The sequence below is a fragment of the Neofelis nebulosa genome, chromosome 1 (assembly GCF_028018385.1).
Source record: "Neofelis nebulosa isolate mNeoNeb1 chromosome 1, mNeoNeb1.pri, whole genome shotgun sequence".
Classification (NCBI taxonomy): Eukaryota; Metazoa; Chordata; class Mammalia; order Carnivora; family Felidae; genus Neofelis; species Neofelis nebulosa.
Window position 1 is genome coordinate 241552294 of NC_080782.1, and position 239090 is coordinate 241791383.

The following is a 239090-nucleotide window of genomic DNA, read 5'->3' on the forward strand; positions in this document are numbered from 1 at the left end:
GAGCGTTGTAGCCGGGCGGAGCGCTCCTCCTGCGCAGCCCCCGCCGGCGCGCAGAGTGGCGCAGGCAGCGGCATTGGGCTGGGTTTAAGGTAGCGCCGCGGCCGCCCGGGCTCCCCGCGGTCCTAGCGCCCGCCCGCACGGCCCGCGCGGCTCTGCCGCAGGCCCGGCGCAGCGTGCCAGAGCGCGGGACTTCCCGGGAGACGGCCGAGCAGCCCTCGCCGTACAAAGGAGGATGCACCGAGGGAGGCGGGAGGCGGGAGGCGGAAACGCCGCGTCTCCTGCTGAATCGAGGCTGGCAACCTACAATCTGGCTGGAGACACCGACGGAGGTTCAGACTGCCATCGGGAAACGGGTTTTCGCGTGGACTCTGCAGTGTTGCCTTGCATTATAAAATAAAACTTAGTTGAAAGAGTTGGAGGGAAGTGGGGGGGATTCGGTGAGCTCGAATGCACAGGGCAGTTTCTCTTTCATTCTTAATGCCAGACACACAGGCGCAAACCGTGCTGCAGGTAAGCCGGATGGATGTGGACCCAGCTTCTCTCTCTCCCTGTCTTTTTCCTCTCTGTCTCTCGGTCTCTCTCCCCATCTCCCTACCCCCCCCCCCCCCCCCCACACACACACACAGGCGAGGCAGATGTGCCCACCGTTCTGTTCGGGGCTTTCTGACGGCATCGGTTTCTACACACCCGGCTATGTTTAGGTCCAGCCTGGCAGCCCGGATCCGGGCGACCGCGGTGCAGCCGGCAGCGGGGGCGCCAGAGAACCGCCTCGGCCCCCGAGTTCCACTAGCGCGCGCATCTTCGGAGGGTCGGGGTGGAGGCGAGCGCGCCAGTGGACTCCCTCTTTGCCCCCAGCCACGCTGTTGAGGGCGAGCCGTGCCGCCCTGGCGGTTGCGGCCCGACCGAGGAGTTCCGGGGTCTCCCCCACGGTCGGAAGCCAGCCGCGGAGTCGGGGGAGCGCGCGGGAGGCGCGTGGGGGGCGCCCTGGGGCCCGCAGCCGCTCCTTCCTGCCCTGCCTCGCGGGGCCCCAAGCGCAAGCCCGAGCCCCGGAGCCCGGGCTCGGCTTCCTGCCCGCGGCCAGCGGCCTCCGCGCCCGGCCACGGGCCGGGACAAAGAAAGAAATCGCCACCCCGGGCCTCGGGGGGGCCCCGCCGAGCCAGGCCGGCCCCGGAGCCCGGCGGCGGCGCGCTCGGAGCCCGGGCCGGCCGGCCGGCCGGCCGGCGCCGGGACCCCCCGCGCCGCCCCCCGCCCCCGCGCGCGCACACCTTCGCCCCGCAGTCCGCCCGCCGGCCCCTCGCCCCGCCGCTCCCCTTTGTTCACATTGTCTCAGAAATGGCCCGGCTCTCGGGTCAAGATGGTGAAAGTTGCCGGGACTTGAGCACGGCTCTAGTGCGCGGGACGTGCGAGTGAGGCGCGGGGTGGGAGCGGAGACTGGACCCCTGCGCCGGGAAAGGGAGGCAGCCTCTTTATGGGGGCGCGGGGTTGGGAGCGGGGGTGGGGGGGGATCCGCCCCAGGAGTCGGCGAGAGGCCGGAGGTGAGGCCCCGGGGCTGGCCCTGGTCGGGACGAGAGGGTTTCGCCGGAAGATGAGAGGGAGTCGTGAATTGGCAGATTTCTCGGGTGCGGGAGGTGCCGGCGACCCGGAGCGACCTTCCGCCGCCCCCGGGGCGGAAGGCGTGCTCCGGCCCGGCCCCGGCGGAGAGGAGGGCGAGGAGCGAGGGGGTCCTCCCTCCTGGCCATTCCCACACCCCTTTGCCGCAGTCCCAGGTCATTGGGTGTCCGCGGGCTGACTCCGTGCGTCGTGCTTACGTGTTTAAGAAGCACCAGAGCCCTGCCCCGCGGCATTGACGGCGGTCACGTCGACGGTGGGCTTTCACGGTAACTGCTCAAGAAGCCGGGGAGGAAGTGTCACTTCTCATAAACCACCCGAGTGGCCGGCATCCAGCACGGAGGCAGCCAGCAGCGCCGGCTCTCGCGGGGCCGTCCCTGGGCCGCGCGGGCCCCGTGTGCCGGGTGGGTTACTTTGCCAGCAGAAGCTGATGAAGGGAGACGGGCGACCGGGGGCGGGGGGAGAGGGGGCCAGGCGCTCGATGAGGGGAGCCATGAGCAGCACGTGGACGCTTCCACTGAAGACCGGCCTGGGACAGTTTCCGCCAGCTGTCCCCAACCACATTCTTTCGGTCCGAGTTTAGATGGTGAGCCAATGAGCAAAGACCATTTCCGCTTCCGAATCCTGCAGCCCCGTGACTGTCACTTTAAAAAGGATGCGGCGGTGGGAGCCGGGGCTGAGTAGCTGACGGAGCGCTTCCCCGCCGAGGAGCAGCGTGCTCCCGGCGTCGCTCTGCTACTGCGGCGGACGAACCCACACTTCATCTGCACGCCGAACTCGAGCCGCAGGAAGCCTCCGCCCCTTCCTTGCGCCGTCAACGTGCGGGTCGAGGTGCCTTCCCCTCTGTTTGGTCCTGCTCTCCTGTTACAGTTGAGGCGATCATCGCTTTCCTTCCAGGGGTCGCGTCCCATTTTCGCCAGAACGCACTCCACTGGCCGTGTCTGGCTGACTTCCTCACGATTCCCCTCCAGCTGCGCCATGGTCATGAGCTCCTGGGTCCACGCCTGTGTGCGTAGGTTTTATAAGTATTTTTCAATTGGTACATAGATGCCAAACTCCAAGAGGAATGAGGCCTTGCTTTCCACACACGTGGTGTAATTGGCTTAATAACACCTGCCTTGGAAGACTGTTGTTAGGAATAAAAGGAAAAATGCATATAAAACGGGCAGCAAACAATAGACACTTAAGAGCTATCATTATGCTAGTCCTAATGTCCTTCCCCCCACATTTCTGCCCCTGAGATATGCAGCAAATACTATTATTGATTCCCATCGCAGTGCTCTCTCAGGCTGTCTCCTCTCAGAATATTTTAATCCCTCTGGTTTTCTCTTCATCAGTCTCTTCTGCTGATCATTTAGTGCTTAGACCCCGATGGGAATAAATGATGAGTTAAGTGAAGAGAGCCATGAAGAGCAATGAGCACTAAGATAGGGGGCAACAGATCTGGAAAGAGCTTCCCCAACCCTCCCTGCCCCACCGAGATCTGCTCCCCGTGATTGCTGATACCCCTTTCATGGGCCGGGGGTGAGTTTATGACACATGTATGTAAACAATGGCCTGTAAGGTATAATAAAGTCCCTACAAATTTCAGGTGACCGCTGGAAAAAGCGCTCTGCCCACCTCTACTGCTTTCTTCATTAACACATGTCCCCTCCTCCTGACTCCCCTGGACCCCCAAATGCACATCACCATGGAATACTTTCATTCCTTTCCTACAATAAAGGTGTAACTGGGCCTCCACCCTCCCATCTCCATTTCCCCCACCCTCCCCACCTCCTCTACAGCCCTTTGGGCTCTGGTTTGGAAATTGTGAGGAGTGTGGAGTGGAGAGGAGTGTTTGGGAAGGTTGAAGTCAGTTCCTATTCTGACCCCCGTGGACTACAGGTAAGCTTCAATGGTAAGAGGACAGAACTACTGGAACCAACATTTATTGACTGCTTGCTGTGTTCCACACTACTAAGTGCTTTTGTGTTTTACCTTTTTAACTTTCAAAATCGCCTTATGAGATAGGTACTCTTATCCCATTTTACACATGAAAAAACGGACTCCTAAACATTAAGTAACATGCCTATTGCCACAGTGCTAACGAGTGATGGTGCCAAGTATATGACCCTCTAGTATAATAAGCATATACGAGCATATACTATATGCACACTATACTGTGCATATAATAAGCATATACTAGCATATACATATATGCACATATATATTATAAATTTTTATAAATGGCATATTTGCATTAAATAAATATAAATATAAAAAAGAAATTTACACAGAAGGAAATTGCTTATATGTATACAAGAACAACTAGTTAAAAGACATAATGAAGGAATAAAGGCCGTAGTTACAATACGGGGGGAACAAGAAAGATAAATTTCCAGGAATACAATTAACAAAAATGTGCAAGGTCTACATGAAGAAACACATTTAAAGCTCTCTAGGGACACAAAAGAAGAACTAAACAAATAGAAAGGCATGTAGTGTTCTCAGATTGAAAAAACTCAATTTCATACATACATAATCATTCCTAAATTAATCTAAAAACTTAACATGAACACAAAAAAAAAAAAACCAATATGGTTTTTAATTAGAAACTCGGATGCTAAAGTTAATATCGAAAATTCATTTTAAATTGACCAAAAAATGTTTGAAATTGACAAGAAAAATAAGAAGGTAACTAGCCATACAATATTTTTAAATATTTTAAAGCTATAACACTCAAAACAGAGTAGTGTTGTCATATAGATAAAGCAATGACACCAAATAGAAATCCCAGAAATAGACCTGAATACATAGTGTAATTTAATACATGATAAACAATCAGGGGAGGTGGGGAATGAACTATTGAGCAAATGGTTTTGAAACAACTGAATAGACAGCTGGGAAAAAATAAGTAATATGTATTCCTCACACTTTATGTGAGGATAAAACCTAAATGGAGCAAATATTTCAATATTAAAAAATAAAACCATAACAAATAGTAAAAGAAACAATGGAAGAATTCCTTTATCATCTCAGTAGTGAAGTTCTTACTAATTGTATCACAGAATCCAAATGCCCGAAAGGGAATGATGACAAATTCTACCACAGACAAAACAATGTTTAACTGCAGGGAGGGAAAACACAAATTCAGAAGATAAATGACAAAATGGAAAAAATGTCCATCTCATATCAAGATAAAGAACTCATTTCCCTAATATATAAAAAGCTCCTATAAATCAATAAGAAAAATATGACTTCTGTTTTCTAGTCTGACATGTAAAGACGGGGAAGTCATCATTCCCTCCAGCCCCCTCTAGACCTCACTGTGGGGAAAAGGAAATACCCAGTTCGGGATTCCTAAAAGACTGAGACCTCGTCATAGGACTAGAGAACACTTCCCCTGCCTCTACCTCTTACCACGACATCCAGAGGGCTCCAGCATAGTACAGGGATTATTAGAGCCACAAGAACTGCAAGACTCAGACCTTATTTAGGAAGCCTCCCAGATAAAACAAGGGAGATGAAAAAGACACCGGAAGAAATTTTAGTCCCTGAACCCACAGCAACTGCAAACAGTAAAAACAGCCTAACTCTTAGCCAGATAAATATAAAATCTCACACAAAAGGCTTGTCTACCTAAGTAATTTTTACCCAATACATCATATCCAGCCTTCCACAAAAAGGTTAAAAGGTTAAAAAAAAAAAAAAAAAAAAAAAGCACAGTGTACAAAGACAAAGTAAGAGTTAGAAGTTTTGGAATTATCACACCAGGAATTTGAAACAACCATCACTAGGGGCGCCTGGTGGTTCAGTCAGTTAAGCATCCGTCTTTGGCTCAAGTCATGATCTTCACAGGTTCGTGGGTTTGAGTCCCACACTGGCCTCTGTGCTGACAGCTCAGAGCCCGGAGCCTGCTTTGGATTCTGTGTCTCCCTCTCCCTCTGCCCCTCCCTCGCTTGTGCTCTGTCTCTCACAAATAAACGTTACACATTTTTTTGAAAAAAACATCATTAATGGGTTAAGCTGTCTAATGGAAAAAGTGGATAGCATGCAAGAACCAATAGGTGATGACAGCAGAAAAGAGAAAGGTAAAGGGAAGAGTCTGTGGGAAGTGCGAGAAATCCGAAACACTGCGACGGAAATGAAGGGGGCCTTTGATGGGTTCAGCAGGGCACTGAACACAGTCAAGGAAGGAGCCAGTGAGCTCGGAATACATGTCAATAGCAACTTCTCAAACTGAAACGCGGAGATAAGAGAAAGAAAACAACGGAACAGAATATCCAGGGACTGTGGGCAAACGACAAGGGAAGTATCCCACATGTAATGGGAATACTAGAAGGAGAAAAAAGAGAGAAACACAGAAGAAATATTTGAAGAGATAACATTTAAGAAATTTCCAAAATTAATGACAGACTCTAAGCCACGGATCTAGGAAGGTCAGAGAACAGTAAGTAGGACAAACCCAAAACAAGGTACAGTGTACCTCATGCTCAACATATATCCATGTCCACAGTGTAGACAAAGACAAAGAGAAAATCTTGAAAAAGACCAGAGGGGGGGCGGGGAATCCTCCCTATAGAGGAACAAAGAAAAGAATCACATTGGACTTTTCCTCAGAAACCATGCAAGCAAGAGGAGAGTGGAATGACATATTTAAAGTGTGGGGGGACAAAAGAAAAATACGATAGAATAGTTTACAGAAAATACAAATGCTTCTTAAACATTAGTAAATAGTTTCAATTCCATTTATAATAAAAGAAATGTAAAATAAAACTGCAGATATACCATTTTTGCTATAATTTGACGACTATTTAAAAAATAATATAAAATACTGTGTTAAGAGTTTGGGGAATTCAGATGCTCTCATATATCACTGTGGAGATGAACTTGTCACAGCCTTGAGGAAGGGCACTTTTGATAATATCTACTTGTATATCACAACTGCACAGATCCTTTGACTCAACAGTCTCTCTTCTGGAAATTTATCTTCAGTATCTATATACACATGTACAAAATCCTGTGTGCAGAAGATTCCTCACTGTAGCGCTCTTTGTAGTCGCAAAAGACTGGAAACAGTTCATGTGTCCATCAGGAACAGGTTATGGGGCATCTGGGTGTCTCAGTCACTTGGGTGTCTGATTCTTGGTTTTGGCTCAGGTCATGATCTCAGGGTACGTGAGACTGAGCCCCACGTGGGGCTCTGCGCCACTCTCTCCCCGACTCATAAGCATGCGTGCACACTCTCTCTCTCAAAATAAATAAAGTTTAAAAATGAATGACTGGTTACACGAATTAAAATAATTCCATAGGGGTGCTTGGGTGGCTCAGTCGGTTGAGCGTCCGACTTCGGCTCAGGTCATGATCTCGCAGTCTGTGAGTTCGAGCCCTGCGTCGGGCTCTGTGCTGACAGCTCAGAGCCTGGAGCCTGCTTCAGATTCTGTGTCTCCCTCTCTTTCTGCCCTTCCCCCGCTCATGCTCTGTCTCTGTCTCTGTCAAAAATAAATAAACATCAAAAAAATTTTTTTTCAAAAATAATTCCATAAAATAGAATCTCAAGCAGCTTGGTAAAGGAAAAAAAAAAAATAGGGAAGGTTTTTGTATACTACCATGGACTAAACTCCAAAGAATACTGTTGAAGAGAAAAATACAGTCCAGAACAGTATATGTGTTATGGCATCATTTATGTCCTAAAGGAAAACCTTTATATTAATACATGTAAATAATATCTCTAGAAATATATATAAGAAACAAAGACAATAGCTTTGCTTGTCTGCTGAAAATCATATACCTAGGGGACAATGAATAGGAGGGAGAATTTTCACTGCGTACACTTTCTTACCATCTTGAACCACACGAATGTAGCGTTTCTTTACAAAAACATAAGCACGGCTTAACTTTTTTACGTAATTACATATTCCTCTTTGGAAGGAATGGAAGTACAGCACCTGGTCTTGGGAGGAGCTGCAGAAAACGTGATCAGGGAAGACTTTTCTGCACACGACCCAGGTTCGTGAAATAACACATCTCTGAAAATGTAATAGAGTCGATCTCCAGATGCTGCTCCTTTCCGTCTCTTTCAGGATAATTCTTGTGTGTCCTTAGCAGTGTTCAGCATTTTCCCGGTTCCTTTTACCTTTCTGCCTCTCCTGATTTCTCCTATCATAAAATGTGACCGGCAAAGTCCTAGGACTTTCTTCACTTGTAATTGTCCCAATGTTAGATCACATCGCCGGTTCAAAATGTCCCACCTTCCACTCCGAGTTCATTCTCACGGCCTGCAAAGCTGCCCAACTTCCTACCGTAACCTCCCCTCCTTGTTTGCCTCTCCATTCCAGCATAACTCATTTTAACTCTTTTTCTTGCCTCCTTCTCTACTTCCCCCCACCCCCACTTTTAGAATATGGATGGGGTATAAGTAACAACAGCAACAATAATAGTTATCACTCAATACACGCCAAGAATTTCACTTGCCCTATTTCACTTAAAACTTCATTACACTACAAATTCGACATTATTACCTCTGCTTGTTAGGGTTGAAGAAACTAAGACTTAGAGGGGTCAAGACACTTGCCTGAAGTCACACAGCTGAACAGCGATGAAGCAGGATCCTAACACGGACCTTCCAACGCAAAAGTCTGCGTTCTCCACTCCTAATTTTTTGCAGTTTAAAATTAATTTGTAACCAGATTCCCACTGAGTTATCTGTCTATATTCTCTTCTCCATTTTTTTTCCTAACTCTGCCTTTGGTTATCATTAATAAGAATGCTAAATTTAACGGAACATCTATCTACTTCGTTTCTTATAGTTTGATGCTTTTTAATTGCCAAGTTTCTAATATTTAATAAGTACCTAAAAACATAAGACATAGGAAGATCAGAAAAAGTATAAAATGTAAGTTACATTAAGAAGCATAAAATAGGGGCGCCTGGGTGGCGCAGTCGGTTAAGCGTCCGACTTCAGCCAGGTCACGATCTCGCGGTCTGTGAGTTCGAGCCCCGCATCAGGCTCTGGGCTGATGGCTCGGAGCCTGGAGCCTGTTTCTGATTCTGTGTCTCCCTCTCTCTCTGCCCCTCCCCCGTTCATGCTCTGTCTCTCTCTGTCCCAAAAATAAAAAAAAAAATTAAAAATGTTGAAAAAAAAAAAAAAGAAGCATAAAATAATATCAGAGGTGTGACTGACATTTCTGGAAGTCATATATCAAATGAGGTAAAGGATGAGTGAAAAAGAATAGGCATCTCATTCCAATTATCTACCTACTAACATCAACGTCATACTTTTATTAGAGTTGCTTTTCTGGGGCACCTGGGTGGCTCAGTCAGTTAAGAAGCTGACTCTTGGTTTCAGCTCAGTTCATGATCTCACAGTTTCATGAGTTTGAGCCCCAAGTCTGACTCTGTGCTCAGAGCCTGTTTGGGATTCTCTCTCTCTCTCTCTCTCTCTCCCTCTCTCTGCTCCTCCCTCACTCTCTCTGTCTCTCTCAAAATAAATAAACTTAAAAAAAAAAACTGACTTAAAAATAAATAGCTGCTTTTCCATTTACATCAAAATCTCTTTAGAGTGGGAGAAAACATCTAGAAAATGTTTACTTTTGTACAGCCAATATTAATTTATATCCATGCATGTCTAGATATTATTGATTGTATGGCAGCTATTTAGAAATATGTAAGTTCCTGCTGATGCTATATTCCACTAGAGAGCGTGTCCCTTTTCTTCTTAGATATGAGTGGCTGATCATGTGAATCCAATCAATAATTGAACTGGGCTGGGGTTGGGTTGCAGTTTTAGTAAGACTCTACAGATCTTTGGTTCACCCAGTTCCTTGAGTATAGCCCTCCCTACTTCTGATGGAGAGCCCAGGGGGTGTCTGCTTCCTCAACTCTAGAAGAGGTCAGACATTTTCAAACCAACTTTCCAGGTTCCTCACCCTTACAAAGCTTCAAAATCTGGCAAAAGTCTTTTTTTTTTAATGTTTATTTGGGGGGGGGGGTGCAGAGAGAGAGGGAAACACTGAATCGGAAACAGGCTCTAGGCTCCGAGCTGTCAACACAGAGCCCGAAGTGGGGCCCTAACTCACGAACCATGAGATCATGACCTGAGCTGAAGTCCAACGCTTAACCCAGGAACCCCAAAATCTGGCAAATGCCTTAAGGCCAGGAGGAAACAGCCATGTGCTTGAAGCGGGCCCGATCCCCCAGAGGCATCTTGCTTTTTAAGAACATAAGCCTGTGGGAGGTTTCATTTGCCCCTTAGAAACTTTCAGCTTCACTTCCCTGCATCCTATGAACCCTGAGAACTCAGCAAACGTCTTGTGGAGAAAACCAGCTTTGAGGGTGAAGCCCCTCAAGTTTGTAATATTTTCACACTAGGCCCCCAGTTGGTTAGAGCTTTGTTGGTTTCTCTTACCTTTACAAGGACCCTCTGCCCGAGCCACGCCTGATCCTCAACCTGTGCCCAGAATCAATAAATGTCACCAGGGCCAAAAACATCTGTGGGTCTGCAGCTTACCTGCAAACAATTTCTCTCTCTCTGTGATCTTAGTTCATCTACTACTCATTTCTTCCACAACCCAGGGGCGCCTTTCCAGATCTCATTTGTGTAATTTCTCTGGTTTTTCCTAGTCGTTACAGTAGAGTTACTGGCCGGCCTCAGCTGACTGCACAGTATCGACAAGTAGAAGTTTCACATTTTATTTCTGAAGATGACAGGATTATTACGATAAGGATTCTACCTTATATGTCATGATGTTTTGTAGTTTTTGAGGGTGTGACACATCCACTATCCCAACGTTTACCAGGTCCGTGGCGTAGGGTAAACTAGGGTACCCGACTCGGCGGGACATCTCTGAAGCCACACCCGTTGGGCACAACCGCCCACGGGGAAGGGAGGAGGGTTCTCCTCCGTTCTTCTGAGACCTGGCTTGTCTGCAGTCCCTCTGTATGAAGGACATGAAAACAAATGGGAGCTTATTTGCCAGGCTACACAGCACAGTCTCCAACAACTGACTCACGCTTGTTAGTCTTCACTTACAAGAATGCTTGAACGCACGCAGATTCAAGCTGATTTCAGGTTATTGGTGAATCACCTGAGATCTTCATAAAGGCGGGTTTACAGCACTTATGAAACATTCACCTCAGACAGCATTTTTCCACCGGGTTACTGATGGGAAGAAATGCAAAATCAAAACAAAAAACAAAAAACACACAAACAAATAGAAAACAGAGAGGGGGACAAACCATAAGAGACTCTTAAATAAAGAGAACAAACTGAGGGGTTGCTGGAGGGGAGATGGGTGGGGGGCCAGGCTAAAAGGGTGGTGGGCACTAAGGAGGACACGTGTTGGGATGAGCACCGGGTGTCGTGTGTAAGAGATGAATCACCGGGTTCTACTCCTGAAGCCAAGACTACACTGTATGTTAACTCACTTGAATTTAAATAAATTAATTTAAAAAATAATAGTAACATCCCAAAATTTTCTAAGGAGACACACACACACACACACACAGCAGTAAAACTGTACCCTTTATGAACCTCCCAGCACATTAATTTCATGAATTATGCTGGTATGTAAACTTACCTCTAGAGAACCAAGCTGGCTTCTCGATATTACAGAGCTGGGAGGATACGTTTATCCTTACTGTCTCTCTAGACAGGTTTCCCAAGCTGACCTTTCAAAGAGGTGGAATGTACACCATCTTTAAGTACCTTCTAGATAGCTTCTGCAATTCGACAAAGCCCCTGTCGCTGTGGCAGAGTAGCTGCTATTAAGCTGAGCCGGCAACACTTACGTGGTGTTCTCTGGAGGAGATTCGGGAAGTCCCTATGGTCAGAAATCCTCTCCCAGCATCAGTGCAATTCTTTTAGGAATCGGAGAGGGGAGGAGAGCAAGTCTTGGTCATAAACTGGTCAAACCCAGAAGAAGCACAGTTAATATCAGCTTGTGTACGAGACTCAAGAATAGTTACACAGCGTGGGTTTAAAGAAAAGTGAAAACTAGAGCCACGCTCAGCACACGACATCACCACAGACAGTAAATGCTGGGGGGGGGGGGGGGGGAGAGTACTATTATTCGCAGTACACGTGAGCTCCTTGAGGGCAAAGGAAGTAAAGTCATGTTTTCGTGCTGTAATGTGATCACACGCGATTTTAATCAGCCATATTTGGGAATTGTTTATTTATTTTTTTCATGTAATATATTTAATGTAAGGGAATTGTTTATTCTAATGTGGCACGATTTGCTTCAGTCCACAGCAAAACAGCAGAAGTTCCTTAGTATTTCTGAGTATACCCCCAATGGAGAGAATGCTGTATTCAGAGTTACTTCTTCACGTGAAAAAGAGATTCAGCTCGCTGTGCTCCTTCTGAATCTCTGAGCATTTCTTTAATCGTAGCTGAATTGTACTTATTTATGCACTCAGTTATTCATTTTACTTTGCATCCTTCCAGTGGAGTTGGATGATGATGTGGCACTTTGGTCTGTCTGTCTTAAGTATGTATCCGATTACGTGGATTTCGAGTGGGATGGTTACCAGCGACTCACCAAGAGCCCCAAACCGTGGCTCTCCAGAGTTCACTTTTCCTCAGTAAACATCATTGGGATGTGACCTAAATTTGAAAACAGAAATTGAAGTAAAACAGGAATCGTCACACACCTAAAGAAAAAAGGCACGCTTCACTTTGTCAAGTTGCGGGAAAATACTGACGCCATACGATACAATATGGAACGAGCTACTGAGTCTTCGCACGTTCTTTCTCACAGAACAAGATGAACAGGAGTGCTCTCTCAACCCATCAATGCCGTTAGCCACGAAAGAGAAGATGGCATAAAACAAAGCACGACTGCATGGCAAAGGAGAAAGAGCGTATTTTTCCGAAGGCCTGCCATCGGGCAGACTGCACGAGCTCTTCAGGGACTCCCAGGCCAGTTTCCTCATCTGTAGCCCGGGGATGAAAATACTTGCCGTACGCTTGTTTGCAGGATAAAAAGAGAGCCCGTGGAAAAGGCCGCGCATCTGAAAGGGCCCCACAAAGTTCCATCTTATTAATGAGCGCTAATCGGTTTTGCTTTTTCCAACAGAAAACTAAACAAAGAGAAAATGAGATTTATGAAGATGAGGTCGTATCAAGAGAGGAAGCTGGGAGAAATTTTAAACACAGCGTGACTGCCTCTGCACAAAAACATCTGCACGGGGTGGGGGTTCAGGAGGAGAGGAGCCTCCAGGAAATGCGCCGAAAGCTGACCCGAGTCATGTTCTGATCGCGAACGTGAGTGTGTGTGCCTTCCGTTTTCCACATTTTCAACAGTGTGTTTAACGTGACTTATATGAGAGTGCTTTTTTTTTTTTGAAAGCCAGACGGTGCCTTTTTCACAGAAATTCCCCACTTCCTGGCAAAGAGGTGTTTGTACCATTGCTAGTATGACGTGCTGCATCCAACTCATCACTTATCGAGCACCACGTGCCAGACTCCAGAAGGAGACAGAATAAATGAGATAGAGGCCTGTCTTCCCTCTGTCCCTTGATAATAAACGGCGGTTGTTCTTCTGTTGTAAGTCAGCTTGAGCATTAAGGCTTAAGGGGAAACAGAGGAGGGAGCGAGAGAGGGAGGGAGAGATACATATTCCAACAACCGTGAGGGCCGGCAAGGCGAGTTCCAAACCTGTGGGGCAGGCCCGCAAGCCAGAAACTCGGGAGCAAAAGCTGAAGCCGCTGTGGACAGGCGGAAGGTTGCCCACCCCAGGGAAACCTCAGTTAATGTCGTTAAAGGCTTTCAACTGATGGGCGCAGGCCCACCCATATTATTCGGGATAATCTTTACTTCGAGCCAGCTGCTTATACGTGTTAGCCACGTGTATGAAATGCCTCAGAGCAACACCTAGACAAGCGTTTGATTAAATAACTGGGGACTATAGTCTCGCCAACTGGACACATCAAAGTGACCCTCAGAGCCTCTCAATATTCTCTCCCACCCCTGCTAATTTAGTTAACGCGACTACTTTCTCAGCTCATTTCAGACCTCACCAAACACAGAAAGAACTCTTAGGAAATAATGCCCTTGCTCCATCCCTGTCTTCCTTCCAAGGCCTGCTTAACACAACGCTTCGTCGATTGGGACCTTTACACTTGACATATTGTTACTTCAGGTAGGTGGTTGTTTTAAATTTGGTGACGACCAAGGTAGCGAGGCGCTGCAAAAATCGGTGAAAAGCAAAATCCGCTCCCTGTGAACCACAATGTCAACCGTGAGGAGGCCAAAGATGGAGAAGAGCTATCACTCCCACACTGCAGGCTCCAAAGGTTTTCGACTGTTTTTCTTTATCAAACTTTATTTTCATTAGACGATCTCTTATTTAAATTTATTTTAGCCTATGGTCCCTTATTTATGCGACTAGCCTTCCTCATGCCATATGTGTCTACATCAGGGGTTCTCAACTGGGGTGGTTTTGCACCCCCCACCCCCACCCACGGGGCTTTCTGACATTCTCTGGACACATTTTTGGTGGCTACACTTGAGGTTACACGGTAGAGGCCGGGGTGCTACTGAACATTCTACAGTGCACAAGACAGGATCCCACAACGAAGAATGATCCATCCCCAAATGTCATAGTGTGAAGATTAAGAAACCCTGGTCTAGACGATACTGGTATGAGTTCTGCCACAAATTCTGATCAAGTTCCTCAAACACTAGGTCTATGGACAAAATAAGCTTGTTAAATTCCCTTAATCTGTAGTTTCCGAACTTGGCTGAAATTACTCTTTAAAATCATGTCAGAGTTTTTGGTGATTTTTGGAAGGGTAAAATGAATAAAATATGTTCACTTTTAAAGTGGCTGAAAATATTAATGTTCTGAGTCAGTGAAAGTTACTGATTGTAGTTAAACTATTAAAACTTTAGAGGCGGCTGGCTGGCTCAGTCTGTAGAACACAAAACTCTTCATCTCAGGGTCATGGGTTTCAGCCACACGCTGAGTATAGAGGTAACTTAAAAATAAAAATCTCGGGGCGCCTGGGTGGCTCAGTCGGTTGGGCGTCCGACTTCGGCTCAGGTCACGATCTTGCGGTCCGTGAGTTCGAGCCCCGCGTCGGGCTCTGGGCTGATGGCTCAGAGCCTGGAGCCTGCTTCCGATTCTGTGTCTTCCTCTCTCTCTGACCCTCCCCCGTTCATGCTCTGTCTCTCTCTGTCTCAAAAATAAAATAAAACGTTAAAAAAAAATTTTTTTTTTTTAAATCTCTAGGGGCACCTGGATGGCTCAGTCGGTTGAGCATCCGACTTCGGCTCAGGTCACAATCTTGCAGTTCATGAGTTTGAACCCTGCGTCGGGCTCTGTGCTGACAGCTTAGAGCCTGGAGCCTGCTTCAGATTCTGTGTCTCCTTCTCTCTCTGCCCCTCTCCTGCTCATGCTCTGTTTTTCTCTGTCTCAAAAATAAATAAAACATTAAAAAAAAATTTTTATAAAAAAAAAATAAAAATCTCTAAACCATTACAACTTTAAATATAGTAGTATGTATGGTTTAGTTTATCATGAAACATAATTTACATTATTTTTTAAATAACATAACATATTTATTTAAATATTTAATTTAAATATTAAATATTTAAATAACATATTTCAAGTGATTTATTCAATTTTCATTCACTATTTTTTTATATTTATTTATTTATTTATTTATTTATTTATTTATCTATCTATCTATCTATATAATTTATTGTCAAGTTAGCTAACATACAGTGTATACAGTGTGTTCTTGGTTTCAGGGGTAGATTCCCATGACTCATCACTTACATACTCATCAGTGCTCATCCCAAGTGCCTTCCTCAATGCCGGTCACCCATTTTCCCCCCTCCATCGTCTCCCCATCAACCCTCAGTTGTTCTCTGTATTTCAATCTCATGGGTTTGCTTCCCTCTCTGTTTGAAACTATTTTTTTCCCCTTCCCTTTCCCCATGGTCTTCTGTCAAGTTCCTCGTATGAGTGAAAACATATGATACCTGTCTTTCTCTGACTGACCTATTTCACTCAGCATAATACCCTCCAGTTCCATCCATGTTGTTGCAAATGGCAGGATTTCATTCTTTCTCATTGCCAAGTATTATTTCATTGTATATATAAACCACATCTTCTGTATCCATTCACCAGTTGATGGACATTTGGGCTCTTTCCATATTTGGCTATTGTTGAAAGTGCTGCCATAAACATTGGGGTACATGTGCCCCTATGAATCAGCACGCCTGCATCCCTTGGGTAAATTTCTAGCTGGGTCATAGGGTAGTTCTATTTTGAGCTTTTTGAGGAACCTCTACACTGTTTTCCAGAGTGGCTGCACCACTTTGCATTCCCACCAACAGTGCAAGAGGGTTCCTGTTCCTCCACATCCTCGCCAGCATCTGTAGTCTCCTGAGTTGTTCATTTTAGCTACTCCGACCAGTGTGAGGTCGTATCTCAGTGTGGCTTTGATTCGTATTTCCCTGATGAGGAGTGACGTTGAGCATCGTTTCATGTACCTGTTGGCCATCTGGATGTCTTCTTTGGAAAAGTGTCTTTTCATGTCTCCTGCCCATTTCTTCACTGGATTATTTGTTTTTTGGATGTTGAGTTTGGTAAGTTCTTTATAGATTTCGCATACTAGCCCTTTATCTGTATATGTCATTTGCAAATATCTTCCCATTCCGTCGGTTGCCTTTTAGTTTTGTTGATTGTTTAGTCTGCAGTGCAGAAGTTTTTATCTTGATGAAGTCCCAATAGTTCATTTTTGCTTTTATTTCCCTTGCCTTCGGAGACGTGTTGAGTAGGAAGTTGCTGCAGCTGAGGGCAAAGAGGTTGTTGCCTGCTTTCTCCTCTAGGGTTTTGACGGTTTCCTGTCTCGCATTTAGGTCTTCCATGCATTTTGAGTTTATTTTTGTGTATGGTGTAAGAAAGTGGTCTAGTTTCATTCTTCTGCGTGTTGCTGTTCAGTCCTCCCAGCACCATTTGCTGAAGAGACTGTCTTTTTTCCATTGGATACTCTTTGCTGCTTTGTTAAAGATTAGTTGGCCATACATTTCATACATCCAATTCTGGGTTCTGTATTCTATTCCATGGGTCTATACGTCTGTTCTTGTGCCAGGACCATACTGTCTTGAGGATTATAGCTTTGTAGCAGAGGCTGAAGTCCAGGATGCTGATGCCTCCACTTTGGTTTTTTTTTTTCAACATTACTTTGGCTACTCGGGGTCTTTCGTGGCTCCATATAAATTTTAGGAATAAACCTAACCAAATATGTAAAAGATCTGTATGCTGAAAACTATAGAAAACTTATGAAAGAAATTGCACTTGATCTTAGCCAAAAGGCCGAGAAGCGATTAAAATAAATCGAAGAAGACACAAAGAAATGGAAAAACATTCTATGCTCATGGATTGAAAGAACAAATATTGTTAAAATGGCAAGACTACCCAAAGCAATCTACACATTCAGTGCAATCCCAATCAAAATTGCACCAGCGTTCTTTTCATTTACCGTTTAATTGAACTTGTATTCAAAATCTATTCAAAATCTATTTCATCTCAAAAGTAAAATAAGAGGAAGTTTTTTTTAACCTATAACTGTAGCACCCTCATGCCCCATGAATGTAATTCGTAAGTAACACAACATATATTTTTCTGCTAACAATCCAATATATTTATCACTAAAAAAAAAAAAAAAGAAAGGTTGAAAATACAATGAAAATTGTGTGGTTTTTATCATCCATTGTATTAGTCAGGGTTCTACATATGCATATACATAGAGAGATATTTACTACATAGAATATTATTAGACTTTATATATAAAGATTACATATGTATGAAGATTATTATATAGAGACAGATTACATGAAGAGACTTATTATAAGGAACTGACTTATGTGATTACAGATGCTGGTCGAGTCCGAAATCTGCAGAGCTGACATTGCAGTTCACGTCTAACGGCTGGAAGCTGCCAAGCGGAAGAGGCAGTGCCTAGTTCAAAGGCTGTCTGGCTGAAAGATTCTTTCTTACTCGGAGAAGGTCAGCCTTTGTTCTACGCAGGCTATACACTGATTGGCTGAGGCCCACCCACGTTTATGGAGGGCAGTCTGCTTCAACTCAGTCTACCGATACAAATGTTAACCTCATCCAAAAATACCCTCACAGAAACACCTAGAATAATGTTTCACCAAATACCCGACATAAATTGACACATAAAATTAATCACTATGGCCATTCAGGAGAAAAAAAAAAAGACACCTGGAAAAGGGGGAAAAATTATAAATAACTTACAATATCCAAGATATGGAAACAACCCAAGTGTCTTTCCAAAAGTAAATGGACAAAGAAGATGTGGTGTGTATATATATATACACAATGGAATATTACTTCACCATAAAAAAGAGGAGATATTGCCATTTGCAACAACACAGATGGACGGATGGACCAAGAGAGTGTCATGCTAAGTGAAACAAGGCAGACAGAGAAAGACAAATACTGTATACTTTCACTCGTGTGTAGAATCTAAAAACCAAAACAAATGAATAAACAAAAAGCAGAAATCAGAGAGTAAACTGATGTTTGCCAGAGGGAAGGCGGTACAGGGTTGGGCAACATGGGTGAAGGAGATTGGTGGGAGATCCAAGAACAAAAGGCACAGCATAGGGAACATAGTCGATGATATTGTGACAGTGCTGTGTGGTGACAGATGGCAGCTACACGTAAGTGAGCACAGTATACCGCACAGAACTGTTGAATCACTATGTTGTACCCCTTAAACTAATGTCACATTGTGTGTCAACTACACTCAAAAAAGTTTTTTTAATTAGTAGCAACTTAACATCAATAATAAGAATTCTAGTTAAATAGAATAATTCAGCCCCATGGTAATAGATAAAACCGTTATTTTTCTAGTGTGGTAGAGACTGTTTAGAGTCACGGAAAAGTTTCATAAATACCATTGGCCAGGCTCGGCCATTATATACATGAATTATTACAGTACCTTGAGATATAACTCGTCCAGGCCTAAAGATTCAAATCTAGTATACTCAAGTACCGACTTATCAGAGCCATACAGTGGAATCACATAATTGGAAGGAAACTTTGTGATTATCCCCAAGTCCCCCCAATAGTGACAAAGAAAAGCAAGACGTTGATTTAGATTTGTCTTGAGTGTTTGACAGAGCCTTGATGTGGGATACTTTAAAATAATAAGCCTATAAATATCGGACTGGGATTCGATGCTGACCACAAACAAATGGGAAACGTGCAAACTTATGTTGGCACAAATCATGTTTCACTACTCCTGTTTTTTGCTGATGTCAAGAGTACATTGGAGAGATTGCCTTGTAGTCCGTAGAGTATGGTTAGTATCAAAGAAACCCCAGGGGTAGGTCTCAGTCCTGGCTATGCCTCAGAATTATGTGTGGAGGAACATAAAAACATAGCCGCTTGGGACTCATCTTGGACTCTCTGCTAATTTCCCTCCCCTTCTGGCGACAATGCTAATCTAGAGTTTTACTTTAACTTTTGGCTTCCTTTATGTAGACATGTCCAAAGCAAGAGAGCAAAAAAAAAAAAAAAAAAAGTATTAGACATGAAATTATGATTTTTTTTTTTTTGCCTACAATTTGGGGACCTATGTTCTCAAGGGACACTGCCCCTAACTCATCACTAAAATACAAGGCCAACCAAAAGATAGGACTTTCAGTCATGAAAAATAAGACCTTCTTGCGAGTCAACGATGGTCTCTTCCCTTCGTGAGAATTGTTCCACTTTATTTAGCCAAGAATCAATCACTCAATCAATAGTAAATTAAATAACAACTATTTAATATATACTTATTTATACATTAATTCTAGGCTACTACAACAAACCAATTCTCACAAAGGAGAGAAACTCTTCTTTTCCATATATATATAGAGAGAGAAAATGTATATCTATAATATCTGTATATATAAATATATATCTATAAAAATATATAGAGAAATATAGAGAGAGAAATAACATATATATGTTATTGCATACATAATACAAGTTTGCTGTAAAACATTCAGACAGTTCAGAAGTACATGGATTTTTAAATCTCTCCCATCCCTTCATAGGCACTCGCTAGTATTTGATGTGCGTACATCCTTCCAGAGCTTTCTGTAAGTACCCATACATATGCACATATGTATAGGGGTAGTTCTTTAAATGGGAACAAATTACACATAATGACATGCATACTGCTTTTCAAAAACCAGTACTCTGGGGGGTGGGGGCAGAGCGGGGGTGGTGGGGGCGCCCCGGGTGGTCAGTCAGTTGAGCATCCAACTTCGGCTCAGGTCATGATCTCACGGTTCACGAGCTTGAGCCCTGCGTCGGGCTCTGTGCTGACAGCTCAGAGGCTGGAGCCCGCTTCGGATTCTGCGTCTCCCTCTCTGCCCCCTTGTCCCCGCTTGCGCTCTGTCTCTGTCTCTCTCTCTCTCAAGAATAAGTAAACATTAAAAAAAATTAACACTAACATTAAAAAAAAAAAACACCAGTACTCTACCACTGATATCCTCCTCTGTCAGAACAGGCAGACTTCCCTGGTTCCTTTTCAATGGCCGCTTCACCTTCCATAGCATCGATATACCATAATCCACCAATTTTCTCCTATTGATGGATGTGCGACTTGTCAACAGTTTTTCACTCACAGTGCCACAGTGAGCATCCTTTAAACTAGACACAGTCCACCCTGAAGTCGGCACCCCTCCTTGCCCAACTGCAGGGAGTGGTGTCTGAGACACGGAGAGCCGTGCCCTGGGGTTGGGCAGGAAGACCTGCCCCGAGTTTCCTTTAACTTAGTTCTTGGTATTCCGGGCTCCCTGATGAGGCTTTCCTTGTATGTTTATACTAGTTCAATTCTAGCCAATAAATATGCACTGAGCCCCTACCAAGTGCATAGCCCTGTGCTGGAGGCTAGGAATTCAATGCCACACGACACACGGTCCCTGCCCTCAAGGGTCTCACCACAAGGCGGTGGTGGGTACCAATCTAGTAGTAGCAAGAAACGGCAAAGGCAGAAGGAAAGTAGGTAGAATGGCCGCACTAGGCCCTGCTCTTACCTGCGCTAAAGCTTTACTAATTATGCCCCCCCCCCACCCCCAGACAAACCTACCTGGTCTCTCAGTCACTACCTAACATTCAACAGATGAAATCACTCCAAGAACGCCTCAAATAGTTCTCCTCTGGGTGATATGTTGACTATATATCTTGGAACCTAAAAACAAAAACAAGCAAAAAGACCCAAACAACATAGAAATATATATTTCTATGCCACATACAGGGGCATCATGTGCGGTGGGGTGCACATACAAACGTGTCTAGAAGTGGTGAACCAGCCTCCTACATAGATGTTGCCTCAGATGGAGGAAAAATGTTCCCTGTGTGTAAGCCCAACCCTCTACCTACATGTTAGACACAATCCACATTTGTTCTCTAAATGTACAGGTCCATGTACGGTGCACTATTCTGTGTTTATCTCCCTTAGACAATGTATTGCTTATTGACGTTAAATAAGTTTACAGCTATTTCGAGTTTTTAAAGGTGGAAGAAAGCTGAAAGACAGTTCATGCCCAGCTCTGGGAAGACCACGCGTAACTTATCTCATTGTTTTTCCTTTCTTTGGCATTGCATTCCAGTCCTCATTGCCATTCTTCCATATCTTCGAGTCTAGATTTCTTTCCTAGCAGCTGGCATGGCTCCTTCCGTACCACCCTCCTTGGAGGTGGCCGCCGTCCCCTCCAAGATAACAATTCTTCCTATACTCGAATCCCATCAGAAAGTCTAGTTTCAACTGCGTCTTCCCAAGCTCCACGACCCTGATTCCCTCACTTTGCTTTCATTTTCCTCACCGTCCAAACTTAGGTGAGATGTTTGGATTTTCACTGCCACTTTCTACTCAGTAGGACATGCTCTTCAACACCACCCAGTCGTTGAGCCCTGCAAAGTCAGGGGCCTTTGTCCTGGTAACCAATGTGTCCAAGTCCCAGGAAGAGGGGCTGCGCCATCTTGGGTGCTCCACAGAGATTTGTTGACTGACTGAACGCATGTCCCCGTCCCATCTTTCCATGTTCCCAGGCCGATTAGATCCGATACGTGGGATGTTACGGCATTCGCTTTGCCTTCGTTTCTGCTTTCTAAAACGCAAGGTGATGTTTTTGTGCCAAGCCCCAACTTTGCCATTATTAATAAGGAAGCAGGGTGTCTAGCATTATAGGTCAATGAACGTTGACACTTGGGTCAGAAACCAATTTTTGAAAAAAGGCTAATGCTAACATTTTTCTTTTCCTTTGTGAGTGATTATCTTCTGTTCAACTTTTGTCACGGAGCACAGTGATTTCTAGAAGAATGTCTTTGGCTTGGAAAAGCCAGGGTAGATTGACTCTGAGATAAAGTAAAAGCTACCTCCTTCACGTTCCCTTTACCCCAGGTAGGTTTGCTGTCGTCCCCTAGATTATGCAGAAAGGAGGGGAAAATCTGAAAGAGGAGTCTGCACAGCTATGAAGGCTCCATTAGACCTTGGCAGAGGCCCAAAGAGACCACCAAGCTCGCTCATAAATGCACAGTGTCTAATAAAAATGTGATGGTGATTATTATTATGCATTTATTGAGCAGCAAAAATGCGCTAAATTTAAAAATGTACGTACTCTGTTATTCATATCTCCTGATGGGTATGTAGAAACTGCTGGCTGTTTGTTTTCCCCAGTAATTAGCACGTTGTTTTCACAGCCTGATGGCTGCCAATGGTCACCATTCTGCCCACATGCTTGAGGTTTCTGTGGCCCAAGGACGACACCTAACCCCCCAGCACCTCACACCCGTAAGGCTTTGTTGTGGGCCAAGTTCCAGTCTATGATGGAGTCGATATGGCACAAGCATGTTTAACAAGTCCCTTGGATTTTTTTTTTTCTATTTCTCCAAAGAAAAACATTTGAGCCTTCAAACTGAGGAATTTGCTTCTTAACCCAGAGATCACACACAAAAGTGACTTCGAACCTTAAATCTACTTCTCGTTCAGAAATCACTGCAGGAAATCACCAACATCTTAGGCAAACTCCCATTCTAGTTAGAGAATAAAAACAACAACAAATTAGTTCCTGGGGGATTTTCGGACGCTTTCAACAACCATTACTTTGCAAGCACTTTATCCACTCTTAGGCAAAGTGTCTTAAAAATATAGCCAATGTTTAATAAGAGGGAAACCACAACCTGTATTGCAAACCAGAAATAGGTGCCTTGTGAACTGCTTGCTTTCTCTAAATTCTGCAGTGAAAAGAGTAAAATCAGTCGATAGGAAGTTCTCATTTTAAATTAGGTGAAATCTGCAATTTTTCCTTGTGCTCCCTCTTAAAAAAAAAAAAAAAAAAAAAAAAAAAAAAGCTACAAGTCCCTGAAAATGACTCAAGCCAAACCAGAGAACGGATATTACAGGACCCAACTTGACCAGGCACACCTAAGGCCAACTGCTCAAAACCTTCCTTCCCTGCTTGCACCTGCAATTATTTTCATGCAAATAGTGTTAAGTTAAATTGGCCACTTGTGAGCTGAATTCAGCACTGTCTCCTCATTCTGAGTGGATAAGGGATCATCTTCTAGGGAAATTATATTTTACGAGCAATTTTTGTGTCTGCGTGCTACGGCTGGAACAACACTTAACCCTGAAGATGACAGCAAGAACATTTTTTAAACACTCCCATACACCAAATGTATTTGCGACTTTCTCTCATCTCCACTCTTCCGTGATGATGAGTCAGCAGCTATACTATGCGAGCAGACTCCAAAAAGCTAAGACAAATTTGAAGCTTCCCCTTCCCCACCCCCCACACACAAACAAAAACGTCCAGATCTGGGTCAGTCGATTCTGCTCAGGATAAATTACTCTGACGAAAAAGACCTGGCCTATCTTGAAATCCACGCAGTAAACATACTGCCGTCTTCAATGTTTTCCTTACGTAGGTTTTATGTTTAAAGACGTTTGCGGCTCACTCAACACCTATGTCTTTCTATAGAGGAGATGTGGTGTGTGTGTGCGTATTAGGCCAAATTTACCATCGTACTAATTCCGTAAAAACGAAGGGATCCCATCGTTCCGAGAAAGAGCGCTCATGCCTCAAAGGGGACTGGTTCTTCTCGGGATGGGGGTAGGGTGAGGCCAGAGAGGTGCCCGGGATGGACAGTTTAAGAGGCCCTCGTGCTGGGGAGCTGACCCTGCCCGGGAGGGCCCCTAAAAGGCAATGCCTCCTTACTCTCTCTCGGAGTCCAGGCCCTTCTGGGGTCAAGTCGGGGCTGCCGTGACGGCACAAGGCCGGTCTTTCCCACAGATTGAGTAAAGCCACGTGACCTTAAACTACAGTGGCTTTCACGGCCGGGCCTGGAAGCCCCAGTTCTGTCACCGGAGGTGTTAAAACCTGTGACAGTAAACGAGTCCAGTGATTTGAAACGGCACCGACCGGCTCTCGTTCCCGGCTACAGGCATGCACCCGTGTTGACGGATTCTCATCGCGGGAACCCTCTCCTGCCTTCGGTGCCCCCACCTATTCCCTCCGAGACGTGACAGGTAACTCTGAAGGCCGCGGCTGGCGGAGGAGGGTCGGTGCCCGTGTGCCGGCCACGGCTCTGTACTTGTTAAGTGGGATGCCGTGGGTAGAAAAGGGGGCTACCGCCCCGGCAGGAGATGGACCCGGGGAGAAGGTGCGCTTGCTTTCTCGCCTGCTGCTGCAATCTTGGTCTTGCAAAGGGGCACAGGTTGGTGTCGCCTCGTGTCTATTTCGGCTTTCTCGGGAGACACGAAAACCCCTCCTAGCCAGCGATGCTGAAGTACCAGTCACCGAATGGACATTGTCACAGGCCTGTTGCTGCTCAATGAGATTAGTCTCTAACTGATGCACACGGGTCTCATTGAAAAGGCTATTCTGTAATTGTTGCCATTAGCGAGGCCACCATTAGGCAGTTGCCTAAACTTCCTGGAGGGACCCGCTGGCGGCTCTGGCCGCCACGGTTCACTCACGTAGAACAGCAGGAGCCGCACTAATTTCCAGTCCCCGTCCATTAGGGGAGAGCAGCCGCTCATTAGAGGTCCTACCCTCTCAACTCCAATTACCCCGAGATAATGACAAAACAGGGAGCACACTAGAAACTTTCAGAGCTTCCCAATCATTCCTCCCATTCATGCTCTCTGCTGATTACATCCACAGAAATCAAGCCCAGACCCCGAATCTTCTCACAGGCGGGCATGTCCGCAGCATCGGCCATGTGAACGTTGGGTCACGTTAATTTAAAGGCTGAGAGCTTTCATCTACACTTAAGACTTTGAGAAAACGCTGCACATAATAAAGCAGTACAGAAAGGGCCGTTTCGCCCTTTCTCCCCACCCTTCTTCACCTTCCGAGGAGAGCAAATCTCAGAGCCACGTGAGGCAAGTCATCAGTCCCAGAAGGTTTAACATCTCTTATCTTTGCAGAAAGCCGCGTGAACATAAAGCCCAACCTGGACATCCCTTCTCCCCATGTCATATTAATTTGGGAGTATAAAGGTGGGGGCAGGCAAGCGGAGAGAGAGAGAGAGAGAGAGAGAGAGAGAGAGAGAGAGAATTACTTCCCAGGAAAGCAGGAAATCGCACAAATCTGCTTTAAAAACGGCACCGTCACCCATGTGCCAACGTATCGGCCCTCTAGGCAGAGCAGAACCCCTGAGCCACAGGGACCGCCCTTCACATGCTTTTATCTAGTGTCACCAAAATTTCACTTCTATTCCCTCGCGCTCTGGTCCGCTTACTGCATTGTCTGTTTGCGATTTCACACTACATTCAAAAGCCACAGATTTTTACTTTCAGATTCCTCCACTCACCCTTTTTGGCCACTGAGCGGAGTTTGCGTGTTTGTGTACATGTGTCCTCCTCGCTCGCGGCCCCCTCTGACATGGCGGCCCCTTTCTGACTCTGGCATGCGACCTGCCAAAGTGTCGTGTTACTCACATCTGAACTTATTAATGGCAACGTCTCCATAGTGCTGTAACTGTCTGAATAAGAAGAAAATGTACCATCCGATTGTTTCGCCGTTTTAAATGGATCAACCACTTGTTTTCCGCGTCATGTAAATATTCTTTCAAATAGGCAGAAGCATGCTTTGGAGACTAGTGTGTTACTGACAGGCCTTGTTCGTAGGCGCTAATGAAGGAGATGTTTTTACAGATAAGCCAACGAGCACAGAGCTCATGTAGTGCAAGGATACTGTTAGGAGACGCATTTCCCATGGTTTTCTGGTGTCCTAATCTAATATCCCCAAGTCCCAGTGGAAAAAATTATAACCGTTTGGAATGTGGTACAACTGTCAAAATTACATGAAGTCAGTTCTGCAAACAGCAAAACATAAGTCAGTCTTCTGTTTATTCTGTGCCAGTATGAAAATATAAACGGTCGCTTCCAGATGGAAAATGGTAACAAAGAATACAGGCGCCCTCTTCTGGAGACAGCTAGCCCTTCCACTTCGAAAACCTACTCGCCAAATCGGAGAGGGTCCCGAATCCTAAATACACTTTTAGACACGTTCCCCTTCCTCATTCTTGCTCGAGCAAACACTTATTCTACCAGGCAGAAGCATCACCAGCTTGTCATTTTCTGGACAAGCAAACGCCTTGCCTTCCGAATCCTTCTTGGCGGACTTACCTGGGCGTGCCCTTAGCCCGGTGAGCTCCAGGAGGGTCTGCCTTCTAGGCGCCTCCTCTGTGGGGATTTCAGACAAGGCCTGGGCCACCCGGCTGACAGCCACTCCCGCGGGTCCCACCCTTTCGGGACATCCTGGAGCCACATCTAGTGAAACAGGTCCCTCCCTTTATCAGACACTACATTAATTCTATCTTCATTGTGTGCAAAGGAACCCCTGATGCGGATAAATCTTATGATCACTGTCGTCAGGGAAATAATGGTGCCATTCTTGCATGCGAGGGCGAGGGCCGTCGCGCAGCATTTCTCGCGACAGATGTGCATTGCTAGCTGCTTGGCGGCCTCTCCCCAGACGGCCGGTGCTCTGACGATGGAGCCCATCCCCTCCTTTGACTGTGGCACTCTCAGGGCCTTGCACAGTTCCTGGCCCACAGCGTGTGCTTAATAACGAGGGCTTGAATAAATAAATTCCACTTCCGTGTCCAACGGTGGCTGGCTTGAAGCCGCAGCCAAGAGAGCCGCAGAAGCGGTACTCACACGGTCACAGGAAGCACAAGGAATCGTGGTTGGGACGGTAAGAAGTCCCCCTTTCCAGCCACAGGAGAGCAGAGGTGAAAAGAGAGAAAAGGCAGGGCAGCTAAACCTCTTTGACTGAAGCGCGGCACGCCCACCCAATGCTGCTGGACCCAAACCTGAGTGGGCACCAGACCCATCCGGGGGGCTTCTTACAGGTAGCCGGAGGGCCCCACTCTAGAGTCTCTGACTCAGCAGGTCTAGGTGGGTCCCAAGAAGGTGCGGCTCTAACAGGTTTCCAGATGGTGCTGATGCTTTCGGTCCAAAGCCCACCCTTCAAGAACCACTGATAGAAAGCTGTGTTTCTCACCCCGGCTGCACATTAGAACCACCTGGAGATTTTTGAAAACATAGGTTCCCAAGACACCTGAAATCAGAGTCCATGTGGGTGGGACCCAAGCAGCAGTAATTTCAAAGCCCACCCCCACACCCCAGCCAGATAGAAGACTTTTCTAGACAGAAAGGCTTTGCCAAAATCTGGGGCCCAATGCCTGTACAGGCTATCTGTTTCAGTGACGCAAACATATAATACTACATCTCTTTACTGCAAAGCCTTCCCCTACACTGTCTCATCTGAGCTTCAAACAATCCTGGGAGATAAAGAAGGCAAAAGTTTTAACTCAATTTTAGAGAAAAGAAGGCAAAGTGACAGCTCTTGGACTTCGATCAGATTTTTTTCTAATGTCAACTTTAGAGTCAAATACACCTGGAATAGAGGTATAACAGAGGCCATGGAAGAGCTGAGCGAAGTGGTCTGGAGATTGGCAACAAGTCTGAACTTAAAGGGAAAAGCGAGCTATCACAACCCAGGGTCACTTGGTGGAAGCTGGACCTATGGTGGACCGGGTAGAGCCACGGCGACCAAAGAAATGCCTGGCTTCTCCCTTTCTGCCAGATTCCTACTGGAGCCGTCTTTTAGCCCGGCCAACGTGGAGGCCGCCTGACGTGGGAGCAGTGTGCGAGGTCAGCACAATGGTAAGGATCCGAGTGTAAACAGGCCCACAGCTGGCCACGGGAATGTAACGTGCCCATATAAGCTGGGCAACCGTGGTCAAGTTACCTGACCTCCCAGGAGTGCAACGGGCCTCTCTAGAAAATGAAGATTACACATCTGGGTTGAATAACTGCACGAGGTCATGCAGGTGGCCTCTAGCACAAACCAGGCACTGAGGAGGCACCTCCTAAGCATAGTTTCCATCTCTTCGCCCGGTCCTCTGCTATCTAGGCTGCTGGTGTTCCTGTTAGCTGCCCCACAATCCCAACACTACTGGAAACGATGGGTCCACACATTAGCAATGTCTGAGCTGAGCATTTTCCCACAGTGCACTGCGATTAACTGCCTCCATGACTGCAGACCTCTTTGTCACAAGACGGCTATCGCTGTCACGGGTGAGTTAGATCGGTACTAGAGAAAGGTAGCTACCATGGGATACCGCATAACAGTGTCCAATAGGTGCTAAAGGCAGGGCGCTGGTCAGTTTAAGGACCTGCTTATCATACTGCTCGGAGAAGCGATGCCACTACTGATTAGACAGACATGGAGGTATGAGGTGTAGGCTGCCCCCAAAATACCGTTGCCCCTGCCGCTCGGTTGGCGGCCACAAGCTGTGGAATTGATCTGCCCTCCCTTCCGATGGGATATCCACGAGAGGAAACATTTTCTGAAGATATTTTCATGAACACATAGCGCATTTATTTTTATTTCACTATTTTTAAATGATTTTTAATGTTTATTTATTTTATTTTTCAGAGAGGAAGAGAGAAAAAGCATGCGTGGGGGAGGGGCAGAGAGAGAGGCATAGAGAGATTCTGAAGCAGGGGCTAGAGATAGAGAATCTCCGAAGCAGAGATTTCCGACCAGGGGCTCGAAGTCACAGGCCATGAGATCATGACCTGAGCCAAAGCCAGATGCTTAACCAACTGAGCCACCCAGGGGCCCCGAGCACTGTTTTTTATCATCAGTCAAAAGCAGCAGATTCATCTTCTGGTCACCTTTCGTCTACAGAAACTGGACGCACATTACATAAGAATCAATCAATAAAAAAGAGGTAAGAGAAAAGAAAGAGTTGAAGGCAGGAAATGTAGTTTCATGATTATCTGGTAAGAAGTAAACAAGATTGCCAACATTAAACCTAACATGGCAGGCTTTGGTTTTGCTAGTCATATCTAGAATGTTAAATTATTAAAGCCTAACAGCAAGATGGTGTTTTTAAAAAAAAATTTTAAAAAGCAAAATTTTTATCTGGAAGAAAGTACTTATCTAGGAGTCAGTAGACCTAGGTTCTATCACTACATCCAGCACAAAAAACGTCAAGTCTCTGGATTCATTTTATTTCCTTTGTAAAATTAAAGAGTTAATAAATAATTTTAAAAGTTTCTTCCAAATCCAAAATTATATAAGTCCTTTATTCGAAAAAGAGACTTCAAATTTCACCTTTCACTTTTAACAACTCTGGTTTTATTTAGCAATATATTGTCTTGTTTTTCTCGGGTGTACACAAACCAACTATTATCCCACTGATAGTAGGAGGAGGGTTAGGTTTAAAGAAGCAATTTGTTAGTAGTGTGGTTCCCTGAATTTCTCTCCGGGAGGGAACACAGTACCAGAGTTAAGAAGGAAGACTGGAATAGGACTCTCTATAGGCAAATCTCGGAGCCTCCTTCTGTGCAGTCAACGGAGTGACCGCCCTCCTTGGGCTGCTGGGAAATTAACTGAGCCCATACATGTTAAGCGTGATGTCAGGGGCCAGGCATGTGGCATCAGTTATGTTGACCATTATCACAGCACCCTTAAGTTCTAAGAAGAAACTTGTTCTCTTTGTTAGTATATAAGAAATTTGCAGAATCTCATACCAAAATTTATCATTAAAAAAGAGTATCTTAAAATTATAAGGTCAATTAAATCGCCATTCAAATATTACTGAATATAATGGGCAAATGAGTCTTTTTCCCTTGTTATTACTACAAATATTAGACTAATAATATCTTTTTCTCCATTCAGATGGTACTTCTATTCCTAAAGAGTTTGGTGTATTTTTCCTAAGTGTTTTCTTTAAATATCTTGACTCTAGGAAATAATCCCAGTTAAAATGTAATGTGCTTTAGAGGAAATAATCATTATGATGTAGTTTTACAATCTTAAACTTTATTAGGGAAAATTTATATACCCTTTGTCATCTTCAATATTATTTTTAAAAGCATCACATTTTAAGGTAGATTTTACTATTAATTATTATTATTGTCAATAATAATAATAATTATAACCATTAGCCATTGGCAGCTGCTCAGAGAAGCTAGAGACTCAATAAGCTTCTTTGAGTTTAGCATTTTCATGCAACATATAATTTTAAACTACTGAGAATAGATTTAAACACTAGTAATTCTATATTTGTTTCCTTAATAGTGTTGTGACGTAATAGATTTCCTTCCTATTTAAGTTGTTTCCTCCAGCTGCACACACTGCAATTATTCAAAACTCTGGAATTCACATTAGACTTAGATACAGACATTCTGGTAAATCTTACTCAAGTTTGGAGTCAAATGTGTCAATTAAAATTGTTAATCTTGACATGTTTTATTATGCTTCTTAATTCAGCTTATTTCCGAGCCTAGAGACAAAAGTATACATATTTTCCCATTATAACAACATCTTAAAAAGAAAACTATCAATAAAAGAAGCAATAAAATTAGTAACTCTAATAAGAATTTAAAAGACCTAATTCCACTAGTGTCACACATCCTAAACATTCTAGAATTGATCGTTTCATCTGAGTACGGAGTATCGATACTCACCAGAAAGGAATCCAAAAGTGCTCAACTGTTTCAAAGGATCATGGTGAAATGACAGTAATATGTGCCTTAGAAAGTTTTCCAAAAATCATTCACCTTCCTCAATCCTATTTAACTTACATTTTTTTCAAATATCTTCCTTTATATTTTTATATAGTACTCTGTGCTGCCTCTATCCAAACTCACATCCACCATATTCTATTTCATTACATTTAAAGAATACAAGTATTTGCTTTGGGGTAAATAAAACTAGGCAATTATCTCATTATTTCATTCACCTCATCAAAAGTAGTCAGAGTTTTTAAAAACTCATAGTAGTAAAACTTGTGACATCATCAGATGTCATCGGGCTCTCAGATCTTGGTGCATGTAAGAACGAGCTGGGAGCTTCCCATCCGGCAGAGTTGCAGTCTAGATAGTATGAAAGGCCCTCTCAATGTGCAACAAGTAAATTCTACATAAAAAGCCATTTTTGCCACATTGGTGGGCTCTCGGGAATTAAGCTGTGGCAGTCATTATCAGGGGTTACCAGTATCTGATTCTCCTTTCCTTCTTGGGCCTGTGGAAGATCGTATTTCCCAGGTCCCTTGCGGCTGGAGGAATCACATAACTCCCTCCAAAAATATGAGCTGGATGACAAATGTCGCTTTTGAGTTGACAGAATAAAAGTTTCATATAAAATTCTCTCTGCTCTCTTTTCCGTTTACATCATGAAAGCAGGGGCCTCACGTTGACACAGTAGAACCATAAGAACAAAGTAACCTGGGCTGCCTGAGGACAGGTGCCCTGGTGATACATGTACTGTGACCTGCATCAGTCCTTATGTGGGTGAGAGATCAACTTATGCTGTTTCAAAAGACTGAGATTTTTGGAATTGTTTAACACAATGTAGCCTAGCCTATTCTAACTGATTCATAACATAAACTTACAAGGAAGAAAAATACACAGTGAGTTATAAACGTGGGTAAAGTGCTGTGTTGCATGGCAGTAAATATTACATATCAACCTAGCCAGGATGAAGGGAGGGGAGTTGAAATAAAGGCATGAGGATTTGGCCAGAGACTCGACAAAGGTCCAAAGAAACCCCTATCTTCCAAGAAGAAACAAATATCCTCAACTGAGGTCCCCAGGGTTTCCACACAGTAACCGACTAAATATGAATTCTCAATCAAAAATCATAAATCAGGGGTGCTTGGGTGGCACAGTCAGTTAAGCGTTCAACTTCGGCTCAGGTCATGATCTCATGGTTCATGAGTTCAAGCCCCACATCGGGCTCTGTGCTGACAGCTCAGAGCCTGGAGCCTGCTTCGGATTCTGTGTCTCCCTCTCTCTCTGCCCCTCCCCCACTCATGCTCTGTCTCTCTCACTCTCTAAAATGAAAAAGTGTTTGGGGGCGCCTGGGTGGCGCAGTCGGTTAAGCGTCCGACTTCAGCCAGGTCACGATCTCGCGGTCTGTGAGTTCGAGCCCCACGTCAGGCTCTGGGCTGATGGCTCGGAGCCTGGAGCCTGTTTCCGATTCTGTGTCTCCCTCTCTCTCTGCCCCTCCCCCGTTCATGCTCTGTCTCTCTCTGTCCCAAAAATTAAAAAAATAAAAAAATAAAAAAATAAAAAAAACGTTGAAAGAATAAAATGAAAAAGTGTTTAAAAAAAATTTTTTTTAAAGAAACGAAGGGGTCAACCAGGCAATTAAATAAGAAATTAAAAAATATATGGAAACAAATGAAAATGAAAACAAAATAGTCCAAACGCTTTGGGGTGTAGCAAAGGCACTCCTAAGAGGAAAATACGTTGCAATCCAGGCGTATCTCAAGAAACGTGAAAAATCCCAAGTACAAAATGTAACAGCACACCTAAAGGAACTAGAAGCAGAATAGCAAAGACAACCCAAACCCAGCAGAAGAAGAGAAATAATGAAGAACAGAGCAGAAATAAACAATATAGAATCCAAAAAAAACAGTAGACCAGATCAATGAAACTAACAGGTGGTTTTTGAAAAAATAAACAAAATTGATAAGCCCCCAGCCAGAATTCTCAAAAAGAAAAGAGAAAGAACCCAAATAATAAAATCATGAATAAAAATGGATTTATCACAACCAGTCTCTCAGAAATACAAGGAATTATCAGAGAATACTATGAAAAATTAGATGCCAACAAACTGGACAACCTGGAAGAAATGGACAAATTCCTAGATACCCACACACCACCAAAACTTAAACAGGACGAAACAGAAAATTTGAACATACCCATAACTAGTGAAGAAATTGAATCAGTTATCAAAAATCTCCCAACAAATAAGAAAGAGTCCTAGGTCAGATGGCTTCCCAGGGGAATTCTACCAGACATTTAAAGCAGAGATAATACCTATCCTTCTCAAGCTGTTCCAAAAAATAGAAAGGGAAGGAAAACTTCCAGACTGATTCTATGAAGCCAGCATTACTTTGGTTCCCAAAGCAGACAGAGAACCCACAAAAAAGGAGAATTACAGGCCAATATCCCTGATGAACGTGGATGCAAAAATTCCTAACAAGACACTAGCAAATCGAATTCAACAGCATATAAAAAGAATTACTCACCATGATCAAGTGGGATGCATTCCTGGGCTGCAGGGCTGGTTCAATATTCGCAAATCAATCAATGTGATACATCACTGTAATAAAAGGATAAGAACCATATGATCCCGTCAATAGATGCAGAAAAAGCACTTGACAAAATACAGCATCTTTCTTAATAAAAATCCTCAAGAAAGGCAGGATAGAAGGAACATACTTAAACATCATAAAAGCCATATATGAAAAGCCCACAGCTAATATCATCCTCAATTGGGAAAAAACTGAGAACTTTCCCCTTGAGATCAGCAACACGACAGGGATGTCCACTCTCACAGCTGTTGTTTAACATAGTGTTGGAAATTCTAGCATCAGCAATCAGACAACAAAATGAAATCAAAGGCATAAAAATTGGCAAAGAAGAGGTCAAACTTTCACTTTTTGCAGATGACATGATACTGTACATGGAAAACCCTAAAGACTCCACCAAAACGCTGTAGAACTGATGCATGAATTAGGCAACGTCACAGGGTACAAAATCAACGTACAGAAATTGGTTGCATTTCTATACACCAATAATGAAGCAACAGAAAGAGAAATCAAGAAACTGATCCCATTTACAATTGCACCAAGTACCATAAAATACCTAGGAATAAACGTAACCAAAGATGTAAAAGATCTGTATGCTGAAAACGATAGAAAACTTATGAACAAAATTGAAGACACAAAGAAACGGAAAAACATTCTATACTACCCAAAGCAATCTACACATTCAATGCAATCCCAGTCAAAATTACACCAGCATTCTTCTTAAAGCTAGAACAAACAATCCTATAATTTGTATGGAACCACAAAAGACCCCGAATAGCCAAAGTAATACTGAGGAAGAAAACCAAAGCGGGAGGCATCACAATCTCAGACTTTAGCCTCTACTACAAAGCTGTAATCATCAGGACACTATAGTATTGGCACAAAAACAGACACATAGACCAATGGAATAGAAGAGAGAACCCAGAATTGAACCCACAAATGTATGGCCAACTAATCTTTGACAAAGCAGTAAGGAGTATCCAATGGAAAAAAGACAGTCTCTTCAGCAAATGGTGCTGGGAGAACTGGAGAGCAACATGCAGAAGAATGAACTTGGACCACTTTCTTACACCATTCACAAAAATAAACTCAAAATGGATTAAAGACCTAAATGTGGGACAGGAAACCATCAAAACCCTAGAGGAGAAAGCATGCAACAACCTCTTTGACCTCAGCTGCAGCAACTTCTTACTCAACACGTCTCTGAAGGCAAGGGAAATAAAAGCAAAAATGAACTATTGGGACTTCATCAAGATAAAAACTTCTGCACTGCAAAGTAAACAATCAACAAAACTAAAAGGCAACCGACGGAATGGGAAAAGATATTTGCAAATGACATATACAGATAAAGGGTTAGTATGCAAAATCTATAAAGAACTTAACAAACTCAATGCCCGAAAAACAAATAATCCAGTGAAGAAATGGGAAGACATGAAAAGACACTTTTCCAAAGAAAACATCCAGATGGCCAACAGGTACATGAAACGATGCTCAACATCACTCATCATCAGGAAAATACAAATCAAAACCACACTGAGATACCACCTCACGCCGATCAGAGTGGCTAAAATGAACAACTCAGGAGACGACAGATGCTGGCGAGGATGTGGAGAAACGGGAACCCTCCTGCACTGTTGGTGGGAATGTGAACTGGTGCAGCCGCTCTGGAAAACAGTGTAGAGGGTCCTCAAAAAGTTCAGAATAGAACTACCCTATGACCCAGCAATAGCACTGCTAGGAATTTACCCAAGGGATACAGGAGTGCTGATTCATAGGGGCACATGTACCCCAATGTTTATAGCAGCTCTTTCAACAATAGCCAAATTATGGCAAGAGCCTAAATGTCCATCAACTGATGAATGGATAAAGAAGATGTGGTTTATATATACAACAGAATACTACTTGGCAACAAGAAAGAATGAAATCATGCCATTTACAGCAACGTGGATGGGATTGGAAGGTATTATGTTGAGTGAAATAAGTCAGTCAGAGAAAGACAGATATCATATGTTTTCACTCACTGTGGATCTTGAGAAACTTAATAGAAGACCATGGGGGAAGGGACGGAGAGAAAAATAGTTACAAACAGAGAGGGAGGGAGGCAAACCCTAAGAGACTCTTAAATACAGAGAACAAACTAAGGGTGGATGGGGGGTGGGGGAGAGGGGAAAATGGGTGATGGGCATTGAGGAGGGCACTTGAGATGAGCACTGGGTGTTGTACGTAAGTGATGAATCATGGGAATCTATCCCAAAAAACAAGAGCATACTTTATACACCGTATGTTAGTCAATTCGAGAATGAATTATATTTTTAAAAATAGTAGGTAGGTAAGTAAGTAAATAAATAAATAAATAATGAACCATGATCAAGTGGGATTTATTTAAGGAATTCAAGAATGGTTCAGTATATGAAAACTATCAATGTGATATGCCACAAAAATAGAATGAAATGGGAGGAACCACCCGATCATTTCAATTGCTATAGAAAAAGGATTTGGCAAAATTCAATGCCCCTTCATGATAAAAACATTAAACAAACTAGGAATAGAAGAAAGCTACCTCAACATAAGTAAGGCCACACATGAAAATTCCATGGGAAACATCACACTCAATAGTAAAAGTTAGGAAGCTTTTCCTCTAAAATTAGGAACAAGGCGAACATGTCTACTTTCACCACTTCTGTTACACAGTACTGGAAATTCTAGCCAGAGCAATTAGGCAAGAAAAAGAAATAAAAGGTGTCCAAATTGGAAAGGAAGGAGGAAAATTATATGTGTTTCCAGGTGATATCATTTTAATGTAAACCCTGATAAATTAAAAAACTGAGTATTTTTAAGTTCCCCTAGTGTAGTCCGTAACACTACATTCAATCCCATGGCCCTGGGTTCATGATCTGAGCCAAAATCAAGAGTCAGACGCTCAATGGGCTGAGCCACCCAGGTGCCCCTCTTTTCTAAAATAAGCATCCATGTAGACCACAAGACAACACTAGAGGAACTTATAAAAGATATATTCATGAGAAGGAAAATGATCTCAGAAAGGGGGACTGAAATGCAGGAAGAAGTAGGCAAATAACTTGCCTAAAATGCAGGAATATCTTCTGAATCAATAGTAATGTTTGATTTGGAAAGATAAGGCTAGAATAAAATGTTGAATAAAAACAAGATAAAAATTGGGACAAAGTGATCAGAGCTAAAGTGTTCCAAGGACCCAAGTTGTCCAAAAGAGGGCTAAAATATTAACTTCAAATGTTGATAAATAAGTATGCATAAGAGTTCAAATATGAAAATTGAAGGTATCATTTCCAACCAGTATTCTTTTTTTTTTAATTATCAGTATTTAAAAGGCAAGAAAGAAGTAAAAAAAACATAGGAAAACATAGTCAAATAGACAGCACCAAGTAAGATTATTGAAACAAATTTAAATATGTCTATAATCACAAGAAAAGCTGGTGAACTAAACTTGCCAGATAAAAGACAGGCAAAACCTAGCCATATGCTATTCACAAATACCAAAACATAGAGATATGGAAAATTTTAAACTAAATTTTACCTCATTTTTACATATGGAAAAAGACTTCCAGGAAACTAATAAGCAAAAGATAGCTAGAGTAGCTATATTTATTTCAGACAAAAGATATTCTCTGACCACAAGCACTATTAAGGATACATCATTACATGATGATAAAAAGAGTCAGTGCACCAACAAATTACTACAATTCTACAACTTATATGCCTCAAAACTAAAAAACAAACAAACAACTACTGCTTGAACTACAGGAAGTAAGTGACAAATTATTGTCGTAAGATGTGTATATTGATTGGAAGAGTTCAACATATTTTTCCCAAACGTGAAATAAGACAAGTAAACAATAAAGCAATAGCAACTACAGCTTTGAAAGAATTTGAAAACACAACAAATAAGCTTGACTTACTGGACATATCTAGAACAGATCCAATAATTACAGAATGCACATTTTTCTCAAGCACAAAGGGAATATTTACAAAAATTAATGCAAAGCAAGTCTCTACATTTAAAAGAAATAGCACACAAGTCTTGCTCTCTAAACACAAGAGAAGGCATAAACAAAAAGATAAACAAAAGGCCCTATATTTGAAAATTAAAGCAAAACTTCACAAAATGTGTCAAAGAAGACATCATAGTGGAAAATTTTAAATGAATAATTTACAATATTTTAAAATGAATTTTAAAATGAATAATTTACAAATATTCAACTTGAGCCCCACATTGGGGGTAGAGTTTACTTAAAATAAATAAATAAATAAGCCAAATATGGTGAAATTAAAAAAAAAAAAAAAAAAAGAGGGGCACCTGGTGGCTCAGTTGGTTAAGCATCCGACTTGAGCTCAGGTCATGATCTCACAGTTCATGAGTTCGAGCCCTGCATCGGGCTCTGTGCTGACAGCTTGGAGCCTGGAGCCTGCTTCAGATTCTGTCTCTCTGTCTCTCTGTCTCTCTGTCTCTCTGCCCCTCCCCTGCTCATGCTGTTTCTCTCTCTCTCTCTCTCTCAAAAATAAATAAGCATTAAAAAAAAATAATAAAAAATAAAATGAAATTAAAAATTAAAAGAAAAAAGAAACACCACATTTGAAAACTTGTAGACGTATGGCAAAAGCAGTAATTCATGAATATTTAAAGACATAGATGCCTAATTTAGAAAAGAGGGGCACCTAGGTGGTTCAGTCATGATCGCAGGGCCATGGGATCGAGCCCTATGTTGAGCTTTGTGCTGAGCATATAGAATGTTTAAGATTTTCTCTCTCTCTCTCCCTCTGCCCCTCTCCCCCATGTGCTCTCTAAAATTAAAAAGAGAGAGAGAGAGAGAGAGAGAGAGAGAGAGAAAATAAAGATGAAATCTAAGTATATACTTAAGAAGTTGGTAAAAAGAGGGGTGCCTGGGTGGCTCAGTCATTCAAGCATCTGACTCTTGATTTTGGCTCAGGTCATGATCTCACGGTTCATGAGACTGAGCCCTGCGTGGCAACACAGAGTCAGCTTGGGGTTCTCTCTGTCCCTCTCTCTGCCCGTCACATGGGCGCATGCATCCACTCTCTCTCAAAATGAAAATAAACATTTTTTTAAAAAAGAAAAAAAGAAGTTAGTAAAAAGAAAAAAAAGATAAACAGAAAGTAAAGTAATAAAAAGGAGAGCCAAAATTAACTCAATAGAAAAACAAAGAGGCTAAGAAAGAAACGGTGCCCTAAGAAGTGTCAGATTCCCTTAATCAGTAGTCTCAAACTTTATCTTGCAACAGAATCATGTGGAGGGCTTGTCAAAACATGGGTTGTTCAGAATCATCCCTGAAGTTTCTGATTCAGTAGGTCTAGGACGGGCCCAAGATTTTGCATTCTAACCAACTCCCAGGTGATTCTGATGCTGCTGGTCCAAAGATTAAACTTTAAGAACCACTGATCTAAGTTAATGTCTTTAAATCCTAACCAAATTAACCATAAAAGTACTTTTAACTCTACTCATAGAAGACAGATAATACATACGTATTTACCTTCTCTCCACTCTGAGACTCTGCTAAAATGTAAACCTACATAATAATGAGACCAAGAGTCCATCAGCAGATAAGAAATCACAATAAAGTTCTGGAAGAAACCAAATGGACTAATGGTAGCAAAGTCCATGATGAAGAAAACCACAACTTTATTGGAATCAAAAGTCTACTGAATTACTCATGATAAACTCTAAACAGGATCAGAATCAGTCTAGCATATGTGACATCAGACAAATAGAAAATCAAGGAGAAAAAAAAGAGAGAGAAAATAGCAAAAGAAAATTATCAGTGAAATACACAAGAAAATAATTTGGTTTCAATTAATTACCTTAGGATCTACTCAGAGAGATACATATTTGAAGATGACAATTACAGAACAACAGTCCAGCTGAGTAGCTAGGAATATAAGGAAAGATTTTACAAACAAGTAGAACTTGACCTTGTTCTTAAAACCACCATATTTGTTATATGAGTGGCAAGAGTTTGGCTTTTTTTTTTAATAATTTTTTTAATGTTTATTTATTTTTGAGAGAGACACACACACACACACACACACACACACACACACACACACACAGCATGAGTGGGGGAGGGGCAGAGAGAGAAAGGGAGACACAGAATCCGAAGCAAGCTCCAGGCTCTGAGCTGTCAACACAGAGCCTGGCGCGGGGCTCGAACTCATGGACCATGAGATCACGACCTGAGCCAACGTCAGATGTTTAACCGAGTCACCAGGTGCTTTTGGCTTTTTTAATTTCCTTTTTAACGCTTCATCTTCCAAAGTAGCTTGCATCATTGAGGAGTGTCAAAGGTAGGTTACAAACTTATTGAATTACTAAGACAATTGTTCATCTTAAGTATTTTTACAAATTATAATTTTAAACATATTCATGACTTTAGTAGGAAAGCAGGAAAAGTAGATGAGAAAAGTTTTATTAGCAGAAGATATTAAATAATGCAAATATATTCAAAGCAATATAGTGTTACTCCAAAGACCACGGAAATCCAGGAAAACCTGGACTATGTATGCTACAGCCTGTAGATATTTGACATTAGGAAAGATTCAAAATAAATTTGTCAACTTATAAGGAAAAAATGTAAGGTATTAACTTTATTAAAGCATTAATAATAAATATTTAGTTTTAACTTGGGTGTTTATATTTCTTTAAATCTTGCTCTAAGTCATATATCATTCTTATATGCAATATCATAGAACAGTAGAGGAATATTAAAAATAATCTAGCCCTTACATTTTACCAGTAAGGAAAAGGAGACCCAGAGGTAATATGTAAACCCATTGTTGTGCTCTTATATTCTAATAAAGAATTTAACTTAAAGAAAAGCCTTAATTGCAATTAATTTTTATGTGGTAGTATAAAATTAAGTTTAGCTTATTTAGCAAGAAGTGTTTGTTTGACCATTCTGGGAACAAACACTCAAATTGCAATGGTTTTTAAGTCGAATTCAATACAAGTAAAGTTTCATGTATGCCAGCTTTGCAAATGGAAAACTGTAATGTGATTACAGTTGAGTTTGAACTGCGCAGGTCCACTTATACATGGATTTTTCCCGATAAATACAGTACAGTACTGTAAATGTATTTTTTATTCCTTATGCTTTTCTTAATAACATTTTCTTTTCCCTAGTTTATTGTAATACAGTATATAATACAGATACAAAATATGTGTTGACCGTTGATCAATAAGGCTTCTCGTCAAAAGTAGGCTATTAGTAGTTAAATTTGGGGGGAATCCAAAACGATACATGGATTTTTGACTGTGCAGGGGCTGGTGCCCCTAACCCCTGCATAGTTCAAAGGTCAACTGTACAAGTATTGCATCATAATCAGGGTCAATTTATCACCTTTATTGGTATTTTTCTCCCCAGAGGACATTTTCTTAGACATCTATGCGGTCATCATACTTTTTATACTTTTTAAGAAGAAATAGGCAGAGAGTACATAGCACTTTTTTCTTTTTAATTTTTTTTATGTTTATTCATTTTTGAAAGACAGAGAGAGACAGAGCACAAGCAGGGGTGGGGCAGAGAGGGCAGGGGACACAGAATCCGAAGCAGGCTCCAGGCTCTGAGCTGTCAGCACAGAGCAGAGCCCGACGAGGGGCTCGAACTCACAAATGCGAGATCATGACCTGAGCTGAAGTCGGATGCTCAACCGACTGAGCCACCCAGGTGCCCCCATAGCACTTTTTTCTGAAGTTCCAAATACCTATGGCATTCAGTCATCATCCCATTTCTGAACGTCTCCTTTTTCTTCTTCACATTCTTCTATACTTCTACTTCTGCTAGGGTTGCAGTGGGGTGTGCGAATGCAATCCTTGGTTTCCTTCATTCTTTAGAATTTATTTTGAGAAATTAGGTAGATTTTCTGGTTAGACATTCTCCAAGAGAGCTGGTTTTTATTGTTCTCCTCAACAAGAGACCAGCCTACCCCAAATGTGTTGGCACTTATGTTCATGTTTGGAAGTGCTTTCCTGCTCAAGAACTGCTTGTATCTCACGTGGCTCCCCGATATATCTGTGTTCATCCGAACTGCATTCCTGGTCTTCAGGCATCCTGAGTATCTTTTATCTCTCTCCCACCTAGTAACATTTCTGTTGGGTTGAATACTCATGAGATACTTGTATGCTAGTGCCATCTATTGTTGAAAAAATATATGTGAATATGACTCTTGCTAATGGGACTAGAAATTGGATTAAGATTGACTTTAAGACCACCAAATGATAGAACCACAATTTTGTTACAAAAACACTCATGGAGTAGGAGAGGATACTTAAGCGGTTGTATTTTATCTTTGTCTTTATGTAAGATTTACAAAGACTGTTTTCATTTTCCGCCATATTTAATCGGACTAATTTTATAATCATAGTTAGCATAAGCACATATTCCAAGCATAGAAAAGAGAGTAAGATTCAAGTGAAAAAACAAGTTAAATAATGAAATGTATCTCTTATGTATATACAAAATTGTCAGTGTTATAGTCAATTGAAAACTTTAAGATATTCTGTATTAATTGTAAACCTTTAACTATAACAACATAAACATACTTGGTAATTTTTCCATTTAAACTCCAAGAATTGACTTGAAATAAAATTTTTAAGATATTATTTTAAAATAAAGCTTCTCTTTGTGGCTGCCTTCAAAATTCAAACAAAACACCCCATAAGACACGTTTCCATTCCTACTCTCCCTACCTAGGAACTAAAAATGTTAAAAGTTTAGAAAATAAGAATCATAAAGGAAAGATAAAAGATACTAAGATTATTTACAAATCTCCTGTGATCCTTTCTACTTTGGGTTCCAAAAGAATCAACAACAGGAATGTCGTTGGAACCAGAAGGTAATGACTAGCCTCTAACCCAGCAATGCCTAACCAATCTTTAACTCCTAATCTTGAGCTCATACGGTTTTGGGTGACAGTTAGGCCAACTTTCCTCCCAAAGAAAAAATGACTTTTGAAATACCTCAACAGATATCGGGTCAATCATACTCTCCTTGAGCACTTCCTGAGTGGGAAGTCTAAGGCCTCCTGAGGAAGCCTGTTCCATTGTGGTAGGGAAATCAAGTGAGGAAATAAAGTTAAATAAAACTAGAAATGCCTCCGAAGTGACTAGAAGGACTTAAGCATAGAGGACAAAATCGTTTTCCCGTTAACTGACTACCCGCACAGCTCTCTATTCTGACTGCTGCATCCGAACATTAGGATGGTAACACTTTTATGTAAGTATATTCCACAACCTTTCAATGATCCATTATAAACCGTAAAACCCATCAATAACAAGACTCCCTTCAATCAACAAACAATTCTTGAAATTAGGCCCTTTTCCCCCCTTGAACCCGTCTTTTTTTATCACTTAGTGATAAGACACTTAGTGTTTTTCTCCTTTGTACATTTTTTTCCTCTTTAGACACAGTTATGTCTGATAAATGCTAATGCTTTTGTTTCTAAGTATTTCTCCAATATGACAAATGTACTTTAAGTGTGGGTACATGGTATTTCTATAGTATTATGCGGGCTTTTCTAGATTTCTCCCTAAAATCCATTCTCCAGTAAATAATAGGCATCCCTGAGCTCAAGAATATTCGCTCTGACTGCTCTCCAAAACTCCAAACGTGCATTCTCACTACGTGCTGTACTTTCCAACGTCAACGTTTCAAAATTACCACAAGACCAGAACAGAATGTTGACTCCCTTCCTCACCACATCCCTCCTCCCTGTGTAAACATGCCTCTTTCATGGCACCACCAAGATTCCAACTGTTCCGTGTTCTTCCTCATCTTCAACATCCTCTTGACTCTGCTTCTAGCTCGGGCTTCTAATCCTCCTGTTCTCCATATCCTCTGCTCCTTCCCTTGGTGGGATCTTTGTGTTCTGACTTCTACACTGTTTCAGTAACTTCCTAACTGATCTTTCAGTCTTCCAATGAGAAACTGTGATGATTCTCCATTAAACGCAGAATGAAGTCCAAACCCTTCCATCTAAAATTCAAAGGAAAATCCTTCACTTTTGGATCTTTAAACTTCTTTTCAGCTTTACTTTCTACTTCGCTTCCCTTTAACCATACCCTATAGTTGTTGGGTGTCCTCTCAGAACATACCCTGCCCTGTCCTACCTCAACACCTTTGCTCAAGTATTCTTTGAGCAATAGGTGCTCGTTGACAACGCTCTCCATTCTTGAACGCCCACTGCAAACTCCACTACCCCTTCCAAGAACACTCCCAGTTATAATCCCTCTTTCCCCAAATACTTGGAACCTGTCTGCAGCATTCATCACATTTTACCTTCCATCAGAGTCACGTATATAGGAATCTTTCTCCCACCAAACTGGGAACTTCTTGAAAACAGGGACTGTGTCCTATTTATTTCTGCACCATTTACAATTTGAGCAAAATTCTTTGTTCATGGTGGGTACTTTATATTTGCAATAAGAATGAACAAAAGTCTCATGAAAATCAGAGTAGACTAAACTATAACATGAGTCAGCTCTCTAAGAAATGTTAAGAGATATCCTTCCTGTTTCCTTAATTTGTTTTGATGTGTATATACTGATTAACAAGATGTTGTTAATGCTTCCACTGTGTGCCCTGGGAATTAATAAAATAGGACAAAGGATTTTAGAAGATGGATTCAACCAAAATTTGGTTGATATCAAGCGAAAGAAATTTACAAAACTTGCCCTATCATTTGTCCTCAGGATGCTAGATTTAGGTTGTTTTGCTTGTAAAAGATAAAATTTCATAAAGCACCTACAACCTAACAGGGAATATGCAAGCGTCCTCTGGAAGTTCTTTGATCACATAATATATTTCTTCTTCACTTTGGCGCTCAAAGGAAAGGGATGACAGAGAGATTGAGCGGAAAATGGAAGGGTGGGGGGAGAGAGAAAAGAGGCAAGTGGAAGGAAGAGTGGTAGGAGAGAATAAAAGGCAGAAGTAACTTAAAAGGACTAGAAGTGATTTATAATCCGTTTGGTGTCCAGCGTGCTCATCACTCTGCCCTCTGGCCCCGGGTTGTCTTTGATCTTCCTCACGGCTCGTCCCATCCGCTCCCTGAAGAAGCTGTAAGGACCAAGGGTCAGAGTAATATTATTTCTTCTCTTGTTGAACCCCGGGCTCTCCTTGTAGTCCTGCTTCCTTGCTACCTTTCTTGGGACTAAAATCAATGACCTGCATATATATGCATGTGCATATATACTCAAAGTGGCTGTTGTGGGTTGAACTGTATCCTCCAAAAAAATGTTCCAGTCATAATGCCCAATTCAGGTGACCATGACCTTACTTGGACACAGAGTCTTTGTGGACATAATCAAGTTACGATGAGGTCATAGGGGGCTAAAGTGGACCCTGGTCTAGAGAGTAGTGTCTTTAGAGCAGAAAGGAGAAGGAGATGTGGACACAGAGGCACTGACACACACAGAAGAAAGAGCCACGTGGTGATGGAGGCGGCTGCATGCTGAGGAACACCAGGGATTACCAGCAAGCACCAGAAGGTGGGAAGAGGCCAAAACGAATGCTTCCCTAGAGGGAGCACGGCCCTACTGACACCTTGATTTCGGCCTTCTTGCCTCCAGATCTGTAACGGAATACATTTCTGTTGTTGTGAGTCACTCCGTCAGTGATAATTTGTTATGGCAGCCCCAAGAAGCAAATACAGGGACTAAGACTATTGAGTAATCAGAGAGGATCTTAAGACCAGAGAAGAAAAACTATTAAAAGTTCTCTCCTCCTAAGACAGAAGTTCATCCATTTGGCCCAGATTGCTAAACAATGTGTTTTGCTCTACTTAGAAAATATTTTGTAATATGAAGTTCAGCCTGGTTAGTTTCATTTTATGATGCTTAAATTCTCAACCAGAAGAAAGAAGCTGTCACTGAAAAAGAGAAAAAAGCCTAAGAATCACAAATGCCTGGCACCTAGTAGATGTTTAATAAATACTTGTTGAGGGGCGCCTGGGTGGCTCAGTTGGTTAGGCGTCCGACCCTTGATTTCGGCTCAGGTCATGATCTCACGGTTGGTGAGTCTGAGCTCCATGTTGGGCTCTGCGCTGACGGTGCGGAGCCTGCCTGGGATTCTCCATCTGCCCCCTCTCTTTCCTCCCGCCCCTCTCAGAAATAAATAAATAGACATTTAAAAACATACTTGTTGAATGAATGAATGAATGAATGAAGACAGAATAACTAGACAAGGCTGTTAAGACATAAAAGCAGGGCATCTGATCCTGATACCTGAGCACTTTCACAAACCGAGCTAACACAAGAATGCCCACGTACCACTGGGGAGACACGAAATCAAGAGTAGTTCGCGTAACGTAAAATATATACAAAGCACTGCAGAAACCACCATGTGCTGTAGCAAATAGGTGTTTTCCTAGGTGGATGGGTTCTGGGATGAAACTGTAAAGTAATGTGGTATGCACACACTGCTTGTTAAAAAAAAAAAGGGTAATGAGTCAAAGGAATTGGTTATGATGTGAGCACCTAATTTTATTTATCTTTCTTTTCCCTGCCCCCCCCATTAAACCTGCCCCATCCCATTCTTCTTCTCCTTCAGTCTGAATGCTTGTATGAAGCAATCACTGTCTAATTATATATTTCTTCAATAACTTCCAGCCTTCACTCAAAAATCAAGTTTTCCTTCCTTTTTTGCCCCTTATAGCCAATAGAACTTTCCGCAAACATGAAAACGTTCTGTGTCTGCACTGCTATCCAATGCACACTTCAAATGTACCTAGTGCAACTACAGAACTGCGTTTCACTGTTTTACTTAATTTTAGTTCATTTCAATAGCCACAAGTGGCTAGCATCTACTGTATGGGCTAGCAGAGCTCTAGACTATTTTTGAGGAAACCCCAGTCTTTTTCATTGCTTCCATCACCCTCTGCCTCACCCTCAAACTCTGGTCTGAGGGGGAAAGAGTTAATAGCCAGCCATCTACATACACTCTGTGCATTAGCCTTGAAACCTGCAGAATGTTCCCAGGCATTGAAGAGACTGCCTGCCCCTGCTTTGCCTATGAAGTGGCAAGTATTTGGGGAATTGATGAAGTTGCAAAGAAAGCCATCATCCAGCCATTCTGATAATCCATCGCTGAAAAGAATTTTATCACGAGACTGAATGATCCAGTTCCACCTGGAATTTTCATCTGATATTTCCAGCCAACTATGATAATGACCATCACTTGGCATTTCTTAACACCCACTATGTACTGAGTGTGGTTTTCTACGTGGTATTAGAAAGCAAAAAAGGGACTGAAGGGGGGGGGGGCTTTCCTCTAATTGGAAAAATCTAACAGTCACAAAAACTAATATACATATTTAAAAACCAGATATTCAAGACGTATTTATCTGTTGTCTTCTGTTCCTTATTTTTTTCACCTGGGGTCTTAAGCGCAAGCTCTCTAAGGACAGAGACCGTGCCCTTCTTAGGACACTAAGGGTCTCCCATTCCTAGTCTGAATCTCAGCTGCCACATCAGGATCTCTTGGGAGCTTGTTAGAAATGCAAGCCCACCTCATTACTGTGGAACCGAACCTGCATGGTAACGAGACGCCTGGCTCATTTGTTCACACATTACAGCCTCCAAAGCTGATCTAAACTATTCGGCATAGGCCACACTGATTCCAATTAATTTTCGTGCTTGTTCGGAAAGATGGTAACAGACTGGTCTTCAGCTGGCATTATATTTTATGGGATATTTAAATTATTTGGGAAAAACTTGTCAATTGACTATCACACTTTACGCTTGAGAGTAGTATACTGTTGTTACAGAAAGAGCGTGCGATTAAGACCAGAAAAATCTGAATTTTCTATTCTTGACTTTGTCGTCATCTTGTGATGGAACTTTGGGCAAGCCATTGATTTTGTTAGGTTTCAGTTATTTTGTTTTTGTTTTATTCATTACTTATTCATTTAAATATATAAAATGAAGATTTTCTACTAGTGGCTCCCAAACCGAAATCGTTAGAATTTCACAAATGAGTAATGACCAGACCTCAGATAAGCTTTTGTATATCTAAAAAAGACTAATACTGGACTCACACATTCAACCATGATACGGTTACCCAGAATTTGCTCTTGAGCTAATTCCGTGCCTCCCAGATTAACATCAAGATTTAAGCTGTCTCAGACACACGAGGAATTCTCTTATTTTTAACGACTTCCGGAATTGCTATGGAACTGATAGTTACCAGTCTTCACTGTAAACGAACCTAAACCCTTCCATCCTTAAAGCTGTAGCTTGAGCCTGATTCCTCAAAGTCAGAGGAGATGAGGGACAGCTAGTCCCTCTGTTCTGAAAGAAGCCTTTCACATATATGTTACCAAGGATTAGCTGGCAGTTAGCTTGGGACAAGGCCCTCCAGGAAGGACACTCTGGCTACTTGCAAGGGCTGTAATGGAAGGAGGAAGCTGAATGAGACAAAAACAAAAGTCATCCACCTAGGGTCAAAGGCCTTTCAAGTCAAACACAAAAAGGAGGATGGACACATTTCTTCCTTTGCTCACGCTTTTGTTTGGGTTATTTCTTTTGTGGGCTTTACTATGAGTTTGAGGGCTTTTTTTTTTTCTGTTCAGCTCCAGTGACTTCTTACAGTCACTACTTTGTAAAATCGAAAGCAGATATGTCCCCAGTAGGGATACCTGAAAAATTTCCAGCGCCTCAATGTTCTAGAGACTTAGTCAGGGCTATATTTAGATACCATACCACATTTCAGAGAAAATGTGATTTTCCTTGAAGGGTTTGCTCCCACATCCCCTACTTAAACCAAACATACTTTCAAGTTAATAAAAGCTCTACCTGCCGAGGCAGCAAATCTGGCTATAATTAAAAGGGAGGAAACATTTTACACAAGAAAATGTGCTATTTGGTCAAAGTGTAAATATGAAAAACTGCGAAACGTGATAGCAAGATATAATTTGTATTCCTGCTTTTTATTTACTGAACAAGATGTTGGAAGAAAATTGTCTTAACTATAACTTACTATATTCTAATGCCTTTAAATGTTTCACATAGTGACTGCAATGGAGCCCGTAAAAATAACTTTAAATTCCAATGTCAAGTGGAGCATGGAGATTTGGTTTCATTTTCAAAACTGCTCTGTTGAGAAATACGCCCTAAAAGGCAATTCTCATTTTACTCCGTTATAGCTCCAACAGCTGCAGGACAAAATATAAAATGTATCTAACCCAATCTGAAATTTAGAATTTTGATCTCTGAGGAAAGTATTTTTGAAGAGTCTCACACATGCTGGAAAAAGGATTTAGAACTTTGATAAGGCTTCACAAAGAGAGAAGCACTATAAAATTTTAACAAAGGACTACCTTCTTTTTTTTCTTTTTCCAAGAATGCTTCAGATCTACACTATATAATTTAATACTTTATATACTGTATTACATATGGATTAGCAATACTTTATTCCTAAATTTTACACCCTCTAGCCATATCATAGTATCATATTCTGAAAGATACTTTATACAAATTCAAACATTTGTTCATGAAGAAGCAAATTTTTACACATACACACACACACACACACACACACAGCATGTATATTTGTTTTCTGATAATTCACCCATAAAAAAACATGCTTTCAAACACAGCATATCTTTCTGAAGCTGCAGAGAGTTCTTTGAGGAGTTCCCAGTTAATAAGGACCCGGAGCCACAGTCATTTTTCAAAGTCTATCCCAGGGGAACATCATAGACATCACAGGCATCTAGGCAAGTGTGGAACCGTGGAAGTGTGCAGCCTTCTGTCTGCACTGCCGGGCCCTTGCTTTTAGCACAGCATAGCCGCCGTCCCACCTGACACTGGCCAATACCGCTACGGCCAGCACCTTATCTTCACTCACAAGGACACCTAATTCATCATTGCTGTCATCTTTGAAAAAAATCACGTATTGCAGTATCTGTTGTACTGCAGCCGTGACAGTTTGGATGTCTGCACTAGAAAATATACTTAAACAATTCTCATATTAACAAAAAATGTCCCGTGTGCTACCCTTGCTACCTTTCTCCTTTGACTTCACTGAAAGACTTTTAATGAAATTTGCAAACACTATATTTCTGCCTAAATCATAAGTTATTTGACATCTACATTTGAGTGAGGAGTGAAACGGTTCTTGCAAAAACAGTGCAATGCACACTGAGATCACTTGAACTGAAATGTAGAAGGGCATAAATGTAACTAAAGTCATGTGTACCCTACAGATATACCTATAGTTTATGTCTTGATCTCCATTTAGTATAACGTCCCTTTTCCTAACTTCTGTGCCACTGTCACATCTAATTCATTTTAAACGTATAACACTTTTAAATCAACACATATACTGACAACTTAATTAATTAATCAACCAAGAAATATTTATTAAATGTTACTGGAGAACTACCAAAAATCTAGAAGACCTGTTACAAACTCTTAAGGAATTTATATTCAAGTAAAAAATAGAACCAGATAACAGTGAAAGTCTACATATTTTTAAATGTATTCATAGCAGTTTCTGTACCAAAAAAATATTTGAGGCATGTAACGAAACATTAAAACAGGGGTTTATTTCTACGTTATACCAAGAAAGTATGGCGACACGGGAAAATAAAGGTAGAAAACCAGGATAATGTATGTCACAAAACTGAATGACATATAGCAGAATAATATATACAGTCACCACACCAAGTCACAAAGTTGGTGCTGAAGAACACAGCACCGGTTACCAGACACAGAGTGTCTGTGAGATAAAAAAAAAAGACCAGGCACACTGGTGAGAGGTCTTTTCTTCCTGCTGGAACTAAGAGAAATTTCCCCTCTGGATTCTCTTTAAGAGAGACAATGTGGGGCGCCTGGGTGGCTTGGTCGGTTAGGCGTCCGACTTCAGCTCAGGTCATGATCTCGCGGTCTGTGAGTTCAAGCCCCGCGTCGGGCTCTGGGCTGACAGCTCAGAGCCTGGAGCCTGTTTCAGATTCTGTGTCTCCCTCTCTGTCTCTGGCCCTCCCCCATTCATGCTCTGCCTCTGTCTCAAAAATAAATAAGCGTTAAAAAAAAAAAAAGAGAGAGAGAGACAATGTGACTTAGTGGGTTACAACTTCCATACTCTTTAAACAATATAAGCGTGAGTTTCATTTTGCTGTATTCTTCGCAGTGACGTCAACAAAAGACAAGAAGTAACTGAGAGGTGCCCTGGAGATTTTAGATAGGGAACATTAACAGAGAACCTGTGTGTCACGCAGGGCAATTCATGCCAGCTATCCTAACATCCAAGCACAAAGTCTAGGTCGCTTCACACAAAACAAGTCAAAGCCACATGTAGGTTGTGGGTTTCTCCCAGCCAGCTCTCCTCCAACAGGGATGTCTCTCTTAGCTGTACCACCTGGAACGCATGGCCTCCATGACCACTGCAGAGGGTGATCCACGCAGGGCACGGAAGAAGGTACACTGACTCTCAACTCCCTTAGCTCAGAATGATCTCTCCTTACTTACACACCATTGGCCAGACATGACGACATGACCACACCTTGCTGCAAGGGAAGCTGGGAAATGCAACTTCCTGTGTACCTGGGCAGAGGAAAATAAAATGAGATGTGGCTGATTTATAACACTGTCTGTGTCACAATTGAGAATGCGAGGCCGGGAGACTGGATTGGATCCAAAATGTACTACACCTGTGATTGTCAAATGTGAATGTACGTAAAATGAAGGACACACAAAATATTACAACTTCTATGTGTTGTGTTATTTTAATCCAACAAAAAGAAAAAACACATATATAAGCAACACATATATGCAGTAATACCCACATGTAAATAACATATATTCACTACATAAAATGGCTTCATATCACAATACATGAAGTATCCTGACAAAAGAGTAGGAGCTCTGTGACCTGAAAGAGTGGGCCAGATGCCAACAGCTGCTCACCAGGTTTTGCTACATTGTCAGGTAGTGTAGTTTCTGTGCATCTGGGTGGGGTAGATTACATTACCTAGCATTAATAAAAATAAGCCTGGGGTGCCTGGGTAGCTCAGTCGCATGAGCCTGAGACTCTTGATTTCAGCTCAGGTCATGATCCTGGTGTCATGGGATCGAGCCCTGCATCAGGCTCTGTACTGAGCATGAAGCCTGCCTATGATTCTCTCTCTCCCTGTGCTCCTCTCCCCCACTCACACACACTCTCTCTCTAAATAAATCAAATAAATAAACAAACAAATAATAAATAAATAAGCCTGATGAAAATGGATAACTGGCTTTAAGACTCCTGCAAAAGCCAAAAATAGAACATAATAACTAAAACACTAAAATGAACGAAGTAAAAACAGCAGGGCTCATGCTTCTCCTTCCCAACTGTATTATGAAATGAAAACAACTATCTAATCAGACAAAGTCCATAAAAACAAAACAGTTAGCAATTATTTGAAAAACGGATTTATATTCACTAGCATTAATGATGAACCTAATCCTGAATGTATATTGTGTCTGGAGATCATTAGTTATCGATGGTATGGAGCCAATATGAGATTTCAAAACAAACTATCTAGAGCATGAAGACAAGCCTCTATAGTCAATTTTTCTCAGTAATACTCAATCCAGTAGTTAAACAAAATTTTAATAAATTTAAAGATAAATGCTCAGGGGCGCCTGGGTGGCTCAGTCGGTTAAGCATCCAACTTCAGCTCAGGTCACGATCTCGCAGTTCGTGAGTTCGAGCCCCGCGTGGCGCTCTGGGCTGATGGCTCGGAGCCTGGAGCCTGCTTCCGATTCTGTGTCTCCCTCTCTCTCTACCCTTCCCCCATTCATGCTCTGTCTCTCTCTGTCTCAAAAATAAATAAACGTTAAAAAAAAATTAAAAAAAAAAAAAAGATAAATGCTCAGGAGGTCCTTGTGAGATTTGTTAATCACAAGACGGAAACCCCAAAACCCACTGAGAAAATCCTTGTTTTTCTTATTATAATAAAAATGACTAAAGTACTATCCGTTCATTTATCCATCCATTGAATTAATAAGTAGTGATTGCAGTCTGCTAGGTGGTAGGTACGGCTCTGGGCACCAAGAATAGAAAGGTTACGCAAATCAGGAAAAACGCACGGCTCTCCTGGAGCTGACATTTTAGAGCACTGGTTCTCAACGGGGGCGGAGATTCTGCCCTCTGAAGGCAGCTCGGCAACGTCGTTTTTGCTTTCACAACTAGGAGGGGGGTGCTGTTGGCATCGAGCGGCTGGGGGCCAGGGCTTCTGCTAAAGATGCTACCGTCCACGGGACAGACGCCCACCACAAAGCGTTATCCTGCCCAGAGCGTCGGCAGCGCCGAGGCTGAGAAACCGCCAAGGCCCCATTTCATAAGGTGCGTAACATACCGTAGAATCTTCGCAGTGCTCTAGAAATGAGACAGAAAGTGATCCTGAAACTGGCGGGTCACACCACAGTTTGCCGGACGACTGGCAAGCAAGTCATTTGAGCATCTGTCACATGGAAAGATGAGCTGCACATCTTTCTTTTACAAAACGACGCGTTCCAGATTTTGTGCCCACTTCTACAAGTGGCCGTCAGTAATGCACACTTAATTAAAAAAACATTTTGTCTTTTAAAGGCAAAAGTGATGTTTTTCACATTGGCCAAGAAAGTGATTGCTTTTTGAAAGAAACGTGTGCTTTGAAAGTTCATTTTGGAAACCACTACTCGGAGATGTCTGCATCACTATGTGATTTGTTCCCCCCGGTGATGTAAGTGTGACCTAGGAAAACTCTTTTATTTACACGCTTACAAAGCCTGAACACAAAATGTTCTAACCCACTTGAAAATCTTCTTCTAAATATTAAAGTATAGTTGAAACATAACGTTATATTAGCTTCAGGTGCACAACATAGCGACCTGGCCAGTCTGTTATGCTGGGGTCACCACAACGCCATTAGGATACCATCAACTATACTCCCGGGGCTGAACCTTTCATCCCCTTGACTTACTCGTTCCGTAACTGGAAGCCTGTACCCCCCACTCCCCTTCACTCATTTTGCCCATCCCCTCACCCCTTCAAACATTTTTGGCAAGTTTCGAACTCCATTAGTGTAAAAGCACAAGTGAATGACCAAGGCAGTCAGAGGTTCCAGGGGTCAAACTAACACCTTCTTCCCCTAACTGGTGGCTGGAACTGACATAAATAAACATCAGGGCGGTATCGTGGGCTTGCAGTCAGAGGTGCCAGACATGCAACTGCCTAGGGCCCTCGCCACTGGCCGTGCCCACATAGCTCGTCCTCGAAGGATAGCTGCATGTGAGCAGTGGAGAGCGGCCAACAGCCAGCAGCCCTGCCACAGCCCTGGAAGAAGCTACGAAGCAGTGCCTGTCCCAGGCAGAAGGCTCCCACCCTCACGATTACTCCAACAATCAGCAACAGGCACAGCGGCCTCGGAAACTTCCATGCCCAGGCTCCGTGCTCACACCCTCCTGATCCCAGACACGGCTTCCACTCAGACCCTCCTACTGATGGGGAACAGTCCCCCCAGCCCACTCAGCCAGCCCAGCCCTGCAAAACATCTCAAGCTCCTAAAAAGGCCAAGAGGACCTCCAAATCGCCACTACGGCCTAGTGTCTGAGTTCAGGGCTTCAGTGGCACAGACCACATCTGCCATGTGGCTGCTCCTCAAAGACAGACCTCCAGTGGTCAGGCAGTCCAGAAGCAGCCCTACCACGCCCCCCGGACTATCTACATACCCAAATCCCCCAAAGAAGGTATCTACACCCCCAAAGAAGATGCTCTTGGCTTCACAGATTCAGCTCTACTGGCTCTAATTCGGAACAAGTTCCCCATCAACGGCAAGAGCTATTGGCTCTCAAAAGCCACCCAGCGTCTGCACAGCTCATCTTTGTCACCAACAACCACTTCTGGGCTCGTAGGCTTGTCTCTTCATCTGGAGGCCCACTCTCAACTCCCAACCCCCAAAGGTCGCAGCTAAAGGCTTCACAACTGGGAGAGGTCACTGAGGTCATGCCAGGAAGCAAGCCCGACTGAATACCTCATCCCTCAAGGCCATCTGCATCACCTCGAAGCAAACCAAGCAGGCAGCAGATCACCGACATCCAAGCCAACATTCTGCGTGTGTTCAAGGGGCAGCTCTATCCACCCTGTAAGTTACTGGAGGCTCACCTGTCACACCCTGCCCTTGCCCTCCTTGCCACAGCCCCAACATTTCTCGACGCCTAATGCTCATCACTGTCCCTGGGAGAGCCACCGAACAGTGACCATATCAAAGTATTTGTTCTGAATCCCTGAAGCACGAAACAAACTCAGGACAACCCAGTCAGTTGGAGAAAGACGCTTCCGAAGGGAACTTAGATTCTGCTGCCGGATGACCAGCCTCCAGCCCTGCCAATGCCCAGGGCACGAATCGCCTTGGGTGGGTGCTGCTGCTAACCGCATAGTCACCCAGCTTCGTGGCCTGAAGACAAAACCAACAGATCTGCTCTTGGGGGAAAGAAAAGCATAATGAAGTTGCAATTTTTAATTTTGTTTTTTTTTTTTAAGAAAGAATGAAAATAGTGACGCTTTTGCACTAACTCGATGCCTTCATATTTTGCACAGTCGAAGACAGGCCAAGATATTCTGGATGTCCTGATGCACATGAATACATACCACGGACTTGAAATTTTCTATGAAACCTTGGGATCAAGGAACATTTTGCTAGATTTTTTTAGTTCCCGTCCCAGTCTTGCCCTTGCTCACCTGGATATGACATGGCTCTTCTAACTCCTCAAGTCATCTTTTTTTTTTTTAATTTTTCTTTCTTTTAGAGAGAGAGAGAATGTGAGAGCATAAACGGGGAAGAGGGACAGAGAGAGACAGACAATCTTAAGCAGTGTCTACACTCAGACATGGGGCTCAATCCCACGACCCTGGGATCATGACCTGAGATGAAAACAACAGTTGTACATTCAAACAACTGAGCCACCCAGGTGCCCCCTCCAATCATCTTTGATTTGCTGGAAATACGTGGCTTACAGTTGAAAGGCAGCAAAGGAGGAAAAAGTATTATTTTCCTTTCTTGGTGACATATGCAGAACTTTCGAGATATTATAACTGACTTGAAAATAATCAAGTTTTGGGGTGCCTGGTGGCTCAGTCGGTTAAGCGTCCAGCTTCAGCTCAGGTCACGATCTCACAGTTCATGGGTTCGTGTCCCATGTCAGGCTCTGTGCTATCAGCACAGAGCCTGGAGCCTGCTTTGGATTCTGTGACTTTCTCTCTCTGCCCCTCCCTTGCTCATGCTCTGTCTTTCTTTCTCCTCCCTCTCTTTCTCTCTCTGTCTCTGAAAAATAAATTGACGTCACAAAAAATTTTATAAAAAAAATAAATAAATAATCGAGTTCCCCGAGCATACACAGTCTGTCCCATAAATGTGTTTTCAGATAACATCTTTTTTGCAACTTCAAACGTTGTGCCACCACTCACCCTTAAGTGCACTTCACTATAGCACAGGTCACTCTCCCCATGACGTGGAAGTGTTACGCAACCCTTGCAGAACAGTCTCCTTCTCGTTGCCTCGTGTCTAACTTCCCGGCATTTCACGCAACCTTTGCGACTTTTTTCCTCAGTGCATTTTTGTGTGTCCATTGGATTACAAACACTATTAAGAAATACAAAACCGAGAAATTGGTATGTAGATTTTCTTTTAAAGTCATCTTGTAAAAGGCATCCTAAAATATTTAGAATAAAATTGTATGAGCTTGAGAATTACTTCACCACAATCTAGTCGGGGGAAATGGCGCAGGTACAGATGAAACAAGATGGGTAACGGGGTGGTAACTGTTCAAGTCAGGGTAGATGTACATGGAGGTTTATCATGTTATGCTCTCCAGCGTTGTGTATATTTTAAGCTTTTCATGATAAAAAGCTTAAAAAGACACAAGTATCATGATTTCAGTACTTCGGTTAATAACACACTCCTTCCCTCCCTTTGAACATTTTTTTATGAGACAGCTTTTTGAGTTTTTACAGTTATTAAAAACTAGCATCTAAATTAACCGAACATAATGCCAGAACTTTGCATTTCTTTTGTTTGTTTGTTTTTAGGGTTTTTTTTTTTTTGCATTTCTATCTCACAAAACTTAAACCAAAATTATCCAACTTAATGAAGCCAATTTAATCACATTGATCCCACTAGATATTAACATTTTTAGACAGTGCAAAACATTTATTGCACCTTTAAAACCAAAATTAAATTTTATTTTATAAGTACTATTTAATTTTTATCTCATAATTAAAATTTTACTATGAGCTTTTTATTGTTTAATTGTAAATGTGTTGGTTTAAGAAACAAATAAATGTACATAAAGCTTCAAAAAGTTTTAAGCATAAGGGCCACAATCCAATGTGTGAAGACCCCTGCCGGTGACAAAACCCCACAGGGGGAGCTGTTACTTATTTGTCTGTGCATCTCAGAGGTATGGCACTAAGCTTGGCACATATTTCACACTCAATCCAGTTTGCTTAACTTAAAAAAAAAAAAAAAAAGCCACTCTGGAGTGGCACAGAATGAGAATTTCAGAACTGGAAAAACAAACTGAAACCAAACGCCTCATTCTCCAACAAAGAGAGGTTTGGGAAGGTTAAATCACACAGCTAATGGAAGTGCGGTGAAAGAAATGTTTAGGAAGATTGATCTGACATAGATCTATGGGATGCTTCAGAGGAGAAAAAGACTGGAAGCAACCGTGTGTGTTAAGAGGCGACTGCCATCATCAAAGCCTGCGGTAATGAGGGTGTAAACTGGGGTGATGGGCAGGGAATGAGAAGCAGAGGAGGATCTGAAAGACATTGAAAATGTACCCTTCACACTGCTTTTTCACTGTCAGTAAGATTTAATCTTGACCTATTTCTGCACAAGCTGATATCAATCACGATACCCAGATATTTTTACCCATAGCCCCAAACTGCACAAAAAAAGACATAATTAGCAATTCTTTTGACTCATCTAGGGCCTCTGAGAGTGATTCATACCCTTCACTACACAATTATCCACCATAAATATAGTTTAACCTCTGCTTATTCCAAGCAATGGTTCTTTAGAATGTCCATCTGTACGTCACTTACTCTTTTGCTATAGGATTAAGTCCAACCTCTTTATCTTTTGAGATCCTCAGTATTTTTTTTCTCCTCCACCTAAGATAATCAATCTTGACACACGTTATTCTGTAATACGACAGTAAGGAATCTTTCAGAATCAGGATAGCAAGTTTTGGGTTTTTTTCAATTTTTTTAAAGTTTATTTATTTTGAGACAGAGACAGCATGGGTGGGGAAGGGGCAGAGAAAGAGAGGGAGAGAGAGAGAAATCCAAAGCAGGCTCCCCACTGCCAGCACAGAGCCCAACACTGAGCCCAACACTGAGCTTGAACTCACAAAACCGTGAGATCATGACCGGAGCCAAAACCAAGAGTCGGATGCTTAACCAACTGAGCCACCCAGCAGAGCAAGTTTTATTTATCTTCCCTAAACACGCTAAGATCAAAGATTCATTTCAGTTAACCTTGTCTTTTAAAATGGACATACGATAGAGTAAATGTCTTCAATAAGAAAAGCTGGTTGATCTCTTTTGTTCAAGACCAACAACCCAGAGAAAATCAAACTTTTGATTGTAGATGGGAAGGAAAATAATTTAGAGAAGCAGATGGGATAATGGGTGAGAAAGGCCAGGATAAAACTGAGCAGGCAGAAGGCAATCACTTGGGTAGCGTCTGACATGCAAAGTCTGATCAGGCCCTAAGGGGAGTGGGGGCAGAGATACTGGAAAAGAGGTATAAGTACCCCAAAGACAAACCTGTAGAGGGTCAAGAGAGCTGACAACTGTCCCACATATTGCTGGAAATACTGCAGAACCCCTTGTGGCCCTCAAGCCACTCAGGGTCACCCCTAAACCAGTTCTGCTCCAAACCATGCAAACACACACTGTACCTAGTTTTCTCCCATGCTCACAACCCTACTCCGATCTCTGAGGATCCTATCTATGCAAACCTTTCTCACTTTCTGAGTTCCAGATTAGGCTTCCTCTCTTTCCTAGTTGACCACTGCAGCCAACCACACTCCTCCTCCTTGGTGTTAACAGTCAAATGCCATCTTGCATTGTTTTCAATTCAGGCCTGGCCTCCGGTAAAAGCAAAGTTCCTTGAGAATAGTTTCTCTGTCCTATAACTTATGTCCCTCCTTCAGAAAAAAAGCACAACGTGAATGAAAAGTGTTCTTTTGGGGGGTGCCTGGGGAGCTCAGCGGGTTAAGCGCCCGACTCTTGATTTCAGCTGAGGTCACGATCCCGTCATGATCTCATAATGATCATGGGTTTGAGCCCGTCTCTCGCTCCCTCCTTTTCTGCCCCTCTCCTGCATGGGCACACGCACGCACTCTCTCTCCAAATAAATAAATAATTTTAAAAAATAATTTTGGAGCTACCGGTGTTTCTATTCTGTTTTTCTCCAATTATCATTTAAAGTGGCATAGATCTTATAGTTTTAGAAGCAGTTCCTTATTTGGGGATCAGTTTATAAACTACATGGTTGAAAATACATCCCAGCCAAGGATGTATATTTTTCTCTACAGCTGGTGCTGAAGAGACGAACAAAGCTGGAGCCTAAAAAGACCAATATAGTCAATGCACTCAGACAAATGTCAACAGCTGCCAGGGAAGATTTCATACTTAGAATGGTTAGTCGGCTAGAAATTGGTTCTATTATAAGAATTTGTTTCCTCTGCAAAAGAAAAGTTTGAATACATTAAATCTTAATGAGAATTCTACAGGCCTGGGCACACAGTCCAAAAAAAAAAAAAAAGGGAAAAAAAACCTAATTACAAAGCAAAATTTTCCAAGTACATTCAAAGATTTTCAGCAAAAATAATTTAAATGAATTTTTTGTCTTGGAAAATAAATTATATAGATTTCTGATGTTTGATACTCAAAGAATGGAAATAGGCACACCAGAGTTTCATTTGTGCCATCTGTTTTTTTCACTTATTCATATATTCATTCACGGAATGTCTAATACGTACTGGGCATTGTGCTAGGTGCTGAGGAAACAGAAAAATAAGATAGCCTTGCCCTGGAGGATGTCAAACTGTGGGTCAAATAGAATGTCTTTAAATATGCCCAATGTTCCAATGGGAATATTTGGGGCTCGGAGCCATGACTAAGTAATAGATGTGGGGTTTCATTAAATAGGTAGAGGAGGGGCGCCTGGGTGGCCCCGTCGGTTAAGCGTCCGATTTCGGCTCGGGTCATGATCTCGCGGTCCGTGAGTTTGAGCCCCGCGTAGGGCTCTGTGCTGACAGCTCAGAACCTGGAGCCTGTTTCGGATTCTGTGTCTCCCTCTTTCTTTGACCCTCCCCTGTTCATGCTCTCTCTTTCTGTCTCAAAAATAAATAAATGTTAAAAAAGAAATGTTTTTAAATAAAATAGAGGAACAGTGGGAATATACCTAACACTACCATTTTAACCATGGTTTCTGGAAGCCAAGAGTATAGTGCAAGGTAAGCAGAAGGTAAGGTCTCCATCAAGCTCATTTGTGATCAGAGGGCAGGAAAAACCCAGAAGTTGAAGAAGATAAACTGACACGGGTGGTGAGTCTACAACGTGCCGGGCATTTGTGCACTTTCTACAGAAGGTCTCCTTTCATCCCCCAATGCCAAACCATGGCAGAGTTGTTTACAGTGGAGAAAACCGAGACTCAGAGAAATTAAGTTAATTTGCCCCAAATCACAGTGATCATCCTGGCACAGCCGGGATTCTGACCGTGTGGTCTGGCTCACACATCTCGGTGTGATGAGTCTCATCTACTGCCTGCTGGCCTGGGAAGGCACACGGAAAGTGGTTTCAGCAGCCGGGGGACAGTGAGGAAGCTCTGACTGCAGATTTGGACAAGCTGGCGAAGGAAAAGGGAGCAGGAACCGAGGGCAGATCACGACAAAACGACCTGAGAATTCAGTGGTCAAATCAGACTCGCTGTGGCACTTGCTTTTTTTGTTGGTTTCACAAACTGCAAGGTGACAGTGACTATGTGGTCGGGACCTTGCCACCATTTTGGCTGCAAGTTACTGCATAAAGCTTCTCCTTGGGACGCTTCAGAGGCTGAAGCAAGCTTATTAAGGAAACGTGCTCTGCAAAGTAAAGACCAAAGACCGGAGGGTCGGAGGCTACCAAACAAAGGCCTCTGCTAAAGGCACGAGCCTCAGCTAAATCGTCTCTTCTGACCGTCGCAACAACCTGGACCGAGGCTTTTTGTTCCAAGCCTGCACAGGGTAAAACATCATTGACGACAGTGACGTCGGGCAGGTATCCTGATGCATCTGACTTGGTCCCAGGTGGGACGACAGGTCTCAAACACTTCACTGGGACAGAATTTAAATTCCACATTCAGCAAATGCTGATCGCCTGAAATAGGGCGGCTCTGTTTGCGAGTTCATTAGAAAATACCCCGTCAGAGTGAGCAGGCTGGGATAGGGTAGGATGTGGCAAAAATGAAAGAGCAGTCAAGAATACAAGAATAGGGAGGATGAACAAGACAGACGGGGAAGATGCTATTTTTTAGGTTTGCCAGTTTTGCAAGATGAAAGCAGTTCCGGAGACGGACGGTAGCGATGGTTGCCCAACAACGTGAATGTCCCAACGCCAATGAAGTGTGTATTTAAAAACGGTTAAGGGGCGCCTGGGTGGCTCAGTTGGTTAAGCGTCCGACTTCGGCTCAGGTCACGATCTCGCGGTATGTGAGTTCGAGCCCCGCATCGGGCTCTGTGCTGACTGCTCAGAGCCTGGAGCCTGTTTCAGATTCTGTGTCTCCCTCTCTCTCTGACCCTCCCCCGTTCATGCTCTGTCTCTCTCTATCTCAAAGATAAATAAATGTTAAAAAAAAAATTTAAAAAAAAAAAAAAAAAAAAAAAAAAAACGGTTAAGACGGTAGCGCTGTGCGCATTTTGCCACAACTGAAAAAATAAGTTTAAAGTTTGCTTAAGCTATTAAAGTGAGATAAGTAAGAGAACACGCTCACATTAAAAAACAAAAAACAAAAAACTTGCTTTAAACACTTTTGTTTACTAGAAGCTGAGCGAGCTAATTGATGTTATTTTAAATGGCCCGTGGGAAAGTAACTGCAGCGTCTGTGGATTTCAGAATAATGATACAAGTAGTTGGAAGAAATTCTTAACACGCGTAGGCTCGTGGAATTTAAAACAGATGTAGCGTTAAGGACTATGCAAGGTTTTTCAGTTACACGCCCCAACTTCTTCCGGGATGGGCGTCCACTGCTAAGCTCAGGCCCATCAGAAAGGCAAACCACACACTCGATCACAGTTATTGTCCGCAGTGCCCGGCTCACCCGTCCGTGCTTTCCCCTCCAGCCCGCGGCGCCCACCAAACAGCGGCTTCTCCCTAGCGAATGACACGTTCTCCTTACGAAAACCGTAGGACCTCCCTACACAATAGGGGAGCTATCTCGTTCTCGACTGCGGAGGCCACTTGGGGTTCTGTTCGGACCCCTTTCCAGTTACCCGGATCCCCTTGCACACGCTCCCCTACCGCCGCTGCGAGCTACGCGGCCGCAGCCGCCCGCGGAAGGCAGGCTCCGGGGGCTGGACGGAGGCCGTGCGGCTCTCGCGAGACCCGTGGCCGCGCGGGAGTTCTCGAGTCGTGCGACGAGGCGGCGGCGGCGGCGGCCCGGGACTCGGTGATGGATGGGGCGCTTCCGCAAAGATGGCGGCGGCTGCGGTAAGAAGCGCTCGGCTGACGGCCTGGGGCGGCCGACTGCGGCGTGGGCTCTCCGCCGGCCGGCGGGCTTTGCCGGGCCCCAGCCCCTTGGCGGCGGCAGTGGCCGGCGTGGCCCTGGCAGGCACAGGAGTGGCATGGTACCACGGCCGCGTGAACGTCGCGGCGCCCGAAGGCAGGCTCACCGTCTTAGCGCAGGTACGGGACCCGTCCTTTTCGCCAAGCCCACCAAGCTCCTCCCTCCTCGGACTCCCGGCGGTGGAGAGTGAGGGCTGCCGCGGGCGGCCCCGGCTCCTCTGCCGGAGTCCACGTTAGGGGCGCCGCCGCGGAAGGCCCCGGACGGGTGGGAGGCGCTCCTTTCCAGCCGCGGCGCCCGCCGCGCGCGCCCGAGGGCATCGAGGCCGACGACGGGACGCGCAGCCCCTCCGGGGGGAATCCCGCGAAAGCCGCTCGGACACCTAACGCCCGAGACGCGAATAGAGACGATGGGTGTGGGCGTGTCTTGCTTTGTGGATTTCTCACTACACCTGGCCCGCGCTCCCTCCCTTCTGGCTGGTGGTGCTCAGACGCTCAGGGGGTGTGTTTCCAGGGACTCACCTTCGTAACTAAATCCTTCACGACTGGTTCTCTGCGTAGCGTGGTGAAGTTGTCCTAATAGATGACTTTTTTTTTTTTAACCGTAAAAGTGCCAACCATAAAAATTAGCAGATTGATGATTTCCAGATTTTATCATCACCTGTGGGGAACGGTATTACATGATTATAAACCTTAATCTTCGGTAGACTCTAAGTACTAAGCAAAAGACGTTTCTTCTGAAACCTCCACGTTTAAGGGACAAAGGTCCCTACTTCAGTGTAAAACTGCCCGGTAAAATATTTGAAAAAGTACTACTTCTTAGATATTTTATGTACTTTTAATAAGTTTTAGTGTATGCGTTGCTTTGAAAATTAGAAATCGTATTCTTTGTTAGGTGTACCTTGTATCTTTTTTTTAAGGGTCTCTTCTGCTTAAAAAATTTTTTTTAATGTTCATTTATTTTTGAGAGAGAGACAGAGGGGGGCGGTTTGGGGGTGGGCAGAGAGAGAGGGTGACAGAATCGTAAGCAGGCTCCAGGCTCTGAGCTGTCAGCACAGAGCCCGATGCGGGGCTCAAACTCAGGAACCGTGAGATCACGACTGAGCCACCCACGCACCCCTACATTTTACCTTTCTAATGAAAAACCCAAGGAACGGTCAGATACAAAGAAAGAGAGGAAGACAGGCCTTGTGAATTAAAATTAAGCATTGATAAATGATGTTTTGACTTGTATTAAATTAAGATGCCATATGGATAACAGGTTCAATAACTTTCCTATCCTCTTACCATTTCTGATCATAGGTGGGAGGATCTGTCTTGTGGTATTTTATGGCATTTTTGTTAGTTCTTCTGGTGCCAAGGATTCAATTTATTATTCATCATTGGTTTCTCTCTGTTCTCAGCTCTTTTTTTTAATTTTTTTTTAATGTTTATTTTTGACACAGAGACAGAGCTTGAGCGGAAAAGGGGCAGACAGAAAGAGAGGGAGACAGAATCCTTAACAGGCTGCAGGCTCTGAGCTGTCAGCACAGAGCCCAACGCAGGGCTCGGACTCATGAACTGTGAGATCGTGACCTGAGCTGAAGTCAGATGCTTAACTGACTGAGCCACCCAGGCACCCCTCTCTCTGTTCTCAGTCTCTTATTTCATTCTGTTTGCAACCTTTAGGTTAGTCTTACGAAGAATGACTTTTTAACCACATAGCGTACCCTTCTTCAGTAACCATTGGTGCCTCATTCTGCCTAGGATAAAATCCACATTAGAAAATTTTGATACTCAAAGCCCGTTGTGGTAATATTCTAACCCATCACTACTCAGATACACCTTCCAGTAAAAGGGATTCGCTTCCTTTTTTTTTTTAAACATTTATTTATTTTTGAGAGAGACAGAGCATGAGCCCAAGAGGGGCAGAGAGCGAGAGGGAGACACAGAATCTGGAGCAAGTCTCCAGGCTCTGAGCTGTCAGCACAGGGCCTGACACGGGGCTCGAACCCACGAGCCGCAAGATCATGATCTGAGCCGAAGTCGAGGCTTAACCAATGAAGCCACCCAGGCACCCCTAAGGTGTACAACTTGATGTTTTTTTATACGTTGTGAAATGGTCACCATAATGAGTTAATTAACATACCCGTCACCTCACCTAGTTACCATAGAGTATGTGTGTGATGAGAACACTTAAGATTTATCCTAAAACAAATTTCTAGTGTATCATAACAGCATTGTTAATTGCAGTCGCCATAGTGTATGTTAGATCTCTAGGACTTGCTCATCTCGTTTAACCGAAACTATTATCCTGTGACCAACATCTTCCCATTTCCCCCAACCTCGGGCAACCGCCATTCTGCTCTGTTCTTCTATTCAGCTGTTTTAGATTTCACATGTAAGTGAGACCATGTAGCATTCGTGTTTCTGTGCCTGGCTTATTTCACGTAGCATATCTTCCATTCTCATCCTTGTTGTTGGGTGGCACGATTTCCTTTTTCAAGGCCGAATACTATTCCCGTGTGTGTGTGGGCATGCACATCACACCTTTTCCTTTCAGCCATTGATGGACAGTTGGTTATTGTAAATAATGCTGCAAGGAATGTGGGAGTGCAGCTATGTCTTCACAATGCTGATTTCATCTCCTTCAGGTACGTACCCAGAAGTAGTGCTGCGGGACCACGTGGTAGTTCTATTCTTAATGTCCTGAGGACCCTCTGTATTGTTTTTCATGATGCCTGTCCCACTTTACTTTCCTAGCCAACAGTGTAGAAGGGTTTTCTTTTCTTCACCTCCTTTTCGTGACTCGTTATCTTTTGTCTTTTTGGTAATAGCTATTCTGACAGATGTGAGGTGATACCTTGTACAAGTTTTGATTTGCATTTTCCTGATGATTCATGATGTTGAGCACCTTTTCATATATATGTTTGTCTTTTGTATGTCTCCAAAAATGTCTGTTCACGTCCTTTGCCCATTTTTTAATCTGGTCATTTTATTTATTTCTACGGCCATTTAGTTTGAGTTCCATTTATATTTTGGTTGTTAACGTCTTATCAGATGTATGGTTTGCAAAAATATTCTCCCATTCTGTAGGTTGTCTTTCAGTCCGTGGTTTCTCTTTGCTCTTTATAAGCTTTTTTTTTTTTTTTTTTTTGAGACAGAGCAAGCACTTGCATAAGCGGGGCGGGAGTGGGGGAGGCGGGGAGCAGAGGGAGAGGGAGAATCCCAAGCAAACTCTTCACTGTTAGTGCAGAGCCCCAATGCAGGTCTCAACCTCACGACCATAAGTGAGATCATGACCTGAGCCAAAATCAAGAGTCGGATGCTTAACCAACTAAGCCACCCAGGTGCCTCACTCTGCATGAGCTTTTTTGTTTTTGTTTTTTCAAGTTTGATGCAATCCCACATGATAATTTTTGCTTTTGTTGCCTGTGCTTTTGGTCACATATCCAGAAAATCATCACCCAGACCACTGTCAAGAAGTGTCTTTCCCTATGTTTTCCTCTAGTAGTTCTGCTGTTTGGGATCTTACATTTAAGTCTTTAATCCACTGTGGTTAATTTTCATAAATGATGTGAGGTAAGCATCCAGTTTCATTTTTCTGCATACAAATATCCAATTTTCCTAATACCATTTGTTGAAGAGACTGTCCTTTCACATCGTGTATTCTTATTTGGGGGCTCTATTCTGTTCCATATGTCTATTTTTATGGGACTGTCACATTTTTTTGATGACTATGCGTTGTAGTATATCTTGAAATCAGTAAGTGTGATGCCTCCAGGTTTGTTCTTCTTGCTCAAGATTGTTTTGACTTTTCAGAATCGTTTGTAGTTCTATATGAACCTCAGCATTTTTTTTCCATTTCCGTAAAGAATGCCATTGGGATTTTGATAGGGATTACATTGAATCTGTAAATCACTTGGGTACTATGGACGTTTTTGTTTTGTTTTGTTTTTTTAACGTTTATTTATTTTTGAGACAAAGAGAGACAGAGCATGAACAGGGGAGGAGCAGAGAGAGAGGGAGACACAGAATCTGAAAAGGGCTCCAGGCTCTGAGCTGTCAGCACAGAGCCCGACGCGGGGCTCGAACTCACGGACCGTGAGATCGTGACCTGAGCCGAAGTCGGACGCTTAACCGACCGAGCCACCCAGGCGCCCCAGGACGTTTTTTTTTTAAGTAGGCTTTACCCTCAGCTCAAAGCCCAACCCAGGGCTTGAACACATGACCCTGAAATCAAGAGCTGAGCTGAAATCAAGAGTCGCATGTTTAACTGAGCTACCCAGGTGCCCCGGTAGTATGAACATTTTAATATTAATATATTAATTCCTGGAATGGTTTTGAACAGTTAAAGATTAAAATTAAAGGTAGGATTTATCTCTGTCAGGGTCCAGCTAGGAGACAGAAACTTAAACCAGTTATTTGAAAGGTGACATTGAATATGAAGGATGACCTGGTAAAAGAAGGTTGACTGCTAAAAGAGGAAGGAAGGACTTTAAGAGGTCCAGAGGCAGCAGGTGTCAAAAAGTAGCTACTACCTGTAGGTGAAAGGAAAATAGACAGTGAAGAAGGAACTAAGGATTTGGGAGAACTCCCCTCCAACCCTGAGGGGTTGAGCTGAGATTTAGCCTCTTTGAAGAGGACTTGGCTGCCACAAAAATATAAAGACCACTATTGGTAGCTCTGGCCGGATGGCGCAGGCCAGAGCCAGTCTTTGGAAGAAGCTTGTCACTGCTGGAGGGTGTATGGGGGCTGGAACTGGTCTCTAGATTCGACCCACTGAAGAGGGATGTGGCCCGAGGGCGTGGCCACAGCTCCCGCAGAAGTAGCACCTGGAGCTACTCTTTTTTTTTAATATGAACTTTATTGTCAAATTGGCTTCCGTGCAACACGCAGAGCTCATCCCAACAGGTGCCCTCCTCCGTGCCCATCAGAGGCGGCCTGGTGGGTTGTGTGTTGGCCTAATGCCACCCCCCACAAGAGCGGCCACGGAGTCCGCCTGTAGAGCTGTTGGGAAGCTGCCCACCTGGCGGGAAGCGTCTGGCCTGAGTACGGCGTAGCCAGAGCTACTGCACCTGCCTACTGGAGTTGATTGGAAATGGCCCTGGCTGGTCTATGAGGGCTGCTGGGCTCCAGCTCAGAATAAAAGAGGCAGAAGGCTTCCGGCCTCTTGCAATGTCACTCCAGTGCTCTCTGTTGACTGAGACTAAGACTGTTCTAGCCGACCAAGGGGAAAAGTCTGCAGGGGGTTCAGTTCCAGTATCACAAAGCAGGACAAAGGAGGGTAGATTAGGCGCGGAGACAATCGATGACTCCTGTGGAGTTCAAGAGTGTTTGACCCAGGTTTCAAGGGACAGGAAAACCTCCATTTGACCACTCGTCACGAATGGTACCAGGTGGATTGCATATTGGCGTTCTATGCGTTGGAGAGGATACGTGGGCACTTGGTACGGTCCAGCGTGTCCTTTGTGTTTCTTCAGTTAGTTGTTATCAAGGAGTAAAAGAACGGAGCAAAGTGAGCTTTTCTCACGTGTTGTCTCTCTAGTGCTGAACTTAGGGCCTGGCGCTTAAAAGGTGTTCATTAACTGTTTGTTCAATGTACATTTCCAAGGTTGCAAGGTACACCCTTCTCCACCAGAGATTTCTCATGGAATTAATTATTTCTCCTTGTAACATTCCTGGTATTATGGAAACCAGTAATTAAGGTTTAGAATATTTTCATTGTAGGGGTGCTTGGGTGGCTCAGTCAGTTAAGCATCTGACTCTTGGTTTGGGCTCAGGTCATGATCTCACGGTTCTGTGGGATCAAGCCCTGTGTCAGGCTCCATGCTGACAGAGCTGAGCCTGCTTGGGATTCTCTTTCCCTCTCTTTGCCCCTCCCCCTAATGGGCTCTCTCTCAAAGTAAATAAATAAACTAAAAGAATATTTTCATTGTAGTCAAAAAAATAAAGAAGTTACGAACATTGTTGAAATTGCCATGTTTATATTATTGACACTGATAACAATAATGATGGCAAGAAAATTAGTGAGGTCAGAGTGATCATTAATTTTATGTGTCAACTTGGCAAGGCTATGGTGCTCGGTTGTTTGGTTACACATTAGTCTAGATATTACTGTGGAGGGGGTTTTTTAAGATGTGATTAACATTTAAATCAGTAGACTGTTCAGTAAAGCAGATTACTCTCCATAGTGTGGAATGTAATCCAATCAGTGGACCGCCTTAAGAACAAAGCTGAGGTTTCCTCAGAAAGAATTTGATCTCCCGCAGGCAACATAGAAACCTTGCCTGAATTTCCAGTCTCTTACCAGAAATTCTAGCCTGCCCCACAGGTTTTTGATTTGCTGTTGCCCACAATCTCATGAACTAATTCCTTAAAATAAACCCCTCACTCCCTCTGTCTCTCTTTTTCCCTTTGTGCATATAGGATATATGAATATCTTATTGGTCCCATTCTCTGGAGAACCCACAGATTTTGGGACTGGTGATTAGGATGCTGCTGTAACAAATATCTAGAACCGTGGAAGTGGCTTCGGAATTGGTTACTGGGTAGAGGCAGGAAGAGTTTTGTTTTGTTTTGTTTTGTTTTTAACGTTTATTTTTGAGACAGAGAGAGACAGAGCATGAATGGGGGAGGGTCAGAGAGAGGGAGACACAGAATCCGAAACAGGCTCCGGGCTCTGAGCTGTCAGCACAGGGGCCCGATGCGGGGCTCGAACTCACGGACCGCGAGATCGTGACCTGAGCCGAAGTCGGGCGCTCAACCGACTGAGCCACCCAGGCTCCCCAGAGGCAGGAAGAGTTTTGAGGCACGTGACGGCAGTGGCCTCGATTGCGTTGCGGAGACTGTTGCTACAAATGTGAATGTCATGGGTGCTTCTGGTGAGGTCTCGGATGGAGAGAGGAACACGGTAATGGAAACCGGAGCAGAGGCAGTTCCTGTGATAAAGTGGCACTTGGCCAAATTGTGGTCTACTCTTTTGGGACAAGTAGAAATTGTGAGCGATAAAATTGGATATTCAGTTGAGCAGATTTCTAGCAGAGAGTTGAAGTCATGGTCCAGTCTCTCCTTGCTGGACATAGTAAAATTTGAGAAGAGAGAGAGAGAAATTAAGGAAGGAATTATTACACAAAAGGACCGGAACCTGAAGGTTTGGAAAGCTGTGGGCAGGTCTAGATTGTGAACAAATGAGAAGGACGCTCCGCAGAGAAAACGAAGGATGTGGCTCAACAACCATTTGCTGAAGAGATTACGTGTGTTGCTCCAGAATCCAGTCAACCAGCTTAGCAAAAAGGCTGCCAGGGTTAGACTGAAGGGAGCAGAGAGCGAATAAGTGAAAAGAAGGACTTCTCCAGTTCTTCAGGCACAGGCAAGAAACAGGTCGATGGAGCTGTCTAGCTGCAGACGTGTTACCTTTCCAGAAAAGACCAGAACAATTTCGGAAGCACAAAGCACCCAGCCACAGAGGATTATTCTCAAACCGTAAAATCCGGTTTGCTCTAAATTTCAGGCATGCCTGGGACCCATGTCTTGGATCTCTTTTCAAATGGTGAAGTCTGTCCTGTGTGCGTCCCCTCGTTGTATTTTGAAAAGAGATAACTTGACTAGTTTCATAGGTTTACAGAACAAGTAGACTTTCACCCTAAGAAAGTCATACCCTGAGTCTCACCCAGATGTGATTGGGAGAATTTACATGATGAGATTCAGGACTTAGTTGATGGTATTTAGATAAGACGTTGGACTTAAAGTGGCTGCTGGGCTGATTAGAACTTCGGAGGATGTCGGGGCGCCTGGGTGGCGTAGTCGGTTAAGCGTCCGACTTCAGCCAGGTCACGATCTCGCGGTCCGTGAGTTCGAGCCCCGCATTAGGCTCTGGGCTGATGGCTCGGAGCCTGGAGCCTGTTTCCGATTCTGTGTCTCCCTCTCTCTCTGCCCCTCCCCCGTTCATGCTCTGTCTCTCTCTGTCCCAAAAATAAATAAAAAAAAAAAACGTTGAAAAAAAAAAAAAAAATTAAAAAAAAAAAAAAAGAACTTCGGAGGATGTCAAGGATGAGGAGAGTGCATTTTGCATGTGAAAGCACGTGACTTTTGGAGGACCATAGGGTGGACTCTTGAGGTGAACTGTGTCCCCGCAAAATGCACATGTTGAAGTCCTGACCTCCATTACCTCAGACCTTATTTGGAAACAGGATTGTTGTAGACTTAATTAGTTAAAATCAAGAAGAGATCGTATTGGAGTAGGTTGGGCCCCTGATACAGTATGTCCTTATAAAAAGGGGGAAGTTTAGGTGCACACAAAGGGGGAACGTCATGTGAAGACTGGAATTATGCTGCCACAAGCTGGAGAAATGCCTTCAGAGGGAGCATGGCCTGTGGACCCCTCCATCTCAGGCTTCTGGCCTCCAGGCCTGTGACACAATAAATTTCTGGTACGTAAACCACTCAGTTTGTGGCATTTTGATTCAGGAGCCCTAGGACACAATGCAGTTAGTATTTGGTCTGACTCTAGGAGCTATGGCTTCTAGCCGTTTTCTATCAGAGAGACTTCTCAAGATCCAGAAGAGAATCAAATGGGCAGCCTTTCAGAGATCCCTTTTATATCTGCCTTCTATGTAGAAGGCAGCACTCTGCTACTAAAACTTGAAAACAATCTTAGATTGTTAAACTAGTCATCTTTTTAGAGTTCAGCATACATCAGGTATTATGATGCCCTTGAGTTTTCCAACAAAGCTTGTATTTTTTTTTAATTTTTTTTTCAACATTTTTTATTTATTTTTGGGAAAGAGAGAGACAGAGCATGAACGGGGGAGGGGCAGAGAGAGAGGGAGACACAGAATCGGAACCAGGCTCCAGGCTCCGAGCCGTCAGCCCTGAGCCCGACGCGGGGCTCGAACTCACGGACCGCGAGATCGTGACCTGGCTGAAGTCGGACGCTCAAGCGACTGCGCCACCCAGGCGCCCCTAAAGCTTCTATTTTTAATGAGAAAATTACCAATATGAAAACCAGTCTTGTGGACCAGAAATTGGTGTTGCAGTTCAGAAAATACACATTTTAAAACCATACTATAAGAAACTTATAGTTTCAAGGTTTATGAAAAATGTGGCTTGTTGTGTGGGAGAATCACCTTGATCTTCTAAGGGGGCAAGTTATTGTGTACATTGAGGTCATGTGTTGTTTTCTTGCGTAATTGTGATTATGATTTAGTTGTCAGGTCTGATTTTAATGACTTCTCATTAATTTATTTCTCAATAATTCTCATTTCTCTTTATTGACGTTTTTTTAAATACATTTTCCTCTCTTGATGTTTTAATTTGCTTGCTTTTATTTAAGTAAAAAATTAGAAGAAAGAAACGTTTTGTTTTGAGAAGAGAGTGCACATGAGCAGGGGAGGGGCAGAGAGAGGGGGGAACAGAGGATCTGAAGTCGGTTCTGTGCTGACAGCAGAGACCCTGACGTGGGGCTCGGAGTCATGAACTGTGAGATCATGACCTGAGCTGAAGTTGGATGCTTGACTGACTAAGCCACCCAGGCACCCCAAAAAAACACTTTGAAGATGGATTCATATGAGGATCTTTCATGCATGATGAAATGCCTTACACATGAACATATCTTAGAAGTGATATGTGTGTGGATGTGATTTTTTGTTTAGATCCCATTTAGTAATCTTGACCTATATTTCTGGAATGATATTTTGCCTTTTAATCCTGCCTCACCTTAGATTTGTGATAGTGCATGTTCAATGGTGTAAAAGGTAGACTGCAGCAATACTAATCTGTTAGCAATTTGTAGCACGAAATGGCATTAGCTCTTAGAAACTTTTTCTGAGAACAGTCTGGTTTTTCATGCCTTTAATTTTCAAATTTTGACATCCATGATAATTAGTAGTTTCTGTTTTATCAGTTCCTGTTAATCATTAGGAATCCCTCCTTCTGGCTATCCTAATTATATCCATGGAGATGATGATCTTGAAGCCTCCTTTAATACCCCCTTTCTTTAACTTTTCATAATGTTTTGTTTGTGCCTTCAATTAGCATTTGCATTTTCTTACGAGAAAATCTAGTGTCTAGTCTCTCTAACAACGTTAGCCTTTAAGCTCAGAAACTATTTTTTGTATTCTGACTCATAGCATTTAATTTGTTAAAATATCTAATAACTTTAAAAATCCTTATTAAAGTGGAATTAATTAGAGTGTCAGCACTCTGGTACTTATATTGTATTTCATTCCGTCTAGGACACTTTTTTACATTTTAACGTATCTGAAATTGGGATACATTTTAGAGTCAGTGGTGTCTTATAATCCCTTTTGTCCAGGTGGCAGTCATGGCCTAGATGTCATTGCCTGTTATTGTGAGAATTTTTTTTATTATACTTTTAAAGTTTTATTTATTTATTTTGAGAGAAAGAGAGAATGTCCGAAGCAGGCTCTGTGCAAACTCATGTGCTGTGACTCCCTGACCTGAGCTAAAACCAAGAGTCGGTCGGGCTCAACCAACCGAGCCAACCAGCTCCCCCCTCCTGTGAGAATTTGTCCACATTTTTATCACTTAAATTGAGATACATTCATTGTTTGACAAAACCTTAGTCTTTAGAAGAGAAATCATGGGCATAGAAATACCTCTCAAAGAAACATGAAAGCACAGTTTCCCTCAGATCAGAAAGTGATGCTTAGGGCAGGAAAAAAAGGCAGAACAGGCCAAGAGGGGTCAGAAGAAGATGCTGATTTGTCACTGGGGTCAAATCATGGTAGACTAACATAATTTGAGGATTAGCAAACAGTATTACAGGGTCTTCCTAAATAGGTGTCAAGATTGCCTTAAAAGTCTTTGGTCTTTTTATAGTTCACTTATTTTTTTTTTTATTTTTTTATGTTTATTCATTTTTGAAAGACAGAGACAGAGCACAAGCAAGGGAGGGGCAGAGAGAGAGGGAGACACAGAATCCGAAGCAGGCGCCAGGCTCCGAGCTGTCAGCACAGAGCCCGTTGCGGGGCTCGAACCCACAGGCTGTGAGATCATGACCTGAGCCGAAGTCGGACGCTCAACCGACTGAGCCCCCCGGGCGCCCCTATGTTTCACTTATTTTTATAACCTACCTAGAATGTGGGTTTGGAGGTGTTGTCGAGGAAAAAAGAATACGGCAGAATATCCTATTCCACTCACTGTCTCACATTATAAAACTTTGTTGATGTGTTACATTAATTTTCACATAATTATTTCTATAGTTAATTCTGTTGTATAAATTTATTATAAATGCCAGATTTGATATTACTTAATAAATTTGATTTAGGTGACTTCATGTTGGGAGAAAGCAAAATGCTTCCCAGAGTGAAATTCTAAGTTTGGCTTCTTTGAATCTAAAAAAAAAAAAAAACCAAACAAACAAATCAAGATGCAAGACTCACTGAAATTCCATTCACCTTAATAATTAAACGTCGGTTTAATTATTAGTCTCTTACATAGTCGAAGGTGGCCAGAAGGGGTAGACCTCCAGTTGTGAAAAGATGTCCTGGGGATGTACATCATGGTGACTGTAGTTGATAATACCGTATCCTATGTTTGAAGGTTGCTAAGGGAGTAGTTCTTAAACGTTCTCATTGGAAGAGAAAAACATTGTTCCTGTGTGGTGATGGTTGCTAACGAGACTCATGGTGGTGATCATATCAGCGTGTGTACAGACAACAGATCATTATCTTGTACACCTGAAACCGTATGTTACATGTCAATTATGTCTCAATTTTTTTTTTTAATTTTTCTTTAACATTTATTTATTTTCAAGAGACAGTGAGAGAGCATGAGCAGGGTAGGGGCAGAGGGAGACACAGACTCCGAAGCAGGCTCCAGGCTCAGCTGTCAGCACGGAGCCTGACGCAGGGCTCGAACTCACAGACCGCAAGATCATGACCTGAGCCAAAGTCAAACGCTTAATGGACTGAGCCACCCAGGTGCTCATTTTTGACTTAGGATATTTTCAGCTTACAGTGGGATTTTTTGGGGCCTCACTGCATCATAAGTGGAGGAAGATCTGTATTTGAGTAATGGATCTGCCTGTATGTAACCGGTCTCCTGGAAGATAGGCCTTGGGCCTGCCACGCCTGCTCCCCTCACACCTGACCAAGGGGAAGGAGGAAGAGAGGGCCTGCAGCCAATTCTTGATTAACGGATCTAAAAGGAGAGGACTTGTAGCATAAGTAACACAAAACAACACCTTGCCTAGGATGCAGTAAGGGATAGTTTCTGAAACGTCAGAAGGAAAGAGGGAAGAGGATGCCTGGAAAAAAGCAACTTCCAGGAAAACAAAAGTGGGTATCTTCCCCCACTGACTTTAATGCTGTCATCGTTGGTTTTTCGTTTTCAACTATATTTGTATGTTTATGCTGAGCTTGATACTGAAATAATTTTAAATGGCTTAGAAAAATGCTGTTGTGGGTAATAATTTTTAAATGGAGAGAAAACTAGTAGATACAAGATGAAACTATAGAAAAGACGAAAGTAATGCTATGAGATCTTGTGTTATACTTGTGGTTAATCACAAATTTGATTTTAAATTTAGCAACAGGTTCAAAGAGGGGAACAGGCCAGTTATATGCTTCATTGTAGTCAGTTGTTTAGAAACAACTAAATCTGGGAACAGGACAGTTATTTTCTCCTGTTTCGCAAAGAGAACACTGTAGCATCATTATAGTAATAAGTATAGCAAGAGGTTTCATATGGCAGTTTTTTATAATTCAAAGAGGAATATTTGCATAGCCAGAAAATATTAGATGGGTTTACCTTTACAGTTTAGCCTTTTTTAATGTTTATTTATTTTTGAGAGAGTGAGAGCAGGGGAGGAGCAGAGAGAGGAGGAGACAGAATCCAAAGCAGGCTCCAGGCTCTGAGCTGTCAGCACAGAGCCCAGTGCACAGGGCTCGAACTCCCAAACCGTGAGATCATGACCTGAGCCGAAATCGGATGCTTAACCGACTGAGCCACCCAGGCACCCCTATGGTTTAGTCTTGAGAAAACCTTTCAAGGAGGAAGGGCCCACTTAAGTCTGCTGCTGCTGAGATGATGAGAACACATAGTTGGGCTTTGGATGTGGCAGTTGGGAAAGTGTTGGGGACTTTGACAAGAGGAATTTCAGTGAAATACTGGGGGGAGAAATTTAATTGGAATGTATTAAGAAGAGATGGTTAAGGAAGGAAACAAAGGATATGAATAGAGATACTTCTTTCTAGAAGTGCTGCTCTAAAGGATATTCAAGAAGGTACTCTGACAGGTGTGAGGTGGTACCTCATTGTGGTTTTGATTTGTGTTTTCCTGATGATGACTAATGTTGAGCATTTTTTCATGTGTCTGTTAGCCATTTGTATGTCTTCTTTGGAGAAGTGTATATTCATGTCTTCTGCCCATTTCTTAACTGGATTATTTATTTTTGGGATGTTGAATTTGATAAGTTCTTTAAAGATTTTGGATACTAGCCCTTTATCCAATACGTCATTTGCAGAGATCTTCTCCCATGATGTAGGCTGCCTTTTAGTTTTGTTGATTGTTTCCTTCGCTGTTCAGAAGCTTTTTATCTTGAAGAAGTCCTAATAGTTCATTTTTGCTTTTGTTTTCCTTGCCTCTGGAGATGTGTCTGGTAAGAAGTTGCTACAGCCAAGGTCAAAGAGGTTACTGCCTGTGTTCTCTCCTCTAGGGTTTTGATGGTTTCTTGTCTCCCATTTAGGTCTTTCATCCATCTTGAATTTATTTTTGTGTATGATTCGAAGGGGCACATGCACCCCAGTGTTTATAGCAGCGCTATTAACAACAGCCAAATCATGGAAAGAGCCTAAATGTCCATCAACAGATGAATGGGTAAAGAAGGTGTGGCACGTATATAAATGGAATATTAACCTTCACAAAGAACGAAATCTTGCCATTTGCATCAACTTGGTTGGAACTAGAGTGTATTATGCTAAGCAGAATAAGTCAGAGAAAGACAAATACCGTATGATTTCACTCACATGTGGAATTTAAGAAATAAGACAGATGAACATAGGAAAAGAGAAGGAAAAATAAAATAAAGGCAGAGGGAGTCAAACCATAAGAGACTCTTAACTATGGAGAACAAACTGAAGGTTGCTGGAGGGGAGGGGAGTGGGGGGAAGGGCTAAATGGGTGACAGGCATTAAGGAGGGCACTCTTTGTGAGGAGCACTGGGTGTTAGCGGAATTGATGAATCACTGAATTCTCCTGAAACCAACACTACACTATATATTAACTAACTTGAACTTAAATAAAATCTTGGAAAGGAAAAAAAAAGACACGAGATATGAGACCAAGGTCAGGTTTTGTTTTTGTTTTCAGATGTGAGACAGTAGATGAGATTTGAATGCTGATAGGATGACATAATAGGGAGGCAAAAATTGTTTACAGATCTGTGAGGGATAATTATAGGTTGAAGTCTTTTGAGAAGGGAAGTTGTGTGGAGTCAAGACCACAAGTAGAAAGGTTGGACTTTGACAGCAAAAAAGATTCTTCTGTTGTAACAGGAGTGAAAGCAAAGGGTTTGGTTAGACCTAGAAGCTGGCTATAGACCGAATTCCCACTTTCCTTCTATGAAAAAACAGACAGGCAAAAAGAGCCTGATTGTGAACTGGTCTGGAAAGATGGGCCATGTCAGAGGGATCTATACTAACTGCTACAGGAGAGAAAAACCCCTAGAGACAATGGGGAGGGCATAACCGAGTTCATGAAGAAGGAGAGCTTAGCAACCACAGTCATGGTGAATACAGGACTAATTTGCCACAAAATTCGAATGGCTTTCTCTTAGTGGGTTTTTCCAGTGTGGCTAAAAGGAATACCTGGTAAGTTATTTTGAAGAAAACTCGGTATTATGATTTTAGTGTAAGTAGTATCCTGCACCATGGCATTAAGTTTTAAAATATTAAAGTCTAAGATAGTAAGAGAACACCAAAGATGTTTTGCTTTCCTTTGATAATATTTAAATTCACATCTGAACTCGTATTTTACATTTTGTGTGTACAACCCGACTAAAACAAATGGTCACAAATTTTAAATAAAAGCAAGGAACATAGATCATGTTTAAACAGTCAAAAATATATATTAGTTGAGAAGTGAATTTGCAAGTTTCATTAAATGTAATGCATTTCTATCATATATCAGTGAACAATTTGCAAGCCCCAATAATGTAATTAATACAGTGGAGCTGCGACAGCCCTACTCAATTCATAAAAAAATTGGTGTTGCTCTCTTTTATTCTAGATTGTCTGACTACATTTGTGGTGATTATTTTTGTGAAAAGAGAGTAAAAGACATTAATAATACCATTAGCAATTGGGTAAAACTTGAACTTACTGGGGTGTACTTGGATTGGAGTATATTTGCGTGCAGTGCTTTGGGTTTAGTGATAGTACATTTAAAATTGGTATGCCAAGGGCAGTAAACTTTACAGCAACATACAGGAGTTTAATAGCCGTGAAACGTTGAAAGCCCAATGAAAACTAAAGCTTTCTTTAGTCAACAGTAAAGCAAGAATGCAGACATTTTTATTCTTAATTGCCTCAGGTAAAAATGTCTCTAGAAACAGATAAGTGATGACAAAGCTTTGATGTTAATAAACCCAAATGGAAGTAAAAAATCAAAGTGTGTAAATAGCTAGATTATGAAAAGAAAGATGACAAAGTTATACCCTGCAATTAGATGTAATTTGTGCTTTTGGCATAGCTATTTGTCCTACATGAATGAGAGGTTGTCTTACTCTCCTTCCTTGAATAATGGGAGGACAGTACTTACATATCCTACTGTAAATCTTTTGTGGTACTTGTCTGGGGGGGGAGGGGGCAAGAAAGAAAGAAAAACAAATTGTATATCAAAGCAGAAGTGTATTTTAATCTTTCTTTTGCAGTTATGTTTAGCTGAACCCAAGTAAAAAATCCCTGATGCTCTTATTCAATCAAACATATGTTCTAGTAGATAATGTATACAAATTAATGTTCTTGTTATTGTGCCTTTGGAGTTTTATGAGTTACAGCAGTGCATAAACGCCTCTCAAGCCACCAATAGTAGCAATATATGAATTAAAAGTTGAATAGGATTGAATGAGATAAGATTGTTAAATGTTTCAGATTATAAACAATTTCATTCTAGAAATAATACTTAACCGCATATTTAAGTACAGGCTGGTCCATGTGGAAAATTTTTGTTGGCATGTATGAAAGTTCCATGAATGTGTGATGTGTAGAATAAAAGTTGTGATTACTATTAAGAAATACAGCCTTGTAAAATCTTTTTTTTCTTTTTTTTAATATGAAATTTATTGTCAAATTGGTTTCCATACAACACCCAGTGCTCATCCCAACAGGTGCCCTCCTCAGTGCCCATCACCCACCCTCTCCTCCCTCCCACCCCCCCATCAACCCTCAGTTCTCAGTTTTTAAGAGTCTCTTATGTTTTGGCTCCCTCCCTCTCTAACCTTTTTTTTTCCTTCCCCTCCCCCATGGTCTTGTTAAGTTTCTCAGGATCCACATAGGAGTGAAAACATACGGAATCTGTCCTTCTCTGTATGACTTATTTCACTTAGCATCACACTCTCCAGTTCCATCCAACTTGCTACAAAAGGCCATATTTCATTCTTTCTCATTGCTGCATAGTATTCCATTGTGTATATAAACCACAATTTCTTTATCCATTCATCAGTTGATGGCCATTTAGACAGCCTTGTAAAATCTTAAATTTATCCACATGTATATGGTATGATTTACGTATTTTGTACTAGAAACTTTATACCTGTGTTTCCTATTGCACGTGAGTTCCGAGCATCTCCCTCTTCTGGTCCTCATTGACTTGGCTGGTGTCTACCCTGGTAATGCAAACCATTTTTTGAATTAGACATGATAGGGGTGCCTGGGTGGCTCAGTCGGCTAAGCATCCGACTTTGGCTCAGGTCATGATCTCCCGGTTTGTGAGTTCGAGCCCCGTGTTGGGCTCTGTGCTGACAACTCGGAGCTTGGAGCCTGCTTCGATTTCTGTCTCCCTCTCTCTCTGCCCCTCCCCCCCCCCAAATAAACATTAAAAAATTTTTTTAATTAGACATGATAAAAACCTAAAATAGGAAAGTACAATATTTTTTCATAAATTGTTTTAGATATTTCAAAGCAAAATATGAGTGACTTTTAAACCTGGGAATATCCTGTCCTTTTTCTCATTTGCTAGTGTATTCAATTAGAAGATAATACATAAGAAATTATTAGTGGGTTGATTTCTATGTGTGCAGTGTAAATACCAAGAGATCAAATCACACTATTAACGATGTTTTAAAGACAAATTATTTTCCGGTTAATTTGGTCAGAGCCCTACTGTGGCTTCTTCCCCTGATCAGACCCACAGTGCTGGGGAGTTGTGGAATGCTTGGAATTGCTCCAATGTTAAAGTCCGTGTTAGGAGACTGCTGTTGTGGTATGGTACTGCCTTTTTTTTTTTTTTTTTTCTTTTTAATGTTTAGGTTTATTTATTTTTGAGAGGGCACAAGTGGGGGAGGGGCAGAGAGAAGGGACAGAGGATCTGAAGTGACTCTGGGCTGACAGGCTGACAGCAGTGAGCCTGATGTGGAGCTCGAATTCAGGAACCATGAGACCGTGACCTGGGCCGAAGCCTGGACGCTCAACCAACTGGGCCACCCAGGTGCCCCTTAGTACTGCTTTGATGTGTGGCCTCAGTGTGTGTCCCGTGGCTGTGACCGCAGATACTGCAGAGGAAAGAGAGTGGACAGGTGAGCACCATGTGATTAGCAGTGCTACATCTCTCGAGGTGTAATAGGAAAGCCTATTTCTTCCAGTAGACATACAAGTGTAAGACACTTGAATGGCGAGCCAGGAAAGTGATTATAAGCAGACATCGGGATTTCACCGGGAAACCACTGCAATAGAAAGCGGACAGCCAGTGGTATAATATGAGCCAAAGGCACACTTGTTTCAAAACCTAATGATAAGTAAACATATTTTATTTGTAATCGATTTTACTTATTTATGCAACACTGCAACTGTTTTGTTTTTAAATTAGGACTTTGAGTTTCAAGAGTAGACTTGGCCACCGGGCACTGATTAAATCCATCTTAAACTACCATCATGGAAAGATTGCTTCTTGAAGCACCGTCAAAATACTATTTTATCGTGGTTACTGAAATTCCTTCAAATATATTAGCAAGGGAGTTGGAGCTGTTGGCTATATCTTGATTCTTGGAGATTACTCGTGTTGGGTTTTTTCTTGAAATATACGTATGTTACAGAAAATTGAGGAGAAAAGGCAAAAAGGAAAGTGTAAAAACTCTCTTCCCTTTACCATGACTTAAAAAAACTTGCCATTATTAAAGTTCTGAGTTTTATATCTTGAGTAGGAAGGTTTTTCTTAGAACTTTGCAAAACAATATTATTCACAAAATATTTTTTCATATTATAGAAATAAAGTTAATGGCTCACTAGAGTAAAAGTGAGCTGTCCTTGACCTTTGGGGGACTGTCTCTTGCCCCTGTATCTTTGCTCTCCAATCTCTTCTTATCCATATTTCTATATAGTGGTTTCTCTGCTAAAAGCTGTTAAGTTTTTACTGTGCTACGTGCCTAGATGGTGCCCTATTTAGAGTAGTGCCTAGTTTGGGGAAAGCACCCTACAGTGGCTTTTGCACCGCATCGGTGAAAACGTACGATGATGTTATACAGCGAAGATGTCCTTTAGGACACTGCTTTGTCCTGGCCAGACAGCAGTTGTGTATTCTATATTTAAATCTAGTTTAGCTGATGGGAAATGTAAGACATTTTGGAAGGACCTGGAATTAGAAAATAGGTTTCTCGTTTTATATTTAGTCCTGTTTGGGAAGCTTTTTTTTTTTTTTTCCTTTGAAATTTTAAGAGATCCCTACAGCCAAATGTTGAAAACAGATTGAGTCTGATATTCATCTCAGTTATTTAAAGTTAATTAATTGTATACACTATTCTAATATGGGCAGTACTCAAAATTGGAGCATTTTAAGATTTTATTAATCATTGTATTTTATCATATTATCACTTATATTTGCTGATGCATCATTGTCACTTATTTCTTATCTTTGAATAGGTGTGAATCCGTTTAAGAACGTGGTGAAAGGTGTATACTTTCTTTCCCAAAGTGCATATACACGTTTTCACGTATAATTTCAGGGAGTTATGGACACCAGGAAGTGTGACCATGTAGTGTGGGGACTTAGAGCCTGTGCGAGATCTAATGTGTTAGAATACGTCCCTTGTCCCTTCTTTCTTCATATTATGAAATGTTTGCAATGTTACATCTAAAATTATTTCTAGTTCACTGCTTTTATCACGTCTCAGTGCGTTACTCCTAGCTTTTCAGTGATGTTACCCTCAGGTCAGATAATTTATGGTATTACTCTTCCCTTTCACCAATTCTTTGCTTCTGTTTGACTCTCTGCATTCTCGTTTCCAGCCCAGTGTATGGGCCATTAGCCCTATTACACTAGCTTACCCTGTGTATAGCTTTATAAAGAGAACACACACCTTTGTCTGTCCCTCTCCTTTAAGTCTTAAAGGCCCATTGTCTGAGGGAGCGTCTTCAAGTTTCCTCTCTTCACCGTGTGGCCTGTAAGTAGGTTGGGTTATTCGAGTTCTCAGAGCTTAGGATTCTACTTACAAATTCACAGGAATGTTATTAAGACTGGTAATCTGTAGTACATATATAAAGTTTTTAATTTTGTCAATTAAGTAAACAATAGCAATAAATATTGAGAAATTAATTTTATACTGAACAAAGTGACAAAATCCGTCCAAGTATGTAAATATTAAGAGTTAGTTACCCTTTGGGACTTCCCTGGCAATTCATGTTTGGAGATTTGGGCTGCCTGAATCATTTCAGCACTTCAGGTTCTGTCTCTTCTTCTGTCCCCTACTCTTCCCGAGATTCAAGTAGAGTTATTCTCTTGGTTGTAAAAAATACGGGAGTAAATTATCACCAGATACATTTTAACAAGATTACCCCAGTGCTAGTTCTGCCCATGCCTACCCTTAAAGTACACACGTAACAACTTACCATCAACCACAGGTTTTTACTGCTTTTGTTTCTCATATAAGATTCTAAAATTCTCAGGGACGTCTGGGTGACTCGGTCGGTTAAGCATCCAACTCTTGGTTTTAGCTCAGGTCATGATCTCACAGTTGGTGGGATCGAGCCCCATGTTGGGCTCTACACTGACAGCATGGAACCTGCTTGGGATTCTCCCTCTCCCTCTCTGCTCCTCCCCTGTTCACTCTCTCCCTCTCAAAAATAAAGAACTCTAACTTTAAAAAAGGATTCTAAAATTCTCAGGGGTCAAGATAAAATTTTTCTTAACATGTACCCAGAGAACTTCGTATTTAGTACACACCTCACTGTTTCCTAGGCAAATGCTAACAGTTCTGCTAACTTCGTGTATGATTCACTGGCACGGTTTTATACGGCTCCTTTCCTGTATTTGCATGTTAAGTTATAGAAACTCATGATTCCTCATTTGACCCAAGTGTTGTAAATGACATAAAGCGTGGTAGAGAAGTTGAAGGAGAAAAGTGACTGAGTACTCAAAGTAATGGCATTTGAAATAGTAAAATGGGAAATTCTCTTCCATTTATTTATTTAGCAGTTGTCTACTTGACTTATGCTTAAAGCAAAACACAGTCTGTTTGATTTTCCAGTCAATATACAACAGATTCTATTATGGAATCATTTTAAATCTTCACTGTTACAGTATCCTCAGAAATTACTAAATAAAAGCATGGATATCTTCTCATGAAATTTGTCCAAAGAATAAAATAAAAGCCGAAAGAGAGATTTTGGCAAATCTTTGCCGGGTCTTAAGTGATTTGCTTGAATAATAAATTCATTTGCCAAAATATATAGCCATATCTGTGTGTGACTTGTTTTTCTGTATTGTGTATTTTTATTGTGTAATCTATGCATCACTTTTTTTAACTGGCGATTTAATTTGTAAACATCAACAGAAATACAAGTGGCACGCATCCCAGTACCTTTGCTCGTAAACCCTACCTGCTTTGCCAATGCTTGGTAAAATGTCTGGCTCATCCCCCGCTCGTTTCCTACCAGTACATTCTGATAGCAAAATTTTATCATAAATACACTGTAAAGTTGTGTCCGTGATCTCCAAGCCAAAGCTGAAACGATCCGTTAAAACCTAAACCAAACATGATGTAAGGCCTGAAATCCATTAGGTCATTCATTCAGATTTACAGGAGAGTGTGAAGCAGCTGGTGTAATCCAGTTGAGAGCATTCTGTTTCTGAGATGCTATGATTTCTGCAATCGGCAAAAAATAAGGCAATGTTCTTTGGTACGGTTAACACTACCACCACCTGTCAATGGCTTTACCTCTTTCCTCTTCCCAAGAAGGCATTTTTTAAAACCGAAGTACTTAACAGGATACAGTAATTTGTGGTTATAATAACAGGAACCAAGGGGCCTTTATTTCCTTTTGCGTGAGAACTTCTTTAGTGCAGTTGCACATGACAAAGTGCATACCTACCTGAAGATATTTTAATAAGTTAATGGGGTTTTAAATGTGTAAACACACAAAACGAAATTTTGCGTATTCACCCACCAAAATCTTTTTAAATTATTATTTTTTTAACGTCACACTCTGGGTCTGGAATTGGTTCCCATTCGTGAAGACCCATGAGTTCTGGCGCATTTTCTTTTTTTTAACCATTTAGCAATATTAACCATGTAGTAGGCACTGGTGATACAGAGGGACAAAAATACATTTTCTGTTCTTAAAGAATTCATTGTATTGGACAACAGACGATTCCAGCACAGAGCTTGATAAACGTTTACTCTGGGTTCTCTATGCTCCTACCTGAGAGGCTACCTAACCCAAAGTGGCTACTTGAGGAAGGATTCCTAGAGCAATAACACCAGAAGTAATTCTTACCCAGTAAGTTAGCCAAATGAAAAAAGGGACCAGAAACAAGTAACTATGTTACATGCTTAGCTTTGTGAAGTGTTTTGATTACAGTCAGAAGCAGTAAGTGGTTATTTAACCTGTCTTCTGGAAAGGTACACAGTAAGGTTTATCGACGCTCATCACAGGTAGCCGGGTAAATGCGGAAGCTTAAGGACACAGGAGCAAACATCAGTTTCAGGAAAATCATATTAGCAATGAACAAAACTAAGGTTGACATTTTATTTTTTTAAATAATTTTTTAAAGCTTATATATTTATTATTGAAAGAGAGAGAGCACACAAGCTGGGGACAGGCAGAGAGAGAGACAGACAGACAGACAGAATCTGAAGCAGGCTCCAGGTTCTGAGCTGCCAGCACAGAGCCCAACACAGGGCTCGAACCTAAAGACCCATAGACCATGAGATCATGACCTGAGCCAAAGTCAGACACTTAACCGACTAAGCCACCCAGGCGCCCCGACATTTTAAATTAGTACAATATTTATTTTGCACAAAGACCTAGTTCATAATGATAATAATAATGATGATAATGCCAATGGAATATTTATTTATTTATTTATTTATTTTACCAATGGAAGTTTTAAATAGAAATATAGTTTTGTTTTTAATAAATTGCGAATCTGCCCCTTCTTTCAGGCTTTTGTTACCTTTCCATTTATTTATTTGAAGGTTTTTTGAAAAATTTGTTTTTGTTTTGGATGCAATTTCTGTTTATATGCAAGCAACAAATTGCTGTTTTCAAAAAATAATTCCTCTCTTTGACCAAATTTTGTGTAGGGTTAGGGTATGGGGCTAAAGGAGCTTGGTGCCAGGCAAACTGCTATCAGTATTCAGCCACAAGCTTTACGTGGCCATCCACACAGTGAGTGTTCTTGTAACTAAGGGGACGGACAGTCTTTTCCTGGGACTTGGGGATGGAAGTCTGAGTAGGTCACAGAGAATGTGGCGGTCTGGGGAGAAAGCAGTGCAAAGTACTCTAGGAATGAGTTACTTTCCCTCTGCAGTCCCAAACTATGAAATACTTTACAGCTACAGACTGCAGCTGTTCCCCACAAAGGGGTGGGAGGGAGGAGAGAAGGGCCCATCCCTTCTTTACTCCAGACTGGGTCATTTATTGCAGGATACGGTGTCCTAAATGTTGTTATCTTTAGCAGCGGCCTCTGTTTGTGACTCAGCCCTCTGATAGCAGCACTTTCTCCGGGCTTACCTGAAATTCTCAGTTTTGAGAACTTTTTGCATGGGTGAGTTCGTTGCAGAAATTAGACCACAGCTCCCACCACAAAAGGTTCTTTGTTACTGCTCTGCTGCCCAAAGGAGAGAGACCACAATCCAAATAAATTTACTGATACCAGACCTGTTACTAACTTCCTACTTAAACTTAATTGTATCATCTTGAAAAATATTAGTCTGATGCATGTCTCATTTTGAAAAGTAAGAAGTCACAATGTCATGGGTGATAAATAACATGGGAAAAGTAATGACCGTAGTTTGAAATTGATCATCAGTGAGACACACACACTTGCAAACCCCTAGTAGCTCCTTTCCTACTTCTGTCTAGCACTTCCCGCCTCCCATTCCATTACGCCTCCCCCAGTAGAAAGTGAGCGCCTCTTCGTTTTATCTCCATACGATGCTGGGTCAGAGGAGATGCCTGGTATTTGTTAAATAAGTTGGTGTTGAATAGTTTTAGCAAGAGTTCACAAAGTAGTTTACCTTCCCCTGCAGGGGAAAATAAACTGAAGTGACTCAATCATGCCCTTGGAAAATGTCACTTAGTTATGGTTGCAATGAGTGATATTGATGAAACTTGGGATTGTAGTTTTAAGTCGAGACTCTAGTCTTTTTTTTTTTTTTAAGTCGAGACTCTAGTCTTTTTTTTTTTAATCATATGAAGCCTAATTTAAACTTTTTGTTAAGAGCATAAACAGAAGTTTATGTAGTTGTTATGTACTTCCTGCAAGGTAATTATGGAAGAAGAGAAAGTGAGTATTCTGTTCACTCATCTCATCAGGAGAGAGAAAGCAGTTACTCGAAGAGAAGGCGCTTATGTTTTTACTCATCAGCGTCCCCTGCCAGTGGCCACTCCTCTCTACACGGAACTCTACGCTTTTTTTTAAGTTAATAGAAGCATATGCCATTTCATTACTGCACTTATCCAAGGAGAGTCACACTAGCGTTCTTCTAGTCTCTGGAAAGAAGTCTAGGCTAGGCCCTCACTAGACCAGACAACGTTCAGAAGCCAGCCAGAGTCATTCCCGGAACTTCAGGGTCTTCTAAGAGTGACTTTTGTCTCCTTGGCTAATATTCTCTCATTTTGTAGAGTTTATTGTGAAGTATAGCTTATGCAGTTAATATTTCTAATTTAGTCTGGCAGGACTTTTTTTTCATATACGATGAATTCTCCCCCAATTCAGAACAAAATCGGAAAGTTCTAATGACTGAAATTTTTCCACTTGTAAAAGCTTTCTTTAAGAAGAAAAGATAGTCTTTCAGATGGGCCACAGAAAGTTCAAAGACAGCAAAGCAATAATATGGTATCCAGATTGTTACAAATTCCAAAATAAAGGTCCCAAATGAATACGGTTTTACTACGTTTGGTCTAATGCATTGTGGGTATATTGGATATATTGGAAGCATTGTAAGGAAGGCTCTTTCTTTTCTCACTTTCTTCCTGGGAATGCAGAAAGCAAAGAATGTTCAACAAAGAACAGAGAGCTAACTTTTTCGAATTTGTCACTTCATGGATAAAAACTAGAGACAGAATGGTGAAGCACCTGTTGCTTTAAAGGCAATAAACTAGGGAAATGTTTTAACAGAAGTCATCAGCTTTCAAAGATCTCTTTTATCCACTTCACATCACTCATTGCTCTTAATTCCTTTGTCACATTTTTTCCTGCATTACAAGTAATCCTTGAAATCCATGGAGCATTTTATAGATAACCAGAACCATGTGGATGGTTCTCACGTGCTCAGCATAGCCCCAAATCCCAGCATTTCTGCTGCCCCTCCTTCCCCACGTATTTAGCTTTAGATGCAGGTTTGAGAAGCAAATAGTTGTGGTAATGGGAATTCATCCCCACTGCCATCACTTTCCACCTACCACGACTCTAAATTCAGTCTCTGGTGGGTTTCAGATGACAAGAGAGCCACCAACAGGCCCCCGGCGTTTCTTTGATCTCCATCACTGCATTCTACACTCTTCGTTCTGAGGGGCTACTTTCTCCGGCAGCTGCTGCCCTCATGCCAGTCCGCTGGTTATTTATGTGTAACAGTATACCTTGGCCAACAGAGCAGAGCCGTGGAAGTATCTTATGAAATCTCATTATTCAGATAAAAGTTACGATTAATACCGTTTAGTCCGTTCCTAGTAGAAAAGTTCTCTTGAACTGCGGTGAATGAGATGAGCCCTCCCCTTTGGACTGCTTTCATTTCCCTACATAACATGTAAGACTGAGACGTGTCTTTTAAGAATAACCTTAGAATAGGGGCATCTGGGTGGCTTAGTTGGTTAAGCATCCGACTCTTGATCTCCGCTCAGGTCTTGATCTCAGGGTGGTGAATTCCAGCTCTGCATTGGGCTCCGCGCAGGGCACAAAGTCTACTAGAAAAATAAAATACATAAAAAATTAAAAAACAAATCATCTTAGAAATAAATTATGACTTATCCTTTACTGTGCCCTTTTTTGGGTATTAGCCCTTTAGAAAACAGCTTTTGAGATAACCAACAATAAAGGCGTCATGGTTTCAACCTTCGATTTTCTAACATCTGCCTTACTTAGGTTTTCTGAAGGAGACTGAAACTGATCAGTTTCCTCTGAGGCCTTCCAGGATTATTCAGACCCGAAGTACATACACATACATAAGACGGTGGCAGAGGAGCAAATTCAAAGCTTCACTTCAGTAAAGTTTGTTTTGTTTTGTTTTCTGTTTTACACTATTATTTTGCAAATTGATGTCTGATTTTGCCCTTTCTCTTTCCGGAGCACGGCAGTTAATCAGATGTTGAGTTTTTGTGTCTGTCATGCATGTGGATGTTCTTTTCCCTGATTGCTTTTCTTCGTGCTTTTCTTCTGCCTTCTGTGTGATTTTTCCCCCCTATCATGTAGTCCATATATTACTGCAAGGTTGATTCTAATCTTTTCTGTTTCTTAAAGTATTTTAAGTTTTATAATGGCGTTTTCTCTTATTTAGTGAGACCAACTCCCTTCTCAAATGTTTCTGTTGTCTGTCTGGCATCTTATCTTGCTTTCTGATGTTGTAAGGTTGCCACTTTTGTTTCCTATGATTTTTTCTTATTTTCTTTCAGAATGGGATTTTCATTGTTCATTGTTTCTTGTTGTTCTTCATTTTTTCCCACAGAACTTGCATAGTCCCAACACTAGGTTTTAAACAGACTTTCCAGCCAAACACCGTGTGTGCCAAAAACCATGTGAATGTTTATCCTTGACTTCTTTCCATCTTGATCTAAGCACTCTTTATCTTTGCATTAGAATATTAGCTAAGAGCAGGATGTTAACAGCAACATCACCTGTTCCGTCATTTAGCTGCCTGAGGGCTCCATGGTCATGAATAAGTATTTCCCTCTGCCCCACCAAGTCATAACTTCTGATGTTGGCCCCCTTTGGTAGGATACAGGAGGGGGAAAAGGACAACTGTTGGGCCTGTAGTGAATGCAGAGAGTGACAGGAGCTTCCCGTGGGACGTCCTGTACTTTTCTCTGGCCTTCACAGCCCCTGCAAACCAGGAGATGTCAGTGACAGCAATATTCCTGTCCCGTATGATAACTTCGTACAGATTGGGAACACGCACCCTTTCCTCAGTGCACTTTGCTCCCATTTGCTGGACGATTGCATGGTGATTCCAGCGAATGGTGCCCCATGGACTTGTGCAGTGCACACAGCTGTCCAGGGTGGCCCTCATCAGTGAGGGATTTCAGGATGTCACCCACTCACTCCCCCAAATGACACTCTCCTCCCTGGAAGAAGAAACTACTTTTCGGTCCTAGTGTTTTCTTACAGTTGGATCCAAATTATCAGAAGATCCTTCTAGGACAAGTTTAAAGTAGGAGGTTAAGAGCTAGCCTCGGCATGGCTGTACTTACTGCTTTTTATTTTTTTGTCGTGATGTGGGAGGGAGGTTTTAAGAACTTTCACATCAGTTTTTAGAATTTTGTTTCTGTTTTGTTTTGTTTTTTAGTGACCCTTTGATTTTATTAAGAGTTAACTCTCTTAAGAAGGTACCTCATACCTTCTTTTTTTTTTTTTTTTTTTTTTTTTTGGAGGAACCTAGTATAGTAGAAAGGACCTTTCCAGATTTTATTTTCAAGTGAATTATTATGTTGATTGAGATTAAAAACCAAAAATCCAAAGGAAAAAGAAAACTTGTTTATGCGGTAGATCCTTTAATACCTGGAGAGTCCAACTTCCTCTGGTGCTGATATTCTCTCCAGAGCCTTGGAACAGTCCTCTGTACTTAGAGATTTCAGACATGAATATCTACATTTATGCTGAAATGTATATCCTAAATAAATTGCTTGTAATTATGGTTTGCCTTATGCTACTTTTTGTCTTTGAAAGGAATTGATTTAGCCCCAGGAAAAAGCAGTCGCATTTCTCTTCACATCCCGAAATCCCCCACACCTGTGTTTCAGCATACTGATACGTTTTTCGTAGATGCTTTTCCTGTAAGTGATACTGCGTTATGACTAGGAATACACTGGTGGTAAGTTCTTTTAAAGGTGTATGTTAACAGTTTTGGAAAGATGAAAAGATTCACATCCTGTGGTCTAATTTTATTTGACCTATAATAGTATTTATGGCAAGCCCAAACCATGTCTGCTTAGTTTTTCTGAAAGACATTTCTATTTTCACTGAAGATTCTACTCATTTTCAGTTTATGTAAACATAGGCCTGGTATTTTTATCTAACACACATTCTACAAAGTACTTTGGATATATTGTAGATCAGACAGTAATGCTGAATTTATATAGCATCATCCGGGGTGTGCATGTGAGTGAATCTTCCAGATGACTAAAATTACCCTTGCAAGCAGTAAAACATCCTTTTTATGCAAGATGTGCGTTAACATTTAAACCGTGTTACATATTTTCATACACTTTTAACAGAATATTCCCTACATAAATTAGCAGTTTCTCAATGCCTGAAGATCATCCCCATAAATAGCCCCAGCGGCTACTGATTGGTTGTCGTAACGGTGATTGGTTCAGACTCTTCTCGAGGCTACTGACTGGTTGTCGTAACGGTGATTGGTTCCGACTCTTGCAGCCAGGTCTGTTGTACATTTGTCTTCTTTCCTATCTCACTGTCAGGCTATTTAGATCTCACTTCTGCCATCAGTGTATGTGCATCTAGCATTTATAACTTAATGTTTTTAATGTGCTGGGATGCTGAAACTTAATAACCCAAGCTTATTAGATCTATTTGTACGTTAAGGGTAAGTGTTGAATCGCGGTATGAGTTTCCTGTAGAATCGGCTAGGTAGGTTCCAGTGTCCCACATATATGGTGGCTGTTGTATAAATTAACAGAAGAAAATGTCAGTAGCCAAGATGACCTTTCCAGTGTAGTGTGTGTGCCATTCTCCTCTTTGGTCCATTTATGGTTTCATATACCCCAGCAACCCTCTGCACCATGGATGTGCCCCCCGCCCAAGCTCAGAACTGACTTCAGTATAGTTTGCTGTACTGCAGCTCCTTGTACCCCCTCTTGTGTGATGTGGTTCAGCCATCTTCTGCTCTGCGATGCCTTTCTGAAGTCTTCCAAGTAACAAGACAGTTCATTGGTCCTCTCTCTGCCTTCTCATAGAATTTTTTCTATAATTCTATTAGAGCATTTGTTAAAATTGTATCATAGTAGTAATAGCTAACCTTCTAGAGCACTTAGTGTGTGCCGGGCATTATGATAAGGGCTTTGTGTGTATTATTTCACTGAACACTCATTCTTTAAAAGAGCCTTTGAATGATACAGGGAGATGAAAAGATACAGCATAAGGAGTATAGTCAACAATTTTGTATGGTGACGGGTAGTGACTACATTTATTGTGCTGAGCATGGAGTAACCTATAGAACTGTTGAATCAAAGTGATGTAATGTTGCATGTTAATTACACTTAACTTTGTTCAATGACTAAAAAATAAATAAAAGACCTTTTGAAGTAGTGACTTCTGTTTTGTCCATTTTATGCATTAGTTAAGTGAAGAAGGATGATACAACTTGACCAACTGATAGAGCTGGCATTTAAACCCAAGTAGTTTGATTCCCGTTTCCACATTTTTCATATGAATCAGATGAGGCACAAAGAGGTCACTGGTCCAAATTTCACATGTCTAGTAAGTGACCGAACAGGAATTTGAATCCCAGGCAGTTTGGCCTGAGAGACAGTGCTCTTATTAATTATTTATTTGCTATCCAGCACTCCCCTCTGTAAACTCCTTAAAGGAAGACCTCATAGTATCCATCTATATATCTACAGAACAGTGACACATAACAGGTTCTTCAACGTTTGAGAATGAATTAATGAGCTTTTCATTGCCTGATATGTAAGAATACTAAGCTACGATTTGCTCATATATTGTTACTCTCAGATATAACTTTAATATTTTGACCTTTATTGTTCCTTCTCATCCTTTCCATCTAAACTGATATTCTGATGACACTTACAAAGTCTATAAGCCAATGTCTTTGCCTTAGTTCAGTTTACCAAGCCCAACCTACCATAGATAGGCCACATATATCCCAAAGTGAGAAAGAGACTAAAGGAAATGAATGGAGGTTAAGCAAATGAGTACCCAAAACAATATCAATAACAATAATAACAACAACAGTAATCGTTCAAGGAATATGAAAGCAGCAGCCAACAATTTTTACAAAGCCACCTGAAAACTCCTGTTTTGGGGATGCTTGGCTGCCTCAGTTAGTAGAGCATGAGACTCTTGATTTTGGGGTTGTAAGTTCAAGCCCCACACTGGGTGCAGACATTGCTTAAAAATAAAATCTTTAAGAGGCCCCTCGGTGGCTCAGTCAGTTAAGCATCTGACTTTTTGCTTTTCAGCGCAGTCATGCATGATTTCAAGAGATCAAGCCCTGCATCAGGCTCTGTGCTACCAGTGCAAAGCCTGCTTGGGATTCTGTCTCCCTCTCTCCCTGCCCCTGCCCTGCTCTCTCTCTCTCTCTCTCTCGCTCTCGCTCTCGCTCTCTCTCTCTCCCTCTCTCTCAAAATAAATAAATAAGCATTTTTTAAAACCTTTAAGAATAAATAAAGAAATCCACCTGAAACATGTAAGAGAAGGAAAGAAGGGAAGGTGGGAAAAGAGCGTGCAAGCGTGTGTAGGAAAAGAACACAGATGAAAGACAGTTGGGGAGGAAGGAAAAATTGTTCATTCTCGACAATTCAATCCATCCAGTAAGTCTGAAATTGGATCAGAATTGGTTACACAAATGAAGTAAGGCAGGAATGAACCTGGCAGGTAAATAAAAGATTAAAAATGGCGAATTAAACGTAACATTATGTGTCCTATGTTCGTACTTCAGTGATCTAGATTTCTCATCTAAATTCTGTGAAGTAAGCATATGTATATGTATATAAGCACATCAATTATACTAGTGGTTTTTAAAATTCAATACTGGGTGCCTGGCTGGTTCAGTCAGAGGAGTGTGCAACTCTTGATCTTGGGGCCATGAGTCTGAGCCCCATGTTGGGTGTAGAGATTATTAACTAACTAACTGAACTTAAAATTCAGCTGCTGTATGGTAAAGGTGACCTAAATAAAACTAATTTGTTGGTTCATCAACCTGGAATTATAAAGGTTCTAGTGATTTTAAAACAGTACTTTTCCCCCCCTAGGTAAAGTTCATGGCAGCAATGAAACATTAGAAATCCTACGTTGATTGAAGGAGAGAAGCCATAGTTAACATTTAGGAAATGGACAACAGTTAGCCCAGGCCTAAATATGGCTAATTCTTGTCGTAGTCATTTTTATTCTCTAGAGCCTAGCTTAAATCCCACTGTTTTCACGAGCTTCCTCAGCCATCGTTACCCACACTGCTTTCTCTGTTTTGCTAACTTCTGTAAGTCTTAGAGGAGCGAGTGTAGGGTAGTGGTTGAGACTGGGGTTATTGTCACACTGCCTATGCTGTGGACTTACTTGCTGTGTTAATCTGAGCAAGCCGTTGACCCTTGACAAGCCATGGTTTCTTCTTCTGTAAAATGGAGACGGTAAAGATGTCTGCTGTTGGGGTTATCGCGAAGGTTGTAAAGATGTTGTTAGCACGCTGCCCTGCGTATACTCCATGTTAATGCCAGCTATTATTGTTAGGCTTCACTGCTATCCTGTTGCCGCCTTGACTCATACGTGTCCTGTCTCTTCCTAGAGAGACCTCAAGTTAGTAGATGCTCCAGTACGTTTTTGCTTGAAGGGTGGATTAGGATGCGGGGAAGACTAATAGGAAGAGGCTGACTTGGAGCTTCCACTTTGTGTTCCATAAGAGAAGTGGTAGGATTAGAATCGATGATGGTGGCGACCTCCAAGTGATAGCTGTGTACTCAGTAAGCAGAGTGGGAGAGGTAGTAGAAAGGATGAGGGACAAAAAGAGACATCATGCCATGGGAGTTGAAAGATTTGTAGGTAGTTGAAAGAATAGGTTTGTTTATACCACAAAGTAGCAGGAATTAAAGGCCACAATACCAGAGTGAATTGTGAGGGTGTTAGTAGGGGTTGTTAGTTGTATTTCATAGCATCTGCTGATAAAGTCATGGTGGTAGGACAGATTTGGAGGTCATGTGCTTCTAAGTGACCTTCTAAATTCATGGCCTGTGATTCATATGACAACTTTAAGCTCAGAGATCCGCCCGTGAAAGGGAGTTTTAGTTTCATGTCCTCTACTTTTTCTTGTTCACTGGAGAGGATATTTAATCAAAACTGGAAGGGATGACAACCCAGTCGGCCATTCGTTAAAACGGCGCTTCCCAGAATAATTGATTCTTCTCAAGACTCTTCGGAAATGTTATGCTTATGCAAGTTACAGACATACAGGCATATGGAAAATATGGAATGGTAACCATGAGATAGGGGATTTTTAGGGTCTAAATCTCCTAGAAGAAAAAAATAGGATTTCTTTGCAAGTAGTTTTCATGTCTTGCTGTAAAATAGTGGAAGGTTTGTTTTTACTTCTTGGTCATTTTTGACACGCCAGGAAAGAATAGGATTGCTACAAGGGGGAGGACATCATGAAAACCAAGAGACGCAGAGGTAACAGTCCATCCTGTTATGAAACCATTTGAGGAGGAGCATAAATGAGTAATTGACTCCTTTTAGTTGGTTGAAATTTAAGAGTTTGTTTACACAAAAAGGATTAAGTTGGGCAAAAAGCTGTTCTTTTAATTAGTCAGGAGCAATTTAGATATTAGGAAGCATTAAAAAAAGACGTTTGTTGAAGAATTTGGAAATATAGGGGCACCTGGGTGGCTCAGTCGGTTGAGCGTCCGACTTTGGCTGAGGTCATGATCTCGCGGTCCGTGAGTTTGAGCCCCGCGTCGGGCTCTGTGCTGATGGCTCAGAGCCTGGAGCCTGCTTCGGATTCTGTGTCCCCCTGTCTCTCTGCCCCACCCCTGCTTGTGCTCTGTCTCTGTCGTGTCTTTCAAAAATGAATAAACATAAAAATTTTAAAAAGAATTTGGAACTACACTATATTTTTGTATGGGTCACTCACTTTTGTTAATTTCTTAATAAACTATACAATAATATTAGTATAGTAAATAGAACTATTCTCTAAACTAATAGTATATATGCCCTTCTTTCCATTCTTCTACTGTACTGTATTCTCTCTCATATCTAGGACTTTGGCAGTGCTGTGACATTTACTGAGAAGACCCTTACCCGCTCTCCCCTATCTCATTTGTATCCTTTTTTTTCACTGCCAAAGCACTTAGTACATGCTGGTAGGAATTAACGTTTGTCTTGTTTACCACTGTTTTCCTACACATACTCGGTATCAGTTTCTTAAATAAAATAATAATGTTATCTGTTACTATATCTGCCTCATATATAAAATGTTTGGAGTGTTAATAAAATCCAGTTTCCTTCCTTTTTTCTTTTTAGAGAGAGACAGCATGAGTGGGGTAGGGGAGAGGCAGAGAGAGAGAGGGAGAGAGAGAGAGAGAGAGAGAGAGAGAGAGAGAGAGAGAGAGAGAGAGAATGAATGAGAATCCTAAGCAGGCTCCATGCTCATCGTGGACCCCAACATGGGGCGCGATCCCATGACCTTGGGATCATGATCTGAGCTGAATTCAGGAGTTGAACGCTTAACCAGCTGAGCCATCCAGATGCCCCAAAATTCACTTTTCTGATGATTAGGATAAGAGTATGGAGTAATATAATTAAAACATGACTCTTGGGTTATTTTTGTGGTAGTAATTTAAGGAGAAATAAAAGGAAAGACACAAATAGACAAGTTCTGGGGAAGATAGGGGTTCAGATCATTGCAGTATTACTGAGTATGTATGTTTAGTATTCTGGTATGCACTACATGGACCACCACAGAGGTATGAAACTAGCTGGTCGAAGAAAGCAACAGTCAAACCGAGGAGAGAGCATTAATACTAGGCAGAGGACTGAGATCAGCCCAAAAGGAGCTGTTGACTTAGAATTTTGTTGCCTCTGAATTTGGAGAGGTTGAAGCAACTGGAATTCACATTTTTCCCCCCTTTCGATTCTAGTCAGTGAGCATCACTGTGTGTCAGGGCAGATAATAGGTTCAGTGGTAGTAACTGTGAAAGGAAAGTGATGTGTCCAGGGAGGATGTTGTGGTTCAGATCAGAGCAGTGTTGTAAGGAAAACAATCCACGGTGAGAGGATGCTTTCGGATTTCTGCATCTACTGCTATCTTGACATTGGTGTCTGCGTTAACCCCTGTGTTGTCTTCCTCCATATGTCTAGGATACGATGCCCGGCCTTGGACGGGAGGTGAGTGTGGTAGGTAAGGGTCCAAACACTGCGAGTTGGACACTTCTGGTTTTTTATACTGGCTGTGCCATTGACTTTAGTCTCCATGCCTCCTGCAGTATCTGTTGTTCAGTTGTGGTGAGGACTGAGTAATCATGTGGAAGGCTTTATTAGTATAGTCCCTAGCACATAACAAGTGCTCAACGAAGGGTTAGCAACAAAGATTTCGATATTGTCTTCTATCCACGTTTGAGTCGAGATCTAGGTGCCGTTGCCTGAGATATACAGGCTCTTGTACTAATAGTATTTTACCAGTTCCCATTTCTTACCCTTGTAGCACTTTCCACCTGTGACGTAAGTAGATTTCTGAAAGCAGGGCTGTTTATCAGACATGATATGTTTTCTCTTCGTGAAAAAGCACAACTGTACTTGAACTCTTGCCTACCCATCTCTCTGATTTTATTGACTGCCACGCTGTTCCTTGAACAGTTTCTAGCTTACCTAGAAACACACACACACACACACACACACACACACACACACACACACACGGGAATCTCATGGTTTTGGGTCTTACTCTACCCCCTGCTTAGAATTCTCTTCCTCCAGAGAGCCCCATGGCTCAATGACTGCACTCATTTAGTCTCTGTAAGTGTCAGCTCTTTAGAAAGGCCTCCCCTCGCCGTCCTCTCTAAAATACTACCCCTTATGACTTTTATCCGGCTTGCTCTTGCTTCCTGGCGCTTCTCATTATCCTACATGATTTTCTGTATGTATTCATTAGTTGTCATCTTCCCACTCTGTCTTGTCATTCACCATTGTCTCCTCGAGCCTGAAAGAGGGGCAAGTGGACACTCAAGTAAATAGTTGTTAAACGAACGATGTAAACATTCGGAGATTGGTAGACCTAGACACTGAAGCTACTCTTTCAAGATCGTCTTAAAAGTAGCTAAGTTGAGGACTCATCCTGAAAAAAAGTCTTAAATTGCAATTTCTTTTTCTTTTAGAAAATGGTCGACTCCGGAGAGACGGGAGAAAAACCGTCCCTTCGGAAACAGCGCTTCATGCAGTTTTCTTCCCTGGAACATGAGGGCGAATATTACATGACACCACGAGACTTCCTCTTTTCAGTAATGTTTCAGCAAATGGAACGTGAGTTGTTTCTTGGATTTTTTAAGTTTTTCAAAACAAATCAAACATTAAGGCTGAAAAAATCCTATTTTTCAGAATTGGTAACAGCTTTTCTTCATTTTCTTAAAATTTTTTCTAATGTTTGTGTATTTTTGAGAGAGAGAGAGAGAGAGAGACACAGAGCACGAGCAGGGGAGGGGCAGAAAGAGAGGGAGACACAGAATCCGAAGCAGGCTCCAGGCTCTGAGCCGTCAGAGGGGAGTTTGGCAGTATGTATCAAAACCCTTAAAACATGTACTCACTTTGTTGCAGTAAATTCCCACTAGAGCCCGACGCGGGGCTCGAACTCACGGACTGTGAGACCATGACCTGAGCTGAAGTCGGACGCTTAACCAACTGAGCCGCCCCGGCGCCCCTTCATTTTAATTATAATTCTTTGTGCCACGCATTTGCTTATTGTTTAGACTTTATCTTCTTTGTGACACAAATTTAGTTCAACTTTTTATGTATTTATCTAAGAAATAGTTGTTTTGTATATGGCTTTTTCTAAAGAGCCAGAGGAAAAATAGGTACGTTTTTAAATGTCACTAACTAGGTTCTTAATAGAATAAATTTATTCAGGATATTAGTTTTTGGTGGTATTGGTGTTTTAAATTGGGCACAAAAAATGAAACTAGATTAGAGCAATGGGGGGAACCCACAAATACAGTAAGAAGCAAAAATCCACTGTACTTTTCTGCCCTAAACCGTCACCTTTTATTTACTCCAAATGATGTTAGAAATTCTCAGTTTTATTACCTAAACTAGTCCCTTTTACTTTGCAGAGAGTAAACTGGGGCCTGTCCTCTGCGCCCTCTATTATAGACGTGTTCTCTGAAAGCTCCTTGCCTCGCTGACCCCTGTCAGAGTGTGCTAGAAGTGCGGTAGGTGGCTGTGTGGGCGAGGCCGCAGGGAGCAGTAACAGAGTGCGGGTTGAGTTGAAAAGACCACGAAGACTTGGGAGAGCACTGTCGAGATTGAGACGTGACTTGACCAAAAACAAAATGAATCATCGTGGCATGCTGTAGACACTAAAACCAAAGAACTGGGTTCGGTGTAGTGACAGGTCAAACCGGAAAACAGATAAGGGCCATATTGGACAGTAACCCTATGCAAACGTCAGAGACTCGTGTGTTTGGTAGAGTTGGGTGGACATCGTTTGTGACCAGTGAGGAACCGGTGAAGGTTTGTGAGCAGAAAAATAAATGTAGGTTATTTTGGTTACCTCTTCTTTGGAGGGGAGTTTGGCAGTATGTATCAAAACCCTTAAAACATGTACTCACTTTGTTGCAGTAAATTCCCACTAGAAAACTAATTAGTCTAAGTAAATGACTGGAGAGATACAAAAGAATTTTTTTTTTTTTTTATGTAGTTTAACCCCTCCCAACGTGTAGAGTTTGAACACGGTGATTCCTATCCTCACAGCAAGAAAAAAGCTGAAACATTGAAAATCAGCAACTCTTTTTAGATCCATCAGAGAATTGAGACCACAGGGCGCAGGGACCTGAAAACTGGGGACGGGCAGGTACAGAGAAGCAGAGCTTACCCAGGGCAGAAACTGCCCAGAAACCACCACTGCAGCCAGCATCTGGTGGGCGTATTTAGGGAGTGGTTTGGCTAATTGCTAGAGTCTGAGCATGTGCTAGCTTGAGAGAGAAGAACTTGTGAAGACCCAGCCACGAGGGTCCCAGGTACTTTTGTGAGTTTTAGAGGAGCCCCACCATGTGTCACAGTGGAGATCTGAGAAAAATCTTCCCTCCTTCCCTCAAGGGGAAGGGAAAAGTAATCATCCGAAATACTCCCAGAGCATTCAGTTCTCCTTAGCAAAGGCCTGCATGGACAGGACACCGTTTTACCAGATTCCGACCCACCGGTGTTTTACCACAGCCTAACCAACCTTGAGGAATGTAGTGCCCACCTCTGGCCCCCTCTAGCCTTTCTGTCTCGCTTAAGAAGGAAAACAAAAACCTGAAAGCTCTTGTGAGGATCACAGCCCGTAGACACAGGCTCACTAGCCGACTGAGACCTAACCACAGGCTTTGGAAGAGCTTCCTCCCCCCCCCCCCCCCCCCACCTCCCCACACGTCAGCAGGGCTCCTGTCTGACAGAGGGTTACGACTGACAGAGCTGTGCCTCTCGGGCCGTAAGTACGAAGGAGTCTCTAGGGAAGTGAAAGCAGCAGAGGAGACGAAACAAGGACAGCAGAGGAAATGTTAGCCTCTGACACCTGCGGCCAGAGCAGACAGTAAACCCATCCTGATGTCGTCCAGATAAACAGAACCTCACACTTAAGACCTGTTTCCTTAAGTAACGTTCACCTGCCAGATAGTAGCTGGCTCTCAGAAAGGTCAGTTGGCATGCCAGAAGGCAAAAGGCAGTCTGAAGAGGCCAAGCAAACACCAGAACCAAATCGAAAGATGGCAAAGGTTTTGGAACTAGCAGACCAGAATGTAAAATAACCATGATTAATATAACTAAGGACTCCAGTAGAAAAAGTACACAACATATAACAGAGAGGTAATGTAAGCAGAGATGGAGAAACTCTTAGAATCAAAAGGAAACGTAGAAGTAAAAAACACTATGATAGAAATGAAGAGTGCTTTTAGTGGTCTCATAAGAATAATGCCCTGGGCCGAGGGAATAATCAGTGAGCTTGAAGACATGTTAATTGAGACTTAACAAACTGGAAAAGAAGAAAGACTGGAAAAAAACAGAGTGTCCAAAAAATGTGGGGCAATTCAAAAAAGTGTAACATGCACATAATGGCTATACCAGAAGAAGAAAGAAGAAATATTCGGAGTTATTAACAACTGATAAATTTCCAAAATTATTTGTAAACACCAAACCACAAATTTGGGGAGCTCACAGAATTCCCAGCAGGATAAATATTTTTAAAAACCCTATACCTAGGCATATCATTCACACTGCAGAAAATCTCAAAGAGAAAATTAAATCAAAGACGAAGAGAGACGAAAATCAAAGACAGAGGAAATAGAACTCAGAGGGTGGGGGGGGGAAGCCTCATCTAAAGGGAAACAAGGATAAGAACTATATCATACTTCTCTTCAGAAGCTATACAAGCAGGAAGAGAGTGAAGTAAAATACTGAAAATTTTGAAAGAAAAATCCACCAACCTAGAATTCCGTATCCGATGAAATTATCCTTCAACAGCGAAGGAGAAATAAAGAATTTCTCAAACAAAAACTGAGGGAATTTGTCATCAGTAGACAGATCTGCCCTAAAGAAATGTTAAGTTCTTCTGAAAGATGGAAAAATGACAGAGGTCAAAAATTCAGGTCTACATGAAGAAAGTAACAGAGTTAGAAAAGGAATAAATGAAGACACAAGAAAATCATTTTTCTTAACGGATCTGACAGTTTTCTCGAAATAACAATGGCAGCAATGATTATAGCTTATGGAAGAGTGAAATGCATGCCAGCAGCGTTCTGAGGAATGGGGTTGAGGAACTGGGGATGCTCTGCTATAAGGCACCTGCACTACCCGTGAAGCAGTATGGTGTTACTTGAGAGTAGACTTAGGTTAGTTATAAATGTATGTTGCACACCTTGGGGAAACCACTAAAATATATTTGAAGAGATATAATTGACATGCTATGAGAGGAGAGAATCCAATTATACAAAAAAGACAAAAAAGGAAGCAAAAAACAATGATGAACAGAAAACAGTTACAAATATCGTAGATAGTAATCCAACTATATCGATAATCACTTTAGCTATGAAAGGTCTAAAGACACCAATCAGAGACAGGTATCTCATTTATTTGTGTTATGGAAAAGAAACTCACTTTAAATATAAAGACATAGATGTAAAATAAAGGGGTGGAGAAAGATGTACCATGTTAACCCTGCAAAAAAGAAAGCTAGAATAGCTATATTAAGTACAAACAAACCATATTTCAGAGCAAGGGAAGTTTTCAGGAATAAAGAGGGGCATTATATCATGACAAAAGGGGGCAGTTCTTCAGGAGCACATAACAATCCCTACTGTGTATGTGGCCAACTACAGAGCGTCAAAATACATGAGGCAAAAACTGATAGAACTGCGAGGAGAAGTAGGTGAATCTCCCCTTAGGCTGGAGGCTTCAGCAGCCCCCTGTTGGTGATTGGCAGCAGCAGGCAGAGAACGAGTAAGGATGTAGCCACGCAGCCCAGTCAGCCAACCGGATCTACCTCACACTTACAGAATACTGTATCCAACGACAGAGGATTACACTCTCACTCCAACCTGGAGCCTTCACCAAGACTGACCACGTCTGCGGCCATCAAACACACCCAAACAAACTTAGAAAAATAAAAATCATATGAACATGCGCTCAGGCCACAATAGAATTAAACTAGAAATCAGTAATAAAGGTAACTGGAAGTTTTCACAATATTTAAAGATCAGCCACTTCTTTTTTTTTTTTAAGTTTGTTTATTAATTTTGAAAGAGTGCACAAGTGGGAGAGCGGCAAAGGGAGAGGGAGAGAGAATCTCAAGCAGGCTTCGCCCTGTCAGTGCAGAGCCCGACGCAGGGTTCGAACTCACAAACCGTGAGATCATGACCTGAGCCCAAATCAAGAGTCAGACATTTAACCAGCTGAGCCACCCAGGAGCCCCTAAAAAACACACTTCTAAATAAAACATGAGTCCAAAAAAAAAGTTTTAAATATTTTGAACTAAATGAAAATGGAGATACAACCGATGAAAATTTATAGGATACAGCAAAGGCCATGCCTAGGGGGAAATTGTTAGCACTGAATGCAGGTTAGAAAAGAAGAAATACCTAAATTCCAGAATCTAAGTTCCAATTTAGCAAATTCAAAAAAGAAGAGCAAGTTAAATCCAAAATAAGCAGAAGATAAAATATTGGAGCAGATACCATTGAAATTTGAAACAGGAAATTAATAGAGAAAATCAATGAAACCAAAAGCTGGACTTTTGGAAAGATCATAAAATTGATAAACCTCTAGCCAGGTTAACCAAGTGGGGCAAAGTAGTATCATATGATTCTCATTTTGTACAAAACCCATAAAAGAAAAGATTATTTTTAAAGTTGGCTATATTCTGAGTAAGTAACATTAAGATTTCAGAATTCCTTTTAGGAAAAGTTGTTCTTTTATCTGGAAGAAATACCTTAAGGAATCTATCCAGTTATAAAAAGTAATATCAGGGCGCCTGGGTGGCGCAGTCGGTTAAGCGTCCGACTTCAGTCAGGTCACGATCTCGCGGTCCGTGAGTTCGAGCCCCGTGTCAGGCTCTGGGCTGTTGGCTCGGAGCCTGGAGCCTGTTTCCGATTCTGTGTCTCCCTCTCTCTCTGCCCCTCCCCCGTTCATGCTCTGTCTCTCTCTGTCCCAAAAAAAATAAATAAAAAAAGTTAAAAAAAAAAAAAAAAAGTAATATCCTTTGGGTATGGCCAACATTGCAGAATTAGACAAAGATGGGCTAAGTATTTCTGCATAATAAGGAAGTGGGAAATTTGGAGCCTTCAGCTGGTATCTTCAGAAGGAAGTTGGGACTCTCAAGAGAATCCTTGGAAGGAATGGTATGTGAGACTGAGTGGCAAATTCAGTAACATGTAGGACCAGGCAGAAAAGTATTATGTAGATTGAATCAACGTACAATATGATGGTGGTGGGGGAGAAGGGGTCAGCTGTAAGAAGCATTCAAATTTCAAAATTGTGTAAAACACCCTGCTACACAACTAAACATTTCTGCAAGCATAATTGGGTCCATAGACCCCAAATTGTAACCCCTAACCTATAGATTCGGTGTAATTCCAGTAATAATCCCAATAGGGTGGGACGCCTCGGTGGCTCAGTCTGTTAAATGTCTGACTTTGGCTCAGGTCATGACCTCACAGTTCGTGAGTTCGAGCCCCACATCGGCCTCACTGCTGACAGCGCGGAGCCTGCTGGGGATTCTCTTTCTCTCTCCCTGTCTCTCTCTGCCCCTCTCCTGCTCACACTCTCTCAAAAATAAATAAACATCTCAAAAATAAATAAACATTAAAAAAAAAATTTTTTTTTAAGTCCCAGTAGGGTGTGTGTGTGTATGTATCATGACAGGCTGATTTGAAAATTTGAATGGAAAAACAACAGGCCTGAACTATCTAAGACACTCCTACCAGCTTACGACTTATTATAAAGTTATAGTAATTAATATCAAGTGGCATTGGTACAGGAATAGACAGATTGGTCATTGGAGCAGGATAGAGCCCAGAAACACATGGGCATAAGTGGAGCTCATGTATGATAGAAGGGGCATTGTAAATCAGCGTGGAAAGGAGGACCTATTCAATAAATCTACTCTATATGGAAGGAGATAATTTTAAAATTGTTAAATTATAAAAATAATTTTAAAAATCTGTCTCCTTGGGCTAGAGAAACATTTCTTAAAACACAAAAAGGACTAACAGAAGAGATTGACAAATTCAACTATATTAAAATTAGAACTTCTGTTTATCCAAAGTCACATTAAAAAAATTGAAGACAAGCCACCAACTGGCAACATTTATGTACGGCGCTGACAAAGAATATTTAAAATATGTACAAATCTACAAATCAATAAGAAAAAGACAACCTGATCAAAAAATGGGCAGAAGAAACAAATGGCATTCACAGAAGAGGAAACATACAAGAACAATAAACTTAAACATATATTTACCTTTATTAGTGACTACAAGATACAAGTTTATACCTTTTAGATTTTCAACAGTCAAGTCTCTTAATAACAAAGGCTATAGAGGATATAGATCAGTAAGGCCTTACTTTTATGTCCTATTGGTTATAAGTATCGACTGGAACAGGTGCTTTAGAAAACAATTTGGCATTGCCTTGTAAAGTTGGCATAACTTTTGATCTAAAAATCCCCTTCCTCTGTGTATACATACTGCACAACCAACAGGAACACTTGCCCATGTATAGAATATATGTATAAGAATACTCATAGCAGCAATAGTAGCAAAAAAAGCTAGAAACAACCCAAATGTCCATCATTTAGAGAATGGATAAATACACTGTTCGTGTGTTTATACAATGGAATTTTATTTAGTAGTAAGTGAACAAACTGAAGAGATCAGCTCCCATCGTGTCAACCTGAGGAGCTCCGTGGACCTGCTTCCCACTGAAACTGATTAAATATTTTAAATTTTTTTTTTTTCTTTTTCAACGTTTTTTTTTTTATTTATTTTTGGGACAGAGAGAGACAGAGCATGAACGGGGGAGGGGCAGAGAGAGAGGGAGACACAGAATCGGAAACAGGCTCCAGGCTCCGAGCCATCAGCCCAGAGCCTGACGCGGGGCTCGAACTCACGGACCGCGAGATCGTGACCTGACTGAAGTCGGACGCTTAACCGACTGCGCCACCCAGGCGCCCCTGATTAAATATTTTAAAATATCATTTAAAGTCTCTAGAAATGTTCTTAAGGCCATACAGCACGTGGAGAAGCATATATTCAAAAAATCAGCTAAAATTGGATAAGAAATGAGGGTCTGTAGTGTTTGAACTAAGACTGATCCCTCCCTCCTTTCAGTTCATTGAGGCCGAAACTCCATTCCGGACTGGTGCAGCCAAGAACACAGGGTTCCCTCTACCCGCGGCTCCTAGGCAGAAGACTCACTTCCCAGGGTTGAGCAGGACACCGGCATTTCTCATCCTGCCTGCCCTCAGTTACTTGCCAAGGCTAACTTCTGTGCAAGTGCAGTTCAGAGGTCGGAGCTCCCTTCTTGCCCCCCCAGACCTCACTCACAGAATTGAGAGTCTGCCTTGGGCTCTGTGCCACTGAGAATATTGAAACCTTGATTTCTTTTTTCCCAGCTCATAAGGCATTGCTTCCACACTGAGACTGGAGATTACTACCACCCACCTTTTGGAGTAGAGGTGTCAGAGCCCTACTCCCAGCTCTAGAGGCCTGGGTCAAAGATATTGCCTGGGGGAAGAAGCAGGTGGTTAAAAAAAAAAAAAAAAAAAAATAGTTCCTAATCTCTTTGCAAAGAAACTGACTTTATTTTAAACAGCAGAGAGAAGTTTAAGCCTGAGGATGCTCTAAAAAAAAAACAGGTGGAAGAGTGTGGTGAAAGGTAATTGAGAGGATTTTGATAGGTTCAGTGAAGATAACAAGCTTAACTGTAGGCTGGCTAGTTTGCAGAAAAGAATGAGAGAAAGGCAGCTAGAAGGAGCCCTCCTGGGTCCATAACAAATATTAAATACTGACCATGGGAACCATGCCTTCAAGGAGCCCAATTTTGATTGTGTTATTGTCCGAAGCAATCTGTGTCCCAGGCATTCTCAGAAACAATAGCTGACAGTTAGTGGAGCTTAACACCGTGATACGGTCAGGGAAAGGGACCAGGAGAACTGCCAAAAACTGTTGTCATCCCAGTGATTGTGGGCACACCCAAAGTTGTGCCTCCCCGAGAAGCAACGTCCAAGGCTTAACACACATAGAAAACACAAAGTAAAATGGTAGATATAAATCAGCTATGTCAGTACTACCATCAGATGGGCATGGATCGAGCAATGCAATCAAAAGGCAGAATTCGTCAGACTAGATTTTTTAAATTCCAGTTAACATACAGTGTTATATTAGTTCCAGGTGTACAATATAGTGATTCGGCAATTCTGTACTCAGTACAAGTGCCCTCCTTCATCCCCATCACCTGTTTAACCCATCCCTCAACTCCTCTCCCCTTCGGTAAACATCAGTTTATTCCATATAATTAAAAGGCTGTTTCTTGATTTGTCTCTTTTTTTCCCCCTTTGCTCATTTTGTTTCTTAAATTCCACATAGGAGTGAAATCATAGGATATTTGTCTTTCTCTAACTGACTTATTTCACTTAGCATGTATACTCTAGCTCCATCCGTATCAGTGCAAATGGCAAGATTTCATACTTATCATGGCCAAATAATAATCTAGTATGTATATATATAGGACACATCTTCTTTATCCATTTATCAGTCCATGGGCACTTAGGCTTCTTCATATCTTAGTTATTGTCAATGCTGCAGTAAACACAGGGTGCATATATCCCTTTGAATTAGTGTTTTTGTATTCTTTGGGTAAATACTCAATAGTGCAACTGCTGGGTCGTAAGATGGTTCTATTTTTAGCTTTTTGAGGAACCTCCATACTGTTTTCCGCAGCGGCCGCACCAGTTTGCATTCCCGTCAGCAGCGCAAGAGGGTTCCTTTTTCACCACATCCTTGCCAACACCTGTTGTTTCTTGTGTTGCTGATTTTAGCCACCTCCGACAGGTGGGAGGTGATAGCTCATCGTAGTTTTCATTTGCATTTCCCTGATGGTAAGTGATGATGAACATCTTTTCATGTGGTCAGACTAGGTTTAAAAACAACATCCAACTAATTGCTGTTAACGGCAGACGCAGTCTAGATGCGAAAAAGAAAAAGGAGTGAAAGTGAAAAGATGGGAAAAGATATACAAACGACCACCACAAGTATGCTGGAGTGTGGTTCTACTAGTATGAAATAAAATAGACTTTAAAAAATGTTACCAGAAATAAATAGGGACATTTTAAATGAGAAAAGGGCCATCCACCAGCAAGATATAACTGTGCACCTAGTAAGAAGAGCATATCAAGATACATGAAGGAAAAACTGTAGACATTAAGACAGAAATAGATAATTCAACAATAATAGAGGCTTCAGTACCCACTTTTTTTTATTGAAAAAAATTTTTTTTAACGTTTATTTATTTTTGAGAGAAAGAGAGGGAGACGCAGAATGGGAAGCAGGCTCCAGGCTCTGAGCTGTGAGCACAGAACCCGACTCGGGGCTCGAACCCACAAACCGTGAGATCATGACCTGAGGTGAAGTCGGACGTTTAACAGACTGAGCCACCCGGGTGCTCCCCAGTACCCACTTAAGTTTCTGTAGCAAAAGCAACACCGTAGGCAGTGTTTTAATGTGTCCTATAAGTTTCAGTATGTGGTGATTTTCATTTCCATTCTTCTCAAGGTATTTTCAAATTTCCCTTGTCATTGCTCCCTTGACCCATTGGTTATTTGAGTGGTGTGTTGCTTAATGTCCACAATATTTGAATTTTTTAGTTTTCCTTCTGCTACTCATTTCTGGTTTCATCATAAAGCATAAAACACAGCCTGCAAGGGCATCACCAGCTGCTAGTAGTACACGCTGAGTTTCTGGCCCTGTCAGTTTTTATATTTTCTTCTTGTTCTTACCATTTCTAATTCATCTGCAAAATATATTGTGGGTATAAAAGAGAAAAAGTTTAAAATGCTTCTTAAATCGACATTTAAAAGGTAAGTGAAACAAGAAGAGGCAATTACAGAGAATTTTAAAATACGACTATTAACCAGCAGTGAGAATGTAGTATCATAGAAGTCAGAAAATATTTGGTCAAGAGTGTGGGTGGATGTTCCAGAAAGGTCCAGTAGAATGATAACTGGAAAGAGGCTATTGCATTTGGTCACTAGCAGGAGCCATTAGGACCTTTGGTAGATCAGTTTCAAGAGACTGGTGGGCAGGTGAACACAATCAGAAGGAAGGAAAACAGCAGATACAGATTGCTTTTTCTGAAAATTTTGGTTCTAAAAGACACAAAACAGTGGGATGATAGACAGTATGGGAAAAAACAAAAGATAACGGAAGAATTACCTAGAAATATTTTGTAGCCAGACAGCTCTTGGTTATCAGAAATGTCTATGCTGTCTCCTAGACTGTGATTTTTGTTCATTTTTTCATATAAGTGTTCCAAGTAGAGGTTGTAAGAAACGGATCATCATCCTCAAAGTGTTAATGTATCATATACTTGTAAATAATAGGTATTAGTATTTGTTTTCTCTTCCCCTAACTCAGTGGTTCACTCCTTTGATTTTCCTTAAACATTTGTATTTTATTCCTCATCAACTATTATTCTATGCTTAATGTTATCAAAGAATTTCTTCCCTTTTATCTTCTTTCAGTTGAATCCAGTTTTTGCTTTTACCTTATTTTAGCCACAGACCCATGCTATTCTTCTAATCAAGTTCAAAGTTTACATGGCTTTTTTCTTTGTTTCATTGTTTTTATGCAGTGCTTGATTTAACCAATTTAGGTTCTTAAGAGTGTTTGCACTTTTATTATTCATTGGAATGCAATTAAACTCATCAGAAGGCATTTAGCTAAATCAAGAATTCAGTAATTTGCAGGCCAAATAATACGTCCTTTATGCATATGATGTACTTCATCTTCATTTTTCATCATGGATAAGAAGATAATAATCTTGGTTGCATTCCTTCGGATCATGGTGAACAGAAAAACAAGGAAAAGCAGAGCCAACCCAGTGACCCATGATCTTCATCGTATAAACAGAAAGAAACAAAACAATCTGAGATTTATTAGATCCGAAACTCACTTTTGCCCGGGACGTAGTTTTTGGGACTTCGTGCAAATAATACACTTTGCTGATAGTAATTGATGGGGCTTGTGGAAATCACCTCCCTGCTCTTTCAAGGGGACGTTCGATGCTGCCTCTACATTCTTTGCTCGGTTTGGGGCAGGTCCGTGCCGTCTTTGATTCCCCTTTGCAGACTCTAAATGCCATAAAAGCATGCTCCCTTGAGAACTAGTTTATGTGCTTGAAACACCATTTTCCCTTATTTAGGTTCCTTTACATTGAATTCCAGCTTGCAATTTTCTACTCAATTTCTTTAGCCTTACAACTGTAAGCTTCTCAGTTCCAGGGACCTGGCCTCTTTTCGCTCACATCCTATGCCCATTGCCTGGGATTGCTCCGGTTTAGAAATTTCAGATCACAGAGGCCCAGTCTCTGGCGGCCCTCCACCTGCCCCACTTTCTCATACCCAAAACACCTATTCTTGACCTCAGCACTTCTGGATCTTCTCCCTTTTCTGTAGCTGCATGGTTTGTCATCTTGTCAGTCATTAATGCTTGCTTTCAAACATCTTTCTCCTTTGTCTTTCTTGTTAAACCTAAGACCTCCTGGGAGAAAAGTCACATGACTGTGCGGATTGGAGCCTCTAAATTTACGTTCTTTGGCTTCACCTGGACCCTCTAAGGCATTTACACACCCTCAGGCTGGTGTGCTCCTCACGCTGCTGAGACTAATTCCCCCAGCATCTCCTCTAGTTCTGTCATTCTTTGAATCTCTACTGCCTCCTCTGAAATTTACAACTCGTCCTGTGTGTTTACTCTCGGAAAAATCCCCAACGTGAACGTGATCTCCGCTTCTCTTTGGCTCTTGTCTTCTCAGCCAGATTTCAGCCATCCATACTCCTTGCTTTACAGCTCACGTACACTTCGGTGCCCCGCAGCCTGGCTTCCTCTCTAACCTCTCCACTGAATGTTATCTTTTAAGCATTACCACCGACCCCCAGATTGCCAAGACCAAAGGCTGCTTTTTCTGAGTCTTCTTAATCTTTGAGCAGCATTTACTCCCTCCTCGAAACTTTGTTCTCCCTGTAACACATATCTCCTGTTTGTTTGTTTTTTTCTAACAGATGTGTTCGTTACCTCTCAGCTGGTTTTGTGGCTACTCTTCTACCTATCGATTCTTAAATGCTCATGTGCTCCCTTAGCTCTGGTCACTCTATGCATAATCCCTGAATGATCTTATTGTCACTCATGACTTCAGCTGTTTAAGTGGCTGTTCCTTTAGATATTTTTCGCTTTAGCCTCAAACTCTGGTGGCCACCAGAAGCACATATCTTGGCTGTCCGTTAGACACTTGGGTGTTATCCCCACAGGCATTAGGAACTCAGCACGTCTGGAGCACCTGGGTGGCTCATCCAACTCTTGATTTCGGCTCAGGTCATGATCTCGTGGCTCGTGAGATCGAGCCCCACGTTGGGCCCTGCACTGAGTGCGGAGCTTGCTCAGGATTCTCTCTCTCTCTCTCTCTCTCTCTCTCTCTCTCTCTCTCTCTCTCTTGCTGTCCTCTCTCCCTCCTCTCTCTCCTCTCTCTCCTCTCTCTCCCCCCACCCCCTGCCTCCCCACTCCCTCTGCCCTGCCCCCGCAGATCGCGTGTGCAGGCACATGTCCTCTCTCTCTCTCTCACACAAATAAAAATAATTTTTTTTAAAATTTTTTTTTTTAATGTTTATTTATTTTTGAGATAGAGACAGAGCATGAACAGGGGAGGGTCAGAGAGAGAGGGAGACACAGAATCTGAAGCAGGCTCCAGGCTCTGAGCGGTCAGCACAGAGCCCCGACGCAGGGCTCGAACTCACGGACCGTGAGATCATGACCTGAGCCGAAGTCGGCCGCTTAACCGACTGAGCCACCCAGGCGTCCCTAAAAATAATTTTTTAAAAAAGAAAATCAACGTGTCTGAGCCTGAATTCCCATCAAATCTTTTCTTTCCCCGTATCTTCTTTGTGATGGCACAACCCTCATCACCTCCCTGAGCCACTCAGTCTTTTGGGAGTTTTCACAGACATCTATATCTCTCTCATTTTTTTTTTTTAATTTTTTTTAACGTTTATTTATTTTTGAGACAGAGAGAGACAGAGCATGAACGGGGGAGGATCAGAGAGAGAGGGAGACACAGAATCTGAAACAGGCTCCAGGCTCTGAGCGGTCAGCACAGAGCCCAACGCGGGGCTCGAGCTCATGGACTGCGAGATCATGACCTGAGCTGAAGTCGGCCACTTAACCGACTGCGCCACCCAGGCGCCCCTATATCTCTTTCATTTTTATATACAGCCCATCACCAAGACCTGCTCATTCTGCCTCCTTAATTTCTCTTGTGTCTGTCCTTTTCTTATTTCCTTTGCTTTAGTTTAGGCTGTCAGCACTTCTCCCTGGATTATTGCAATGGCTGCCTTTCCTTCAGTTTAGGCTTCTTTTTTCCCCGTACTAACAACTCATCCTTTTACACTCCCACTTAAAATTATTTAGCGTTTCCCACAACTTTTAGCTTAACACTCAGAGCCCTTGTTGCTCTGGCTGGTGCCTATGTCTCTCCTCTGTGTTGTGCTCTTTGCTTAGTCACAAAGCAACTTAACAACCAACTGTTTCATAATAAAGCTGTGTTTATAACAAAGCAGCAATACTGCCATGAGAAATTCACTTAAGCTTTATTTGGAGACAATAGCCAAATTTCATATGACTTTTTCTCATGGTAGTTTGATCAGGCTGCTTGTTTTAGTAGAATATGATACTTGGTGTATTCCTCATACATTATAATTTTAGTGAATTAAGTTTGGCATCTTCATAATTAAAAACGTTGCTGAAAATGTGTTTAGGATTACCATAATATGTCTTTATACTGTTAGAACGTTGTGTTATGTTAGAAAATGAAAATTTTGTGGTCAAGCGTACTTTTCTTTTTGCCTTAATGGCCAGCATGCTTAATCGAATGTATTGTTCTGTTATCATATAATGTATATCTTATACCTATTATATGATTCTTTTTTCAATGTTTATTTTTGAGAGAGAGAGAGAGAGAGAGACTGACTGAGTGTGAGTGGGGGAGGGGCAGAGAGCAGAGGAGACACAAAGCAGGCTCCAGGCTCTGAGCTGTCAGCACGGAGCACAACACAGGGTTCGAACTCGGGTGCCGTGAGATCATGACCTGAGCCGAAGTCGGACACTTAACCAACTGAGCCGTCCAGGCACCCCTACATAGTATATAATTCTTTAACATATTTATATAATGCCTTAGAACAAATGCTGTTATAATAGCACATATGGAATGTTGCACAGTATCTGTCTACCTTATAAATTTTGTTTAGGACACTTTATTTCAATTCATTTAGTCAGACAGAGCTGCATTTTTATTTAGCTGACCGAACTAAGGCAGGAGGCACAGAAGTGGATGAAGGATGTGCTAAGATTGGCAATTTCTTTTTTAACCTCATTTGCAGGCTTTGCAATGGAAATATAGGAAAGTTTGCTAAAAAGCCAGCCCAGACAGCAGTGAAGGAGGGGGCTGTCCAAATCCTCAAGACCTACAACATAAATTTTTAGCCCTTTCTCCAAAGACTAGACATAAGCATGCTATCTACTGCCCTTCTGTTTCTCATAAATCCAAGTTAGACAGATACACAGAGCTGAATTAAATATGACATTAAAGTATTTTATAAAGCTATCTGCCCACCACCATCACCTCTCTGACCTTAAACTCCTGTTATTCTCTTCTTAGCTCTCCTTTCCAGCCACACGGCCACCTTGCTTCCCATCAGACACAACAAACGTGTCCCATCTAGGGCCTTTACACTGGATGTTCCCTTTGCCTGCAACACATTGTCCAGATATCTCTTCATTAACCCCTTCCCTTTTTGCTAAAATTGCCTTCTCAATGAAGAACTGTAGTCTCTCACACACACACACGCACACACACGCACACACACCCATTCATCTTGCTGCACTTTTAATCCCTCTTACCTTGTTCAGGTTTTTCTCATAACACTTATCATGATCTAATGTATACTATATCTAATTTACTTATTTTCTAGGTTTACTGTCTGTCTTCCACCCCTAGAATGCCTGTTCCCTGTGAGCAGGGATTTTTGTCTCTTGTGCTCAGTGACACAGACCAAATGCCCAGAAAAGTACTTGACATATAGCAGGTGTTCATAACAAGAGAAGAGATTAGGTAAGCAGTTAGATACACAAGAAAGAGAATTGAACCAAAAGTGTAAATTTAAGACTTTTCAGTAAATTAGTGTTATTTAAAGCTAAAAGATTAACTAACATGGATTAAAGACCTAAATGTGAGACCTGAAGCCATAAAACTCCTAAAAACATAGGTGATAAACTTTTGGACATCGGTCTTAACAATATTGTTTTGGATCTGTCTCCTCAGGCAAAGACAACAAAAATAATAATGAACAGTTGGAACCACAGCAAACTAAAAAGCTTTTGCATGGCAGGGAAACTGTCAACAAAATGAAAAGACAACCTACTGAATGGGGAAGATATTTGCAAATGATGTATCTGATAACAGGTTAATATCCAAAATATATAAATATCTCCTACAACTCAATACCAAAAAGCCCAATCTGATTTAAAAATGGGTCGAGGGTCGGAATAGACATTTAAAAAAAAGAAAACTACACGGCCAACAGACACATGTGATGCTCAACATCACTAATCACCAGAGAAATGCAAATCAAAACCACAGTGACATAGCACCTTACGCCTGTCAGAATGGTTAGTGTCAAAAAGGTAAGAAATGTAAGTGTTGGCAAGGATGTGGAGAAGAGGGATCCCTTGTGCACTATTGGTAGGAATGCAAATTGGTACAGCCACCATGGAAAGCAGTATGGTGTTACTCAAAACATGAAAAGTAGAAATACCATATGATCCAGTAATTTCACTTCTGGATATTTACCTGAAGAAAATGAAAACACCAATTTGAAAAAGTATATGCACCCCTGTGTTCGTAGCAGCATCATTTACAACTGCCAGGATACCGAAGCAACCCACATGTCCATCAGTGGATGAATGGATAGTGATGCAGTGTATCTTGGGAACATAGCATAATGTGTAAACCTGTCAAATCGCTGTGTGGTACACTTGAAACTAACGTAACATTGTGTGTCAACTATACTCAAATAAAAAAGGCCGGGGGGGGGGGGGGTGCCTATGATATATCTTTATACCGCAGTGGAATATTACTTAGCCATAAAAAATGAAATCTTGCAATTTGCAATCTTACGACATTGATGGACCTAGGTGTTAGGCTAAGTGACATAAGCCAGAGAAAGACAAGTACCAAATGATTTCACTTATATGTGGAATCTAAAAACCAAAACAAGTGAGGGGCGCCTGGGTGGCTCAGTCGGTTGAGCGGCCGACTTCAGCTCAGGTCACGATCTCGCGGTCCGTGGGTTCGAGCCCCGCGTCGGGCTCTGGGCTGATGGCTCAGAGCCTGGAGCCTGCTTCAGATTCTGTGTCTCCCTCTCTCTCTGCCCCTCCCCCGTTCATGCTCTGTCTCTCTCCGTCTCAAAAATAAATAAAACGTTAAAAAAAAAAAAAATTTTTTTTTAAAAGACAGGAAAAACAAAAGTTTATACGTTGACAGATGAGAGAGGAAAACTTGACAGTGCAGCAAAGAGAGAGTTTCCAGGACAAAGTCTTTGAGAAAGTAGGAGGGGAAAGAGACTAATAACAGCACGGAAGCTTGGCCTTGGAAAAGGCACGCTGCATGGTGGGAGCTCGTGCAAGTTCTGTTTCTCTTTCTCGGTGAATTAAGAATCCAGGTCATCGGCTGAGAGTGAAGAGGGGGGTGAGGTGTTGGAGATTTGCCAGAGTAGTCTTCTAAAACAGTCAGGTTTGATCGTAAGGATTGAGCAATGTAACATGATCGCCAATAGCCTTATTGTAATCCCAGTGGAGGTCACTACTTACGAATTTTAAGTGAGTCTAATCAACGTGATTGTAGTTACTTTTCTCCATGTTCACTGGACAAGTGTTGGGACGGAAAAGGCAGGGAGTTGGCTCTGACCAGGGTTGGGGTCGGCCAAGAGCATGTGACAACGTGAAATAGAAGCAAGGAAATGATTGCACTGGTCGGACGTGGAAACTGAGCCAGGTGGGAAATTACAACACCAGCAGGCAAAAGGAACAACGAAACGGTGGCGGCATCAAACAGATCGTAGGGCCCAGGGGCTCCAGGCATGGATGGAGTCGGCATACGAGATGGAAAGGGAGCAGCACACTTGAGAGCATGCGCGCGGAGTTGGGACGCTGCCCCTGCCCCCTGGAAGAAGTGGGTCTCCCAGCCTCGATTGCCTCGTCACTGAAACGGGAATGCCAGCAGCGCCTCCCTTCAAGGGTGGAGATTCAGTAACGCGATACAAGTAGAGCACTGAGTTCTGGCACGTGGGGGCTGAGATTTTGGCCACTTCCTGTAATTGTTACTCTTATTAGGGAAGATGCAAAGCATCGGGGCAGTTGTTGTGTCTGCGTTCTCGGAGTGTGAAGGATGTTAATTCTTTCATTCTTTTCCATATCTTTTAAAGATTTTACAATAAGCATTATTCCCAAAATTGGGGCGGGGGGGGGGGCACAATAAGTATTTTTAGTTGTAATTCTGCTTAAGTTTCAGTGGTTAAAAACTGAAAACCAAACATTAATGAATTTATGTAGCTTTGGAAAACCAAAAGTGTCTGGGCTAAGGTAACAGAGTGCATTTTACCAGGAGAACTCTTTCCCAAGAGAAGGCAGATATTTGTATCTCTTGTTTATGCAGCTACAGTTTATAATAATTATTGGTAATAATATTGGAGGGAAATCAGTGCTGCCTCTACCCCATAAAAAATATCTGTTCCACCACTTGTTGGACTGATTTTAGCTTAATTCTTAAAAAAGTTTTTTCCCACAACCAGAAGCCTTTTTATAATATAAATCCCCTTAAGAATAAAGTCACAGCTTAATCCTCTATTACTGAAAGCCAAGTGTAAACAAAAAGGAGTCACAGAAGAGATGTCAGGGAGTGTCTGGGAAGAGAGGAATAAGGCCAGTAGGAGAAAGATACCACAGGAAGCTTGCCCCATACTGGTCCGGACTGTTCCTTACCTCCATATATTGAGGGCCTTTGTATATACTTACAACACAGACTATTTGCAAATAAATAAATAAACCAAATTCAGCTTAACCTGTTGGCAGTTTATTGTGGTGCATGTGCCAGGGTTGCTTGTGTGAGCCCATGTCTTTGTGTATTTATCTTGGACTTTTGAAATTCCACAAGTGAATCTTAAATTTTAAAATGGTTATAGTTAAAATATATAGTTCTTGGGGCACCTGGATGGCTCAGTCGGTTGAGCGTCTGACTTCGGCTCAGGTCATGACCTCACGGTCTGTGAGTTCGAGCCCCGCCTAGGGCTCTGTGCTGACAGCTCAGAGCCTGGAGCCTGCTTCGGATTCGGGGTCTCCCTCTCTCTCTGCCCTTCCCCCACTCATGCTCTGTCAAAGAAATCTCTCTCTCTCTCTCTCTCTCTAAGATAAATAAACATTAAAAAAAAAATAAAATATATATATTTTTTTGCCACTATCATAGGTATTGATTTGGGGCTAGTCTCTGAGATCGTTTTCAACTCTATCAAATTAGGTATAATTTCATTCTTTCTAATCAAATGTGATAACAGGATTTTCCAAACTTGCTTCATAATACATTCACTTGGAGCACTTGTTAAAAATCTCAAGCTCTTTCCGGCCTCCCCTGATGATGTTGATTCTGAAGGTCTGGGATAGGGCTGTGGGATCAATCAGTAACACTTTCTCCCTCTCTCTACTTACCTTTGTTATATTCCTGATCTACTTTCTGTCTCTATGAATTTGCCTATTCTGGATACCTCTGATGGGTGGAATCATACGGTATTTGTCCTTTTGTGTCTGACTTCTTTCAGTTAGCATAATGTTCTCAAGACTCATTATGTTATAGCATATATTACTTCGTTTCTTAAACGGCTGAACATATTCTAGCTTATGGACATACTGTTCCTGTTTTGTCATCTGTCATTTGGTGGTGGTTTCAACTTTTTGGTTACCGCAGATAAGCAAACACTTCCCTGACATTCACGTGCAGGCTTTTGTATGAACGTGTTCCCACTGCTCGTGGGTGTACACTTAGGAGCGGAATGCTGGGTCGTGTGGTGATTCTGTCGAGCTTTTTGAGGAACGGCCAAACTCTTCCCCAGGGTCCGCACCGTTTCTACATTCCCGCTAGCAGCGTGTGAGGGTTCCATCTCTCTACACCCTCCCCCAAACTTGTTATTTTCCAATGTTTGTTTTTTTATGATCGCCATCCTAGTGCGCGTGAAGTGTTATCTTGTATCAATTTGCATTTTCCTGATGAACGGTCATATCGAGCATCTATTTGTGTACGTGTTGGCCACTGGAACATCTTCTTTGGAAAAATATCTTCATATTTTTTACCCATTTTTACCGGGCTTATTTAGGTTTTTATTATGGAGTTGTAAGAGTTCTTTATATATTCTGAATACTAGACTGTTACCAGATAAATTATTTCCAGTAATGTTCTCCCGTTCTGGATGCTGTCTTTTCCCTTTTTTGACAGTCTCCTTTGACACACAAGGTCTTAATCTTGATGAAGTCCAGTTGATCCATTTTCTTTCCTTTAGTTGCTTGTTTGTTTGGTTTTTTAAATTATTTTTAAATATTTATTTTTGAGAGAGAGGGAGAGAGAGAGAGCACATGAGCAGGGGAAGGACAGAGAGAGAGGGAGACACAGAATGGGAAGCAGGCTCCAGGCTCCAAGCTGTCAGCACAGAGTCCAACGCAGGGCTCGAACCCACGAACCGCGAGATCATGACCTGAACCGAAGTCGACACAACTGCCTGAGCCACCCAGGCTCCCCTTGGTTGCTTGTGCTATAGGTGTCCGTTAAAGAATCTGTGAGCTAATCTGGGTTCATGAAGAATTTCACCTCTTGTAAAAGTTCGTATAGTTTTAGCTCTTCTGTTTAGATCTATGATCCATTGAGTTAACTTTGTATATGGTAAGAGGTAGGGTCCGTATGCATCCTTTTGCATTTGAGTATCCATCCAGTTGTCCCAGCACCATTTGTTGAAAAGGTCGTTTCCCTAAAGAAGTCTTTGCACCAGCTTCTTTCATTTTCAGTGAAAAAAAGTAGGGATGTTCTTCCGGAAATGTTTCGTCATTGCTTTTTGAAATGCTCTTGGGTGACTAAAAAGAATTCTATATAGTTGTTTCTACAGGTTTTCTTAAGAGACAACAAGGTTTAGGCTCAGTCACATCTCCCCACTAATAGAACCTACATTTTATTTTCTGAGGTTTTTTTTAACATACTTATTCATTTTTAAGTAATCTCTACACCCAGCATGGGGCTCGAACTCATGACCCCAAGACCAAGAATCACTTGCTCTTCTCACTGAGCCAGCTAGTTTAGAAGACAAAACTTCTTGGTCTATCTTATGCTTTTCAAATTGACTACAGCTTACCCTTAGTTTCAGTTTATTAGTTGTATTTGAAGTAGGTCTTTGCTAGTATAATTGATCCTTGAACAATATAAGGATTGGGGTGCATACCCCCATGCAGTCAGAAATCCACATAGAGCTTGTGACTCCCCAGTAACTCAACTACTAATAGCCTTACTGATAATATAAACAGTTTAATAACATATATTTTGTATGTTACACATATTATACACTGCATTCTTAAAAAAAAGTAGGGAAAAGAAAATGTTAAGAAAATCATAAGGAGGAGAACATACATTCACAGTTCAAACCCATGTACATTCATTGTTGACATAGTCCATTATGATTTCAGGATATTCCAAATTTCCCTTAGTTTCAAGTTTACGCTTCAAATTTCTTGTGTTTAAATACCAGTCTTTGACAGACAATAAAAAGCGTTGACAAGGATGTGGTGAAATCAGAACCTTAACATATTGCTTATGGGAATGTGAACCGGTAGAACTTTGGAAAACAATTCAGCGGTTCCTCAAAATGTTAAACATAGAGTTACTATATGACCCAGCGGTTCCACTCCTAGGTGTACCATCCAAGAAGTAAAAATGTGCCTCTACACAAAAACTTGTCCATGAATGTTCATAGCAACATTATTCACAGTAGCCAAAAACCAGAAACAAACTAAATGCCTACCAACAGATGAATGGATCCGCAAAATATAGCATATTCATACAGTGGAGTATCATCCAGCTCTTTGAAAAAGGTGAAGTACTGATACAAGCTGCTACAACGTGCATGAACTTAGGGAACGTTATGCTAAATTGAAGAAGACAGCCACAAAAGGCCACGTTTCGTATGATCCATTTTTATGAGATGTCCAGAATAGGCAGATCTGTAGGGACAGAAAGTAGATTGGTGGTTGCCTAGGAATGGGGGCGGAGCAGTGACTGCCAGTGGTTTTGCATTGTTTTCGGGTGATGTCATGTTCTGAAATTAGATTGTGGTGATTGATGACTATACAACTCTGTGCGTACACAAAACTATTGAACTGTGCAGCCTAAATGGATGGATTTTGTGGTATATGAAATATATCATAATAAAGGTTTACAAAATACATGTATAAAATGCAATCCTTGTACCCAATTGAAAGTATTAATATTGGGGCACCTGGGTGGTTCAGTCGGTTAAGCGTCCGACTTCAGCTCAGGTCATGATCTCATGGCTCGTGGGTTTGAGCCCCGCGTAGGGTTCTGTGCTGACAGTTCGGAGCCTGGAGTGTGCTTTGGATTCTGTGTCTCCCCCTCTCTCTGCCCCTCCCATCTCATGCTCTGTCTCTCTCTCTCTCTCTCTCTCTCTCTCTCAGTGATAAATAAATGTTGGAAAAAAAATTTTTTAAGTATTAATATTAAAATTATTAAAGTTTAGAAAACGTAAATGGAGGGGCACTTGGGTGGCTCATTTGGTTAAACCAGCTCTTGCTTTCAGCTCAAGTCATGATCTTCATGGGATCAAGACCCACGTCAGGCTCTGTGCTGACAGCACAGACCCTGCTTGGGATTCTCTCTCTCTGCCCCTCCCCTGAGCATGTGCACACACATGCTGTCTCTCAAATAAATATTTTTTAAAATAAAACATAAATGGAGACACTAAAATAATAAAAACAAGACCCTACGTGCTTTTTTAATACCAGAGAATTCCTTGTGGGTCTAACAGACATGTAAATCAAAGCATCCATCTAGTGCAATTCTAGTAGAAAAGTGAATTGATTCATAGGAAGTAGCTTGGTTTTTTATATGATCAAACGTTTTAAAAGCACAGATTGGGGGCGCCTGGGTGGCGCAGTCGGTTAAGCGTCCGACTTCAGCCAGGTCACGATCTCGCGGTCCGTGAGTTCGAGCCCCGCGTCAGGCTCTGGGCCGATGGCTCGGAGCCTGGAGCCTGTTTCCGATTCTGTGTCTCCCTCTCTCTCTGCCCCTCCCCCGTTCATGCTCTGTCTCTCTCTGTCCCAAAAATAAATTAAAAATGTTGAAAAAAAAATTTAAAAAATAAAAAAAAAAATAAAAGCACAGATTGATGATAAATTCATTTTCCAAAAAATAACTGCTGTGTTAGGCTTCTAAGACTCACTAAGAAAAGAAGTCTCATTCTCATTCTTCCAGTTAAACATGAGGTCAGTACCTGTGTAGACCAGGGCTCTAAGTGTAATCTACTCTAACAGCATTTGAACACTATACAAAAGTACCAAATTTTTTCCAATTGGTTGCTCTACACATATAAACATTTCTACCCTGCGCTTTCTTATAAACACATGCACAGCTAAAATGGAGCCCAATAAGGATTCCCTTAGTTGTCAGACTGCATGATGGCAAGTAACTTGAGACCTCCATGCCCCCTGGCTCATCACCAACTCACCCCCAACCAGTGAGTATGCATTTTCCCGTGTGAGAAGAACAGGTTTAAAGCCCACAAGCACTGTGTTGGATGTTGGGATATAGTGGTGAATAAAACAGATAGTGTTATTGTGTTAGTGGAATTTACAGCCTGAGAGTCTGGGTAATAGACTGTCTTCAGTATTAAAGTTTCAGTGGAGAGGTCAGTGGGGCTAAGAGTGCTCAGGACTTACCAGAGGGTATGAGAAGACTGGATAGAATTTCCTTTAGTGAAGAACACAGCCCAGATTGCACATAGGTGATAAATTGGTCAAGATGCTGTGGCAGATTGTATTTCCAAAAATGGCTGCAACAGTATTTCTGTTCCCATATGGTCTTCCACAGCTTTGCCATCAAGAGGTGGAGCCTGTGTCCCCTCCCCTTGCCTCAATTCACAGAACATGTGTGGAAGTGACAGTATGGCACTTTTGAGGCTAGATCCCCAAATGCCATATGGACATGAAGCCAGTTGCTACGATCACTTTTAATGGTGAAGGGTTGACCGCTTTGCCCCAAAGGTCAAGAACGAGGCAAGGCTGTCCACTCCGCCACTCGTATTCAACGCTGTACCGGAAGTCCTAGCCGGTGCCGAAAGGCCAGAAAAAGAAAGGAGACCTACAGGTTTAAAAGGAAGAGCTAACGCTGTCTTTGTTCAGAGACATGATTATCTATGTAGACAATTACAAAAGCAATTACAAATAAAACTACTAAAATAAGTGACTTATCAGGGTCACAGGATATAGCCTCCCCATACAAAAGTCTGTTGCTTTTCTTTCTTCCTGCAATCTCTGATGCACACATGCTGTTTCTTACACTTTTTCCTACGAGTTCTAGCAAACTACCTGGTCACTTACTCAAAGAGAAGATCAAAGTCTTCAGATAGCAGTTGCCGGCTTCTTGCCACCAAAACTACTTGCATGACCCTGCCCCTCTCCTCCCTCCTCATCACGATAGAAGTGACTGGCAGGCTCTCCTCCCTGTTCCTAGAGCTCCCAACTCTCCGGGCCTCAGTACTGAGCTGATTCATGCTAATCCTTCAGATGTTAACGTCAGCATTTCTTATTTGGAGAAGCTTTCCATATCTTCCCCTCTCCCCTTTAGTTTCTTAGCTGCTGTATTTCCCCCTTTACATCAGCTTTTTTTTTAAGTTTTTTTTTTTTATGTTTATTTATTTATTTTTGAGAGGAAGAGAGACAGAGCACAAGAGGGGGAGGGGCAGAGAAAGAGGGAGACACAGAATGTAAAGCAGGCTCCAGACTCCGAGCTGTCAGCACAGAGCCCGGAGCGGGGCTCGAACCCACGTACGGTGAGATCATGACCTGAGCCGACGTGGGACGCTCAACCGACTGAGCCACCCAGGTGCCCCTACATCAGCTTTTAAACTGGAATTAAATAATTTGCTGTTTATAATGTAGTTCTTATTATTTCACACTACTTGAGGTTGCAAAAAAAGAGTCACCTTTTTTTCCCTTCAAAACCAATTTAAATGTATTTGAAGAGCAGTTTGGCAAAGTTGACAAGTAGGCCAATTTTAGACCTCTCAGGAGATCACCATTTGTCTCCCTCTAGAAGAAATACCAACCAGAGGGTATCTATTCCTGTATTTATTCCAGCAGAAGTAAGCAAGCCACGTGCTCTGTTGAAGGAAAATGATGCCATTTAATTGGCCCTCCTTTTTTTCCTCCAGTTTTCACTTTTATTGCTGATATTGGGAAGTTTAATTGTTTTGCTAGTGTGTCATTTTCTGCCTCGGCTTCCATATTAGCCGTGACTGGATTCAAGCGAGTGTTGGAGTAACTAGTCCTGCCATGTACTGATTCTGACATCGATGCCAAGGTGTTCCATATATTCATGCAAAAGGTACGATGGCAGTGTCCCTGTTGTCTAATTTCTATGTGTCGAAAGCCCACTTACTTCCAGCAAAATGAAATGGAATTAGATACCGTTACTAATGGTTTGCAGTTACAATCATCAAGTAACGCTACTTTGGCTAGCGTTTGACCGCTGACGGTACTTAGTGTGTATGAATGCAGTTTTGCTTTACTTTAAGTATTAAAGTGGCTGTTTGCCTGTAACGAGATGTGCTTGTTCCCTAGTTTTACTTCAGAAAAATCCTCTGTAAACGGTGAAAGCCACATGGTGGAATCTCTAGGAGAAGTGGAGACCTTTAAAAACATTCTACTTCCTGAGCCAGAATTCCATCACGGTGCTTCATAGATCTTCAAGATCTATGCTCTCCCCTGCCAAGAAAAGCCACAATGTATTTTCCACGCTTCATGCTCGTTTAATAAAACATCACAGTCTCAACTCTAGATCTACCTTTGTTGCTGTTTTCCCCATTCTGTTATTTCCATATATGACTACAGGAGTATATATGGAATAGCGATGATATAGTAAGGCTGGGTTTTTTATGTGTGTGAAGGTAGAAATAATTAAAGAAAGAAACGCAGGAATTTTCCCCTCCCTCCAAAAAACAGATCCAAAAAAAAAAAAAAAATCAGAAAAACCTGAAGGAAAATTAGAGTATTTACAGATGGGTTTTATTCCTTATTCTTAAATAGAAAAATGTGTCCAAATATATTTGGGTTTATTTAATAAATATGTCCTGATGTTATAATTGCTGTCAGAAGAATAAAGGTCATGGCTCATCATACTACAGATCAGACCACGGACCTCTTGTTTTGATCTCCGGTCTCCTCGTTGGTACAGCATATGAACAAGTGGTACACAAGGGGGCGTACCTGGGCGAGACATCCCCCTGCTGGAGAGACCTGCCAGAGAGTTCTGGGTTTGAAGCACCACAACCCCTTCTCTTACTCAAGGAAAAGTTTATTAAGTTGCAGAAAGAGGAAACAAAAGAGATTAGGCATTCACCCCCGGTAGCTGTGACTTTTTTTTTTTTTTAATCTAAAAATGAGTTTGATGTAAGAGAGCGATCCCTTTTTGGCAGCTAACATGTCATTTTCTAATTATTGATTCCATTAAAAAATGTTTTTTTACGAGAGATGTTCATTAGGTACATGGTTTCTCCATTTTGTATAATCAAATGCCTATTCAAATACCAAGCAGAACTTGTAATCCACACGAAATAGCCAGTGTCGCTTCTCTAGCCACCTCATGCTTAATCATTCAGTTCTGTGAAATTTCCTGACATGTTGAGAGTGGTCCACGGGTTCCCAATTACTACTTTAATAGCGCTCAAGGCATCTAACACCAGATTTTGAAAACCCTGGGTGAGAAACCCTTCATTGCCCATATTGTGACCTAATTCCTTTTGCACATCAGTAGGCCTTACTTGTCTTATTTGTAAAATGAGGATTATAATTTATTAACCACTGAAAGGCAAGGATCTGAATAAGAAGACATTCTGGAATCTTCTAATTCTTATTCAGTTACTCATTCAGTAAATATTTAAATGCTAATCACTGGGCTACATTAAGGAAAGGACAGAGATGGGATCTGCCTTGATAAGGTTTTAGAATTTAGTTCTTACCTGTGATTCTGGTGTTATATTACCAATATATTATCAATTGGTTCATGACTTTATTGTTGTATTTTTCCATCTAGTACTGAATTTTACTGACTTAGCTGTTGACATCAAGACTTCTAGATGCAGGGAAGCAAATGCTACCTTCTTTCCTCACTTGGTTTCAAGTAGAGCATTTTTTTAACAACAAAGATTTTAAAAGACCAAAAAAAAAAAAAAAAATCTAGCTATGAAGCAAATATAAGACCCTTTAGACATAGTCTTATTACTTAGCAACCACCCATATTGTCACCTTCAAGATTGTCATTTATTACTTCCTAGAATACATTTTCAGTTGGGTACGAGGATTAGTCTTTTTGGGGACTAACCTTAATTGTCTAAAAATAAAACTGCCCATAGTAATGAATAAATGTGAATATGACTTTAAAAACAGTATAAGGTAAGTGAATCATGATCAATTTCTTTTTTTAATAGAATATAGCAGAGGCAGATAAAATACACGTATTACATAGTTTTCTGGGGTTTGTTATCGGCATTGTATTACCACACATTCACACAAACCCTTAGGTTTGTAAATTAAATGATAAGTTTTGTCTATTTGATAATCTAATGGTATATTAGCACCTAATATTAGAATCTAGGGTTCTTTGTCATTGGGTAACACATAATAGTTTAAAATTATCCCAGAATAGTAACATCTACGTTTATAAACATGGTCATAGATGTTTCTAAAAATGAGACCGTCATATTCACAGCTACTGTCTTTATTAATAGTGCAAAGCTAAAATCTTGATGGTTTATTAATGCCAAATGATAGAATTCATCCCCAGTAGATTTATAGTCCAAATTAAGCATCCCACGCTACAGAAAAGGCACGTGTAAAAATATTTATATTTTTAACCCGTCACCTAAACTTTCATAGACCGTTTCATTGTACTGAGGGAACCTCATAGATAAGATAATCTTGAGAGCAGAAGGGGGAGTTTGTGATGCACATGGCTTATGCGGGAAACAAAGTACTGGAGAACATTTTTCAGTATTCCAGATGGATAAGTGACTTGAGGCTGTCATCAGAATAAGTCTCAACAAAAGAAGCAACTGATTGCTTTAGAATTATAGTGGATCAGAGGAAAATGCTGTGAGCAGTGAAAAAGATGGCTAAACACCTGAAAGAATTTTTGGGGTTGGTTTGTTTGTTTGTTTAATTTTAGAGAGAGAGAGCAGAGGAGAGGGGCAGAAGAAGAGAGGGAAAGAGAGAGAATCTTAAGCAGGCTCCACGCTTGGAGCATGGAGCCCCCAACTCGGAGCTCAGTCCCACGTCCCTGGGATTATGACTTGAGCTGAAATCAAGAGCCAGATGCTCAACCAACTGAGCCACATAGGGGCCCCAAGAATTTTAATTCTCTGTTATCCAAATGGAAACTGTTAAAAATAACACTACTTCAGAATGGATAGTCATGTTGGCTAGACTTTTAAATTGACTGAAGAGCTGTAAACTTTAAAGAACTTTTCAGGGTTCAAAAAGGTAGCTTTCTAAAACATAAATGTGTATGTTTTTAATCAGTGAAAGCAAAAAGAATTTTTAAATCATCTTGGCAAGAATTTATGATACAGACAACTAAGAGAAGTATAAAAATGGTGATAAGATTTTACATGTCTGAAGTAGGGTGAGTGAAATTGAAAACTAGGTCTTACAAGAACCCACGTATCTTTGTGTTTAGACTTAGAATTCCTCGGCTCACAACTTTGATATAAGGATATTAGCAAAATTGACAAGTTTTTTTTTTTTTAACAAATATTTAGTTGTTTATTTTGTCTTTTAAATGATTTTCTTTGTTAGTGGAAGTTGAGTTTTACCAAGTAATATGGATACTAAATAGTGTTTCGTTTTTGCTATAGGTAAAACTTCAGTGAAGAAGCTGACCAAAAAGGTAAGTAGTATGTGTGGGAGAAAGTTCTTTCTTTATTTCTTTTCATTTGTTTTTTGGTGACATAGAAAATGTACTTTTATAAGTTAAACTTAAAGATTTTAATGTGTATTCAAAGGATATCGAGGATATACTGGCAGGAACCCAACCAGCTTGTCGTGGATCAACCTTTTTTAGAGACCTTGGCGATAAAGGTAATTTTGATTTGTTGTTAAATTTCTGTTTATGTGTTTGGGGTGCCTGGGTGGCTCAGTTGATTGAGTGCCTGACTTTGGCTCAAGTCATGAGCTCACGGTTCATGAGTTCAAGCCCCACGTCAGGCTCTGTGGTGACAGCTCAGAGCCTGGAGCCTGCTTCGGATTCTGTGTCTTCCTCTCTCTCTCTGCCCCTTCCCCTCTCTCTCTGCCCCTTCCCTACTCATGCTCGCTCTCGCTCTCTCTCTCTCTCGCTCTCTCTCTCTCTCTCTCAAAAACAAATAAACATGAAAAAAGAAAAAGAATTATTAAAAAAATTTTCTATTTATATGTTTTATTTAACCGGGGTATTATTAAGGAATTAAGTTGTGAGGTCTGCATACAGTAGAGAATCTACATAGAAAATGTTTTAATACCATGTTCTTTAATAGATGTTTTTAAATAATAAAATACTCATCAAGTAAGAAATAATTTTCTCAAACTCTCTGAGCGATTACAATTTTAATTAAAGTCTGGGGAGGAGGAATGGGGCCGGGTGTCTAAAGTGAGAAGAGAAGGCCTCAGAGAGATCCAGAGGAATACCACCATTTAAGGCAGTAGAAGAGGAAGCCGTGCCCAAGAAAGAGACTAGGGCAGAGTGATCAAAGAAGCGAAAGAGAATCAAGCTAATGTTAACACAGAAGCTAAGAGGAGAAAGTGTTAGGGGAAGAGAAAATTAAGTTCAGACCACTTGAGAGACCTGGGTGTGATCAAAAAGAATTAGAGGGCAGTAGCTGGGGACGGAGACAGACCAAGGGAATGTTGGTTCATGTGAGACCAAGAGACTTGAGCACGTTTCCTGATGATGAGAGGGAGAGATAGGAAATGAGAGAAAGGAAGTATGAGTGGGACAGACTCCTTGAAAATGGGAGAGAAGGGATTGTCTTCAGAGCACCAATGGGAGGATCAGCATTCCACAGGATGCACAGCTTTTCCATTGCACCAGTAAGAAAGGATGTATACAGGTGGGTGTTTCATGCAGATTTTGCAAAGTCAGTGGCAAGAACCTGAAGCAGGTTGTTTTGGATAGCTTTGATTGTTTTTATAAAGCAGGACGTGTGCAGAAAGAAGGTTCAAGGTAGCTTCTGTGATTAGGAAAGAGACCCAACCAGAGAGTCCTAGGAAACCTCAAGGGATCGAAAAGGGACCTCAAGGGGCCGACGGAAGATAGCGTCGGTCATGAAAGAATAGTCACCAGTCAGTGCGGTGATGGGACGATTCTCCTGCCGGCTACAGGTAGGAGTCGAAATGTTGGACAGCTGTATTAGAGTTAGGATTTTGCTGAGTGAATGGGTAGGAGAAGGGTCACAGGCTAGGGAATTCAAGCTGTTGAGGAGAAAGAGGTTTTAAGTAATGAGCCATGGAATCTGAGCAAGATAATAGAGAAGAAAGTCGAATTGCAAAAGAAAGGAAAGGGGAAATGAAAAGAAAGTGGAACAGGGAAGTGAGATCTGCCAGTGAGGTTGAAAGCCAGCTCTAGTAGGAGTCCCAGAGCAGAACAGAGCTGGCAGTCAACGAGTAAAGTGCCGAGGTTTACGATTTCAGAGGTGAAACGGTTCTGGGTGATTTCGGGGTTCTAGGTGTAGTCCTGGAATTCGAATCTCAAGAATTAGTTCTCAAGGATGTGAGAGAGTGTGATCGGAGAGATGGACCATGAACCAGCCACTAAAGCCTTGGGTGACTGAGAGATGGGGAGAGGGCACTTTGGTAGATGACCGCTGAAAGGGAAAACAGACAGTGGCCCAGCCGGATGACATTTGCCTCAGAAGAACAGAAATTTTTGTCAAGAGGTTAGAAGAAAAAAGGTCTAGAATTAGCAGTGAGGCGGGAAAAAATGAGTAACCTCCCTTTCAGAAGTCCTTAGTGGAGATCCAGGTTTCAGATAAGGCAAGACCACGCATACAGTGAATGAAGAGGTGAAAGATGTTTACTGCGGAGAGAATTTCAGGGCGCAGTAAGAAAGTTTGGGTAGGAGTAGAGGAGTGGGAGACTGATTGAGTCAGGAGAGATGAAGCATAGACCAGCATGCAGATGTGTAAACACAGAGGACAGGCGCCATTTCGGAGGGGTGTGAAGCTGCCGAGGGCAGTTGGAGGTCAGCCGAGAGGTAGGCAGAACCTCAATCTTAGGTACCTGTAGAGGGTGTGTTAAAGAGTTTAGACCTTATCCTAAGAACCGTGGGCTGCCCTTGAGTTTAAAGTAAGCAAGTGACAGATGAGAGCAATCACTCTGGCAGCTGGCTAGTGAATGGAGTGAGGAGGGAGCAAAAGAAACAATGAGGAGGTTTTGCAATAAGGGTAAGAGGTTGTATGCTGGAGAGGAGGTAATGGAAATGGAGAGAAGAGTGTAGATTTGGCAGATATTTTGGTGATATTTGGTGATAGAGCGATGGGCCTTAATGACTGACTGCATACGAGAGGGAGGAAGAAGAAGGAAACATGTCCGATGCCCAGATTTCTGGTTTAGGCGAATGATTGCGCCATTCGCCAGGATACGTGGATCGTAGGGGAAAGAGCGAAGGGTGTGGGGGGTGGGGGGGGGCAGAGAATGAGTCCAGTTTAGGACATAAGGCGTTCAGATTTTCTTATCATCATCGAAAATGGCACTGGAAGCCACTGTGGCAGGTGTGACCACGTAGGAAGCACTGAGGGGAGAAGAGGCCCCGAGATAGATCAGGTCAGTTTAATGAACGGGCAGAAGAGGAGGAGCCCTTTAAGCGGCCTGAGAAGGGGTGGTCGGTCGGGGGCTCACCCAGGGGAGCGGCCTCGGCGGTGCCGTGCCCGAAGTGCTTCCAAACAAACGCACACGCTCAGTAACAACTTGAATACCGGAAATATTTACTGAAGGCTTCCTACGTATCACATCGTATGCGTAGCCCTCTACACGTATTACCGTGTTCAGTCCTCAACGTTCCTTTGAGGGAGGTACCTTCGTTTCATACTCCCGTGTTCTAGATGAGTTAATTGAGGTGCAAAGAGGTTACATAACCTGCCCAAAGTCATAGACGGGGAGTAAAAGCACTTCCTAAATAGCGTTTAGCTTTACTCTCCTATGTATTCAAGTCGAATTTCACTTCAGTAAGTGTCGGTGGAATATATTTAAATACACCCGTACAAGTAGGCAGAGGACCTGCGTGGTCCTTTTCACGTAAGGACCAGTCTGTGACAGGTAGAAAAAGGGTTCACCTGAAGGTGGCGATGAATGAATAACAGATAACGTTCTCTCCTGTTATCTGAGGAAGGAGTTGGAGAATTAAGCTCCGCGTGTAATTTCCAAGTCAGTCGTTCATGACCCTTTTATTGAGTGCAGAAGACTTGTGACCATTTAGCTCGAGAGATTTACGACATTCCCAAATCAACATTTGTTTTCACTTTGTTTTTGTATGTCAGCGTTAGTTTTAAAGTAAGTGTAGCATAAGTGTATCACGTAACGCTCCATAAGAAGGAAAACAAAATGTGACAAAGAGGGGAGCACATTGGCACCCTAACTGCAAGAAGGCAGCAGCAATCAAACTGCTGATTATTAGCGAGCATCTATCCTGCTCGCACGTCAGTGGGTCGGCATCTGGTGAACCGCGTAGACTTTCCGTACATTTGACGAGTGCTCCTCGTACGAAACGTGACACCACCCCACCCCAGCCCTCACCTGATTCCTTCCAGTCGGCACCACAACATCCCTATGTACTTTTGTCAAGTGGGAATTTCCTGGGAGGTAGTCTCTGGGTAGTGAATAAGGGTATATTCTGGACTCGCAGGCTTATATTCACATTTTTCCTGGTTTTAGGACCTCGGGTAGTTACTTAATCTCTTTCATTCTCATTTTCATCACCTTTAAAACAAGATAGTAATGCCCGCCTTCATGGGTTTGTTGAAAGGAGGTAATCAAGTAAGATGTTTGTGACATTTATAGTATCTGCTACATGGCCGTAAAAACTGACGAAGATCATGGGCTGTGTTTATAACTGATGATACTGGCAGTGTTGTGATTGCTGTATGTTTTCCTAAGATTTTAATGTTAACCAGACCTTGGCCTCTTATTAGTGAATTCATAAATTAAAACAAGTAATACCTTTAAAGTCATTGTTAATAAAGATTTTAGGAAATTGTCGTTAATCTGGCACTTTAGAGTGGTTTTAGGTATAATATTTAAATCCCAAATACTGATATTTAGATCAAAGCTGCAGCTTTGAGGTATCCTTTCATGACAGATACTTTCTGAATGCATTTTGAGACTTGAAGAAAAATATCATATTTACCAGGTGTGAAAACTTGAGTGATGTCTATAGATATAAACTCATTTACTTTAAATTTTTTTTAATGTTTATTTGTTTTTGAGAAACAGAGACAGAGCATGAGCGGGGGAAGGACAGACAGGGAGAGGGAGACACAGAATCTGAAACGGGCTCCAGGCTCTGAGCTGTCGGCACAGAGCCCGACACGGGGCTTGAATCCACAAACTGTGAGATCATGACCTGAGCTGAAGTCGGATGCTCAACCGACTGAGCCACCCAGGTGCCCCCAAACTAGTTACTTTCTATCTGGTTGTATTTTCCCCTGAAGAAAGGAAGCCAGGGCAGGGGGAAGGCAAATTCCAGAAAAATTCTGACCTTGTGGCAGAATATTAGTCTAAGTAGGAGGTTAATTCAGCATTCGTATAAAGCATTAATACAAATATGTAATTTTAGGAATTAAAAGTTATTCTTAAGGGGAATTCATAAAATAAAAACTGAGGACAGAAAATTTAAGTTACTTTAAGAGAGGGGTGCCTGCGTGGCTCATTCGGTTAAGTGTCCAGTTCTCGATTTTGTCTCAGGTCATTATCGCAAGGTTTGTGAGTTCGATCCCAGCGTTGGGATTCTCTCTCTCTCCCTGTTTCTCTGCCCTGTGCACATGCATGCTCTCTCTCCTCTCTCTCTCAGAATAAATAAATACACTTCAAAAAATGTATCTTAAGAGAAAAGTGTTTGAGAGGTAAAAGATTAATCTGTAGTACTCACACGAGAGACTCATTTTCAAGGGCCTCAGAAGCACACTTCACTCCTGCAGAGAAGTAACCTCCACAGGCCTCATTCCCTGCCATTAACCTGCCCCACTTTGGGGAGTGCCTTAAATGCCGCCTGCTGTTCTGGCCAGACTTCCCTCGCCCGTCGGCTTCCTGCCCATTGGCCATCCTCCTCTGTTAAAGTCATCTCTGGAACCACCGGAGGTCTTGTTCTTTCTCATGTTTTCATTTTGTTTCACTGTGCCGTCTCTCATATCTGTAATTAAACCACAGCTTCTCTAAAAGGAAGACTCCGTGTGGTCGTTTGCCTAGCATGTTGCCTAAATGTTCTCTGGCACGTAACAGATACTCCTCTAAGATTGCATTCCAGGGGCGCCTGGGTGGCTCAGTCGGTGAAGCATCTGACTTCGGCTCAGGTCATGATCTCTCGGTTCGTGGGTTCGAGCCCCGCGTCAGGCTCAGAGCCTGGAGTCCGCTTCGGATTCTGTGTCTCCTTCTCTCTCTGCCCCTCCCCTGCTCATGCTCTGTCTCTCTCTGTCTCAAAAATAAATAAACATTAAAAGAAATAAATATTGCATTCCATGCTAATTATATTTCATGGTAATTAATGTTAACATTGACATTGCTGATGACAAATTATTCTGACCTATTTGAATGAGTCTCTGGAATATTTTTGTTACAAACCTGAGTTAGCCTTTCTGTGAATTGAAAGTGTGAAGACTACATGTTTTTACAACTATTTTCCAGTTAAAACTGTTTGGCACTTTATATGGATCTTTTTCCCAGTTATAATTGGTATCACTTATCAGCAAAATTAAATCCACTTAGCAGTAACACTGTCATAAATTTTAGAAAGAATACATTGACTTTATCAACACCCGAATAAAAGCATGAAATTATCACCAAGTAATTTTATTTTCTTTTTCATTTAGACACTTTTTTGACTTAAAATATTTCTAAAATATCCTAGGTGAAATGTTTTGCCCCCTGGTAACCAACATTTTATCGGTCTAATGACTCACAGCTATTTTATAGAATAGTTTTCCTTTTCCTGACCTAGATCTTCTCTAAGTTGAAGTTATTCACTGTATTACCGTATTTTATGTGGTGTGTGGTCATTTCAGAGTTCATTACCTATGAAATGAAGTCGCTTAAAGTAAAGAAACCTGATCTTGGCAGCCTTGTGCACAAAACAGGTTTTTAAGTTGCACTACCCGACTGTAGATTATAAGAACATATGCCTCATATCATATTCTGTGTTCACAATCATGAAGGTAATTATTAAAACTAGTAGAATTCACAATGAAGTATATCCTGTCCCGTGCACGGAAGAATTTTGTGAATTTTAAACCTTCTGTTCCTTTGCATAAAGTAAAGGGGCCGTGCCTCCAAAGCTACTGCCTCTGTCTCCGGCAGCCAACAGGACAGCCGCGTCCTCTCCCCGTCACCGTCACCGTGTGACAGGAGCACCGTTCCCTGTGACGGGAAGGGCCGCCTGCCTCCCGTATTGGTGCCGGGCCTCTTCTGTTGCCTTCCCGAGACTTCTCACCCTGCTGTTACTCCCTCCCCTGCCCCATTCTCTGTCCCGCACTCTGTCGTGCTTTCTTACATAGCGACCTCTGGACATCTCCCATCTTTGAGGAAAAGCCTCCCTCCGCTGACCCTAGATCTGCCTCCTGCTCTCTCCATACTTCTCGGCCCTTTTCGTAGCCAAGCCCTTTGGGCTGCGTAGTGCTCACTTCCTCACGTGCCAGGCCAGGCATCCTCCTGCCCACTTGGGCCAGCACCCGCCCTCCGGCGACACCACTCTCGTCGGGACCATCAGTGACCTCCCTGTTACCAGACCCGGGGAAGCTATTCTGCATTCTCAACGCCCAGGACCCCGGCAGTACCGATGCTGTTACCTGCTCTCACCCCAGGGCTTCTAGGACCCCGTACTTTGTCGTGTTGTCTTCTTACCATCCTAGGGGTTTCCTCCTAGGAAACCTTCCGTGAAATTCAGCCATGAGCCACCTAAACTGGGGAAATCAAACAGGCCCTTCTGACGGGGGGAGTCTGAATGAAGGGGCTGACCTCTCAGTCCTGAGCAAGCAGTGAGAAAGCCCATCTCACGGGAGGGGATGGAGTTTGAAGGCGAAATGTAAGGATCTAGGAAGGAAGTAGGAGGCTGTTGGGCAGATGAAGGGCAATGTCTTTGAGACCTGAAGTGTGACGCGGGGGTTGAGATTTCAAAGAGCAGTAGGCAGACACCCCTTTTCTTGGTAGAGAGAAGGTCGCAAGTGGTGGCAGTGCTTCCGTAACACGGATTATAATGCAGGCCCGGAAGCAGCGGTGAGGTTTGAAGGGAAGACAGTTATTATGGTTTCCAAAACTGTGTTTACTTACGGTCTTAATTCTTCAGGCAGGGGAAAAAAAATCTGTAGGTTTTCTTTATTCTCTTCTTCTTTTGGGGGGAGGGTTTTTTTTTTTTTTAAGTTTTATTCTCTTCTTGAAATTGAGAGCACTGTTCTCCTCATTCAGCCTCTGCTCGCAGCACAAGATGCATGAAGCATTTTCGCATATTGGCAGATGAGGAATTGGAAAAGCATCCTCATGAGAAGTATTCTGTCAGGATTCTCTTAGAGTGTGGCCATTTCCAGAAACCGTGGTTCTGGTGTCCAGGAGAAGGACTGTGAATCTGTGTATCTTTACAGATATATAGAGGACACTGAGGGAGATGATCGGGAACTTCTTTATTCTTTTTACTTTCAGGCACCTATATGTCTGTATGTCTCTCTCCCCCCCAATATATACTCTCTCTCTCCCCAAATACATATATATATATATATATATATATATATATATATATATATATATATATAAAACTGTCAAGGGAGATAAATTCATCAGCCTACTCACACATTTTCCTGTTGGGTAGTTCTCTCTCCCTGTTCCTTACATAGCTGGAGAACTATTTATATTCCCAGAAAGAATAGGGGCATCGTACATTTCCAAGATTTCTAAAAGCATGAAAGCCAGTATTTCTAGATGGCTGGGGAGAAGGCCCTTCGTGATGGACTGTTAGAAAAACAAAACAGAAGTCCGTAGCAGAAAGGTTGATATTTTTTCCTTTAGGTAAAGTGCACGAAGATAATAGTGTGAGAAATAGGGGAAAGGAGACAGACAGAGAGAGAGAGAGAGAGAGAGAGAGCTTAGGAGGAACCAGAGGAATAAGTGACTACAAGGATAGACAATATCGATGGCATTCATTTCAAAGTCAGCAAGAAGGAATAAATAATGTGCACTGCGCAGCCGCAGGAAAGGAATGAAACCTAACTTCCTGCCATTGACCCCGGAGCGTATGAAAGCACAGCCTTCGTTAATGAAGGACCAGTAGGGAAATCGGGACTCAGAGTATGACTGAATGATGGCAAGAAGGGTAAGCAGCCAACAGGGAGATGCGCAGCAGGGTTGCATGCGAAAGGGCAGAGTGAGAGCCGCGAGCTCCCCGTTCCTCCAAATGCTGGCCTCCCTTAGCGTGGGCTTTCCTGTGCCGGCCAGCGTTCCACTCTGACCGCGATGTCAGGCCCGACCCTTCGCGTTCTCCGTCCCTCCAGCAGCACGTCTGCTGCACGACTCTGGAGCTGGCAAGAGGGCGCCCGGCCCTGGGGACGGAAGGGGTCCGGAGCCTCACCACTCCTGTGTGCCCTTGGAGCTTGCACGTTTCTTTAGTGTCTACTGCCTCTGTAAGATGAAGGCAACGGTCTCTGCTTCCACAGTTACGGTGGGAACAACGTAAGTAAGGCTTCTCCACCGTGCCTTGAGGTCAAGGCCGGAAAGATCTCTTTATTATTAGGCAAATCCAAGTGCCACGAGTTCTCTTGGATTCTTTGAAACTCCGTGATCCCAGTTCTCTTGGTACCTCTCTTTCTGTCATCGGTTTCTCTGCCTCCTCCTGGCCACGCAACACCGGTGCTCCCTAGGATCTGTCCGCTTACGGTTCTCCTGCTCCCGTTGGTTTGGCATCCATGTGTGCCGCTGGGACTCTCAGATCCCAGATCCCCGGCCGTGTCCCCGTCTCCGGCCCAGGCCGCTCTCCTGAGCTCCAGACTTCGGTATCTCAGCCTGCTGCCCGATGCCTGCTCGCGCGACTCTCAGTTCCCTGGAGCTTCCCGTATTCCAGACCCAACTCATCATCTTGCCCTAAACCCGCACCTTTATTTCTAGTGTCGTTTGGTAGGACTGCTTTTCACCCACCGCGTCGAAACCCAGCAAATCTCTTGGAACCCTTTCTCTCGTTGCCGCTCCCACCCTGCAGATGGAGTCAAACACCGTCTTCCTGATGTCGCCTGCTGGGTATTTATCTACTTCCTCCTCCCTTCTGCGGCTGGAGAAGAAGTTACAGGAAACAGACCAAGAAAAAAATCTTGGAGAGGGTCTTAACAGCAGTTTTTTGTTTTTCTCTGAAATACACGAATTGAAATGTGCATTTTCAACTTAAAGAAAAAACACTGATACGGGGTGCCTAGGTGGCTCCGTCGGTTGAGCGTCCGACTTCGGCTCAGGTCACAATCTCACGGTTAGCGGGTTCGAGCCCCGCGTCCGGCTCTGGGCCGACAGCTCAGAGCCTGGAGCCTCCCTTGGATTCTGTGTCTTGCTCTCTCTCTCTGCCCTCCCCCGTCACGCTTTGTCTCACTGTTTCTCAAAAATAAATAAATGTAAAAAAAATTCAAAAAACACTAATACGAATATTATAATAGAGGAGAGATTCAACAGGTACACTTTTTTCACATATGCTTTGTTGATTTTTTTTATTTCTTTATTGATATTAATGAAGTCACTTGAAAAGAATGTAAAATTTAGCTACGTTGAGAACAATTTTAAATATTCCATTTTACCACATAAAATACGTATCAAAAATTACACCATATGATAACTAGCAAAAAATAGTATACCTTTGAAATAAGAAAATAACTTATCCACCGTTCATTACTATAAAGAAAAATACGAGTTATCGTGCTTTTTTTTGCAAGTTCCAAAAAGGTTTTATTACACCCAGAGAGGAGAGGTTCAGTCCTTGGCTGCCGCTTCCCTCATGTCTTCCTCTCGGCACAGACGTGTGTCCCCACCCTGTTCTTGGTGAACTTGAGGGCGCACTTGTCCTCGGAGACCTTGAGCAGCCCCATGGCACACCGCTCGATGGACAAAGCCGCACACCTCTCACATCACGTCCTGCGCGAGCCTGGTGTGCTTGCTGAGGCGCCCGTGGCCACGACTGTGCCTCAACTTGCCCCCGTCCTTAGTCACCTTGTGGCCCTCGTTGAGGACCAAGGCCAAAGGGCAGTGCACAGCCACGGCTGCTACTCCTCAGGGATTCCCGCAGCGTTGCGGCTCGTATGCCCTCTTATAAACTGAGCAGAATTCTGGGGGCGACTGGGTGGCTCAGTTGGATAAGCGTCCGACTTCGGCTTGGGTCATGATCTCGCAGCTTGTGGGTTCAAGCCCCGCGTCAGGCTCTGTGCTGACAGCTCGGAGCCTGGAGCCTGCTTCGGATTCTGGGTCTCCCTCTGTCTCTCTCTCTCAAGGGTAAATAAACATTTAAATAAATAAGTAAGTATTAAGTTTTTTTTATTTTAAACTGAGCAGAATTCTCAATATAATACAGTCCTTAAAGATGTACTGAATATAAATTAAATACATTGTAAGATATATAAGCATGTTCTTATGATAGATGTATTAATCTCGCTTTGGGAAACAGTTCTCAAAATTGCATTCAGTAGCAAGTCATTTTTTAGAATGGTTCCAAATTTAAAATATTTTTAGAGAAGCATAGTCATTAACAGAATTTAATCCTCTCTTCTTGTGGCCCTTCCTTAAGGATTCATTAACAAATTTTTAAATATAATTATTTAAAATACTTTCCTATTTGACATGTACTTTTAAAACATTGCCATTTACTTTACAATTAAGTGTAAGAGATATGTATTGTTTTTCCTGTATTCCAAAGTGTCAGTTTCCTTTAAAAGTGTTTTCAGAGGGCAGATATTGAGAATGCTATTGCAGAATTATATTTTTTTTAAATTTTAATTGTAGAACTATATTGTTTATCATGTACTTGAGAGTGTAGGTGCTGTTTTATTCTGTCTCAACTCTGTTTATTCAAGCTTTTTATTCAAGTCAGCATGTCAAAGAAAGACACTGGAATTTTCTTTCTCACAAAGTCCCCATTTAGAGGACGTGTACCTGTGTGGAAAGAAGAGAAGAGTGAGGCCTCCTCTTGGCACTAAGCCCACGTCAGTCTAGCATTTTGGCCATTTTTTCACATTACCATAGTCCTTTGAAAATTGGAGGGGAAAAAAAAGCCACTCTCCACTTTACTGAGGCTGCCAAGGGATGAAATACTTTGATCCTTCAACTGACACCAGAGCACTTCTCTCGGGTACGAGATATGACAAAACACATTTCTTTCTCTCTCCATATAAACACTGAACGTTTTTAAGGAAGAATATCTTAAAACTCACTGTGGGCTTTTTTATTAAAAAGAAGTACACTGGCTCCAAAATAAAAACAACCAAAAAGTTGGTAATGCACAAAAATATAAGTCATTAAAAATATTATTTTAATATTATCATTTAAATTTAAAATATATGCCTGAAGTTGCTTGTAGCTAAACCATTGAATTACCTGGATAGAAAGTCCTTACCTGCCTTGCTCTGAACTTGGGCCCCAAGTGTGTGCACCATCTGATTGGGAGCCGTCAGGATCACTGCCCTCAGCCTCTGCGGGAGTCCATTCCTGTGTCTAGGCTACCATGGGCCTTAGCTCCCGTTGCTTCTTCCACATGGATGTTATTTCGGACCATCAGTAACTTTTTAATTTTCATATTTGGTTTTCATATTCAGCCTTATCTGTCATCCCACCCCACTTAATTAAATTTTCTTCCATCATTTGAAGACCATTTTTAGAATTACTTCCTCTGTGACATCTCTGATCACCTCTGACATCTCTGCAAATGATTTCACATACTTCCAAAGTCGGTAACTTTTACTATTACGGTCTCTTAGTAGTATATAGCATTTTTATAAACATTTTTATTCCGGCCTTCTTGATGGAAGTATACAGTACCATCTATTACGAATTCTTGCCAAAAATCCAACTTGAATCTCAGCACACTTCTAGATCCAAAGACTAGTGTGTAGAAAATACAGAAGTTAGAGGAACATTTTAAATGACACCAAGAAGATGCAGTCAGCAAAATTCTAGATGATAAGAAACTTTATAGGACTGACGGCCAGGCATCTTTAACAACTAAGTTGAAAGAGAGCGGGGGAAAGACACGGGAGAATCTATAGATTTTTTAAAAGAGATTGACAGCACAGGGAACAAAAGAAAAATGTTAAACTTTTGTGAATCAAAGTACACAGAGAAGAGAGTGAAAAGACAACCCACAGAATGGGAGAAAATATTTGCAAATCATATATAGGGGTTAAAATCCAGTATATATAAAGAACTCCTGTAACTCAACGACAACAAAAAAACCAAACAACCCAATTGAAAGGGAAAGACTGGAATAGACATTTCTTTGAAGAAGATACATGATTGACTTCATGATTTCATTCCCACATGAAAAGATGCTCCACATCACCAACCATTAGGGAAATGCACATCAAAACCATAATGAGACAGCACATAATAAATACCATTATTATCAAGAAAAAAAATTAACAAGTGTTGGCAAGGATGTGGAGAAATGATAACCTCTCTGCACTGTTGGTGGGAATGGAAAATGGTGCCACCACTTTTGAAAAAAGCATGGGTGTTCCTCAAATTAAACATAGAGAATGACCATATGATCCAACAATTCCCCTCTGGGTACGTACCCAAAAGAATTAAAAGCAGAGATTCAAACAGATATTTGTACACCAATGTTTGTAGCAGCATTAATCACAATAGCCAAAGAGTGGAAACAACGCAGATGTCCATCAACGGATGGATACACAAAATGTGGCCTATGCATATAGTGGAGTATTATTCAACCTTAAACAGGAATGGAATTCTGACACGTGCTACCATGTGGATGAACCTTGAAGACATGATGCTAAGTGAAGTGAGCCAGGCACAAAAGGACAAATATTGTATGATTCCATTTATATGAGGTCCCTAGAGTAGGCAAATTCATAGAGACAGCAAATAGGATAGAGATTATAGGGGCTGGAGGCAGAACGAATGGAGTTAGTGTTTCATGGGTATGGGGTTTCAGTTTGTGGTGCTAAAAAAAGTTTTGGTAATCATTGCAAAACAGTGTGAATTTACTTAATGCCACTACCCTGTACATTTAAAAATGGCTAAAATGGCAAATTCTGTTATGGGTATTTTGCCACAACAACAACAACAAAAAAAGTGGCCTGAGTCCTGTTGACCAAGTACAATGCAAGGACCTTTCTTGAATCCTGATTTGAGAACACTTGAAAAATTGTTTTTCTGATACAGGGACGTTTGTAAAAGTGGTATGAATCTGATGATATTGAGGGATTATTGGTAATTATTTGGAGGGAGGGAGCCGTGTTTTTAGAGATACAGCTTGGATTTTCTACTATGAAATAATATATGAGATTTGTTTCAAAATAATCCAGTGGGAAGTGGGAGAAAGGAATGGAAAGAGGTATAGGTAAACCAAGATCTGTCATGAGTTGATAATTACTGAAGCTGATATATGTATAATACACTTATTCATTATACTCTCTCTACTTTTGTGCGTGATTGAAGTTTTCCATGATAAAGGTTTTTTTAATTGTGTATTTCGCTATTATATCAAATTTATGATCCGGAAGGAAAATTTTTTTGGCTTATCAGGAGGCCATGATTTACAAGATACATTTTCTGTATTTATTGCTATTCTTTTCACTGTAGGCACATAAAACCAGACACTATCTATTTGAGCAAGAAAGGACAGACGTGGAGCTAGTGGCCAGACACAGAGCCAGCTTCAAGTTCAACTTAATCCAGGGCTCAGACATCACCAGTATCCATCTTTCATACCTGCCAATTAGGATTGGCTGCATTCTCAGGCCCTAAACACCGGCTGTCTGGCAGTTCCAGGCCCTCTTTCCATTGCCTCACATTCCTAAGTGAAACATTCTCACATCATCAAAGCCCAGGAGGGCTGGCGGAGGGAAAACAATGAAGTGAAGGTTCAGCATTCTCATCAGAAATGCCACTCTGAATGACCCAGCCTAGGTCAAGGCCCGTCGCAAGTCCCTGCAGCCAGACATGTGCAGCCTCCTCCTTAGCTTGGCTCAGCTTCTTGCCCATGTCTGCGCCGATTCTGGGAGAGGACAGTGATTGGCTGAGCCAGTCAGCATCCACCTTGAGGGGTGAGAATGGGTAGTCCTACGCCTGGCCTGCGTGTTGAGAATGGAGAAGGAATGGTTTCCCGAAGGAAAATCAAGTTTCTGCTGCAAAGACTTAATTTTCCTATTTTAAATAATATAGTTTGGCCTTTGGTATATCAAGATCTCTGTTACTGTACTGAATTTTCAAATTTGCTTCACTTGAGATGTTGTGAATGGTGAAATTTGAGTGCGAGTCGCATAAAGTGCCGTGCAAATCAAACCTGTAGTGGATGCCTATTGTTTGCTAGCCAACATCCATCCCTCCTCTTACTGGTAATAGTAACCTGATGAAAAAACACAGTCTCTTTTTTTAAGTATTAGTACTGTACTTAACTCTATTGTAGAAGTTTTCCACTGTATCAAAGAGGGGTAAATTAAAGTAAAAATGAAGTTTCCATATAGTACCTATATGTGATTACTTGTAAACCATGTAAAGCTTATTTCCTGATGTTTTTGTTTTCTCCCTTTCAGGACTGATATCCTATACCGAGTATCTTTTCTTGCTTACCATCCTCACTAGTAAGTATCCCACAGTTGGTCTCTGTGATCATGTGCATTTCTCTGTTCTTGCCAAACAGTGTTTTGGAACTTTGGCATTTATGTCTTTTATCGTGAAAAATATCACTGCTATCTTAGTTTCTGTGTCAACGAAATGATACTGTTGGATTAGATTATCCCTTCTACCTCCCTTGTACTATGGCTCCCCATAACTTCGTCTCCTTAAAAGACTTGTTGAACAGAAGAATGAGACTTAGCCTTCGCATATGTAAAACCCCTCGTTAGATACTCTTCAAACTTCCCGATCAGCACTCTTCAGACTGGTCATGAAAATCAAGGAATGAGCAAGAAACTTTCACAACTTGGAGCAGAGTAAGGAGACATAACAACTAAATGCAACATGATTTCTTTCCATTTTTTTTTAATGTTTATTTATTTTTGAGAGAGAAAGAGAGAGAGAGAACAGGGGAGGGGCAGAGAGAGAGAGAGAGAGAGAGAGAGAGGAAGAAACAATCTGAAGCAGGCTCCAAGCTCCTAGCTGTCAGCACAGAGCTGGACTCATGAGCTCAAACTCAGGAGCCGTGAGATCATGACCTGAGCCGAAGTCAGACGCTTAACCGACTGAGCCACCCAAGTGCCCCCAATGTGACTTCTTATATTGATCCTAAAATAGAAAAATAGCATTGATGGAAAAACATGAAATCCAAATGAAGTCTGTAGTTCGGTTGAAAATACTACTACCAGTGTTAATTTCTTAGTTTTGACAACGATACTGTGGTTATAGAAGATGTTAAAAATAGAGGGAGCTGGGTGAAGAGTATGAGAACTCACTATGCTATCTTTACAACATTTCTTAGGGCTAAAATTATTTAAAAATAAAGTTTGGTTTTTTTCGTATTTATTTATTTTTGAGAGAGAGAGAGCAAGCAGGGGAGGGGCAGAGAGAGAGGCAGACACAGAATCCGAAGCCGGTTCCAGGCCCTGAGCTGTCAGCACAGAGCCCGAGGGGGGGCTCGAACCCACCAACAGTGAGATCATCACTTGAGCTGAAGTCAGAGACTTAGCCAGCTGAGCCACCCAGGCGCCCCTCCAAATAAAAAGCTTTTTAAAAACCCTGCTCTGAGAGGGGCGCCGGTTGGTTAAGCGTCTGACTCTTGATATGGGCTCCGGTCGGCGTCTGGCAGTCATGAGATCGAGCCTAGTGTCGGGCTCCACACGGAGCATGGAGCCTGCTTGGGATTCTTTCTGTCACTCTGTCTCTGCCCCTCCCCTGCTCACTCGCTCTCACTCTCTCGCTCTCAAAACAAATAAGTAAACCTAAAAAACAAAAACCCTACTCCGAGGAAAGGAAATCAAGAGTAATCATCTGTACGAAAATAGCCAAGCTATCATGAGAATAGAGGAAACCCCTGGTAGGGTTAAAGAAATAAATTAAGTTCTCAAATGGATTTTGCCTTGAGAAGCAGAGCATTTAGCGGCAGAACAACACGCCTTCGGAAATGGATCAGCCTCTGAAAATTGTTGTAAGAAGAGATCGTTTTTTCTCTGTTGAGGCACTTGCAGAATAGTTTCTGGAAGCTTTTTTTTTTTCGAATTCGAAGACCTACGGATCAGCAAATATAATTTGCATTTCACCAACATTTAAATAACTATTCACGGGGCGCCTGGGTGGCGCAGTGGGTTAAGCGTCCAACTTCAGCCAGGTCACGATCTTGCGGTCCGTGAGTTTGAGCCCCGTGTCGGGCTCTGGGCTGATGGCTCAGAGCCTGGAGCCTGTTTCCGATTCTGTGTCTCCCTCTCTCTCTGCCCCTCCCCCGTTCATGCTCTGTCTCTCTCTGTCCCAAAAATAAATAAAAAACGTTGAAAAAAAAAATTTTTTTTTAAAAAAAAGGGGGCGCCTGGGTGGCGCAGTCGGTTAAGCGTCCGACTTCAGCCAGGTCACGATCTCGCGCTCCGTGAGTTCGAGCCCCGCGTCGGGCTCTGGGCTGATGGCTCGGAGCCTGGGGCCTGTTTCCGATTCTGTGTCTCCCTCTCTCTCTGCCCCTCCCCCGTTCATGCTCTGTCTCTCTCTGTCCCAAAAATAAAAAAAAAATAAAATAAAAAAAAATAAATAACTAACTGTTCACTTCTCGCTTACTTACAGAACCCCATACTGGGTTCCATGTCGCTTTTAAAATGCTGGATGCAGACGGTAATGAGACGGTCGAGAAACAGGAATTGTTTCAGGCAAGTGGACTCTGCTTGTGTTTGGCTCCTCGTAAGACACTGGGCGTCTGTGTGAGTTTACGTTTCCACAAAAATAGAACTTGTATCCACTGCGTACATACGCCATGCCAAGAAATCATGTGTACATTGGGAAGTGTTAAATGTTCCGTAGTGCAGCCTTGAGGGAACCTGTTGAGGAGCAGACTATAAGATGCCTGTGGGAGAAACGGACTTAAGCATCTACGCTTTTTAGGGTTTCGTTTTCCGATAATGATAACGATAATGTATATAATGTATATAACGATAATAGAAATGATAGAAAAAGGAAAAAGCTACAATAGGTATAAATGGGTGCAGGTTTTCCAGGAATTTGCTGAGGCTAATATTTGAAAAGCTGGAAATATGTTTAAGTGAAAATATGTTTCCAAGACAACTCTAGGACATGTGACCAGTAAATTTTACTTCATTCCAAGAATGTTGATGGTACTATTAAAAAATACCGGGGCGCCTGGGTGGCGCAGTCGGTTAAGCGTCCGACTTCAGCCAGGTCACGATCTCACGGTCCGTGAGTTCGAGCCCCGCGTCAGGCTCTGGGCTGATGGCTCGGAGCCTGGAGCCTGTTTCCGATTCTGTGTCTCCCTCTCTCTCTGCCCCTCCCCCGTTCATGCTCTGTCTCTCTCTGTCCCAAAAATAAATTAAAAAATGTTGAAAAAAAAAAAAAATTAAAAAAAAAAAATAAAAAAAATAAAAAAATAAAAAATACCTCACTGTGCATAAACTGTTGAGTATGTGACAGAGTTAAATGTTGTTATTTTTTTAAACTTTTTTACCGTTTATTTATTATTGAGAGAAGGAGAGAGACAGAGCATGAACATGGGAGGGGCAGAGAGAGGGGGAGACACAGAGTGAGAAGCGGGCTCCAGGCTCTGAGCCGTCAGCACGGAGCCCGACGCGGGGCTCGAACCCACGAACCGTGAGATCGTGACCTGAGCCGAAGTCGGAAGCTTTACCTACTGAGCCACCCAGGCGCCCCGAGTTAAATGTTTTTAATCTATTAGAGTGTTTTGTGGAGAAAAAAACACAACATAGTAAATAGATAACACAGTGCTTTGTACACACTGACTTCTTGGAACTATGATTGGTAATGCATACATACATAAATGACTATGACTTTTTTTTAAAAAAGCCTTTAAGACCTGAAGCAAATGAACTCTTTTACATGTAGGAATGTAAAATAAACACACATTTTAGAAAACAAAATTGGCAGTTTCTTAACGATACTTGGCAATTCTACTCCCATGTATTTAGTCAAAGGAAGAAAACATGTTCACCCGAAGACCTGTATATGAATGTTCGTAACAGCTTTATTCATAATAGCCCCAAACTGGAAACAGAACCTAAGTGTTCATCAAGTGACTAGATAAACAAATTGTATTCATACAATAAAATACTACTCAGCGATATGAAGGAAAAGTTACTGATAAATACAACAACATGGATGAATCAAGGTGAAACAGACAGTATACGGAGCGGGTGATTCCTTGGATACGAAACTAGAAAAGGAGCGTGTCTACACTAACAGAAAGCGGATCATTGGCAGCCTGGGGCTGAGAGGGAGTGAGCAGTTGACTGCAGTTTCCATGAGGGAGCCTCCTGAAGTGCTAGAAATACTTTAGATCTTGGTGAGGATTGCAGTGACATGGGCATATAAACGTGTCAAAACCCATCGAGCTGTCTGTGTTTTGTTATCATACAAAGTGTACGTCAGTAACCCCCTTGACAAGGTTCCATACCACAGGCTTTGCAAATGTAGTTACTGAGATATTTGGTTCTATGTGTAAGAAACTGTGTCAAAGACTAGAAGCAAAGGACATGGCAAAAGTTCTAATCAGAGAATAAATATAAAACAAAAAATAGGCTCATGAGTATTTGACATATGTGGAAATCTGGAAGAGGATATAGAGTGCATGAATGTTAGCATATGGGGGAGACTAAGTTAAGTCACATGAACATCTGTGTGAGTAAACAGATGAAATTGTCAGTGTTTGAAAGTGGAGCACAGTCCATCTTACCCAGTGTGGCCGCCATCGGTAATTGTTCCACTGCCTTAAAAAGTCTGTCCAAGTGGGGAATCATTTTTAAAGATAAAGATACTGACATAACAGACTTTTTAATTAACTTAAGTAAATACACATCCTTTTTTTTTTTTTTTTTTTTAACATTTTTATTTCTTTCTTTTGTAACCATTTCGGAACCAAGGCCTTTTCTTTAGAGTGGAGCCACCGATTGGATTCTTGCTACACAGTCTCATCATTTATCATCTGCAGTTTCCACTTTGTTTTCTTTAAAGGGCAGAAAAAATGTAAAGACAGGTATGAAGCACTCAATGTAGAATCCTTCAAGATTTGGCGATTTTCCCCACTCTTTACAGACATACCCTAGCTAATCAGAAGCAGCTTTTTTTTAGTAGTGTCCCTTTATAACACAACTCTGAAGTATTCCTCTCACTTTTTTATTGCAGCAACTCTTTTCAGACTCCTTTTTCATTGAGACAGGCATTTGCATTGTTGCAAGTGACCTCACGCACACCCCTTTGTGTATGTAGTCAAGGCCAGTGAACGCAATGAAGCAGCTAGCCGCCAGGACACGAATCGATGCAGGCTCTCCCCTCGCGGCTTCCTTGACATGGCGTTTTCTGAGGGGCCTGGCAGCTCCCGGTGACAGTGGCCCACTCATTTCAGGGTGTTGCCAAACATAAGGCACTAAATGTTACGCTTTTATATTTGGAGTTTATATCACTTTCAAAAACAAAACGAAAACTCACATAAACTGTCTTCTGGGCTTGGTGCATCCATTTCAGGCTCTTCTGGTTTCTTTCACCAAATTCAGTTGTCCTTGAAGCTACATTCTCACCTAAGGCAAAAAAAGGAGACCAATGTCCTAGTGTCCCCAAGTAGTTAACTTCTACCTTCAGCTTTCTGGTGTTTCCAGAAAACCACATTACTTCACAGTAATATTGAATTAAATAATTACAGTAACAAGTGCAATGAGCATAATTGGTTTGGAAACACACAGAAATTAGAGCGGATATTGAGCTCAACTGCTGAGAGCAGGAATATGCAAGCAAGCTTGAGACTGGCCAGGAGCTCACTGGGAATATCTGTCCCGGAGTTCTGCAGGGGCAGTAGGGAGCCTTGATTAACCTGCATTGGTTAAGTTTTTGGTTTTTTGTTTGTTTGGGGTTTTTTTTGCTACATTTTATTTGAGGAAACAGAACCCAGTATACAACTATAGGAATGAAATTCTGGAATATCTAGAAAGGAATGGACTCAGCATAACTACCCTCAATACCCTCAATATTTCAGACCAGTATGTTGGTATATAGTTCTTGAAGGTGTGCTAAAACACACAGAAAATACACCCTCACACTAAAACAGATACCTTTGGATTGTTGTGTGGTTAGGTGTACCTTACAAAACACACAGAAAAGTTTCAAAACAGGAACAACTGAAATAATGGGAGGTAAGAGGCTTCTTTATGAGGACCTGTCTTAAAAATAGGTGTGTGTCACGGAAAGACAAAATGTATGATCTTCTATGTAGAATCCAACAAAAAATCAAACTCCTAGAAAGAGATGAGATTTGTGGTTACCAGAGGCGAGGTTGGGAGTTGAAGGAAGGTGGTCAAAAGGTACAAACTTGGAGCTAGAAGATGAGTAAGTGCTGGGGGTGTAACGTGCATCACGACAAGCATAGTGTTTACATAGGAAAGTGGTTGAGAGAGTGAATCCTAGGAGCTACCGTAACAAGGAGAAAAGATTTTTCTTTTGCCTTTTTTTTTTTTTTTGCATGTGTATGAGATGATGGATGTTACCTTACTGCAGTAATCATTTCAGAACTTCTCTAAGTCAAATCATTGTACACAGTGAGGTATGTCGATTATATCTCAGTACAACTGGAAAAAGATAAGACTCATGGAGGTCTCCTTCTCTCTCTGCCCCTCCCCTGCTCGTGCTCGGTCTCTCTCTCTCTCTCTCTCTCTCTCTCTCTCTCGAAAATAAATAATAAAAAAAACTTTTTTTAATTAAAAAAGGTATCGCTAGTTTCCTGTCACTGGTATTAGTGAGATCTTTATGCCAGTTCTAGTCATCTAGTTTTTCTTCCAATCTCCCGTGTACTGGGAAGACAGGCAACAAAGCTTGTTAAAATTAGGTAGAAAATATAGACTCTATTACTTGTACTCTCCAGTAAAGTAGCCAGTAGCCATATGTAGCTTTTGGGCCCTTGAAATTTGGCTTGTGGCCAAAAAAAACTTAAGTTTTTAAATTTTAATTAATGTAAAATTTACATTTAAAACCTGATATTCCCTTTAGGTATTCAGAAATGTTTACATATGTTTGAAGCTACCTGGGTATAGGGAACCCCTTTTACATTGTAAATCTTATGAAATCTGAACGCAGATCAAGTATTTCCAATGAAATGTAAATCTGAATTGATTGTTCTGTAAATGTAAAATACACAGTGGATTTTGAAGAAAAGAGAAAGGAATGAAAACATCTGAATTTTTACATTAAATACATGATGAAGTATGATGGGATATTAATTCATTTTCATGTGTCTTTTCTTGTTGCTTTTATTTTTTTGAATGTGGCTGCTCAAAAATTTTAAATTACTTATTAACTCCTTTATGTTTCGATTGGACAGCACTGCTTTAGAATATACAAGACTATAAATTCTGAGAAAGTCTTGTATATATTTTATCATATGCCCTTAAAACAATTGTTTCCAATGCTGAAAAGGATTTTTCTTACGCGTGGGTTTGCATCTTACATAAGAAAGCTGGAGGATTCCAGAGGATTGAAATTGCCTAAGTATACTTCCAGATAAGTGAAGTTTCACTTACTGTTCAGAAAAACAGGTAGTAATCTTCCAGAATTCAACTTCTTAAAGTGGCAGAAGTTAAAAGTAACAGAAAGTTATGGAGAAAACTATACTATGTAACTGCTTAAAGAATATTGGGAATGTTTCACATATTCAAAACATGTGGTTTGAAAAAGATAGAAATTGTTTCATTCTAACATCATTGTAAGCAAGTGTTAGCAAATTTGCTTGTTACCCACGAATCAGTATGGATAAAGTTTATCATTATAGAGCAACTGGATTATGAAGGCAGCATGGAACTCTACAGAGAAGTTGAGGGTAGTTTAAATGGACAAAATGGGGGAAAAATAAGTAAAATAAAATAAAATAAAATAAAATTAATAAAATTAATTAAAAAATAAAATATGGATTTCTAGGTATCATGGCTCCTACTCAGTACCTCAGATGAAAAATTACTCACAAAGCAAGCAGGAAAGGAAATACTAGATAGTCACCATAAATTTATCTTTAAATTCAATTTCATTCAGCATAGGAAAACAGAAATAACCATATTGCTCTATTTAGCACCAACAGTCATTAAATGACCGTCATTACCGGTCCCTTGGGGAAAGAAACTTTATAAAATACAGACCGCTGTAAAAGCATTGCTGCTGTCCCTGTGAGGCCGACATGTAAAGAGACACCTCAGAGGCAGAGTCCCCAATGTGAACTGTACTTCACCACCGGGAGAAACCAGTGGACAGCTGTCAGAGATAATTGTGCTTCAGTTTTCAAAAATTATCTCTGTCCACAGTGTGAAAGCTGAACTAGAAGAGAAGAGATTGGAGATAGGTGGCTTGTTACACTATTACAGTAGTGCAGTTTACAACTGCGAATGCAAAGTGGGAAATACGGTCAAGACGTGCTGTGGAATAGGCTCTGAGGAACCTGGTTTCCAGCTGGATTGAAGAGACGAGGGGAGAGGAGACATAAGTGGTCACTCCTTTTTCCAGCCAGCCTAACTAGGAATTATGGTGGCACTAACTGATCTAAGAGGACAGAAGACTAGCTCTTATTGAGGATTGGTTATGTTCAACATATATGTTGCATTGTTGCATCTTTGCAGCAACCTACAAGGTAAGTAGTAGTATCCCCATTTTAAATATAAAATCGATATACAGTCAATATAGCAGCCATGATTTGATTCCAAGTCAGTCCATCCAGTTCTACAGCCCTGCTCTTTCCTTAATGTTAGCCGGCCTCATTTGAAGGAGAATGCAGAGGAGGACCGGGTTGAAAAAGATCTTAACTCTGAGCTTGGAAATGTTGACCTTTATAAACTATTGGGACATCTCTGTAGAGGTAGATACGAGTAGCAAGCAACTGTCTGGAGATAAGAATGTAGCCGGGATTAGGAAGCATCCTGATACAGGTGATCATTAAGTCATGAGAGTATGTGACCTAAAGGAGAGAATGTAGAGTGAAGAAGGATAAGATCAGAGTTTTGGAAAACAGCTGCATTTAAGAGGTTAGGCTGAAACTGAGAAGCCGAGAAGGAAATTGAGAAGGAGCAGAGTACAAGAGAAGTAAGAAAAAGCCCAGAAAGTGCAGGATAATGGAATCTAGGGAAGAAAAGAGCAACAATGAAGTGATGTTTACCATCAGACTTTTTAAAAGTGGTCGAGTTGGATAGCGACAGAGTAGAGGACTCCTTAAATTTTGTAGGTCTTTGGGAGCCATGACAGAAGCAGTTTGAAAATAGTGGTGGGGACCAATGCCATACAGCAGAAGACTAAAGAGGAATGGATAGGAAATGCAAAATCGATTGGAGGAGTTAAGATGGCACAGTAGTGGGGGGACCCTGGGCTTCCTTCAGACACAGCTGAATCAACATCAAATCATTTTGAGCACCTCGGAAATCAGTGTTAAATCAGAATTAAGAGAACAATCTGCATAATTTGAGGGAGAGAACCTGGCAGGCTTATTTTAACAAAGAAATCAAAGCACACCTAGTTAAAAGTCCAAACACTACCCACTGCAAGCAAGGAGGAGCTCTGCAGAGGACTGACCCTGGGGAAAGAGCAGCCAAATCACAGTAGCAAAGTGTAGACCACATACACCGTAAATACTTTTCTGAAGCACCAGGCCCTGGACAGTGTATGACCCCTTCTTAAGATAGCAAGACTCTCGGGAGCAGGAAGCATAACAAGCTTTCGTAACACACAAAGACAGAAACCTAGAGAAAATGACAAGGTGGAGGAACCCCCCCACCCCACAAAGAAAGATCAAGAAGAAACCACAGCCAGGGATTTGCTCAAAACAGATATGAGCAATATATCTGAACAAGAATTCAGAACAACAGGCTTGAGAAAAGCCTAGAAGACACCAGAGAAACCCTTGCTGCAGAGATAAAAGACCTAAAAACTAGTCAGGCCAAATAAAAAATGCTATAACTGAGTTGCAAAACCAACAGGATGGAATCACAATGAAGGTGGAAAAAGCAAAGGAACAACTGGGTGACATAGAAGATAAAAGTATGGAAAATGATGAAGCTGAAAAGAAGAGGGGAAGAAAAGTATTAGATCGTGAATATATACTTAGGGAACTCAGCAGTTCCACGAAGTGCAATAATATTCATATCTTAGCAGGCCCAGAAGAAGAGCAGGGAGAAAGGGGGAGAGGGTTTATTTGAACAAATTATAACTGAGAACTTCCCTAATCTGGGGAAGGAAGAGGCATTCAAATCCAAGAGGCACAGAGAACTCCCCTGAAAATCAACAAAACAGGTCAATACCAAGACCTATCATAGTGAAACTTGCAAAATACAAAGATAGAGAAAGGCAGAAAGATCCTTAATCTACAGGGGTAGACACATTAGGTTTAGCAGACACATAGAAACGTGGCAGGCCAGAAGGGGGTGGAATGATGTATACAGCGTGCTACAGGGAAAAATATGCAGCCAAGAATACTGAATCTAACAAGGCTGTCATTCAGGGTAGAAGGAGAGGTAAAGAGTTTCCAGGATAAACAAAAACTAAAAGAGTTTGTGAACACTAAACCAGCTCTATAAGAATTATTAAAGGGGACCCTTTGAGCAGGAAAGAGAGACCAAAAGCAACCAAGACCAGAAAGGAACAGAGATGATCTACAGGAACACAACTTTACAGGTAATACAATGGCACTAACTTGATATCTATCAGTAATTACTCTGAATATAAATTGACTAAATACTCCAATCAAAAGATGTAGGGTATCGGAATGGATTTAAGAAACAAGACCCATCAATATGCTGCTTCCAATAGATTCATTTTAGACCCAAAGACACCTTCAGATTGAAAGTGAGGGGATGGAGAACCATTTTTCATGCTAATAGGCATCAGAAGAAAGCTGGAATAGCCATACTTCTATCAGACAAACTAGATTTTATTTTTTTTTATATGTTCACATTTATAAAAAATTTCCACATTACTCATAGAAACAAGCTTCATAAAATTTACATACAGAATAAAAATCAGTTCTAATAATGATTTAGCTGTCATCCTCCTAATTAAAAAGTTCTGTGTTTGAGGTATCACTTTAAGAGATGCCAATATGGCACATTTGTAAAACAACCCAGGAGTCTATCCTAAATATCCTACCCAACACAGCATCATCTCTGCGAGACTCTGAGAGGCTGCACTACGCTTGTCTTTTTAAAAGAGGAAGAGAATTTTAATTGTTACAATAACAGAGGAGGCAGGTACTAGACACTCTGCATTTCATGTAATAGTAAAACTCCCTTATAAGTATTTTCATTATCTTCTTGCCAACACCATTCGCTTAAAATGTCCTGGTTAAGACCAGTGAGGCAGCTTCATTTCCTATGACATCCAAAAAAGTTTCAAGATTTAAAAATGACAGTGAAAAATTTCACTATCTTTATACATTACCATAGGAAATAAAGCTATTAAATTTTTCAGAGTCAAGAGCAAAGCATTATCCCCTACCTCATTTTATCACTGGAAGGTGGACACTTGATTGAGCAATACTCATTAACTGCTAGGTAGATTACCTGTGTTGACTGGAGTAAAGCCATTTACAATCAACTTATAAAGTAACAACACTAGTCAGACACAATCATGAATACCAAAAACGATGTGTTTTGTATGTATAAATATCTATATTTGGGGTGTGGCTATCAAGTAATAAGACTGATTCAATACTTTATAGTCAGCACATTAAAAATCTATTGCCAGAAGACAATGGTCCCATATACGAAAAAAGTGTCTATATGGAAAAGGCTGTGGTTTATTGCAAAGCATGATTATATAGCAAATTCCAAGGAAGGTCAAATAATTTCTAAAACCAAATTTTAAAATTTAATGGCATAGGCTGAAGATTCAGTTACTTTTTGCAGATCTCAGAAGGATTAGGGGTAGAAGAATGCTTTTCCTTTTTTCTCTTCTTTTTTTCCTTTTTGTGGTGTTTCCCCCTTTTTGACTTATTCTTTTTTTCTTTTTTCTTTTCTTTCTTCTGGTATTTTTGTTTCTTTTGTTTTGAAGTGTCCTCTTCAGTGGAACTGGATGAATAAGACCTTTTTCTTTTTTTTTTTCAACTTGATTTTCTCTTTGCTTTTTGCTTTTTTCTTCTCCTCTTCTTCATTTACTCTTTTTTCTTGTAATGCCTGCAATTTATTCAGTTCTTCATTCTCTTCATCACTCTCTTCACTACTTGTGCTGCTCACATCCAAAACTATGTCCCTTTTGGGGTTTACTCGGAGAAAATTGCGGCATTCAAATGTCAGATGACCAGGATAGCCACATTTTTTACAGCCTGCCCGGACACTGTCCTTGTTGCAACCTGGGACTGCCATTGCGCTGGTAAGAGGGGTCGCAGGAGCCGTAGGCTTTCGAGAGTACGCTCGCCTCCCACCTGCAGCGAGGACCACAAACAGTGAGGGCGGCCTCTTCCTCCGACCGGCGCCGCCGTACCAGACAAACTAGATTTTAAACCAAAGACTGTAATAAGAGATGAAGGGCATTGTATCCTAATAAAGAGATCTACTCAACAGGAATATCTAACAGTTGTAAATATGTATGCCCCAAACTTGGAAGCAGCCGAATATATGAATCAATTAATAACAAACTTAAGCTCACTGATAATCATATAGTAATAGTAGGGGACTTACAACACCCCACTTATAGCAATGGACAGATCATCTAAGCAGATCATCAAGGAAACAATGGCTTTGAACGACACACTGGACCCCATGGACTTAACAGATACTTTCAGAGCATTTTGTCCTAAAGCAGCAGAATACATATTTTTTTCAACTGCACATGGAACATTCTCCAGACTAGATCACATACTGGGTCACGAATCAGGCCTTAACCAATACAAAAAGATAGGGATCATACCATGCATATTTTCAGACCACAATGCTATGGAACTTGAAGTCAGCCACAAGAAAAAATTTGGAAAGACCACAAATACTTGGAGGTTAGAGAACATCCTACAAAAGAATGAATAGGTTAACCAGGAAATTAAAGAAGAAATAAAAAATACATGGAAGCAAATGAAAATGCAAACACAACATTCCAAAATCTTTGGGATGCAGCAAAGACAGTCATAAGAGGGAAGTATGTAGGCCATAGCTCAAGACGCAAGAAAAGTCTCTCACAACCTAACATTCCATCTAAAGGAGCTGGAAAAAGAACACCAAATAAGCCTAAAACCAGCAGAATAATAAAGATTAGAGCTAAAATAAATGATGAGCAATTCTATGCCAACAAATTGGGCAATCTGGAAGAAATGGATACATCCCTAGAAACAAACTACCAAAACTGAAACAAGAAGAAATAGAAAATTTGAACAGACTCATAATGGCCAGCAAAGAAATTGAATCAATAATCAAAAATCTCCCAACAAACAAGAGTCCAGTGCTGGATTGCTTCCCAGAGGAATTCTACCAAATATTTAAAGAAGAAATCCTACCTATACTTCTGAAACTGTTCCAAAAAATAGAAAAGGAAGGAAAACGTCCAAACTCATTCTGTGAGGCCAGTATTACCTTAATTCCAAAACCAGACCAAGACCCCACTAAAAAGAAAGACTACAGACCAATATCCCTGATGAACATGGATGCACAACTCTTCAACAATATACTAGAAAATCAAATCCAACAGTATATTAAAAGAATAATTCACCACAATCAAGTGGGATTTACTTTTGGGGTACAGGGCTGGGGGTTCAAGATCTGCAAATCAATCGACGTGATATGCCATATTAATAAAAGAAAGGATAAGAACCATGTGATGTTTTCAATAGACACAGAAAAAACATTTGACAAAATACAGCATCTTTTCTTGATAAAAACCCTCAAGGAAGCAGGGATAGAAGGAAAATACCTCAACATCATAAAGGCCATATATGAAAGGCCCACAGCTAATATCATCCTCAATGGGGAAAAACTAAGAGCTTTCCCCTGAGATCAGGAACATGACAGGGATGTCCACTCTCACCACTGTTATTCACCATTGTATTGGAAATCTTAGCCTCAGCAATCAGACCACACAAAGGAATAAAAAGCATCCAAATCAGCAAGGAAGAAGTCAAACTTTCAGGCTTTGCAGATGGCATGATACTTTATGTGGAAAACCCAAAATATCCACCAAAGAAATTGCTAGAACTGATACATGAATTCAGCAAAGTCACAGGATACAAAATGAACGTACAGAAACCTGTGGCATTTCAATACACCAATAATGAAGCAACAGAAAGAGAAATCAAGGAATGAATCCCATTTACAGTTGCACCAAAAACCATTAAGATGTCTAGGAATAAACCTAACCAAAGAGGTGAAAGGTCTGTACCCTGAAAACCGTAAAACACTGATGAAAGAAATTGAAGAAGACACAAACAAGTGGAAAAACATCCCATGCTCATGGATCAGAAGAAAAAATGTTAAACTGTCTATACTACCCAAGGCAATCTACACATTTAGTGCAATCCCTATCAAAATAACACAGCATTTTTCACAGAACTAGAACAAACAGTTCTGAAATTTGTGTGGAACCAGAAAAGACCCCGAATAGCCAAAGTAATGTCGAAAAAGAAAAGCAAAGCAGGAGGCATCAAAATTCCAGACCTCAAGCTGTATTATCAAGCTCTAATCATCAAGACAGTACGGTACTTGCACAAAAACAGACAGAGAACAGTGGAACAGGATAAAAAACCCAGAAGTGGACCCACAACTGTATGCAATTAATCTTTGACAAAAAAGGAAAGAATATCCAATGCAAAAAAGACAGTTTCCAATGAATAGTGTGGGGAAAACTGAACAGCGACATGCAGAAGGAACCTGGACCACTTTCTTACACCATACACAAAAATAAACTCAAAATGGATGAAAGACCTAAATGTGAGACAGGAAACCATCAAAATCCTAGAGGAGAACACAGGCAGCAACCTCTTTACCTCAGCTGTAGCAACTTCTTACTAAACATGTTGCTGGAAGCAAGGGAAACAAAAGCAAAAATGAACTGTTAGGACTTCTTCAAGATAAAAAGCTTCTGCACAGTGAAGGAAACAATCAACAAAGCAAAGGCAACCTGTGTCATGGGAGAAGATATTTGCAAATGACATACCAGATAAAGGGCTAGTATCCACAATCTGTAAAGAACTTACCAAACTCAACACCCAAAAAATAAATAATCCAGCTAAGAAGGAAATAGGCAGAAGACATGAATAGACATTTCTCCAAAGGAGACACACAAATGGCTAGCAGACACATGAAAAAATGCTCCACATCACTCATCATCAGGAAAATACAAATCAGAACCACAATGAGATAGCACCTCACACCTGTCAAAATGGCTAAAATGAACAACTCAGGAAACCACAAATGTTGGTGAGGATGCAGAGAAAGGGGAACCTTCTTACACCATTGGTGAGAATGCAAACTGGTACAGCCACTCTGGAAAACAGTATGGAAATTCCTCAAAAGTTAAAAATAACTACCCTACAACACAGCAGTTGCACTACAATACAGGAATTGTATGTATACAAAGTATACGATAATACTGATTCGAGGGGGCAAATGTACCCTACTGTTTATAGCAGCACTATCAACAATAGCCAAATTATGGAAACAGCCTGTGTCCATCAACTGATGAATGGAAAAAGAAAACTTGGTGTGCATGTGTATATATGTATATGTGTGTATACATGTGAGTAATGTATGTATACACACATATAGATACATGCACATACATCAGAATATTACTCAGCCATCAAAAAGAATGAAATGTTGCCATTTGAAATGACGTTGATGCAGCTAGAGTGTATTATACGCTAAGCTAAATAAGTCAGTCAGAGAAAGACAAATACCGTATGATTTCAGCCATATGTGGGATTTAAGAAACTAAACAGATGAATATAGGGGAGGGAAGGAAAAATAAATAAGATAAAAACAGAGAGGTAGGCAAGCTGTAAGAGACTCTTAAATAGAGAACGGAGGGTTGCTGGAGGAGAGGTAGGTGGGGGGATGGGCATTAAGGAGGGTACTGGTTAGGATGAGCACTGGGTGTTACATGGACGTGATGAATCACTAAATTCTACTCCTGCAGCCAATACTACATTATATGTTAACCAACTTGAATTTAAATAAAATCTGGGAAAAAATAATAACTTGTTGAATAAAGATATAGCCACAAAAAAAATAAAATAAAATAAAATAAACCCTTTATCACTCTTCCTGTCACTAGAACAAATATACAGCCCAGTTTGTTCAAATGTAGACAGCCCAGTGGTTACTCGTACTAACTGCCAGTATTTGTAGTGCCCTCCTTCACTCTTGCAAGTACCTGGTTTAAATAATAAATTACACGGTTAATATTAAAAAAAAAAAAAAAAAGGAAATACAAAATCGATGTCCGTAGATAAAAATTATTCTTCTGAGATGCTTGGCATTTAAAGAAGGAAATTAATCTGGCACTAGTTGAACGTAGGAAACCTATCTGTCTGCACAAGTGACACCTGAAATAGTGTCATACGGGGTACCATTACACTCCGCCTACCTCAGTCTACCTCAGGTACAAGAAGAGGGCATGTTTAAGATTATTACTCAGGTAGAGGCTAATAGTTATGAAAAGGCTGTTCTATATGAAGGTAAAATTCCGTTATGTTAATTAAACTGTCAGCACGTTCACAAACCATAAATCCCTCAGACTTGGATGAACTTTCTGCTTTTATTTTGGGCAGTGGCAAAGCATGGGGAGCCAGACCTCAGAGGTACTGCCTCCACCATACGTACATCCCTAGATTTGTGATGTCGGAACTAATTTTACACAGTGGGCACAATAGAGCCCCTGGTAATATCTCACTGTCATACTTACAAAGACCGAAGTTCTGATTCATTACAGTAATGTTTGATGAAAGCCAAGTCTGAATGACAAAGCCTGCAGATAAAGAAGACACTGAACATGAAACTGAAAAAAGACAATAGAAGGCACGTTGGTTTTTTTCTTTATCGTCTTCAGGTCTCTTCTCGCAGTGAAACATAGTTTCCTACTCCAAGAGACTAGGCAAGTCTCTTTTACTGCATATACAGCCTTCACTGCTAAGATTGTTGAGCATACCTACTTCAAAAGTTTTGGGGGGCACCTGGGTGGCTCAGTCTGTTAAGCATCCAACTCTTGATTTCGGCTCCGGTCATGATCTCGCAGTTCGTGAGTCCGAGCCCTGCATCGGGCTCCGTGCTGACGGTACAGAGCCTGCTCGGGATTCTCTCGTGAGCTCTCCCTCCGCCCCCCCCCCCCCCGACGTGTGTACACTCGTGCTCTCTCTCTCTCTCTCTCTCTCTCTCTCTCAAAGTAAATAAACATTTAAAAAATAATAAAATTGGGACACCTGGGTGACTCAGTCAGTTAAGCTTCCAACTTCAGCTCACATCATGATCTCATGGTTCATGGGTTCAAGCCCTGTGTTGGGCTCTGTGCTGACAGCTCAGAGCCTAGAGTCTGCTTCAGATTATGTGTCCTCCTCTCTCTCTCTCTCTCTCTCTCTCTCTCTCTCTCTCTCTGCCCCTTGCCGGCTCTCTCTCAAAACTAAATAAACATTAAAAAAAAATTTTTTTTTAAGTTTTTGGATACTTTTTCTTAACATAATTTAACATGCTGAATTTATGCAACACTTTCTAAATACTACAATTTTTGCCTTAAATATTTGGAAAATTCTTAGATGATCAACTTATGAATTAAGAAAAGAGCATGTTACAATATGTCACTGATTTTTTTTTAAGTGTAAGGTTATAAAGGTCAAACTTCTAAGCCTATACAAGGTTCTTTATGCTTATCATAGAAATAAAGCAGTAAACTTGATAACTCATGGAGCATAATATAGTCATTTAAAATAACTGCATAAAGGGGCGCCTGGCTCGGTTGAGCATCTGACTTCAGCTCAGGTCATGACCTTGTAGTTTGTGAGTTCAAGCCCCACATTGGGCTCTGTGCTGACAGCTCAAGCCTGGAGCCTGCTTCGGATTCTGTGTCTCCCTTTCCCTCTGCCCCTCCTCTGCTCACACTCTGTCTTTCTCTCTCTCTCTCTCTCTCTCTCTCTCTCTCTCTCTCTCTCAAAAATAAATAAACATTTCAGGGTGCCTTGGTGGCTTAGTCGGTTAAGCCTCAGACTTTTGCTCAGGTCATCGCCTCGCAGTTCATGGGTTTGAGCCCTGCATTGGGCTCTGTGCTGACAGCTCGGAGCCTGAAGCCTGCTTCGGGTTCTGTGTCTCCTCCTCTGTCTGACCCTCCCCTGCTCATGCTCTATCTCTCTGTCTCTCAAAAATAAATAAACATGACAAAAAAATTTTTTGATAAATAAATTAAATACCTGCATAAAGAAAATCGGGGGTATAGGAAAACCCAAACTTACTTCCTCCCGTGGACACCCCAAGTCTGTGGCTGCATATGGATCACTTCCCTCTGAAAAAGACCTGAAACGAGTTGAACAGCTTCCCCACACTGAAAGATAACAAGGCCGCATGAAAACGGATAGGAGAGGAGGAGTGTGTCCCTGAGGGGGTTCGAGCCCCACATCAGGCACCCCAACGCTTGGAAGCTACACTGAAGAGGTGAGCTCCCAAAACATTGAAAACCAAGGGGACTCTCATTCAAGAGATCCACAGGGCTGTAGAAAACTGAGACTCTACTCTTAAAGAACTCATGCACAGACTCAGTCACCCCAGGATTCAGCACAAAAGCAGTAGGTTGCAAAGTGCCGAGGCCATCGATGGAGGAAACTCCCTGGCCAGTCTTCAGAGCACCTGCTGGAGGAGCAGATGGAGGTGGAGGGGTCACAAGCACGAGACTTCTGTGTCATTTTAACGCGCTTCTGCTGTTGGCCCCACTCGTGCACTCTCCTGCGGCCCACCCCTTCTAAACGTGGCAGTGGGCTTGTCCTGTTACGCCAAGTTGACAGGTGTGTGCAGTCCACATGAGGGATGCCCCTTAAATGCCTGGCTCTGGTGGCCACAGAGGACTGAATTTTGGGGGCCCACATGACTAAAACAATTGAAGAGACGGCTCTTGACAGGCCACCACTCGCAGGGCAGTGTGCAAACAGCTGACTGAAACACATCCCCTGTCTTCCCGTGACCACTGCATCAAGATGAGATACAGCTGTTTTGCCTCATACATAGAAACAAATACAGAGTCAAACGAAATGGGAAAAAAACAAAAACAAAAACAGAGGAATATGTTCCAGATAAAAGAACAAGACAATTCCAGAAGAACACCTTAACAAAGTGGAGATAAGTAATCAACCTGATAAAATGTTCTAAGTAATGGTCATAAATATGCTTGCCTATCTTGTGAGAAGAATGGATGAGTGCAGAGTGAACTTCAACAAAGAGACAGAAGATACAAGAAAGTACCAGACAGAAGTCACAGAGCTAAAGAACACAGTAACTGAACTGAAAAACACCCTAACGGGGCTCAAAGCAGGCAAGATGAAGAAAGGATAGGTGACCTAGAAGACAGGACAGTGGAACTCACCCACACAAAGCAACAAAAAGGAAAAAATAAGATAAAATAATGTTAAAAAGGGAAAATAGTTTAAGGGACCTATAGGACGACAAGCAGAAAAACATTCACATTTAGGAGTCCCAAAAACAAGAGAGAAAGGGATGTAAAATTTTATTTGAAAAAATGACTGAAAACTTCCCTAACCTGGGGGAGGAAACAAACTTCCAGTTCCAGGAAGCACAGAGAATTCCAAATGAGATGAACCCAGTGGTATCCATAAGACCGATTATCTCTGAAACGTCAAAATTGAAGATACAGGGAGACTCTTAAACGCAGCAGGAGAAAAACAACTTGTATGTACAAGGGAGACTCCACGGGGCTGTCACCAGATTTTTAAGCAGAAACTTTGCAGGCCAGAAGGGAGTGGCATGATATTCAAAGTGCTGAAAGCAACAAACTTTAACCAAGCATACTTTCCTCAGCAAGGTTATCATTCAGAATTGAAGGAGAGATAAAGAAGTGTTCAAACACTAAAGGAATTCGCCACCGTGAACTGGCCTTATAAGGAATTTTAAGGGACTTCTTCAATCTGAAAAGAAGGGGAGCTAATTGGTAACAAGGAAACATCTCAAAAGAAAAATCTCAATAGTCAATGCAAATGTAGTGGACAAATCACAAATCTGGCATGAAGCTTAAAAGAAAAAAGTTAAAATAACTATAACTACAACAATTAGTTAATGGGTATACAAAATAAAAACATGTTTAATGTGACATCCAAAACCTAAACTGTGCAGGGGGAGGGGAGTAAAAATGTAGGTTTTTAGAGTGCAGTCTTAACTTGGTATCAATGTAAAATAGACTGATATATATATATGTTTTACACACACGCACACACACACACACACACACACACATATATATATACATACATACATACACACATGCATACAGGCCGATATATGTAAGCTTCCTGGTGACCACAAAGCAAAAATCATAGTAGATACACAAAAGACAATGAGAATGGAATCTAAACACTAAAAGATGGCACGTAACCATGAGGAAGAGAGCCAGAGAAGAAGAAAGAAACAAAGAACTACAAAACAACCAGAAAACAATCAACAAAACGACAGTAATAAATACCTATCTATAATTACTTTAAATGCAAATGGCCTAAGTTATTAAGAAAAGATATAGAGTGCCTGAATGGATTTAAAAAAAAAAAGAGAGACCCATCTATATATCGCCTACAAGAGACACATTTCCGATCTAAGACACACAGACTGAAAAGTGAAGAGACGGAAAAAGATAGTTCATGCAAATGGAAACCAGAAGAAAGATAATAAGTAGCTTTACTTACATCAGACAAAATAGACTTTAAAAGAAACCTTAATAAAAGACAAAGATGGGCATTACATAATGATAAAGTATTCAATCCAGCAAGAAGATATAACATTTGTGCACTGAACATAGGAGCAACTAAATATATGAATATAAATCTATAAAGCAATATTAACAGACATGAAGGGAGAAATCAACAGCAATACAATCATAGTAGAGGACTTTAATACCCCCTTACATCAGTGGAAAGCCCATCCAAAGTCATTAAGTAAACATCAGCCTTAAACAACACATTAGACCAGATGGACTTGATATACACAGATATTCCATCCAATAGCGGCAGAATACACATTCTTCTTAAGTGCATATGGAATATTCTCCAGGATCGGTCACAAAATGAGTCTCAAATTTAAGAGCATTGAAATCATATCAGGCATCTTTTCAGGCCACTCTGATATGAAACAAGAAATCAGTCACAAAAACAAAACTAGAAAAATCACAGATGTTTGGAAATCGAACAGTGTGCTACTGAACAACCAATGGGCCAATGAAGAAATTAAAGGAAAAATAAAAAAAATACCTTGAGACAAATGAAAATACAAACAAAGCAAAATCTAACTTTATGGTAATACGGGCCTGTCTTAAGAAACAAGAAAAATCTTAATCTAACTTTACACCTAAAGGATCTAGAAAAAGAGGAACAAAGGAAGCCCAAAATTAGTAGAAGGAAGAAGGAAGAAAATAATTAAGAATCAGAGAAGAAATAAATGAAATGAAGACTAGAAAGACAATAGACAAAATCAATAAAACTAAGAGTTGGTTCTTTAAAGAGAACTACATAGGGTGCCCGGGTGGCTCAGTCGTTTAAGCGTCCCAGCTTCGGCACAGGTCATGATCTCTCAGTTCGTGCGTTTGAGCCCCACATTGGGCTCTCTGCTGTCAGCGCAGAGCCTGGAACCTGCTTCGGAATCTGTGTCTCCCTCTTTCTCTGCCCCTTCCCCACTCTTGCTTTGTCTCTTCCTCTCTCAAAAATAAATAAACACTAAAAAAAATTGTAATAAAAATAAAGAGAACTAAAAAATTGACAAACCTTTGGATAGCCTCATCCAGAAAGAAGTGCTCAAATAAGTAAAGTCAGAAGTGAAAGAAGGGAGGTTACATCTGATACCACAGAAATAGAAGGAATCACAAGAGACATCTATGAAGAATTACGCTCCCAGCAGACTGAACAACTAGAAGAAATGGATAAATTCCTAGAAACATACAATCATCTAAGTCTGAGTCATGAAGAAATAGAAAATTGGAATTAAACTGATTACCAGAACAGAGACTGAATCAGTAATCAGAAACTTTTCAACAAACAGTTCAGGACCAGATGGCTTTACTGGTGAATTCTCCCAAACATTCAAAGAACATTTAATACTTGTACTTCTGAAATTCTTCTTTTAAAAAATTGAAGAGGAGAATGCTTCCAAACTCATTTTACAAGACGACCAACATTATCCTGGCACTAAAACCAAACAAGGATATGGGGCGCCTGGGTGGCTTAGTCGGTTGAGCGTCCGACTTCGGCTCAGGTCATGATCCCGCAGTCTGTGGGTTCGAGCCCCACGTTGGGCTCTGTGCTGACAGCTCAGAGCCTGGAGCCTGCTTCGGAATCTGTGTCTCCCTCTCTCTCTGCCCCTCCCCTGCTCATGCTCTATCTCTCTCTCTCTCTCTCTCTGTCTCAAAAATAAACATGAAAAAAAATTTTTTTAAACCAAACAAGGACACCACAAAGAAAGGAAGGAGAAAAGGAAAAACAGAAGGGAGGGAAGGTAAGAGGAAAGAAAAAGAAAAGAGAAAAGGATAGAAAAGAAAAGAAACGAAAAGGAGAAAATCATAGGCCAATATCCTCGATGAACATAGATGCAGAAATCCTCAACAAAATACTATCAAACTGAGTCCAGTAATACATTAAAGGATATCATAGTCATGTTCAAGTGAGATTGATTTCAGGGGTGCAAGGATGTTTCAGCATCTGCAAACCAATTTACATGGTACACCACATCAACAAGATGAAGGATAAAAATCATAGAATCCTCTCAACAGATACAGAAAAAGCATTTGACAAAATTCAACATCAATGTGGGATAAAAAGTCTCTACAAAGTGGGTGTAGAGGGAACCTACCTCAACATAATAAGGCCAGATATTACAAAGCCACAGCCAACATCATGCTTAATGGTAAGAAGCTGAAAGCTTCTCCTCTAAGATCAGGAATAAAATAAGGGTGCCCACTCCCACTACTCTTATTCAGCATAGTGTTGGCAGTCCCAGCTGGAGCAACCACTGCCTCTATACGTGGACAACACTACTGTATGTATAGAAAGATATTGAAGACTCTGTTGGCCAGAAACAGATTCAGTAAGGGTGAGGATAGAAAATCAGCATGCAGGAACCTGTTGATGTTTTTGTACACTAACAATGAACTCTCAGAAAAATTAGGAAAAAGTTCCATTTAAAATTGTATGAAAAAGAATAAAATACCTGGTAATAAATTTAACCAAGGAGGTGAAAGACCTGTAATCTGAAAACCACAATACATTAGTGAAAGAAATCAAAGAAGACACAAATAAATGGAAAGATATTCCATGCTCATGAATTGGAAGAATTAATATTGCTAAAATGTCCCTATTACCCAGAGCAGTCTATAAATTGAATGCAATCCCTACCAAAATTCCAATGACATTTTTCATAAAAATAGAACAGTCCTAAAATTTATTTGGAACCACAGAAGATTTCTAATAGCCAAAGCAACCTTGCATAAGAAAATCAAAGCTGGAATTATCATGCTGCCTGATTCCAAACCATTGCAAATCTACACTATAATATTGGCATAAAAGCACAGACGCATAGATCAGTGAGACAGAAGAAAGATCCCAGGTATAAAGCCATGCATATATGGTCAATTAAATCATGACAAAGGAGGCAAGAATATATCCTCAGGAAAAAACAGTCTCTTCAGTAAATGGTACTGGGAAAACCAGACAGCTACATGCAAAAGAATGAAACTAACTATACCACTGTCTTCCACCATACACAAAATTGACTCAAAATGCATTAAAGATTTGAATATAAGACCAGAAAGTATAAAACTTCTAGAAGAAAACATAGGCGTTTAGCTCCTTGACATTGCTCTTAGCAAAACATATATATATATATAATCAGACTGCAAAGGGAATGGCAACAAGGTATAAATAAACAAATGAACTACAGCAAACTAAAAGGCTTCGTGCACAACACAGGAAACCATCAACACAACAAAAAGGCAGTCTGTTGACTCGGAGAAGATATTTGCAAATCATATTCTGATAAGAGGTTAATATCCAAAACGTGTAAAGAACTCATTCAGTTCAACACACACACAAAAGCAAAAGCAAACCCTCTGTTTTAGGAAATGAGCGGAGGATCTGAATAAGCATTTTTCCAAATAAGACATGCAGATGGCCAACAGACACATGATAAGATGCTCAACATCACTAATTATCAGGGAAGCACACATCAAAACCACAAGGAGGTATCACCTCACACCTGTCAGAATGGCTGTCGTCAGAAAGGCAGGAGGTGGAAGTGCAGGCAAGGATATAGAGAAAGGGAACACTTGTGCCTCGTCGGTGCAGATGTAAATCGGTGCAGCCGCTGAGGAAAACAGTATGGAAGATTCTCCAAAAACTAAAATCAGAACTATTACGTGATTCGGCAGTTCTACTTGTAGGTACTTACCCCAAGAAAATGAAAACACTAGTTCGGACATCTGTTTGTCTCAGCATTGTTCACTATAGTCAAGCTATGGAAACAAGCAACATGTTCATCAGTGGATGAATGGCTGAAGAAGTAGTACGTGTGTGTGATGCAGTATTACCCAGCCGTGAAAAAGAAGGCCGTCTTGCCTTTTGTGCCAACGTGGATGGACCTTTAGGATATGTTCATGCTTCGCGAACTAAGAGAAAAACAGACACCATATGGTTTTCCTTGTACGTGGAATCTAGAAAACAAAACAAATGAACAAACAAAACAAGACTCCTAGACAGAGAGAACAGATTGGTGGTTGCCAGAGGAGAGTGGTTGGAGAGGTGAGTGAAACGGAACAAGGGGATCAAGACGTACAAATTTTCAGTCATAAAAGAAGCAAGTCATGGGGATATGGTATACAGCATAGTGACCGTAGTCAGTAACATTGTATTGCATATTATGTAACTCGGTATGATAACAGAGGAAAACAAGATTTATCGTGGTGATCATCTCACAGTATATACAAATATCAGGTCATTATGTTGTGTACCTGAAACTCATAAGTGCTATGTCAGTTATACCTCAATTTATTTTATTTTTTTTCCATCGCAAGTGCACTCCTTGAGCCCCATCACCCATTTCACCCATCCTCCCATCCACCCCTCTCTGGTAACCATCAGGTTGTTCTTTACAGTTAAGAGACTGTTTCTTGCTTTGTCTCTCTCCTTTGTTTTTTTTTTTCTTTGTTCATTTGTTTTGCTTCTTAAATTCCACATATGAATAAGATCATACTTATACCTCAATTTTAAAAATTACAGCAGAGAGTAAAAGGACATTTACACTAATTATTTGAATAACTATTTCATTTCCATGGTCATTCTATTAGGAAGCTTAAGCATGTAACATTTTATATTTGAAATTTTATTCGACAAACCTAACAGTTCTCAGATCAGAACATATTTAAAGGGTATGGGATATTTGTTTTGTTTTATAAATTATCTGAATGTTTCTCCAGTAAATTTTACTTATTGCTGTTCCTACCATAAGTTCTAATGCATAATGAGAGTAAGTGATGAAAATTACTTTAATCCCCAAAACCTAGATGTAACAAAGTAATATGGAAAGCAAATACAAAAATAACAGGAAATATGTTAATATAAAGCCTCTTAAAAATGTCCTAAAACATGCATTTCCTCCATTTGTTCCTTTTGGGTTATGCAGTATATTCACGTTTCGTTAATATCCAGACCTAGAAACTGTGAAGTTGTTGCTTAATTCTCTATCCCAAAAACAAGTAAAATAGCAACTCTCTGAATAAGCTGTTTCTGTCAGATAATAATAAACAATGCCAGCAATGATCAAAGCTGGCAGTAGTTAATGCATTTAATCTTTACCTTGATAGATAGCACATCTGCTTATTTGGGCCAAGTGCCAGGGCTTTAGAGCAATTTCTTTAAACAATAGCCTAATGACAAGTCTGTTTACCAGTGTGAATTTCTCCTTAGGTGGTCCTTTCATTTCACATTGATTCCATACTGGCAAGAAGGCTTTTGCTCTTCATATAGTAGTGTTATAACTTTATCATGCTGAATATACCTGCTGGAGTTACTATTAAGTACATGTAAAAGCCTTCAGTAGAATTTATTCTTCTTGATTTTCAGTTAATGTTCTTGTTTCAGAATTTAAACTCTCACGATTGTGAAAGCAAAAATAAGTTAAATCAACCCTATATACATTTCTTCATTTTCGGCCTGTAATTGAAAATCCGGATCAATGTAAATTTAAATAGCTTGGCAGTGCTTCAGTAATCCTAGAATTTGTATTTGGTGAATGTGCTCATGTATTCTGACCACTTTACTTTCTTTGTTTCTCTCAAAGCACCCTGATTTCTGCCACAAACTGTCTTTTTCCCTCTGCCCAGAATGTCCTATCCCCATTCCTTTGGTAGCTTTTATCCGGCAGATCTCAGCCCAAATGTCAGGTGCTCACAAAGAACCACCCGGAATAAACCTAGCAGTAACCCAGCAGTCTCAGAGTCCTGTTACCCCACTTTTGTTTTATCTTACTCTAGTCCTACACTTGACATTATTTGAAACTCTCTTACTGATTTGTTCACTGTTATCTCTAGTCCGTTAGAATGTAAGTTTCGTGACAGCAAGGATATGATCTGTCCTTAACTGCTATATTCTCAACACTTGGAACAGCACTTTCATTGCATGATAGGCACTTAGCATATTGCTAGCATGAATCTGTGTCGTGTACAGCCATTTGAGGAAGTATCTCAGGAAACCAGAGAGTCCTTTTGGCAGAAGAGAATACAGCTGACCTTTGAACAGCGTGGGTCTGAGCTACACAGGTCCACCTACACGCAGGTTTCTTTTACAGCACTGTAAATGTATTTTCTCTTCCTTGTGATTTTCTTAATATTTAAGATATATTTAAGAATATCTTTAGCTTACTTTATTGTAAGAACACAGTATATAATGCACACAACATACAAAATATGTTTATGTTATCAGTAATGCTCTCAGTCAACAATAGGCTATTAGTAAGTTTTGGGGGACTCAAAAGTTATGCGCAGATTTTCGGCTACACAGGTTTGGCACCCCAACCTCTGTGTTTCTGCTCTTTCAAATGGAGCTTTTACTGTAGAACTAAATATATAGCAGTATAGTCTTCAGGCTACAGTAAGACCTGGCATAAGCCCCTCCCTGAGTACAGACTGAAATATTGTAGATGCGACACTAACATGACGAGGGTTTCTTTTTTTATTATTTTATTTTACATTTTTTTGACCGTAGCTGACACACAGTGCTACATTAGTTCCAGGTGGACAGCATAGTGCTTCAGTAACGCTGTGTTAGGCTGTGGTCACTCACCCTGAGTGTAGTTAACCACCTGTCATCATGCCGTGCTATCACAGTGCCATTAACTGTATTCCCTTTGCTTTTATTTTCATGACTCATTCTTTCCATAACTAGCAGCCTGTACCTCCTGCTCCCTTTTGCCCAGTTGCCATCCCCCCATTGCCCTCCCCTCTGGCAACCATCAATCTGTTCTGTGTATTTATAGATCTGATTCTGCTGGTTCGTCTATTCATTTGTTTTGTTTTTTAAGTTCCAATATAAGTGAGATCATACGGTGTTTGTCTTCCTCTGACTTACTTCACTTAGCTTAATATCCTCTGGGTCCATCCATGTTGTCACAGATAGCAAGATCTTGTCCTTTTTAATGCCTAAATAATATTCCATTGTATGTTTATCCCACATCTTTATCAGTTCATCTGTGGATGGACACTTGGGTTGCTTCTGTATCTTGGCTATTATAAAGAATGCTGCAATAAACATAGGGGTGTACATATCTTTTCAAAGTAGTGTTTTTGTTCTCTTTGAATGAATACCCAGTGGTGGAATTATTGGATTAGGTGGTGTTTCTGTTTTTAATTTTTTGAGACACCGCCATACTGTTTTACCAATTTACCAACAGTGCACGAGGGTTCCTCTTCTCTGCGTCCTCGCCAGTACTCACTGTCTCTTCATATGGCAAACTTTATCTTTATGCTTTATGCTTTAGGACAGACCCCTATTGTTCTAAATTCCCCACCATATTGGAACAAGCCAATATTATAATACGCCTCCTAAAAAATTCTCATTTCAGTGAACTAATCCTATTTGCTTTGTTTTGTTTGTAACTATTTTATGACTGTGTGAAGATTATAACAGCTATATTAAATGTCATAATAAAAGAAATGTTTTAAGTTTTGTACAAAAAAGTATAATCCTTATGGGTAACATCTGTTTTTACTTTTAAATTGTTACCTGTATGATAAATTTTGAATAATTTTCAGTACTGGATCTAATTTTAGAACTTGAAGAGGGTCCAAATTGCCAATGTTAGGGGAGCCTGGGTGGCTCAGTCGGTTAAGCGTCCGACTTCAGCTCAGGTCATCATCTCACGGTCCGTGAGTTCGAGCCCCGCGTCGGGCTCTGTGCTGACAGCTCAGAGCCTGGAGCCCATTTCAGATTCTGTGTCTCCCTCTCTCTCTGCCCCTCCCCTGTTCATACTCTGTCTCTCTCTGTCTCAAAAATAAAAAAAAAAATGTTAAAAAAAAAAAATTTAAAAAATTACCAATGTTAGAAATGAAAAGGAGATAACACCACAGATTCTGCAAATATCAGAGGATTAAAATGGAATATTGTGAACAGCTTATTCACATGTGACTGTAAATTTGATAACTCAGATGAACTGGACAGATGCCTTAAAAAAAAAAAAAAAAAAAAAAAAAAAAAAAAAAAAACTTACCAAAACTAAAAGAGATAGAAATCTGAATAGCCCTTTACAAATGAATTTAATTTATCAAAAACTTTCCCACACACAAATGTTCAGGGCCAGATGGTTTTACTGGTGAAATCTATCAAGCATTTAAGGAGGAAGAAGTGCCAGATTTTCACAAAGTCTTGCAGAAAATACAAGAAAATGGAACAATTCCCTCTTATAACTGGCATATCCCTGATAACTAAAATTTGGCAAAGATCTAACAAGAAAAGTAAATTATAGACCAAATTTCATCATAAACAAAGATACAAAATACTTAGAGCAAGACACATTGTATACTATATAAAAAATTCACGAAAATCAAGTGATATTTATGCAGAGAATAGAAATTTGTTTAATGATTAAAAATCAACTCAGTTCAATCCATCAGATTGACAGTAAAGTAGAGATCAACATGACCCTATCACTATATGCATATAAAGCATTCAATAGAATAAGCACGTTCATGACAAAACTCAGCAAAGTAGAAACAGAAGAAAACTTTTTCAGTCTGATAGAGGGCGTTTACAAAAGGCTTAAAGGTGACATCATGATACAAGATTAAATACAGGGGCGCCTGGGGGGCTCAGTCAGTTAAGCGTCCCACTTCAGCTCAGGTCATGATCTCGCAGTCTGTGAGTTCAAACCCCACGTCGGGCTCTGTGCTGACAGCTTGGAGCCTGGAGCCTGCTTCACATTCTGTGTCTCCCTCTCTCTCTCTGCTCCTGCCCCGCTCATGCTCTCTCTTTCTTCTCTCAAAAATAAATAAAGATTTTTAAAAAAAAGATTAAATATGGAATGTTGTCCCTTTATGATCAGAAAGAAGGCAAGGATGTATTTTCATATCTCTTCTATTCAACATTTTACTAGTGATTCTAATGATAATAGCGATACAGGTTGGGGGAAAAGGGATAGAAGATTGGAAAGGAAGAAGTAAATTTGACTCTATTCACAGATAACATGATTGTGCGTAGATAATTCTAAGTGATCAACAAGAAAAGGAAAGCCTATTATAACTAAAAGCAAATTTAGGAAGATCAATATGGAGAAATCAATTGTATTTCCATATACTAGTAGTATAGTTGGAAAAGGAAATGAAAATCAGTTCTCCTTTGCATGATATCAAATAACATAAAGTAAGTAGAAACAAATTTAATAAAAACCATTCACCAAAAACTTCAGACATTGCCAACAGAAATTCAAAGAGACTTAAATAAATGGAGGAATATACCAGGGAAATGGTTAGACGATTCAGCAGTGTTAAGATGTCAGTTCTTCCCAAATTGGTCTAAAGATTTAACTTCCCCAAGCGAAATCCCAGCAGGCTTTTTTTTTTTTTTTTTTTTTTTTTTGGTAGAAAGTACAAGCTGATGTTAAAGCGGATATGTAAAGGCAGAGAACCTAAAACACTGCAATCAATTTTGAAAAATAAGAACAAATCTGGATAACTCACACTCCCTGACTTAAGACTTAATTGCAAAGCTACAATAATGGTTACAGTGTGATACTGACTTAAGGATGGGCAAGTAGATCAATGGAGGATACTAAAGAACCGACACTTAGATGGTCACTTAATTCTCAATAAAGTCACCGACCCAGTTCATAGAAAAGAAAAGGTCTTTTCAATAAATGACACTAGAACAATTGGATATGTATATGAAAAAAATAGTTATGACCCCTGCTCACACCATATGTAGGCATAGCTTGGAGACACCTCCCCCCTCTCTCTGTCTCTTCCCAGCTCACACTCTGTCTCTGTCTCTCTCAAAACTAAAGAAATGTTAAAAATTTTTTTTTGGAAAAAAAAAAGAAAGAAAATGAATAGGCGAACTGTAGGATGGGAGAAAATATTTTCCAAACATATATCTGACAAAGGACTCATTCAGAATATATAAAGAACTCTTACCACTTAATAACTTAGAGTTCAGAACGAATTAACTGTTCCCCTCCTAGGAATTCATCCAAGAGAAATACTAAAACATACATTTACATACATAAAATAAGAATTATGCAAGGAAGTGTATGGCAGAGATCTGCCGTACAAACATAGTGCATATAGTTAAGACTGTGGTGTTGTACATTTAGAAACTTAAGAAGGGCACCTGGGTGGCTCAGTCGGTTGAGCATCACCTTCTGCTTATGTCATGCTCTCACGGTTTGTGGGTTCGAGCCCCGCATCGGGCTCTGTGCAGATAGCTCAGAGCCTGGAGCCTGCTTCAGATTCTGTCTCTCTCTCTCTCTCTCAAAAATAAACATGAAGGGGCACCTGGGTGGCTCAGTCGGTTGAGCATCCGACTTCGGCTCAGGTCATGATCTCAGTTTGTGAGTTCGAGCCCCGCGTCAGGCTCTGTGCTAACAGCTCGGAGCCTGGAGCCTGCTTCGGATTCCGCGTCTCCCTCTCTCTCTGCCCCTCCCCTGCTCATGCTCTGTCTCTCAATAATAAATAAACGTTAAAAAAAAATTTTTAATAAAAAAAATAAACATGAAAAAAAGTTTAAAAAAAAAGAAGGTACATCACATGCTAAGTGTTCTTAGACCAAGGGAAAAGGAAACAGGGACACGAATCTCTTGGAAGTGATGGGTATGTTTATTACCTCGATTGTGGTGATGTATCTCAGATGCATGCATGTGTCCAAACTCATCAAGAGGTATATACATCAATGCGTGCAATTTTTTGTATATTAAGTATACTTCAGTAAAGCCGGGGGTGGTGGGGAAAGAAAATTTATGGGAGCTTGATTCACAGTAGTCAAACACTAGAGACAATGCAAACATCTGCCAACAAGTGAATGGACAAGTAGTGATCTATTCAGACAATGGGACACAACTCAACAGTAAAAACAGACTACTTCTGTTCAAACGTAAATGAATCTCAAAACCGTTATGCAGAGAGAAGGTTGATAGCACAAAAGAATACATACTATCATTTATTTGATATCATTTATTTGAATTTCTAAAATAAGTGAAACTCATTTAGATGGAGGAAAACAATCAGAAGTCTAATATTCCTCTGTGGGGATGAAGAGAGAAAGGATTGACTGAGAAGAGACACAAAGAACTTTCTGAGAAAATAGAAATGTTCTATACCAGGGTAGGAGGACAGGTTACTCAGGTATATCCACTTGTCAAAATTGTATGGCCGTAATTTGTACATTCAATGTATATAAATTTTTCCTCAAGAGATATAAATAACAATGGAAAAGGAATTGGGAATGGGCAGAATCCTGATAATTGTTGAAGGTGAATAATGTGCGGTTTATTACAGAGTTCTCTTTGCTGTGTTTGAAATTTTCCATCATAAAAGTTTTTTAAGGTAGTGCAGTAAGCAAAGGGAGAAAGATATTGAAGTTGGCATTGTACTATTTGATTGTCAACTTGAAAAATAAGGGTAAAACAAATGGAAGACTTTTCAACACTTTTTCTCTAAGATAAGTTTGAGGGAGGAGATGTGAAAAAGTTTGAGGGACTTAGAGATAAACTGTTTACCTAGAACAAACATCATAGAGGCAGCCGAACTTGAGATGATTAATTTGGAATTTACCAATTTTCAGATTATTAACAAAGAAGTAGCCTAGGAAAAAAAAAATGAGTGAAGGTTTGTCTCCTAATCCGTTCAAATCCATAGTTTCAGATTTTGTCTGCATTTAATTTTTGTTTTAAACCTTTTTTTTTTTTAATTTGCTTTCCTTTTGAGGATTGGTACAAATGACTCTGAAAGGTAGGTTTCTAAATGTACTCAGTCTCAAGGTACTATTGACAATTTTATTAATGACAGAAATGTAGGTTTTTAAATTATTTTGATGCTTTATGAGTGCATATGGGGAAGAAGACCATTTGTATGATACAAGTGGCTTTTTAAGAGCTACATACTTGAAAATGTGGCCATGAATTATCAATGATACAAAAATTAATTATGAATGAAAATTCTGTTGAAGAATGAGGATAATTATGAAATTCTTATAGAGTGATATCTTTAGAATATGTATGTATTAAGTAAACTAGCTTTCTTAGGAGGAAAAAATGATTCAAATTATAAAAGTGGTAACATTGATACTTGCATATCAGTTTTTCCTTCGATTCCTACCTGATTTAAGAAAAAATAACTAACACTATTAGCTATAATGCAGAAGGAGTTTAAGTTAATGTTTAACGACTCGTATATGTTTTAAAAGGAAAACTGAGTATCTTTTTCTTAGACTATTTTGAAAAGTCCAGTAGATACACATCTGAATTCATGTTTGCCGTCTTTTCAGCTGCAGAAGATCATAAGTAAACAAGATGATTTGAAGACAACAGCTAATGGAACGGACTGCCAGGTATGTGCAGATAAACTCATATTTCCAGACAGATGATGTTTACAGTAGCTTCTCTATTTGTTACATCAACATCCCGACAGAGTTGGGAAATTTATCAGTAACTTTATTTGTCCAAACACCTTGAAGCAATGCGCTGCATTCCCATGGCCCGGACTTCAAAAGGCCCACAAGAGGCTGTGCAGAGAGCAGCCAGCCAGCTGTCCCTGAGCACTGAGTGCTTCCAGTGCCCGTATGTGCGCTCAGAGATACTTCGTGTGCGTATAAGGGTGTCTGTAAAGAAGCAACTGAATACATCTGTATGTCCTTTGTTTCCAATTTCCCCACAAGGAGTAGCACACTGCATTGTGCCACACTTTCCCGTTTTTCCTCAATACCTCTCAACATCTCCTTTTTCACAGCTCCATAGTGTGTTGTCATGTGGATATAAGCAGCTTGTGTAATCATTCCCCTCTTTAAAGACATTTAATATATGTCCAGTCTTCTGATCTTGCAAATAATGCTGCAATTAATAATCCTGTAATTATAACATTTTTTATATATGGGAATGTATCCGAAGGATAACTTCCCAGAAACGTGATTGCTGGGTCAAAAGGTTGAGCATTTCTAAGGTTGTCGATAAACTTTGACAAGTAGTGGCAAGTATCTTCTGTAGAAAATGAACCATTTTTCATTCCCACCACTAATGTGTATCAGTAAATTTTCTATGGATAATCTTTCAATCAGCTCTAGTCCTGCAGCATATTTACCACGAGATTTTCTTAAATTTTCAAGTCATTTCATTTTTTAGAGCATGTCTTCAAATTTTTCAAATTATTAAAATCACAATTCTTTCTTAGATGTCATCCCTTTGAGCAATCCTGTGCTGGACTTCCTTTTTCCATATCCAAGTCCTTGAATGGAATTCCCTTTTCCTAGATGTCTGTGTCCTGTGCGTTCCCATCTTACCCTGTATGTCCGCCATCATAACACCTGTCACATGTTAGGATAATTCCCTAATTGTCTGTGTCCTTCTCTGAACTATAAGCATCATTCCTCTCTTTACAATTGTTTGAAGTTAGTTAGGGAGCAGTCCACAAGACCACCCTCAGGTTCCATAATTCACTGGAAGGACTCCCAGAGCTCACTGAAAGTTGTTAGGTTCGTGGTTACATTTTCTTACAGTGAGCAGATACAGATTAAAATCAACCAGAGGAAGAGACGCATGAGGCAGAGGTCCGGAAAGTCCCACAAGCAGAGGTTCCATTTGACCTCTCCTGGTAGAGTCATGGACGGTGTCAACTTTCCCAGCAAAGACGTATAACTGTACACCCGGAATAGTGCCCACTACTCCAGAGATTTTCTGGGGGTCAGCCATATAAACCTGGGTGGCTCCCCACGTGGTTAACGTCTGTTCCTAGCCATTCTGGAGGTCAGGCTGAGAGCCTGTGAGCCAGGCCACCATGCTAAATCTCATGGTTAGTCTGGGATGGCCCCAAGCCCCCAAGTAGATAAGACCCTTCACGTGGAGATCACCTCCCAGCAGCCCAGGACAAAGGCCAGACCTCTACGTGGGTACAGTTAATTCTTCACTACAAAAATTGTATCTAGTTGTATCTGCATAGCCTGGGAAAGCACCAGGCATGCTCTACCTGCTCAGCAAATATTTGTGAATGAATGAGCAAATATTTAATCATATGAATGTAACATTTTTATTATTGATTGTTAAGATTGCTTTTAAATATTTGCTATTAGAAACATGCCCGCAGTACGTAGCTAAACATGTAAATTTAGGAGAGCTCTAAAGGTGAGATTGTTGGGTCAGAGGCATGGATACTTTTAAGACTTTTGATTCCCGTAGCCAAACTGCCTTCTGGAAGGGTTATGAAACTTACAGTTCCCACCGCCGTTGAGTAGGCATGTCCGCCTGTCAGCAGTCTCTCTGGGGTTGGTATCTGTTTTGTTTTTGGTTAAGCAGTGCCCTTTGATGGGGGAAAAGGTATCTCAGCTGTTCTTTTTTCAAGACATTTTATAAAGTTTCTGTTTTTGTTCTTTGGGAATTTCTTTACGTTTTTCTTCGTATTTATTTTTAAGAGTATTTATGTTTAAGAATATTAACCTAGTGTCTTAAAATTAATGAAATTTTTGTCAGGTTTGGTTTTGTTTATGGTGTTTTGGTTATAAGTCTTTTTATTTTTATGTGGTCATATTTGTTGGTCTTTTAATTTTATTATCTGGTTACTTTCATTTTATTATCTAGTTACTTTCATTTTTTAAAATGTCTTTCCTCCATCGAAATCGGTTAGAAATACTAACCTGTGTTATCCTCTGGTTTAGTTATGCTTTTGTTTTTTTACATTTCGTTTTTTTCATTCATCTGAAGTTTGTTTCTTAAGGGCATCCCTAGTGACATGACTTTTTTATTGTGCGAAATTCTTTTCCCTCAAGGGAAACGTTACTGCAATTAAACAGGAAATCTATTGGATTTTTATGTTTAGCCTGGCTTCCTAGGAGTCACTCCAGTGTCTGCACGGTTTAGTGTCCAGCCAGAGGTCATGCTGAGACACTGGAGCCATTAAGGTGTGTCCTCTCTTCCCCCTGCTGATGGGTCTGTGTAAGGCTGGGCGTGCATTCACTCTCGAGGCTCTTTTGACCTGTGCCCGCTCTTCGAGCCAAGGACGGGCGGTGAGCTGGAGCCGCTGTGCTCTCCGCTGTGTAATTCGCACAACCCAGAGTGCAGGGAGAGCTCAGCGAGCCCTCGTGGTGGGCTCACCCCCGAAAGCAGTCTTTTGGGTACCTGGCCATCTATCTGCCCGCTTCAAGGAGGCTTGCAGTCTCAGTTAAAGGAGTCACAACGATCCCCAAATAAGTCCCCTCCGTCAGCAGCAGGGAGATGGTTTCGGAGAGCCTGCGGCTCTCTGCTAGAACTGCCCCAGGGTACAGCTGGAAAGGCAGAAAGGCCGTAGACTGTGTGCTGCCCAAAGTTTAGTGGTTCGTTTGAAGAACACGACTCAGGGCGCCTGGGTGGCTCGGTCGGTTAAGACTCTGACTTTGCCTCAGGACATGATCTCACGGTCCATGAGTTTGAGCCCTGCATCGGGCTCCGTGCAGACGGCTCAGAGCCTGGAACCTGCTTCGGATTCTGTCTCCCTTCTCGCTCTCTGCCCCTCCCCTGCTCGCACTCTGTCTCTCAAAAATAAACATTAAAAAAGAAAAAGAAAAACACTTCTCACTTCGTTATATGCCTTTGGTTGAATTCCACAGCACTGAATAGTTGTGTCTTGACCACTTTGTCCAGCTCTCTAGTTTTTAGGGAGAGGACCTCACTCTACCCTGTAGGAAGTCAGAAGACAGTTATCGTGTTTTAAGTGGCCAGTAGATTTACACTGGCTTTTAATAAACATGGTTACTAAGTTCCAAAAGCAAATATTGTAGGTAAATCAACATAGTTAATATGGTATAAAATGTTACCCTTTATTTTTTTTTTAAGTTTATTTATTATTTTTAGAAGAGAGAGTGAGAGCAGGGGAGGGGCAGAGAGAGAGAGAAGGAGACTCAGAAGCCGAAGCAGGCTCCAGGCTCCGAGCTGTCTGCACAGAGCCCGACACGGGGCTTGAACCCATGAACCATGAGATCATGACCTGAGCCGAAGTCGGACGCTTAACCGACTTAGCCACTCAGGCGCCCCTAAAATTTTACCCTTTAAAATAAATACCATACTCTATACCAGAAGCATGAAGTAGAATGTGTTTTGATATGGCTTATATTAATGGCACTGAATGTTTAATAACTAGTTGTTAAGGTATATGAAAAGTAAAGGTTAAGACTTTAAAGGTCTAGGGAGTAAAATCTGTAGCATGGGGAACGTAGTCAGTCGTTTCTTTTTTTTTTTTTTTTTTTAATTTTTTTTTTTTTTTAACGTTTATTTATTTTTGAGACAGAGAGAGACAGAGCATGAACAGGGGAGGGGCAGAGAGAGAGGGAGACACAGAATCCGAAACAGGCTCCAGGCTCTGAGCGGTCAGCACACAGCCTGACGCGGGGCTCGAACTCACGGACCGCGAGATCATGACCTGAACCGAAGTCGGACGCTCCACCGACTGAGCCACCCAGGCGCCCCCATAGTCAGTCGTTTCTTGATGGGGTCATATGGCGACAAGTGGCAGCCATGCTTGTGGGCGTGGCATAATGTACAGAGACGTTGAATCCCTGTGGTTCCCCGAGACTAATGCAACATTGGGGGTCAACTAAGCACAAATAGACAAATTCAAAAACGAAAACAAAAATACTTGAAAGAACGTACATGAAAGAAACTATAACCACGAATTTTAACTCAGGAACATAAGAGAAGATTGGAATACGTAAAAAGAGATGCTTTATTCTTAGCTAGGAATAGTGAGCACCGTAAAGTGGCCAGGTCCCATGAAATCAATCTGTGAATTCCATACAGTCTGGGTCAGAACTCAACGGCTGAGAAATTGGCTTGGGTTTGGCGTGTTTGGGTTTTGGGTGGATTTTTGGCGATAGTGGTCAGAGAGGAAGTGGATGCAGGTAGGAGGTGTTCAAAAACTTGGCAAAATGGTCCTTAACTTCATCTCGAAGAATAAACATGAGAGGGAATGAGAACATTCTGGAAAATGCAGGTAATGAGAGGGATAATGAAGTGGTGTAGTGAGAAACAGAACGGTCAGAATACAAACCCAAAGACATATGGCTGTGGGTATACGATGTAGATATTTTGAATCAGTAGGAAAAAAACGAGTTACCAAATTACTCTTCAGCGACCCAGAAGCCTGGAGGTCTTCCCCGCTCTCTCCTTACCCCTCCCATCCAGTTGCCACGAGTCGCTGCCCCCTCCATCCCCTTGGCTTCTGTTTCCACCACTGTCATCAGACCAGCTTCATTTCCCACTCGACTTACGGCAGCGGCCTCCTGACTCACCTCTCTGCATCCACCTGGGTCATTTCTTTTCAGTTACTCAATTTATTTTTTAATTTACAGCCAAGTTAGCATGCAGTGCACTAGTGATTTCCGGAGTAGATTCCAGTGATTCATCCCCTTTGTATCACACCCAGTGCTCATCCCAACAAGTGTCCTCCTTAATGCCCCTCCCCCATTTGGCCCATCCCCCCTCCCACCACCCCTCCAGCAACCCTCAGTTTGTTCTCTGTATTTAAGAGTCTCTTCTGTTTTGTCCCCCTCCCTGTTTTTATATTATTTTTGCTTCCCTTCCCTATGTTCATCTGTTTTGTATCTTAAAGTCCACATATGAGTGAAGTCATACGATATTTGTCTTTCTCTGACTAATTTCGCCTAGCATAATACTCTGTAATTCCATCCACGTTGTTGCAAATGGCAAGATTTCATTCTTTTTGATCACCGAATAATACTCCATGGTGTGTATATATATATATATATATATATATATATATATATATACACACCACATCTGCATCCATTCATCCGTCGATGGGCATCCGGGCTCTTTCCATACTTTGGCTGTTGTTGAAAGCACTGCTGTAAACATTGGGGTGCATGTGCCTCTTTGAAACAGCACACCTGTGTCATTTCTAGTTCATTTTTCACATTATAGACAGGTGACCTAAAAGCACAAGTAAAATGTGACTGCCCTCTCCAGCCATCCTTCCAGCCTCCAGCTGTGCCATTTTCTCTGTAGCATATACCACAGTGGTTAAGAACTCAGGCCCAGGAAGACTGTTCACATGCTGCTTCATCTGTTAATAGCTGTGTGGCTCTGGGCAAATTAGTTTACTTCTCTTTGCATAAAACTGAGTTTCTTCGTTGTAAACTGAGAATAATAGTAATCTACCTCAGGTGTTTTTGAGGACTAAATTAGTTAATATATTCAAATCTCTTAGAACTGTGCTTAACACATAAGCGATATATGTGTATTTGCTATTATGTTGATGATTGCTGCTTTCTACACCCCAGCCACACAGCCCCATGCTCCGTTGTTCCTGTTTGCAAAGCTTATTCCCACTTCTCTTTATTTGTGACTTTTTTATTTATTTCGAGAGAGGGTGCCAATGAACGAGGGGCAGAGAGAGAGGACAAGAGAGAGAATCCTGTGCGGGCTCTGCTCTGTCAGTGCAAAGCCCAAAGCGGGGTCGAGCTCACCCGCCGCGGGGCTTGAACTCATGAGCTGAGATCGTGACCTGAGCAGAAGTCGGATGCTTAACCGACCGAGCCACCCAGGTGCCCCCCCCCCACCACTTCGTATTTTCTTAACTTCAGTTCAAACCTTAGATCTCCGTTTAAACGGTATTTTTCTTAGGAAAGCCTCCCCTGAGCTGCCCTCATAGCTCCTTGAATTTCTTCCCAATACTTCCGTTGTTGGATTACTATTTTTAATAACTTGTTTAATGCCCAGTTACCCAAGAGGAACAGGAAACCATGGAGCCCCAAGGCCTAACAAAATGTCTGACACATGATGGGCATTTACTACATCCTTGTATGTGACTGACTCCTGGGGTGACTGGCTAAACAGTTCTGAGTGTGTGTATCAGTTCTCATAGCAAAATAAATTCCAAAGAGATCAAATAATGTCAAAATCAAACTGTGGAAATACTTTAGAACGGGTGGGGCTCTTCTCTCAAGATAGCAGTGTAGGAAAATGCAGAACTCAGCCCATCCCACACAGACACGAAACCCTTAAGTGCACATGGGTCATTTCCCTCTGAGGAAGATCTGAAACTGGAGGAACAGCTTCTCCACAACAAAAGGCAGAAAGACCGCAATGAGATGGATGGGAGAGGCAGAGACAGGGTCTCACCCAAAACCCCACCCCGACACTGCAGCATAACAGTGAGGCTTCTCACCAGTCCAGTGCTTCTCCCAGAAAAGTGATGGGCTGGTGTCCCACTGAAGACACCCCTGTCCCTGGGACCTGACCCAGAGAGACGAGCCCCCAAAACATCTGGCTTAAAAATGCAAAGGGCCGACATCCAAGGGGCCCGAAGTGCTATAGGAAACCGAGATTCCCCTTTTAAGGAACTCACGTGCAGTCTCGCTCTACCCACTACCCAGCAGAAAAATAGCAGTTTGGAAAGCACCACGGCTATAAAAGAAACCAGTTGATAATCTCAGAACGTCTGTTGGGAGAGCAAGGGACCATCGAAACTCTCCCTGGGGACAGAGGTGCTGGCAGAAGCCAACTTTGCACTCTCCGCCTACCCTGCTAGCACCAGTGGGTGGGCTCGGAGGTGGCACCCTCCTCCTGCGTTGCTGAGACGGGTGGGGACAAGCGGTCACCATCCCATCCCACTGCCTCGAGGAAGCTGGAGAGCACACAAGGGTTCACTGCCCCCCTCCCTAGCTGGGGCAGGCAAGCACAACATCCGTGGCATCCTCTCACTCCCTGGATAAAGCTGGGCAGTGGAGACAGTTGCAGCGCTCCCCCACTGGCCGGGGCTGTCATTTTCCCGGCTTAAAGCCAGCATGCGTGCACAGACAAGAAAGTCTCCCACGACATTCCTGAAGTCCACAGGTGTATAGTCAAGACACTTTCCCCTGCTTGTCTGAAGCCAGCAAGCATGCCCTGCCCCATACACCTTGCCTAGCTAACACCAGCAGGTGCATGCCGTCCACACGGGGGCCACCACTCAATCACCTGGCCCTGGTGGCCGAAGTGGCCAACAATCCTGAGCTCCACAGGAACGCTAACACAGTTCTTGGCAGACCACCGCCATCAGGGCACTGCATAGACAGCAGACTGAAACACAGCCCGTCTTCTGGAAAGAAGGCCTATGTACTTAGCTTGGAGCTTCAGTCTAAGGGACAGGCTTCGGGTTTCCCATGCATATATAGATTAAGGAGGTGCCCCCAGAGACCCTAAGCAGGGGCACACCATCCTTGCACACCCCCTCGGCCTTCCAGGTCTCAACTCTGAGAAAGGAGCTCTTACACTTATCTGGAACCCCAGTTTTTTACAGCTGTCACCCAGGGGGCACCTCTAAATCTCCTGGTCTGGAGGCAGCAGGGACTATGATTGTAGCCCCACAGGACTATATATACTTTTATATTTTAAAACTTTTTTTTTTAATGTTCAATTATTTTTGAGAGAGAGAGAGAGACAGAGCACAAGTCAGGGAGGGGCAGAGAGAGAGGGAGACACAGAGTCCGAAGCAGGCTCCAGGGTCTGAGCTGTCAGCACAGAGCCCGACGGGGGGCTTAAACTCACGAACCGTGAGATCATGACCTGAGCCGAAGTCGGACACTTAACCGACTGAGCCACCGAGGCACCCCTATACTTTTATACGTTAAAAGCTGCTGCCTAAGAGTGTGCTTGCAGTCAACCTGAAACTCGGTGTAAATGAGATTCCTCTCTTGGAACAGGCAGGTCTTGGCACACCCTAACACCGGGGACATATCAAGAACGAATCAGGTGGTTTAGACAATTACAAAGGTTCAAGAGACAGCAAAGAGCAAGGTTGGAAGAGAAATTTCATCACCTACACAGGGCACTACTTGAAGACTGAGAGCTGTTTCACCTAATACATAGAAACACACCAAGAGTCAAGCAAAAGGAAGAAACAGAGAAATATGTTCCAAACAGAAGAGTATGATGAAACCTCAGAAAAAGACCTTAATGAGATGGAGAAAAGTAATCTAAAAAAGAATTTAAGGTAACGGACATAAAAATGCTCATAGAACAGGTCCTGGGTGGCTCAGTTAAGTGGCCAACTTCAGCTCAGGTCATGATCTCACGTTTCACGAGTTCAAGCCCCACGTCAGGCTCTCTGTGCTGACAGCTCAGAGCCTGGAGCCTGCTTCACATTCTGTGTCTCCCTCTCTCTCTGCCCTTCCCCCACTCACACTCTGTCTCTCTCTCAAAAAGTGAGTAAACATTTGGAGGGGAAAAAATGCTCAAAGAACTTGGGGGGAGAATGGATGAACACAGTGCGAGCTTCAACAAAGAGATAGTATAAGAAAGGACCAAGAGGGGTTCAGTGGCAGGCTAGATGAAACAGAACAGATCAGTGACCTAGAAGACTGCAGTAGAATTCACCAAAGCAGAGTAATGAAAAGGAAAGAAGTTTTAAAAAATGAAGGTAACTTGAGGAACCTCTTAGACAACATCAAATAGAGTAACACTTACATTATAAGGTCCCAGGAGAAGAGAGAGGAGAGACCAGGAAAGTATTTGAAGAAATAATGGCTAAAAACTTCCCTCACCAGGAGAAGGAAATAGACATGTAGGTCCAGAAGGCTCAGAGGGTTCCAAATAAGAGGAGTCCAAAGAGATCCACACCAAGACACATTGTAATTAAAATGTCAAAAGTTAAAGAGAGAATCTTAAGAGCAGAAAGAGAAAAACAAATCGTCACATACAAGGGAAATCCCATAAGGTTATCAGGAGATTTCTTGGCAGAAACTTTTTGCAGACCAAAAGAGAGTGGCATGGCATATTCAAAGTGGTGAAAGGAAAACATCTTTGAACTAGGAGTGCAGGCACATGTCAAATATTACAAAAGATTGAATCAGTAATCAGAAACCTCCTAAGAAAAGCCCAGGACCAGATGGCTTCATTGGTGAATTCTACCAAACATTCAAAGAACATTTAATGCCTATACTTCTCAAACTCTTCAAAAACATTGAAAAGGAGGGAAGTGGGGCGCCTGGGTGGCGCAGTCGGTTAAGCGTCCGACTTCAGCCAGGTCACGATCTCACGCTCCGTGAGTTCAAGCCCCGCGTCAGGCTCTGGGCTGATGGCTCGGAGCCTGGAGCCTGTTTCCAATTCTGTGTCTCCCTCTCTCTCTGCCCCTCCCCCGTTCATGCTCTGTCTCTCTCTGTCCCAAAAATAAAAAATAAAAAATGTTGAAAAAAAAAAAAAAGAAAAGGAGGGAAGTTCCCAAGCTCATTTTGCAAGGCCAGCATTGCCCTGATACCAAAACCGAAGAAGGACACAGGGAAGGAAGGAAGGAAGGAAGGAAGGAAGGAAGGAAGGAAGGAAGGAAGGAAGGAAGGAAGGAAGGAAGGAAAATGAAAGAAAATGAAAGTAAATAAAATAAAATTACAGGCCGATATGCCTGATGAACATACATGCAGAAATCAACAAAATATTAACAGACCAAAATAACAATACATCAAAAACATCTTACATCGCGATCAAGTGGGATTTATTCCAGGGATGCAAGTATGGTCAGCATCCGCAAATCGATCAAGACGGTATACACATCAGCAAAATGAAGGATAAAAATCATATTATTTTTGTGAATGCACAAAAAAGCATTTGAGAAAATTTAACATCCATTTATGAGAAAAACTCAACAAAATGGATATAAAGGGAATGTACTCCAACATCACAAAGGCCGTAAATGACAGACCCACAACTATCATCCTCCTCAATGGTGAAAAGCTAAAAGCTTCTCGTCTAAGATCAGGAATGAGATAAGGATGCCTACTCATGCCACTTTGATTCAACATAGTATTGGAAGTCCTAGCCAGAACAACTAGGAAAGAAAAAAATCAGTGACATCCAAATTGGAAAGGAAAAAGTAAAACTTTCACTATTTGCAGACAACATGATATGGAAAAAGACTCTACAAAAAAAAAAAAAAAAAAAAAAAAAACAACTGTCAGAACTAATAAGTGAATTCAATAAAGTTACAAGATACAAAATTAATATACAAAGATCTGTTGCATTTCTATACACTAACAAAATATCAGGAAAATCAAGAAAATAATCCCACTGACAATTGCATTAATAAGAATGAAAAACTTAGGAATAAATTGAACTAAGGAGGTGAAAGACCTATACACTGAAAACCACAAGACACTGATGAAAGAAATTGAAGATGACACAAATAAATGGGAAGATATTTTGTGTCAGGGGTTAGAAAAATCAATGTTGTTAAATGTCCATAAACCCAAAGCAATCTACAAATGCATTGCAATCCCTGTCAAAGTTCCAATGACATTTTTTGCCGGATTGGAATAATTCCATAACTTACGTGGAAGTAACCACAAAAGACCCCAAAGAGCCAAAGCACAGTGTTAAGAAAGAACAACAAAGTCAGAGGTTACTGTGCCTGGTTTCAAATGGGATTATAAAGCTGTAATAATCAAAACCGTGTAGTATTGCCACAAATATGGACACAGAGGACAATGGAACTATACATGGAGATAACCCACAAATAAACCCACATGTATGTGCTCAGGTAATTTTCAACAAAGGAGGCAAGAAAATACAATGGGGAAGAGGCAGTCAGTCTGTTTAGTAAACAGTGTTGGGAAAATTGGAGAGCTACCACACACAAAATAATGAAACTGGACCACATACAAAAAATTAACTCAAAATGGATTCAAGACTTGCATGTAAGACCTAAAGCCATAAAATGCCCAAGAAGAAAACATAAGCAATAAGCTCCTTGACATCAGTCCTAGTAATTTTTTTTTATCTGACTCCAAAGGCAAAGGAAACAAAAGCAAAAATAAACAAACGGGACCACATCGAACCAAAAAGCTTCTGTACAGCAAAGAAAACCCTCAACCAAACAGAGAAGCAACCTATAAATGTCAGAAGATATTTGAGAATCATATATCTGAATAAGGGTTAACGTCCAGAATATATATATAGAAAGAACTCATACATATAACTCAATAGGAAAAATAATCCAGTTAAAACATGGACAGAGGATTTGCATAGACATTTTTGTACAGAAGACACACAGATATCCAACAGGCACATGAAAAGATGCTCAACATCCCTTATCACCAACATAATGAGATAGCACCTACACCTGTCAGAATGGCTAGTATCAAAATGACAAGAAATAACAAAATGTTGGCAAGGATTTGGAGAAAAGAGAACCTCGTGCATTGTTGGGATTGTAAATTGGTGCGGCCGCTATGGAAAACCACTTGGAGGTTCCTCAAAATTGAAAATAGAACTACAGTATGATCCAGCAATTCCGCTGCTGAGCATCTGTCCAAAGAAAACAAACACTAATTCAGAAAGGTGTGCGTACCCCTTTTGTTTCATTGCAGCACTATTTTCAAAGCCAAAGTGTGGAAACAACTTAAGTGTCTGTTGAGAGATGAGTGGATAAAGAAAATGTGGCTTACAAAGCATAAGAGACTGTTAAAAACTGAGAACAAACTGAGGGTTGATGGGGGGTGGGAGGGAGGGCAGGGTGGGTGATGGGTATTGAGGAGGGCACCTTTTGGGATGAGCACTGGGTGTTGTATGGAAACCAATTTGACAGTAAATTTCATATATTAAAAAATTAATTAATTAATTAATTAATTTAAAAAAATTTTTTAAAAAAAAATAAAAAAATAAAAAAATAAAAAAAATAAAAAAAAAAAGAAAATGTGGCTTATATACCCAGTACTGTTCAGACAAGAAAATATTGCCATTTGCCACAACATGGATGGACCTTGAGGGTATCATTCTAAATAGTATAAGTCGGACCGAGACAAATACTACAGGACTGCACTTATATATGTAATCTAAAAAACAGGACAGAACCCCAAGATTCATAGATACAGAGAACAAGTTGGTGGTTGCGGGAGGGGACGGTGTGTTTTGGGGGGAGTGACACAGGATCAAGAAGTACATACTTTGAGACTCTTTATTTTGGCTCGGGTCATGATGTCACGGTTGTGAGACTGAGCCCCACATCAGGCTCCTCGCTGAGGGTGGATTCTCTCTCTCCCTCTCTCTCTCTCTGCCCCTCCCCTGCTCGTGGGCATGTGTGTGTACTCTCTCTCTCAAAATAAACATTAAAAAAAATAAGATAAAAATGGAGAGGGAGGCAAACCATAAGAGGCTCTTAAGTACATCCAAGTGACTAAAATGAAATAACTGACAATTCCACTGACCACCAGATGCAGGGAAACCGGATCACTCATCCACTGCTGGTGGGAACGTAAAATGATACTGCTGCTCCGATAAAATGGTAACTGCACGCCTGGCCATCCATCCCAAAGAAATAAAAACTATGTTCACACTAACACCTGTCCACAGAGGTGTCGAGCAGCTTTATTTGTCATAGCCCCAGACTGGAAACAACCCAGCTGTCCTTCAACAGGTGAATGGTTAAACTGGTAATCCATACAGCGGAACACTGTTCTACAAGAAACAAGAGCAGATGGGGCGCCTGGGTGGCGCAGTCGGTTAAGCGTCCGACTTCAGCCAGGTCACGATCTCGCGGTCCGTGAGTTCGAGCCTCGCATCAGGCTCTGGGCTGATGGCTCAGAGCCTGGAGCCTGTTTCCGATTCTGTGTCTCCCTCTCTCTCTGCCCCTCCCCCGTTCATGCTCTGTCTCTCTCTGTCCCAAAAATAAATAAAAAAAAACAAAAAAACAAAAAAAACGTTGAAAAAAAAAAAAAGAAACAAGAGCAGACGATTGATACGGCAACAGCCTGAGGGAATATCCAGAGAATTGGGCTGCACAAAAATGCCAATACCAGAAGGCTACATACTGAGTCCATGTATGTAGCATTTTGAAATGACAAAATTATAGAAAAGGAAGTTGATTAGCGGTTGCCAGAGCTCAAAGAGAGGGTCGGGGCTGGAGAGAAGTCAGAGTGGCCACAAGAGCAGATGAAGGGTCATCGTAGTGAAGAAAATGTTCTTCTGTGTGTTGACTGTATCGAGTTATCTGATGATGTTTTGCAAGATGTCATCAGTCACCACCGGAGGAAACTGAGTAAAGGGTACAAGAGATCATTCTGCATTATTTGGTACCATTGCATGTGAATCTTCCATTATCTCGAAATACAAGAAACTTTTAATGTAAATAAGGGGCTTATGGGGACACGCATTTGTTCCTTGTATTATGTGTTATGGACCGCAAGACTGGATGTTCTGTGTCTTTTGCTGATTTGTTCTGTTTCTCGCTGTGGTGCCTGTGCTTAGTTGTCTTCCTGTTTCTTTCGTTCCTGCCCGTGCCCTGCCCAGACCTCATCGCTGCAGTGGAGCACAAATGCAAGTCTCTCTGCTACTCTTCCCACCTGATCTGGAACTAATTTATCTTTGTCCTTCTCCGCTGCTGGCATTGCATTTCGGTGCGCTGTTCCATGCACAAAAGGGGTGGAGGCAAGGGGGAGGAGACTCCCCTGGGCAAATGCAGCCCTTGTTGAAGAGCCTGTGTTCTGTTGATCTTCCTGATCTCCTTAAGGCTCTGAGACACAGCTCACTCCTCCCCGCCGAAGTGCATTCAACTCTGTGGGCTTAGGGTTGGTCCCTCTGTAACATAGTCCCCTGAAAGAGTCTGTGCCCTCGAGACCTCCTTCCCTCTGCGTAAGTCTCCCCAAGCTCTAGAGGAGCTTCTTTTGGAGTTGGCCTTACCTGTCCCCACTACTCTGCTGTCACTAAATTAACGTTTTTAATGAATTTCTAATGTAATAGTCTCAGTGCCACTGCTATTTCTGAGAAGTAGGATTAGAAGGTAGGATTAGGGGACATGGGGACCATACAACACCTGAATCTGGTGTTTCTTTCTCCAACTGCCCCTTTTCAAAATATTTGGTTTACATCTGTAACCCTTTTTGTTTTGTTGCAGCTGATCATCTTTTTAGCAGTTTTGTTTTATTATTGTTGTTTATTTTGTTAGAGATTTGAAGGAGGAAGAATCCATGAATCTGCTTTACTCATTAATCGAATTCTTACCTATTAGTTTTGTAATTATGAAAAGCAGATGCTTTTCAAGTATTTCTAATATTCAGCAAAAACTCAAAGACCTTCTGGCTTTAGTTCTCAGTCCTGCTTCATTAAAAAATGCCTAGAGATCACATTTTGAAATAATTTTTTTTCACTATTCTAAGCTTTCTTTTTGGACTGATCTAAGATTTTGTTTACTGCTGAAGTCCATCTTGAGTATTTGGAGAATTTTAGCCCTCGTTTTTCTCCTGCTTGAGCAAAGACAATTACAGAATAGTATGATGTGAAGTAACAGGTAGGATGGCCACATCTCATTCTTCCACCCCTATTACGAGAACCTTTTATGGATATTGTCCTAAGAGTTCCAGGCTACAGGGTCCATTTTTGTTCTTGGTTATAATTACTTGGAATTATCGTCTCATTTTTTATAGGAACCAACAGTGAAAGAACCTGAAATTACCACAACCCTTCAGATACATTTCTTTGGAAAAAGAGGAGAAAGAAAACTTCATTATAGAGAATTTCGAAGGTAAATGTAAATATTTATATTCATTTATGGAAATTTATAGCTAAGAGGTTACAAAACAACTGAAAATACTCCTTTCACAGATCTGCAGACAGTAACACTGAACATCATATGCAGAACTATATAGTATTTATCTCTGAGAACAAAACCTATGAAATATAAACTAAAGTACTCTGCTCAAAAACATCTAACCTATATGAAAAGTAGTATCTGTTTTATAGCATACCATAATTTTTTTAAGTCAATGCTGTCATAGATGTATAGAGTTGTCTGGTAACACAGGTCACTAATGTACTGGTTTGGAGTTGGGGATGGGTGATCAGGGAAGGCTTTCTGAAGGAAATGGTGCGTAAACTGAACCTTGACAGATGAGCAGGAAATACCCAGGCAAAAATGGTTTGGCAGGAAAGCATCTGAGGGAGCGAGAACAGCGTTAGAAAAGACGTAGAGGCATGAAAACGTATGGTTTGTAAAGGGAATTATAAGCAGTCGCATCTAGAGTAGCAAATGGAAGGTGGTGTGGTAAAAGGTGAGAAGGGGAGCTGGAGAAGGGTGTGCTTGCCTGTGGAAGATTTTGTACCCCACGGGATCAAGCTTGAATTGAGTCAGCGATGGAAGATCCTGAAGGGTGATGCCTGAAGGATACCTGGTCAGATGTGCCCATCGTTGTGTGCGGTAGCAGAATAAAGGATAGATTTTATGCGAGAGAAGACCATTCAAATATCCCAGACAAGAAATGATGAGAGCCTTGAACCAACGTAGTAACAAGGATTTTGAAGTGGGAGAGTTTTTAAGACATAGTTAGGACATAAGATTGTAGGACCCAGAGGCGCCTGGGTGGCTCAGTTGGTTAAGCATCTGACTCTTGGATTCGGCTCAGGTCACGGTCTCACAGTTCATGAGTTCAAGCCCCACGTCAGGCTCTGAGCCGACAGCCCAGAGCCTGCTTGGGGTTCTCTCTCTCTCTCTGCCCCTCCCCTGCCCACGCTCTCTCTGTCTCTCAAAATAAATAAATAAACTTAAAAAGAAATTTTGTAGGGCCCAGTGATTGAGGAGTGCCCAAGTTTCTGAATTCTGTCCAATTATAATGTACCCCATAGCTGAACTCCAGTAAGTCATTTAACCTCTACAATAGTTTTTCTCAACAAACATTTTTTAAAATGTCTTTTCTTATACTTGAAAAAGATTACTGTCTCAACACTTCTTAAAATTTCAAAATAAATACCATGATTTAAAGCCAAGCCAGGCTATTATATCAGCTGTGCTTATTCAGACTAATACACCACTTCCCCTTCACTTTAAGATTCCCTAAACTAGTTAATTTTAAAGGTGTTCTGGGAAGCAAATGAAATAGAAGTATTTATAAATAAATTAACTAAGAAATGTAAAAACAGTTAAGAGTATCTATTAAAACAATTAAATATTTACTTTATGTAGATTCCCAAGTTGTAATGAGTGGGGAAAGGTTTAACGTTAGGTAGGAAGAAGTAAGGGACCTCCAGGAAGGCAGGCTGCAGCTGCATGGGGGAAACTGGCTGAGGGATTGGCAAAGGCAGCAGAGTTTGGGGAAAAAGAGGTTAAGATAAAAGTATTCTGGACCCGCCCAGTCTAGGTGCCATGCGTGAAATCTCACAAACTTTCTGATAAGGTCCCAATAAAAAGTCGGGGACAGAAATCCTCAGCGGCCACTCAGTTGCGACCCCTCTCACTCTTGAGAGCTTTATACTTTCTCTCAATAAACTCTATTGCTTTACTCAAAAAAAAAAAAAAAAAAAAAAAAAAAAGGTGTTCTAACTTTAATTTTCTTTAAACAGAATAATTTTATTTAAAATTCTTACTTTATTTTTTTTTTTTAATTTTTTTTTTCAACGTTTTTTATTTATTTTTGGGACAGAGAGAGACAGAGCATGAACGGGGGAGGGGCAGAGAAAGAGGGAGACACAGAATCGGAAACAGGCTCCAGGCTCCGAGCCATCAGCCCAGAGCCTGACGCGGGGCTCGAACTCACGGACCGCGAGATCGTGACCTGGCTGAAGTCGGACGCTTAACCGACTGCGCCACCCAGGCGCCCCTAAAATTCTTACTTTAAAAAAATGTTTATTTATTTTTGGAGACAGAGACAGAGCATGAGTAGTGCAGGGGCAGGGAGAGAGGGAGACACAGAATCGGAAGCAGGCACCAGGCTCTGAGCCGTCAGCACAGAGCCCGACGCGGGGCTCGAACTCACGGACCACGAGATCGTGACCTGAGCCGAAGTCAGATGCTTAATTGACTGAGCCACCCAGGCGCCCCCAAAAAAATTGTTTCAAAGAGATGTTTGTCCTTGGTGTCAGCCACCTTCTTCCAGCTTCTCTGATAAAGGGATATTGTTTTAGAAGGTACAGCTTATTAGTTTCAAGGAAAGGCAAGGAAGGTGCCACCAAGTTATAGCTTTGGGGCTACTTAAAACTTTTGCCTGTAGACATTAGCTTCTCATTTAGAGAAACAGTATCGATTGTGAAAAAAACATATTTGTGATTTAGACAGACCTGGGTTCAGATGTGGAACTTCATCATTTACTAAGTGGGATTTGATGAACAAGCATTTTAACCAGAGGCTCCATTCTCTGTTCCTTCATTTGTGAAGTGATGATGATAAATATTTACTTAATAAGGTTATATATGTATATGTTAATTTATTGTGTGATTATCCATTATTCATTATCATATATTATTGTATCCTATATTGCATCATATCATATAATTATTATATTATTCATATAATGAATGTTGATTAATATATAATGATTAATATGTCGACTTACTCTATACAAGGGTCGGGCTCTAAGTAGGCACTCGTAATAGAATGTAAACACCGATGTCAGAAGTGGGTAAGAGAAACGAACAGAAGAAAACAGTGGCAGTGTCATGAAATGGAGCCACTAATTAGGCTAGCACACGAAGTCCAAACCGTGAGATTCTATGCAGTTGCTAAGAATACACCGCACATGTGACCGCGCTTTCTGGCAGGCACCATGAAGGGGATACGCGTCAGTTACCCAACTCGCCGTGTCCCTGAGTTGGAAGCTCACTGGTTCGGCATGAGGGGTTGGGGGGGGGCGGAGACATTCGGTGCTCATCACAAGGTCAGAAAGAAATCTTCCGAAGGGGCTTTATAAAAAGGACACTGCGTAACATAAAGAATTATACTCTTGGGGCGCCTGGGTGGCTCAGTCGGTTAGACGTCCGACTTCGGCCCAGGTCACGATCTCACGGTCCGTGAGTTCGAGTCCCACGTCGGGCTCTGGGCTGATGGCTCAGAGCCTGGAGCCTGCTTCTGATTCTGTGTCTCCCTCTCTCTCTGCCCCTCCCCCATTCATGCTCTGTCTCACTCTGTCTCAAAAATAAATAAACGTTAAAAAAAAAATTTTTTTTTTAAATAAAAAATAAAAAAAAAAAGAATTATACTCTTAACAATTATAGTAAGACCAGCGATAAATTTCACGGGCTTTTTTTTTTTTTTTTTTTTTACAGCATCCTGTCAGTAGAGAACAACTAAAGTCACAGTTTTAAGCAAGGAGGCATACTTCACTTCAGCTTCTAAAATTCAGCTGCTTTTTCTTTAAAACCGCTTTAAGCTTTACTAAGCAAGTACAAGTACTAACAATTAAATGCCACAGTCTGAGAAGTTGGTAGCAACATAAAAGGGAGAGAACACGGGACATGAGGTCCAAATGGCTGTAAATCCTAGGTGTGCGATTTATTTAGCTGTACGGTCTTGGGAAAATCATGTACCTTTTTCTAGTCTTTGTAAAAATATACACGGCAATATTTGTCCTGCCCACTTTAAAGAGCTGTGAGTACATTTAGGGGCACCCGCGTGGCTCCGTCACTTACGTGTCCGACCCTTGATTTTGGCTCAGGTCGTGATCTCCCGGTTTGTGAATTCAAAGCCCCACGTTGGGCTCTGCACTGTGAGCATGTAGCCTGCTTGGGATTCTCTCTCTCCCCTCTCTCTGCCCCTCCCCTGCTCACTTGCTCCTCTCAAAAATAAATAAACTTTAAAATAATACATTTTTTAAAAGTAAATTTAAAAATTACAAATTATAATTTTAAAATAATCTAATAAAGGAAAAGAGCAAATCTCTAATTCATGCAAATATCCTCCTTCCTAATCATTTTTCTTTCTACTCTCATTTACATTAACATACTATCCCCCAACATGAAAAGTCTGAGGTTGATCTGAGAATTAAATGAGATAATATAGGTTAAAGTATGCACGACATAACACACGGTAAGCATTCAGACTACGTGCCAAACTCACGTCACCTTAGTTTTAGAGTTTCTAGTGAGTTTGTTTCCCAGCTCCCAGATCTGTCTCCTTACGGAATTCTTTTCCTCTGGCTTCTTCCTCTGTTTGCATTTCCCCAGCTCTCTTAGCCAAGAGACTTCTTCCACTAAGAGTTTCCTCAGTCTCTTTTCCCAAAGGCTCCTTAATCCAGCATCTAAAGAAAAAAATCAAAACTAAAAGTATATTCTCATCTTTTCCCCCAAGGACTGACTGCTTTAAAATTCAGAGAGAAGGATTTTTCAAGTTAGAACAGAAAGCTGGATACTACTTGTATTTTTCATCACAAATGACAAAGCTATTTCCTACTTTATTATCAATTTTTGTATTTGAAAATTCAGTGGTGTCACTTTAAGACAAAATATTGAGAACTTATATCAGTTTTATGAAGGATCCCTAGTCCTTATAAAATCTGCTGAAAATGCTCTAGTAATATAATTAAACTTAAGAACAAATACAAAATTAAAAAGCAAGAATTAATATATATAAAGTGTCAAGAAAAGGCAAGGCTAAAAACACATTTATTTTGTGATCTTAGGAACTGCATCAGGAGACAGACATTAAGGCAACAACCCAGATCATGGTTCAAAGAGACAAAGGAGCTCAGATTTTTAAAGGCAAAGGAAGGGGGCGCCTGGGTGGCTCAGTCGGTTAAGCGGCCGGCTTCGGCTCAGGTCATGATCTCATGGTCTGTGAGTCTGAGCCCCGCATTGGGCTCTGTGCTGACAGCTCAGAGCCTGGAGCCTGCTTCGGATTCTGTGTCTCCCTCTCTGACCCTCCCCCGTTCATGCTCTGTCTCAAAAATAAATAAAACGTTAAAAAAAAATTTAAAGGCAAAGGAGGAATTTTAGGCACATTACATAAGTTGGGGGGTTTTTTGTTTGTTTCTTAGGTCGGTTCTGGCAGGCTTAGGGTAACACTGTCCCGTACGCGATTCGTTGCCAAGATCAGTGCTGGGCAGAAAGTCCGTTTTTGTCCATTCTCGCATGTGACACACACTCGTCTAGAATGCTTGCAGTTTGGCAACAAGCCAAGGTTAGCATTCTTCCAAGAACTGAGCCGGGAAATACGCATAGGCCCTACCTCTTCATTGTCCTCCCCACTCCATTTGAAGTGACTTTCTTCCTCAGTGCTTACTCTGTTCTATTGTTCTTTTATCAATAGGAAAGGATAGGTCAAATTGAACCAGTCAATATTCCAGATTTTGTTTCATGCATTATTAATTTAAATTCTAGAATTCGTTATAAGTTTAAATACTTCACACAAGAGAATTTAGAAGTTTCTGGAACAAAAACATTTCTTAGTAAATGTAGACTTGACACTAAGGAAAAAGCAATTATTTGAAAATCTGTTTTACATCCTGTAAAACAGTAATTTTGTTTAAATCTCCAGGTCAATTTTTACTTTACAAAATATTGATGTTTCTATCTAACTCTTGGCCCTAAATTCTTATTATACCTGATAATATGCAGAAATCCTGTACTAGACAGGCTCATTGTGTGATACAGCCAAAACACAGGGAATTTAAGTTAGAAAAACCTCATCAGAAATGTGTTAAGTTATTGCCATTCCACAGAAGAATTTAACTGATGCACTGTAGACAGACTACTGCTGTGTTCAGATAGTTCATGTTTTTAATTTCTCAGGAAGAGTCCAAAGTTGCATAATGTCGGTAGGAATTGTCAACCAGTGTTATCCGAACCCAATGATTACTAAGTAGATAAAGTCGTGTGTCTGGATGCAGAAGACGTGGCACATTCAGAAACGAGACGTTCACCGTGGCCAAAGCAGAAGTAAGAGCGGAAGCTGGGAAGATCAGCAGAGGCACAGCGGTGAAGGCTTTCGTGCCTTGTGGAGAAGGGCCGAGAGTCACCAAAGACCTTGAAGCGGGGGGGGGGGGGGGGGGGGAGGGGGGGGGAGGCGGTCATCGCATCGCATCCGGCAGATTGGCCAGGGAAATCCAGCAGAGGGCAAGGAGATCAGTCGGAAGCCGTTGCATCAACAGAGCAGAAAGGGCGGTGATCAGACCGAGGTGGTGGCGGCGGGAACAGAAATGAGTGGAGCATCCAAGGGATTATTTAGGAGAAGGGAGTCAACAATAGTGGTGACTGACGGGATGAGGAGTGAGGAGCAAGTCCAGGCCACCGCCTGGTGTGTGTGTGGAGCCGGTGAACAATGTGATACCTGTTCACTGAGACAGAACCCGAGTAGGAACAAGCTCAGCAAGGAAGGTGATGCATGCAGGGTAGACATGCTCAGGGGGAGCAGAAGGCAGATTGCAGTGGGGCGAGGAGAGGGGGAGGGGTAAGAGTGACCACAGGACAGGAAGTGGGGGGGCAGGAGGCGAGGAGTGAGGGAGGGGTAAGAGTGACCACAGCACAGGAAGTGGGGGGCAGGAGGTGAGGAGGGGGGGAGGGGTAAGAGTGACCATAGCAAAGGAAGTGAGGGGCAGGAGGTGAGGAGGGGGGGAGGGGTAAGAGTGACCACAGCACAGGAAGTGGGGGGCAGGAGGTGAGGAGGGGGGGGTAAGAGTGACCACAGCACAGGAAGTGGGGGGCAGGAGGTGAGAAGTGAGGGAGGGGTAAGAGTGACCATAGCAAAGGAAGTGGGGGGCAGGAGGTGAGAAGTGAGGGAGGGGTAAGAGTGACCATAGCAAAGGAAGTGGGGGGCAGGAGGTGAGGAGGGGGGGGATAAGAGTGACCACAGCACAGGAAGTGGGGGGCAGGAGGTGAGGAGGGGGGGTAAGAGTGACCACAGCACAGGAAGTGGGGGGCAGGAGGCGAGAAGTGAGGGAGGGGTAAGAGTGACCATAGCAAAGGAAGTGGGGGGCAGGAGGTGAGGGGGGGAGGGGTAAGAGTGACCACAGCACAGGAAGTGGGGGGCAGGAGGCGAGAAGTGAGGGAGGGGTAAGAGTGACCATAGCAAAGGAAGTGGGGGGCAGGAGGTGAGGAGGGGGGGAGGGGTAAGAGTGACCACAGCACAGGAAGTGGGGGGCAGGAGGTGAGGAGGGGGGGGATAAGAGTGACCACAGCACAGGAAGTGGGGGGCAGGAGGCGAAGAGTGAGGGAGGGGTAAGAGTGACCATAGCAAAGGAAGTGGGGGGCAGGAGATGAGTGAGGGAGGGGTAAGAGTGACCATAGCAAAGGAAGGGGCGGCAGGAGCAGGAGGGGAATGAAGAGGTTTCCACACGTGTTTGAACGATGATGTAAAGAGGGAAGGACTGAATGCAGGAGTGAATGGGAGTCAGCAGGGCAGCAAGGCCCCTGAGGAGGAAGAAAATAGAGGTGGAATTCAGAGTGCAGGTAGATAAATCAGCCGTCAGCGGGAAAGGGACTCCTCCTGCCACTGGGACAGAAAGGAGACGGGGATGAGTGTTGTTACATCCCTGGGGTGACAGCCAGAAAATGAGAGAGTTTCCTAAGCAGTGACCTCTGGTTGCTCTGGGAACTGGGGGCAAGCCGTGTGCTGAAGACAAGTAGCCATGGGATAGATTTGTCGAGAACGAACGCAAATTGAAATGGCCACTGTGTGAAAGAACGGAAGAGAGCCCTCTGGCCTAGCGGAAGGGTGTTGGCAGCGTCGAGGACCCGGTTACGGCTGCAGACCATCCGTTCATGCCGGTAGCACTAGGCGCAGTTTCTGAGGGATTTTCTTCAAGGTGCCCCCGAAGAAGGCCTTCGACAGCCCGAGGAAGCCGAGGACGTGGAGTCTGGGCTTGAGTGAGGATGAAAAGGGAGGTGGTTACCTGCAGCCTCGGTGCCGTGACCGCGGCTGACTGCTGAGTACTTCCACGCGCCTGGCCCTTGTCTGGGTATTTCACATATATTATTCCCCCGGTCCTTGGAAAGCGAGGCAGGAGTCGGATGAGATTCGTAAGGGACTCCGTCCAGGGTTATATGTCTTAGAAATTGAAGACATGAGGTCCAGACCCAGGTTTCTCTTTAAAGGCTTCAATAGCCACAAAGTTCCTAAAAGGAGCAGTCCCACAGTTCCCTGGTAGGTGGTTGGGTGCGTTGAATGGGATTTCAAGGAGCTGGTGCTAGACCAGGTGACCGAAGGGACAGAGCCAAATTAAGGAGACACTACCACATGTCGAGGGACACGTATCAGTTAACGAGGGAGCATGTGGATAAATCTGTGATTTGTTGGGGCGCCTGGGCGGCTCCGTCGGTTGAGCGTCCGACTTCGGCTCAGGTCGTGATCTCACAGCTCGTGGGTTTGAGCCCCGCATCGGGCTCCGTGCTGACAGCTCGGAGCCTGGAGCCTGCTTCGGATTCTGTGTCTCTTTCTCTCCCTCTGCCTCCACCTCGCTCATATTCTATCTCTCTCAAAAACAAATAAACACTTAAAATTAAAAAAAAAAAAAAAATGTTATTGCCTGTATCCCCGAATAGAGCTTTCATACATTCAAAGCTGTCTGTAAGCAGTGTTGTGCTAATAAATACACGTGACAGCCTGCTCTCGGGAAGAACAGCCTGATTTGTAGCATTTGGTCATAAGTAACGTCAGTACTCTACCAGGCCAATTTCAAGCTGCCATACGTGAAATACAGGCGGGAAAACGTGTGTAGACAATTCTCAGCACCCCATGACCTAAAGAATTCTTAAAAAATTTTTAATGTTTGATTTTTGAGAGAGAGAGAACGCACGAGGGAGAGAGAGCGAGACAGTGGGGGAGGGGCAGAGAGGGAGGGAGACGCAGAATCCGAAGCAGGCTCCAGGCTCCGAGATGTCAGCACAGAGCCCCACGCGGGGCTCGAACTCATGGACCGCGAGATCATGACCTGAGCCGAAGTCGGACTCTCAACCGACTGAGCCACCCACCCATGACCTAAAAAATTTTTTTAAAAATCAGGTAAGAAAAAGATTTTTCTCCCAATGTTCCCACTTAATCCACTAATTTATAAACTGTTTAACTTGTTCAGAATTTATCTGGAGACTTTATACGGTATGAATTCTTCAATTCATGTATTTATGTCCAGTATCATGTTCCATAGTTTCAAGTCATAACAAGATCGATAATTTTAGAGTTAGGAAAGATGGCATCCTAACATATACTTTTGTTCTTCAAAAGTAACGCAATGAGTGAGGTGCCCGGCTGGCTCAGTCAGTGGAGAACGCAACTCTTGATCTCAAGGGTTGTTCGAGCCCCACACTGAGTGTAGGGATGACTTAAAAATAAAATCTTCAAAAAACAAACAAAACAAGTGTAATTAGTAAGATGAAAGTAGCTGAAGCCAAACAAGTGCAGTTTAACAGCAGTTAAATTTTTTAACGATCCTAATAAGTTGAATGTCATCACAATATACAGTATAATAAAACTCGGTGAAACAGAGAACAAGGTATATCAGTAAAAGGTTTTGATGATGTGTTAGCCCCAACTGGAAATGCTTCAAGTGGTAGATAAAATTCTGCCTTGACCCGGAAAAACATGGCATTGATAAATCTGTCTCCCCAGTACATTCAGAAACTGTTGCAGGTAACAGACTCGTACCTATCACACAGATAGAAGCCTAAGATCAAACTCCCCCACGCTTTTCAGGTTTATGGGATAAGCGTAGAACCGAAAGCAAGTTGTTTAACAGTGACTGTTTTTCTCCCATTGAACTGGAATAGACCTGTTTTTTACCCCATGTGTAATTCCATTAAATTGTGGCATGAGGGTACATTTCTTTTAACATGTAAAAAGGTGAATAAAGCAATCTTCAACGTATTAAAACACATGGAGATTATACTTTTCACATGACTTAGTTTATAAATAAATGAAGTGCAGTGGTTTTGAGTTCTTGTTCAAAGACAATATTTTTTTAATCTGATATCCTTTCAACTTGTACTTTTCTAGGGAGCTGTTGATGAGAGTTTGCTCAAAGTGCCATGTTTTTATTTTAAAAAGAATGTTGAGTCATATATTCACATGTTATTGTCCAAATGATTATAAATATTTTTAAGTAAATCTAAGCTTTTGATGTAAAGCCATTGATTACTTGATCAACTTTGGTATCCAAAAATATTAGGAACCATTAATTATGATTAACATTCTTTTTTTTTATTTTTTTTTAACATTTATTTATTATTGAGAGACAGAGCATGAGCAGGAGAGGGGCAGAGAGGGAGAGACACAGAATCCAAAGCAGGCTCCAGGCTCTGAGCTGTCAGGACAGAGCCCGACACGGGGCTTGAACTCATGAACTCCAAGATCATGACCTGAGCTGAAGTCGGACGCCCAACTGACTGAGCCACCCAGGCGCCCCTAATTATGATTAACATTCTAAAGGCAGTAACCCAAGTGAATTTTAAGTTTCTCTGATCTTGATAATTTTTCTACATTGGAAAAAAAACTGTTACAGATGCATCAGAGCAACGTTTTACATAATTTTTATAAATCTCTATCAGAAGTAGGTTACCAAGTATAAGTTGCACAAACAAATTGAGTATAGAGTGTGACAAATTGGAGCAAGTATTAAGCAGCTTCTCTGGGGGCACCTGGGTGGCTCAGTCGGTTAAGCGTCCAACTTCCGCTCAGGTCATGATCTCACAGTACATGAGTTCGAGCCCCGCGTCCTGCTGTCCGCTGTCCGTGCAGATGCTGCTTCGGATCCTTCTGTCTCCCTGTCTCCCTGCCTCTTCTCCACTCATGCTCTCTCTCTTTCAAAAATAAACATTAAAAAAAAAAAAAAAAAAGAGTTCCTGGAAAGGAAGAGGAAAGCTCTTGAGAAAGACAGTGGTACATGCCAAAAGTTAGAACAAATAAATTTTTTTTTAAATCAGCTTCTCTTCATCTTCTGCTCCCCACACCCCTTTCACCACACTAATGCTTTGTTTGACTCGGCATGTCAAGAGGCCAGCCGCTCCGTGGGTACCGCCGAAGGTGCCTCGCGGGCCTACTGACAATATTAAAATCAGATGCCACTAGTTCCTGACATCAATTTTATATTTTAACGTTTAGATTTATGGAGAATTTACAAACAGAGGTCCAAGAAATGGAATTCCTTCAGTTTTCTAAAGGTTTGAGTTTCATGAGAAAAGAAGACTTTGCAGAATGGCTACTTTTTTTCACTAACACTGAAAATAAAGGCATCTATTGGAAAAATGTAAGAGAGAAGTTGTCAGCAGGAGAGGTTCGTATGCCTTTTTATTATGCTTTTGGTAAAGATGAAATCATGTTAAAAACATTTATATAATTAAATAAAGTAGCTTTCAAAGTAACCCAAACCATGTTACTCTCTTATTTGAGTGTAAAATCAAGGTGAGAAATGGTGTTTATGTTTTCTTATGAATGAATTACTGCCCAGATGGAATCAGTGTTCCAAACAGGAGTTTCGCATTTCCGGCAAAGTCAGTAATAACAGTGTCCACTGTCACCACTGTTGTTCTGGAAGTCCCAGCCAGTGCAAACTAACAGAATAAAAGAGTATGAACATTTGCAAGGGGGGACAGTTGGCTGTGTGTGCATAGATGTGATTCTATGCCTGCAGAACCCAAGAGAATCACACTGAAAAGCGATTAGAAACAGCAAAAATTCAGTGAAGTGCCTGTTACACTGCTAGGATGTTAGCAGTAGCTGCCCTGTGTGCAAATTACAGGTTAGAAAAGGTAACGGCAGGGGCACCTGGTGGCTCAGTCGATTAATCCTGATGTCAGCTCAGGTCATGATCTCACTTGTTCGTGAGATCGAGCCCCACGTTGGGCTCTGCACTGACAGCGTGGAGCCTGCTTGGGATCCTCTCCCTTTCCCTCCCTCTCCCTCTCTCTCTCTGCCCCTCCCACATTCTCCCTCACTCTCAAAATAAATAAGTAAACATAAAAAAAAAAAAAGAAAGAAAATGTAATGGCGTGTGTATATACACACTTTCTTTTTTTAATGTTTACATGTGTATGTGTTTATATATATGTATATTAAGTAATGATTGCCAAACTATTAATAATGACTAATATACTGTTGTAAGATTTGAAGTGATTTTTTACTTTATATATTGCTTTTACTTTATTGTTCCAAAACATAGCATTGGAGTGGGCACATGTTTTTATATAATTTTTTCATTTTTTTTTTAATGTTTATGTATTTTTGAGAGAGACAGAGAGTAAGCAGGGGAGGGGCAGAGAGAGAGGGAGACACAGAATCCGAAGCAGGCTCCAGGCTCTGAGCCGTCAGCCCAGAGCCCGACGCGGGGCTCGAACTCACGAACCGTGAGATCATGAGCTGTGCTAAAGTGGGAGGCTTAACCGACTGAGCCACCCAGGCGCCCCTATATAATTTTTTAAAGCTATTTCTGTAGTGAGGGAAAAGATCATAAAATATAATTAAGATCTCATTTGTAATTGAAATAGAAACACATAAAATTAAAAATGAATTTAACAAGAAATACATGAAAATGAAACTGTAAAGTCTTGATAGATATAAAAGAAAACTTGCCTAATTATAGCGCTATCTCCTATTGCTGAACGGGAAGTCTTCGTGTGATAGATGTAGCAGTTGTCCCTTAGAGTCGTCTGTAAATGTAACGCTTATGCTGGAACAGCCTGGGTCTGCTGCAGTTCTGAAACTGCCGCGCCGTCCCCGTGGCCAACGTAAGGAAGATCTCTTTCTCAGTCGTGCCGCATTCCACTGTGGGCAGCCAGGCGCCTCTGCCTCCTCAGTCGCTCAGGGACCCAGACTCTTCAAGCTCTGCCGTCTTGGAGCTTTACCGTCTGGAAAAAACATCATCTTCAGAGGCCGTGGCGGGAAAAGAAAGCAGTGGGTACATTCCAGCAATTACGTGTGTTGGCCTAGAAACATCACACTTGGCTACCGGCCAGACTGATCACGTGACCCCACATAGCTGCAAAGAAGCAGAAAGGTGTAATCTTTCCTGTGTGCAGGAACCAAAAAGTATCGGTGGGCAGTAATGGGTTTCAATAACAATGTCATCAGATTGTCATGAGTGAACTAGACAGGCCATTAAAGTTTCTATGAAAAGAATGCTGCAGGGACAAGAGATATCCGGGAAATCTCTGTAACTTCTCCCGTTTTGCTATGAACCTGAAATGGCTTTTAAAAAATTAAGTCTTTGGGGTGCCTGGGTGGCTCAGTACGTTAAGTGTCCGGCTTCAGCTCAGGTCATGATCTTGCCGTTCTGAGTTCAAGCCCCGCATCGGGCTCTGTGCTGACAGCTCAACCTACTTAGAATTCTGTGTGTCTCTCTGTCTCTGCCCTTCCCCCACTCACACCCTGTCTCTCTTTCTCTCAAAAATGAATAAAAGTTTTAAAATGTCTAAATAACAAAAATTTAAAAAACAAAATAAAAAATTAAGTCTTTAAAAAAAGAATATTGAGATATTAAAATATATTACCAAATATTGATAACTAGAACAGCCTGTTACAATGAATTTGACAGACCTATCAACTGAACAGAATATAAAGTCCAAAACTAGACCCAAATGCACGTGGAAATCTAGTATATGTGAATTCATATTGTAAATTAGCTGGGTAAAAGAGGAATTATTAATAAATGGCATTAGGTTAATTGACTGGCCATCTGAGGGAGAAATGAACGTAAATCTCTGCCTCACTCCTTACTCTAAAATTCCAGATAGATCTAAGAATTAAATGTTACAGGGGGAAATGAAACTGAGTATGTAGAGAAGGAAACTTGGAAACAATCATCTCAGAGTAGGGTATGCATATTTCTCTAGGCAAAACTCAGAAGCTTTCAAGGAAAAGTTGATGAAATTGCTGTCTAAAAGTTAAAAATTCTGTTGCTTTCCCCTCATCCCCCTCAAAACTGGGATCAAAGTCAAAAGAAAAAAAACAAATTGGGGGGAGGGAAGAAATATTGGCATCATATGTAATGGGCCCATTTCTTTAATTTATCATGAGATCTTTAAAAATCAAGAACTTTGAAAGGTCTTAAATTTTGCCCTATTTAATGTATAAAGGGATCCTAAAAACCAATGTGTTAATAAATGTAAATAAAGTATCTGAGGTTTTATCTATTTGGAAGTTAGCCTGTACCATTTCATGGATGCTGACCGAAGATACAAGACTATGGGGTCAGAGACAAAGAACATTATCATTCATAGCATAGCAACAGCATGAGCATCATGTTTGTGTCAGTCCTCCCTCGCCTCCCAAGTCCCATGGGGAACATGCTGAGTACCCTGTGGATGCTGCCCACACACATAGCCAAGAAAGCTCATCTTCAGGAGTCTGAATCTTTTATAATGGGCAGTAAGCAAAACTGTGCTCTACTTCCAAAGCAGACGTCGTCAATATTCTAGGCTGTTCGCTATACAAATGCCCTTAGAAAGATAGTCTGGAATAATAAAGTAGTTGGAGCTTCTCATTGAAAGATGTGCAGAAACGTGAGAGACCCATGGAGACTTGTCTCTCAGCAGTAAGCCACATAACAGCTCATTAAAAATCTAGGCAGAGGACATAAAAAAGACACAAGAATAGAACTCCACAAATCACCAATAAGAGCAGAAGAGAAAAGTGTTTAAACTTCATTCACAGTTAAAGACCTACAGATTCAAGCATTGATGGCATGCTATTTTTCACCTATCAGTAAAGGAAAAATCAGAAGGTTGCACCGAGTGGCGGCTTTGAGATTACGATACAGAGGAATGGCCACTCTTCTGCTAATGAGATGTATTCTTAAGAGTACAAAGCAAAGTGTAGAAATGTGTGAAGAGGACACTCCCACTGTGTAAAACAGGGGTGTGTGTATGCTCTTTTATACGAGTAGAATATTTCTGGAAGCATACGCAAAGAATTGGTAACAGTGCTTTACCTCTGGGAAAGGGAACTGGAGGTCAAAGGAGGGAAAAAGACTTTTTGTTTTTTATCCATTCTAGAATTTGTTTTTTTACCATGTGTATATGTTACCTCTTCAAAGACTTAACTAAATTTTAAAAGTAAAAATTCCATGAATTTACCAAGGCTGCGGGCAGTGAAACTTGAATAAGACCACCACCTATATGCAGAGGACATGATCCTGAAGGTGCCTACAAAAGAAACCTTTTATATATACATACATATATATACATACATATATATATATATATATATATATATATATGTATGTATTCAGAGAGAGCGAGTGTGAGCAGGGGAGCGGGCAGAGGGAGAGAGAGAGGGAATCTCAAGCAGGCTCCCTGCTCAGCATGGAGCCTCACGTAGGGCTCCATTCCATGACCCTGGGATCATGACCTCAGCTGAAATCAAGAGTTGGACGCTCAACCGACTGAGCCACACGGGTGCCCCGAGAAAGTTTTTTTTTTTTTTTAGGCAGGGAAGAATTTACTTTCAAATTAACAGTTTTCATACTTTGTTTACTTTTTCAGTGGAAAAACTAGTTTTTCTAACTTATTTTTTGTTTTGTTTTTATGGGCAGAGGTTTTGAAGTTAGGAACCAAGGTTCAAATCCTGATTGTTTCACTCGGTAGATCTTGAGCAAATTACTTACTTCCTGAAAGGTTACTCCGCTAAGGCTCGGAGCGGCCAAGACCGTGCACACAGTAAGCAGAACTGGAATTAAAGCACAGCTTTTCTAACTCCAAAACCCAGTGCTCTTTGTCCGTGCCGTGTCCACGGATAAAGCAGAAAAGCAAGGAGGCAGAGCCCTTAACGGGGTGTTAGTTTTCTCAGCCATAACAAAATGCCACAAGCCAGATGGCTCAAACAACACATCCGTTTTCTCACAACTCTGGAGCCCGGAGTCCAAGATCAAGGTGCCGGCAGGCGGGTTTTTGGTGAGGCCTCTCCTCCCAGCTTGCAGACCACCACCGCCTTCTCACCCTGTCCTCACGAGGCCTGTCGTCTGTGCTTACGTGCGGAGTGAGCGTGCGCTGCTGTCCCCTTCTCTTATCGGGACATCGGTGCTATCAGAGTGGGGTCCTACCCTTGTGACCTCAGGTAGCCTTAATTGCTTCCCTAAAGGTCCTGTCTCCAAGTACAGTTATGTTGGGTGTTTGGGTTTCAGCCTGTGGATTTTGCGGAGACAACTCGGTCTGTGACACAGGGCCACCCCGGTTCTCGCCCTGCGCGATCCAGGAGACCCCTTGCACAGAGTGTGCAGTCTGCCACCCATGCACGGTGGCCCTGCCCGTCTTTTTAATAGACTCTCTTGGAAGGCTACAAAAGTTCACAAGCTTTATGGTAGAAACAGGACTTATGCTTCTGCTTGTATTCTGAGATCGGTTTTACAAAATCGTAATTAACACTCACTTTTGTTATTTTATTAGAGTATTAGTTTGGATGAGTTCAAGTCCTTTTGTCATTTTGCCACCCACCTAGAAGATTTTGCTATTGCCATGCAAATGTTTAGTTTAGCTCACCGTCCTGTCAGACTGGGTAAGTGACGTGACTTCGTTTAATTTTTGTCATCTACAAATAACATCACTCTGTTCTTCAACGAGAACATACCAGTCAAGGAGCCAATTACCAGTGAAACAGTTGATTAGCCTTTTAATTAATTCAGTGTGGTTACTCTAGACTTACAAGGACTCTCACATTTAACAATTACGTTATTTGCTTTTACTTTCTTATTTCCTAAAAAGGAAAAGGGAATATTTAAATATGTTCTTTAGAACATTGATTCAATTAAAATAGGCTGCCTCTCTTTCAGTTACTTTCAAGACATTTCTCAGCCAAATGTATTATTTCAACATATTCTTAATGAGTATTTTTTGTTTTGTGATAATGAACATTTAGACTTAATTTTGCTTCTCAAATAATAAAATTTAGGTGAATTCCACTTAGACTATTTCACACAGTTGATGCGTTGTTTTATGTTTTCTTTTTTCAGCGGAGTTTAAGAGGGCCGTGAAAGTAGCAACAGGGCAGGAACTCTCAAACAATATTTTGGACACCGTGTTCAAGATCTTTGATGTGGATGGTGATGAATGTCTTAGTCATGGAGAGTTTCTCGGGGTGTTAAAAAACAGGATGCATCGAGGTTTATGGGTAAAGATTTTGAGTTTTTAATAACTACATGTTTACACGTAATTAAGTGAATGGCATTACACCTAGAATTTGGGCAATGTGTGTGTGGTCGTAAATGGAGGTTTTATCATTTGTGAAGAGATTATAAGCCATGATCACAAACCGAGATGTCTCCTTCAGATGGGATCCAGTATTTTCCTTTGCTTTTTTTTTTTTTTTAATATGAATCTAATCAGAAACTGCTATTCAGAAATCATTTTACTTTGGGCTCTGTAGTTAGACACACCTAAATTCAAATCCCAGCTCTGTCACCGGCTGCCTGATCTTGCAAAGCCACTTAACTTTTCAGAGCCTCCCATTCCTCATCTGTACAATGAGGAAACTGATAGAATCTACCAGAAAACAATGTTGTAAGAATTAATTCTACTTAGGATAGTGCCTGAGACAGTTGAAGTAATGTTAGCCATTGTTATTGTATTCAGATTCTTCACAAATTAGTCTATAATTGTGGGACAAATAAAACTCAAAATTTTGTTTAAAGTGGAATCTGCTTAGAAGCACCATCATAAGGGTAGTATGCTAAGCGAAATTAGAGAAAGACAAATATCATATGACTTCACTCCTATGAGGACTTTAAGAGATAAAACAGATGAACATAAGGGAAGGGGAAGAAAAATAATATAAAAACAGGGAGGGGACAAAACAGAAGAGGCTCATAAATGTGGAGAACAAACTGAGGGTCGCTGGAGGGGTTGTGGGAGGGGGGATGAGCGAAATGGGGGAGGGGCACTAAGGAATCGACTCCTGAAATCATTGTTGCACTCTATGCTAACTAATTTGGATGTAAATCAAAAAGTAAATAAGTTATTAATTACAAAAAAGAAGCACCCTCATAAAAGCAGTCTGCAGGTTGAAAACAAGGGTGGAAAGAAAACTGTATGGTAAGAGGCAGTTCGGCCAGAAGAAAGGAGAGAATGAGGGAGAGAATGTGGTGGCTTCATGAACAGCCCCCTTCATTTACTCCTCAGAAAAGCACATCATTTTCCTGCTACCCACATTATTAATGGAAAATGAGTAAATATGATTTCTGTTAGCAGATGTGTCTCACAAGCTTTGTAGGCATCCAGCATCTCATCGTGAATAATCCTGTCCCTGAAGCTGAAACCAGCCTTTGCAGTAACGATTTAATATACCCACGAGCCTCTGCCGTTTCTCAAAGACATTAAATAGAGCTGTAAATCGATCAGGAAAAGAATATATATAAAATCTAAAATAGGGACACCTGGGTGGCTCAGTCTGTTAAGCGTTTGACTCTTGATTTCGGCTCAGGTCATGACCTCACCAGTTTGTGAATTCGAGCCGCGAGTCAGGCTGCACCCTGATAGCTGACAGCGCAGAGCCTGCTCGGGATTCTCTCTCTCCCTCCCTCTCTGGCCCTCCCCCACTTGTGCACGCATGCTCTCTCCCTGTCTCTCTCTCAAATAAATAAACTTTTTAAATAAATCTAAAACTTTAGCAGGGCACCAGGGTGGCTTAGTTGGTTTAGTTTCCAACTCTTGATTTCGGCTCAAGTTGTGATCTCACCATCATGAGATAGAGCCCCATGTCGGGCTCCGCACTGGGCATGAAGCCGGCTTAAGATTCTCTCTCTCTCTCTCTCTCTCTCTCTCTCTCTCTCTCTCTGCCCCTCTCCTGCTCACACACGCTAGCTTGCTCACTCGTTCACTCTCTCTAAAAAAAAATTTCAACTGGCAGATTTGCTTCCATTTGGGAGATATCCAGCAATGCTGTCCTCCTGTGCTCACCAAGGATACAAATGTTTTTTAACCTTTACTTTCTTCTTTAACAGAGAAATAATACTCATAGAACTTTTTAATTCACAGAGCACTTAGGTGAATTATAGTCTTTTTTCTTAAAGCCTCTTATAAAATATATTTTTTCTTTTTAACTTAGGTAGGTTTAAATCAGAGTTTTAGGCTTATAATTTATATTTCAAATAGCTAAATAAAGTTCACCATTAAAAGGAAAACATTATAGGGGTGCCTGGGTGGCTCAGTCGGTTGAGCGTCCAACTTCGGCTCAGGTCACCATCTCGCGGTCCGTGAGTTCGAGCCCCGCGTCGGGCTCTGGGCTGATGGCTCAGAGCCTGGAGCCTGCTTCCGATTGTGTGTCTCCCTCTCTCTCTGCCCCTCCCCCGTTCATGCTCTGTCTCTCTCTGTCTCAAAAATAAATAAACGTTAAAAAAAAAATTTTTTTTTAATAAATAAAAAAAAAGGAAAACATTATAAAATATTATAAAGCGTCATGAAATCATTACATTTTTTAAAACCAATATATGAAAGAAATTGCCCACGATCTTCATTATCTTCTTACGGAAGAGGCTCCAATCACGTGCACTTAGCCTCCACTCTTGAGTTCCCCAAGGCTGTTCTTACATCACGTTCATGTTTTATCCTTTACCCCGTCCTACTTACAGTTCTGTTGGAATCCTCTTTCACAACATAATCCATCTCAGGGACTCTCTGGAGGCATGTGGGAAATAAATGGTAACCGAGCTCGCATGAAATCGTGTCTAACCTTGAAGAGAATGATCTCTTTACTTTCACTTTGTGCTAACAGGTCCCACAGCAACAAAGTATACAAGAATACTGGAAATGTGTGAAAAGAGAAAGCCTTAAAGGAGTAAAAGAAGTCTGGAAACAAGCTGGAAGAGGTCTTTTTTAGAAAAAGATAATATGGGAATTACATTGCTCTGAATGTCACAATTTGGAATTTTTTTTTAAGTACTAGATGTTTGTCTTCTGGAGGCTTCATTGATTTTCTTTGTAATATAAAAATGCCTTGTATTTACTTCCTGATTCAGTAATTTCTTGATAAAATTTCATTAAAGAACTTAGTAAATACAGGTACTGGATTCTGTCAGAGGGCCTAGAATTGAAGTCATGCTTTGTACTTTGATAAGATTGAAAACCTCATTATTCACTGATTTCTTAGACACAGTAGTAAAACATCTCTTTGGAAGGGTGTCAGTTAGTAATTACAGAAAAAAATAGACACACAAGGCTAAGATCAAGGCCAGGAGTCCTGGTGTTCCCAGTAGCACAAATTCAGTTAAGAACATTTCAGATTTTCTTGTCTGCATCTCATATCTCATAAGCTTCTTGTACATTTTATTTCAGTTAGCTATATTAATTGTCCTAAAAATAATGTGTAAATTTCAATATCGTATGTGGAAACCAAATAAAGTATTTACACAGATACAAAAATTATATTTTTAATGTGTTTTTTAAAACTTTTTTATAAATATAAATACTCTCATCCTTGCCAACCACATTAGTTCAGGTTCTCAAAAACTAGCGTAATTGGGGGATCCCCTGGCTGGCTCAGTCAGTGGAGCAAGCAAGACTCTTGATCCTGGGTCTGTAGGTTCAAGCCCCACACTGGATGTAGATGTTATTTAAAAATAAAAAAATAAAAAAAAAACTATAGTGTTTTGGGGAGAATCTTGAACACAAGATCGGGGTCTCATGGCATATAGTGGGTTGTGGGTAAATGTTTAAAATGGCACTAAAAATTAATTGGCATTAAATATAAAATGCTGTTGTAAGTAAAATGGCATTTTTAAACACAATAAGTGAAAATTACTTAAAAAAAAATTTTTTTAATGTTTTTTTTTTTTTTTAATTTTTTTTTTTTCAACGTTTTTTATTTATTTTTGGGACAGAGAGAGACAGAGCATGAACGGGGGAGGGGCAGAGAGAGAGGGAGACACAGAATCGGAAACAGGCTCCAGGCTCCGAGCCATCAGCCCGGAGCCTGACGCGGGGCTCGAACCCACGGACCGCGAGATCGTGACCTGGCTGAAGTCGGACGCTTAACCGACTGCGCCACCCAGGCGCCCCTGTTTGTTTTTGAGAGCATGAGCAGGGGAGGGGTAGAGAGAGAGGGAGACACAGAATGTGAAGCAGGCTCCAGGCTCCAAGCTGTCAGCACAGAGCCGAACGCAGGAAAATTATATTTTAAAAATAAGCTACTTAAGTAAGAATATTGCAAATCTTTGAAACATGTTTCGGGGTGCCTAGGTGGCTCAGTCAGTTAAGTGTTCCACTCGATTTCAGCTTGGGTCCTAATCTCACTCTCATGAAATTGAGCCCCACGTCGGGCTCCAAGCCGAGTGCAGAGCCTGCTGAAAAGTCTCTCTCTCCCTCTCTCTGCCTCACCCCTCCATTTCTCCTCCTGTCTCTCTCTAAAATTAAACAAACAAAAAAAAGTTTTAAAAATAGTAATAATGATAACTAAAACATGTTCCATTCCCTGGTTAAATGGCTGATTCTGAGACCAGAGCAGGGAAAGTACAAGATGAGCCTGGAAGTAAGAGATAATAATGAGGATGTCCCAAGTGTAGCAAAAAGGCAACAGCCGACTTGAAGGGGCTCCCCCTGGCCGAATCCGGTACAATCTGAGTATCAAAGTAATTAATGTCAGCAATGGATCGTAACCTACTGACTAAGAATCCGTGAGGCCAACAGGCGGAGAAGCAGGGGGATCCATACGTCCGGCGTCTCTCAAACAAAGAAGTGCAGAAGCCAAAGGACTTTGACACCAGAGCCTGGGAGGAAACGAGACTGAATCTACCAGGAAGAAAATGGGAAAGCGGGGAAAAAAGAGAGGTGCGTAACTGCGAGCCGGGGGAGATAAAAGGCCGCGCGGAGGGGAGGGACCCCCTTCTGCGGAGGGACGAAGGGAAGAGAAAGAGTGGCCAGGACAGTGCAGGACCTTATCCGGACAGGAGACAGGCCTCGGACTGAGACAGAGGGATCCGATCTCTGACTGGGGGGCTTTCTTCGGACTGGGGCCTGGGGCCCGCTCCCTGTTCACACACCTGGGGAGGAGGGGAGCCAGAGCCTGGGTTCGGGGGTAGGTCAGGGGCTCAGTCCGCAGCTGGAGAAAGCGGCTGCCATTCTGGAGGGCTGCTCGATAGCACAGAACCCGTGTCCCCCACCCCCACCCCACCCCTCCCCACCCCCACCCCACCCCCGTGCAGTGGCTGGGCCAAGGGTGCAGTCTGCAGGAGGAAAAGGCCGCCGTGTCCCTGGAGTCCGCCACCCCGGGGCTCGCAGGGGCAAGGGCAGCGGCTCTCCGTCTGCGGTAGGAGAAGGCGGTCGTCCCTGAAGTGCGGCGGCAGAGACGAAGCCACCAGGACCACACGTGGCCACAACGAGAGATGCTTCCCCAGCGCCAGAGCGCACGGAGCGCGACTTGGAATCCTAGCCAAGCGCAGGGTCAGGGGTGTTGGCGGAGAGAGAAGGATCCCCCCCCCCCCACGTCTGCGCCCCTGGCACAGTGAGGACGACTCAAACGGAGGCCACCGGGTGGGCTCCGTGGAGAAGAGACTGGGGGCTCACCATTCCCCCCACCCCCACCAAGGAGGGGACTCAGGGCTCACCCCCTGGGCCCATAGTGGAGGTGGGGCCAGATTACGCCAAGCCACGCCCCTTTGCCCTGGGCAACTGCGTATCCACCGAGCAGCCCCGACCCTGCGGACAGCTCCTCCCCACAAGCCTGGATTGACTCTAGGTCAACTCTGGATGAGCAGATATATTCTCCCCCCACTCCCCCACCCCTGCCCCATTTCTCCTCCTTATCTCCTCCCTCCCCTAGGCTGGTTACTCTGGTCATTGGTCTCTCTAAACAGGCATAGTTAATCCATTGTCTTACACATGTTCTACACCTCCTTCTTTACACTCCTTTCTCTCTCTCTGGAATTATCAAGCCATATAGTTGCTCTGAGTAACTTTCTCTTTGTTTCATTTTCCCTGCCTCCTTTATTTTCCTTTCTCTCTCTCATGATTAACCTTTTTAGTCTCTCAGCCTGGTCAATGTTTATTTTTTTCTCCCCCCGTCATTTCTCTCTTTGTACTCTTCCATCAGCACCGCCCCCACCCTCTTCTCTACTTGTAGTCGGTGTTTTTTGGGTTTTTGTTTTTAGTCTTTAGGTTTTTGTTTTTCTATGTTTGTGTCATTTATGTGTTTGCGTGTTTTTGTCTCCTGTTTGTCTATCTGTTTTCCTTTCCAGGGCTACTCCAAGGAACAAATCAAAGCACACCTGTGGAGGGTCCAAACTATCACTACGAGTAGGGTAATAAAATAAACTCACAACAGAGAGCAAGTAACAATCGCCGAAAAAACACCTGCTGAAGGGCCAGGCCCTGGACAGTGCATGACCCTCCTTTAATACAGCAGTGCTCGCAGGTGCAGAGCACACAACAAGCGTTTAAAACACATGAGGGACAGAAAACTAGCCAAAAGGATGAAACGGAAGAATTCTCCTCAAAAGAAACTCCAGGAAGTAGCAATAGCTAACGAGTAGATCAAAACCAATTTAAGCAATATAATGGAACAAGAATTTAGAATAATAGTCATAAAATTAATTGCTGGGCTTGAAAAAAAACATAGAGGACAGCAGAGAATCTATTGCTGCAGAGATCAAGGGACTACAAATAATCATGATGAATTAAAAAATTCTATAAATGAGGTGCAAAATAAAATGGAGGCGGCCACAGCACAGATTGAAGAGGCAGAGGGGAGAATATGTGAGATAGAAGATAAAATTATGGAAAAAGAGGAAGCTGAGAAAAAGAGAAAAAATCCAGGAGTATGAGGGGAGAATCGGAGAACTAAGTGATGCAATCAAACACAACAATATCCGTATAATAGGAATTCCAGAAGAGTAAGAGAGAGAGAAAGGGGCTGAATGTATACTTGAGCAAATCATAGCTGAGAACTTCCCTGATCTGGGGAAGGCAAAAGGCATTGAAATCCAAGAGGCACAGAGAACTCTGTTCAGATGTAACTTGAATCGATCTTCTGTACGACATATCATAGTGAAACTGGCAAAATACAAGGATAAAGAGAAAATTCTGAAAGCAGCTAGGGATAAACAGGCTCTAACCTACAAAGGGAGACCCGTAAGACTAGTGGCAGACCTATCTACTGAAACTTGGCAGGCCAGAAAGGAATGGCAGCAAATCTTCCATGTGATGAAGAGAAAAAATATGCAGCTGAAAATCCTTTATCCAGCAAGTCTGTCATTCAGAATAGAAGGAGAGATAAAGGTTTTCCCAAACAAAAACTGAAGGGATTCATCACCACTAAACCACCCCTACAAGAGATCCTAAGGGGGACTTTGTGAGTGAAATGTTGCAAGGACCACAAAGTACCAGAGACATCACTACAAGCATGAAACCTACAGACATCACAATGACTCTAAACCCATATCTTTCAATAATAACACTGAATGTAAACGGACTAAATGCTCCAACCAAAAGACATAGGGTATCACAATGGATAAAAAAACAAGACCCATCTATTTGCTGTCCACAAGAGACTCATTTTAGACCTGAGGACACCTTCAGATTGAAAGTGAGGGGATGGAGAACTATCCATCATGTAACTGGAAGTCAAAAGAAAGCTGGAGTAGCCATACTTATATCAGACAAACTAGACTTTCAATTAAAGGCTGTAACAAGAAATGAAGAAGGGCATTATATAATAATTACAGGGTCTATCCATCAGGAAGAGCTAACAATTATAAATGCCTATGTACCGAATATGGGAGCCCCCAAATATATAAAACAATTACAAACATAAGCAACCTTATTGATAAGAATATGGTAATTGCAGGGGACTTTAACACTCCACTTACAGAAATGGATAGATCATCTAGACACACGGTCAATAAAGAAACAAGGGCCCTGAATGATACATTGGATCAGATGGATTTGACAGATATATTTAGAACTCTGCATCCCAAAGCAACAGAATATACTTTCTTCTCGAGTGCACATGGAACATTCTCCAAGATAGATCACATACTGTGTCACAAAACAGCCCTTCATAAGTATAAAAGAATTGAGATCATACCATGCACACTTTTAGATCACAATGCTATGAAACTTGAACTCAACCACAGGAAAAAGTCTGGAAAACCTCCAAAAGCATGGAAGTTAAAGAACACCCTACTAAAGAATGAATGGGTCAACCAGGCAATTAGAGAAGAAATTAAAAGATATATGGAAACAAATGAAAATGAAAATACAACAATCCGAGTGCTTTGGGATGCAGGGAAGGCAGTCCTGAGAGGAAAATACATTGCAATCCAGGCCTATCTCAAGAAACAAGAAAAATCCCAAATACAAAATCTAACAGCTCACCTAAAGGAACTAGAAGCAGAACAGCAAAGACAACCCAAGCCCAGCAGAAGAAGAGAAATAATAAAGATCAGAGCAGAAATAAACAATATAAAATAAAATAAAAAAACCAGTAGAACAGATCAATGAAACCAAGAGTTGTTTTTTTTTTTTTAAATTTTTTTTTTTTTTTAATGTTTTTTATTTTATTTTTGGGACAGAGAGAGACAGAGCATGAACGGGGGAGGGGCAGAGAGAGAGGGAGACACAGAATCGGAAACAGGCTCCAGGCTCCGAGCCATCAGCCCAGAGCCTGACGCGGGGCTCGAACTCACGGACCGCGAGATCGTGACCTGGCTGAAGTCGGACGCTTAACCGACTGCGCCACCCAGGCGCCCCAAGAGTTGTTTTTTTTGAAAAAATAAACAACATTGATACACCTCTAGCCAGGCTTCTCAAAAAGAAAAGGGAGAGGACCCAAATAGATAAAATCAGGAATGAAAAGGGAATTATTACAACCAATGCCTCAGAAATATGAGCAATTATCAAGGAATACTACGAAAAATTATATGCCAACAAACTGGACAACCTGGAAGAAATGGACAAATTCCTAAGCACCTACACACTTCCAAAACTCAAACAGGAAGAAACAGAAAATTTGAACACACCCATAACCAGTGAAGAAATTGAATCAGCTATCAAAAATCTCCCAACAAATAAGAGTCCAGGACCAGATGGCTTCCCAGGGGAGTTCTACCAGACGTTTAAAGCAGAGATAACACCTATCCTTCTCAAGCTGTTCCAAAAAATAGAAAGGAAAGGAAAACTTCCAGACTCATTCTATGCAGCCAGCATTACTTTGATTCCCAAACCAGACAGAAACCGAGCAAAAAAAGAGAACTACAGGCCAATATCCCTGATGAATATGGATGCAAAAATTCTCAACAAGATACTAGCAAATCTAATTCAACAGCTTATAAAAAGAATTATTCACCATGATCAAGTGGGATTCATTCGTGGGCTGCAGGGCTGGTTCAACATTTGCAAATCAATCAATGTGATACATCACAGTAATAAAAGGATAAGAACCATATGATCCTGTCAATCGATGCAGAAAAAGCATTTGACAAAATTCAGCATTCTTTCTTAATAAAAACCCTTGAGAAAATTGGGATAGAAGGAGCATACTTAAACATCATAAAAGCCATTTATGAAAAGCCCACAGCTAACATCATCCTCAATGGGAAAAAACTGAGAGCTTTCCCCCTGAGATGAGGAACACGACAGGGATGTCCACTCTCACCACGGTGTTTAACATAGCGTTGGAAGTTCTAGCATCAGCAATCAGACAACAAAAGGAAATTTGTCAAAGGCATCCAAATTGGCAAAGATGAAGTCAAGCTTTCACTTTTTGCAGATGACATGATACTATACCTGGAAAACCCGATAGACTCCACCAAAAGGCTGCTAGAACTGATACATGAATTCAGCAAAGTCGCAGGATACAAAATTAATGTACAGAAGTCAGTTGCATTTTTATAAACTAATAATGAAGCAACAGAAAGACAAATGAAGAAACTGATCCCATTCATAATTGCACCAAGAATCATAAAATACCTAGGAATAAACCTAACCAAAGATGTAAAAGATCTGTAGACTGATAACTATATAATGCTTATGAAGGAAATTGAAGAAGATACAAAGAGATGGAAAAGCATTCCATGCTCATGGATTGGAAGAATAAATATTATTAAAATACTTAACAAAGTATTAACAATACTACCCAAAGCAATCTACACATTCAACGCAATCAAAATTGCACCAGCATTCTTCTCAAAGCTAGAACAAGCAATCCTAAAATTTGTATGGAACCACAAAAGACCCCGAATAGCCAAAGTAATTTTGAAGAAGACCAAAGCGGGAGGCATCACAATCCCAGACTTTAGCCTCTCCTACAAAGCTGTAATCATCAAGACAGCATGGTATTGGCACAAAAACAGACACATAGACCAATGGAATAGACTAGAGACTCCAGAATTGGACCCACAAAAGTATGGCCAACTAATCTTTGACAAAGCAGGAAAGAATATCCAATGGAAAAGAGACAGACAGTCTCTTTAGCAAATGGTGCTGGGAGAACTGGACAGCAACATGCAGAAGAACGAAACTAGACCACTTTCTTACACCATTCACAAAAATAAACTCAAAGTGGATAAAGGACCTGAATGTAAGACAGGAAACCATCAAAACCCTAGAGGAGAAAGCAGGAAAAAACCTCTCTGACCTCAGCCACAGCAATTTCTTATTGGACACATCTCCAAAGGTAAGGGAATTAAAAGCAAAACTGAGCTATCGGGACCTCATCAAAGAAAAAAATCTTCTGCACTGCAAAGGAAATGATCAGCAAAGCTAAAAGGCAACTGACAGAATGGGAAAAGATATGTGCAAATGACATATTGGATAAAGGGCTAGTATCCAAAATCTATAAAGAACTCACCAAACTCCGCACCCGAAAAACAAATAATCCAGTGAGGAAATGGAGAGAAGACATGAATAGACACTTTTCTAAAGAAGACATCCGGATGGCCAACTGACACATGAAATGATGCTCAACGTCACTCCTCATCAGGGAAATACAAATCAAAACCGCACTGAGATACCACTTCATGCTGGTCAGAATGGCTAAAATGAACAAATCAGGAGACTATAGATGCTGGCGAGGATGTGGGGAAACGGGAACCCTCTTGCGCTGTTGGTGGGAATGCAAACTGGTGCAGCCACTCTGGAAAACAGTGTGGAGGGTCCTCAAAAATTTAAAACTAGACCTACCCTATGACCCAGCAATAGCACTGCTAGGAATTTACCCAAGGGATCCAGGAGTGCTGATGCAGAGGGGCACTTGTACCCCAATGTTTATAGCAGCACTCTCAGCAATAGCCAAATTATGGAAAGAGCCTAAATGTCCATCAAGTGATGAATGAATAAAGAAGATGTGGTTTGTGTATACAATGGAATACTACTTGGCAATGAGAAAGAATGAAATCTGGCCATTTGCAGCAACGTGGATGGAACTGGAGGGTATTATGCTGAGTGAAATAAGTCAGTCAGAGAAAGACAGATGCCACATGTTTTCACTCATATGTGGATCCTGAGAAACTTAACAGAAGTCCATGGGGGAGGGGAAGGGGAAAAAAGTTACAAACAGAGAGAGAGGGAGGCAAACCATAAGAGACTCTTAAATACGGAGAACAAACTGAGGGTGGATGGGGGGTGGGACGGAGGGCAGGGTGGGTGATGGGCATTGAGGAGGGCACTTGTTGGGACGAGCACTGCGTGTTGTATGGAAGCCAATTTGACAACAAATTATATTAAAAATAAATAAATAATCCATGAGCTTACACTGATAACTGACTGATTAATGGGAGAAGAGAAACCCCTCCCTTTACAGCTGTCAAATGATAAGGCCTTGAAATACGCCAGCCTGCTAAGTGGGAGACTCGTGTGATTTAGTGCTTGAGAATGACAAGGGGTGAAAACTTTTTGTCCCATTATTATAAAACAACACTTATTTTGCTGCTGATTAGGAAACAAACTTGTTCTCATTTCAGAAATAACTAATTCTTGTATTTCTCTATTGTAGAACCAAACCAAGAGAAAGGAGAAACAGTACAAATGGAGAATGTGCATCCGCATCATTTCCTCTGTTAGCCACGAAAATACTGTCTGATTCTCTCCTACCCGTCTGCTCACCTGTCCTTAGGGGTATAAAAACCAAAAACTGGGATAGTTTCTGGTGTCTCCAGAGTCTCAACTTTTCCAGCCCCTCCCCTGGTGCTGACCCCCCCCTCCCCCCGGCTACTTTCCACACCATCCCATGAATACCATGCTCCCACCCTATGAAACCCTTGGCCTTTCCCCACACAGGCCACGTGCTTTTCATCGTCACCTTTCCCTACCCCCACGCCTTTACACACACCCCGACTTCCCCTGATGGCAATGCTTTTCCCTCTCCTGTCCTCCTGGTGAAGCTTTAGACCTCAAGTCGCTGTCTACATACCAAGTTTGTGTCTACTAAACTGTTCAAACTAGGAGCAGGAACGGTGACTTTGTCATCTTTATATAATCTAGCTGACTACCTGCCACAGAAGGCATCCAACAAATACTGGTTAAACAAAGGAAGGGAGGAGGAGAAAAAGAAGAGAAAGGCAAAGAGCGGAAGAGAAAGGAGGGAAGGAAGGGTTTTAACGTCTGTCAGCCAATAACGGTGCAAACGAGGACCCACGAGGTTGCTGAGCATAAAATGGTGAATTAAGACAAATGATCACTCATGGAACACAGTCGAATGTTTATTTCTTAAAAAGCAAAAGAATTTAAATATACCATTATAAATTGATTGTTTAAAAATAGAGCAATGTTAGGAGCGCCTGGGTGGCTCAGTCGGTTTGAGCGTCCAACTTCGGCTCAGGTCGTGATCTCCTGGTTTGTGAGTTTGAGCCCCGCATCAGGCTCTGTGCTAACAGCTAAGAGCCTGGAGCCTGTTTCAGATTTCGCACTCTGAAATTTTCAGGGCTTGCACTGTCTCTCTCTGCCTCAAAAATAAATAAACATTTTTAAAAATGTTTAAGAAAGCAATTTTGGAGAACTGCAATAAACTTTCTTAAACCAAGAGTTTTCAGGAATTGAGGATACAGTTTTCAATTTTCCTAAGACAAAAAGTGTTCTAAGCAAAAAGTCTGAAAATGAATAGTTCATTATCACTGTCTATGATTGCTGCAAACAACTCGATCCCATTTGAAAAGAATATGGATAAAATATCTGTATCAAATAAGCAAATTAGATTTCCCAGTGTCTGCTCGTAGGAGTCTGGAGACAGTCACCTTGAAAGCAGCTGCACTTCCTAATCTGAGCTGAATTTTCAGGCATTTCCTTGACTGTGATTATGTTGAATAAATGATCATTAAGTCTCCTACTATTTTGGTGGTTAGCTTGTATTCCTCTGCTTCTCGAAGGCAGGGAGGGGGGTGGTTGTCCATTCCTGAGCCCTGCCTCCACCTGTCTTCTCGTCCACTGCCATCCCATGAACACCTCTGGCTTCTGTTGCCTCCGCTGAATTCCTGGCCCAGTTACATTCAGGGTGTCTGCATTTGGTTGGTCCAACTCAGCATGTCCACAATTGATCTGGGCATCTCCCCCTCTTTATCCAAACCTTCTTCACATGTGTTCCTCTATTTCAGCAAGTTCCTCTATTTCTATTTCAGTGACCAAACCAGGAAGCAGGAAGTTGTCCTAGAATCTTACTTCCCTATTCCTCCATATCGAATGAAGTTCTGTGAATTCTACTCCTCAAAATCTCCCAAACTTGCTCTCCACCTTCCAGCCCCATTGCCACTGCCTTAGTAGAGGCCTGGAGCAGTTAGTTATTACTGACATCGCCACAATAGAATCCTAACTGTTACCCTCCAGGCCCCGCCCCCAGTAAAAGCACAGTGATTAAGCGTCCATACTGATGGTAGACTGGATTTAAATCTCCATCACTTACCAACTTTCTAGCCTTTGGCAAAGTACTTAACTTTTAAGTGCCCCTGTCCTCATCTAAAAGGTGGAAATGATTATCATTCCAGTGTGGTAGTGTTTTATGAGGATTAAATGAGATAATATGTAAAATGCATGGGAGTACATCCTCATTATGTGTTAAACTACTGTTAACTTCCTTCAAATCTGCCTTCAGAACAGATTGATTTTTCAAAAACAAATCTGATCACATTACTCCACTACTACCATTCCTATGACACTACAGTCGCTACAAAATAAAATTCAAGGGGCACCTGGGTGGGTCAGTCTGTTAAGCATCTTCGAGACTTCGACTCAGGTCATGCTCTCATGGTTTGTGAGTTCAAGCCCCGCGCCGGGTTCTGTGCTGACGGCTCAGAGCCTGGAGCCTGCTTCAGATTCTGTGTCTCCTCCTCTCTCAGCCCCTCCCCTACCCATGCTCTGTCTCTCTGTCTCTCAGTAGTAAATAAATGTTAAAGAAAAATTTTTTTAAATAAAATAAAATTCAATTCCTACCTGATCTCGCCCCACCTACCTTTCTGGCCTCATCTCCTAACCCTCCCTCCCCGGCCCCCACACCTCACACCAAAATTACTTGTTAGCACTCCAGCTGGCCGTGTTCTCACTCTGCATGTATTTGGACTTGGTGCTTCTGCTGAAGATGTTCCCACCTGGCTAACTTCTTCAAGTGCCACTTCATTTGTGAAGTTACTCGTTTTTCTCCCAGTTTTTCCCTCAAACTCATTTAGGAAGTCCCTCTCTTAGCTCCCTCAACATCTTTTCCACCTCTTTCAAACCTCACCAAGTATACTGAAATTTTTTTCTTGCCTCTCGGACTCAACTAGCAGCTCATTAAGAACAAGGATCTATGGTTCTTTTAAGACCATCTCCCCAGCATCCATCAAAGAGCTGGCACATCGTGGTTGCTCAAAAATATGTGAGAAATCAGAAAGAAAAAGGAGGGAAGGACGGAGGAAGAAAAAAATGAGACGAGTAATATCCCCATATGTGCATGGCCTTTCCTGGTAGTTCAGCTTTTCTGTTACGGGATGGACAGGAAAAAGAAGACCACTCTCTCAGGATCTGTCTTAGCAGAACTACAAGGCAGTTCTGGTTTGGCCTCTGCCTTGGACGTAGAGGGCAAGTGAGAGAATCTGGCCAGGGCTCTGATCTGGTCGAAAGGCAGAACAGGTGCTGCACACAGAAACAAAGGCGAAGTTCCCTCCCGAGACAAATAGGTTTACCGTCAGGGAGTTCAAGAATATAAACAAACATAACATAGAGAACGATGTCAGGAGAGATGGCAGAGTAGGAGTCCCAAGAATCTGTCTCTCCACGGAAACAACTACTGAGCTGGCGGGAACTGTCTAAAGTTACTATTGTGGAACTCAAGTTCAGCATCTGTGGGAGAGCTCAAGGAAGAGGCTGACAAATTTTGGTGAATTTGAGCCTTTTGCAAGGCTGCAGTTACCAGCCCACATCCCAGCAGCAGGCAGCTGTGGACGTAGCAGCCTACATTCCTTGTGTGGCCTACTAGAGCCAGGAGGGGCAAAAAGTTCGTCGTGTTGATAGCTGATTCCTGCCTTTGGTCACTGAAGGCCCAACACAGAGGTCAGCCATTTTTCAACACCCACTTCCTATGAGCAGCTTCTGAGTCACATGGAATTTAAAAAGGCAAGACTTTTTTCCCCCTTACTCTTAGGAGCCAGACATTTAAGGAAATCTTTGTCAGGTCAGGGCTGGCCACAGAGAAAATGGAAAAGAAACTTCGATGACTACAAAACAAAAAGTATACACTTCAAAAAATAGTTTGGAAAAGCCGCAGGTGGATGGATCTAATCCAAAAAAAAAAAAAAAAAAATCTCAGAGGAGTGGAAGAATTTAGGTTTCCAGAGTTCCTATAACATAGACTATTGAGTTTTCAACAAAAAATTATAAAATATAAAAAGCAACAAGCAGGTATGATCTTTTCACAGGAAAAAAAATTCACAAAAATCATCCCTGAAGAATCCCAGATACTGGAATTAATACTCAAAGACATTAAATTAACTGTCTTAAATATGTTCAATGAGCTAAAGGCAACGATGGACAAAGACTAAAGGAAATCAAGAAACTGATGTCTGAACAAAATAAGAATGTCTACAAAGAGAAATTATGAAAAGGACCAAAATAGATCACTAGAGGGACTCAGCAGCAGACTTGAACAGGCAAAACAAAGAATGGGTGAACTTGAAGACAATGCATTTGAAATGATGTGGTCTCAGAAATGGAAATAAAAAAGAATGAAGAAAAATGAACAGTCTGAAGGACCTGGGGGACACTGTTAAACATACCAAGGTATGCATACGTATCCCAGAAGAGAGAAAAAAGCAGGAGCAGAAAACATATTTGAAGAAATAATAGCTGAAAACTTCCCAAATCTAATGAAAGCCATGAATATACACATCCAAGGAACTCAAGGAACTTTAAAACTATAAAATTCTTAGAAGAAAACATAGGGAAAAGCTCATGACATTGGATTTAGCAGTAATTTCTTAGATATGACACCCAAAGCACAAGCAACAAAAGAAAAATTAGGTAAATTAGTCTTCACCAAAATTAGAAAGATATATTTATCAAAGGAAAGTATCAAGAAAATGAAAAGAGGGGTGCCTGGGTGGCTCAGTAGGTTGAGCTTCCGACTTCGGCTTGGCTCATGATCTCACAGTTGATGGGTTTGAGCCCAATGTCCGGCTCTGTGCTGATAGCACAGAGCCTGGGGCCTGCTTTGGATTGTGTGTCTCCCTCTCTCTCTGCCCCTCCTCCACTTGTGCTCTGTCTCTCTCTGTCTCTCAAAATTAAATAAAAATGTTAAAAAAAAATGAAAATAAGTCATAGGATGGGAGAAATATTCACAAATCATATACCTGATAAGGGATTAATATCCAGAATATATAAAGACCTACAACTCAACAACAAAAACAACCAGATTCAAAAAATATGCCAAGGACTTGAGTAGACAATTCTCCAAAGAAGATATACAAATGGTCACTGATCACATGAAAAGATGCCGAACATCATTAGCCACTAGGGAACCAAATCAAAACCAATTCACACCCATTAAGATGCCTATTATCAAAAAAAAAAAAAAAAACCTGAAAATATCAAGTTTTGGTGAGAATGTGGAGAAATGGGAACACTTACTCATTGTTGGTGGGAATTTAAAATGGTGCAGCTACTCATGAAAAACAGTTCGGTGGTTCCCCAAAATCTAAACATAGAGTTATCATATGATCCAAGAATTCCACCCCTAGGAATTGAAACAGATATTTGCATGACAATATTCATTATTGTTCATGCATCATTATATACTTAGCCAAAAGACACTCAAGTATCCATCAACAGATGAACGGAAAAACAAATATGGTATATCCATACAACGGAGTATTATTCAACCACAAAAAGAAGTGAGGCTCTGCCATGCTACATGGATGACCTGGAAAACATGCTAAGTAAAATAAACGAGGCACAGAAGGACTAATATTGTATGATTCCACTTATGTAGATACTTCATAGGCAACTTCATAGAGACACAAAGTGGGTTAGATATCACCAGGGGTTGGGGAGGAAAGAGAATGGGGAAATGCTTAAGGGTACAGAATTTTAGTCTGGGTGATGAACATTTTTGGAAATAAATAGTGATGATAGTTGCACAAATTTGTGAAGGTAATTAATGCCACTAATTATATACTTAAAAATGGATAAATTAGGAGGGCACCTGGGTGGCTCAGCTGGTTAAGTGGCCGACTTCAGCTCAGGTCATGATCTCACAGCTCGTGAGTTCAAGCCCTGTGTCAGGCTCTCTGCTGACAGCCTGGAGCCTTCTTCGGATTCTGTGCTTCCCTCTCTCTCTGCCCCTCCCCTGCTCATACTCTGTCTCTCTCTCTCTCTCTCTCTCTCTCTCTCTCTGTGTGTGCGTGTGTGTGTGTGTGTGTGTGTGTGTCAAAAATAAATAAAACATTTTTTTAAAATTGTTTTTCAAATAGGGCGCCTGGCTGGGTCAGCATCTGGCTAAGCATCTGACTCTTGGTTTTGTCTCAGGTCATGATCTCATGGTTTGTGAGTTTGAGCCCCACATCAGGCTCTTCACTGACAGCATGGAGACTGCTTGGGATTCTCTCTCTCCCTCTCTCTCTCTCTGCCCCTCTCCAGCTTGTGCTCTCTCTCTCTCTGTCTCTCTCACTCAAAAATAAATTTAAAAATAAACATTAAAAATGGTTAAAATGGAAAATGTTGTTATATATTTTACAGAATTTTTAAAAATTAGTCATGTTATATACCAATGAATGCTGAAGTTTATCCTTTACATGGTTAAACCATAGGGTATGTGAATTATATCTCAATCTATTTTTTTAAGAAACCATAATGTATAATACAGACCAGGTTAGCCAATGGTAGGTTGAGAAAACATATTTGGAAATGTCAGAAGTCAACAAGGGATTAATATCTAGATCAGTGGTTCTCAATCTGATGAGACCCAATATCTTCCCTACCACCATCACTATTTTTTAAAAATATTTTGTAATGTCATTTTTCCTCTCCTGAAATAAAATTCATAGGTAATATAACCTTCTTACACACAGGTTTTTAAAAAATAACATAAAGCACTAAAAAATGTTTTAAAGAATTTATAATAAAATAATATATAATCAATATGCATATGTTCAGGCACTACTCTACTAGAAGATCCAAAAAAGAAAAATATCTATATATTTCCAAAACACCTCCAAGGGTCAGTACAATATTGAATATATATAACAACAAAAAAGTAAATAAATGAGGGGTGCTTGGATGGCTCAGTTGGTACAACATGCAACTATTGATTTTGGGGTCATGAGTTCAAGCCCCATGTTGGGCGTAGAGCTTACATGAAATGAATGGATGGATGGATGGAGGGGTGGGTGGAAGAAAGAAGAAAGAAAGAAAGAAAGAAAGAAAGAAAGAAAGAAAGAAAGAAAGAAAGAAAGAAAGAAAGGCTCTTGGTAGGAAAATAAGCAGTTAATACCGATTTGGGTAACCCACGAAAGGAAAATGAAGTAGTAAGTAGGAGATGGATCTGAGTGACTGAAAAAGAAATCTTTGCTCACCGGCAATCAGAGAAATGCAAATGAAAACAACAAGATATCAATTTACACTTATCAGACTGGCGAAAAATAGGAATCTGATAATACCAGATGTTCGTGTAGACGTGGAGAAATGGAGTCCCTCCTATGCTGCTGTTCTCTAAAACAATCTGGTGGTCTTAAGTGAAATTAAGTACGTGTTCACCCTGTGACTCAGAAGTCTCACTCTTGGATAGATGCCCTCAGAAAAACAAGCACACACCTCCATGAGGGCATGTACAGAGATGTTCATCCCATGTTAACTGGGGGAAAGGTGGGGGAACACAGATGTCCACCAGTACGAGTTGCATGAGTAAAATGTGGGGAGTGCATGCTGTGGAATACTAGGTACAAAATAGAACTATAAAATGGAACAACATGAATAGATCTTCAAAATATAATATTGAGTTTAAAACAGAAAAAAAATAAGATTGATAGCAAATACAACTTACATAAATTTAAAATACAAGAGCAACCACATTGGCAGAGGGGAGGAGGGGAGGGAATGGTGATGAGAAAAAGGAATGAAGAGGAAAGCAAACAGCAGTGAAATAAAATGAGACCAATAATGATGGCATGCCTCAAAATAAGGAGTATGACTAACTCAATGCTATGGACCCGAGGTCCAATATAAAACAAAACAAATAGGATCTGATGCAGGCAACATCACCTAATAAGATGGCTTCATGTTATAATTTAATAGAATATTAATATATCCAAAAACTTTTTTCTCTCAGGCTCATACACTGGATTTCTCTTCAGAAACCATGTGAGCAAGAAGAGAATGGAGTGAAATATTTATAAGAGTTGGAAGAAAAAGAAGGCACCCGGGTGGCTCAGTCGGTTAAGCGTCCAACTTCGGCTCAGGTCATGATCTCACAGTTCGTGAGTTCGAGCCCCACGTCGGGCTTTGTGCTGACAGCTCAGAGCCTGGAGCCTGTTTCGGATTCTGTGTCTCCCTTTCTCCCCCTCCCTGCTCATGCTCTCTCTCTCTGTCTCTCAAAAATGAATATATGTTAAAAAAAAAAAAAGAGTTGGAAGAAAAAAACCCCACCAACCTAGAATTTTCTATCTAGCAAAATCATCCTTCAAAAGTGAAGCAAACAAACAAAAATTCAGGGAATCTGTTGCCAGGGTACCAGCTTTGCAAGAAATGTTAAAAGAAATTCTTAAGAAAGAAAGAAAATGATGTAAGTCAGAAACTCAGCTCTACATAAAGGGAGAACATTAGAGAAGGAATAAGTGAAGGTTTTTTTTTTTTCTTATTTATTGATTTAACAGATGACAGTTTGCTCAAAACAATAATAGCAACAATGTCTTGGGTGATTCTGGATCACCAGTTTATAGATAAGTGAAATGAAATGACAGCAATACTATCATTATTGGGTGTGAGGGAGAAATTGGGAACACTCTGTCGTACATGAAGTGTATAGTGTTCTCTGAAAGAGGGCGTGATTAGTTGTAAATGTATATTGAACACTCTGGCACAACCACTAAAAAAGTAAATAACATATTTAGGTTACTTTCGAAGGCCTCCTGTAACAATAAAATATGAATGTTACCATGGTCTCAAGGTTCTTCCAGGCCCTGCCCCGACTGTCCCCATCCTGCCGCCCATTCTTCTTCATCTTGCTTGGCCATCGTGGCCATTTTGTTTCTTCTGGAACTACAAGCTCACTCCTGCCTCGAGATGTTTGCCCCTGCTATCCACTTAGCCTACACTGTTCTGACGCTGGGTCTTCCATGGGACCCCCTCTCTCAGCCTCTACCCTCTCGCAAGCTATTCTTACCAAAGAGACTCTCACAATGTCCATCCTCTTGTGATCTCCAACCCCTCTCCATCTTCTTATTCCACTTTTTCTTCATAGAACTTTATCATCACCTAAAAGGGTATATGTACATATCTTTTTGAAATACTTTGGCCTGGCCAACCTTTCCTGATCACTCTGTGACCTTGATGTGGTCCTTCCATGTGTATTCATTCATTAAGACTCTTGGACACAGACAGTAGAAAATTATTCTTTTTTTTTTAAATTTTTTAATGTTTATTTATTTTTGACAGAGAGACAGAGAGAGACAGAGCATGAGCAGGGGAGGAGCAGAGAGAGAGAGAGACACAGAATCTGAAACAGAATCTGGAACAGGCTCTGAGCTGTCAGCACAGAGCCCGACGCGGGGCTCGAATTCACAGATCGCAACATCATGACCTGAGCCGAAGTCGGACACTCAAGCGACTGAGCCATCCAGACGCCCCTGTAGAAAACTATTCTGAAACAGGTTAGACTTAGACAAAAGAGGAACCTTTTGGAAGTGTGTCACATAGTCAAACCCTGGGAAAGTCAGAGGAGCAGCTGAGACTTAGAAAAACTCCATCCAAGGACTTGAAAACCACCAGAACTTTTACCATCCTTTGCTCTGTCTGGGTAACAATTCCATTCTCTTTCGCTGCACACGCACCAGAAAAGGACCAGTTCTGCTCTCTCTGAAATTCAGAAACTCCTGGGAATGGTGCTGATTGGCTGGCCATCCAGATCAGGTTCCAGCCCAGACCAATCAACTGTGGCCAGAGGGTGCCAGCTCCTAGGAGGCCGCGTGGCCGGAGTGTGGCCAAGCAGGGGCCTTTTCTAAAACGGCGGATTGCCGCTCTCAGAAGAATGTGAAGGTGCCGGGCAGGCACACAGTAGATTCTTTCTCCTCAAAATGAAATGATGTAAACTACAACCAGTTCAGCAGGGCAAGGTAGAACTCAAACAGGTTTCAGGAGAACTTTCAAGAAGTTGGCTGCCTGGCCAAAAAAAGGATACAACTAGGCAAATTCCTCCAAAAATTCAATATGCTTAACCTTTTTCCACAAGTGTATTTGAAAGGAATAAATTAAGAGCTGTGGAAGAGGTCTGAATTTGACTTGCATACTTTATTTTTTTTCCCCCTCTTGCTATGGCACGTCTGACACTTCTGCGTGGGGCCGGGAGGTGGAAGAGAAGGAAGATTTGGCCAGAGAGCAGCTAGCGAGGTCTCTGGGTCCTGCGTCTTCCTTTCTAAGCCCGTAAGGATCCCACATACGAGTCAAAGCACTAGGGCCTGGAATCCTTCTCTTACTGACATGTGCGACCTTTCTCCAGACCCCACCCTCCCTCCCAACAGGGTACCAAAGAGAAGCAGAATCGGTATCTGCAAATGCGCGTGTTGAACATTAAATTTCATGTAATGGAAATTACCTGTGCTCAAAAGCTGGGATGCAAATCAACACTAATACTACCCCAATGCCAAAAGGATGAGATGTTTAAAAAGAAAAACTAATATTGAGAAAAATTTAAAGACGCCTGCAAATCTTTCACGGTAGCTCTACAGTTAATTTAAAATCATGAAAGAAAGAAAGAAAGAAAGAAAGGGGCGCCTGGGTGGCGCAGTCGGTTAAGCGGCCGACTTCAGCCAGGTCACGATCTCGCGGTCCGTGAGTTCGAGCCCCGCGTCAGGCTCTGGGCTGATGGCTCGGAGCCTGGAGCCTGTTTCCGATTCTGTGTCTCCCTCTCTCTCTGCCCCTCCCCCGTTCATGCTCTGTCTCTCTCTGTCCCAAAAATAAATAAAAAACGTTGAAAAAAAATTTAAAAAAAAAAAAAAAAAAAGAAAGAAAGAAAGAAAAAGAAAAAGGGAAAGAAAGAAGGAAAATTAAATACCAACGTTCCACCAGATGGCACTCTTGCTTTTCCAAAATGTTTCACCTGCCCTGAGCACCAAGCATGATCTTTAAGAGAAAAACCAAGCAAATGTATAGAAAATTACAGAACGTTTCAAAGAGGACTTCCTTGTTAGAGGAGAAGCACTCTGGGAGACCTTGGACTGACCTTGGACTGACATGCCTTAGCTAAATATTTACCAGCTTTCAGAGAAATAAACACAGTAAGTTACCATATTTACCACTAACATGTGCTATTTGTGTTTGGTTAGATTCAGCGAAGAAGGAAATTAATCTTTGGAATCTGCAGCTAATGCACCGGAATTGGGGAGGTTATGTCCTCAGCAGCACTGCCATCAACCCTTTATTGAAACTCTCTGTTCAGGGCACTCCCTGAGGGGCTAATCCTCCTTCTGTAAGAGTTTTATTCCCACAAGGATGGAAACAGAAGATATTTTGGTTATAGCATTTATACCATCTGGATTTACATAATTATGAGACATCTAATATTGCAGGAAAAGAGTACTGATTGAAAAGAGTACTGACTGAAAAGAGTACTGATTGAAAAGAGTACTGACTGAAAAGAGTACTGATTGAAAAGAGTACTGATTGAAAAGAGTACTGACTGAAAAGAGTACTGATTGAAAAGAGTACTGACTGAAAAGAGTACTGATTGAAAAGAGTACTGATTGAAAAGAGTACTGACTGAAAAGAGTACTGATTGAAAAGAGTACTGACTGAAAAGAGTACTGATTGAAAAGAGTACTGACTGAAAAGAGTACTGATTGAAAAGAGTACTGACTGAAAAGAGTACTGACTGAAAAGAGTACTGACTGAAAAGAGTACTGATTGAAAAGAGTACTGACTGAAAAGAGTACTGATTGAAAAGAGTACTGACTGAAAAGAGTACTGATTGAAAAGAGTACTGACTGAAAAGAGTACTGACTGAAAAGAGTACTGATTGAAAAGAGTACTGACTGAAAAGAGTACTGATTGAAAAGAGTACTGACTGAAAAGAGTACTGATTGAAAAGAGTACTGACTGAAAAGAGTACTGACTGAAAAGAGTACTGATTGAAAAGAGTACTGACTGAAAAGAGTACTGATTGAAAAGAGTACTGACTGAAAAGAGTACTGATTGAAAAGAGTACTGACTGAAAAGAGTACTGATTGAAAAGAGTACTGACTGAAAAGAGTACTGATTGAAAAGAGTACTGATTGAAAAGAGTACTGACTGAAAAGAGTACTGATTGAAAAGAGTACTGACTGAAAAGAGTACTGATTGAAAAGAGTACTGACTGAAAAGAGTACTGATTGAAAAGAGTACTGACTGAAAAGAGTACTGACTGAAAAGAGTACTGATTGAAAAGAGTACTGACTGAAAAGAGTACTGACTGAAAAGAGTACTGACTGAAAAGAGTACTGATTGAAAAGAGTACTGATTGAAAAGAGTACTGATTGAAAAGAGTACTGACTGAAAAGAGTACTGACTGAAAAGAGTACTGATTGAAAAGAGTACTGACTGAAAAGAGTACTGACTGAAAAGAGTACTGATTGAAAAGAGTACTGACTGAAAAGAGTACTGATTGAAAAGAGTACTGACTGAAAAGAGTACTGACTGAAAAGAGTACTGATTGAAAAGAGTACTGACTGAAAAGAGTACTGACTGAAAAGAGTACTGATTGAAAAGAGTACTGACTGAAAAGAGTACTGACTGAAAAGAGTACTGATTGATAACTCCGTTATTGTTTGTGGAACGTCATAAAGCCCTCCCCAACCGCAAGTTTTACAATCCGAAGAATATTAAAGAAGCGCTCATCGCAGCATCATTCCAGATAAGAAAACCCTGGACCCGACTTGAATATCCAGCAGCATGAAAATGGATAAATAAACTGTTCTACAGCTGCACCGTGGAATTCTAGGCAGCTGCCAAAATGATGAATGAATCAAACAGAGTTACATGATTTCGCTGGTCACTAAGCTATTGTCTCTCGGCTCCCACCCCTCCCTTGCACACCCTCTGCTTTCTGAGACTGGGCAGACCCTGCAAAGCCTGTTCCCCTTTGCTGGGAGGTTCTTCAGGGCTGGAGCAGCTCCCGTTGGCCTGCTGTCCTGGCGGTGTCCCCACGGTCACAGCCTTCGCCCTGGCAGCTGTTGGTACCAGTCTCGGGCTCTTGTTGTTATTGTTGTGAAGCTCCCAGAACCAGCCCATTGTGTCCTGGAGGGCCAGTACTGACTGGCAGGCGCCCCCCCTCCCTGAGCAGGACAGGGCCTTTCCCCCAAGCATCTAGATCTTAACACACCTGACCTCTCCCCTTTGTGCCCCTGGCCTTGGGAGTGGTAGCCCTTGCTTCAGGTGCTTTCCCTGCGCTTTCCCTTTGCTTTGTTAGTTCTCTAACACCTGTTTGACCCATTCCTTCATAGTACACTTTGTCTGTTGAAATAATGTGGCCCCTGACCGATACAGTTGCTATATATATATACCAGGAACTATAGATATATAATATAGGTAGATGATAAACAGACGGATTCATATATACATATGAAAATGTATGTGTGTATATACATGTGTGTATATGTACAGACAAGTATATACATATACTTGTTTTACGTATACTACATTAATACCCATATGCCTACATTGTACTTAAAACTTCATCTAGTCCTGGCAAATGCTGAGATAGATACTATTACCCCTGTTATACAAAGGAAAAAAGTCTCAGGGAGCTGAGACAAATTTCCCAATACTACATGGCTGATAAGTGACGAAGCTGGAATCTGAGTCCAAATATCACTGGCTCCACAATTTTTTTCTAGTCTGCCCAAAGTCAATTTATCCTGAATAGGGCTCTATATTAAAGTTCAATCCCTAGGCTCATCCACAAATTTTTTTTCACCTCATAATATAAACTATAACACTATTCTAATAACCTAGAGAATGTAACCATCATATACAAGACTGCCTCTGTGATTGAAGTTATGGGGAGTTCTAGAAGAATCAGGAAAGCATGGACATACATAATTCCAGGGTACTTATCATTCATTTGATCATTTAATATGATTTAGTGCCTTTTATGTCCCTGGCAATGCGCTGGGCTATCAGTGCTAAGCAAAACAGACCTAGTCACTCTTTTAAAAAGCTTACAGTCTGGGGAAAGTGACTATGTTTGTTTGTTTTGAGAGAGAGAGAGAGAGCCAGCACACGCAGGCGAGCAGGGTAGAGGGGCAGAGAAAGTGGGGGGAGAGAATCTCAAGCAGACTCCACGCTCAGCACAGAGCCAGACCTGGGGCTTGATCCCCCAACCCTGGGATCATGACCTGAGTCAAAGTCAAGAGTTGGATACTTAACCGACTGGGCCACCAGGCACCCCAAAAGTGACTGTGTTTAATTAAATAATCATACATAGGAGAGGTACCTGAGTATATTATATAGGGACAAACAGAATGATTACAGGGCAGTTCCAAAAGCTGGACCCCCTGTACACACACATTCACACTCACACTCGCTCACACACACACACACACACACACACAATGTGGCGTCTATCCATCTCCTGTTGAGTTGGTGTGTCCTTTCTGCTTTTGTTTTCCAAGAACTTGTCAGCTCTTAATTCAGAGTGATCAGAGAGAGAGAGAGAGAGATCACAACAGTGGAGACTGTGGAGTTGTGAATGTTTCCTGAAATCTGCTCTCCTCCTACAAGGAGTCAATCGATGTTTCCAACGGCAGCAGCCACACCCAGACTCTTCTCTGTTGGCTAAATGCAATCAGTGACACATGCCTGGACTGATAGATGAACAAGCGGCCAAGAAGCTTTCTGGAGGACAGACTTCCAGATGTGCAAACATAAACGTAACCAAACCAGAAACTCTTGCGGTCATCAGGGTCAGGAATCTATCTGTCATCTCATCGTGACAGCTAAATCTCTGGACTCTCTTTTTGGCTGTATCTCATTAGTCAAGAAACAGATCATTAGTCAACGATGCAGCAAAGAAAACGGCCTGGCCGCAGCCCAGGTCCCCAGATGGATGTTAAAATTTGAGAAACCTCACAGAGAAACAGGATATTTGCATAGCCTCAAAGTACCTCCAATTACTGTGAACGGTTGGAATAGATGTCCACACATTCTTTGACGTTCCTCCCCTCCGGGAGGTAGAATTTAACTGCCCACTCCGTGAGTGCGGCCAGACTCAATGACTGTTTTCCAATGAATAGTGTAGGGAAAGAGAGAAATTGTGACTTCACCGTAGCTATAGCAACTTATCCAAGGGATGGAGGCCAGACTAATATTACCAGTAAGAGCATGTCCACACTGACATGATCGGAGGGGAAAAGCACATCATCTCTGCAGTTTTCTTCCCCCAAACCCATAGCCCCAGTCTAGTCAAGGGAAAGCATCAGACAAACCCAAATCGAGGGGCCTTCCACAAAATACCTGATCAGTCCTTTTCAAAAGTGTTTTTCCATGCAAGGCAAGGAATGTCTGAGAAATGGCCAGAGAAAGAAGTGTTGACTGAAAGCCAACCTCCAAGTAGGTTAGGAAGCACTTTATTCATTATCCTCCTGAGGACAGTAGACTGGGAGTTTTTCAGATTGCCCTGAAGAACTGCTCCACAGCTTCCAGAATTAAAAACGATTCTGGAATTAAAAACAGGGGATTCTAGAATTTAAAGCGTATAGGGGTATATGTGCTTGTAAGCTTCACAAGGTATACTTTGGTTGTAAAACTTAAGGTTTTTGGATTTCCACATAGACATGAGAAAGACCCTTAGGGCATCTTAATACATTATGTTTCTATCATATCTGATTGTCCAAAAATATTGCCTGCATGCTTCTGCTTAACTGGCTTCCCGGTTCTTCCTGCTTTTGATATTTCCTTGAGGTCTCTTGAAGAGGTCACAGAAGGCTGACATCAGTCACCTACTGCAGTTTGAGTGCACAGAAGGAGACTAAGAAGACATGATAACTAAATTCAAATCCTGGACCAGAAAATTACATTGGCAGAAAAACTGGTGAAAACCAGCCTGTAGTTTAGTGAAAAGTGTCATACCAGGGTTCATTTCTTACTTTTGAGAATTACGCCATCGTTGTATAAGATACTAACGTTAGAGAAGCTGGGTGAAGGTTATATGGGAACTCTCTGTAGCATCTTCGTAACTTCTCTGCATATTGAAAATTATTTTCTAATAGGGGCGCCTGGGTGGCTCAGTCAGTTGAGCGTCCAACTTCAGCTCGGGTCATGATCTCACAGTTCACGGGTTTGAGCCCCACCTTGGGCTCTGTGCTGACAGCTCAGAGCCTGGAGCCTGCTTCCGATTCTGTGTCTCCCTCTCTCTCTCTCTCTCTTTCTCTCCCTCTCAATGATGTTTTAAATAAACATTAAAAAAAAAACACTTTCTTTTTCATGCTAGAGATTTCATTAGGAACATGTGGTGATAATATCTGTAGGGTAAGTGCTGATTAACTACTTGTCCTACAAGTTCCCTTTGATGATAAGCAAGCATTCCCATCCCTTGAGCCTAGGCCTATGAGTTCTTGGTTCCTTCAGCTATGCCTGGGGATGAAATGACCTCTAGTGCTCTGAACTGATAAGATGGATGTTTGGATGGTGTCTTCATTTCCACCTTTCAACAATTGTGAACAGTGCTGCTATGAACGCGGGTGTACAATATCTGTGTGAGTCCCTGCTTTTTTTCTCTGGGGGATACACCGGAAGCAGATCCATCATCATAGGATCATTCCGTGGTTAATTTTTTGAGGGATTGCCATATGTTTTCCACAGCAGCTACACAAGTTTTATATTTTCTATTTACATATAAATATATTTTATATTCCCACCAGCAGCATACAAGTGTTCCAACTTTCTTCATATCCTCAAAATTTGTTATTTCCTTCTTTTGTTGTTGTTGTTTTTTATGTATTTTGAGATAGAGAGAGAACGAGTGGGGAAGGGGCAGAGACAGAGGGGGACAGAGGCTCCAAAGCGGGCTCTGTGCTGAGAGCAGAGAGCCTGATGCGAGGCTCGAACTCATAAGCCATGAGATCATGATCGGAGCAAAGTCAGATGCTTAACCAACTGAGCCACCCAGGAACCCATGTTGTTTGTTTCATAATGGCCATCCTAATGGTTGTAAAGTGGTATCTCATTTTTTTGTTTTGCATTTTCCTAATGGTTAGTAATGTTGAGTGTCTTTTCATGTGCTTATTGGTCATTTGTATATAACTTTTTGGAGGAATATCTATTCAACTCCTTTGCCCACTTTTTAGTATATGTGCTGCAGAAGTGAGCACTCCTTTGCTCACTTTTTAATGGAGTTGTCTGGTTTTGTTGTTGTGGAGTTATAGGGGCTCTTTATATATTCTTGATATCAATCCCTTAGCAGATATATGATTAAAAGTATTTGCTCCCATTCCATTCATTGCATTTTCAATTTGTCTTCATTCTTAAGTAATCATTTCTCTGGGGATAAAATTTAAGGATATTATTTTCTCTCAGCACTTTGAAAATATTACTTCATTCTCTTCTGGCATCTGTCATGGCTAATAAGAAGCCAGCCATCAGTCTAATCGGTGTTTCTTTGGTAATTTAACTTTTACGCCTGGAATTCTATAAGAGTTTTTTCTTTTTCCTAAACGTTCAATAGTTTCACTACTCTTTGTCTAGGTAAAGATTTATCATTATTTATCCTGGTTGATATTCAAGTACCATTTTAACATAAGACTTACATCTTTCTTCAATTATGAAATACTCCCATGTATAATCTCTTCAAAACTTGCTTCTTTAATATTATTCTCATTCCCTTCTTTTTTTTCATTAAAAAAATTTTCTTTAACGTTTTATTTATTTTTGAGACAGAGAGAGACAGAGCATGAACGGGGGAGGGGCAGAGAGAGAGGGAGACACAGAATCGGAAGCAGGCTCCAGGCTCTGAGCCATCAGCCCAGAGCCCGACGCGGAGCTGGAACTCATGGACCGTGAGATCGTGACCTGAGCTGAAGTCGGACGCTTAACTGACTGAGCCACCCAGGAGCCCCCTCATTCTCTTCTTTTGGAACTCTTTTTTTTTTAAATAAAAAGTTTTTCTAGTTATTTTTTGAGAGAGAGAGAGAGAGAGAGAGAGAGAGAAGGGGAAGGGCAGAGACAGAGCGAGAGAAAGACAGTCCCAAGCAAGGCCCCACACTGTCAGCACAGAGCCCAATGCAGGGCTTGAACTCATGAATCATGAGATCATGACCTGAGCGGAAATCAAGAGTTGGAAGCTCTTGATGAAGTCCCAATAATTTGTTTTTGCTTTTAATTCCCTTGCCTTTGGAGACGTGTGGAGCAAGAAATTGCTGCGGCTGAGGTCAAAGAGATTGTTGCCTGTTTTCTCCTCTAGGATTTTGGGTATCCACCCCCAAACCAAAAGCACACTGTATACCCTGTATGTTAGCCAACTTGACAATAAATTATATTAAAATAAATAAATTCAAAAATAAAATAAAAAGAAGTTTAAAAAAAAGAATTGGAAGCTCAACCAATTGAGCCACCCAGGCACCCCCTTCCGGAACTCTTAATAAAGATTTATGTTGAAGCCTGCTAATATAAGTGTTTTTCCATGTGTTTTTCATATTTAAAGAAAACTGTCTGTGTTGTGTTCTGCATGAGTTACTCAGCGCTGTCTTCCAACTTGCTAAGTCCCTCTTCTCTGGTGTCCAGATTACACTTATTTTATCGATTTTTTAAATTTGACAACAATATTTCATTATCTTGAAGATTCCTAAATATTTTTCAAATCCACCTGCTCTTTTTCCGTTTTTGTTTATTATGTGTTTCATATTTTCTTGTTCTATTTAGATAGAAGTTATTCTTTTACCTCTTTGGGCATGCAATATAGAGTTTGGAAGTCTTTTTAAGATTGCTTCAGTCTTTAAGCAGTCTTTAAGATTGCTTAATTTTGTTTTGAATGAATTAATTTTTTGTGTGTGATCTTTTTTTTTTTTTTTTTTTGGAGGGAGAGAAAATGCAAGCAGGGGTGGGGCAGAGGAAAAGGGAGAGGGAGAGAGAGAATCTCAAGCAGGCTCCATGCCCAGCACAGAGCCCAACATGGGGCTCGATCCCGCAACCATGAGATCATGACTTGAGCTGAAATTAAGAGTTGGACACTCAACTGACTAAGCCACCCGCGCGTCCCCGCATTCTTTCTTGGTGTCTTCGTGGGTTTGGGCATTGTTACTTGATTCTCAATTTGTGAGTTTGTATTTTTTTCTTCACTCTTTCCATATCCACATGGTTTCCGTAAACCCTGTCTCATGGTTCCATAGCTGCCTCTAGCTGCCCTTACTCTTCTCCATCTTGTAGTTCAAAACTTGAACTTGAAATGGCACTTTGAGGTTCCTAGATGGTGGTCATAATAGGGACACCATATCGAGTCACAGCTGGCAGTTTGGTCTACTTCCAGGTCAGGGAGCCGCACTGTGTCCTTCGGCCTCTGCTAAAAGCCATGATCCAAGGGGTTGAGCACTTTTTTCTGTCCCCTTTATTGAGGGCAGGGGACAATAGAAGTTGGGACCGGAGGTTTGAACCTGAGTTGGTCTGATTAGTTTCCCATGTTTAGATTTATATTTACTATTGATGTGTTTTTGGAGCAGAGTGGGTATGTCAAAGTTGATCTGAAGCCCTAAATAGCTTTCTTATCACTCTCTTCACTGCCACACCCAAGTTCGGGCCACCGTACCTGTTGCTGGCGTGACTGCAGCATTATCCTAACTGGTCTCTCTGCCGCTAGTCTTTCTTTCCTCCAGTCCATTCTTCCCCCTAAGGCCGGGGGATTGTGATAAAATGTAATTCCACTCACACCACTACCCTGCCTAAAGTCTTTAATGATACTCTGTTGTCACAATCAGTAGCAGAGATGGTGAGAAATCACCAGCCCAACGTGGAGAAGGAAGGAAGGGATCTAAGTTGCAGGTTCTTAGTGATTCCAGGCAAAGGAACATTAACTCATGTCTCGTCATTTAAGATAGAAAAATTCTCAAAAGAATGAAAATGTTATCACCTCCCTGAAAATGTGGAATATCTCAGGACAAGGCAATAGATCAGAAACATTCTCTCGATCCCATGTAGAATCGACACCTTCTTAGAACACGTGACAATCATTTAGAAATCAAAACTAATGTGATCCGGTTGGTGACTCCAGAAGTTAGGAAGAATAGCTAGATCATAACGGAAGCATTTAAACATCCACTCAAGAAAAAGCTATTGAAAATTTCCCACTCACAAGGCACTGTGGAGAAAATCAGATGTGTAGATATCATCTACCTTCAAGGATCTCACAAGGTAGTAGGCAAGGTGACATTTACAATTAACTATGAAAAATATGTGTGTTGTTGTGGGTCGGATGGTGTTCCCCACAAGATATGTTGAAGTCCTAACCCCCAGTACTTTAGAACGTGACCTTATTTGGAAATAGAATCCTTGCAGATATCGTTACTTAAGACGCGGTAGTACTGGAGTAGGATGGGTACTTAATCCAATAGAGAAAGACGGGTATAGACACAGGAAGGGAAAACGTCATGCGACAATCGAGGCAGAGATTACAGTGATATAGCTGCAAGCCGAGGAATCCTCAGGATCGCTGGCTGCTACCAGAAATGGGCAAGGATTATCCTCTATCATTTTCAGAGGGAGTACAGCCCTGCCGTCACCTTAATTTAGGACTTCTAGCCTTCACAACTCTGAGACAATACATTTCTGTTGTGTTAAGCCATTCAGTTTGTGGTACTTTGTTATGGCAGTCCTAGGAAACTAATACGTGTATTATGAGCAAAATGGCACAATGGAAATGAATCATTCCCAGATTAAGAATGACTTCTAGAGGACATGGCATTTGTACTGAGCTTTACTAGGATGATTTTTATATACAGAGATGGCAGGAAGGAAAAAGGCTTTAAGTTATGGTCTTGCCTGTCAATCCAAATTCCAGCCTGAAGCCTAAACCTCCTTGAGAAGCCTCTCTGGACAAGAAGCTGAATTTGCTCGACTTTAATGCCTTCAACCTGCTGTCAGTTTTGCCACTAACACCACTTTCAAGACCCAGAATCTGGGACAACAAAATATTTCCCACATCCTTCATTGTTTCTAGCACCGGTGTGCGGTGGTTAAATATTATTTGCTCTCACCAGCTTTTTATCACACCCATAAAAGGGGGAAATCCATCTCACGGAGACGTGGAGAGCAGTAGCTAATTAAAATCTTAGTCTAACCAAAATAGACACGAGAGCAACTGCAAATGCGGCTTGGAATCACTCGTCATGCTCCTGACCTTGTATTATGATGTCTTCACAGTGATGCTTCAGGGTTGTTATG

At 41.6% G+C, this 239090-nt stretch overlaps 2 protein-coding genes and 1 long non-coding RNA gene across 6 annotated transcripts; 1 reads left to right on the forward strand and 2 right to left on the reverse strand.

The window, feature by feature from the left end:
- Positions 1-9568: 9568 nt before the first annotated feature.
- LOC131507568 (uncharacterized) lies at positions 9569-62588 on the reverse strand. Of its 4 annotated transcripts, XR_009259601.1 has the most exons (6): positions 59739-60953; positions 57368-57466; positions 55727-55901; positions 33192-33265; positions 11166-12193; positions 9569-10747 (listed from the first exon to the last, which is right to left on the reverse strand). It is a non-coding gene; the product is annotated as an uncharacterized LOC131507568 (long non-coding RNA). The 4 variants fall into 4 exon arrangements; XR_009259565.1 differs by lacking the exons at positions 57368-57466; positions 59739-60953 and adding an exon at positions 62203-62588; XR_009259589.1 differs by lacking the exons at positions 57368-57466; positions 59739-60953 and adding an exon at positions 62203-62587 and having other exon boundaries at positions 11294-12193.
- Positions 61887-209456, forward strand: MICU2 (mitochondrial calcium uptake 2). Its single transcript, XM_058722464.1, has 12 exons — positions 61887-62215; positions 97018-97162; positions 125874-125905; positions 126021-126096; positions 140979-141026; positions 143149-143231; positions 173747-173809; positions 188846-188943; positions 200212-200383; positions 205488-205596; positions 206051-206208; positions 208807-209456. Exons 1-12 carry the CDS (start codon positions 62006-62008, stop codon positions 208909-208911), a joined length of 1299 nt encoding a protein of 432 aa, XP_058578447.1. The 5' UTR covers positions 61887-62005; the 3' UTR covers positions 208912-209456.
- LOC131507422 (protein SREK1IP1-like) lies at positions 152442-153033 on the reverse strand. Its single transcript, XM_058722219.1, is given in 2 exon segments — positions 152442-152659; positions 152661-153033. Coding segments are annotated over 2 exon segments (468 nt in total). The 5' UTR covers positions 152922-153033; the 3' UTR covers positions 152442-152452.
- Positions 209457-239090: the final 29634 nt, after the last annotated feature.

Coding starts and splice junctions, on each gene's coding strand:
- MICU2 (XM_058722464.1), top strand. CDS start 62,006: ATGGCGGCGGCTGCGGTAAGAAGCGCTCGGCTGACGGCCTGGGGCGGC. Junction 97,163..125,873: donor AATGTTTCAGCAAATGGAAC/GTGAGTTGTTTC, acceptor TTTTTGCTATAG/GTAAAACTTCAGTGAAGAAG. Junction 206,209..208,806: donor GGATGCATCGAGGTTTATGG/GTAAAGATTTTG, acceptor TTGTGCTAACAG/GTCCCACAGCAACAAAGTAT.